Genomic DNA, 254,368 nt, shown 5'->3' with positions numbered 1-254,368 from the left:
CGTTAAGGAGCTCATTGACTCAAATTATTCTATCAACTCAATGCAAAAAATTGGCTGAGAGACAGCTGGTATCTCAAAAACCTCGTTAGTCGGGACACTCGTAAGTCAAGGCCCCACTGTACTTTAACGGTTTAAAAGCTAGATTCTAGGTACTGGAAGTTTGGTTTGAAAAAAAAAAAAAAAGATCTCCAGTCCCAAAGCAGACCTACGACAAAGTCAGAATATCCAGGGGAGAGGCCAGTTGGCTGGTCTACATTTAACACAAGCCCCAGGCAGCTCTTCTTAGGTAATTTTGGGAAACAACAGCTCTACATTGATATCCTGACCCATAATAATAACCTAACGTTTGAAAACACAGGCGTCTGCAGGGTCAGGAATACGAGTTAGTCTGCAACCCATAGAGCAGTGGTTCTCAGCCTTCTGGCCCTTTAAATACAGTTCCCCATGTTGAGACCCAGCCATAAAATTATTTTCGTTGCTACTTCATAACTGTAATGTTGCTACTGTTATGAATCGTCATGTAAATATCTGATATGCAGCATGGTCTAAGGCAACCCCTGTGAAAGGGTCGCTCGACCGCCAAAGGGGTCGCGACCCACAGGTTGAGAACCGCTTCCTTAGACAGTGGCTCTCAACCTTGGCTGCACATTAGAATCACCTGGGAATCTTTTTAAAATCCTGATTTCTGGGCCTCATCCTCCGGAAATTCTGTTTCTTTGTTATGGGGTGGGGCCAAACATTAATAACAAAGAAACAGAGTTTCCGGAGGATGAGGCTGAGAAATCAGGATTTTCAAAAGGTTCCCAGGTGATTCTAATGTGCAGCCAAGGTTGAGAACCACTGCCTTAGGATGCGGACCCACTGCGCTCGCTCTCCCTCCCGGTAGCTCGCCTGTGCCGTTCCCTCCCCACCCCCAGACCCAGCAAGTTACCATGAGCTTCCTCACTCCAAGCTCCAAAGGCCCTTCCTTTACCTCTGTAACTTGTTTCCTAAGCCCATTTCTTCTAGGAATTACCTTTTCTACCTCTGCAATTTACCCCATAAATGTTTTCTTTCAGTTTGGGTCTTGGCTTTGGAACCTTTCCTATCCAGAACCCAAATACCGAGGTTGCTGAGCCCAGGTTCGGTCCGATCCCACTGGTCAGACACCTGGTGCCGTTCCAGCGCCTGCTACACCGTGAGTGCCCACAGGAGAGGGGACGTGCACCAGCTGCAGTCAGGGAAGGCTACCTGGAAGAGGACCTACAAGGCATGACGAGGGTTTAAACAAGGTGGGCTCTGGGAAAAGCATGGGATGGGAAGGAGTGTGTACGGAAGGCGGCCCCGGGCATCTCATTCTTCCTGGCCTATTCCTGTTCTCCAGCTCTGCCTTTGTCCCGGGCACCCCTGCAGACGGGGCGATGCCTCTGGTAGTTTTCAGGGCTCCGAACAGTTGCTGACCTCTGGGAGGGATCATGGGACACCTTACTTGTATCTAAGTGACACATACTTGTGAAATACAAACATTTTTATCGAGTAAGGGCCAAGTCAATAAAACAACAGCAAACATTTGCACAATGCTCTGGGTTTTCCAAGTAGTTGCATGGCAGTTATTTCCTCTGATTTTGACATATTGCGTGTACCCAGAGAAGTCCCCTGACCTGCTCAAGTTCAGTACCTAGTGAGGGGTGGGGCGGGGACGCCACTCCCGCCACTGTTTTTGAGAACAGAAGCACAATTGCGTAGTTGGTGCCTTGAACTTGGGAAAAGATCGGGCTGAAGGGCAGCAGGCAGACTAGCCCTTTCCCAAGACTCTCTCGTACAAGACACCCCTGAGATGCTTCTTACAAATAAAGGTTCCTGGCACCCACCCAAAGCATACTGAGTCACAGTCCCCAGGAGGAAGGGCTTGGGGGTTGTGTTTTTTTAAAAATATATTTTATTGATTTTTTACAGAGAGGAAGGGAGAGGGATAAAGAGTTAGAAACATCGATCAGCTGCCTCCTGCACACTCCCCACTTGGGATGTGCCTGCAACCAAGGTACATGCCCCTGCCCGGAATCGAACCTGGGACCCTTGAGTCCACAGGCTGACGCTCTATGCATGAGCCAAGCCGGTCAGGGCAGGGGGTTGTGTTTTATAAGAGGCACATATGAACCTCACGATGAAGCAAGGTGGGAAACACGGAACGAGTCGCACCTAGACACGAGTTGAACTAGAAACACTGAACGAGGTCAGCACACCCGGGATTGAGCCCAGACCCAGTTCCTGGCTGTGCCCCTGGGTCAAAGCCCTCCCTCTCCCTGAGCCTCAGTATCTCCATTTCCCACCTTCTGAGTCCCCGAGGGAGGCTCCCCAAGGTGGCAGATCCTGCAGGAGGGAGGCTGAGTCTCCTGGTTGGTGTGGAGGGGGCAACGGAGCTCAGGGACTGGGTCCCCTGAAGCTCTACATGTCCCCCTCTCTCTGCTCCTGGGGGATCTCTCTAGATCCTGCTCATTGGGCAGTGACCTTCCTCTGGGGGGTGAGGTACAGGCCATGAGCCTCTTCCACTAAATCTAACTTCTGCTTTCCCAGCAGTCACTGCACCTCTGAGCCTCCATTTCTCACCTGCACAGGGAGGTTTTCATCAAAGGAGCCGAGTACATGCTCAAGGTGAGGTGCACACGGTCAGCTGGCCATAAAGGGGCTCTCGCCATTGTTGCCTCGATTCACAAGTTCTTACTGAGGACCTACTATGTCCCAGGAGCTCTGCTAGGTCCCTGCTTGTGTGGAATCCCCCTTCCAGGGACATTCTAGTGAGTGGAGACTGACAATAAATAATTAATGCAATACGTGTTTAAAATTTAAACAATAAAGACACTGCATAGGTATTTAAACAATAAGAACAATAAATAGGTTTAATATTGAAATAAACAACCAATATAATTATTTAAACAGTTAACACAACAGATGCTTATTATTTAAATAACTGCAGTGCATTAGCATTCATTTAAATAACAAATAAAGGTGGGATGTGGGGAGATGCCTAGATGAGGGGAATGGAGGGACTGGAGAGGCCAGCTCTGGACGCTGGCCCAGAAAGGAAAGAGACCTTCGTCTGCGGTCCTTGCTTTGTGCCTGTTCAGTGGGATCAGGGCATATTTAACTTGTAGCCTCCAATTCACCTCCCACCGGAGACCTTCTGGGAATCCAGAGCCTCTTTCCTTTGAAATTCTCTGGCTGTAACGACCCTTGTCCTTCCTGTGAAAATTCACCCTGTTCTCACCCCATTTGACATTGCAGCTTGAAGAAGCTAAGGGCTTTCGTCCAACACTATGCCCAGCCTTTGCAATGACCCCGTGTAGCTTCACAATATCCCCATGAGGTCTCGTGCCACTTCATGGTGGAGGAAATAGAAGCTTTTTGCTCCTTGCCCAGGTCACATGGCTGGAAGGGATGGCGTTAGGATGTGACCCTGGGCCTCCCCTGTTCTCCCAGGGGTCACAGCTGTTCCTCTTCTCACCTGCCTCCTGCACTGCAGGAGGGCAGGGCTCCTTCTGCCCCTCACGGGGTCCCCCCTCCCCGGGGGCTCCCAGCCCAGGACCTCACCCTCAGAGGTTAAAGGGCTTGCTCAGTGTCATTCGAGGAGCTGGAAGCTAAGGTGACCATCCCAGTGTCAGCACCGAGAGCCTGTATCCTGGACAAACCCACAAGCACAGCCTGGCAGCCTCCAGTCCTGCCCTCTCAGCCCCATGCCTGAACTTGGGGTGTCTTTGATTTCTTTTTTTTGGACTGTCTCTGAGAAAAGGAAACTGCTTATCATGCCTGCCGTTTTAAGGGAAGTCTTAGTTGCTGACTGTCCTCAAAGGTAACCAAAGGGCACTCCCAGACACGGACGTGGAAGATAGACTAGCCTCTCGGGAAGACAGAACCTCTGACCCAGTAATGCCACTTCTAAAATTTTCTCCTTAAGGAGGAAATACAGATAATGTTTTATGAACATTATGCAGAGCTGTGGTTATACAAAAACTTGAATAAGCTCACTAAATTAAAGTAGAATATTATCCTGGGATGGAGGGGAGCAATGGGGGGAAATGGGAGACATCTGTAATACTCTCAATAATAAAGAAAAAGTAAATAAAATATTGTGGACGAAAGGGGCCACATGCTGACCTGACAAGCTCAGGGGAGGTCTGCATGGTGGTCTTGCAAACTCAGAGACCTAAAGTAACCACAAAGGATGGTCTGAAGTTAAACTTTAACTAAAAGCAGTTATAGTGGGCAGTTATGTCCTAGGCCAGTATCTTCACTGACAAGGTCAACCTTGACCTCAACTGAGCCTATCCGTCTTTTTGCATCTATGATAACATACCCTTGAAATGCCTGGGTAACTTGTAACTTCCCTTTTTCTGGAGCCCCTGGGGCACAATCAAATGTGCTGGGAGCCAGGACAGATACCACAGATTCCTTCATTATCATGTTAATTGTTCCTGCACACACTTAAGTACTAGTATGTGTCCATCATTTTACTTTTTTTCCAATCCCAGGGCCTTTGCTTTCTCCCGCCTCTCTAGTCTATCACCAATGGGTTTCATGTAACCCGCCTACGTCCCTTTCCTTTGGTTGCAATGTATAAACACAGATGTAACCCGTCATTCTCTGGAGCAGTAGCTCAATTCATTGAGGCTCTGCTTCCCGGCATATGTCAGATAAACTCACAAAAATTCTTTACAGGTTTCAATGGTTTTTTACGTTAACAATATCATTCTACTAAGAAAAAAAAAAAAAAAATCAGCCCTGGCTGGTGTGGCTCAGTGGATTGGTCCAGTGTATAGGAGGCTGATGGATGTTTCTCTCAAATCACATTGACATTTCTTTCTCTCTCCCTCTTCCTTTCCCTAAATATCAGTAAACGGTTCCTTTAAAAAAAAAGTCATAGGCCCTAGCTGGTTTGGCTTAGTGGATAGAGCAGTGATGGCGAACCTATGACATGCATGTCAGAGGTGACACGCGAACTCATTTTTTTGGTTGATTTTTCTTTGTTAAATGGCATTTAAATATATAAAATAAACATCAAAAATATAAGTCTTTGTTTTACTATGGTTGCAAATATCAAAAATTTCTATATGTGACACGGCACCAGAGTTAAGTTAGGGTTTTTCAAAATGCTGACACGCCGAGCTCAAAAGGTTCGCCATCACTGGGATAGGGCGTCAGTCAAGACTGAAGGATCCCGGGTTCAATTCCAGTCAAGGGCACATGCCTGGGTTGTGGGCTCAATCCCCAGTGGGGTCGTGAAGGAAGCAGCCAATCAATGATTCTCTCATCATTGATGTTTCCACCTCTCTCTCCCTCTCCCTTCCTCTTTGAAATCAATAAAAATATATAAAAATAAAAAAAATAAAATAAAATAAAAAAAGATCATATATGCCGGGAACCAATTCCAGCATTGTCATAATTTCAAGAGTTTCATCAAAAGGTTGATGAGAGCCCTGACTGGTTTGGCTCAGTGGATAGAGCACCGGCCTGCGGACTGAAAGGTCCCAGGTTCGATTCCAGTCAAGGGCATGTACCTTGGTTGCAGGCACATCCCCAGTGGGGGGTGTGCAGGAGGCAGCTGGTCGATGTTTCTCTCTCATCGATGTTTCTAGCTCTCTATCCCTCTCCCTTCCTCTCTGTAAAAAAATCAATAAAATATATATATATATATATATATATATATATATATATATAAAAAAAAAAGACTTGGGGACTCAACAGGGTTGAGTCACACTTGTAGTCACCCCTTGGGAATGGCTAAAGGCATTTCCCCAAACCTGAATAGGAAACTGATTGTGGCTGCCAGACAGTTAAAGGGCATCTTAATCGACATGTTATTGCCTCCTACTGGCCAAACACCTGAACAGCCGTAGGCTATTCCCCAAACTGACAATGCTTCTGTATGTACCCTTTGAAACCTTACCCTTTGAAGTGTATTATCTCCACCTTGCCTTAGGACAAATTGTGTTAATAAAAGCAAGGGTCCTAGACAAGGAGGGAGTCTTCAGTTCCTTTAGCTGAAGCTCCTCTGACCCCCAACGCCTTTCAAAGCCTTTCAAAGCCTTTCAAAATTACATCTCGTCTCCGGACTCTTTATTAGTCTCTGGATTCCTATGTTATCTACGCACAGTCCCTTTTCCAAATTCCTGAACCCTTCTTGATGCTGGGACATGAACCCCGGCACATATGATAGAAGATTTAATAACATTATGGAAAAGCAGATGGCACAATGTTAAGTGAAAAATGGAGGGCATATAACTATATAAACACAAAATGAGCCCAATTTTGTTTAAAGTAATGTATACAAGCAAAGAGTCCTTCCACACATGGTTAAAGGGATAAAGAAAAAAAAAAATACAATGGAATATTATTCAGCCATAAAAAGGAAATTCTGCCATTTGTGACAATACGGATGGGCCTTGAGGGCATTATGCTAATGAAATGTCAGAGAAAAACAAAATATCACAAGTGGAATCTAAAAAAGCCAAACTCATAGAAACAAGAGTAGAATGGTGGTTGCCAGGGGCGAGGGGGTAGAGGAAATGGGGAAACATTGGGCAAAGGGTTCAAACTGACAGTTACAAGATGAATAAGTTCCAAGGATCTAATCTTCATCGTGGTGACTATAGTTACAATACTGAATTGTACACTTGAAAGTTGCTAAGAGACGAGATTTTAAACGTTCTCACCACAAAAAAATTGTAATTATGTGAGACAGTGGGTGTGTAACTCACCTTACTGTGGCAATCATTTTCCGGTATGAGCAGTGCGGAGCTGTCCTAATCCGCCTCGCCTTCCTTTTCGGTCGGCGTGAATTGGGGGGCTTAGAGTGGAACAGGTGAGAGCACTGGCCCGGGAGCCAGCGAGCCTCCAGCCTTTGCTTACTCTGGCTTCTCTCCCTGGGATGCCCCTACTCCCTGCATGTGACACATGGCTCAGAGTGTCACTTCTTCTGTCCTTTTCTCAGCTGTCTGTACCTGGGCTCAGCACCCATCATCCACCAGCCCGCATGGCCTGCCAGGTGTCTGTTTACAAGTCTGCCTCTTCCCTGTCTAGGCCTCCAATGACTTGGAACTGCCTTCCCCTCCCCCTAGGACTGGGTGCAATACCGAAAAAGACCACATGAGGGCGCCGGAACCACACTGGTGATGCCCTGCTGCCCAGGCAGACCTCATCCCTTTCAAAACTGTCCCGCAAACCAGAGATGACATTGGTCACTACAGCCCTGAGATGCGCCCACTCAGGAGGGAGCCAGCGAGAAACAATTGGCTTCAAAGCTCCGAGAAGAATCCCCACCCCTGCCCCAGTCTTCCCTGAGCTGTGCTGGCCAAGGTGACCCTCTGAGCGGCCGCCCGCAAACACCCGAGGCATGTGGAGAGCGACTGGCTGTGTGGCCTTGAACCAGGCCCTGTACCTCTCTGAGCCTCAGTTTCCCGCACTGCTGAGTCTTCGTGCAGATGCAGTGAGGCAGGCGTCCGACCACCCTCCGCTTCCTGCTGCTCCATGTCACCAGCTTGGCCAGGGCCCTCCTTTCATGCTCAATGTTTGTTAAATTGAACTGAAAAGAAATAAAGAACTCCTCCGAGCATGGACTAGGAGGTGAGAGGTGACCACCAGAGGCATGTTCTCCTTCCCCTTCCGGAAATTCCTGGTCACAGAGCACAGGCCCTTTGTGTGCCTGCGGGGCAGGTGGGGCAGTGCTCTGAGGCGCCTGGGAGTGGAGGTGTGGATTCTGGGTCACTGGAATAGGGAGAGGAGGGAGGAGAGAACCAAAGCCTGAGTCCTGGGGGCAGTGGGGGCGGGGGGCTCCTTGGGAGGGAGGGACAGGAGAGGCAGTGAGTTCCTCCAGGGCCAGGTGGGGTCGGGGGTCCACTCCAGAGCAGGCTTCCTGGCTTGCAGGGGCCCAGTGCAGCCTCAGGTGCGCAACTGTGTGAGGAGGGGCTGGGGCTGCAGACCCTGGGTCCTCCCGCCTCAGGCTTCTGGCCTCAGGTAGCATTAAGACATCGGTCAACCACATGTGAGGTCAAACAGCGGGAGATTGTGTGCCAGTCACACATCTCCCCAAATCCTCAGGGAGACCAAGAATTGCTTCCTGGCTCGAGGCCCCACTTTTGCTGATGGCGACCAGCGATGCAATTCCCTTGTGTTCAGGGCTCCACAGCACCCTGGGGCCTCCCTGTATCACCGGCAGTTGCCTGTTTGTCTTCCCCACAGTGGGAACTTCCAGAGCGTAGGGGTGGGGGCCCATTCTCCTCCGTATCCACCAAGGCCTGCGGACCAGAGGGCACTTGACAAATGTTTGCTGAACAGGTTAATTCATTTTCATTTAACGAGCTCGTCAGGGCTCTGCCTTTCTCCTAATTAGGAAGCAGGAGGGTTCCCTTTCCCCCTGTAACTACCCACCTTTGGGGGATGATGGCAGACCCTCCGCCTCCGCAAGCAGAAGGCGATCACACCGGATTCCTGGGGACACGATTGCATTTTTAAGAAATAAAACATGCGTGCCCAACGTGCCCAATGAGGCGCATCTAAGCAAGACACTCGTCTATGAAAAGGTTCACGGGCGCTGGACATGATTGCTCAGCTGATCACGCGGAATTAGTGCATCGCAGGGCAGCTCTGTAGCGGTGGGTGGCTGGTGCAAGTCTCCCGGCAGGGACACGACACTGAGGAGAGGGGAGGGCGCCGAGTGGGGTTCTGGAAGACGCTCCTTCATCGAAGGCTCGGGGCTATGCTGCTCCCTCTGGACCACGTGCGCCTTTGGTCTTTGCCGGTGACAGACCCTGGAAGGTGAGGCGTGATGTGGCAGCTCACTGGGCCCGGCCAGGACTCTGCGCGGGCCAGTTCCGAGTGCCAGCCTGCCATCTGCCTGCTGGCTGCCGCACCCACTGTCCCTGGTCTGAGAGCAAACGCCAGCCCAGCCGTCTGTCCTGGAGGCCCTTGGCAGAGGACACCAGGTCTGAGAGTCCGGGAGGGCCGGCAGAGCTTGGTGCTCCGAGTGTTAAAGCGAGACTCTGGGGCCGTTGCTGCAGCAGAAGCAGATTTAGGCCCAGGGCTCCCCCGTGGATGCAGCCGCGCCCACAGCTCGCAGGCTGGCTACTGGGCACCCGCCCAGGGAGGCCTGGGAGGAGCCCGGCACTGCGTCCTTCCCGGGAAGGGGTCCGCACCTGTGACTGCTCCCCGGCAGGCAGGGGGGCCTCTCCCCACACAGCCTCTCTCCCTGTGGATGCCATCTTGGGGGAGGGGGCGAGAAGGCCCCGGACTCCTTGGCGCTCAAGGACACAGGCGTTGAAGTGGTCGGGTCATTATGGCCGATAATGAAGCTGGCAAAAAGGGAAAGAAAGGGAAAAAAAAGTCCCATGGCTCTGAGCGAGGCCTGAGTGGCTGGAGGTTGTGTTCTGCGACAAAACGCCGAGGGCCAGAGATTGTGTGGCAGGGAGCTTTATTTTTCCCTCAGAGAAATCCAGCTCATTCCCCCCCTTTAATTGGCAGCAGATGAAAAAAGACAAAAGCCAAAACAAAAACCAAACTAACGCCAGTAACCTGAATATGAGTGTTTCTGAAAGGGAAAAGCCGTTTCAATTGTTGGATGTCCAAGAAAACATGAATCCACGCTGACAGAGGAAACGGCCACAATTAGAGGAAGAAGAGGGAGAGGTTCATAAAATTAAGGAAAAAAATTCCTTTCAGCTGCTCCCATCCTGTAAGCGGGCTCCTCTGGCCTCCGTCCCTGAGGGGCCTCCCTGGGGGACTTGAGGAAGCGGCCGCAGGGGAAAGAGGGGGGGCCAGGAATCCCCTGAAAAGCGCGGAGGGCAGGCGTCGCTCCGCCTCAGCCCACAGGCACACAGCCTTTCCGAGGAGAAACCTGGAGGACTGTCTCCCCAGAAGGACCAGGGCTCCCTGCACTGCTCAGCCCCGCGGCCTCGGGAAGCGCCCTGGAGAAACCGAGGCTGCCTCCGAGGTCCCCAATCTCTAACCTGGTCCTAAGGATCCCCGTGGTACCGTCTCCTTTGGTACTTCTGTTTGGCCACGTGCCAACTCATTTTCTCATTCTGACTCACACACACACACACACACACTCACACACTCACACACTCACACACACGGAAAGCGTGAATCACTCCAGGTACTTTCTTGCCTCAAAGGATGTTTCAGAAAATAAAACAGGTGAAAGGTCAAGGTTGAGTCTTCGGAGACCAGACTCGGGCCACAGCCAACGTGGTAACCACAAGGTGGATGGGTCTGTGGGACCCACAGGTGGGAGGGGCTGGAGGCCACTTAGACTGATGGGCAGCACCTGGGAGGGCGACCCAAGAGGGGGACTGGCAGAAAGACTGGTCGCCAAGGTCACGGCTTTGGTCACAAACCACTGGAATCCACGGCAGCCTCCCAAAGCCACGCAGCTTAGCCCGCTCTGCCCCGGCTCGACGGGTAGCCGGCAGGTCCTGGTCCTTCGAGGGGCCATCTCCAATCCAAACAGCGAGCCCATCCTCGGGAGCCCTGGCAGTGCCGAACGCTGAGGCCTGCTGGTGATGCTGCTGGAACTCGGCCCCACGTGTGGGGCCATCACCGAACTTCCACTCCCCGCGGACCGGTGGGCGCCTGGTGGAGGCACCGAGACTGGAAACGCCTTTCTGGCTGCGGATTCTTCTATTTCTTCCATCCTCATTCAGCCAGTGTGGCGGTGAGGAGGTAGGAAAGGAGGGGGCTGAGTAACAGCAGCCTGGTCTGCCCCGAACATGTGGGGAGAATCCCTGCTCCCCACAAGGGCAGGGACAAGACAGAGGGGAGTCTGTGTGGGAGTGTTTTTTTTTAAAAAATATATTTCTTTATTGATTTCAGAGAGGAAGGGAGGAGAGAGAGATAGAAACATCAATGATGAGAGAGAATCATGGATCGGCTGCCTCCTGCACGCCCCACACTGGGGATTGAGCCTGCAACCCGGGCATGTGCCCTGACTGGGAATCGAACCGTGACCTCCTGGTTCACAGGTTGACGCTCACCTGAGCCACGCCGGCCGGGCTGTGTGTGAAAACAGTGGATGACCAGCAGGGCTCACATCCAGGAGTCAGGATTTGCTTTCTCCCAGGAGCAGGATAACAGCGAGGAGTGAGGCCATGTAGAGGCAAAGCACTGGCCAGGCTCTGCCAGTCTGGGCTCAAGAGCCTCCTCTGCTTATGAGCTGTGACCCTGGGCGAGTTACCTTCCCTCTCTGGGCCTCCTTTCCCCTTATGTTAAATGCCTCACAGGGCTGCCAGGCCAAATAATGGGAGAGTCTGGTTACTGGGTCAACATTTGAGGTGACCATGCTGGAGCCTGAACGTGGATCTGGCTGCACCCTCTACAGGTTGACTCTCAGGGGACAACGCCAACTCCTCTGCCCCACCCACTGCCTCAGCCCTGAGCTGGGCTCTGCTTCCTCCCTCCCACCACCCATGCTCAGGAGACACGCCTGCGGTGAGCACTGGGCCCTCAGAGACCCTCTGTGGTACAAAAAAAGGGATGAGAATACATATTAAATGACTATTTTATTTACACACCCTAGTCATAAATAATTGAATCCTCTTTTGACCGCACAATGATTCCTTGAAGATCTAATGATTACACCAAGTGATAAAGTGGATTAGAGGGCTTACTCACATCTGTGTGTGACGGATGTGCGCACACTCTCACACACACACACAGACACACGCACACCAGAGGGGAGGCAGGACTCCAGGCCTTCCAGCTCTCCCAGCACCAGCGTTTGGCTCCCCACACCCGGTGGGGCCCTGGTGGGAAAACTGTGCTCCCTGCACAGGTGTGAATTCCTGACAGCGGGAGAACAAAGCAAAGCGCTGCAACCCAGGCGGTTCCCTCCCCTCGGAGCTGCTTGCCTTTGTTCATCCTGCAAGGCATCTCTTTGGATTTGCAAATATTTTAATTCACAGAAACTCAAGGAGGGGGTGGGGGTGGGGGCTGGGGTGGCTTGTGGGCCGTCCCTCTGTCTCTATCCAGGCCTTTCCCAGCCCCCTTAGTGGCAACAGCATTCTAGAGACATGCAGTGGTGTGCCAGTACCATACACACGACACAAACTGGACACGCTGGTCGGCGGGGGCTCCGGCTCCTCCAGGTCTGGGCCCTGTCAGCGCAGGGCGAGGCTGGTCCTCTCACAGGGTCCGCACAGCCACCGGGTAGAGGAGGGACAAGTGCTCAGCACCTTTGATGGGCAGCTTTCTGGTGGTGTAGTAATGGATGACTTCTGGGACACTGTCGAACGGGGGGCTGTTCTGACCCAGAATGTACTTCTCTTTGGTTTTGGCCAGTTTCATGTGCATAAAGCCCTGGTTGCTCCTGTGAACAAAACACAGAGGGTATTAGGATCTGCAGGATGACAAAGGCCAAGGCAGCCATACTGCTCAGGCCCAGGGGACAGGTGCAGGAGGGCTGAGGGCCAGGTAAGCAATTTCTCAGAGAGCCACTCGAGATTTAGCTGTGAACAAGCACATGTCACATATTCACACTCATTACCTGGAGAACTACCCCTCTGGCTCAATCCCTGCTAAGGTGCAAAGGTTCCTTGCTGAGATCCCAGCCATGAAGTACCTCTTCAAGTCAAGACCAAAGCCCAGGCCCAGCCAAAATGCAGCTGGGCCTAAGAGCTCCCCTCGTCCCAGCATCAAACTACGAACCAGCAGCAGACACTGCTGCAGGGGAGTCTTTCCACCTCAAGACCGAGGGCCGTCTTCCTGTCCCTCATGCAGTCATGTATTTAGTGTGAGTCCCTGATGCCCGGACTAGTGGGCAGGCAGGAGTCATCACCCCCAGTTTTCAGATGAGGACAAAGTGTGGCAGGGATGACAGGCAGTAGGTGGGGCAGAGGGGTTTGCTTTGTGCCATTCAATACAGTATGGAACTGTCACTGGGAAGGGACTGCCCAGCTGGGACTACATTTCCCAGCTTCCCTGCAGCACTGTACCCATGTGATTAGTTTTAGCCAATGGAATAAGGGAAAACATTTGCTCTTTCTCAGAGCTGCCCCTGGGTAGGCACTCTCCCCTCTTCCTCCCTCTGCTCAGCAAACCCTGCCTCCTTCTCCAAGGCCCAGCTTGAGTGTTTCCTCTGCTGGGAAGTCTTCCAGGCTCCCCCAGGCAGAGCTCCGTCCTCTGCCTGCACCGAGGACCAGCACATGATGAAGGATCATGCCTCCATCTGCACCTGCTTTCTTATAACTAGAGGCCCAATGCACGAAATTCATGCAAGAGTAGGCCTTCGCGGCGGCGGCTGCAGCTCCAGCTTTGTCCCGGAAGGAGGTCCAGAAGGATGTCCGGTCTAATTAGCATATTACGGTTTTTTTAATTATAGATTACTTATCCACCTTCCGAACCTGGGACCCTTCAGTCCAGTTAGGGCCCGAATTCCTAAGAATTCCACAGAGTAAGGTCTGTGTCCACCGTGCTCAGCACCTGCTAAAAAGGGCAGTGGGCGGGCTCCTTGGAGATCAGAGCACAGCCCTGTGCCCCGTGCCCCTTGCAGCCTGCCAGCTATCCCAGCAGGCTGGGTGGGTGCAGCTCAGGGACTGTGGAGGCCATGCTGCTTCCACCTGGCCGAGAGGGCCTCTCCCACCTCCCAGTCAGGGCCCTTGCCACATCGGATCTCTCACCCCCACCAACCTGCCTTTGCCCAGGTCGCCCTTTCCCTGCCCACTCAGTTCCAAGCCTGGCCCTTATGATTTTGCTGCCACATCTGTGGATGCCGAGGTCTCCAAAGCACAGTCCAATATACTGAGTATCTGCCACTTAGTGAGGAAGCTGGGGCTCCGACCTCCTGCCACCTCCTCCAATTATCGTGTCTGAACACATAATTTGTGGCCAGGGCCTGGCGTCCAGGAGACCAAGGCCACCCCTGGTGAGGCCGAGAGCTCCGTGTGGACACAGGTTTCCCTTCTAAGCTCCGGCTCTTCTAGCTCTGGCTGTGGTCGCGGGGGCACTGCGGGCTTGCACACTCTCCCAGTCAGGACTGGGCTCCCCTCGCCATGCGCGCCTGTCCTATTAACGCGTCAATTTGGACTCCGGGACCTTTTTCAAATGGGCAGAGCAAATGCTTAATGAAGTGCAGGCGCTGAGCAATACATCTGCTCGTAATAATGTATTTAGAGATGTCACCCTCGGCTTAAAGGAAATCGTTTGGAGAGCAATTATGTTTCAAGAGAGAATAATTCCTGTAAAGAACTGAAATTTAAATCAAGATTTTTAAAGGCTGACAATGTTCTAATTACAGAGCCTGTGGCAAGTTCTGCTCCGCAGTGAAGGGTCATTTCACTGGAGAATCGCCTCCACACATCTGAGAAGCAGGAGGCGCACTTGCTTAAGCTGTTAGGAAGGAAATGGTGTGTGTGCGATGAAAAATGTACAGCCCCTTCGAGCGAAGACTTGGCCGCCCACCGCACTGGAGACGCCGTGGGCCTTTGCAGGCCTGGAAAGGACCGTACTTCTTGAATGAGGCTAAGGAAACAGGGAACAGTTAAAAAAGCTTGGGGTGAGTGTGGGGAGAGAAGGGGCTGGAGCTGCAGGCGAGTCCAGGCTCAGGCAGGGAGGGGCAGGACCTCGGGCACATCATGCCCCTTTGTGAGTTGAGTGGAGTGTTTTGGGGTGCCAGACCATGCTCTCACACACCTATGGCTGGGGTGCAAAGCGTAGGGTGTGTGAGACAGGACCGCAGCAGCTGGCCCGGAGCGAGTCTGCACCAAGGCTGGCGCGTAGGCACGCAGCTGCAGGGAGAGCCGACTTAATGTTTAAGGAGATTAAGGAAAGTAACTCACGTGGGTTAACCGGACAGTTTCACACAGGTTGTCATTAGAACATCCAGCAAGGGCCGTGGCCATGATGGTGGCAACAGCTGACTCAGCCAGAAATGGAGGCAGAAGTTCCCGTTCCCAGGCCACGGGGTCGGCACGGCCACCAGGTATTAGAGATGCGACACTGATGTTCCCCCTCAACAGACATGGTGCATGCGAGGCAGGGAAGCTCCCGAACTCCCTCCTGACCCTCCAGGCCTATGGCTGACGCTTGTATTTCAGTACATGCTAGGTTATAACCGAGCCAGGCTGTGCCAACGGGGCAGGCCAGTCATGAGGTTCGGCAGAGAACTCAGACCCTGTGACCAGCCTCAGCCCGTGGCCTGACCATTCCCTGGCACAGGTTGAAAGGCCAAAAGCTGGCCTCCCAACGGGAACCCCTGCAAGAGTGGCCGTCCTCCCAGGCTCAAGCACTGTGCCCTGTGGCTGTGCCCATCCCCCTGGATCCCTGAGGAGCCTGACAGGATGGTCTCCGAGGCGCTTCTGGGCCTACGGTTCTGGATTCCCTGTGTGCAAGCACAATCTCCGCCTACTCCGTGAAGGCTTCTTGCAGGAAGGGGCCTGAGGGCAACCACACCCCCCTCCACTGCTGCCCATGTGCCCCTGTCCTACTCTCACTGGGCACTTCCTGTGAGCCAGGCCGTGTGCTGAGCACGGAGGCTCAGTGGGCAGGAGGCAGGCTTTCTTTCCGAGACAACCTGTCAAACCTCGACTCATGCAAAGGTCAGGCAAAGCCTCGTCAAAACACACCCAAGAGCTGTGCTGTCACAACGTGTCCTGATTGGCCACAGGGTTGCCACGAGATGCCACCTAACAACAGCTGAACATTTAAAAACAGCTGCCAGACATGCTGTAGACTCACAGAAGACACCAAGCACAGGGAGAGAAAAAGTTAAAGCTTCCTGGGGGGCCGGGGATGCACCAGACAACCAGCAGGCACAGGGATGCTCTGCCGCTCGGACAGTGGCCCTGGAGCCAGAGCGGCCTGGGGACCATCTCCCTCGCCCTCCTGGGGCACTTTGGTGGAAACTGAGTTCAGAGATAGCAACACTCTGGCCCGATGCACACAACAAGGAGGGCGTCGGCTACAGCAGAACCCAGGGCCCTCGAGTCCCGGCCACCTACCTCCCCACCCTCCCTCTGGAAAGGCAGCGGTCCCTGGGGAGTTCAGACAGGCTGCCACCACCTGTCCAGCTCCTGCGCCAGCCCTGTCTTCTTTGATAGGACATCTTGCGAGAGCAAAGTCACAATCAGGGGTGTCTCTGGTGGCTGACCTGTCTAATGAGTCTCGTAAGGCTCTGAGGCGGGGGTGCTGGTGCTGTCAGGGCCTTCATATCGCTCATTATCATCACAAAAAGCACCTCCTCATCACCAGGATCATCAAACACGCCTGGCGCGCCAGCCTAATAACAGGCCCCACCTCGTCCCATAATCACGGGCTTTAATAAAACATCACTCAGCCCGCAGCTGCCGGCCCGAGCAGGGCGCGAGGCCTCACCTCTCGCTTTTAGACCTAATTGCTTGATGCATATTTCATGAAGAATCCCGGGTAATACTTATGTTAAATCGCTTCTTTTCATGATGAAATTACTTAAAAACACTTGCATATAATATTTATGTGGGAGAAGGCGAGGAAATTGCCCTCTGGGACTAGCGTGCAGCCCCAGTGGCAGGAGTCTCTGGTTCACCCTGTCAAAGGCAGTTGGGGAGCTGCTTTCTTGACGGGGATACCCTCTTGTCCAAGATGCCCCAGAACATTGTCCCTGGCTCCCCTCCGCCACTGCAGGATGAATGACACCGCACTGGCACTGCTTGAGTCCCCACTGTGCGCCAGGCACCAAGCTGAGCTGTTGCCACACATTATCTCACTTGAGCTCACAGCAAGTTGCTCAGTTGGTGTAACTATCACTGTTTACAGGTGGGGAAACTGAGGCTGGGGGAGGTCGCGGGCCTTGCCTCACGGGACACAGTGGGGCCAGGAGGTCAGTCTGTCTGTCTGACCCTGAGCCTGTGTACTCTTCTTAGCCCGTGGACAGCATCCAGGGCCCTGAAGTTGCCACTGTAGCCTTGTCTTCCCTCCTCACCACCCAAGCAGATGGACTAGGTGTTCGGGTGGCCCTTGGGACTCTGTCTTGAGACCTGGCTTTCCTACAGCTCTGTGAGCTCCTGAGGTCATGAACCCTGTCTGTTCATTGTGACATTTCTCAGCAGGACAAGCCCTCAGCACAGGCCTGGCACAGTCTATCTGTCCGTCCATCTATCCATCCATCCATCCATCCATCCACCCAGCAGTTATCTAGTGAGGGTCTACCCAGAGCCAGGGAAATGAGGACCTCTGGACTGTAAGCTCCCCAGGGCAGGCTGGTGGCCACTCCACCTTGACCCCTAGTGTGGCCCAGCCAGTGTGGAAGCTGCCTCCTCCAAGGCCAGACACCGTGGCTGCTTTGGAGAGCACTGGTCCCAGGACGCACCAGCAAGGTTCTGCAGAGCAAGCTTAGCGAGGGACACAGCCATGGGCAGCACCCGGAGGGTCCCAGCTACAGGGGGACAAAGGCAGATGCCTCTTAAATCAGAAAGATCTTGCTGAGAAGACCACAGGGAAGGGTAGGTCAACCCGTCCTCTTTCCTTGGGATTCTAAAGGAAAGCATTCCTGGGCTACTGAGCTGGCAGCGCCCCTGCCCAGGCCTAAATAACAAAGCATGACTATGAGACAAGCTCCCTCCAAAAGCCATGGTTTTCCTGCCAGCCCAGGCCCTGCCCACTCTGGGGCCCAGTAGATCTCTAAATGGGTGCATTTTTTGGTCTAAATGGACCTCCTCTTGTGGAGTCATTTTAATTAAACATGAATGTTACATGTTCAAAGATTCCTGGGGCCAGATCTGTGAGAGCAGAGATTGAAGGAGACTGTACATTTGAAATTCACTCGACAATTGGTTGCAGGGGAGAGAGCTGTCACCGGCCCCCGACCTCCATGAAAGCACAGCAGCCAGTGCTCACTCCCGGAGCCAAGGGAACACCACCCTGTGCTCAGCACGGACAGGGCACGAGACCAGCCCGACGGGCCCTTCTGCCCCCACGGGCGTGCACTCGAGCTGGTGAATATGGGCGTGAACAGAACCAGTGGAGAGAGGGGCTCGCTCTAGGTCTGGCTCTAACGCTGATCTGCTGTGACCTTGGCAAGGGAGCTTCCAGAGGGACCTGGTCTGGAGGGGGACCTGCAAAACAGGTAGCTCCTCCCATGAGCCCACCCCACTGTTGGCCATGCTGCCTCTGTAAGCAGGTGGCTCCAGGGTTCAGGCAGTCTCCTGCCCTCCCACCCTCTCTTCCACCTCCAAGGAGAGGGGATATTTTCCTGGGTCTGTAGAGAAACTCTCCTTGCCACACCTATGAGCAGGTGCAGCCCCTCCAGAAACGGTCTGTGTGCCTGCAGAGACGTCTGCTCTGAGGAGAGCACTGGGCCTGTGGCCGGGGAAATACCCAGATCTCAAATGACGGGGCCTTCAGAGGACAGATACTTCTTCGACACCTCCCGAGGGCCTACTGTGTGCAGGCTAGCATGTGCACATGCTGTGAACTTCTAACATAGGGCCTGGAAGCCACCGCTGCCCTTGGTCCTCGCTGGACCAACCTGTGGCTTCACAGAGAAGCAGGGCTGGCATTGTCTGGGCAGATGAGAAGACTGAGGGCCAGAGGGAGAAGCAACTTGCCCAGGTCACAGTGAGAGGCCAGCAGGGTCAGGGTCAGCACGGGAGTAGTTCTTGCTGTGTGACAGGCTCTCTCCAACGGCGCAGTGCATGGAGTGGGGGGTGCAGAGGCCCCTTCCAGCTGAGATTCGAGAGTCCAGGGGGTGGGGGAAGGGGCTTACAAGGTCACACAGCAAATGTCTGCACATCACCTTCTGCCTTCGGAAACAGCCTTGTCATAGTGACAAGCCAAAGACACATAAGCTAGGTTATTGCAAACTAAGGCCTAAATGTAAACGCCACTGAGCCAAATGACTTGATTTACAACCAAATAATTAGGTTTCAATAAATGCACCGGCGGCGATTAGCCTTCCTGAGACACCTGGGCATTTCTCAAGCTCCACGTTGGCGGCCCAGGGTGAGGGCCTTCAGTAAGTCATGACGAAAGCTGTCTCCAGGCAGCAGGAGAGCTGGCAGGTGCCTCTCCGGCAAAGATGGGTACGCATAAAGCTTGCTTTGTGCCACACAAAGCAACAGGCAGGTCAAGATGAACCCACGGGGGCAATTTTCTCAGAAGACTAACAAAGTGTCAGGCAGGAGAATTTTAATGATCAAGGCCGACAGTGTGGGGAGTGAGCTTCCCATTATGGGAGGTGTGCAAGTGGGAGGGTAATAATGCTTGGAGGTCAGCCAACTGCACATGAAAACTACAAGGGGAGGGGTGAGGTATGGGTGGGAGGTGATGGGAGATACGCTGTCAGAGCTTTAGGAAGGGGAAAGAGGGTCTGTGCAGCACCCCCCGCCCCCCTTTTACATTTAATTGAGGACTTTTCCAGGAACACGAAGGCCCTTTGTGTTTGGGATAGGTGGGGCTGGTGGTGGTGGTGGGACTGAATTTAGATACCTGGGTTTAAACTCTGATCCCACTGATGTCAATGGCTGGGCAAGTCCCCTCTCCCTGGGCCCCCAGCGTCCCCTTTTGGGAAAGGTGAAGGGGGTCCCCTCCAGTCTGAAGTTCTCAATGAGGGACAACCCGAGGGTGGGGGCCACCCAGGCACCAGACAGGAGGACCCCAGGCAGTGCAGGATGCAGGAGGAAGGTGGGGCAGCACTGGGCACAGTGGGTCCCAGGCTTGGGGACCGCAGGATGACAAAAGCAGGCCTCCTCGGGCCGGTGCCAATGGGATGGACAGGAAGCATTCAGGCCCAGGGTGATCCTCCTCCTATAGGACAAGCGCCTCCCAGCCACACTCTCCTGGGAGCAGTGGTTCTCACCAGGCAAGTCTCCCTTCTCCTGGGGATGCTGGGCAATGTCTGGAAGCAGGTGCTGCTGGCATTCAGGTGGGAGCCAGGGATGTTGCTAAACAGCCAACTCTCTATAGAACAGTCCTCAGAGCAAAGAGCAAGCCAGCCCCAGTGCCAGCAGTGCCAGGAGGAAAGCCACACCCCCCACCAGGTGCCAGTGCCTCAGCTTCTCCTACGAAACGGGAATGCCAGGAGGCCACCCTCACGGCAGCTGTGAGAGGTGAGACCTTCCACATGAAGGAAGCATGAACATTTGGTAAAAGCTGGGTCACCTGGCTCCTTATTTAAAGGGCTTAAGAGACAGAATTTGCTAAACAGCTTGGCTGCAAAGTGCTCCAGGCTGTTCCCAAGGACCAGACGGCCACCCCACGCCCAACCAGCAGATGAAGGGAACATGCACACCTGTTGGGCAAAGCGAGTCGTGGGGGTGAGCACCAGCTGCTGGAGAGGGCTTTGAGGGGCACATGGGCTTTTATAGGTAAAGGGGAGCTGGAAACCCGGGGTTCACCCTGGGGAGGCGGGGAGTGACACAATGGGGCCCTCCTGGGTGAGGACGGCAGGACAACTCCAAAAGACACAGGGCAGGACCCACCATGTGCAGCCCTGGGCGACCCAGGTCCGGGTCTTCGTCCCCACCGTGTCCCTTGTGAGCGGCGCTCAGTTTCCTCATCTGTGTCATGGCGTGTTCACCACCTGCCATAAGGGCTGTCCTGAGGCCCGGGATGGACAGTGCGTGAGCAAGCAGGGCAGGTGCTGAGGCTCAGGGGTCTGACATGCCCGCCCCCGCCTCCCGCCCTGCAGGAGCCTGTGTACACGTTGCTGCCCATCTGGTTTGTTTTGTTGCCCAGGCAGAGCACTAAGCGTGTCTGCCCGTCTGTCTGGCCTGTTGTCCACGGCCATGTTGGTAGCCCAGAAGCCATGGGTGGCCAGGCAGCCTCCTGGCTGGAGCAGGAGGCCTGGGGTCCGGCCCCATCTCTGTCGCTGGGAACAATGGGCAGGGTGTTTACTTTCTGCGATCAATTTTCCCTACCATCAAGCAGTACTGCAGACACTTGAGAGCACACTGTTCCACAAGGGGGTCCACATGAACACACAGAATTGAGGAGGAAAGAGGTTTTTTTTGTTTAAATATCCTGGTCATAGACGGTCCATGGCATTTATTAAGAGGCTACTGTGGCCAAAACCGGTTTGGCTCAGTGGATAGAGCGTCGGCCTGCGGACTGAAGGGTCCCGGGTTCGATTCCGGTCAAGGGCATGTACCTGGGTTGCAGGCACATCCCCAGTAGGAGATGTGCAGGAGGCAGCTGATCGATGTTTCTCTCTCATCAATGTTTCTAACTCTCTATCTCTCTCCCTTCCTCTCTGTAAAAAATCAATAAAATATATTTAAAAAAAAAAAAAAAAGAGGCTACTGTGTGTATTGCTCAATATAGTCAACATTTCTGAGGGAGACAAGATACTGAGCGAACTTTTGAGACCACTGGTTCCCTGTCCCCATTTTACAGGTGACACTGTGGTCCAGGGGGTGGAGTTTGCTCGCATTCCCCAGAGAATCAGGGGTCGGAATGTCCCCTCCCCCGCCTCACCGCTGTGCCACCAGCTGAAGGGGACTCTGGGGCACTCCAGTGGGTGTGACAAGTGGAGAGTGGGGAAGAGGGTGGGTGTGCAGGGAGGGAGAGGAAGCTGCAATCCCCAATTACCATTCTCATCCTTAAAGCACGATGTGTACCCTTACCACCCTCCTGCAGGCTCCTGTCCTAGCGGGGGCTTCCCTGCTAACTGACCCAGGGCATTCATTAGCACAGCAAGGAAGGGGGCTCACCCACAAAGCAGTTCTACTTAAAAAAAAAAAAAAAAAAAAGGTAAAGAAGGGAAATCCAGAGGGACCTTTACAAACTGCAACTTACAACACACCTACCTGCTCAGCACCCTGCATCTAACCCAGCCGTGGGCAAACTACGGCCCGCGGGCCGGATCCGGCCCGTTTGAAATGAATAAAACTAAAAAAAAAGAAAAAAAAAAAAAAAAAGACCGTACCCTTTTATGTAATGATGTTTACTTTGAATTTATATTAGTTCACACAAACACTCCATCCATGCTTTTGTTCCGGCCCTCCGGTCCAGTTTAAGAACCCATTGTGGCCCTCGGGTCAAAAAGTTTGCCCACCCCTGACCTAACCCGAGGACATTGCTCTCCTCCCTGTCAGCCACCCAGACACCCTGGCTGATCACATGACTGACAGTGGTTCTCAGTGGAAAAACCTCCCGACAGCCCTGGGGGCCTGGACCCCAGTTTCTTCATGTGAAGTGGGGAGCAGTTTACAATGTTCTCTAAAGTCTACTGGAAGCAAGCGGAAAGAGCTCTGAACTGGACACTGGGGACCCAGCCCCAGCCCTGGCTCCTGTCCTCTTGGGCCTCAGTGTCCTCCTCTCTACAAGGAAGGGACAGGGGTAGATGACCACCAATGAAGCCTGGCACTTAGGAGATGCTCACGCCACAGGATGAAGGCATTACTGACTACTCAGATGTTAAACAGAAGGACTCACCTTCCTTACAGACACCCCAGAGTCCCAGGGTTGGAAAGGAGTGCAGGTCACTCAAAAATAGCCTCTCCACATGTGCCCCGGATGCTCACATCAGGCCCCGGGGTCTTGTCAAGCCAGTGGCTCCCAGGCCTATTTGGAACCAGAATCTGCTTTGAATATGCTCTGCAAGAGATACTGATGGACATTCACATTTGAGAACCACCACCTGATTCTCTGACGATGGAAACGCCTTTGTAATATTCACAACATTTCCCATCCAGCTTTTGTTGCTTACTCCAGTGCTAGGGAGCTTATTCTCCACTACACAACCCTTCCAACCTTGGGCGGCTCTGCCCGTGAGCAAGTCCTCCCAGGATCTGAGCTGAAGTGTGACCCACGCAGCTTAGTGATGGTAGCCCCGCCCCCAGCTCGGGGCCCTGAAGGCCACAGGTGCCCCTTCTGCCCTGGGGAGGGCAGACCTGCCCTGCTTCTCTCTCTCCAGCTGTCCTCACGGGGCAGACTCTCCTGCCCCTTCCCACGCTGGCCGCGCCCTCTGCCCACTATCTCGCATACACTGAGGACAGCGTCCTGCGGGTCTGTCCCTCTTAGCCAGCACCCCTGTCTGGATATGACTCCACCATCAGTGTGGACACCCAACATCTTCATGCAACTCCTTTCTGGTGTCCACTGACCTCCTGAGTACACCTCTCTCTTCTACCTCCTCCCCGAGTCCCAAAGAACAGGACCTGACTGAGAGGCAAGTGTCGTTGGGTAAGGACAACTCACCTCTTGACCGAAACCAAAGGGGCACGGCACCAGCGCGAGAACATTAAGGAGCAAAGCCCACTGGCCTTGCCTCACTCACGAGGTTTGCAAATGCAATTCTGAAAGGTCACGGTCAGCCCTTAGTAATCTGGGTTCTGGAGGGCGCCTGTCTCATGTTGGGCATTCATTCCGGCAGCTTCTTGACAATCTCTGTCCACAGGGTGGAGAATTCTCTCAAAATTAAATCTCTGGCTCTTTGCTCCCTAATGAAATTGATTTCTGTCTTGATACACAACAAAGCTTTCATTTTATTATCTGGCCAGGGTTTGACCACATTAATTATAGTGGTTTCTTTTCCAGCGTGGCTGCAAGTAATTGAGTCCCCAAAAGTTACTATCAGAACTGATTGCTTTTTGAAAGCACAGCTCTTACCACAGTCCAACAGCCGACCCTAGATTCTTCATGGAAGATTTTCCTTTGGTTAAGGCGGGAACAATTCAAGACAGGAAAAGTATTTTTCTAGCCTGAAAACCTGAACTCAAAGTAGGATTATGCTAATGTTTGGAGACTGATATGGACATCTGGGTGTGCCCAGAGCATGCTATCTCATGGTTTTACCATCATCTGTGTCAGACCTCAGATGCTGCTCTGAGTTTTTAAGCATTACCACTGGCATAATTCTACCTGCCTAAGAGGAGACACACTGCAGAAGCCTGTTCAAATCTATGTCTAACACCAGGTACCGGGGACTGCAAAGAGCCCACCTGGCGCTATGCAAACGTGTTTCCCGGGAGGCTGTGTTCAGCCTGGGGGGGTGCACAGGTTCAGTGTCAGGTGGAAATCATGGCACGTCGGGCGGTGGGAGGAAATGGTGGACAGGAAGAGGACTGGGGCTGCAGAGTGCAAGCAAGACCAAGGTAAGCCCCTCTGCCTCTCAGCCCTTTTCCTTGAGGACAAAGTGGGGATGCTGTGGGGAGCAGGAGAGAGCTGTCTGGGACTTCAGAGTTTACGAGGCATGTCTCTCTGTCCACAATATTATTGGTCACCTGGGCCAACGGAGGGCTTATGTGGAACAGACAATTAAAAACTCAAGTTGGGACCACAGGGAGAGGGGATACTGCAGAAACCTCTTCCTCGAATCCCAAATGTAATCACCCTACCTTGCTGTTACTTCCCCCTAAATTACTACTGTTCTCCAAGGCCCTGCTCAAATGCCACCTCCTCCAGGGGGCCTTCTAAGATGCCCCTGGTCTGACTTACTTGCTTCCTCCCTCACTTATTCTCCGCCACACCTCTCTCCATCACAGCACTCACCTACCTGCATCTCCCCCTACTCAGACTAGAAGCATCTGATGTGCCTTCATCTGTCTTCCCACTTGGTTGAAGGCCTAGTGTGTGATAGGAACGCAGCAGTAATAGCCATACTGAAAGTCTGGGCTAAGAATGTGGCAGGCTGGTCCCCAAGCCGCCTAGAGCTGTGAGCAGCATGTGGGTTTTCAAAAGGAAAACAGCAGGGGGAGAAAGGTTCTAATTAAAGCATTTCTAATAAGCCAGCTTTGCCAACCCAATTGTTTCTGATATTCCTCTTGGGCAAAGAAATCTTTTTTAAAAAAATCATTAAAAGTGGCAGAAAGCACCCATGGCTGGAAGGAGGATGGTGGCTGCTCAGTGGGCAGGTGTGAGGCGCTAAGAGCCAGGGCGGAGTGGTCCCTGCCGCAGCCAAGCTGAAGAGTGTGCAGGAGTGTGAGGGTCACACACACAGCCAAACATTTTTATAGCTTTAGCATCTGAACTGTGGGAACAAAGACAAGAGCTATAAAATCTGACATCCAATTTTCTAAATCTGCCTCAAATAGCAAGAATGATTATGGATAAAAAGGGACAAGAAACTACACAGTGCTATGAGGCTCGGAGGGTAATAACCCCAGGATGAGAGTCAAGACACCTGGGCTCCGCCAGCAGCTCGCTGCGGGGCGTTGGGAAGGGCCTCTTCCCGCCTGTGCCCGTTAGTCCACCTGAAAGCCAGGGTCTGGACCTTGATGGTTCAACACGCTTCTTCTGGCTGTCAGGGCCCGAAGGGGAACAGTGACCCTGCATCTTGGGATTCTGCTAGATGAAGCTGTTGTTGGGAGCTCCGCCAATGCCTGTAGGTGGGGGCTGAGCCTGTTTCCTCTGGGGGCTCTGAGCTGTTTACCTAGCTCTAACTAAGCAAGATAAGACCACAGGCGCTTTCTTGGGGTAAGCACACAGCTCTGCAAATAACCCCACCTGCATTCCTAAACCTCTTCTGGTTTACAAAGAACTTTCACTTCCACTGTGTCCCTGAGCCTGAGGGCTGTGAGGCGCAGAGACATGAAGCTACTGGCTGGTGACCCTCACAGATGGTGGAAGCAGTGGGACTCAGGCTCTGGTCTGTCTCCACGTGGCTGCATCCATCTCCACGTGGCTGCCCTTCACTGATGCAGATACAAGGTCTGTGTCTGTCGCCATGGCCTGGCCCTGTCCCTGTCCCTGCAGCACCCCACATGCTCTCCCCAAGTCCCCAACCAAGCCATTCCCAGATGGCTTTTGCAAAAATATTATTAAATAAGTCATATTAGCAAGATGTTAGGAATGTGATTGGAAAGAAATGTTTTTCTCATTTGGAGACCACCCAGCGCCTCAGAAAGGAAGCTGTCCCAGGGCATGAGAGGTTTCCTGGCGACGGAAGGGCAGCTGGAATGCTATTCCTGGCGGGCGAGCTACACAGGCAGACTCATGCGGCTGATAGGAGAGAATTAAAAACCAGCTGGAAATGTAATCGGGGTGGCTCAGCCACTGGAAGGGACCAGGGCGCTCTCTGGGGAGCAAAAGTCAACACTGAATGCCTGGCTGGGACAAAGGGGGAGACCCCAGTCCACCAGCAGGCACGTTTGGCACTCCCAGGCTGGGGATGCTCTGGAGATGGGCTGCCAGTGAAAGCGCGGGCACCTCTTGCCCCTGGGTTAGGGGCAGTGGTAGAAAGAGGGCAGTTAAGGGAACATGTTTTTCTGGATCTTTTCAGAACTGACCATCCAGGTTGCAGGTGGCGACACCACCACTCATCCGTGTTCGGAAATCTGGAAGGGTCCTCAAATCCTTGCTTTCTCACCCTCGTCAGTTCTACCACGACACGTTCTCCTTTCTACTCCCACGGCCCTGGCCCTTCAAGGAACTGGGACACCCCCGCCCCCCCCTAGCAACCAGTTCTTCCCTCCTGACCCGCCTTCTAGACACATCCATGGTCAGATGGGGCTCCTGAAAACCTCCCCCCGGCCAGCTGTGCAGGCCGCCACCATCCCTGCTGAGCGGCTTCAGCCCTTCTCTCTGCCACCAGACCCGGGATGCTCCCAGCTTCTGCTGCTTGAGGGTGGGACCCAGGGAAGAAGGCGACTCCCGCAGTTGGGCCACTCATCCCAACACTGTCACTTCAGAGCCAGGCCGAGAAAGCCCCAACATTCTCAACTCCAACAAGCAGAGGGAAGGGACGGGGGGGAGGAGGGGGGTCTTTGGCCTTCTACCTGTCACCACTGCCCTGGGACAGGTGCCAGAGAAATGCCCGTCAATGGGCTTGTGCCAGGTCCTGCTCAGCACACCTGGCTTCGGTCCTGGGGCCTCTATCCAGATATCTGCTGGGGCCCTGACGGGAGGAAGGCGGGGTGTTTCTGCTGGGGTGGGGGGGCGGGGGGAGGGCTCCAGAGGACAGAAAGAGGGCACTGGGCTGCGTTAAAATCCCAGCTCTGCACTCACTCGCTGTGAGGTGTGATCCTTACTCCTCTCACCACATCCTATTACAGCGGGAAAGCCGGCTCTTTATAAGCACAAGCAGCCATGTCAGGCGCCCGAGGTAAGCTATCTCACTACAGCATCTGAGCAGCCTGAACTGAGGCCCCCACGGCTCTGAAAATTGTAACTACAACGGGGCATTCCCTCCAAATCCGCCCCTCAGGAAGGAAGGCCCGTGCCTGGTCTGCAGCTCAGGAGCCAGTCAGAGGTGGAGTCAGGATTTGAACCTGGGCCCTCCCCTGACCCCCCAGAATCACCAAAACACCAGGTGCGGAGTCCAGGAGAGGCGCCGTGTCCTTGAAAATGTTGCACTACTGGCAGGAATGATTTCTCAGTAACTCTGAGTACAGGGACATGTCATCTATTATTCCTCACTGTGTCTCTCGATGGCGCATCCTTTCATCCTGCAAGGCAGGACCTTGCACGTTCTGAAGTTCACGGTTTCTGTTTAGTGTCCTGCAAAGGATGTGTGAGCAGCCTGTCTTGCCTACAGTAGCAGCTCCTGATTTCAGCATTTCCATCAATCCCTTTAGAACAGTGGTTCTCAACCTTTCTAATGCCGTGACCCTTTAATACAGTTTCTCACGTTGTGGTGACCCCCAATTTCATTGTTACAAATTGAACATAATGAAAGCATAGTGATTAATCACAAAAACAATATGTAATTATATATGTGTTTTCCGATGGTCTTAGGCGACCCCTGTGAAAGGGTCGTTCGACCCCCAAAGGGGTCGCGACCCACAGGTTGAGAACCGCTGCTTTAGAAGGAGAAAACACGCCGCACACTAATTGAACAGAAAGTTCATTTTTCCTCCTCCAGCCCTAAAAGGATGTGAAACCCTCCATGCAGGACAGCAGAGATGTGGACCCTGCCCCGTCACAGGCTGGGTCAAATGCTGCCAGAAACAGGGCCTGGCTGGACAGCCACGAGGTGGCAAGCTTCTCCCTTCTGGGGCTGCAGTTTCTCCACGTGCACCAGGCACGGGGCTAGGTGACCTAAAAGGTGTCTTCCTGTCCCCTAAATCCCAATATTTCTATTCAGTGTACTTAATGTACCATAGCTACCCGGGCTTGCCTAAAAGAGCTTCCCCATAAGCTAAGCAGCAGACCAGATCAAGTTCTGGTGAGAATGCGTCTTCAACTCATGTCTGAATTCATGGAGGAAGAGCTAGAGGGGCAGCAGGACAGTGAGAAGGACAAAAGGAATCCCTGTTGAGGTGGTCATCCTCTCCAGCTTCTCATGAGGAACCAGGAGATCAGAGAGGTTAAGTGACTTGTTCAAGGTCACACAGCCAGGAAGAGAGAGGCCTGGATTTGAGTCTAGCTCTGTGTGACTCAAAGTCTCAGTTATAGTGATGCAGGATTTTCTCGAGTTGCAGCCTGTATAAACTCTAAACTCCCACCACCACCAAGGGGAGAGGATGTGGGCTGGACAGACTTCTAGGTCAGACCTAGGCAATCCGCAAGGCTCTGGATCATGCAGAGCTCTCTCCTCAAGCTGTGGCTCTCCAAAGTTGATAACAAAGGCAGTGAGCCACCACTCACTGAGCACTGACTGCATGCCAGGCGCGGGCTAAGCACTCCACATATACTGCCTCTTCCTGGGCACACCTGTCAAACCCACTGATGAGAAACGGAGGCTCAGAAATGTTAAGTCCCTTTGCCACCCTGCTAGTAAGTGGCAGAGCTAGGGTTCAAGAACCCAAGCCAGACCGACTCAGAGCCCGTGTCTTCTGCTGCAGAGCTGCCTCCAGCCTGGGACGGGGGAAGGGGAGGGTGCTGGTGGTAGGACAGATTGTCAAAGCCCCTCTCCCCCATCACACGCAGGGCTGAGCACTCCCACCCTCAAGTCTCCCACCACCTCCTGCTACTACTGCCTGCCTGGAGTCGAAGTCAACTACCCCTGTGCTCGTCTACCTGAGCCACCCTCTCTACTTCTTTGGCATTCCCCCTTCTCCAGCCCTCACACCCCCCTGGCAGCTCGGAGAGGCACAGGGTCAGAGGGTCAGGTCAGGGGGCCAGTCGGCGAGGAGTCCAGGGCCCCTCTCCTCAGAGCTAGGCAGTGCCCTGGCTGCACACCCCTGCCTTTCTTGAAGCCTTAGTCTTGGGGGTAGGGGTGGGGAAAGGGTGACGGACGACGGAAGTGCAGGCTCTGGGGCTGGAGGGTGTCCTGTGCAGGGAACCCCACGATGGCTGGAAGGCCCTGCTTGTTTGAGGGCCTGCCCTGGGGGGTCGCCCGCAGGAGCAGGCAGCCACCATGAAGCCAAGTGTTTGGAGCCTCAGATGTTGGCCCCACAAGGGGTGCTTGGATGGCAGAGGGAAGTGAAGCCTGTGCTCCCTGCTGATGGACGAAGGGTGAGCTGCTCTCGGCACCCCCTCCCCTCTCCCCCTGTAAACCTTTATTATTTCTTGCTCCTGGCTGTCAGCAGCAACAAACTAAGATTAATCACTCGCCCGCCTGCCCAGACCCAGACGTGCCTACTGTTTGAAAACTCTCTCCTTTACTATATAAATCAATGAGGGGAGAGAAAGAAAAACAGCTCTACCAGGAATGTACCTCCCGCCTGCAGCCCTCAGTGCCACGGGTCCCAGCTACACCCACCACCCTCCATTGGAGCCCAGGAAGCATGTGCTGGGGAGAGACTGACTGCCCAGGAGTCACTACAAACCCGCAGCTCTGAGCAAGAACCAGCCAGTGTCCTTAATGAAGTCGGATAAATTGCCCACCCCTCCTCCCCTACTTGGAGAAGAGACGGGGCCTTCTCAGCTCCTTGGGACCCAGGGGAAAGGCACCGCACCCTAACTGTGGAGGCCTTAACCTGGAAGCAGATGTGCTGATTGAACCCAGGCTCATTCTATGGGCACAGGGAGAAGACACTCGCCCTCATCCAGGTGCAGACACAGCTTGGACGCACCCCTTTTGGCCCCCCCGGGCTCTTGACCCGGCCCAGTGCTCTGTCCACTCTGCTGCCTCCATGGCAATTTCTAAAGGCTCTGGGAAAATTGGGAGAAGCAGAGACCAGCATATACGGAGCACCTACTGTGGGCCCAGGGCGAGGCATACCTGGTTCCAGGATTCCCCTACAATACCAAAATCCGAGGATGCACCCTTATACAATGCTGTAGTATTTGCATACAAACTACCCACATCTTCCCATATACTTTAAATGATCTCTAGATTACTCATAATACCTAATACAATGTAGTGCTATGTAAATAGTTGTTATACCGTATTATTTAGGGAATAATGACAAGAAAAGAAAGTCTACATGTTTAGTACAGACACCATCTTAGCCCTGACTACACAGTAAAAGTCGGCAACAATGTAACATTTCCCCCAAAATATTTTCCATCTGTGGTTGCTTGAATCCATGGACGTTTGAATCCATGGAAGTGGAACCTGCAGATACGGAGGACCAACTATACGTCTTACAATGGCTTGATGAAAGTGAAACCCTACAGTTTTCCAGGAGATGATCGGGGAAGTAAAGTCACTTGCCTAACATCACACAGCAGGTAAAAGGTGGAGCCAGGATTCAAACCCGGGTATCTCTGACCGCAGAGCCCATGTTTTCCCCTTAACATCCTGGAAAGGGCTGCCCTGGATCTCCCCTTGGAATGCCTGCCCACCTCCCAGCCTCTTGGCATATTTGTGGGCACGCGGGGGCAGAAGCAGTGTCCCTTCCTTGACAGTACTCACGGTGCACCTTGGGTCACTGAAGGTTCTAGAATACAGCTCTGAGGACATGACTACACCCTGCTCAAAACCTTCAGGATGCCCCTGCCCTACAGGCTAGAGCCCCATTTCCTCAGCCTGGTGACTAGGACGTAGGACCGACTAGGACCTAGGACCGTACCCACCAGGTGTTATTTGTTGTTCTTGCCCAAGATCCGCACTTCCCAGCCTGTGCCACTCCCTCTGCCTGGGCTGCCCTCTCTGCCCGTCCCAGGTCTCAGCCCTGCTCATCCTTCTCCTCCCTTCCTCTGGTCCTCCCGGCCCGGCCCCGAGCACCTACCGCCTTGGGTAGCCCTAAACACGCTGCTCCTCGACTTACGATGAAGTTCTGATAACCCATCGTAAGCTGGAAGTGTGTTAAGTTGAAGATGCACTTAACACTGCATGTGAGTATGGGTGCTTGACGCTCTGACTGCGAGCCTGACTAGCAGCTGTGGCTCGCTGCCGCTGTCCAGCGCCACAAGAGTATCGTATGGCATCGCTGGCCTGAGAAAAGATCAAAACTCACAATCTGAAGTATGGTTTCTCCTGAATGTGTGTTACTTTCATAGGATCGTAAAATCAAAAAACCTTAAGCCAAACCTCTGTTAAGTCAGGGACTGTCTGTCTGTGAGTTACAGGTGTAAATATCCTCCCCTCTGGCTATGAGCTCCTGTAGGGCTGGAGCCCAGGAGGTAAGTGACACTGAATGGGGCAGAGCTTGGGGTGGGGGTGGGGAGTGGGGGAAGTGTTGAGGAAGGCTCCTGAATGGTCAAACCCGAGTTGCACCCTCATGGAAACAGGCCAGACCCCAGAAGCCCCTCCTGAGATTAGCACTGGACCACAATTGCAAGGATGCTGTGCACTCTGTCTTTGGGGACTTGAAAGCTGATGGCCCTTTGTTGAGGGCTCCGAGGGGTCATTTCCCCAGCTGGGGGTGGGACTCTCACTGCCTAAAAAGAGGTGCGACCGGGCCAGGAGGCCTAAGAAGTGCGGCTCTGTCTCCCAGGCCCGGGCCCCATGCAGGCAGAGGCCGCCCGCACACAGGGAGGGAGGCCCTGGCACTCACCCTGCTCCTGGCCCCCAGCTGCAAGCCCTCCAGCTTTGAAGTTCTGTTTCCCTCATCTTCTCCAGATTCCTTTGCAAAAACTCATGGAACTAGAAGTTGCAAAAAGCCATTCATAGTCCAAAATGCCTGAAGAACTCTTTTAATGAGATTTTTCAAGACTTTTCATCTCTTTCCCCTACTGCCTGCCTTCCCAGGCAGGAAGCTGTGTAGAGTGTGATGTTTGTGTGCCAATATCTAAAGGCTCAATCCTTTGCTTCCAGAGGCTGCAGAGTGTGCACACGGGGTCAGGGGTTAATGCCAGGGCCAAAGTGGCTGCTGGTGCCTGAGCGGGAGCCTAAGGGTCTGAGCTCAGCCAGGCCAGGCTGCAGATGGGGAAGAGGGAGAGCTCTTCAGGGGGAGGGGATAGCGCAATGTTAAAAAACCACGAGGTGGATCTTGGTAAGATTGCTTCAGAGTTGGGGGTGTCTGCCATTGAGGGACCTGAGAGGCAATGGGTGGGCGATTCAGGTGCCATCTTGGATTGTTACAAATGCAGGAGTTTTTGGCGGAGGGGTAGGTGGAGGGCAGCTTGGGCCTGCACAGGGCTCTGTCTAGTCCCCACAGTGGGAAGCAGTCGCCATCTCTAACTGTCAGTGTGTCAACTGCCAGCTGGGGAGCCTTAGGTCAATCTTGAGTCCACTATGGGTCTCAGTCTCCCCACCCAGGAACAAAGGGACTGGACTAGGTGGGCGTCTCAGGTCACTTCCAGGTTTGACATCTGATGACCTTCTGACCTGGTATCAGGAATGCTTAGGAGGGGGTGGGAGTCCGCTGCCTCCACTCCAGCCTTGGCAAGGTCATTCGGCTGCCTCTACCTACGATGAGGCAGAGGATGTGAACTTTGCCCTAGGCACCCATGGGACCATCCAGAGAAAAAGCACAGGAATATAAGGTGCAGGGAGGCAGGGTCAGGTGGAAGTGGGGTTTAAGCTCAGGACCAGTGCCTGAGAGTGGACCCTGCACTTCAGTGGCCCCGTCGCTAAGAACTGCGTCTCAGCTTCTCTGAGAGACACGGGTCCTTGCAAGACTCTTCTGCACCTCCTGGGTTTTGCCTGGCTGCTCCCTCACCTGGGGTCCCACCAGCCTGGGGAATACCTACCCTCTCTTTAAGGCTTGAGCGCACCTCCCCCCTGTAGCTTCTCCTGACCCTCTGTGGCAGGGACTGCCATCCCCATCCATGCAAGGCCCTCCGTGCAGAAGTGTGTGCACCATGGCCCGGGATGAATGGGCCGCACTGTGAGCTCTGCAGCCTGGCCAGGCTGTCCTCACCTTGGCGCTCACTCTGTGGCCTTGCCCAGTGCCTGGTACAGAAGGTTCTCATAACCATCTGCTGAGAGAAGGACGGAAAGGGTGGAGGGCTCTGTCCTGAGGCCAGACTCCCCCAAGTCCTCCTCACCCTACAACACTCTCACGTCAGGAACTAAGGTTTATAAGAAAACATAGCTGGGATTCCAATGTCAATTTGCACCACACTCCTGACAACACCATGCATGGAATGCCACTCCCCACCCTGCCCCTGCCAGCCAGGCCTCGGGAACCTGAGAGCCCTCACACCTCATGGGGGTCCTGGCAAAGCTGGCACTCGCCCCAGGCAGCCGGGATGTTCAGTCCCAGTTCCACTGATGGTCTGGTTGGTTAATACCAGGTGTCACTTGATGGTTGGCAAACACACTGGTCATTGGGAATGGGGCTACTTTGGGAAGCAAGCCCACTTTCCCTTAGCCAGCTGCCCTGCCCAGCCATGGGATGGCCTAGCTCACCTCCCCAATTCTGGACTCCCTCAAGGGAAAGCTGACCAAGCTGACCCTTCTCTGGCCTTTGGGATCTAATGGCTTTAGACAAACATGCAAAACTAAACCCTCCTCCTCCTCCAGTGTCTGCGGGTTTGACAGCAAGCAGAGTGTTCTAGCCGGGGAGGTGCAGCTAGAACACTCCAAGGACAAAGAGTGGCTGAGCCCACACACAGAGGAGATCTGGGGAGTCAAGGGACACCTTAATGTCAGAGGTGAAGGCGTCCTCAGCAACCATCAGTCTGTCTTGCTCTGGGCAGATGAGGATGCTGAGCCCCAGAGGGAAGGAACTCGCCAAGGTCACATGGTGAGCAGTAAGTGGCAGGACAGGACTCCTGTCCAGGACGTTGGACAATGGGTCCCTTCTGTAGCTCTTAAGAATGGCCTTCAAAGAAGATACAGGGCTGACCTGGGAAAGCAGGGCAGGGTGGGAATAATGTAAATAATGTTTACATGGCGCTAGTTGGGCTACAGATGCTTTCTGTCTGTGAGAACACGCTACGCCCTCCACCCTAGGCACGGATGAGGATGCTGAGGCTCAGAAAAGTGACGTGATTGCCAAGCCCACAAGACCAGGGAGGGGGCAGCCTGTCCCCTGCTTTCTCCTTGCACCCAGCCTAGCCCCTGGACAACAAGCTTGTTACTGTGAGGACAGATCAAGGTGCTGTCCATTCCTCGAGAGTGGTCCTACTATCTGGCTTTCATGGAGGAATAGCTGGGCCTGGCATGGGGCACGCCATCCCCTCCTCTCTGGTACATTCAATCAGTCCTCTTGGAAGTCCCCTCTGACCAGGCCCAGACAATGGGATACGAGGAGGAATGAGATTCCTGGAGGAACTCAGAGCTGCCAGTGTGATGGTTGCTGTGCTGAGGAAGCTCAGGGGGTGGGCAGGCTGCCTGGGTTGGCAGGAAGGGTGGTGACCAGGAAGTCCCGCCTCTGAGGCTACTGGCTTCCTACCCCAGAAGAGCACAATTCACCTGGAGACAGGACCGTGGAGATCTGGGAACTTCACTCATGGGCACCTGGGTTGCTAGGTTACCACAACAGCAAGGGAGGGAGAGGGGCTGCATGGAGTGGTGAGAAGTTGAGGACCCCTGGCCCTTGTCAGCATGGCCAGTGGTGTGTACCAGTCCCCTGCTACTCCACTGACTGCCCTCTCTCTGGCTTTGGCCGCCTCCAGCCCAGCCTCCCAGCCCCGTTGCTGTTTAGCTTATCGAATTTTCCTCAGCTGCGTCACTGACCTGCTTCTTTAAGCTGCCGGGTCTGAGGGTGGACAATAAAGTGCACAGGCGCCGTTTGTCCTGAGTGCTTCCCCAGCTGGTTAGAAATCCCCTCCACTCCCTGGCAAGGTGGTCGGCCAGCCTGGTGCACACCCCCATGACGAGACGCTCACTACCTACGGAGTCAGTGCTAAGCCACTCTAATTCCTCATCAGTTCCGACTCTTAGGAAACGTTTCTTCTCACTGAGCTGGAATCTGCTGTCCATAACCCCCCATCTGGGAACCCCGACCACGTCTGCTCCTTCTGCCCTGATGGTCCTTGAAAGACTGGTGGCTCCCACCAGGTCTCCACACATCTTCCCTTCTCCAGGGACGTCCAGGAGTGCCCGTTTCCTGCCAAGCGGCTCTGCAACGTGTCACTGTCCCTCTCAGGGCAGAGCCCAGGCCAGTCTCTCCTTGCTTGGCTGCACTGATCGTACTGTCTACATGGCCAGCTGCACACAGGCTCCTGACTTGCATCCCAGCAGCTCTCTCCACCATGCGGCTTCTAAAACCGGCGACTGGAGCAGAGAGGCCTTCACTGCTCCTGGTGCTGTGCTGTCCTATCTGGAGGGCCTGGGTTTTCATACCCTAATTCTGTCACCACTCTCTGTGTGTCCTTGGGGAATACCTCCTCTGTCTCGGCCTCTGTTTTCCTATCAGTAAAATGGGTTTTAGACAATCTGTTGGGTCCCATCTTTGGTTGACTGATGAAACTCTCAACCAAAACACTCTTTTCTTATGTGGGGGCTGCCGAACCTGACAGCGATGCCTCGTGGGTCAGAAAGACCTGACAGTTTACAGGTCACAGTTTACAAAGCAGCCACAAGTGCCACCACCAACAGGATTCTTCCCAGCTCTTCCCAGTGTTCCTCACAACCTTTGTAAAATACCAAAAATCAGACTTGTCCAAACAGCAACCTAGAACATAAGCTGGCCTCGAGTCCTGACCCTACAATTTAGGCCAGGCACATCCCCTCTCTGTGCCTCAGTTTCCTCACCTGCAAAATGGGGACAAGCTGTTTTTTTATCAGAGGGTTGTTGTGAGGTTTGAGAGAGCAGGTATGCTAAGAGCTTCACATAGTCCCTGGCTCAGGCAGATGTGAACGCGATTCCTGGTTATTCAATATAAATCCCAGGAAGAGGCCCCTCCTCTTCTGGGGAGGCAGAAGCAGAACATAAAGACGCCTCAGTATCCCAGGGGGATAAGATCAAATTGAAAAACCCAGGCTGGAAATAACTCATGCTGGCAAGTTTCCCGGGGGGACGCCGGAGGGTCTTTCTGCCACAGACTCGAGAGCGGCTGCGCTCCGCTGGAGGCTGCGGAGAGGAGCTTGGGGGTGACGAGGCCGTACTCACTTCAGGGACAGGGAGTAGTCGTGCTTGCTGGTCTGGCTGTTCCGGACGAGGTAGCTGCACTCCTTGCAGAGTCGCAGCAGGTTCTCAGCCTCTCCTCTGCTGATGGCTCCGTGATACCATCTGGGGAGAAGGGAGAGGGTCAGAACCCTAGGACAGGACCCCACAGCTGACACCCTGAATTCTGCTCCTCCTCGAGTAGGCTCAGCCCCTCAGAAGGCAGCTGGCACGGCCAGGGCCTCCTTGTTATAGAGCAGGTGCGTTTGTGCACTCATGCCCAGTCATTCATAGACATTTGCCGAGTGCATGCTATCTGCCAGATCCCGGGGAGAGGACAGTGAACAAACCCACAGTCACCTCCCTCACGAAGCTGACATCTAGTGCAGGTGCTACGGAGGAGATAGAGCAGGGCTGTGTGGTCTGGAGCTCTCGGTAGTGACGGCTGTTTTAGGCAGTGGCCACGGAAGCCTCCGGAGAGAGTGACATTTCAGTGTGGGCCTGAAGGAGGTGCTGGAGGAAGGACAGCAGCTGGAAAAGAGCATTCTGTCAGAGGGATGGGAAGCAAAGGGAGAGGCCAAGGCGGGAGTGCCTGCCGGGTTTTGGAAACAGCAAGGAGGTCAGCGTGGAGTGAGGCAAGAGAGGGGGTGGGGGTCAGGATGAGGCCCAGGAGGCCATGAGGCAGGGTCGGGTCTGGAGGCCTTGTGTGCAATGTGAGGCTTCTGGCTTTCTCCGTCCAAGTGACACCAAAGCCATAGTGGGTGCTGACAGGAGGGACATGTGTTGACTCTGAGACATCTGCAGGACAATGACCAGTGCTCGTCACTCAGGAGGGTGGCCGCCCCACTGCTCCAGCCGCATGAATCTGGCATTGACCGGGCACGAGGGGATCCAGCATCACTGCTTCTGGACACCACGTGGCTGAGTGGCCGAATCAGAAGGAGAGATGCAGAGGCTGGTGGCCTAAGGCCCCCAACTGCAGGACAAACGGGGAAGAGTTGAGAATGGAAAGGCTGAAGGTACAAATTCAGTGGAAGAGTGAAGACCCTAAGACGCCAGTTAGTGGGCATACTCAGAACACATCTGGAAGGTGGTGAGAGAGGGGCCAGGAAGAGAACCAGAGGTGCTGGACAAGGTGGGAGCAGGCTCCGGCTGCAGAGGCACATACGGTTGGTCACTGGCCAGGCAGGTGGTCTGGGGCAAGCGGCTTAGCCTGGCTGAGCGTTGGTTCTCTATCAAGTTAGGATCCCTCCACCCCTGTTTTGGGGCTGAAGATTAAATGGGATGATGCATAAAAGGACTTATGCAGAGCCTGGGATGGGATGAATTTCTATGAATGGCAGCCATGAGCATCAGCAGAATGAGACTGAACTTGCAGATGGCCCTGGGGAACTTCCCCAGCGATCGTATTTCTGGCTGCTGCCTACCCCGGAGGCTGCATTTTAAATTCCCAGGTGTAAGCGGGATGCTGCCTCCTGGTCCTGGCTACGCCATGAGTGCCCTGCCAGCAGCCCTGAGCATTCGGGTACAGACATTCTCTTAGAGAAACACTGCCTTTCACCGTTCACTTCCTGCCATTCGCAAGGCAGTGCTCTGAACAGGAGCAGCAGTGCTGATGATGTAATTATGTACAAAAGGAACCCCAACCAGCTCCAGGAACGCAAGGACTGGAGAGCAGGTATGAGAAGCGCGTGACTGAGTCACTGACTGCCCAGGAGATGACCACTCACAGGTCAGCCCTGGGGCTGGACAATCGGAGGGGAGACTGGCCCAGGGAAAAAGCAGGGAGTGTGCAGACCTCAGAGCGGCCTTCCTTTCTAAACTGGCACAGAAATGAGGGGGAACGTGAAGTTGGGGCTCCACTGATCAAACACTTCAGAGGCGTGAAGGCTCAGGTATGTTTCAGAAAGGCCTGTCGTTGGGAGAGACAGACAAGGATGGCACCGACTTTAGAAACAAGAGTTAACAGTTGGGAAGGTTGTTTTCTGGGAAATTTCACCTGTGTAACACACCCCCAGTGAGCTGACAAAAACTGTTTTATTAGGAAAACAGGTTCCAGTCACTTGAAGCAGGTGTCTTCAGGGAAGGCCTGGAAGTGCTGCCTGCTGCCCGTCCCGCCCGGAGCCAGGAGCCAGGAGCAAGCGGGCTCTAGGGAGGTAGTGGCGGTCGGGCCTCTCAGGGGAGTAAACAGGATAAGCTGCTGGTTCCCTCCTGGGCTGCTCCAGCTGCTCCGAATGGAGAGAAAGGCAGGGACTCAGTGGAGGCTCAAGGAGACCCAGGCAGAGTGTGGGAGAGAAGGGCACTGAGGGGGAAGCCACTGGCCAGGAGACAGGATGGGCCCGAGTGGTCCTGAAGGGGGCTGGGGCCAACTACTGGCCCTGAGCAGGCTCAGCGGGACTGAAAAGAGAATCCAGGCAGAGGACATCTTGGGGATGTGCTGGACTCAGTGGAACTGGCCCATCAGGTCAGAACCACAGGAGTTAAGGTCCAACCATCGCCATCCAGCCCATCCAATATCCATTAGCTCATCCAGTATTTACTCACCACTCACTCCATCCTTGATCTCGTGGGGCTGATACAGGGAGAAGGAGAATCAACAAATAGATTCAGGAAAGGATTCAGACAGTGCTAAGAGCTACATAGGAATCCTGGGGGTGTGGGGGCTGGAGTGTACTGTAGAGCGAAGGGGGCTTCCCAGAAGATGACATTTGACCTGAGACTCTCCATTGTGAAAGGAGCCAATCGTGTAAAGGGCCAAAGAAAACACGCTTTCTGCAGAGGAGCTAGCAGGGGCCAAGGCCCCAAAGTAGGAATGAGCTTGGGATGCTCACGGAGCAGCAAGGATGGTCCAGCACTGTGAGCCTGGAAGTGGTACTGGATGAGGGTGGAGAGGCCTTGTGGGCCAAGAAAATTAGTCCGAGTTCCTTCTAAGTGTAGTGGAGGGCAATGAGAGTTTTAACCAGTTAACTACCACGCGTCCAAAACGGGAACCATCCTCACACGTGACGATACTTTGAATTGAACTGCACCTATAGATGCTTATGGCGTTCAGAGGGTCAATCTGAGATTGTTACTTGTTCTGGATGATCTTACGAGATCAACCAGGCTACCTGAAGAGGGACCAGAGGGGAAGTGAAGCAGGACACAAGTCAGGAGGCTTCCGCAGTGGTCGAAGGGAGGTGGCCACGGAGATGGGAGGACAGAACAGATTGGGGCTGTAGTTTGGATGGATAATTGGCAGAACTTACTGATGCATTAGATGCTGATGCCAGGCAAAAAGAGGGCTGAAGATGACTCCAGGTTTGTGGCTTGAGCAACCAGCCACATGTTACATGTGGTGCTATTTATGGAGGTGGGGAAGCTGGGGGAAGCGTGTCTAGGAGATGATGAGGAGCCCAGATCCAAACACGTTAAATGTGAGATGCCCATTCGTCAGCCAAGTGGAGATGCCAAGAAGGCAGCTGGATGTGGGAGTCGTGTGTTCTGGGAGAAGTGTGGGCTGGGATGTGCGCTGGTGAATCACCACCAGATCCTGAGCCCCGGACAGTCCATCCTTCAGGTCAGGCTGAGGTGAGGAGCCAGCAGCCAGGGAGGCAGGAGAAAAACCCAGAGCAGAGTGTCTGCGGAGGCGGGAGCTGGCTACTCTGCTGGCTGCCCTGGAGGACAGAGGCCGTCACCTGGTGACTGGGCAGGAAAGGGGAGCAGACTGTGGTGGGTGAGAGAGAAGGGGAGGTGACGAAAGGGAGAGAGAAAGTGCTGGCAGCTCCGTGGGGACTCCGTCCATTCAGCAGACAGTATTATGAACACTCATGATGTGCCAGGCACCGTTCTGCACACTGGGAGGAAACAGTGGTGACCCTAACAAGTTCCAGCTCTCACAGAACGTATGTTCCCAACACGGGCAGGAGCTAGAGAGGATCAAGATTTTATTTATTTACTTTTAAGAAGTTTGTTTTAAAGAGAAGTTCACGAATAGAACATGTTTATGTGCTGATGGTAATCATGATGCAGGACAGAGGCGGCTGTGGGTTGCCTCCAGGAGGTGTGGGAGAGGGGTGTCCCCTGAGCAGCTGAGCAACTCTTCCACCGTCCCAGGAAGGAAAGCAGATGTGTGACTGCCCCTCAACAGCCCTGAGGACAGCCCCCCTCCAGTGTGTCAGCCTCCGCCTCCCCTCTTCCCTGTGCCTTCTAAACATTGAGGCATCATCAGTCAGGTGTGAGATTAGGTGATCCTCTCTGTCTGGGTCACTGGGCTGTGCTGGAGATGGGACTTGACCTGAGCACACCTCTTGGTGATGAGTCAGGGCCTTCACAGGCCAGAATAATCCTGGGAAGAAGAGATGATGGGGGAGGGAGAGCCAGCCTTGACTCTGAACTTGGCCAAGGGCCTTGTCAGGTGGGAACGGGAAAGGAAAGAGGGCAGAACTATCTTTGAGGGCCCCAACCTGTCGAAAGCTCTGCAAGAGGGGTGGAGGGGGGAGGGTAGGCTGGGCTGCTGACCCCATACAGACCTGGGTGAGGATGCACATTGAATAGCTCCTGGCATCTCTGGATCATATTGTGTTTGTTGATTAAAAAGTAAACAGTTTGATCAGACATAAGCAAAACCTGCCGCCCAATCTGCATGTCTATGAGAAACGGTGAACACAACGCTCCCCATACCCATGTGCTCAGTACAGCAGGCTCGGAGGCTGCAGCCTCCCGAGGATCGCACATGCTTAAAAAAGGCACACGAGCACATGACATCATCGGAAAACCCTGCATCCTGCTCACCGGGCCAGCATTTCCTGTGAGGGATACACTGTTGGCTGTGCTGAGACCAGAATTCCCTGGGCGGAGACTGATACAGTTCGTGATCTTATAAGGAACCAGCTTGGTGTCAGCTAATCTCTTGGCGGACTGGACTGAGTGCCTGCTCTGTGCCAGGCGTGTGCTAAGGGTGGGGGCAAGAGTGTGCATGAGGAGAGGGAGTGAGGGGAGAGTCACAGCGCTGGAGTTCAAATCCTATCTCTGCACTGGAACCCTGGGAGCCTACAAAGGCTCTGCCCTGCTTGGAGTTCCGATGTTCTCATCTGTGCAATGGGGATGATAACCCATTTATCACACATTTGCTTGTTAAGAGGATGATACACCTGATGGTACCAGCACAAGATCCAGGACCTGCTTTATCATGTTCCCGGAGACCCTCACTCTAGTTCAGGTATGTGGAATGCTGAGAAAAGGAGAACGCAGTCTGGGGCAATTCAGCTTGAGGGGCAGGATTGGGAGGTGGGACTTCATGCAGGTGATGGGAAGCCACTGAAGATCTCAGAGCAGATCAGGGGCCTGTTCACATTGAAACCCTGGCAGAGAAGGGAGACGATCATCATGGTCAAGGGGAGGACAGAAACCAGAAATGGGCCTTACCAGCAGTGTTAGGGGAAGTGAGCAGGCAAAGGGGCTGTGAAAACCCAAACCAAGAGTGTCAAAGCCTTGCACGAATACCAGGCAGATGTGGGGCAACAACATCACAAGCTAGAAAATAAATCTAATTTACAAGTAGGGGCGGGATTTGGTATACATTTAGCTACTCAAAAACTCATGTGATGTAGGAGGGCGGAGTGACCTGTGTCACTCTTACTAGTCCTCAGAAGTAAGGGAGAGGATGCCGTGTGGGCGGAGAAAGCACCTGCCACTGACCTTATGGTGGCCTTGACCTTCTGTGAACCTCAACATGCCCATCTGTATGTGGAGGCAGGGTAGGGATGTGGACTGAAAGACCCCTGGAGCACTAACATTTTCTCAGTCGGTGAGTTTTTAAAACAAGATAAAGAAAGGGAGGAGCAGTGACTATGAGCTGGGAGCTGAGGTTGGGCTTTGCCTCTGAGAACTTACATTTGCTTCTCCAGTGGGACAGCAGGATCCACTCTTTCTCCCAGGATCCCACAGAACTCGGGGCTCCCATGCTTGATGGGCTTGAAGCCCCCTCCGGGAGCTCGAAGCTGGCGCCGCCGGTCCCGGGAAGGCGAGGGGGATGACTGTCGTTTCTCATTGCCATTAAACTGGGCTGTGGAGAGAGAGTGCACAGTTACGGGAGCTTGGCCTGAGGAATTCCAGGAGCGGGGGTGGGGGGAGGGGTGGTGGTGGGGTGGTGGTGGTGGTGGTGGTGGTGGTGGCGGGCATAGTGAGGTAAGAGTCGACTGACTGTTCTCCTTGGGGCTTTGCAATTGGCAGAAGGAAGAGCTCCAAGCAATGAGCACACATGGCTCTCAGGATGTGGACTTCCTAAGACAGGGCACGAAGGTGCTGTTAAAGCCAGGCCGCACTTCCATGGGGCTGGTTAAGTTTGCAGAAGCCACTGAGCTCAGCCTTATCCCCAAAGGAAACCCCTGCAACCTCCAGCCAGGAGGAGGGACCCAGCATTCCTGCGTGGGCTCAGTCCCCTGGACAGTTCTCAGGAAAGAAAGTTATTCCTCATTTTGTGCCAAAAACCTGCCTCCAAGCGGCTCCTCTCCTCCCAGTCTCCCATCCCACCAGTGCCGCAAAGGCCACACTTGGCCCCCTTTCTTCTGGGACAACCCTACAAGAGTTGCAGTCAGAGTCATGTGGCATCCCCCGGTTTGCATCTCTTCACTCTGTCCCCTGTGTGGGTCCTACACAGCCAGACCTGCCCTGGGCCCAGCCCCCAGGTAAGGCCGGACAGTGCCCATCATGGGGGACAGGCCCTTGCTGGGCCTGTGGGAGCATCGTTCACCCCCGTGGGCTTGAGGAAGATGACCCTGAGATAATGCACAAAGAGCAGAAAACACTGAGCTGAAACGAGCTGCTGGGAGGATTCCTGGAAACCAGCAAGTCCACCTCGCATATCTCACTTTGGGCCTCAGTTTCCTCCTGAGATGAAATAGAGATGATGATGGCGCCCACCTCATGGGGTTGTTGTGAGGATTCAGTCACGTGTGCCATGTAGTCTGTGCTGGGTATTATTTTGCATCCATATTTTACAGGTTTTTATTATCATGTCTGCTCAATGTGGACACAGTACTGGTCACCTCACATAAGCTACTGAACTGATCTGAGTCCTCTCCTAAGCCTGCCCTGGCCAGCTGGGAGCCTTGGCTGTCACTCAACCTCTCTGAGGCCCCATTTGCTCCATCACCAGGCTGCTGTGATGACCAGATGAGGGAATACATTCTTTGGGCCTGGCACACGCAGAGTGCTGAGTAAACTGGGCCGGGGCCTGCGAAACAAGGTTCCCAAAGCTGTGACTAGCTGCTGGCCAAACGACACATGTCTTTGGCCAAGCGACACACTCCCCTCCCACCAGCAAGCAGAGGTGGCGAGCGGCCCTCTGACCCAGCAATCAACCTCATTCACTGGAGGGAGGCGGTGGGAAAACCCCGCCTGTCTGTGGCGACTGAGGTCTATGGGGACCGAGGATGGGAATGAACTTGTCCTGTGACAGAAAAGGTCACCGTCAGGTCTGTGGAGCACTTCCATCCCTCCAACACTCTTCTCTAGTAACCACTGAGGAAAACAGCAGGAAGGGAGGCTCCTGCCAGGCATGTCAGACCACCTGTGTGTGGTCACCCTCAGGCTGCAGCGGGGCCCGCGGGCCATCCGTTCACCCTCTCACTTCTAAACACTCATTCGCACGGGCCCAGCACACTCCAGGGCTGGGGAACAGCAGTGAGCGAGAGAGCTAGCCTGCTTGGAGCTCAGAACCTCGGTGAGGAGACAAACAATAAATCAGTCAGACCCTCACCAGCTGGTGGTAAGTGCGTTGGAGAAACGAAAGCAGGGCAGGGAAGGCCTCTCGAAAGGTGACATCTGAATGAATTCCTGAGGGAAAGGAGGGACGGGCCATGAGGACATCTGCCGGCAGGAAGGGCATTCCAGGCAGAGGGAAGAGCAAGTTCAGGGCCCTGAGGTGGGAATATGCCTGGGTGTTGGAGAAGCAACACAGCCGGGAGGGCTGCGGGGGAGTGGGGGTGAGGGGAGGCGAGTGGGAGGAAGCAGAGCTCAGCGGGCCTTGGGAAGGACTTTGGCTTTATTCTGAGAGAAAGGAGAGCCATTCTGATGTTTTGATGGGAAGGTTTTAACCTGGCACTTTTATAACAGAATTGCTGTGCTGAAAAGAGATAGAGGGCAAAGGGCCTATGGGAACTCACTGTACTTTCTGCTCAATTTTGATGTGAACCTAAAATTGTTCTTTAAAAGAGTTTATTTAAAAAAAAAAAAAAAAAGCGAGATGGAGGGGGAGCACAGGGAGAGCTGTGAGGAAGCTACTATAGGAAGGGCTGGCCTTGGAGCTGTGCATGGAAGTGACAGAGGGTGTCAGAGTCTGGCTGCGCTCTGCAGGCAGGGACAGCAGGACCTTCCCGGCACTCAGTGTGGAGTGCGAGAAAAAGAGGAGACAGCAGGCTTTTGGCCTGAGCGCTGGAAGGATGAGGCTGGCATTATCCAGGACGGGGAAGACACAGAAAACTCTAGGCTTCGTGAGTAGCTGTGATGTCAGGACTGGCAGCATGGAGCAGGGACAGAGAGAGGACTGCTGGGGTCCCGCCCTGCTCTCTGGCCACAGTTCTGTCCTGTGTCCACCCTCAGGCACAGATAAGACAGCAATGACCTCAAGGCCCCTCCAGGCTTTCATAGAGGTGGTGAGGGGGTAAAGCCCAGAGCTGGGGCCTTGTCACACGTGTCACTATGGGCCCCTCCCTGGCTTCCCAGCAGCCCGCGTCTTCCATCAAAGTTCCTGCTGAACCACACCAGCCCTCGTGGCAGTCAGTCAAATGGGGTATATAGTTTTTTGAGGAGAAGAAGGGTGAGGAAGAGGTGAAGCAGGTTCTGAGCTTGCAGAGCCCTGTAGGAGGGGCTGGCTAACCATGGGATCAGGCAGACAAGAAGGGGCCTGGTCAGAGAACCCCTTTCAAAAGAGCTGGGACTTGATTCTAGGTTAAATCAATAAATTCAATTCTCAGATTGGGTTTTAGAATCAGTCCTCTATAACTGCTGATGGAGGGTTTGGGGCAACCCTGGAGGCAGGGAGACCATCTAGGTGATGGCAGGCCAGGGCCCTGTGTAATGAATGCCCCATTGAGATGGAGATCTGGGCACAGCAGGAGATGGGGTCAGGGGCATGGGACCATCTAGTGCAGTGGTTCTCAACCTTCCTAATGCCGTGACCCTTTAATACAGTTCCTCATGTTGTGGTGACCCCCAACCATAAAATTATTTTCATTGCTACTTCATAACTGTAATTTTGCTACTGTTATGAATCGTCATGTAAATATCTGATATGCAGGATGTATTTTCATGTTACAAATTGAACATAATTAAAGCATAGTGATTAATCACAAAAACAATATGTAATTATATATGTGTTTTCTGATGGTCTTAGGCGACCCCTGTGAAAGGGTCGTTCGACCCCCAAAGGGGTCGCGACCCACATGTTGAGAACCGCTGAGCTAGTGCCTCTCCACCATGCCTTCCCCTCCCTCTGCTCTCTTTCTGGTTGTCAGGAATGGAGAGGAGGGAGCAAGCTAAGGGGCATGGTGTGGGGAGGGTCTAGGTGAGAGAGGAAGGCTCTTGTTTACTTTTGCCACCTGCAGAGGAGAGGGAGGGACCATATAAATGGCAAGGCATTTTCACCTATGACAACCTGGGGCTCCACTGGCTAAAATAAGAACTTTAGTATTTCTACCAAAATAAATTCCTACTACACATCTCCTGGCACAGCAACTGAAAAGAGACGCACAGAGCATGGAACATAGGCTGGGGAAAAAACCCAAGCTCTTCAGAACCAACAACTTGGCTAACTGTCCAGGCTCAGATCTGACCACGCCCCCTTCCAGGAGGATCACTCACCATGCCCAACCCTCTACTGAGCTGTATCAATCTCTCCACCTGACTGATTCCACCTGCCTTTCAGGGGTCACCTCTTCCAGGAAGCATTCCCTGACCCCAGAGTAACCCTGATTTAAATGATGGTATCCTAATCGCCAGTTTCCCCTTCTGGCTCCCAGGAGCCCAAAGGCAGGGGCTGTACCATGCCTACGACATAACAAGTGCTCAACAAAGGACTGAAGAAACTTAATAAGCTGTTGTTTCACTTTATTGGGGGGGGGGGGAATATCAGTTTTCTGACCAAATAAATTGGATACAACCTAATAACATCCTAGTCAACACCGTAATTCCCTGCTGAATTAATTTATACATTTGCGTGCAAGCTTAATAATATAGCCACATATTTTAGAGAGAACAGGTGGTGATGAATGACAGGCTTAATTAGGCAAATCATTTCACCTAAAATAAAAATATACAAACTCCAAGTGTAGTGATTCAGGAGCAAAAGAAAAAAACACACGCGTTTAACTGAAGCTCCAAACACGACTGCATTCATTCCTTCTAATTAAGTTTGTCTTTAATCTGCAATTTAAAATGGCAATTCTTTTAATCTAGTGACTTTCTGCAAAAGATAAAGGAAGACACAGCCCTCAAAAGAATATGTGCATTTAGAGAAAAAAATATGCCACCCTGTAGAGCTGTTTGGAATGACAGGACCTAACTAATCCCACCTAATTAATCCCACCTGTAGGCAAATTACACATTCTGCAGGAGGAAGGGGTCAGGTGGGCAGGACCAGACCCAGCGGCAGCAGGAGCGGGAGAGGAGCCTGGTGAACGGCTCCCCCGGCCTTTTTCTCCAGGGCAGGTGACAAGGCCCCTCTGTGATGCCGGAAATGTCCTTCCAGCAGTTGTGGTCTGGTGACAGGCCTCATCCTTTAGACCCAGCTCAAGTGCCCCTCACATTCCAGGAGGCCTCTTACTCCTGCTCTATCCAGGTTAGCTTCCAACGCTGTCCCCTTCCTACTTATTCAGTAACGTCCTCACGTAACATCACTGACAGTTTCTCTGACTTTAAGCAAAACAAGTATAACAAAACCAACTTTGCCACAGGCTAATTCATTTAAACGAGAGTTCCTTCGGCATCATTATAATGACACAATGTTCAGGGAAAGGATGTTACTCGAGGACCTGCTGTATTCTAGGTTTTATACCAACTGGCCCTGAAGTTCGGTCACTGAAAATGAGGGAAGAGGGTGTCCCAGGCACCCGCTCTAACCCTCCAAGAACCCTGCCACCCTATGGGTAATGGGTGAGGCCTCAGAGGAGGTGAGGAAAACTCCTCCAGGTTCTCAAAGCTCAGGGGGGACCGAGGCCTGAGCCCAGGCCTGTGGGTCACCAGGGGCAGGCTTACCCCACTCCAGGTCCGTGCCCCCGCCCCCCCATGAAGACACGGGCAGGGTCAGTCATGCAGGGCTGTGCCTCACGAATCCTCTAGACCTGGAGTGACCACTGTTCTGCTCCAGCTGTAGGACACCTAGAAGCTTCCTAGGACGGCACAGAGCCTCCCCTGACCCCACCTGCCGAGAACCACCTGCCCCCTCTGCGGCTCACAGCACTTGGCACTTCTCTTGTAGCCCAGTGGGCACTGACACCAGTGCTCCCCAATCAGCCCGGCTGTTCATTTTATTTTGCTTTTCCCTCTCCTGTCTTGTCTGCCCCTAAATCTACAGCAGTGCTTGGCAGGGAGGCGTGCTTAGTAAATGTTTGTTTAGATGAAATAACTGTGTTCCTCCGGGGTCCAGCTCTTTTCTGTTTAGGGTTTAGGGCTGGCCAGGTTCCAAAAAGCCCACGGGCCTCTAAAGCACAGCTCTTCGGGGCTCAGGGGCCTCGCTGCTCCCGGTGCTGGGAGGGAGGGCAAACTCCTCACTCTGGTGCTTGAGGTCCTCAGGGACTTGATGCCAATTTGATACATTTTCTCCTACAAAAACCCTCTGGGTTTCACAACCAGCCCAAGGCCCCAGTCACAAGAATGGCCAGTTCCCAAACCCATCACCACTTTTCTGCCCAGGCCTCAGCTGTGCCTGCCCTCTAGAACCCCTTTCTTCACTATCTGTGTAAGAAGGCCCCAGACATTCTTCCAAGTTCAGCTCCAACGCTGCCTCCTGGGGCAGGTTTTGCCCTAGACCCGCAGGCAAAACTCCTTTTTCCTCCTTTGTGCCCTGCAGCTCCTCATAGCAAGACCCCTTTTAGCCCACCCCTGCCCCTCACCACAGGCCTTCACCGCCCTATTGCCTGTGTCCATGGGTTATGCATATATGCACACAAGTTCTCAGAATTCCCATTTTTCAGATGGAGAAACTGAGGCCCAGAGAGGTAAAGCCCCCCCTTTCCCCTCCAGTTCAAGAGTTGGCCTCACTCTCCACTACCGGCCCCCGCCCCCCTCGGCCCGTGAGTGACAGCTCCAGGTAAGCTGTAAGACAACATGTGGCTCAGCAAATGTTTAGTTTGCATTTTCAGGATCGACAACAAGAGGCCTCTGTGTTCACCTGGGAGACACATGCAGGCCCCAGGGCACCACGCTGCCACATCTTGTGGGTGGTGCCTGGGAACAGAGGTCCTCATTGTGCGGGGAGGCCGCAGTGACTCTCCACAAAGCAGGGCATCAGGAAGCCTGCGAGGCAGGTGCCAGGACATGGACCGGGTTCCAAGAACACAGTCAACTAGAGCCAAGCCTGGGCTGGGGAAGGGGGCCTGGCACTAGGAGGTGTGCCTTCATCCTCTTATCTGTGTCCCAAAGGAAGCGTGGACACCACTGCCTGGTGCAAAGACCCTGTCCCAAAGGCTGCTGCTTGGCTACAGGAAATGTAAAGAAAAATCCTGATGAAAATGATTAAATGACCCCAACACAGGAGCCTTTACCTGCGGAAGCGAGCCATCTTTACTGGTATAATTCATTTTACAGATGAGAAAAGCAGGGCTGGAAAAGGGACTGACTTGCCCCAAGTCATCAGCTTGACTTGAACTTGGACTTGAATCCAGGTCTTTGAATGCCAGAGGCCTCTAATGAGTTCAGCACAAGTCCTGTCTGCAGCACGACATTCTCATAACAGTGATACCAACAGCAGCATCACCGAGCTATGCCCTGACTCTCGGCACTTACTGCCTCTATTTTACACACGAAGAAACAGAGGCAACCTGCTCGGATCACCACAGCAAGTGGCAACATGGGGCTCTACATCTAGACCCCCTGGCACTTGAAATCACGTGCACTCTGGTAGTTCTGGTGAAGAAGGCCTGCTAGTGACTGATGCAGTGACCCCTGACATTTCACCTGCTCACAGATACTTAGAACCCTGGGACCTGAGACAGGGCTTTTCCCCATCCACAAGCCTCAGAAGGCCTGGAGGAAGCAGGGTGAGCATTTGTGCAAATGAGTTTCCTGGCCAAGGAGCCCCAAAGCCCCAGCCCATCTGTTTATGTTTCTGCTGTTGCCCCCTCCACAGATGGCAGCGAGGGAAGGCAGGAGAGAGAGGAGGGGACAAGCCAGGTGCATGGCTCTCTGCCTGCCATCCACTGGCACACCAGTCTCCCCATCCCCAATGTGGCATCCAGATGCATGGGCAATCCTCAGACAGGCAGGGACACACTCTCTCCCCGGGAATTCAGACCAGAGGCGGCAATCACAGCAGTCAATAGCCACTCAAAAATGCCCCTCCAAGTGCAGGTCCCCGGCCTCATTTGGAGAAGACAGGTGTACAGCATAAAAAATTAATATGAAAACAAACCATCCGTGTGTGAGCAGGCCACATGATTACGTATGTATTGTAGCATCATAAAGAGAACATGGGGTTGGTTTCCCTGAGACCTGAATTATTCAATAAACTTAGCAAATAAGTGTGTGTTCAGTGTGTGCCAGGCATTGATCTAGGTGGGACCCAGGTGTGAACAAGGAGGCAGACTCTCTGACCTCATGGAGCTTAAAAATCTCTATCCACACGGAGATCCCTGATCTGTCAAACAGAAGAGCACAGACATACTGTCAAATCTTTGTTTTTCCACAAAGGAGACAAAGGCACTTAAAGGAACATTTCCATCTATCAGTATAATTAGCAGATGAATCAAAGCTATTAAATGCTAGTGTTTTTCTTTTCCTTTTTTTCTTTTTGGGTTACTAAATGAATTCATTCATAAGTCAAACAGAAAAGCCAACTGGAAAAACCTGTCCCTCAGTAACATATTAGCCAAAGGAAACAAGTGATCCCAGCTCTCTCATTTAACCCCCCCTTTCTCCGCAGACCTGCTGTTCACATGTGTTAAATATTAATTACAACTGTTACTCATTAGTACAGAGCAAAAAGCTCTTGGTACAAACACAATTGTTAATTTCCTTGCAGGCCCAAGGCATTCTGGGAAGCTGTGCAGGAGGCAGGAAGCATCATGGGAGCCCAAGTGGAGCCAATGGAGGAGAAGGTGGTGTTCCCCGGGTGCACCAGGTGAGGGTGGCAGGTCTGATTCCCCGAGGAACCCTCTGCAGGGGCCAAGCCTGTTTATTCCGAGTGCCAGGGGATGAGTCACAGGGCTCAGTGGGAACAGCACGTCTGGAGCAGTGCCGGCCGCACATGTCAGCACTACCAGCTTTGGAGCATTTGTGTTTGATTGTGATAGTGACGAGTCACAGAGTGGGCACAACTGCTTCTGCCTCAACAACGCAAGCCAACTCACAACAGCACAGGTAAAGGGAATGTTCAGACCTGCCCTTCCACACTCGAGGTGTCAGTGCAGCAGTGAAGAGTAAAGGCTTTGCAGTCAGGCCAACCCGAGTGCATTAGCTGTGTGACTGTGGGCCAGCTGCTCACCCTCTCAGAGCCTTGTCATCTGTGTAATGACAATGAAACCACACCCACGTTACATGGCTTCCTAGTGTTAACCCTTGCCAGCTTCATAATTGGTGCTCACTAAGTGTTACTATTCTGTCCTTCCTCACCGCCCTCCCCCACTTACCTTAATAGGATTCTTTTATATCAGCCAACTGAGCTGGCTCAGAGATGACTCACAATTATCTAGGAAACAGACATACCTGGGATCTTACTTTCCTTTTCTTTGCCCTTTTAGCCTCACTTGATGAGGCTGGGAAGGTGTCAGAACTTAAGAGGGTGCCTGGCTAAGAGGTGAACAACAGAGCATTAGCGCCTCCCCCTGTCCTCCAAGCTGACAGTTACAGGTGTGTATCTGTCTGTTCCAGAATAAACCAATGCACACCCATCTAGGATGTGGTAGGAACACAGAGGGGTGGGAAAGGGACTGGTCATGTCAGGAAAGCTTCCTGGAGTAGGTGGCATTGCTACCAGCCAAGCCAAGCTGTGACCTCCCCTCCTAACTCCACTCTGACCCCAGCACCTAACACAGTATGTACCCAGTATGTTCTAGGTTCTCAAAGTAAGGTCCCCAGATCAGCAGCATCAGCAGCACCTGGGACCTTGTTAGAATCGCAAACTCTCAGGCCTCAACCTAGAACCTACTGAACTAGGAACTCTGGGAGTAGAACCCAGAAATCTGTTTAATGCTTCCTCCAGGTGATTCTGACGAATGCTCTGGGCAAGCCAACTAATCCATTTTGTCACACCCAGGAAACAGTGAATAAAGAATGGAAGACCCAAGTGGCTCATGGTTAGAACTATTGCTGGAGTTGAAATTTAGGATTTTCTACAGAAACATTGCTTTCCACGCCATCTATGCATCTCATTGCCAGGCATAAGTGGGAATGAGCTTCGTAAATGGGTCCTCTGTGCCCTCTAACTACCTCTTTATGCAGTAGTACTGTTTTAATATTAAATTAAATTTTATGTAATACAGCAAGCCTTCCCTGAACACTAACCATTCTCTCATGTGTGATCCTTTAGGGCTTACCAAGTCTGTTCATTCAGATCTTTCCCCTTCTTATCACAGAGATCCAGCCTGGCAAGGGTTGTGACTATCCCCATTTTATAGATGGGGAAACTAGGACTCAGGAGATTGCAGAATCTGTCTGAGGTCCCACAGACGGTGGGGCTGCATGTGAACATAGGATTGTCTGACTCCTTCTACTGCCCCATTGACTCCAGATGTGCAAGACACTGTCCTGAGTTTTCTAGGGTAGAGAAACCCACCAAGGAGCTAGTGGGGAAGATAAGACAAGTACCCTAAACAACGAAGTTCAGCAGGAGTCATAGGTCTATCTTCTGTCTTTGCTGGGAGGCAGCCCCGTCACTCGCTGAACCCAGGACATTGCCTGAAAAGTAGCTTCAACAGAGACAAACCTTCAGTCGGTGAGTTGCAAATGAAATGACGGTTCTCTAACTGCTCTTGAGGGTGCATTTACACACCCTTCTGTGCCTGGCTCCTCAAGGAAACACTCTGACCACCTGCTTCTCAGAGGTGATTGCAAATCCCATGAAGGATATAGCTTTTAATTTACTCACTGGATGAAAAGGAAATGCTGACCCATCATCTGAGTGTGGCCTGACTGGCTCTGCTCAGAGGTCTCAAGCAGTTCCTATCCCCTCTTTAGGCCTCAGTTTCCTTAGCTGGACAAGAGGGAGTGAGAAGCCGTGGTACGAGGGCCCTCCCTGTGCTGAGTGGCGGCAGAGCATGACCAAACCGTGGGATGGCTCTCGTCACTCCCATGCAGGCTCAAACCTCCAGAACTTGGGCTCCTACAGCATCTTCAGTGGGAACCATTCCAAGTGGGAACACCCCCCACGCCCCCCAGGATGTATCCTACCAGCTGCAAACAAAAGGGTAAATTGGTGCAAGGGTGGTGAAAGGCACGTGACATTTCCTGGGGGCTCTGGGAGGGTGAGGGCTCCGACCATATTTTATGCAGCATCTTGGATAGCAGCAGGGAGCCCAGACATCAACTGGCTTAGGGCTTGGGCACTGGAGTTGGAATTTGCAGGTTTAAATCCCATCTCGGTGGCTGACTAGCTATGGCCCCTGGGCAAGTCATTTCTTCTCTCTGCACCTCAGTTTCCTTACCTGTAAAAGGCGGAAACTAATCTCCTAGAAAGTAGCTGTGAGAACTAAATGGGATAATGCCCACAGAAAGTGCTGAGTGAATGCCAGCACTTTCCTGATGCAGTGCCCTTTAAGCCTCACCAGGACCCTCTGCAGCGGGCACGTTTCCAGATGAGGGAGCAGATGCTTCCAGGAGAAGTTCAATCCCTGTCCTCCCAGTTGCTACTTGGATATGTGGTGACACCGTATCTGTGCCACCCTGAGCTTGGTCTGCTTCTCCAGATTATCCACCCAGCTCCTGGGCCCCTCCCTGTGTAGCCACCTCCGGTGCAGGCTCCCTTTGTCCATCTGATGATCTGTGCCACAGCCCAGGGACTGGTCAGATCCTCCACATCAACCAGCGCCACCCTGAGACGATGTGGAATTGCCCCAGGCTGCTCATCCTACCCCACACCAGGCAGGGAGCGCCAAAGAGTCCCATGTGGGCCCAGAGCCGTGTCTGGGGTGGGCAGGAAAGCCATTTCTAGACCCACCTGCCAGTCTCACAATTTGTTGCTGTAAAGTAGGGGTGGGGAACATTGGGCCTGCAGACTGTATAAGGCACAAGAAATCATTTGGTCTGGCCCTGCCAAGGCATTAGGGGTGAGTTAATTAAATGCTTGACCAAATATAGCAGGCTAATTTTTAAGTTGCTAATTTTGTATGGCCCGGGAATGACATTATAGATATCCAAATGGCCCTTGGCAGAGAAAAGTTCCCCACTCCTGCTGTAAAGACTCCCAGGCGGTGAGTGAAGCAGGCTGGGAACTGCGTCCAGCCCGCTCTGAAGGCAGGTGTCTCTGCCGGGTGGGAAGGGAGCTGGCAGGTTGATGGGAGCCACACCACCGCTCTGTGGATGGCAGGCTGCAGCCTGTGGGTGAAACCTGGCAGGGCATCTGTCCTGGGGGCTGGGATCAACAAAGGTCACCCAAGTGGAAGGGGACCCGCTGGGCAGTCGAAGTTGGGGGTGGGGTTCTGGCTGAGGCCACACAATTTCCTGGAGGGAGAGCAGGCAATGAAGGCCCAGGGCTTTTGTGAGCTTGTGGCATTTCTCACTCACAGAATTCTGCGAGAAGAGAAGACTGTCTGTGCTAAGAAGCTAGGACCGCCTCACACCCTGCAGTAGCTGTTTTCACGAGAACTGGGAGTGGTAATGGAGCCTCCCCAAGGCTGCAGCCGCCAGAGCCCGGCTGAGACAGGAAGGCTCTGCTTCCACAAAGGCTGGTCTGGAGCTTCTGGCCCAGAGGGCTCCTTCTGTGGAGACGCCAAAGTCCCCTCGGAGAAGTGTCTCTTCACGAATGCAAAGCAGGAGTTGGAATTTGCAGGAAGGAGCTCTTCTGCTTCACAGACTAATCATGGAGATGACTCAGAGGCCTTGCCTTACCCTGGGCTCTGACCAGCACGCTGGGGTCCTGAGGGGCACAGCATGGCGGCATCCCTGGAGGTGACACAGGCGGGCCTCTCACGGCTGACAAAGCCCCGGCATCGACCCTGTCTCAGCTGAGCTTTTGCTCAAAAGTTCCCAGCAAGGGGAAGCTTGTTACATACGTTCAGGTGTGACTGAAATCCTTACTCCTCACCTGGACCCTAAGTCCATATGTCTCTTCCTTGGTGGGCCCAGCTTTGCCTTTTGGGGACCTCACACTGAACACCCTTTGGAAATTTGAGAACACTACCAGGTTCCCTGCCCAGGTGTCCTCATCCAGGCTACACATGCAGAATCAGAGAATACAAGGCATAGAAAGAGATGGTGATGATTTTGTCCAGGCAACGTTATCCCTCACAGATGTTCCCCAGCTAAGGATCCTGTACCCCAGGTTGCCACGACCCATCACAGAGCCCCCGAGAGCCCAGAAAAGCTGTGAGGAGCATTTTGAATAGGTTTGTAATAAAGGAGATAGGGCCTAGCCAAGCACTGCCTTGCTCCCTGACTACACCAATGACTTGCTCTCTCCCCCCCACCCCCACCCTCTCTCTCTCTCTCTCTCTCTCACACACACACACACACACACACACACACACACACACACGCACTGCTCACCTAGGCGGGAACATTATCCTTCACTCCTGAGCAGCCACACTTCTGGGTTTACAAATGGGACCATGGCAGCACTTTAGTAATCGAGACAGTCGAGCTGCTACAACTCATCCTCATTACCTGATAGGTGGCCCATCTACTCGCACTCCGTCTCCACTCTGGGCTGAAAACAGGAGGTGCTCCTCACTTACCAACGCTGCACCAGACAGGCTCGGTGCACAGACACGGGGAGGGACCCAGCCATGACTGAAGGCCCCGCTCACAGTCCCTCCAGCCCAAGGGAACAGCTTCCTCCGGTGCCCCAGGAATCAGACCTGAGCCAAAAGCTTCTTGGGAAAAGCACTATCGGACACGCTCCAGAGCCGTTCACACAGAGATAAGCGACTCCAAGAGTCGCAGACAGCGGCGTGATCTCAGCCTGTCTCCCATCGTCCTATAGCACTTGTGATACAACTCAGTGACATAAACCAAATCCAGGTGGAAGTTGGGTTTGTAAGTTTCTGTGGCTCAGAAACTTACTCAGAAGCCTTGTGATCCTTTGTGAAAAACTAAATGCACGGACATTCTAAAACCACTGCTGGGTGGTAGTGGGCCCGTGCTGGCCTGGGAGCCTTCAGAAGAGATGATGTCCGAGAGGGCAAGTGCTTTTCACTTGAACGTGCACAGGAATCCCCTAGCAGTCTTGTTAGAACAGGTTCTGACTCTGCAGGTCTGGGATGGGACCCAAGACCTTACAATTCTCACTAGCCGCTGGTCCAGGGGCCACATTTGGAGCAGCGAGGCGCCAGACTAGACTAGAGCATCAAAGGCAGCACAGCTCCGAGCGACCTGCATGTGCTCAGTCAGGGGAGGGGACGGGTGAGACTCCACACCTGTCTGCAGTGCTAGTTCATGCCACCGGCCCTTGGTATCTGGAAGAGTTGTCACATAAGCTAATTTAGCCCTTTAATCAAACTGGTGTTTGCAAAGAGCAAGTTCTCGGACAGCACTGGCTCCTTCTAGCTCCTCTCAGATGCAGGAGGAACCTCGCCTCTCATCAGCTATGCTAGGGCACAGGGACAGTCTTTGGATTCCCTTGTGCCGGGGGAAGGAAGGAGACCTGAGATGACCAAGGACCTTCAGCCACACGACTACCTCACCACTGGCTCAGCCAAGTGCTCACAGCCTGGCGGGCGAGACCAGCACCTACAGAACAAACTCTACATAGTGAGAGGAATGTCCACCAGGGATGAGTGCAGGAAGCTTGCCAGGCCTGAGAGGCAGAAAGGAAGCCCATGGGATGAGTGGCTGCACCAGGGAAGGCTCACAGAGATGGCGACGTTTGAGCTGGGCCCCAAAGAATTCCCGGGATTTTTCCAGGTAAGAAAGGCATACATAGGCAGAAGGGACAGGATGTGCACAGTGGTACGTCCAGGGAACTGTGAACAGTATGTGCTGGAACAGCCTGAACTTCATTAAGGGCATTGGAATGGGAGCCTCACTGTTGGGGCCCAAAAAGGGAGGAAGGGTCTAGTTGTGCATGAAAAAAGGAAAGTCCAAGCAATAGAGATTTAAAAGAAATTAAAAATAAAAACTCTCTCTTTATGACCTTCAATGTGGTAAGAATTAGTCATTCAATTCAATGTCTCTTTTTCACATGCTTAAATTTTTAAATGCATAAGTGCCGGAAGCCGGTCCATCCTTGCTGCTTGACACAGTTGCTGCAGGATAGAAACATCTGCACAGCATATGTTTCAAGGGACCTGGCGTATATAGCATACTGTTCTTAATATGTTTGCTCCCCTTAGCACTGTGTGTTTTAACCAAGGTCACCTCTCCGAGAAATGTTGTTTCCCCAGGTAGGGATTTTTCCCTGAAGTTAGGGAGGGGATGAAACTCCTTAACTAAGTGCCAGGCGGGTAGTTAATCACTTTAACTACAAACAATCATGCTTAAGCTACATAATCTTTACTCCCTGGAATGGAGATAAGAAACGCCCTAACCTTTGTAATAGAAATTGACAGGATTAAAATCAACTGGTATAAATACGGATGTAACAAGACAAACAGCAGAACCTCTCTGGAGATCCAGACCAGAACTTGGCTGGAGATCCTGGCTGCAGATCCGGGCTAGGCTGCTGATCAACTGAACACTGTCTCCGTGTCCTTCCTTCTTCGCCGACTCTGTCTACGCCTTTGGGAACCCCTGGACCTGCTGGGGTTGGACCCCGGCACATAAGTTTCTTTTCTTTTTTTTGCGTCTGGCTTGTCACCTCTTACATCGAACTGGAGCATTTCACTCGGTTGTCATAAACTCTCTGTAAAGAGCACTTTTTAGCAGCTGCACAATATTCCATTCGATCAGCCCCTAGCGGCTGGACATTCAGGTTGTTCCTCATCTTTCAGGCCCATGAGCAATGCCTTTTCTGAATTTTAGATCATAACCTAGGCATGGATCCCAAGGACTGGAATTAGAATCGAAGGGAATGAACAAGCTCAAGACCTTGAGGCATGTGGCAGACTGTTTTCCAAAAGGCTGAAACCAGTCTGAGTGGGGCGGAAGGGAGGCACCTGAGTCAGTCCAGGGGCTCTTGGCCAGGGGGCAGGCCAGCCCTAAGGCCAGGATGTGCCCAAGGCCTTGCTCTGTGAACTGGTCCATGTTAAAGCCAGGACTGGAAACGCAGCAGCCCTGGCCGCATACAGGACTAGCAAGCTGTACAACTAGGTGTGGCACTGGGTTCCCTCAGGCCCAACAGGAGACACAACGCAGATTGGTTTTGTTTTAGTTTCTAAGAAAGTTCCTTCTGAAGTCAGATCTTGGCTTCAGTGCCTTAGAGCATTACGGACAGGACTGAGACAGGGTCAGACAATGAGATTAGCTGGGGCTTCCATGAAGACTGGGGAGACTGGAACTGAGACCCAGGATTTCCTCTTGGCCTGGCCTCCCTCCCCTCCAGGACTCTCATTTTCGAGGGGCTCAGCTGAACTAGAAGCAAGGACAGCCCAACTGGATGACCCAATGCAGCCCTTGGCTTATCTGAGCAGGCAGGGACAGCGCACTGACTCCCTTTACCAAAGACGAGTGTCCAGCGTGGGTCAGTGCCGCCTCTGAGCAGGGCCACTGGCTCCTTACCTGCCAGAGCTGGGATGGTGACCCGGTTCCACTCCCATGGCTGGTCGTACTCATCAGCAGGCCTGTCGTCATCCTGGGGCAGCTTGCTCTCCCGCAGTCGGGGGCTGACTGCGCTCTCTGAGTCCGAGTCGATGCTTTGGCCCTCGGGTTCGTAAGGGGTGTCATACAACTGGATGCCTTTGTGCTGGGACCGGACACTTTCTTGCCTCTGAAATTCTGCAGGCAAAAAAAGGAAGCAGAGGTGTCATGGAATTGAAACACACACTTCCTCACCTGGGATCTGCCAGGTGACACCCACAGGGGTTCAGAGCCACCAGCCAAGGAGGTGATGACCGCACAGGAACAGCCCCCTTTTCTGCATTCAATTGCTCCTCCCACCCCTTGAAGGCAGCATCTCTGCTTTCCCCGGCAAGGTTTCCTCACAAAGATCTCAGGCTCTCAGGCCTGATGAGAGAGGTAGAAGGCTCACCGCCTCCATCCGCAGGTTCACTGCAGTCTCAAGGGCATGGCCCCGACGTGCACATGATGTTCCAGGTGTGTTCTCACACCAGCCCAGAGCACAGAGCTCTCACCCCCTCGCTTTACAGACCAGTGGAGCCTCCCCCAATAGGACGGTTCTCCATTCTTGGCACTTTCATTCCCCGTCTGAATAACGGAACGATCCTCAAGTTTTCACCCAGCTTGTATATTCATTTTAAAAGACCCAACAAGCCTCCCCAGGGAGCCTGGGTCACCGTTTTTCTCCCCTGCGAAGTGGCTCCTTCCCAGCATTCCCACCTCCCCCAGAGCCTGCCTGCCTCCTAACACACTGAGCACCTCTGAGGGATGTGAGAGCCGGTGTCCATCCCACTTCTGATTAAGGAAGGGAAGCTCTTAGTCTCGTGGGGAGGGTGCCAGCACGGGCTCCCGTGTGGACTGAGGGGCTACCTCATTCCCGAGAGGCCAGTGGGGGCCAAAGAGGGATGCAAGGATGCCACAGTCAGCTGGTTCTGAGTCAAACAGAGATACTTTCCCTGCTCCGATCAACACCCACTGTGTGTAGGGCCCACACGGGACACAGCGAAGGGAGGGTTTGCTGCAGAGGCTGCTCTTGGGAAACGCACCAGTTCCAGAAGAGATACAATGACCCAAATCACCATGACACTACAGCGAAGGGGCTCCATGCGGGGCCTGTGAGGGTGGAGGCAGGAGCAGAAGACATCTGAACTGACAGCTCTGACAGGTGGGAAATGGGAGAGGGCAGGATTCCCTGGGGTAGGACCAGGGCAAGCCAAGGCGGCGGGGCTGGGGAGAATGCTCCCTGCCTGCTTTCCTGGTGAAACATAGCACATGTGCCATTTTGACCATTTTGAGTGTATAGTTCAGTGGTATTAAGTATATTCAACCATCACCACCACATCCATCTCCAGGACTTGTTCATCTTCCCAAATGGAAGCTCTGCACCATTAAACAATGGCTCCCCATTCCTCCCTCTCCCAGCCCTTGGTCTCTGTACATTTGATACTTTAGGTACCTCATAAGGAGAATCTTGTGATATCTGTCCTTCTGTGCCTGGCTTATTTCACTTAGCATAATGTTTTAAGGTTCTTCCATGTTGTAGTATGTGCCAGAATTTCATTTCTTTTTAAGGCAGAATAATATCCCATTGTATATTTATTTACTGCCCACTTTTGTTGGAGTACTGGGTCCAAGGAGGTGAGAGAGTGGAGGTGAGGTTGGACACAAAAGGGGTGAGGGTCGTGAGAGTGAGTTGTTTAAACATTCTCCAAATCAGAGTTCCAATGGCAGAGAGATACGTAGAATCATACGTGTCTTAAAGGGCAATTGACAAAACACACGAGTGATGACACCCTTCCAAGCAAGAGCACTGCTTTTAGGCCAGCTCTTGGGGTGACAGCCGTCCTAGCCCGAGTACAGGCCCTGATACGACAGAAACCAGCTGAGGCTGTGCCGGGGTCGTCAGTGTGGACCTTACATAACGTTAGGGCAGTACTCCCCAAACTTCATTTAGTCCTAAGTTTGCCATTGCTTGAGTACCAACTAGGTTATTATTTACCATACTTATTTATTCATTTTTTAGAGAAAATAATATTTAAAAAGTAAACCATCATCTAAACAGTTGATAAACATAAAAAGAATGAAGGAGGAGTAAATCGACCAGCCAGGTACCACTGCCCCCTGGGAGGCCGGCCCAAGGCATGCTTTCCCTTTGCTGAACAGGAGATGAGCAGATGCTGGACAGCTGTCAGGGATGCAAGCCCCAGAAAGACAGTTTCTTTGTCACTTTCTCCTTTTAGAGAGAATGAAAAGGAAAAAAACCTTCTTACAACATGGTTCTCAGGCCACCTAAAATCCTGTCTCCTCTGAGCACATGTCCCATACTTTGGCAAAGCACACTTATTGTGAGTAAATTTGTTAGTTTTGGGGATGATGCTTCCCTTTCCATGCGGAGTGAGGGTAGGGGGAAGGGGAGGGGAAAAGAGGAAACGAGAAGAGCTATAGAAGGTACAGCCTGGCCCTGGGTCGTGTAGCTCAGTTAATTGGAGCATCATCCTGTACACCAAAAGTTGGGTTCAACATTCCAGTCAAGGCACTTACCCAGGTTGCAGATTTAATCCCTGGTTGGGCCAGTGCAGGAGGCAACTGATCGATGCTTCTATCTCACATCAATGCTTCTCTCTCTCTCTCTCTCTCATCCCCCCTTCCTCTCTCTAAAATATATATATTTTTAAAAAAGGTAGAAAGAATCTGGTCAGCTGAAGGTGAAGACCAACTGTAAAGTACTGTAGACAAGCGACATGACCTGCTTTGTAGGGTCACTGTCATCTGTATCACTCCCGCCCTGGTTTCTAAGGAGTGCACTTGCCTCCTGTCTTTGGAGAATTCCAAGCACTGAGGACACCGGGAACACAGCTGATAGGCACTGACCCAGGAAAACCCCTTTCTTCTTCATCCTATTTCAGAAGCAGGACCAGCAGCCACTACTGGGTAAACTACAGTTTACAAAGCACTTTGCATGCGAATCACCATTTGGTCTTGAGCACCACAAAGCAATTCACAGATGCATTTCTGTGGGCCCCTTACTCTCTCCCAAATCCTGGTTGCAAACAGATATTCAATGAATCTGGATGAGATAAATGAATGACAGCTGACAGCCAGATTTGCCCCCAATTCCAGTTAATTTCTGAAAGTCCCCGACAGCCATGTTACAGTTTAGTATTAGGCAATATTCAGAAGAGATGGATATTCTACATAAATACCAACCTAAAAGGAAAACACGTGCCAGGGAACAGATTAGCTATTAAATCAGAGGGCCTCGTGAGTACACCTCTCACACAGGATTTATTGTTCCCAAAGCATCTGTGCCTTACAAAGCTGGGTTAGTAATGGCATGCAGTTAGGGCAGGCGATGTTATAATGGTAATCATTAAAACAAGCTTCCTCCGTTTTACATGGTGAATTCAAATTTTCATTAAGGCTCCAACAATAGGGAACAGTTAAGTAAATTATGGCATGCTAACTGGATGGAAATATTAAGCAGCCATTAAGATGATAAATCTGAAGATTATGTAGCTACATGGAAAAGCATGCATGAAATTATGCTAAGTTAAAAAGTAAAATACAAGATTGTTTATGTGTTGAGAGCAAACCGCATAATATGGGCTTTCTAAACAAGTCCTGGACAATGTGAACATGCCCAACGGGAACTCTACTGTTTGCTTAGGAATTGCTGAATACCGGCATCCCATAATACCTAAACTCTGATGGCAGCGGTGCTGTAAGTACAGATACACATGAATAAGGGGCTGGAACTCTGAGGCAGGAAGGTAAACAGCCACTGTGTATAGAGGAAGGAATTACTGCATAATTATTTTTGAACGTTGTTTTAAATAATGAATAAAAATGCTAGTAAAAAATGTAATTAAGATGAGGACACATAAAGGTAAATATAATTTTAAGCAGGCTGGGCTTACAGGAGCTGTGTGTTTTGGAAGCAGCTGCCTTTTCCCCGAGAAAAGGCCCATTTAGGGAGCATCTTCTGTCCCAGGAGAGGTTGGCCAAGAGCCCCAGGAAGTCAAGGGCCACCACGCCAGGCCAGCTCACCAGACACCACGTCTCCTGCCTAATGACCAGGTCCATCCTGCTTGTTACCTGGACCGATCTGTGACGATCCAGAGGCTGATCTAATAGGGGAGCTGGTGACCATATGTTTTAAGTCACAAGTTATCTGGACATCACCATCTATAAATTAATGGAAAATGACCTTAAATAGTGGGTGGCAGGCTGTGATTTCATGCCTCTTAGGCAGGGAGCAGAAACATTAAATTGAGAAAGTGGGAATTTCTCTCGACCTCTGGAGTAGAAAGGTTTTCACAAGTGGAACTACATATGGAGAAAGAACAACAGAAGAACTGAAAGAGACCCTGGGTGCATTCACCAAGGGCTCAGGGCCAGGAGGTGAGGCAGGTACTCTGACCGACTGGCCACGGAGAGGCAAGGGCCAGGGGACTATCCGAGCGAGGGCCCAGGACAGAGCTTGGTGCAAACCAGGAGCCTCCTGAGTGGATTTGACGAAGGTTTAGAGTTCCCCAAGCCCACAAGCAATGAGCCATATGCTACATTTCACTCCAGCATTCATCAACTCTGTGCCTCCCACCCCTTTTATCTTTGGCTGCCAGGAAGCTCATAGTTTATTTAGATGGATAACTTCAATAGCTATGTTAGCTTAGATATTGTGTAGATTCTCTTGCCCTTCGAAATGGATTTTGATTATTATAATAGCCTCAGTATACACATTTCTTTTTATTATAGTCAGCCTCAAATCTACATTTTGAAAGTAGATGAACCCACAAGTAAATGAAAAAATACACTAACACACTTTATGGTAAATACTTTCACTAGTAAGAAGATGGAAGAAAAGAAACCTTTTCGTTACCCCTTTACCTTCCCTTCAGGAACAGGAAAAGGAGGGCGGGGCTTGGCTTCAGTCTCAGGGAGCACCCAGCCATCCTCACACCCAGCCAGGCACTACCAACACCAGAGCTGGACAGAGACGAATGAGGCACAGTCCTGGCCATCAAGGAGCCCCTGACATAAAGACTCCTCATCAGGGAGCAGACAGGGCACTACAATTCAGCCGGGGAAACTGGGGAGGGCCTTGAGATTTAGACATGAAGTTGTGGCACAGAAAATAGCATCTGATGGAGGCACAGGGGATGGGAGCACAGGTGTACATGGGGAAGGAGGGTCATCCAGGGGGCCCAGTGAAAGGGGAAGCTGGAGCCGAAACCGGTTTGGCTCAGTGGATAGAGCGTCGGCCTGCGGATTGAAAGGTCCCAGGTTCGATTCCGGTCAAGGGCATGTACCTGGGTTGCGGGCATATCCCCAGTAGGAGATGTGCAGGAGGCAGCTGATCGATGTTTCTCTCTCATCGATGTTTCTAACTCTCTATCTCTCTCCCTTCCTCTCTGTAAAAAATCAATAAAATATATATTAAAAAAGAAAAAAATAATAAAAAAAGAAAGAAAGGGGAAGCTGGAGGCAGGTGGAAGTGGGTTCTGAATGGCCCTGAATGCCTCAGGATGGCACCTCCAGGAGTGTCGAAGGAGAGGTGCCCTAGAACCTCTGGGCAGGGCGGAGCTGGGCGGGGAGAGGCTGGCACAGACGTGTAGGAGCCTAGCTGGAAATGATAGACGCTGGCCTGCAGGCCCCTCACCTCTAATTTTCCCAGCTGGGCTCGTCTGGGAATCCATACCAGATCCCAAATCACAGGGTGGCAGAACTCAGAGGGACGTGTGGCCCACGGAGGTCAGCACCTCTCAGCCTATGAAACCTCTCCTCAGCGAGGGAGGGCGTGCTGGCTGTGCCATGAGACTTCTCCCACACAGCTTTGAAGACTCAGAGGTCTAGGGTGACATTACTAGGACAACACACCCACCCCTGACTGGGTCTGCCCTGCACCAGCCACCTGGAGGGAGGCAAGGCCCGGGGGAAGGTGAGCAACAGGTTCAACAGCAAGTGTGATGGCTGAAAACACTGGTCCTGCCAGACTGCTTGGGCCTGAATCCTGGCCCCAGTGGGGACTGGGCCGAGCTGCCCCAATTTCCTCATCGCTCGAGGTGGCTACCTCAGCACCCACCTTAGAAGGATGTTATAAGTTATGATTCGCATTCAGTGTTGAGGACAGAATGCTCCAGGAGTGACTGTCCCAGTTGCCACCACTGGGGTTTCCTAGGGACACCCTCCAAGACCCCTCCTCCTCTGCGATTGCCCTATGTCCCCAGAGCTACAAAGGCCTGCTTACTGAAATCCGACAGGCCAACCTGCATTGGGTTTCAATACCAACCTCAGAACTACTAGTACTTCCATTTCTGGATCCACAACTTCCCATGTTAGCTGCTGATTTGGCAATCTCACGCCTCCACGTGGGAACCCTGCCTTGGATCAAGTCTTGTGCACAACACGAAACACACAAGGGAGATCTCAGTGACCAGGAGTCTACATTTTACAGATGGGCAAACTGAAGCCTGGGGATGAGAAGAAAGTGGCAGAGAGGAGGCCCAAGTCCTCTAACTCCTGCCTTTCCTAGATGCTTCCCGACAGCTTTTTCTCGGACTGTCTTGTTTTTAACCTGGAAGCAGGGGCATCTATTCCAGGCGGGTCGGGTGCGAAAAAGCACACCCAGCGCTGCAGACTCAGAGAGGGGCTCCTCAGCAGTGGCGGCGGCTGTTTCTAATTAGACACGCAATCGAAACCCCGCCAAGTTCCAGGGCGCCACATCAAAGCGGAGATGGGACGCTCTCCCCTTCGGAACTGTTCAAAAGCTCCTGGAGAAAGACCCTCCGGACCAGGGTGCTTCAACGGATGCCTGGATGCAGGTGTCCCTTGGAGGCCGGAGGCCGAGGTGGCAGCAGGAGACCTCCTGGGTGGACGCTGTGGGCCAGCGAGGGCAGGGCAGGGCGGCAGGGAATCAACGCCTGGAGACAAACCCAGCATGACACAAGCGGGAGGCCCCTCCTCCTCTATCTAGTCTGGTTTCCGGAGCTGTCCCGAAGCCAGGAGACTGACTAATTGGAGTTCTCTTACCATCTCTTTTCCAGGCGTGCAGAGAAACACCCAAGAAACAGAGGGCGAGCTCTGCGGAAGCGGGGTGTGGAACAGAAACAATGGTCCCGTCAGGAGCAGAGCGGGCCTGGCACTGGCCGGGGTCTGAGTCAGGAGCCTGGTGTGCTCCCTTCCCTCGGTCATCTGTACAGTGGCAGGGTCGCCCCTGGAGCCGCCTTGTTCTGTGGCCCAGAAGGGAGATAAGCCTGCACACCGGATGACACCGAACATGATTTCCTCGGATTTAAAAAGCCATGCGGGCCTCTTCGCAGAGCTCGCGGGCACTCTCTGCGGTGACAGCTGCGTCCTTCAGCCCTGCCCATCGCTCTGCACTCTTCCCGTGACGGCCTTCGCGTGCGGGGATGGGGGCCTGAGCGGTGCAGGCCCGAGTTCTGTCGCCATCCCCTGTGGAGACTCACTGAGGCGAACTGGCTGCTCCAGGATCCTGGCTGCTCCCAGGCAGCGCATACACGAGTCTCCATTGGAGCAGCCACTTCCCCAGGAGACAGCCTTCCAATTCTATACCAACTGTAAGATCCAGCGGGAGCCTGCCTGCTTTGCTTTCTCAAACATCCACTGAGCCCCTACTGTGTGCTAGAGTGCTGAGCACTCTCAGGGTGTTAGACGAGGCTTCCCCCCGCACCCCCTTCCCCAAAGGTCTCCTGGTTTAGCAGGAGAATCGGGGCCGAACATCTATAAACACTGAGTTAATAACAATTACAAGTTACTGAAACCTGCTGGTGCCAGGCACCGTCTTGGGCACAGGCAGTGTATCATTCCTAGCAAGGCAAGTGGGACTGAGTTTTACATCGCAGAAACTGAGGCTCAGACAGGTTCAGAGGCTCGGCTGGGTTCACCAGTTCTGACTGGCCCCAAGCACCCTTAAGTGGTACAGACAGTGGCAGCTGGGTGGAGGAAGAAAACAAATGCAGTCCTTGGGAGTTTGAAAAACTTTAGGAAGGAGGTGGCCTCACAGAATCTTAGGTACTAGTGCAAGGAGGGCCCTCAAGGGCCAGGGAAGCCTAGGGATCTGCCTGGTGTCAGACAGCACACAGCAGGCCCAGGCAGAAAATCAAATAGTTTGAGTTGCTTTGTGCCCATTGCTTATGAGGAAGAAGAGCTGGGAAGTGGCTAGAACAGCAAAGTAGAGCTGTGCTATGGAAGGCCTTGAGTGCGGCGGGAGGCTGCAGACTCAGAGGTTGGAAACTGGAAAATGTGGACCAGGAGCCTTAATCAGGTTTGCGTTTTCACACACACAGCAGTCTTTTTTAGAAGCTGGCAGGAAACACCCGGGTGTAGCAATCAGCTACTGATGACCTGAAAGTCCAACGGGCAAACACTTAGGGCTCCACCCTTTCAGGAAGTGGACAGAGGATGCCCAGGATCCAGCAAGAAAACACACCCCTGCCAACAGCCCCAAACACGGAAATGAGGATTTCTACCAGGATGAGGGGCAGAGGTGGAAATGGCACTAGCCTCCTCAGGTCAACCCTGAGAGGGGCAGGTACCCCCTGACCTCTGTGCTGCAGACAGAGGCCAGGGTCAGCAGGGACTGCCTGGGGCCTTGGCAATCAAGCCAGACGTGAGTCCAGCCTTGTGTCATCTGAGTATTGATGGTCGTACTTATAAAGAGGGCCAGCCGCCCACTGGTGCAATCTTCCAGTCTGCTGGGCATGATGAGGTCTCAGCTTCTAGAGAGGCCTCTGGCTACATGCTAATGTGATAAAGCTACGGGGGACAGACTAGTCGCACCTGCCTGCTCTCATGGTCCCCCAGAATGAGCCTTGGAGGAGCCATGACCACACCCAAGCCCCTCCCCACCTGCAGCTCAGACAAGCTGAGTGGTTCAGCCAATGTCTCGAAGGCTAAACTCTCGATAACACTCTAAGAATTACTGAGTACTGAGTGCATGCTGTGCCGGGGTCTGTGCTAGGAGCACTGCATCCAGTCCTCCATTTAATTCTCACAGCACCTCTATGCGGGGCTACTGTTGACATCGCCACTGTAAAGGTGGTCATAGAGCAAGCCAAGGATGGAGGCAGCCTGGCTCTAAATCCCAGCAGCTCAACTTCTTAACCCTGCAGCTGTCTACGCCATCTTTCTGATCCAAGTCGGTGCTTCCCCTACTCTACCAGGTCCAAAACAATACCAACGTGTTCACCACTGGTGCTAGCCCGCCCTGTTCCAGGCAGGTAATAGGTCATCGAGGTTTATCTGACTCGGACCATATACAGGTCCCTTCAGAAATCATGGTCAAGCAGTCGGGAGGAAAGCCAAGGGCAATATTATGAGGAGGAGAGCTGCCCGTTAAGGGGGAATTCCAGCACATTCTAAAACTTCAGAGGGGCAGCCAACACATGCTGCTGTCCCAGTCTAGCTGGCCCTAAGCAAGTGATTACAAACTGGCATTGGGAGCAGAGTGCCAGCCTCCCAGGGCAGAGACAAGGCCCCTTCTAGGCATGACCCTTCCCTTCACCTGAGGAGGTACCCCTTGCCACATGCCAGGTTTGCAGCCAAATGGGTCAAACCCACCTGGTGGTGGCTGTTGCTGGTCATAACGTCATTGTCTCACGCTGAGGGATGTTGCTGGCATTGTGCCGTGCCCAGCACAGCTGCCTGGCCGGAAGCAACTTGCTGAGCTCTGGCAAGCTCTCTGCCCCAGCCTTCCCTGCTTTGGAACTGCTTCAATAGAGGAGCTTATCCCCTTGGGTTCTTGGACAACCTTGGCCTTCTGGATGATGGTGACAAGGCTGCCGGCCTGATACCAGCCTGGCCCTGCGCTGACCAGCTGTGTGACTAGACAACCGCATGGTCTATGGGACTGAGATTCCTTGCAGGTGAAGCAGGAAGGGGTATAGCAGATGGTCTCAGAGGCCGCTCTGGCTCCAAAGTCCCTTCATCCGATTTTTCAAATAGTGGATGTTTACACAGGCTTCTTGGTCCAGGGCTACAGCTCCAGAATGTGAAGGGGACATATGAGGGAGCACCCATCCTACCATCATGTGGGGTCCCTGGCCTCAGCATCCCAACCACCTTCCAGCAAACTCCTCCCAAGTTTAACCTCCACATGCAATGAGAGCCCTGCCTGGTGAGCTCCCCTCCAACGCACAGTTACGTTCTCCTGCCTGCGATAACTCACTTTGTGTCAACTTGACTGAGCCCAGACGTTTGATCAAAACATTCTGGGTGTTTCTACGAGTGTTTCTGAATGAGATTAACTTTTAAATCAGAACATTGAGTAAAACATTCTCTCCCTAATGTGGTGGGCCTGGTCTAATCAGTTGAAGGCCCAAATACAACAATTCCTCTTGCCTGACAGTGTTTGAACTGGGACACTGGCCTTTTTCCTTCCTTTTGACTCCAAGTGAAACACTGGCTCTTCCTGGGACTTGAGCCTGCTAGCCTTCAGACTGAAACTACACCATCAGTTCTCCTGGTTCTCAGGCCTTCAGACTTGAACAGGAATAAAACTATGGGTTCTCCTGGGTTTCCAGCTTGCTGGCTCACCATGCAGGTCTTAGGACTTGCCAGTCTCCATAACTGTGTGAGCGAATTCCTTATCATAAATCTCTCTTATTGGCTGCTTCCCTGGAGAACCCTGACTAATACATACATGCCTCTATGAAGAGTACTTCCCACATGCTCAGTACATGGTCCACGGTTGGGCTGCCTGTCCATTCCCCTTTCAAGAAATAGTTCCTGCAAAGTATGTGTACCAACACAGCGAGCTGGGTCTACAAAACCTCTTTATCCCAATGCAGAGGAGATCTCCCACGTGTCCTGACCCAAAATACAGGGATGCAGCCAAGCATCGCCTCCCTAAGAGGGACTTGAAATTCTGCCCTCTGGAGACCTAACAATAGCAGAGCCACTGCAAGATCAGGACCTCAGGGTGGGGAGATCCCTACCTGGCCCAGGAATGACCACCTGCCAAAGGCCCACCCACACAATAAAAAAGACCAACAGCAAGACTCCCTTCACTCCAAACAGCACTTTCTTGTCCACAGGCCCTTTGCATTATTTGGGGCTTATAACCATCAGACTATAAACAGATCCTGGTAGGCAGAACCTCATCATGTAATAGGGGGCCAATGGGAAGCCCAGAGTAGAAGGGACTTGCCAAGCCACAGAGTGAGAAATCAGCACAATTTCTACCTACTGGTATGTCCAACTTTACTGTCACATCTTGTATTTTTTTGGTGTCACAACACAAAATATCGATTCTATTTTTTGTTTTGTTTGGAAGAGGAGTGGGGAAGGTGTGTGTGGGGGTGCTACACACAAGAATTAGAAACCTGAAAGCTACCTCTGTAGAACCACTTTCAAGCAGCCTTTTCCTGTCAATAGCCATCACAGATGACACCATTCACACAACCATCTCAAGAATTATTTGGAAGGAAACATCTGGATAATGAATACTTTTATGTTGGGAAATGCAAGGACAGCTCCTCCTTGGGGCCCTAAAAAAGTGTCCTGAAGAGACCCCATACTGTGAGAAGGTGTCATTAACGCCTGGAGCACAAGAGCAGAGGCGCCTTGAGATTCGGAGTGGAGACAGCCATCTCTTTTCCCACTGGCTCCTCTCCAGGATGCCCAGCCTGAAGCGCTGCTGCCCCAGAGCTCCCAGTCAGGGTTTCTGTTTGGTTTGGGACACCATGTCCTGAACCCCACAGCACGAGAGTGGCGTGCAGCAGCTCACAGATGAATCCGACACCATCACTAGCACTTCCCTTTAAGAAGCTGGGAAGGTGTTCCTGACATCTCGTATCAGCCACCACGCTCTCAATGTTAGTGTGAGAATTCCTCAGCCCAGGGGCCCCCAGACTCTCTTACCAGAGCTCCAGACATTTGTGTGCTCAGTTCCCACCCCCACCCCCACCCCCACTGCTGAGGGCCAAGTTCAAGTCCAACCCATCTTGACACACCCTGTGATTCCGAGCACAGAACACAGCTCCACAGATGCTCTGTAAACATGGGCCGAGAGAACAATAGTCTTTTGCGAATTTAATACAGAAAAGAGATATTTTAAAATGTATCTACCTTAAAAAAGGAACTGTGCTCATAGACTAGTGGGAGGAGTATAAACTGTGGAGATAGCCTTTTCAGAGAGAGAAAACTGGTGGATTTAACAAAAATTAAATACCCCGTGGCCTGATGTTCCATTTCTGGAAATTTAATCTACAGAAATACCCAGACCCACACACAGAAATAAATGTACATGGATGGATGTTTGCTACAGAAGTAACAATGAAAAACAGGACCCCAGCTGAAGGCTATGACTAGGGAGGACTGAGTACACTGTGCTGTGGTCACATAGAGCCATGCAACAGAACTGATGACCTTGGACAAGATTTGTGATGCAACGCAAGGTGTAGCAGGATAGCATTATGTAGAAAACAATGTTTGCACTATGTAGAGATGTGTATTTTTGTCAGCAAATGGGAAAAAGGCTACATGAAAATACAACAGATGCTTGTCTTTGGAGAGAGATTGCACCTTTTATTTCCTGTAGCCTGTATGCCAAATTTTCTTACCCAGAGCACATATTTTTTAATGTTCTTTAAATTTTTTAATTAAAAAAAATTTTAAGGAAGTTTCACGTGCAGCTGTGGCACATGAAACTACCCCCTTTACTGTTGTTGTTGTGACAGCACGTGTTGAGTATCTACTCTGAACCAGGCACTGTGCTAGGAGTTTTATATTAACCCCAGGACAGATAAGGAAACTGAGGCTGGGACAGGGAGGTCGTAGGACCGAGCTGGGGTCCTTAAGGCTCCCTGCCGCCTTTGGGAAGCACGGTGGCTGCGGAATCCCTGCATCTGCTGCTTAACATTCCAGGGGGATGGGGTTTAGATCAGCAGCTTCTGCTCTTGTGAACGTTTAACAATTTCCATTTCTTGTCATGTTGACACATTTGCAGTTTAGGAAACAGAGTTCAGAGGAAATTACGTTTGGGTTTTTAACTCTAAGATGTACATTTAATTATAACATGGCCCCATAACATGCTGCTGGTCCTCGTGGAGGCGCTGGATTTATAGACACACATTAAAGAACTGTAGTTACAGTCTAAGCCGCAGATGACAAAAGCTTTCCCAAGACACACAGCTACAAGAACAGGCCTGATCACTTTTTGGGATCTGCAAAAGGTCCTGCTCTCGCAGGGACTTATACCCTTTCTTCTAAGTCACAAGGCCAGGTAATTCCCATCAGCCAATGCTGATCAACAAGTTGTGAATCAAAAAGCAACCTAAGATGGTTGATAGCAAACCGGCCGCCCTTTGTGGAGGGGGCGTGCTCAGGGTGACGTGGGTCTCGATCTCGATGCCCATCACCGAAGCAGCTGCCTCCTGAAAGGGCTCCCTGCCGAGGGGTCAGAAGGGATTACAAGCAGCACAAGTTCTTGCCCATCCAGCAAGTAGAGATGTGCTTCAGGAAATGGACCAAGAGTCCTGACTGGAAAGCCACACTAGAGTGACGGTGGAGGCCCGGATACCAGCTACTTCACTAGTTCATTCTTTTGCTGGATCGCTCAGCTACTGAGCACCCCGTGTGCTGGTTTATGGGGAAATGCTGATCAATGAAACCTGGCCCCTGCCCTAGAGAAGCTCACAGCCTAAAACACAGTCTTCTCTGGGGCTTTTTAGTGCGTCATCTGCTCAAGTACCTCTGGCCTAAGAGGCTCACGCTGTAATGGCTAAGCAATGGGGAGCCATCAAAGGCTTCTGAGGAGACCCAGGGGTGAGCACTTCCCTGGTCCACCCACTGCACTTTATCCTGTGTTGGGAGGCTGGGCTAGTCAGGTCCCCCAGGCCCGTTTCCTCAAATTTCAGACTGGACTCTTACTGCCATCATACACAGGGTGGAGTAAATGAATGCACTGGTATCAACCCCAAGCCCTAGGACAAGTGTTAACTTTGGGACACCTGTGAGCCAGAATCAAGTGCCAAGGGTCTGGGGAGCACTAGGGTATATATTGTGCACTTATACTTACAAACATGTATATGTACACATATATGTACACACACACACATGCAGAGTCACATGCATATATGACAGGCCCTCTAGCAGACTGATTAATGCCTGAGTCCCTTAGAGTGCCTGCCCCACCCTGGTCAGCAGGTTTTCTCTGTAGAGGTGGGGTGGGTGAAGGAATTGGAAGCATTTCTTGTCAGGTGTGTATATGTGAGCATCTCGGCCAGAAGTCAGGGGCACACGGGGTGAGTGACAGGGGAAGAGACTAAAAATGACAATCAGCAGATGCTTGAGGCCTGCTGAGGACTCTTCTTCCTTTTCCTTGAAATAAGATGGGGCTTAGCAAGTGGCTTTTGGATTAAGTCTTATGACCCAGTGAATGAGGACTGGGGGAGGGTGGGGTGGAAAAGGAAGCCTATTTGAGTGTGTATTAAGTTAGGAGAAAAAGAAAATCACAGGAAGAAAAATGAACTAAAAGCTAAAAATAAGGCAGCTCCAACATTTTGCTAGACAGAAAATATAGCCCAGCTAAGTAGGGAATCCAAAGTGGTATAAAACAGAAAATGTAAAGTTCCCACCTAAAAATAACTGAAGTACTAATGTGGACTCACTAATGAGAAATATGGAATTTCTGATATGAGCCCAAGATTGTGGTCTCACTTGGAAGGGAGGGGTTGCCTGCAGTCTGGAATTTAAGGTTCTCTTCGAACTAGGAAGCTGGCAATACAGGGCTGAGGTCAACCCCAAGTATTGTGACCTGTCGGCTCCACAACCTACAGAAAGCTCTGCCCTACCCCTCACTCAAGTAAGTTTCAGACCTTGTCCATCTTGGAATACATGCAAACATTATTCAAATGATTAGCCTCTATCTCTCCCTGATAGTGTAGTGCTTCAATCCCAGATACAGAACACGTTGGCAGCTCTGTATAACGGTATGCACGATCTGGAACCGGTCCCAGGAGATGGGTCCAAGCCCTGGCCCTGGCATTGACCAGCTCGGGCCATGTGGAGAGCGACTTGTCCCCACAGAGCCTCAGCTCCTCCGCTCTGGAGTGGGGAGAATACTAATATCAACTTCACGGGGCTGTGATAAAATAAAACCAGACAGGTTATAAAAGAGGCTTGTAAACCATAAAACCCTACGCAGATGTTACAGATTAGGGCGGCATACACATCCACGTGCACAGATAGAGACACAACCTTATTCCTAGCTGACATCTGGTATAAATGACTCGCCATTCAATCAGTTTATGTCCACCAGGAGAAGACATCTTATTTCATTTTTCTTTTCTGACATTAGTCTGTACAGTGTTTCTCCACCGAGGTTGAACAAACAGAATCAACTTCTAGCTCGGCATTCAACAGTTTCGATATTTACTCCCTAAAAGAAGGACCCTGCAACGTGTGACAAGGTTCTGAAAAGCATGATCTGACTCCTGGGTTCAGAAACATGACACACTTTTTTGCAAGACACACCCCCCCATAGAACTTGGAACGGCTCTGGGGAAAGGACTGCCTTTATGTTACACATACACCCCCTAATAACTGGAACCGAAGCGCTCTTCCTGAACGTTTCATTAAGTATATCATCTGCTCGCGTTTGGCACTTTTCCACTAGCTGGGAACCTACAAAAACTGATGTGGTATGACAGCTGAGTTGATGCTGCCAGACAAGCCTCCTCGCTCGCAAACGAGGTGGGGGCGGTGGGAGCCGGGGAGGAGGGGAGGGAGGGCGGCAGCTGTCACGTTACAGCTGCCACCACACAGACACGCACTTCAGATTTCACTCACGTCCCCCTGATGGAGGCACCAGCCACAGGCCACATGACTGAGGGCTCCGTGCTCATCCTGGTGAGACAAAGAGGCTGAGACTCCTGAGAACATCCTACCCTCCCAAGGAATCTCTCTCAACTCCCCTTTGGTGCAAGCTTTCCTCTGGTGTTTCCACCTCTGGGCCGGATATCTCCCCCACCAGGCCCACTGCTGACCTGGAGAAGGCTCTGCTGCTCCGCGTCCTGACAACTCAGCGGGGCTGGCCCACGGAGGCCTTCAGCAGCCCCTGACCACTGGCTGCCAGCCTGTAGAACAGTTCCTCGGCAGGCAGTGGTCACAGCGTGCTCCAAGCCTGAGTGAGGACAGGACCTCAGGGGTCCTGCTGAGGATCTGTCACCAAAGTCCATTAAAATCTCATTCATCCGCCACTCAGAGGATGCCTCCCTCTGCTTAGCTTGCTTTCCTCATTGACAATCAGTGTATGTTAATAGTGGGAGTAATATTGTGGGGGGCATGGGCAGCAGAGAGAAGAGGGGTGCTCAAAATTAGGAGAGCAAATGTATAGAGAAAACTCCCCAGCACCTGCAGGGACCCTAGTTACACACCCAAAGGGAGTCGGCTATTTCCCGCCATTCTTATCTACTCCGTAGAGACGGTCATGGTCCTTAAAACACTCAATTGCATGCACTCCCTTATATCTGCCAGAAGGAATGGCTTAAATCAACTATTCTAAGAGCCAAATCATCATTTTAGGCAGATGTCTTTCAACACGCAATTGGCTCACATCCAACGATTCTATACAATAGGTCAAATCATTCTGTTTCCTGGGGGCTTAATTTGCAACTAATTCCTCTTACAAGGTTTACCAGGAAGCTCCCGCTGTTTAAAATGAGCCATGCTGGGGTCCTTTGTGGAGATTTCTCTATGTGGTGGACAACCGGAAATGGCTGTTCTGAAAAATGCCCAAGCTGATCCCAGCTATTCTGTGTGCCCACCTTCAGCTGTGGTCCGCAGGTGGGAGCAGCTGCAGGGTGGTCTCCTGTCCACAGGCTTGATTTATGGTCTCAGTTTTCAGGAGGATCTGAAGCCCTCTGCCCTCACAACTAAGAGCTGTCCAGGTCCTCACCTGCCTCACAACCTCCGAGCTCAGCTGTGGCGCCCAGTGGGGGCTGCTCAGGAGGGAGAGCAGCCTGGCCAGCCCAGATGGAGGCTCACTAACCCAGGTCCGGGGCCGGGGCATGTGCAGGATCTGTGATTTCGTGCTTAGGTGCCCAGACTGCACAGGCCTGTTTTAAGTACTCACACAACACAACAGTTCTCTAAAAATATTTGGGAGGTTGGCTAACTTAGGCGAGAGTCTAAAACCCTCATCTCTACACCACCAGCTGGCTCCCCATCAGTCACAGCGTCAGTGCTTCCACTCGGTGCCAGGCCCCGGGCCAAGTTCAGAGCCTGCTCTCCACTCCCCCACCCCAACGATGACCTTTCCTTTCAACACCCAAAGGCCTTCAAAGGCCTGGCTTAGATCTCACCCCCTTAAGTGCTGTCCCTAACCCACTCTGGGGAGGCATTTTGCTCCTTTGCTGCCCACTCTGGCACTGATTATCTGTCCCATTCATTTGCCAATCAATCACCAAGGCCTCTTCTAGTGCCGGCTTTAACTCTGTTCTCAACTTCCTGCGAGTCTGCTCTCAACTTCTGATCCTGGGCTAATTTTCCAATTTGACCTAGGTTTCTGGGAGCAGAGGCTCTATGCTACCGATCTGCCTGCCCAAGTGGCCCAGTGCCTGCCTGGTACCAGCAGGGTCTCAATGAGCTCAATGATTTGATTCAGGGACAAGAAGAGATGATGGATGGGATGTGGGGAGGGGGCAAGTTACAGTTCAATAACTCCCAACAGTCCTCCAGGTAAAGCCCAAATCCCTTCCAGGGGCTCAGAACTACACCCCACGCCTTTCCATGTGCCCTGCACAAACTTCAGGGGATGGCACAGGCTGTCTCTCCCCCTGCAAGGCACCCTCCCCTGTCCGCTGCACGGTGTCACCTCTGAGTTTCCTCAGGTCCCAGCTCAGCGCCTGTGAAACCACTGGTGGGTTCCCAGGGTCACTATGCTGGTCCCCTCTTCCAAGGCTGCTCGAAAGATGTGGGACAAGCTTCGACTCCTGGGAGGCCATTCCTGCCAACTTTTCCCTAGGAACCCAAGTGAGCACACCATGTCTGTGGGTCCTCCATCCCACGAAGTAAAGTCTGAGACACTCCAGTGCCTGGCCTGGGTCCACGGCTGCCCCCCAGAACTGGTACAGAGCCATAAAACGACTGCTGACTAGACAAACTCTCCTGGAGCACTGCCTCCCTGTACCCCCCATCTTATCTTTGTGGCCAACCCGAGAGGCCGAGGGGTGATGTCCGACACTATCCTCTTGTAGCTCCCCCTCGGCCCGCCGGCCTCGGCCCACACAGGGAGTCCTGTGCCTTTCACACCACAGAGGGACGGAGGCTGCAGCATCGCTGCTCCCTTTCCCCAAGGCTGACAGTCAGTCTGTCCCGGTTGAAAGGAGCTTCTCACTGTGCAACAAGGACAACAGGACCTCAGGGACATCAGGTCAGGGCAGGACACCCTGCTGAAGGACAGAGGGTCCCGAGATGGGGGTGGGACAAACACAAGGCGTTTCCTCCTGGCTCACGGACCACTGAGTGTAAAATAGACAAGAGGCAGGAAAGCCAGGGGACAGGCACTCGCTGTGTTTCGCGATGGCAGAGCTTCTTTCCCTTGTAAAGCGACAGGCTGCTCACTTGCCTTCTTGTAAAAGAAAAGAAGACAAGGATTTACAGCATTCCTGTTGCTCGGGGACCTCAGAGTTACAATCCCAAGGCGCAGGGACCAGCAGCCGGAGGCTCAGGGGGAGGAGGGAGGGAAGCATCAGGGCCTGGGTCACACCAGACAATCACCCGCTGCCCTAGGCTTCCTAGTCACAAATGGCTCCATAAAACGTAAATCCCCCAGAACTGCAGACGCCCCAGAGACTCACAACATCTTCCCCTGAGCAAGACAAACAGTCTCTGCATGGCCTGTTTTCAAATTTGGGAGAGCACTTGCTCCCACAGCCTCAAAATCAGCCACTCAGGCCCTGCCCAGGATGCTGGAGGAGGGAGAGGCTCTCTCAGGACTCAAAGCAAGAATGAGACAGGGAAGTATCAAGCCATCAAGGAGGCTGGGGACCGTTCCTCGGAGGAGGGGAAGGTGATCGTGAGAATTGACACAGGAGAGAGCTGGGAGGTGTTGAGGCATTGCCTAGAGCCTGGAGATCCTCCCGGGGATGCAGAGGGAGGTGTGGCTTGAGGAAGGCCTGGAAAGTTTGGACTTTGATCATAAGCAGGGGAGCAATATGGCTGGACATTGGGAAAATCATCTGGTGACAGTGAGAGGGAGGGGTCTGGGAAGGGTGTGTGTGTGTTGGGGAGGGGGCGCAGCATGTGGGCCCTCGAGCTCCCCCGCATGGGTGAAGGGCAGGGCACTGTGCCCACACTACGGGCACCAGGAGCTCAAGGCTGCTCCTCTTTGCTCAGATGATGCACATGCAAAGTGACAGCCCTTTAGAGCACATTAAAAACATTTTCCTAAAAGTAGATACAGTAAAATTATGCTCCATTTGGAAGCAGGCTTTGGTGGAAAGACATCCCCCAGGGAATCTAGTGTGACTTAGCTCCCAAACAGATTTCCAGGGTGCCGAGTGGAAGCTGCAGACACCGAGTGTCACATGCTGTGAGGAGGTCTGATCACAACTGGTGACAAGTGGACAGAAGCACCTGAAGCCTCAGCCAAGCCTGATGGTTAGCAGACGGAGGCTTTCGGTTTGTGGGAAGTCATTTCCGGAGCCTGGTGGGACCCGTGTGCGTCTAGTGTGCCTTATTGCTACTCCTGTGTCGTCCGAGCATCAGAGTAGGTCAGCACTGAAGTCACCTCAGGACCAGGCTGCAGCCCTGCCTTTAGAGATGGAGAAACTGCTGCCCCAGAGGGGCAGTGCCTTCCCAAGTTCACAGCAGGAACCAGTGCAGCTGGGTTGAGCTCCTGAGTCCTTCAGCGCATGATTCTTCCCCCTAACCACACCGCACGCTCCTGTTGTTTGGCCATTCAAAGATGTACAGGATTCTCACTGTAAGATCACAGCTCCGTGAAGCTAAGGAGAGGAGCTTTCAAGGCTGGGCCTCATGCTGTCCATCCCCAGAGTGGGGGTTTCTAGGTGCTCAGGACTTGCATGGGGAATGTCAAGGAGACACCAGGACAGATGTCCACCTTGCTGCAATGGCGGCAGGAAGAGAATGGGGCAAGAAGTCAGGAAGAAAAGCGCCACAGGCAGACCAGACCAGAGTGTCAGGAATTGAAGGAGACTCTCGCCAGGCTAAACCAGGGCCTCTCAAACCATAGGACCATCTGTCCCAGAATCATGGACCCAGGTATTAAAAAGCAGATTCTGGGGGCTCCAGGGAGAGTCTGTAATGGGAGGGGCCTAGGAATCTGCCTTCTCGAATCACTCGCCTTACCTCATCCTCACTTCCCCTGGCTGGGTGAGGGGCCACATGGCCTGCTTGGAGAGCAGTCTGGGGGGCAGAGAGCACAGGCCCTCTACAGCCCCTGCACACTGGGCCCCAGCCCTGCTAGGCCTGATTCTCTCTGCAACGCAGGGTTAAATTGCAGTTCATCTGGGGTCTCCCGCATGATTTATCCTCCCAAATCTTTGGGACTGCCCTCATTACAGCCCTATAAAGTGCAATGCACTCTGGCCCTCAAAAGCTTGTAGCTGAGCATCTGTACTTGCCACATGTGAGCCCCACAGTGAGTTGAGGACAGAAGGAGCTCAAAATATTACCACAAAAATTGCCCTACCAGTGCAGAAGCATGGTTTGCAGTCACAGTGCTGGCTTCTGGTCCTGGTTTCCTGTGTGACTTCAGGAAAGTCTCCTAACCTCTCTGAGCCTTCATCTCCCCACCTACATAACTGGGGTGTTTACCACCCTGGAGCAGTGTGAGAATAAAGGGAACACGGATGGTCTCAGTATGTCAACATAAAAACAGGCATTGTTACACTGAATTCTGCTCTTTGGAGGGGGTGGTCAGGAAAAGGTTTTTCTTTTCTTCCAGTTTAGAGATCAGGAAGTCAATGGGCATTATTTTCCAGCAGCAGGCAAGAAAGCACTTGCATGGCTGATACCTGGCTCACCCATTTCTCCTGGAAAAGGAGCCAGGGTCCTTGGTAGGCATCTCTGAATGGCCCTTTCATAATTTTGAAACCTCAAGTGAGCGTGTGTGTTTATGTCGGTACTTATAAAGGAAGACGGAACCACCCTTGTCAGGAGAGGAGATAATCACCAAGCAGTCTCCCTGGCAGAGGCACTGTGTGTAATTAAAGACGATAATTACAGCTCCACGTCTAGTGTCAAACCCAGGGCTCTTTCCAGACATGAAAGATTGCGCCTTTTTCGCCCTGTGTGCAAAAACACACAGGCCCCATTGTGGATGGGAAGAGTGGGCAGCTCCATCTTGTAGCTAAGGCAGCTTCTGTGGGCCAAGCCCTTTGCATGGCTTGATCTGTAAGCCTTTCCCAGGAGAGCTGGGTCACATACTCCCCGAGCTGTGTCCTCTTCAGTCCTGCCTCGCTGCAGGATGAGACCAGGTGCCAGGGGCACTGGGGTGATAGGCAGCCTCAGAGAGCAGGAAAGAGGGCCAGGTGGCCCCAGAGGGTCAGGTGAGTTCCCCTGGAAGTCACATGCGCACAGGCACACAGGGCCCTCTCTCCCAGCATCCACCAAGGCAGTCAGAACACTGACTCAAACACTCAGTTGTTCACCCCCACTTACCCTGGGAGGCCTCTGTGGATGAGAGGTCCCCTGGCCTTCCAGCCTGTGAGCTCTGGAGGGCAGGAGCTCCTGTGGCTGTCTCTATCCTCAAGGACCCCCTGCAAGACCTGGCTCAGAGCAGAGGCTTTGGGTGATGGAAGAAAGAACGAGCCCTGTATTGAGAGTCTCGAGACCTGAGTCTACTCGGCACTGATTGCTGGGTGACCATGGGCAGGCTGCCTCCACTCTCTCTTTTTCAGTTTCTCTATTGCAAAACCGAGAATAACAGGGCTGCCTCCAGGCTTGTTCTGAGGATGAAATGAGATAACGTCTAAGAAAGTGCTCTGTAGTCAGTAAAAGGAGAAGAAAATATACACTGTTATGACAATAACCCCACACATATAACTCATAGCCCAAGTCCTGGAAAACACTAGAGAAAAGCCAACTAATCTGACATTATTAATTAGAAATTTCCACAGACCCAGAGAGTTCCTGAAACAAAGACATTTTCCTTGAAGACTATTAAGCCCCAGAGAGAGAAAAGACATCGCTGCTCCCTGAAGACAGGGCCCTGGAGGCAGAGCCATGGACACCACAGGTGGGGTTCAGCAGGGGAGCAGGCAGGGGGAGGGCCTTCTTCATCCTCTCTCAGGCCTGGATAGAGGTGGCGACTCCCATGGGTGCCAGCCACATGCTGCACTAAGGAGAGGAGATGGATCCTTTATAGGTAATGAGCTGCCCTGACACAAGGGAACAATAGCTGCAGGAGGCCTTGCTTGGCAACAGTCACCGAACTACACGTGGTGACTGGGAGGAGCCCTGGGCCAGGACTTTGCTGGGACCACACAAGGGGCAGCAGCTACACTTGCCCCCTGGTCTTCTGTTTCTTCACCCACAAAACATGGGGGCAACCAGACAGCCCCCCAGTCCAGTGCCACTACAAAATCCTCACCCTGTACAGGAAGATTTCCAGCGAGGGGAAAGGTTTTAACACCAAGTTTAAGCTTTTTGAAGAGCATCACACATCATTCAGGTAAAAGTCAGTAGCTGGCTCCGCACTCCAGAGCCTGACATCGAGGCTGCGAGAGGCCTGTGGGTTTAATGAACCAAAGGCGATTCCACCCGGGTCCCAGACCCAAAGGTTCTGCCCTTCCGTTGGGGAGCCCAGTGTGGGGCACAGGGCTCAAGCCCAAAAGGCAGCCCAGAGCTTTTCATGAGCGCTAGGAGCCTTGGGAATTTATAGTAAATCTTGGTCCAGCTGAAAATTAGTTTCAAGTCTAGGAGATAAACAGGCTGAGTGTATTAATAACAAACAAACCCTTCCTCCTAATTCCTGGGTGTAAATTATGAAAATAATGAAAACATTGCCTAGCTTCCTCTGAGGCTCAGTTCTGTAAGGCTCCATTGCACTGTCGCCTGTGCTGAGCCAGAGGTGGGAGTGAGGACAGGGAGGGGTAGGCGAGTTAAGGGCCTACCTGCCTAATTCTAAGGCCCTAATTCTAAGGCCCTCCTCAGCAAAACATCTGTGGGGCCAGTCCTCCAAGCCCCTGTCTCCTGTTCCAGGTCTACCCTTAGAGCATGGGGCTGGGGGACTCCCCTGGATGCCTTCCCAGCCCAGTCATCAGGTGGAGAAGTATGTTCTAACCCACAACCTCCACCCAAGCAGACCAGACCACACCCTCCCTAGCAGCCCCCAGGTACAAGCTTCTATGCCCACACCTGACATACCCCGGGGATTGACTGCAGTTACACGGCCACCTCCCACTACAATGGCCCTCCTGTGGGCAGGTCCAGGTGGACACCACCTCCCAGCACAGCAGGGGCTCAACAGATGCTGGCAAAGCTCCCTCCTCAGAGGGGAGAGAAACCTGGGATTGGGCTGCCCCTCTTCCATTTTACCTGGCTCTACACTGCCCCTGCCCCCAGAAACTATCCCTTCCCCCTCCCGCTAAAGGCAGCTGGGCTCAGAATTAAACCTTTCCTTAGCAGCTCTGAGCAAAGGGATGCAAAATAGTGCAGAAAGGAGAAATAAAGCCCTAGAAAGTATGTGGGAGGGACACTGTCACCCAGCGGTTGTTTTTAGTTCTGTTGGGTTGTGAAGCTGTTGCTGGGACCACCCCTGCCCCACAGATCCATCCAGTCTGACCCCAGGGCTGCCTATCCTTGTCTCTACCCTCCTCAGACCCATGGTGTTTCCTCAGCTTGGGGGCCTCCCCCAACACTGAGATCACCTGAGGGTTTGGCCTTGGCAACACAGTTCCCAGGATGCCAGAAATCCTCCCTGACACCCCCAGACAGTTGCCCAAGCCTCTCCTCCTGCTTTGTCGCCAGTAAAATGAGGACAATCCCATGCACTGCCTCCCTGGGATTTAGGGAGGCTGAGGAGGGGTGCTCTGAAGGACAGGGTTTCTGATTGCATGCCATCCGTTCTGGTTCTGATTTGAAAACCTATGGGAGTTGGGGAAAGAAGCAGGTCAGGAGGTCAGACATGTGCAGAAGGGCTTCAAGAGAAGGCACCCCTAAGCGGGCTGGCCCGGCTGGCATTAGGAGGGAAGAGCACAGCATGAGCAAAAGGACCAAGATAGAGCCAAATGACAGGAGACAGGCTCCCCCTCCATCCCATTCTGTGCCAGGACTGTGTTGGAAAATTGGGGGATGAGGGTTGGAAAAGTCATGGGGACAGGCCAGAGGTTGTCCCAGCTTTGGCAAACAAGATGCTAGGGCTGAGTGTGGCATGATGAGGTTGACCATGTGAGGAAGATGAGGGCTCGGGCACTCAGGCACCAGCTTCAGGGAAAGAGGGTGGGGAAGGTGGCAACACCAGGGACAAGAAAGGGTGACAAGGACAGTACCGACTTGAAAGGACCCAATCTGGTGATGGGATGTTGGAGAGGGTGGCTTCCTGGAGGGTGCTGTGGTTGGGGCTTGGGGACATAAGTGTATGTGCCAGTCCCTATGACGCCCAGCAATGGAAGTGAACCTTCAGAGGCACAGTCCAGAGGGTGGGAGCCCAGGATCAGAGAGCTTTTTATAAGTTCTTTTTTTTAAAAAAAAAATATTTTATTGATTTTTTTACAGAGAGGAAGGGAGAGGGATAGAGAGTTAGAAACATCGATCAGCTGCCTCCTGCACACTCCCTACTGGGGATATGCCCGCAACCAAGATACATGTCCTTGACCGGAATCAAACCTGGGACCCTTCAGTCTGCAGGCCAACGCTCTATCCACTGGGCCAAACCGGCTAGGGTGAGGATCAGAGAGCTTTAATGCTCGGGGAAGAGTTTACTGATCACTTGCACAATACTTCACCAACACCACACAACTTCTGATCTGGAGACACTCTCCACCATAAAGTTCTGGGCACTGACAGTCTGAGGGCAAGGGTTCCCAGCCTGTGGTCCTTGCCCGCCAGGGGCCCCCAGTACAGCAGATAAATTACGACACAGCGCATAGTGCTGTATCAGCATGATCACACAAAGAGAGACTGTAGCAGCTAGAATAGGGAGGACCAACCAGGAAGCTTGAGCCCTGGGAGATGACTCTTCCGGTGCGTCATTTTTTAGATTGCCAGGTACAATTACAGGCCTGCCTTCTGGAAGGTAGAAAGAAGAAGTGGCATTTTATTTATTTATGTTTTGGAAAAGGACCAGAGATAGTGTACCACATCAAAACACAGGGGCCAAGCCCGCTGAAAGGCAGGACTATGTGGGGGGAGGAGAGGGGAGATCTGACGACTAAATCTGAGGCACCTGCCAAGTTACCCGATAGGTGGAAAGACTTTGCATAAAAAAAAAAAAAAAAAAAAATGCAAACCCATTGTTACTCAGCATCCAGAACAGCAGGCAGAGACCCTGCAGAGAGGGGAGCTGGAATGGGGCCCAGTCTGGTCAGCCTATATGACTACTCAGCTTTCTCATCTGTAAAATGGAAACGATCCTACTGCTTTCTCCCAGAGCCCCGGGGGGATTCCTGGCATCGTCTATAAAAGGTACCCTTTAAATACAGCCCTCTGCCATGGCTATAAATGCCCAGAAAGCCAGCTTGAGCCCTTGTTAGAGGAGAGTACTGATTAATTAGTCAAATAATAGGGTGTGGGGCAAATCACTGAATCTCCTTCTTTAGGCCTCTGGAGGAGCAGGAATTTTGGCAGGCGGTCTCCTTGGACAGTCTTGCAAACTAGCTCCTCTTCCCAGATGCCCCCAGTGTGGCCCCTGGAGCACCTGGGCCCTCCTCTGACACACAAATGCAAAGGTGCCCGCTGGCTCCTCCCCCAAGAACCTTCCTTCCCCTTTTTGGATAGGACAGTCCCTACCAGGTAACTGACACTGTCATCCTCCCAATCACCAGGATCCCAGCTTCTCCCTCTCTCTTACCCACTGCACTCCAAGGCTGGCAAGCTCTGCTACCCCACCCACTCACTCCAGCTCCTGCTTCGCCTGCAGTAGTCCTCAGCCACAGCCCTGGCTCTGGCCTCAGCCCCCTGGCCTAGATGACTGTCGTAGCCACAGAGCCACAGAACCAGTCTCCCTGCCTCTTGCTTCTCTTTGCTCTAATCCATCCTACACACCCAGGCGGGCACAACTTCCTAAACAACTTCCTAACTGTGTCACACCCTGCTTAGCGCTGTTGGGTGGGTGAAGGATGCCAGGAGCTTTGCTGCCAATCAACCGGAGTTGCCCTGAGTCAATTTCTAAACAGGCATTTCCACCAGTTTCTATTCCATGAGATCTTTTCATGTCTCTCTGGGATTCTGAAAGGCCAGGGGCAGGAATGGGGAAGTCTGGCACACGGCAGGTGTATCCTCAATGACTGTCAGCTTTCTGTGGCCTATTCCATCCTGTTACAACCTTCCTGAAAAGCTGGGCAAACTCAGTGTCCAGGGTCAAAAGGGAGAGTGGGGGCACAGGGGTGAGAGAATAGGAAGTGACCGCCAGTATGGGCCCACCGGTCACCATGGAAACCTAGCCTTCAAGCTCCTCTCCCCTCAGCTCCCCTCCCACCAGGCCTTCCTGGGCCAGGAGCACCACCAGGCTGGCTGGGTGTGTGAGCCAAGCTATTTCTCAAGATTAGGAAAGTCATCGGGTGACTAATACAAAATCTATTTACACTTGATTATCTTCTTCCTGTCCGGTAGGTAAGTCATTCTGGTAAATGATAGACCAGCCAGGGAACTCTGCACAGTCCATGACCAAGCCTTCTATCTGCCAGGAGGTGTAAGGGCAGGTTTCAAAACATTTCAAAACAAGGCCCAGCAGCTCTAGATTACAGAAGTCAGGAGACCGGCTCCGCAGCTTGCTGCTATATGACCTTGGCCAGTTAGTGCTTGGCCCCTATGAACCTCAAGCACAAAGAGGATGCTGGGCAGAAGAGGTTGCTCTTCAAGGATAGTTCCATCCTGACATCCCCCAGCCAGGGGGGAGCTGTGACCACCAGGACAGGCTAGAGCCTGAGGCGACTTGGGGAGAGGGCAGACCAGGAGGGAGCATGGGGCCTGCAGAGGATGACAGAGGCAGCCTGGCAGGAGGGGAGCGAAGGGGCACTGGGAGGGATGGTTTGGGGAGCAGAGCTCTGCAGACAGAGCAGGCCAGGTGAGGAAGAGGCGAGTGCATGGACATTCTGGGAGCAGAGTCCACAGACAGTGAGGAACTGGGGAGGGCGTGGACTCAGGACCCAGACAGAAAGGCCCTTTGCCTGGCTGGTGTAGCTCAGTGGTTGAGAGTCAACCCAGGAACCAGATGATGGTTTGATTCCTGGTCAGGGCACATGCCCGGGTTGCGGGTCTGCGGAAGCAGACAATTGATCATTCTCTCATCATTGAGGTTTCTATCTCTCTCCCTCTCCTTTCCTCTTTGAAATCAATAAAAACATATTTTTAAAAAAAGAAAAGAAAGGCAGTTTACTTTCCCAGCTACTGGGACCAGAGAACAGCACAGCCTTGAAGCAGGGGGCAGAGATAATGTCAAACACACAAGAAAGGTAGAATTTCAGGTAGGGTGGCCAGAGATGACCTCTCTGAAACCCAGTCAAAACTCAAGAACAACCCCCTTCTCTGAGAAGCATTTGCTGGTCTTTGGGGGCTTTATTCCAAAATTCAAACAGGAGCTCTAGGAAGGGCCTCTGGAGCCTGCCTATGAAGAACGGTGCAAACCTGCAGCTCCCAGCACTATCTGTCCTGCAAGAAGGCAGCATGCATGCTCCTGGGGGGAGGGGGGTGCCAGGGCCAGCTCTTCCTCACAACCTGCAAGACCTGGGCTGGCACCATGAGGAGGTGGTGGGGGTGGGGCAGGAAGAGGTGCAGTTCTGACCTTGACAGCTAGAGAAACAGGGAACTGGAGGATTTATAAAGACCGTCATGGCACCCTAGAAAGAAGGCAAAATCTGACTTTCCAGATGAGGAAAGTAAGGCCCAGAGAGGGAAAGCAACTTGCCTCAGGACACCCAGCAAACCAGGGCAAAGCCAGAGCTAGAACCCACATTTCCTGCCTCCTGCCTCCTGCCTCCTGCAATAGGCCACAATTGTAACAGAGTCTTCAACATGATACGCACCACCATTCTCTCAGAAAGTCTGTTGCTGCCAGAAGAGGCTATGACAGAGAACAAGAAGATACAAAAAGATGCCCCCTCCACCTTAAAATTGATGACCGACTTTACCTGGAGTTTTATAAAGGGCAGAAATTGTGAGCAAGGAGAACAGCCACGTCAGGGTAGCAGGTTCTGTGTGAAATAGCTTTCCTTTAATTTCCTCTTATTATGCTATAAACTTGACTTAATAATAAAAACATGCTAAGGACTTCTTGATGTGTAATTGCTTATAATATTAAAAATGATGGGAAAATGCCTTCAATTAATATGTATGTGAATCATCCTGTGAGATGACACTTTGAACAATTTTATAAGGGATGTTGGAGGTGGGGTGTCACACATAAAAAGGGGGTCTAAGTAACTGTAAAATTGCCAGTTATTTCTGCAGACCTTCTGGGAGTACAGGACAGATGTGAGAGTGTTTTAGCTGCAGGCTCCAGAGGGTGTGCTTTTCCTGATTATTTAACCTTTCTGTGTCTCAGTATTCCCATCTGTAAAATGGGGTTGAAGGCCTCAGGAGAAAGGATCCTAGTTGAGAATTATTCTGTGCTTTTAGGTGAACTAGGGCTTTATGATCCAATTAATCTTTAGAAGCTCTTGCCCCATCATTATCATTATGTTTTTTCTATCATTATTCTGTCCTATCAAAAGCCTCATCTCTGGCTTCTTCTCTCCAGCAAAAAGATCCCACACCTCGTGCCTTTGCTCAAGCTCTTCCCTCTGCCTAGGTTGCTAGATCCAGCTCTCATCACCACCACCGCCTTGACCCCCGCCCCCACCCCCACCCCATTTGAATGGCCCAAACTCTGAATTTCTGGAGATTCACCTGCTCACCTCCATGTACCTGGATCTAGGCCTGTCACCCTGCTTTATGGAAGTTCCTAGGGGCAGTGGCAGTGTCTTCCCAGGTTACGTATCTAGTCTCTAACACAACAGGGTGCAGCAAGGGTTCCAGGGCAGGCTGCCCAGGTGCACTGCAGAGGGCCTGAGGACCACCTGCTCCACTGTCCTGTTGTTTTGGCCACCCACCTCCAGGTAGTCAGGGCCTGGTCAGAGAACTCGATAACACCTAATTCCAAGTAAAGGACCAACAAGGCCCTCTGCTCCCCAATAACAACAATCTCATGCACATGTGCAAAGCTTGCTCGTTGCCCTGGCTGGTTTTGCTCAGTGGCTAGAGCTTTGCCCAGGGGACTGAAGGATCCCGGGTTCAATTCCAGCCAAGGGCACATGCCTGGGTTGTGGGCTCGATGCCCAGTAGGGGGCATGCAGGAGGCAGCTGATCAATGATTCTCTCTCATCAATGATGTTTCTATCTCTTTCTCCTTCTCCCTTCCTCTCTGAAATCAATCCTATCTAATAATAGACAAACATGGTAATTGACCATACCTTCGCTACACCTCCCATTGGCTAATCAGCATGATATGCAAATTAACCACCAACAAAGATGGCAGTTAATTTGCATACGTAGGCTCCAGCTGTGGAGCAGCGAGGCCTGATGTTTCTGGGGCTGGCGCAGCAGTGAGGCCTCACTGCTCTGGGGCCGGCGGAGCAGCGAGGCCTGATGTTTCCTGGGCCGGCTCCGGCCAGAACTCGGCCAGAGCGAAGGCCTAGGCCCCGGGTGCCAGAGGCAAACCAGTGCCAGCAGCCAGGGGAAAGGAAGGCTTATTGCACGAATCTCTTCGTGCAACAGGCCTCTAGTAAAAATATATTTTAAAAAATCATAAAAAACCCCCACAAAAAACAAAGCTTGCTGGTTCCAGCTGAGGCTATGTCAGTGTTGTGTGCCCTCCTACTTTATAATGAGGACACTGCAGCCCTCAATAGGCTAAGCTTCCTGACCCACCCAGGTACCCACATTGACCTAAGAGCCCAGCACCCTTCTCACACATTAGCAGGTCTCTATGCATCTGGGGCCCTTAACTCTGGGATCAAGACTGGTGTGAAGAGGGAAAGAATGGGATGCAAGGCATGGCTTTGGAAGGAGGCCACCTGATTCTACCGGCTCAATCAGAGGTTTGGCTTGGGGATACCAAATACATAGACACTTATACATGAGGAAACTGAGGTCCAGATGGCATGGAAAAGATCAAGACCAGAACCTGACCTCGAGAGATAGGCCAAGCAAGATGAAAAGGTTCGCCAGGACTGACTAGCACAAGCCAGGCTGGCAAATGTCCCCGCCCCCGCTTCAGCTCCCTGCCCGCATGTTCTGTAGATACTATAGGTCTGAGCCCCTCACTTCTATTTGTGAAACTGAGGGAAGTGACTTGTCCTCAGTTTCCCTCCCCTGTAAAACGAGACAGCATTTTACAGGGAAATGGTGAGGTGTGTATGTCAAAGGGCCCAGGACAGAGCCTGGGAGCCAGTCTCCGATGGCTCCTGCCATTTCCTCGTGTCCCGGATACCCCAGCGTCAAACACAAACACTACACTTCCTCCAGTACTCCACCCCAAAGACTGCCCTGCCAAGGCCAGGCCACACTTGGCAGTCTGCCTTCAACTTACTATGTGTCCTTAGGCAAGTCCCTCTCCTTCCCTGGACTCAGTTTCCCTGTCTGTTAAATGAGGCTGTTGGGTTTGGATGACCTTGAAGATCCTTTGCTGACCCTGACATATGAATGTGCTAGCGTCCCAAAGTCACTCCTATAAGCCCGGGCTGATGTCTGCTGGATGCAAGACTGGCCAGAGCTGAAGGGCCAAAGCTCTCCACGGCCCTGCCACAGAGCTGGCGTTCCACTGAGCCAACGGGGGTGTACATGGGAGGTGAAAGGATATGACAGCAGGATCAGGTGTTACTGCAGTGTTGAGCTGAAGACTGCACCAGTAGACCCAGTTTCCTGAGTCTCTGGAGACTCCCTCAGGACCCTAGGAGGGTCCACTAAAATGCACAAGCAGTTCTCTGCCTCTTGCCCCGCAGAGGCCCCTTTGCCAGGAGAGATGAGGAAGATGGGAGTGAGTGTGAGGGGTGGCCCTCTAGGAGTGTGGCCTAAGTCCCGCTGGTCAATTACTCCCTGGCCCTTCACAGGGTGGCCTGGCACTCCGGGGGATACACTGGGGGCTAGAGAATCGCTTTCCATGAATAGAAGCATGAGGCAGAGTCCTGGAAGCAGGGCCTGGACTCGCGCACCCAGGTTCTTCAGCAGTTGTCCTACAGTCTGCACAGCCCCACGACCTTCTATTCTGCACGGGCCCCACATACACTAAGTGCTCCGTAAATGGCGCTTCCTTTCCTTTCCTTCTTCTAACTCAGGAGGAATAATGCGAAAGGCCTCAAAGACATCATGAACACCAAACAACAGAGGGCCACAGAGGGAGGCATCTGTATCCCAAATCCCAGACATACAGAACACCACTTCACTAGGCCTCAAAATTAGGGGTGGCTCCCAACCTGCTCCAATCCTCACAGGTGCTCCTCTGTCTTTGGACTGCCCTCTGGGCCAGGAGGACACATGTGGAGGGTTTCTCCTCTGCCTGAGATCTCCCCGCCAGTCAGTCTGTGAGGGCTGATAACCACCTGTCTGTGGTTCATTCTCTTAGATGCTCTGGGCATTATCCTGGCTAGACAAGAGGCCCTCAGGATACTGGACGTTTGGCCACATTATTTTGGGCCCCAAGCAATTGCTTTGACAAGGTTTTGTCATTAAGGGCCAATATAAAATAGCCATGGGGGGAGTCTGTTACCTATAAACCTACCAGGTGGAGAGCAAGGGCTCTTTAGGCTGTGTCCAGCCCCTAAACAAGGGTTTCCTCATATTTGGACGGGGATAATTTTGTCCCCAATGATCTAGTCTGTCCCCTTCTACTAGGTAATGAAAGAAAGTGACCCAGCTTGCTTCTTTTATTGCCCTGGCTGCTAGGAAGCTCCAAGTTAAGCTTTTTATCTCAACTGCTGTATCTTTCTTCAGTCAGAAATTCCCAATAGAACTTACCCCTCTTCTCTCCAGTTACTTCTCTGTCCCTATTTTGGTTACTGTTCTTGGTACCCTAGTGTCTGGACTTTCACTGTGCCCTGCCAGGTTCTTGCTGATGTAGGTGAACATGAACTGGGAGATTGTGGTGAAGATTAAACACACTGCAGCCTCCCAACCGCCACCTTGAAAGCACAAACCTCCCCCTGCTGAGGCTGGCTGGGGACCATCCATGTGTCCAGGAATGGGCTCTCTGCCTCCCGGGTGAGCTCAAGTCCTTGTGCCAACTGCTCTGCTTACCTGTCATGATCCTCTGGGCCTCGTAGGGCTCCATGTAGCCAGCACTCTCCCCCTTTCCCGCTTTACTCTTGAGATCATTCTTGGCATCAAAGGGATCTGAGTAGTCATCAGCGATAATCACCTGCAGGGAAGAAGATGCAAGGGTGAGTCCACCTTTGGCTTTCTGCTTCACGGCCAGGCTCTGCTCCAACACACACAAACTGAGCCTGCACCACACCAGCAAGGAGGCGCGGGGGAGGCAGGAACCAGAGCTGCTGCTTACCCTCAGGAAGCTCCAATTCTTGCAGGGGTGACAAAGGGACCCTCACTGGCAGTGCTCCATCACAAGAGAGGGGCCTGAGCCTGTACATGCAGCATGGCCGGCTCTGGGCGAGGTCAAGTGAGAACAGAAGGGCAACTGGGCAGAGAAGCACAGAGGCAAGAACCTGGAGGGTGTCTTTGGGAATGTGAATTGCTCAATTTAATGGAATGGAAATGGAAGAAAGTTGGAAAGGAGACTGCAGAAGCCTGGAAATGCTGACAAGTTCCTGGTGCTGGCTGAGGCATAGAAGAGCTTGTGTAGAGATAATTATGTTCAGCGTTCCATTTCCCCCAAATCTGGAACATAACCACGCCTTGGGTAATCAGACAACAATTTGGTGAGATCAACGAACTGTAAAGATGACTGTGGCCCCAGACGGGCCCAATGAAAACACAAAAGCAGCTCAGGATGGACAGATGGACTGCTTGGGCCAGAAAGGGCCTTGGAAGCAACACATGGAAAGACCTGCTGTAACAGATGGGGAAGCTGAGGTCCAGTGGAGGATGGGGCTAGACTAAGACCCTTGGGCAGACCCTCTGCTCCCAGGGCCCTTCCTGGCCTCCTCACTTGTCTATATTTCAGAAAATAGCAAAGTTTTACAACAAATGGACAGAGTCACCTGGCGGTAGACAGTGTGGGTGGGGTGGGGGTGGGGTTACCCCATGAGATGGTGAGCATCTGGGATATGAACACTTCAGAGACCAAGCTCCACATTTTCCCTGGAGAAGGGTAAAAAAATCTGAGTTGGAGGCTAGGTGTAAACACGACAACTTTCCTTCCCATTTCTTACTTCCTAACCTTCTTGAGTAGCACACTTATCAAAGGGGAAAGGACAGGAACCCACCAAACAGGTTCCCTTTTAACACATCTAGCTCCACAAATCCACTGTGACTTCCATCATTATCTATCCCTTTGGTCACACATCTGGCAAAGGGCAAGTTCCTCAACCTCCCAGCCAGGGCCACCCAGCTGCCTCTTTGGGGAGGGGGTAGGTTAGCATTTCTCTCAACCCTGGGGTAACATGAATTGTTATTTAAATTGTGGGTTTAATTAGAAACCACAGGAGCCCCCTCTCTCTCCTAGCTCCTGGAATGTAAGGCATTTGAGGGGCCTAAAAACCCAGGGGAAGGGAAAATCCCCCTTTGTCTGCCCTGCGAATGGCAGCTTGTGGCAGCAGCCCTGGCAGGGTGAACAAGTGACCTCCAGCTGCCCGGAATGTGATGCCAGAGGAGGGACAGCGGGCAGCGGCCCTGTCACTGGCATGCAGCCGGGGGCCAATGGGAGGCAGAGCACTCAGCGGTCCAGCTCTTCCGTGAAAAGACCCAAGGCTGGAGCGCCCACCATCTGAGCATGTGTGCCCCGCTGTCTGCCCCCTGCTGCCTCCTCCAGGGGTCAGGCTCTGAGTCCCAGCGGGGGCCCTTCCAGATGCTGACATGGTAATCACGGCCTCTTTTGAGACTCACTGAGCTCAAATGACACCAGGCAGGGGAAAGACAGGGGGGTGGGGGAGAGCTGGGTCAGGCAATGTCTTTCATTTGATATTTCTATTCTACCCTTTGCAGAACACACCAGGGAGAAAATTATGCATGTGAACCACTGTCTAACAGAGCAGCTCAGACGCTGCTGATCTAGTGTAGGGTTTTGTGTCTCAAGAGGTGAGAAGTCCAAATGGAGAAAATGATGAACCTGCTGCGGCTGACATCTAGTCTTAGGTCTCCCGCTCCGGCCTTCCTTCCTGTCTCTTTTCAACATGAACATCCTCCATCTATTCTGCAATGAGGAAGGGAGTAAATATTTCCCCGAGAAAACAAAATCATTTGTGGAGGGATTAGCTGAGGAGGTAGACAGGGGAGGAAGCTGGGCTGCAGTCTCTGTAATCTAGAAATCAACATCCCAGCTCCTCTCCGAAGTGCTCTGTAATTTACAAACATGGAGGTTTGCAGGATATAAACCAAATCTTTGTTAGCCTTGGGACGGGAACTCTGGGAGGCCTTTGGTTCAGCAGGCACTATCTGTACTTTCTAATTAAAATGAGATCTGAGCTTGGGCTGTCACTGGCCCCCAACTGCCTGCCTTGCTTACTTCCGTTTCAATAAGAACTTACAAATCCTAAAACCAGGAAAAGCCCCTGCTCTCTGCTAACATGTGGTTCCAGTTATACCTGCTGACAGTTGAAAATCCTTCCGTTTAAAAAAAAGGTTTAGAATTCTGTTAGTTTAAGAAGCAAATCGGAAGGTTCCTAAAATGTATATTTAATCAACTTGCTTTCGAACTTCAAAGTGAGGTGGGTGGAGGGGAGGGAATTTGAGGTTTGAGCAACCTGAAACTAGGCAAACACTTACTGAGCTGTCTGACCTTTTGCAAAATCATGTCCTGGTTTTGGCGAGTAAAAATTTAACCAGGTGTTAGGAGAGTTGAGCGGGCAGTTAGCCAGAGTGATGTGTGCTGTGCCACAGGCCCCAGCCACATGCACCGGGCAGTGTGGTCACTGTCTCAGCTGCCAGGGCTCACTGTAAATCAAGATGGCCAGCAAAAGGCTTGAGTGAAGGCTGTTAAAAAAAAAGAGAGAGAATAAGTTTCCCCAGATGTGGGCTTGGATTCCTGCTGGGGTTGCTTTTGCCCCAGTTAGCAGACAAGTCCTTCAAATCTAATTGAACAATTCAACTAAACGGAAGACAGCAGGGACTTCTCAGCAGATTAGGCCATCTGGGCACTTGAGATGCTTTCCTTGATTTTGCTCTTGGATTGGCAAAGACCTGATAGGGCATCAGACTTCTTCACCTGGCCTGCTTGTGGTTTCATGGGGCAAGGGCAAAGCTGAGAGGGGGACCCAGGCTACTGGTCTCACCACTTCATTATGGAAATGAGCAGCAGCAGAAAGATAAGGGTTATGGCCCTGTCCGGGTAGCTCAGTCGGTTAGAGCTTTGTCCCAATACACCACGGTTGCAGGTTTGACCCCCCCCCCTCCCCCCCGGTCAGGGCACATACAAGAATCAACCAATGAATGCATAAATAAGTCGATCAAATTGATGCTTCTCTCTAAAGTCAGTTTACAGAAAGACAAGGGTTATGGCTAAACCCCAGGCAAGTCTCTTCTTGCTTTCAAACAAACATAGAGACCCCAGGTCAGCCCGGTGCCCTTAAAGGACTTTCACAGGCTCATAAAGCAGTGAAACTGGGTGTCCTTGAGAGACCTGCCCCACAATCCCCTTCTTTTGCATAAGGCCCAGGGCAGCCCAGAAGGCTTGACCATCCCTGCGCACCACCTCTCTGACAGGGCTCTGGGAGTCAGCTCTGCATTCCTCCTTTCTGTTTTGCACACACTGCTCACTCCTTTCCATCAGTCTGGGGCCAGGGTGTTTTTATCGTGGGACTAAGCGTTGTGATAGGAAGCAGTCTTCCTGTTCATCCCCAAAAGGAAGTACCAGAGAAAGATGGGTGTTGCCACTTGGCAACATGTCCATATGCTTTTGCAAGATAGCTGCACCTGGTGGAGAGCTGGTCCTCTCCACGTGCTCTTGGGGGAAAGGTAAACTGGGAGCCACTTTGAAAGATAACCGTTGACACTATTCATTAAAATCCAGAATATTCATGGATTGGCCCAGCAACTTCACTTCTCAATATTTATTCCCAAATGTACACAAGGAGGCATGGGCCAAGATGCTCATTGGAGCAAGTAATAATGAGAACTTGCTGTATCCTACTATGTCTACCCATGGGAGGTTGCTAAATCCTGCTAGTTCCATGCTATGGAGTATAATGCAGCAGGTTAAAAACAAACAAACATGAACATAGTTCTCCAAGGCATAGCTTGGAATAAAAGGAAAGCACGCTGTAGAATGAGAGATACAACCTGATATCTATTTAGGAAAAATAAAGCAGAAACCTGTATATTTAATGTAAAGAAAAGGTCTGGGGAGATACACACTTCTCACTGACACCTCCTGCGGGGGAGGTAACTGGGATTGGGGTGGTTACTGGAAATCAAAGGAGGCGTGTCTGTAATGTTAACACATTTTCAAACAAGGAAAACTTATTGATGCATTATACGCAAAAGTAAACTTTTTAAAAAAGCACGCCTCTTCACAGGCTATTTTTGGTACAGCAGATAAACTGTTTCCCAAACTTGCCTAAAGATAGGAATGGCTTGGAATGCTTGTTAAAAAAACAGATACCTACCCCCCAATAATGTGTATATTTAATAAGCAACCCAGGTGATTTTTATCAGGAAAGTCTGGAAAATGGTAAGCTAGAGCCAGACCCCCTCCCCCACCAATCTAATGCAAAGCCTTCAGATATTACTCTGGATTTTCACTTTTCTCAGATATTTCTCAGTCCTGTTCATCAAAGTGAAGCAAGAAGTGGGTGTTAAAGGCAGCTCTCTCTTGCTTTCTTTCCCTGGGAATCAACTGGAGTAAGAGATGACCCAACATGCCTTGGTCCATCTCCAGAATCCAAGACGTAGAGGTAATGGCATCCTCTGTGCAATCTGAGGGCTGGCCCCACATTGAGCAATAGAGCTGTGTGTGGGGAGAGGGCCACACAAGCAAGACCCTGCCCTGCCCAGTGAGGGAAGCCTGGACCCAAGGCTAATCTGGCTGTGAGGATGTGCAAAGCTGTCTGCTCTAAAGCATAGACTCACCCTTTCAGGGCAACTCTACATGGCTCTCAGCACACTCTCAGAACGATCCCTGGCTCCAGAAAGGGCTGGTGGGACTGTGGAGGAGGCACTGCTGAAATGCACAGGCATCCCTGCTAAAAATCATTCGCAACTGCTCACAGGAGGGACCAGCGAGGCAGAGCAGCTACCACCGTCCAGGAGTGGTGACCTATATTGTCCCCACTATCCCAAGGGCACCTTCTCTAACCATAGTCACTCCACGTACTCTGTTTTCTGCGGGAACTGGCAGTTTGGGGCTGCCCCAACTTGGCCTCTGCTGGATGAGGCAAGTTAAGTCTCCCCCACTCTGTGCTGCTCGTCTCTCACTGGAAAGTGAGGGGGTGGCATCCCACGAGGCCCTGGGTATGTTCCAGGTCCATGACTTCCGTCTACGCCAAAGCAAACTGCATAGGAACACACCTGGGAATGTTCTACACAGTCCCAGTTGGACCATTTCCTCATCAATTTGCCATTAAGACTACACATTAGTTTTTTGAACAGCTTGGGGGGCATGAATCTCTTTGGGAATCTGATAAATGATGAAGGTGTGGCTCCCTCCATTTATATATGCCTGCAAAGTGTTGGGCACATTTCAGAAAGGTTGGGAGTCGCAGGTTAAGGCCAAGTTCCCTTGCATATGAGTCACTATAAAGAACATCTAAAATGAGACACACTCTTTTTTTTTATAAATCCTCACCCTAGAAACAGTGATGGCGAACCTATGACACGCGTGTCAGAGGTGACACGCGAACTCATTTTTTTGGTTGATTTTTCTTTGTTAAATGGCATTTAAATATATAAAATAAATACCAAAAATATAAGTCTTTATTTTACTATGGTTGCAAATATAAAAAAATTTCTATATGTGACACGGCACCAGAGTTAAGTTAGGGTTTTTCAAAATGCTGACACACTGAGCTCAAAAGGTTTGCCATCACTGCCCTAGAATATATGTGTCTTTTAAAACTGATCTTACAAAGAGAGGGAAGGGGGAGGAAGGAAAGGGGAGAGAGAGAGAGAGAGGTCAGTTGCTCCCATACACACCCTGACCATGGATTTAACCCAAAACCGAGGTATGTGCCCTGACTAGGAATAAACCCCCAACCTTTTGGTGTACGGGATGCTCCAACCAACCGAGTCACCTGGCCAGGGCATGAGGCACACTCTTTGCCTTAGTGAGGTGGCGGGTACTGACTGTTGTAATTCAACGCACATTATTCACCCGGCTGAAAACACTAGGATGTGGGACTGGCCTGCTATTAGGCTGGGGAGGAGGGGAGGTGAGGCGGTCAGGCCGCTCTATCCTGGCTTGAAGCTTGAAACCCACACCCCTCCAGAGCAGAGGCACCTGGCCCGCTCCCTCACTCTGAGGATCAGGAGGCTCCTTGAAGGTGAGCAAATGGTGTTCACGTCACGAAGTGGCAGCAGCAGCCAGAAGCTCCATGCCTCTGTCCTGCATCAGCGGGCTCAGCAGGCTGGAGTCCTGGTTCTCCTTTGGGACCCACCATGACACAGGCCCTGGCAGGTCAGATGTCCCCATAATGGAGACTCTGTTGCCATGCCAACCAAGATATGGCATGAATGAAACGGGATTGGGGATCTGGAAGGGTTCCAAATGACCACGGGCTGCCCAAAAGAAGCAGCGGATAGACATTCTGCACAGACCCAGAAACTACACAGACACAAGCTCAGTGAGTCAGGGAGGACATCTAACAGCCAATAAGGGAACACACTCCCTGGAACGAGCTCCTGCCAGAGGCTGTAAGGTGGGCATTTGCTTTAGATGGAGGTCAGCCTACTAGCTACTGGCTGTCTGTGCTGTGTTTTCTCAGCACAGATTCAGTGGCCCCAGAGCAGCACCCATTGCAAGGAATGCCTAGATGGGTGGCTGTTTGCAGAACCCCCAGTGTGGCTGAGGCGGGCGGTGTTTCTGAAGCCCCAAGGCTGACCAATGGCAGCTGGGCTGCAGCAGCTGCCTGAGGCTTTGCAAATACACAGAAAGGCAAGTGGCAAGGCAGAAAGGACACTGCCAAGCAGGGACAGCCCAGACGAGCAGCGCCCTGGAGCAGAGCTGGCTCTACTGCACCCTCGCTGGGTCATTCCTGGCGAACTGCTTTATCTCTTTGAGCCTCAGCCATTCCTTTCTGAAATGGGTAAAACTGTTTGCCATCTTAGCTTCACATGAATATTGTGAGGAGCAAATAATGCGATGATTTGGGGATGTGACAGCAGTTTATAGAGAAAGGTGGCACTTCCTGGGTGCTGGGGATCGAGTTAAGTGCTGGGTCTCTGTCCACTGAAAATCTAGTGGGGAAGACAAAACAAAGACCTGAGAAGAAACCTCAGCCAAGGCCCCAGTAATGACAGAGAAAACTGGCTGCAATCAGGTCTGACAACAGCTGTCATATTTATCAACCACAGAAACAGGAATGTTTATGAAGGATCCTCTCCCCGCCATACTCTTCTATGTTCTGGGTGGGATGCATCTCCCAGTTGGGGTACCTGGCTAAGAGGTCGAGACCCTCAGGGCCACCCTGCCTGTGTGCTGGACAGCAGCAGGGTGCTGTAGGTCTACGGCCTGATTCCAGGGCTCTGTGGCTCAGAGGGGGTCCACAGAACTGGCTGTAACCTTGCTTGGGGACACCCCATGCAGAGATAGAAGCAAGCATCCCCCGCTCCTCGCCTTTCTCTGTCCCGGCTTTGACCATCATAGACTAACTCTCCTTACAGGCGTGCCAATAAATCATTTCTGACATGGTGAGGAAGTGAATTTGGGGAAGATTAATTAGCTACATTCACACATTCAGCTGCAATTCCTGGAAATCAGATGGTGGGGAGGGCACTTTTCCACAGCAACCAAGGACGGGCTGGTGCCTCGCCTCTAAGGTCTGACTCGCTCATGCAGAATCACCTTGAAGTTCAAAGTCCCTCTTTCATGCACGGAGGTCAAGTGCTCTGCCCTCTAACCCCACTGGCTGGGAGCTCACAACTTCGTAATTCTGTCATTTGGGACAGTCATCACTATTAAAGTGGCCTCCGTCTGGTAGCGCCTTCCACTCTGTGCAGACCTTGGGTGCTCTAGTGTAAATGCTTTACAGACCAGCCAGTGACCTGCCCACATGTCAGGAGGCGAGAGGTGTTTCCAGTGGTCTCCACTGGTCTTTCCAGTCCTCCCCTTCCCACAGCCACAGCTGTTTGCCTTGACACCTACAGGCTCCAACTTGTTAGGAAAAATGCATTCCAAATTACAGCCTCTGTCAGCTCCGCTGGGGCCCTCCTCTGGCTTCCCCTTCCCAATCCCCGCCTCACTCACTCACTCGCATACCCCACTCTCCTTCAGTTTAACCCTGTGGAGGTTGCTGTGGTCCTGGGTGAGAGGCTGCTGGAGTGGAGCCTGGCTCAGCCCTCTGTTTACCCTGAAACCTCACTATTAAGTGGTAGGGACTAGCTTTTCAGCATCTCTCAAGCAGTGGGAAGTTCTATTAACTCCGAAATAGCTAATCCTGTAATTTCTTAACTGCATTCAGCTAGGGCCTATGGACGAATGAAGAGTTCAGTGTATATCCCTCCTGAGAACAGAAGCCTCCTGGGGTTTGCAGAGTAATTACAGGTGATGTCAGAGCTGAAAGAAAGTCTAGTCTGGTGGGTTTCAACAAATTATGTGTGTAATTTGTGCCAAAGAAATCTCACAGGGAGCCCCAACATGCACTACTCTCCGTAGTCTGAAAAGCACGAATCCACTGGGAAGCAGGAGGCCCCAGAGGGGAGGGTGAAGGTCAGTGCCAGAAACAGGTAGCCAAATGTTTCCTAACTCCCAGGTCCACATTGTGTCTGCAATACCTGAATGGCTACCTAATTTTTCTCTTAGTCATTCCTAAAATTTCAGGGTATACCCACCATAATCACCCCCTGGATAAAGCTCCCTTGGCACCTCTTGCAAGGACTGCCACCCATCCCTGCAGACAGTTCCCTGTGGGAGGCCACCCCAGGCCAGGCTTGGTCTTCATGGGTCACCGACTGAGCCTCCGTCCTCCCCTGAGCTCTGGCTCAGCGATGTCCAGCCCTCTGGCGATCCCATCAATCTCCACCCACCCTTCCAGACAGTCCTTTCTTCCCAAGCTTCCTGCTCAAGGGGGTACAAGTGCTCCTCCTAGAAAATGGCTCTCAGACCAGCCCTGGGGTCAAGAAGGGTAAGGTCAGGATTTTCTTCTTTCCCTGGCAGAGCACTTGGAGCTGGAACGATCAGAGAATGCGCAATCAGGAGCAAGGACACGGGGTGGCTCTGGAAGTCATTTTCTGCTCCGTGCCTCAGCTTCCTCATCTACAAAATGACATGGGGTGAGGACTAAATGAGCCAATATACAGGATGCACCTAGAACGGGGCCAGGCACACAGCAAGTGCTCAAGAAATGTCAGGTGCACTTGTCATCTGAACACACCATCCTGCCTGGCTGATTCCGTCTTGTGGAGGAGGAAACTGAGAAAGGGTCCTGCAGAGGTCACCTGGATGTCCAGTAACAGAATCAGCAGAGTGATAAACCAGACTCCCACCAAACCCCAACCACAGGAGAATCCAAGTCATCTGGCGACCTGTCCTATATAATAAAAGGCTAATATGCAAATCAATCGAATGGTGAACTACCGGTCGCTATAACACGCACTGACCACCAGGGGGAAGACACTCAATGCAGGAGCTGCCCCCTGGTGGTCAGTGTGCTCCCACAGGGGGAGCACTGCTCAGCCAGAAGCAGGGCTCACGGCTGGCGAGCTCAGCAGCAGTGGTGGGAGCCTCTCCCACCTCTGCAGCAACGCTAAGGATGTCCGACTGATAGCTTAGGCCCACTTCACCGAAGCCGGCAGTTGGACATCCCCCGAGGGCTCCCAGACTGCAAGAGGGCGCAGGCTGGGCTGAGGGACACCCCCCCTCCCGAGTGCACAATTTTGGTGCACTGGGCCTCTAGTATATTTATAGCCTGCCTGCTTCCAAAATAGGTTTTAGACAGCTGTGTTCAAGTCATCTTTCCGGCTGGACTGCTCCTTCCCAAGAAAGGATGGGGAATGCCCTTAGGGCTTTCTCACAGTAACAGAAGGCTCTGAGTACCAGGGACAACTTTGGCAGTGCATTCACAGGAAAGGTATGTGAAAGAAAAACAGCAGAGCCTCGAAGCCAAAGGCCTTTCCTGAGAGCTGTGGTACCTTTAATAACCAGGCATCCATGTCCCACGCAGGGCCTGAGAGGGAGCAGGAGTGACGGAGTGAGACGGGGAACTGGGATTAGCGTGAGAAGGTACTCGGGCCTGGTGCAGCCCATGTGATCCAGGACCGCGCAGCTGTTTCATCAGTGACAGTGACACAGGACCCAGACTAAGTGAAAGGTCATTTCTCTGTGAATGGGGCCCATTAGGATGATTCGTGCACATTTCTAACACGAGGCTGCCTTTGTATTGAAGACAGGCAGCACTGGCCATAATTACCACCACTGTATTTGAGGGTTCCCAATTATGTTCAGCTTAATAGTGGGTGCTCAATAAATGGTGATTCACTTTTTTTAAAATAATGCCATCTTCTCAAATCCTCCAGTCACCAAGCTCGATGAACTCTTTCTCATGTGCAGTCCTCCAGGCTAAGAATTTGTCCCTGAACCCCAAAGCACTTTTTCTGCTATGTACTTGGCACCTTCTAACGTACAGGGAAGTGACTGGGGACAGAGCTTTGCAATGCCACACAATGTCTGTAACGGTGTCAATGGCTTGTTCAATCATATTCACCCCATGCTTACAAAGTGCCAGGCAGTGAGCTCTGAGCTGCAGTGCAGCGGTGAACAAAGGCAGGTGTTCCCCTGCCTCGTGGAGCTTCTGGTGTCTTGGGAGGACAACTGACCATTCTGGGGATTGGCAGGCATGGTTATGGATAGGAGTACTCAGCTGTCATGTGCCAAGCAGAAGAGTAAGGACATAGGCAAAGTCCCTTTATACCCTGTCCTGAACTGGAGCTATGTGCAGACCTGTCAGGTGAGTTACCTGAGGATGCCCACTATGAAACCAAAAGAGGTTATAGAATCTTTACCAACAAAAAAAAATATCACTCTTGCCACCTGAGTCATTGACAAAAAATTAGGTTTCAAAACAGTACTTATAGGACTCCATTTTTCTAAAATATCACACACACAAAAAGGAAGAAATGTGTTTCATGTGCAAAGAAAAAGGACTAGAATGTGCACAGTACAATACAGCATCCATCCAGAAGTTTCCATGAAGCTTGAGGCTTAAACACTGTTCTCCTCCTCTCCAGGTGGGCACCATTAGCTAAGTCACACTCGCTGCCAGGACCTCAGTTTCCCCATCTGTAAGATGGGAAGCGTAGAGTGGGTTTTACATACAAGAGGAGGGGAAGAGACACAGGATCACGACACTAAAAGAAAACCATCTACCATGTTGCCTCACCAACATTTTCTGAATGAAAGAATAAGAAACTTTACAAAGAAACAGAATAAAGTTCAGTCCTTTTAAAGTGAATGGAGTGAGCTTCATAATAAACCTCCCTAACTTTTCATTTTTCTCATCCCATACTACGCTTTCTAAGCTTTTGGAGCGCACTATGCTTTCGGAGCAAGGGTCCCAGGGGCATTTCAGTCCTTCTGACATGGTTTTAAAGACCATGCCCTTCTTTGGGTTGCAACCATCCGGTGTGCATCTACCAGGAAAGGGCACTGGCTTTTCCGGCCCCTCTCCCCGCCTGGTGCTCCTCTCACTCTTAAAGGCACATTCTCCACTACTGCTGATGTTGGTGTCCATGGAACACAAATATAGCGCTTGACTGTAGCCTCATGAATCAATCAGGCCATGAAGTGGCCCTAATTTATTAATACACATTTAAAATCCCCTTCCAAACGGAAGGTCATAAATCACCTGCCGCCGGAAACGTTCTATTTTTAAAGGAAGGCCAAGGTATCTTGAACTAAATGCCAGACTTGCCCATTTCAAAAGAGCAAACTTTGATCCATTGCTGCTATGTTAATCAAGTGATTGGGGAGGCCCGGCCCCTCGCTGATAACGCAGCTGTCACAAGACATCACCAACCCCCACCAGCTTCCTCTCCTCACACACTTCTCTGCCCAGACCTGAGGCCATATGCGACTCACAGGGACTGACTTCTGGGTGATCTGAGATCCTTAGGCCAGACCCTCCAGGAGCCTGAGCTTGTTAGAGGATTAGAGCTAGCAAGAGGGTTAGAGGTGATGCTGAGGATGGAGGAAGTGCTTACTATGTGCCAGGCACTAGACTCTGTGCTTGTACATATATTGTCTTAGGTAAACTTGCTAATTACATTATTTTCAGATGAGAAAAATCAAAGCTCAGAGAGGTTTAGAAGCTTCCCCAAGGCCTCAGAACACATAAGGCAGTGCAGGTCTCAACCCTGGCCCGCCTCACTCCAAAATGTTGGCTCCTCCATGCCACCCACGGCCTGTTGCATGAGTTTCTAATATCCTGGGTCCCTTCCCGACAGCAGGAGGAGATCTCTGAAGGGAGGCTTGACAGGAAGAAGAGCAAGCTCTGCCAATTTGGCTCGGATGTGCCAACCCCAGGCAAGGGCCACCCCTGACACTCCCTCAGTCAGCTGGGTACTGGAAATCTCCCTTCCTTTTCCTGTGACAGCCTCCCTGCGACTGGAGCGCACCTGCAACCTGCCCGGGCCACACCTGGGGAAGCAGCCACTTCCGCCTGCAGCCTGTGCCCTGTGCTCAGCTTCCAGCAATTACCCCCCTCCATCCTCTCCTGCCTCATCCTTCCTGCCCGGGGGATCCCACCTCCTCCTATTCCCCTAACCCACCACAAAACAGAGTGCAGTACAGCACGCAGGCTGTGTCCTCACATTAGAGGGAGGGTTCGTAATAGCCAGAGGCAGTGGAGAGAGGCCCAGCGCCCCAACACCCCCCCCAACCCCCCCGCCCAACCTTTGCACATGGAAACATTATCACTCAGCACAGGAGAGGAATGAGAGCTGAAAAATGAACCTGAACCTTGGCCCCTGCTTCATTAACAAGAGTTAATACTTGGATAGTGCCCAGCATGCACTAAGTTATTGTTATTTTCAAAGTTGACTGTAAAGTCAGTCTCATTTTTCTCATTGTACAGTGGGAGGGAAATTTATGGTAGAATTAGTTCATTCTTCATCTTGTTAGGGTAAGCCCTGCTGCATTAAAAAAAAAAAAAAGTCCAGACATACGTGTAGACCAGAGGAACTGGAGAAATTCTGTCTGTGGAGGAGGAGGCCCGGGGTCAGAGGGCCAGCTTGAAATCCCTATGGCCTTCAGGCCCAGAGGTGGTGGTGATGCCCGAGAGGGGGACCCAGGCATAGCTGAAAGCCATGGGAGCATCTCATCCCCCTATAGTGGCCCCATCATTTTCATTTCTTGGGGATAACACAGGTGATTTGGGCCACCTGACTGGGACAACGGAGGTCCTTTCAACCCACAGACCACAGAAGAATGCACTCCCTGGAGACATTTAAGCCAATGGCCCAGGTGACCAGCCACGGGGGAGAGCCTCAACTGGGTCCTCCTGAGTGGTCTGGCTGCACTGCCCCTCTCCTCACATTTCTGTCATGCCCAACCTTGATCTGTGGGCAACAGGTCTACACAGATGGTCCCAAGCTCCCCATCCATCCTGGTCCCTAACTGGTGTCTCAGGTTTACAGACTGGCTCGGGCAGGCTGTACAGCTCTGGCACCTTTGCTGCACCCTGGCCAGGCGAGTCTGCTTGGAAAGTAAGGCAGGCAGGGTTACCTAAAGACTGCCCACAACCTTATCCACCTAACAAAATCTGCTGTAAAACACTGACACCCTCCCAGAACTGCTGCCTGGATTTAAGAAAGGGAGAGGTGGCTTGGGTTTTAAAGAGAAAATAAGATTCCCATTCATGAACTCCCCACACCAAGGACACCTAACAGGTAAAACGGGTTTTGCCATTGATTAATGAGCTGGGGTAATAATGGGGCTCACCCTTCGTCATTAAAAATATTAACCTCGTTCCTGGCTCAGCGATGTCATAAACCCAGGGCCCACAAAGCTCTCTCATAACCGCACTTCTCATCTCCCTGGGGACAAGCCAGGAAGGCAGAGAGCTATTTGGGAAGACCACAGACCCTCCACAGAGCCAGCTGCAGGTGGACAGGTGAAAGAAATAATGCCATAACTTGCCATACGTATGTAAGAATTCAGGGGTCTCAGATGGCTGGGACCTTTATTAAAGTGATGCTATGCTCACGTGGTCTAATGTAGCTTCCAAAAGCCAACCTGCCCCACTGGCTGTTGTGACAATGGTATGACCTTAGGACTTCCACCACTAGGAAGGAGACCGTCTTGCTCCAATCTGCATAAATCTGAGGGTCAGTGGAGAATCACGTTCAGCTTTGGGCCCCGAACTTTAATTAAGAGCAGCCACCAGGAAGATAAAGAGCCTGGGCTCCATGTCTCATGAGCATAATTAAAGAGATTAAGGGGTTTGTACATTCTAGGGAAGATTCAGGGGTGTGTGCGCAGTGCAGGATGGTGGTTAATCCCTGGAACAGGATGCAGACAAGTTCTGCTGGGTAAGAGGGCAGAATGAGGACTAATTAGAAGTTGTAGAAAAGATTTCAACTGTTTTAGGAAGAATATTTGATCAGACAGAGCTGTTCAAATAGAGCAGGATAGCATTGGGGGTAATGAGTTTCCTGCCACAGGGACGTCCATGCAGAAGCTGGTTGAACACGTGGCCAGCAGAAGGACCTAGACTGAGATCCTTTGCCATTAGACACCCTATGCATCTCCTGGGAGTTTTATGGTACCCCAAAGTGTGGGCCTGAGGTGGGGGAGCCAGAAGGGGTTGGTCAAATCTTACAAAAGTGCATCCCTCTCTCTCACTTCCAGGAGCAACCCTAAGCCTTCCTGGCTTTAGGGCCCAAAGGGTGCTGCTCTGCAGTATGACTGGCTCAAAAGCATGTGAGGGTGAAAGGACAGCCATGCCTGCCCTCAGAGAGGCAGCATCACCATCCAGGTGAAGGGGAGACACGCAGAAGGTAGGCGTGAGCTCAGCATCTCCAGATGGCTTCAGTGTGGTACCCAGGATACTGGAAAGGGGCAGGCGCACGCGTGTGTGTGTGTGTGTGTGTGTGTGTGCGCGCGCGTGCGCACATGCGCACGCGCATGCGTCTCAGCCTAAGCTAAGACTGCCTCTTTCCTCGACAGCATCTGAAAGGTTGGGTGTTGTGGGAGAAGCACAGAATCAGAACCAAAACACTTCTCTTCTGGAATTCAGCAATGCCCATGGTGGGCTGGGTCCTGAGGACAGAAAGACAAATATAGCCCAGTCTGCTCTAGAGGAAAGAATCTATCAAGGGAGGTCAGCAAATTTATTTTGTAAAGAGCCAAATAGTGAATATTTTGTTTGCAGGCCATAAAGTCTCTGTGCAACCACTCAACTCAACTGCCACTGTGCGATAATGTGAAAGCAGCCACATATACAACTCAATGAATAGGAGTGGCTCTTTGCCAATAAAACTTTATTTATAAAGATAGGCAGCAGCTGGATTTGGCCCAAGGGCCGTGGTTTGCCCACCTCTGGTCTAGTCCAATGTTTCTCAACAGGCTGCACACTGGAATCACCTGTGGAGCTTTCACAAAGCACAAATGCCTGAGCTCCACCCCAAATTCCAACTTAAGTGGTCCCAGTTAGGGCCTGGGACAGGGGTGGGCAAACTTTTTGACTCGAGGGCCACAATGGGTTCTTAAACTGGACCGGAGGGCCGGAACAAAAGCATGGATGGAGTGTTTGTGTGAACTAATATAAATTCAAAGTAAACATCCTATCTAATAAAAGAGAAACATGGTAATTGGCGTACGACCGCTACCCTTCCCATTGGCTAATCAGGGCAATATGCAAATTAACTGTCAGCCAAGATGGCGGCCGGCAGCCAGGCAGCTTGAAACTAACATGAGGCTTGCTTGCTTCAGTGACGGAGGACTCCAACGTTCCCCGCCTGCCGCTGCAGGCCTCTGAGCTGCAAGCAACTATGTAACAAACACAGAAGCTAAACAAAACCCCAGAAACCTGCCGGGCTTCAGCCAGCAGGATCGCAACATTGCAAGCAAAGGCCAGAAACCTACTTTCAGCAGCGGAGGCCTAAGAGCTGGAACCAAGCCTCAAAGCTAAAGCTGGCCCAGAATAAAAAAGAAAAAAAGAAAAAAAGGAGCGGTTGGGAGCTTCAGTCACCCCCAGCCTGAAAACAGCCCTCAGCTCCTCACCCAGACTGGCCAGGCACCCCATTGGGGACCCCCACCCTGAAGGGTGTGTGACCAGCTGCAAACAGCCATCATCCCCTCACCCAGGCTGGCCAGGCACCCCAGTGGGGACCCCCACCCTGAAGGATGTGTGACCAGCTGCAAACAGCCATCATCCCCTCACTCAGGCTGGCCAGGCACCCCAGTGGGGACCCCCACCCTGATCCAGGACACCCTTCAGGGCAAACCAGCCGGCACCCACCAATGCACCAGGCCTCTACCCTATATAGTAAAAGGGTAACATGCCTCCCAGCACCGGGATCAGTGGAGCTGCGAGGCCTCCCGGCACCGGGATCAGCGTGACAGGGGGCAGCGCCCAAACCCCCTGATTGCCCTGCGGCTCTGTGTGTGACAGGGTGCGGCGCCCCAACCCCCTGATCGGCCCTGCTCTGTGCGTGACAGGGTACAGAGCCCCAACCCCCCTGATGGGCCCTGCTCTGTGAGTGACAGGGGGAAATGCCCCAACCCCCTGATTGGCCCTGCTCTGTGCATGACGGGGTGGCGCCGCAACCTCCCCACCGACCCTGCCTTGAGTGTGACAGGGGATGGTGCCCCAACCCCCCAGTCGGCCCTACCCTGAGCGTGACTGAGGGTGGAATCACAACCTCCCGATCGCCCTGCTCTGTGTATGACAGGGGGCGGCGCCCCAACTCCCCAATCGGCCCTTCTCTGAGCCCGACCAGGGGCTGCACCTAGGGATTGGGCCTGCCCTCTGCCACCCGGGAGCAGGCCTAAGCCAGCAGGTCGTTATCTCCCGAGGGGTCCCAGACTGCGAGAGGGCACAGGCCGGGATGAGGGACCCCCCTCCCCCCACCGAGTGCACAAATTTTTGTGCACCGGGCCTCTAGTCATTACATAAAAGGGTATGGTCTTTTTTTTTTTTTTAGTTTTATTCATTTCAAACGGGCTGTACTTTGCCCACGGCTGGCCTGGGATTAGTGGTTTCTAAAAGCTCCCCCAGGTGACTGTACTGTGTGGCCAAGACTGAGAATCACTGGTCTCTACCAGAAGACAGGCACGTGTAATCCCACTATTATCTTGCAATAATACACAAGGTTTCACAAACCCAACTCAGGGGAAGTGACTCGCTCAAGGTCATACAATGAGTCACAAGGCAAGGAATCCCAGCCCATGAGCTTTCTTCTGCACAACAGACATAGATGGGCCTACTCTCATCCTGGAACCTGGGATACAGGTGCCTTCTAGCTCCTGCCCCACTGTTTCAAGTTGGTAAGGACCCTGGAGAAATAAAACACCAACCACATTCTCTCAAACTCTAACATGTGGGACCCGGCCCTCTCCCCAGACCAAACGTCACTGACTTCCAACTAACACAGAACAGAACACCCAACACATCTCCCTATCTTATGAGAAGCAGCATTTTCATCAAATTTGAAAGCATTTATTAGCATCTGGGAGGGACAAAAGAGGACTGTAAAAACTGTATTTCCTCAGTTCTAACAAGCGCAGCCACAGGAAACTCTTTACCAATGACACCAGCAAGGACCTGCCAAAACGTGCTGCCTGCTCGGAGCTCTGCCCACGCAGGACTTGGACACAAGGAACCACCAAAGCCCTAGGGAATGTTGCAAGAGCTTGGCTGAAGCTGGGCGGCCACTGGCAGCAAAGATCTCAATGTCTACAAAGCAAACGTGCTCAACAGACAGGGCGAACCCAGGCATCACTGGCCTTGCAGGAGTTTTGCGGGTGGCCAGAGAGCCTCTGAGCTCCAGACTCTCCCTCCTCTCCACTGAGCCACAGAGACAGTCAAGGGCTTGAGAGAGCAAGGATGCTCCCAGCACGATGCTAATACAATAAATACCGAGAGCAGCTACCGGGGGCTATGTGCTGTTCTTTTAATGTTCCCAACAACCCTCTGGAATAGACTCTTACATTGTCCTCATTCTACAGATAAGAAAACTGCAGCACCGGACGGCTAGGTAACTTGCCCAAGGTCACCAAGGCACTGAGTTACAAAGTCAGGATTCACACTTAGCTGCTCTGACCAGATTCTGACTTGTAATGCTTTACTCAACAGACTTTAAAGTGACTCTACTGAGCAAAGGTCCCTGCAGAGACAGTGAAACAGACCCAGCAAGAGTGAGGGGCTGGTGTGGGGCCACACACATGGGAACTCCAGCAAAATCAAGTCCACCATTCTTTTCATGGACAAAGGTCCTGCCAGCTCCTAGGACACGCAGCATGGGCTCACACAGGTGCTGAGAGCTTGCTGAACTAGAAAAAGAGCCAGCTTACAAGGCTCTTGCCTGCTAGGAGACCCTATGTCATTCAGGAACTTCCTGTCCCACCTTCCTGATAGAGAGGGCCATATGCTTGTTTCCTATGTCAGCCCCTCCCTACTCCCCACACTCACCTGCAGGAGTCACAAGCCCCCAGCTTCCACCCTACCCCAGTCTTTGCCTACCCTGTGCCCTCCTAGGGTACTTCCTTCTCTAATCATTGCAACATTCAAATTCTACTTAGTCTGCACAGCGCAGTGCATGACAACATGAACTCCTGAGTTCGATCTGAGTTCAAATTCTGACTGTCACCTTGGGAAGCTTGCTCAACCTCTTTGGGTCTTGGTTTCTTTATCTATAAAGTAGGAATACTAACAGACTCCACCCTGCCTGGCCTCTGAGACCATCACCCCAGTTAGAGATGAGCTCTCCCTCCTCTGAGCCCCACTGTTCTGCTGCTCCTCCACTCGGCCTACTTGGGCTGATTTTGGGCAAGGTCCCATCCTGGGGGCTCTGGGACTCAGAGGAGAACGAGGACTACTGCAGTCCAGCACGAGTTCCCAGGCTAGTCAGGGGGACAGACTCAGGCTCACAAATAGCTGCCAGGGGCTAAGTGACATTTTACATCCTGTCTCCCCACTGACAACAGGTTTCGTTAACTCCAGACAAGTTGTTTTTTGTTTTCTTGTTTTTTAAATCAGGTCAAACTACATTTGTAAAACTCTAAACAGCTTCCAGAATTTTCTCCCTCCCTTACTTTACAATCTGGGTTTGATGTCCAGCTGCTCCCCTACCCCCTTTTATACCCCTACACATGTGCCCGTGCATTCCATGTATGCCCAAGCTCAGCAACCACAAACAGGGGGGAGGGAGGGAGGGGGAGGCACACAGGCACCAGGCATGAAGGGACCTCCAGACTTAAGAGCACCACAGGCAAGTCTCACTCTATCACAAAAGCAATGGACCCAGGAGCCCCAGGAACCAACACTCTTTGCATGTGCCCTGTACTTTATAGTTTATGACACCCTTCCAAGTCAGGGTCACTTGCCCTCCCCAAACCTCCACGGAGTCATCTTACCATGTTCTTTAAGACCTCCTAAAATGGGGGCTCCAGAGCAGGGCCTATGTGCACTCATCTTTCTGGTACCTTTGTCTAATTCAGGGCCTGGCACACAGTAAGGTGCTCAGTAAGTGAAAAAGTGAATTTTACAAGTGATGAAACTGGCTCAGAGAGGTTAAGGAATGTGCCCACGATCACACAGCCAAGGACCACAGCAGGCCTGCCTAGGGACAAGGAGAAGCTGAGGCTACCCAGGAGGAGGTGACAAGAAAAGTGGGGAAAGGCAGAGGAAGCCCAGGGAAGGAGTGTCTGACCAAGAGAAAACAAAGGAGGCACAGGGAGCAGGCTGGAGAGGGGCCAGAGGAAGTGAGGAGATGGATGCTCTTGAGATACCAGTAGACTCTCAGCTGTGAAGAGATGTTTCTGAACTCCTGAAGCTTATCAGGCCAGGAGGGCGGGACAGCCCAGGACAGCACAGCACAGGGAAGGGTTCACCACAGACCGCTTTCTTCCCTTGGAGAAATGTGGATAACATGTTGTTTGAATTATGAAAAGTGTACTTGGGATAAAGTGCTCTGTCTGGTGCTGCTGTCAGGCCTTGATGCCTCCAATATCATCCCCAACTAGGTACCGAAGTCATTTAAAAAAAAAAATCTAAGCTTTATTCCAATTTGCCATTGCACCTAAGCCAGAAGAAAACTGACAAAATGGGTTTACAAAAAAGTGCACTTTGAATAAGCCCAAGAGAAAGCCAAGTGCAAGATCTTATTGTAGTGCAGGGATTACTGTCACTAGCCTGCTTGTGCTACTGCAGATCCAAAGCGGGGTCATGCCCTGGAGCCCAGGATGCCATCCGATTTTGTGGCAAAGGACTATGTGAATGAATGGGTTCCCTGATTCTTGGCTCCAAGTGCTCAGATTTTACAACCCTCATCTGCTTCACACCCATGTCCTCCCCCATCTACAGAGCAGAGGTCACAAAGCCACAGGGTCCCCTTGTAATCCTACTTCCTGTGGATGCCAGTCTGGCTTTCTGAATAACCTCTTTAACTTCACCACACAACCCACAGCCATCCAGAAACAGCTCTGATGTAAGCAACACCTTAGGGAAGCTCAGCGCCCTCGGAAATCTAAGACTCCCCTGGCCCAGGGCCTGCCATCGACCGCCCGCTTTGGCGAGGGCTGTGCCCAGTGACTTGGGTCTGACAGGCCAAGCTCTCTCCAGGGTGCCTCACAGCTGAAGAAAGAGGGGTGAGAAGGAGAAATCCTAGGAGGCAGCTCTTGACAGGAGTCTGGCAGCCTGTGCCCTGCTCTCCACAAATCCCGGGGCTACAGTTTTACTTTGAGCCAGAATCATTGGTTTGGGTTCTCAGGCCACATTCTAGAGCTGCACCACAGACAAAAGTGCTGATAGCAGCCTGATGCTTGAAGTGTGATTATTCGCAGAGGATAAGACTGGTTATTTGTCCTCAGAAATTTGCAAACCACCCCCACAGCTCTTGTCACTGAAGCCAGGTATGCAGTGTGAGGTGGAGAGGATGTAGAGAAGGGCAGGACTAGCCCACAGGCTTCGGCCACTCTGCTAAAGCAGATGAGACCACTGCGCTCCACACCAGTGAGTGGGGAGGCGGGCAGTCCTAGAGGAAGTGGCACATCTCCCCTGGGCCCAGGAGGGAGCGATTGCACTTGAGGATCGGCAGTAAGGCAGCACCTGGAGGGGTATGGAAAGGAGGGAGGGGAGCAGCGGAGACCAGGCTACAGTGTTGAAGGGCTTGTGTGGTGGGTATATAGCAGGGGTGGGGAATGTCCGGCTCATTTGGTCTGGCCCTGCCGAGCCATTAGGGGTGAGTTAATTAAATGTCTGACCAAATATAGAGGGCTAACTTTTAAGTTGATAATTTTGTATGGCCCGCGAATTATGTTATAAATACCCAAATGGCCCTTGGCAGAAAAAGGTTCCCCACATGTAGAATGAGTTCGGGGGTGGATTTTGAGGGCTCTGCTTTGGGGATTTACTATAAACAGAATATGTCAACACTTCAAAGGAGAGACAACGTGTACTCAGCAAGATGAGGAGTGATGAGGGTGGGACGGGAATGCAATCATTCTGGGGCAAGATGACAGAGCTGACTTAGAAAAGACATCTGTCCCAGGCATGTTTAGAGGCAATTTAACTTCCAGAGGCCCTGGTACCTGGTGGGACTGGAAGAGATGAGGTCTTAGGACATTTAGCCTCACTTAGGATCTCTTTTCTCCAGGCTAAAAAGCCACCAGCTTAGTGTCTTCCAGCAGGGATGAAGGGTCAAAGTGCAGGCACTACCAGGTCCTTTGTTCTTTTTCTACACAATTGAAAATAGTCCCTCCTCGCCTGTACCCAGAAAGTTCTTTTTACTCATCAGGAACCTTTGTTTTCCCTTTGCCCATAAAGGCTGCACTTAAGCTGCCTTTCCCATCACCATGCACATACGTGGGCTAATCTATCACCCAGCAAGGAGCTCTGCATGGAGGTGGGGCACAGTCATGACACTGCTCAACTAGACATGAGGCAGGCCAGGTAGTCACAACAAGGCCTAGGGCCTGACCCACAGGTGGGGGTCAGGATCGGAACTGAACCTGCATTTGCTAGGCAGGATGGGGTGGCAAGAGGGAGGAATGGTCATGGACAAAGGTGCAGAGGGGCAAAAATCTAGTGAATTGAGGGAAGGATGTTCTCCTCATAGCAGGAAAAGGAGACAGGACCACTTTGTGGGGAGCCTGGAATGCCAGGTTAAAGCAACCACAGGTTCTTAGAAGCTGAGTGATCCGGGAGAATGTGATGTTGGCCATCCTTTCTAGTGGGGTTGTAGGTGGAGCCAGTACTGGATGCACAAAGCACACAGAGGACAGTTACAGTGGGAACTGCCAATTGCCAAAATCTAGCCAGCCAAAGCCGGCTTTCAAATGTACTTTTCATTAATAGTGCTTTGGGCCTTAGTGGAAACAACCTCATTCTCTACCTATTTCCTTTCTCATTCTCCAATTTTCTCCGCGTTTCTGAGTATGGATCTCATGAGGAAGCCATTAGCAGGAGCGGCAGCCGTTCTAATCACACCGTATGCTAGGAGTGCCAAGGCAGATGAGGGGACGTTGCCCATGTCTGACCTCAGAGGCACCAGGGCATCTAATTCAGAGCAGGCCCTGGGATGGGATCATCTGAGAACAAGTGCCAAGTCTGTCTGGTGCTGGGTTGTTTTGTAAGTTACTTAAAGTCCTGTGCCCTGGTCCCCTCACTGGGTACAACAGTACCTATGGACAAGGGTTGTCAAAAGAATGAATCAAAGAGCTTTGCACAGCATCTGGCACACAGTAGGAGTTCAGTATATCTAGTGTAACCAGAAATTACCTACCGTCTTCAGTTGTCATTTAACTGCAAACCTCACTTCCAAACTGTGCCCTTTAACTGCTGAGGGATTGTGCTATGTGGTGACTAACGCATAGCTGGAAGTGGGGATGCCCAGCCCTGCTCCGGGGCTCCCTGACTTTGGGGCAACTGCAAGCAATTCACTTCTCCATCTCTAAAACGGGAAATGAAAATCCCCATTCTCTCTGCTTCCTGGGCAGCTGAGACAATACCAAAGTGAGAGCCCAAGGCAAACTGTAAAGTGCCCATGTGAGGGTCAGTGGTGCTGCCCCCACTTTCAGCTGGGAGTGTAAGACGGGATCTGTGCTGCGGGAGAGGCGTTTCCATTTTGCCCATCTGTTGGCTCCCTTCAGAAATCGTTGTGACAGGTTCTTTGAAGGCCACCCCAAGGAAGCAGATGCCACAGCCAGGAACAGCGGGGGCTCATTTCCAGCCTGGCCAAGCATGGGCTTTCCTGGGGCAACCCAGCCCAGCCTAGAAGTCAAATTCCTGCTAATTCCCAACATGGACCAGGCCTTGGGCTTTCCCTGCAGTGATAGAGGCCAACTAGGAGCCTGTCGCACCCATACATAGCTAACACTCTGACCAGGCATTCAGAGCCACTCAAATGCCCCCACCTCTGCCCTGCCAGATCACCCACAGCCTTACCTGTTCCCACTACGAGCTCCTGCCCTACACCTTTCCCACCAGATCCTACCTGTACTTGCTGACTTCCATGATTTCAGCGAAGCCCAAAGTACTTCTCATTCTTGCCCTTTCCGGTGTGCCTGAGGTGCCAGATAATGAGGTACTGGGCTACACAAAGCCCAATGTGGTATTGGCTACATGTGAGTGCATCACATGTTGCACAGACGTCCCTCCCTGCACAGACCTGTCCTGGTGTCCCCACTGCCTATGGGGCAAAGGCTCAATTAACTCCTCAGTATGTCATTTGCAGCCCTTCATTCTAGCCACAACAAATCTTTCCAGAAAAACCATTTTTCAGGGCCCAGCTGAAACCTACTCACACTTCCTCCAAGGAAGCTGCCCAGATCTCCCTCCCAGAATTACTTGATCCGAGGCCCCTGTTACCCTGATCATTTTGCTGTGCAGTAGTATGCCTTGCACCCCAGTTTCTCCACAATGTCCTGTTCTGCAGTATCCACTGTGGCCAGGCCAGGGGGCTCACTTAGTACACGAGTAGGGAACTGAACTGCTAAAACCCCACCCCACCCTGCCGGTCTTTGAACAGGGTAACTGTTCTGCATAGATTCCAGGGACTGGCATCTTCATTGCATTTCCCAAGATGAGAACAGTGAGTTGCATCCTCCCTGGAAAAGTGGTCTCTGGGGGTGGAGGGGACAAAACCACTTAGCTGTGGGGCCAGCTGCCTTTAGATGGTAGAATCCCAAGGTGACCAGCCAAGCCTAGGAATGTGGAGCTGGAGTCGGGGTGATGAGGGAAGAGAAATCAAGGGTCAGTGGTACTCTCCTCTCTCCTGGAAGAGGAACCCTCGAGTCAGCAAGCCTTAGGAAGAGCTGGGTCAACTGTCTTTAATCCTTCCAGAACATGCTGGCATGGAGAGCTCTGAGGGGCAGGCTTTGCGTCAGGGCCACGGCCCTTAGGATGGGGCCAGCAAGCTCAGGCGACGATCTGGAAAAGCGGGCAAGCCCTGGCTCTGCCTGGCAGCCCACTCCAACCTGCCACTGCACATAAATTACAGGGAGGAGGCTGGTGGCCAACTGGCTTCAAGGCCGGCCCTGCCTCTGACACAAGGAAGTGCTTTGTGTAGCCCAATACCTCATTATCTGGCACCTCAGCCACACCGGAAAGGGCAAATAATGGGGTGAGTGCGACACATGTTGCACAGACGTCCCTCCCTGCACAGACCTGTCCTGGAGTCCCCACTGCCTATGGGGCAAAGGCTCAATTAACTCCTCAGTATGTCATTTGCAGCCCTTCATTCTAGCCACAACAAATCTTTCCAGAAAAACCTCCTCTAGTCTAATTCATTTATTCATTCAAAAAGTATTCATTGAGCATCTATTATGGGCTGGCCATGATGCTGAAGGATCCCTACGTCCCACTGCCCTGGAGCCTGTGCAGATCACACCCAAGTGCCTCGCTTAGAGCTGTGCAACCAGGAGATGCTCAATACTTGTTAACTGCCATTACCATTACTCCCACCTCCCCCCGAGGGGAAGGAAGCAGCTCTTCCCTGATGCCCACCTGCCTTCTCACAAGTCTCACCACCACCCCAGAAGGTGGGCACCAAAGCCACTCCGCCTGTTGGAGGCCCACCAGGGCCAGTAATTTAGAGTGTACTGGCTGCTCAAGGGGACACTAGGGTTTTGGGGGTTTCCCTGTGCTGGAGTTATGGAGGTTTGGGGACTCTGGGAGTTACAGAGCACATCGGACCCTTAATCAATCAACCTCTCTGAGGCCACTCACCTGATAGGCATTCCTGGGCCCACTCTGGGTCAGGCTCTGTGTGAGGGGCTCTTTTGCAGCTCTCCAGGAGCCCAGCAGGGACAGGAGCTGTGACATCTGTGACCACTCCTGCCACAGACGCATGAACACATGCACATGGAGAAAGGAAGAAAAGGATGGTGGGAGATCGGGAAGCTTCCTGAATGGCATGACAGATGAGCTGGACAGGGAAGGACGAAGAAGATAAAGACATACAGGATGTAGGTAAAATCCTGGCAGGAGGCAAGAGGTTTCCAACTGGCTGGCTGTGAAACATGGAGCAACAGGACGCCTTTGAGAGAGGAAAGGGCCAGCTCAAACAGCATGCTATGAGTCTTGACATGATAGAAGCCATGAGGAGTATTTAAGTAATGACATGTCCAAAGTCACTTTCGAAAGATAGAGATGAAGGATGAATCAGAAGAGTCAAGACTCAAGCACTATGGGATGTCAGGTTATGGGGCTTTTCTTCTGAAGTATTTGAGAAAGCCGTAACAGTAACCGATGTGGCAATATATCAATTTCCTGCATCTTTATAATGAACAAGACATACATTAAGAAATCCTACACAGGACAACACAGTTGTAGGAAAAAACTGGTGCATGTTAAAAAGACATGCTTTTTTGACACGAGAATATGGGCAATTTCTACACAACTAAGCGTTGATCAAAGACCTTATAGCATATCTAGGTCAAAGACAGTTTGTAAGAAATTAAGGGGTACAGGTGGGGGGACTTCCATACAATCAGGAGGTCAAAACAGGGATTCATAAAACAAAGAGAACAAGTCAACATGGGTTGTGATTAAGAAGAGAGGTGCCTAACGTTTCTGACCAGGGGTCTGCAAAGTTACATACTTTTAAATAAACTTTTATTGGCACACAGTCTCACCCGTTCATTATGTCCGTGGCCACTTTCGCACTACAAGGACAGAATGGAGTAGCTGCAACAGAAACCGTGTTGCTCCCAAAGCCTAAAACACTTACCATCTGGCCTTTATAGAAAGTTCACTCACTCCTGTGTTAGACACATGGGAACTCACACACACGAACAAGTGGCTACCCTGGGAGGCAACCTAGTTATTCCCAAAGCCCCTCTGCCTTCCTCTCTGAGTAGGGCTCCCACAATGCACTTCTTTGCACATTTTCGGGTAGTAAATCTTCCATCTTCCAGAGTGGATTTGATTTCTGGAAACTGCCCAAAGTTTTTCCAACTCAATGCAGGTGAAAAGGTGGGTGACCATGCCAAGGAATGAAACATGCAAGCTTGCCAGGGGCAGGACGCGTGCCTTAAACACTGGATGAATTGAAATTGCAGTGAGAAATGTGGTTTCGTTATAAACTTGCACAACTTTATTTCTTGTGTCTCATTAATTGGGGACAACAGTCATCTGATGTTTAAGCCTCGGTATGATAGTAAAAAAACAATAACACCTCAGTTGCTTGTGACCACCTCTTACAAGACCAACCACATTCCACAGGAACCTGTGATCTTGGGTTGGCTATTAGGGGCTGGCTGTCCTGGGAAGTCTTTGGAAAAGATAGGCCCTGGTGACAAAGAAGAACCCTTAGCCATTTTACAAATGAAGACACTGTGTCCCAGAGAAGAGATGGGACTTGTCTAAAGTCACCCAAGCCATGTAACCTCAAGGTTCAAGTTACCCAGAGTGGCTACAGAGTTCCAGGTTCTGAGCTAGAAGCTGTGGAGGTGAATCAAAAGTGCTCTCTGCCCTAGCTGGTTGGCTCAATGGACAGAGCCTACGTTAGACTCTGTGTGAGGGGCTCTCCTGCAGCTCTCCAGGAGCCCAGCAGGGACAGGAGTTGTGACATGTGTGGCCACTCCTGCCACAGATGTATGGACACATGCACACGGAGAAAGGAAGAAAGGGTGGGAAATTGGGGACTGAAGGGTCCTGGGATCGATTCTGGTCAAGGGCATATACCTTGGTTGCAGGCTTGCTCCCTGGCCCTGGTCAGGTGCATGTGGGAGTCAACCAACTGGGTGAGTATTAACAAAATAAAATAAAATAATGTTTTAAAGGAACTGAATCCCTGGCATCCAAAAGGATGGGGATGTCAAAAAAGATGGAGTTTTGACAGGCTATGGCCATGTCTCCTGACCTGAGTCTGTTTCTTTATATTAAAAATGAGTAATAAATATCTTTTTTTTTTTTTTGGAGTTCCTGGGAAGATTACAGTGAAGTGTACCTAAGGTAGAGCATACAATGGGTGCTCAATAAAAAGTAGCTCATAATCTCAGGCACAAGGGTGAGCTATTTTCTAATAACGATATTCCACTATCGTTACCCAGGCGTGCATGGATACATACACGCCCTTCCGTACAGGAACTCTTTAAGACGGCAAGGCTTCACTGGGCACCTGTCTTATGCAAGGCACATTCTGCCTGCCTCCCACAGTGAAGTTAACAGAGGGGAAAAACTGCAAGCTTCCTTCAGAGCAGCAACATTCCCAGCCAAGGAGGGAACAGTCCCTTCTCCCAGCTAAACTTCTTTAGCAGGACAGTTGTAAACACAGCACAGACCAATAGGAACTCAGAAACAGAAGCAGATGAAAAGCAAGTTGATCTGGCTTTTGGAGGCAGCCACAATAGATTTCTTCCAAAGGGGAAAGGAAAATCCCCACACCTTCTGGAAATAAGGCCAGTAAATCCTTCCACTCTGGCCATTCTCCTTTCATGGAATAGCCCAGCATGCCAGTGGGAGTTTAGCAAGAGAGGGTGTGAGTTGCAGCTTCCTGTGCCTGGCTGTGTAGTTCCGATAACAGGTCCCTGCCCAAGCTAAGGCTGTGACATAGACAGATGATGTCCTGATCAAGTACCCAGGGCCAGCACTGGCACCAATGTGTAAGCCTGGTGAGCTTATATAACAAAGGGCTTGTCACCACTTCCTGCTATCCTCATCGCCCACATTCCAACACAATGAGACACTCCCTCAGCCCTGGCTTTGAAGTTCCAGCTCAGCTGGAAGGCAGAGTGCCTGCCCTGGCTCACCTTCTCATTCCCCTTTGCGCTTGGTTTATCACTAGTTTGCTGAAATAAAAATAAAAATTTTTTAAATACACCTTTGTGATTAAAGAATGTTTTTAAAAACTGAAAAATGTCCAACTTTCCAGTGACAAATACTGTTCACATGGGATCTATTTACCTCTAGCCTTTTTTTTTTTTTTTTTTTTAACATAATACTGGTATGAGGACATGGACTTAGGATAGGGGAGAATATGAATATTCAGTCTTTTATATCTTATTTTTTATTTTTTTAAATATATATTTTATTGATTTTTTACAGAGAGGAAGGGAGAGGGATAGTTAGAAACATCGATGAGCTAGAAACGTTGATCAGCTGCCTCCTGCACGCCCCCCACTGGGAATGTGCCCACAGCCAAGGTACATGCCTTTAACCAGAATCGAACCTGGGACCCCTGAGTCCGCAGGCCAATGCTCTATCCACTGAGCCAAACCAGTTAGGGCTATATCTTATTTTTTAAAAGAATTTCGTGGTAAGCCTCCTTCCTCTTGACTATTCTGCACTGAGTTACTCAACTCAGCTTTGGGAGGCCGCTTGCCTTTCACTCTGTGAAGGGCCACACAGCCATTTCCCACGGCTGAATATTTAGGTGATTTCCAGTTTTGTTTTTCCAATGCTGTGGGTTACCGGTAACTAAATCACTGTGACTCTCTTCCCGCTATCCTTAAAGATAAATTCCTAGGAGGGGAATCGCTGGTCACAGAGCAGCAACTTTTAAGTTTCTCCGCAGTGGTCTACTCACTGTTTCCTGCCACCCTTTCTGACCTGGAACCAAGTCTACAACATTTTTAAGGGCAACTTCATGATTTATAAAGTCCTTTCACAGTGGCCTTATCAGGTGACCTCATGACAGGTCAGCTACGATGAACGTCCTCATTGTAAACATGGGAAAAGGGCTCAGAGAGGTCAAATGACTTGCTCAAGGTCACATAACTTGAATCTCTAGAGCAGCCATGGGCAAACTACGCGGCCTGCGGGCCGGATCCGGCCCGTTTGAAATGAATAAAACTATTGAAAAAAAAGACCGTACCCTTTTATGTAATGATATTTACTTTGAATTTATATTAGTTCACACAAACACTCCATCCATGCTTTTGTTCCGGCCCTCTGGTCCAGTTTAAGAACCCATTGTGGCCCTCGAGTCAAAAAATTTGCCCACCCCTGGTCTAGCCATAAATTCAAAGTAAACATCATTATATAAAAGGGTACGGTCTTTTTTTTTTTTTTTAGTTTTATTCATTTCAAACGGGCCCCGTGGACCGTAGTTTGCCCACGGCTGGTCTAGACCAAGTCTTAATGCCCCAGACTGCCTCTCACAGGCCCCTAGGCCAGAATTTGAGCAGAGACTATGGAGGTATTTTAAAATCAAGTACAGGATGATCTACAACACCCAGCTTGCTATAAATCTCCAAGTCACACCCTGTGATTCTGGGTACACTGTTAAATGCTTGCCAAGGTTTTGACCATCCAACTGTAGACCAATGCAGGGAAAAGCCACAATCTTTCAACAAAAGGGCTCCAGTGGTCTTTCTTTTATTCAGCAATGGGGAAAGTTCTGTTTTACCACTAAAGAACGAAGGTATAGAAAAGGTCATGCCCCAAATAGCTACAGGAATAGACTTTATAATAGACAATCTAACTCACTTGTCTCTGATTTTTATACTGTGAATACAGGATGACCTTAGATTTCACGTTCAAACCAGCCTTTGAAATTCAAATATACAGATCTTCCAAGGAAGTAAGGCCTCTTCCTACAAGGAAAGCCCTGATTTCCCATTATGAAATATTTTAAAGAAAAGTTTGAGTAAGACAAAACACACGAACTTCTTGTTTGTTTTGGTACCCTTCACGGATCTGAAGTCCCTTTTCCATCCATAACTATACGATGGTCATCAGAAATGTCCAAGAGAAACTGACTCTCTGAAAGTGTACAATTGAAATTTATTTTCAGAGTAAGGAATGTTTGAGCACAATAGAACTACAAGCCACTGAACTTTAATGAATCCAATACTCTGAAGCGCTTGCTGGGTCGTAGAGAAATAGGTAAAACCAGAAGAAGCCATAAAAAGCAAAGGAGCATGATATTTTCTGGGATAACCATTCCCCAAAGGAAAAGACTGGTATAAAAAAGGCATTTCTAATTTAGGGGGAAAGAAACTGAATAGTACCAAAAAATAAATAAATAAATAAAAATTGTGCCCTACCCCCATCCACTGTACTTCCAAACTGTTTCATCAGCACCCCTCTGTGAGCTGTCACTACCAGCAATTTCTGCTTCCTCTGGGGGTTTCATGTCTAATAATCTTTAAGGACTTCTTAAAACAAAGGGTTTGCCTGGATGGAAAAATTTCTTCTGGTTTTACAAAACCAGGCCCACTTCTGCCCTAGTCTGCAAGTGATAAAGAATCAGAATCAAGGATGCAGACAAAAATCAAAGAGAGGTGGGACATGGGGAAGGAAGGTGAGACCCCAGAAGCATGCCAGAATTGGTGCCTGCACTTTGACAACATTCAGGCCAAGGCCTGTGAAATTAGGCCTTAATAGTGTTCTCAGCTGTCCTGTGGGTGACTAGGAAGCGAGGACACAATTCCCAGCATTTTGTCACTTTGCAGTCACACCAGAGATGGCTTTCAGACAAATCCTGAGCAAGCAAGAACCGAATGACAGCTGAACTCCCCAAGCGTGTGTCCCAAGTGTGAGGCAAGAGCTTGCGAGCTGGACTGATGGCACATTATTCCTCAATCTTTATTTACAAAGCATCTCTTCTGGACTTGGAATGCGTGCTGATGGCCAGAGGGGCCTGTCTGATTCAGCAGCGAATATGGAAGAAATTGGCCAAGGATCCTCAGGGGGCCCTTCGACTGAGCCCAGCAAACATCTCTTCATCAAGGCTAATGTTTCTTCCCCTCTGGGGACCTGAAGGCTCCTGAGCACTTATTGCCTTCTTACAGACCTTGTGCCTGTGTAGGACGTCCTCTAAAGGTCAGCATCTCAGCAGCAGCCACAGGGCTCCCTTCTCCCTTCCCTTCTAAAGGCTCCAGCTCCACCAGCAGCAGCTTTGCCGTAGCTTCCTTCTACCTCTGTGGGCATCTACCTGCCTGGACATCCTGGAATGCCTCCAACTCCGTGAGGTGTAGCCATCAGATAGGAGGGCTGAGCTTGGTCTCAAGGTCAGGTGAATAGCTCTGCTGGCCCTGAGGACAAACACTGCCAGCTCCCCCATCTCCTTCCTCCCATGCAGCTCTCCTCACTGATGAGCTGCTTGGTGGCTTTGCCCTTTCCTGCTCTGTGTTTCTGCAGCTTTCCAACAAGAAGGACCACAGGTGGAAACTATCTCCATTCCAGACCCAGGCAGGCCTGGGACCCCTGGCTCACTATCCACTTGACTGACAGATATGGACAAATGCTCTGGTGGACTGGATAACTTACAAACTCCCAATGAGGGCATCTCAGGCTATTGACAACAGCCATGCAGAAAAATCTATCCCCTTGGTAAGTGCTTAATCCATTGACCAGTGCCATCTGAGAGCCGCCTGAGCAGTCAGTGGCAGTACTGCATTGCTTAAGGTGCAGACTAGGGCCAGGCCCTTGCTGTCTCTGCCTAAAGCATTTGCTATTCTAACTAGGGTCCTATCTCCAAGCCCAGCTTAGGCCACCCCTCCCCACCATGTCTAACCCATTCTCTTAAGCTGCAGAAAGATGGGTTTTCCTAAAGCAAAGATCTAGCCCTGTGATGCCCTTGTTCTACCATCTTTCATTATCCACAGAAAGACCACGCTCTGTGGCCTGGTCCTTCTGGCCTTCAGACACCTTGCTTTACCACCCATTCCAGAATCTCTTCCTGCTATCTTTTCATAGCCTCTTTTTAGGTCACTTGGGACCATTCACAGGGTCCCTTCCTGGGATGCCCTCTTCACATCCATCAATCTCTAAATATCTAACTCTTCCCTATCCATGAAAGCCCAGGTCCCGTACCACCTCCTCCATGAAGCCTTCGTGATACTCCTTTGGCAGCATTATCCTGGAAACAAATATGAAAATTGTCTGGCTCAGACGCTTTCTCAACAGAGAACTATGGTTTTTAAATGGCTCTGGCCTCATGATTTTGGGAGTACCAGGTGATACAGAACTGACCTCTGTCGCTGTTTCCTATAGCTGTGCAGCACAAAGTTTAAAGGGAGACAGAAGCCAGACTGGCTGCCTGGTCTCGACCATCCTCTCTGCAACTCTACCCATTACTAGCTGTGTCACCTACAATAAGATACTAAACAAACAAACAAAAAAACTATTTGCCTCAGCTTCCCCATCTGTAAAATGGACTCTTAATAGAATACATATCTTAGGGAGTGTTATGGGTTCTGTGAGTTAATATTCAGAGCCAAAGAAGATAAAAAACATTCAAAAACTTCTTTCTAGATGCCAGGACTAGTCTAGGACTCAATGTCGTGGTGTGACATACAGTATAGTGAATTATGTAGGCACCCTTAGTCTCTCAGAACCATAGAAATGTTCACAAATATTCAAAAATCTGTTTTTTCTTGATTTATTCCCCCTGAGCACTCCTGGACTTAATCTGTTCCAACACCACCAATTCATTAACGTCACGAGCCTCACAGTGGATACTGCAGGATGGATTATCCTGACACTTGTCTAGGCCAGAAAAAGAGGAAAACACAACAGGGGTTCAGAAAAGGTCTCTCATTAATTAAAGGGACAGGACACCTGGGTTGAGGGTGATAAAAAAAGATTAGGAGGGAAGAACTCTGTGAATTCGTATCACTTGAATTGGCCTTTGGTGGGTGTGAAAAAAATGTAAGTGACCAAAATAATATAGTCCCCACAAGCCACACCTTCAAGTCTTACTCATCCTTCAGGTCTAAACTGTCCCACCCACAGTCTGCTCACTGCTGTCTACGCCCACCTCAGGCTCCAATGCTTCTCCAGAGTCATTTACCTGTCTCTCTATCTTGGTGTTGAGCTCCTATCTTGTGTTAGAGATATAGCAGATCCTCAAATAATGCCTTTCATTCAATGTCATTTTGTTAAAGTTGATGAGATGCCATGGGAATTGAACTCTTGTTTTTAATCAATTCACCTATGGTAAAAGTGGTTTTGTTATACGTCATTTCGCTTAAAGTTAAGTGAGGATGGACTGTATTCTCAGGTCTTTCCAATATCTCCCCCTGAGCGCTGAGTTAGAGTGTAGGGGCTTACTCATCCGCAGGATGTGCCCAGTGTGGGAACGTGGTAGGTATCTAAAAACTGTTTGCTGGATGGATGACTGAATGTTGCATCCCTTTCTCCACAAAGTCACGGAGTGAAAGCTAAAACAGACACACCCAGATAAGGCCACACAGGCGGGGTAGACCACAGTCAGTGGTCTGCCCTAAATGGACCTAGACAGCTGCTCCCCTTCCCCGGTCTGGGAGGAGGAAGTCAACCCCACTAGAGGTGACTAGAGGCTTTCCCAGCCTCATCCACCCACAGTGTCAGGTCTGGCACCCAAAGATGAGTGCTAATACCCAGTTACTTCCCTCAGGTGTCCGATGTTGAATGTGTAATAAGTGCATGGGTATCTGCAGATGGAAGGTTTCATTTTATAAAGAAAAGGTGAAATCATCATTATCATGATAGCTGTTAGGGTGAGACCAAGTCAAAGTATTTAAGTCTAAAAAAGCACCTGAAGAAATACAGACAGGTCACAGAACAAGCAATACAGAGAGGATGTCCAGAAAGATGGTCATCCAGAAAAATAAAATTAAAAACCCATGCCATACCCTGAAATCGAACTCCAGATATTAAATATTCCAGAATCCAAATGGCAGGCAATGGGCAGCCATCCTTAATCCACAAAGAGCTCTTACAAATTAACAAAAAGATAAACCCCACAGTTGGATAGAAGATAAAGTACATAATTTTAAGAAAAGAAACACAAATGGTTAAGCACATATACACTAGTAATCCAAGAATTTGCAAGTTAAACTAAATTGCACTAGAGTAACAGGCATAAACTTGTAAAGTCTTTCTAAAATACAATTTGAAAGCATGAATCAAAATTTTTACCTTCATACCCAGTAGTTCTCCTTCTGGGAACCAATCCGAGGGAAATCATCACAGACTTAGGCAAAGAATTAAATTACAAAGATGTTTATCACAGCACTGTTCAATTAGAGAAAACTAGGGAGAATCTAAATGCAAACGGAATGCTATACAGACATTAAATTACTGTTGTTGAATGTTTAAGAAAATAAAGACATCTTCCCATGTCTCTGAGCAAAAAGAAAAGCAATAGATACAACTAGCTGATGAGACTTGTGGAGGAAAATGTATTATATAAGCATAGAACAAAGGGCTAGGTAGACAGTGAAACTGTAGATTCTTTGAATTACAGAATTAGACTTTGTTTCTATCTTACTTTTGGTTATCTGCATTTTCTATACCAAACTTGTCTTAGTTTTGTGAAAAGGGGAAGAAAAAAGTTAACACAGAGAGAAACATCGAAATACACTGGAAAATCCAAGCTTGCAGTTCTGAGGAACTGCCAACTCACAACTGCCCCCACGGAAGGGCAGGTAGGGGCTGCACCATTCCACAGATGCCGGGCTGGCCCCAAATCACATGTGTGGCTTTGGAATGTACCGGAGGGATTACGGGGCTGTCTGGCTTTCTGGGAGTGCCCATCCAAAAAGACAGTGAAGCTTCACTGAAACTTTCTGGTCATTTTGTTTTTAAAATTTAGCCAGAGTCTGGAGAAACCAGGAAAGTTCCATTCCTCCTACTCCTGTGTGCCTCCACCCGCCCCCGCCCCCACCCCCACCCCCATACACACACATACACACATCCCCCTTGCCCAAGTTCCAGTGAGCCCCATATAAGGGAGAACTTTCCCAACAATCACAAGTGCTCAGCAATGAAATGCTCTGCTTAGCAGAACAGGCAGGCCCTACCCCGGTCCCTAGAGACTTAACCTGGCACTCATTTTTGCCCAGGCACACAACACAGCATGCAACTCAGCAGATAACCTCTTTTGAATTTGGAGAATTGGGGTCATTTCAGACCAGTGGCAGGGGAGGCCCTTCACTCCAACCTCCCCACTCCATCCCATCCTCTATCACCAGCAGTTACGCCCCAGGTTCTGGCCACACCTGCACAGGCAGCAGCACTCCCCTTCCGATCTCGATCTCAGTCACTGTGAATAGGATCCTTTCTGTCTGGGATGCCCTATACCCACTTTCCTCTGCACCCACCTCCCATATGGTCTTTTTCCTGGTGGTTTTATTTCCCCCAGCTCCAGACGAAGGTCACCCATGCCTTCTCTCGGTTCTCAGGAATCGCCCCTCTCCCCCTCCCGCCCCCCCTCCCCCACAAGGCAGAGCATGGCTTGCTCCCAGCCCCAGGACCCAGTGGATGGATCAATTCCATTGGCAGAACTGTGCTCCTCCGGCTTCTTCCCCATCACAGCTAATGAACACTCATCCCCCAGGCTGTTCAGGCCAAAACCTTGCAGTCATCCTTGACTCTCTTCCCCTTCTCATACTTAGCCTGCATTGGTTTGGCTCAGTGGATAGAGCAAATGCAGGTGGGTCCCCTCGCTACCCACCGCTAGTGTTGCAGGTCCCCTAGCTGGTCTCCAGGCTTGTCCTCTCCAGTCTATTCTCCACCAGGCAGCCAGAGCCACCCCCTCAAAACCCAAGTCAGTTCACGTCATTCCACTGCTCAGAATCCTCCATGCTGTCTCATCTCATCTCACCCAGAGTTAAAGTGAGAGACCATTTATTTCAGTGCTTCCAAAGGCTAGGCACGTCTGGCCTGCCCAGCCCACCTCAGACCTCATCTGCCTTCTCTTCCCCACCTGCTCCCCTCAGTCACACTGACCTCCCTGAAGGAGCCAGGCATGCTCCTGCCTTGGGCTTTTGCCCTGACCGGTCCCTCTGCCTGGAATGCTCTTTTTTGGGAGAGCTGTGAATCATGCTACCACATCCTTCAGCAAAGCCCTCTCTGAGCACCCATCTAAAACAGCACCCCACCCCAAACGCTGGCCCACCCTAGCCTCTGTATCCTGCTTTACTTTCTTCCACACTCTCTATCTGACATACTGTATTTGCTTGACCCCCCCGCCCCCCCGATAGGGCAAACTCAGGGGAGCACTGTTTTATGTTTTGTTCACCGCTGTATCCCCAGCACCTAAACTGAACAATATCCAGTACATAGCAGGCGCTCAACAACGTCTGTTGAATTAATGGATGAACGAGGAGAAAGGAGTTGGTCTGGATTCTCGTGGCCCAGCTGAGAACTCGGGGTCCAGCCTGTAAGGGAAGGCCCAGCAGTGGGCCAGTGGTCTCCACCCTCTACCACCTGTCAAGTCACTCTGCCCTCAGGAAGCCCCTTTCTGACCATTACTCGTAAGTAATCCAGAAAACCGCTTGGAAAACCGGGGCCTGAGTCATTCCCCAGGGCCCTGACTAATTCTCTCTCCATCCCTTAGACCCACCTCCAAGATCCTTCCTCTACAGCATAATGGGAAATCCAGAGAGACCTCCCTATGGAGAGAATGGAAAGGAGCTGAATGATTTAAAGGAAAACTCAATTCTTCCTGGCTCAGCAGTTGAGAAAACGCAAACTCTCAGGAAGCTAGTGCCTCTGAAAGTGAAACAGCAATAGAAATATTACTGGAAAATACCAAACAGGAAGAGAAGGAAAATTCCATTGGGGAAGCAAGGTCCTCTGTCGATCCTCCTTAATGGTCTCAGTAAAGCTTTTCAGAATGAAAACAAGGAAAGAACCGGAAATCAATCAGGCTGTCACCCTTCCTGTGGACTGGAGCTACGGCCAAGTCACCTCCACATCACCCTGGTCTGGCACAAGGGCTTGGCCAGTACCTGCTGTGGTGCAGGGCAGGCGCCATGTCTCCCCGAAGCCTCAGTTTCTCCATCTGTAACATGGGGGGTTACAGTACAGAGTGACTCTGAGAAATTATTATGGGTGTGAAAGTGTCCTTTAAGCTGTGGAATACTCACATAAATGTAGGAATCAGTCACTCCTAAAGTATTAACAGAGAAGATTTTTTTTTATAAAGAGTAAGTACTGCCACAAATAAGGCATGAAATTGTGCAGCCTGAGGTGGAGTGGCACAATGGTTAAAAAAGATTCCAGTCCTGGCCGGCTTTTTGCTCAGTGGTTAAAGCATTGGCTCTATTGGCCCTTGGACTGAAGGGTCTCAGGTTTGATTCCCAGTCAAGGCCACGTACCTTGGTTGCAGGCTAGAACAGGAGGCAATCAATCAATGTCTCTCTCATATCGGTCTCTCTCTCCTCTACTTTCTCTAAAATATATACATATGTGTGTGTGTGTGAAAAAATATATATATTAGAGGCCCGGTGCACAAAAATTTGTGCACTCGGCGGGGGGAGGGGCCTGCGCCCATTTGCAGTCCTGGACCCCTTGGGGGATGTCCACCTGTCTACTTAGGCCCACTCCCTGGGGAATCAGGCCTAAGCTTGCAGTCAGACATCCTTCTGGCAGCCAGGGAGCCCTCAGGGGGTGTCCGACTAAAAGCTTAGGCCCCCAAGGGAGCTGTGATGAGGAAGCTGGGGTGACAGAGGAGCCACACTGCCCCGCCCGGCCGCCCTGGGTCGGGTCGCACACGGATGCCCAGGCGGGCCGGCTGATTACTGCTGCACTGCCCGGCCGCCCCGGGTCGCAGACAGCAGACCCGGATGGTGGCAGGGCAGGCGAGATGGCGCTGTCACGTCCCACTGCCCCGGGTGGCAAATAGCAGGCCCGGATGGCAGCGGGGCAGGCGGGATGGCGCTGACCTGCCCTGACTGCAGTATGCAAATTAGCCGCCATCTTTGTTGGTGGTTAATTTGCATATCACACTGATTAGCCGATGGGAGGCATAACGAAGGTATGGTCAATTACCATGTTTGTCTATTATTAGATAGGAGATACACACAACACGTACAAATAAACAAAGATTCCAGATCTGGGTTCAAATCTCATCTCTGCCACTTACTGGCAGTGTGACTTTAGACAATTTACACAACTTCTCTGTGCTGCAGTTTTCTCATATGTAAAATGGGAATGACAGTCGCACCAACTTTAAAGGACATTAAAGGGTAAAAGAGTTAATGCACAGAAAGCATGTAGAACAGTGCCTCACTCAGAGTAGGTGTCATGGAAGTACTGGCTAAAATTACTACTGTGGAAAGCTCCCTCAATTCAAGTGACTACTTTTTTTTTTTTTACTCAAAGGCTTTCTCCAAAAAGCCTTCCCTACTTCCCTCAATTGGAATGGATCTCCTCCTCACCCTACTTCTCCTTTAGCTCCATGGACTCCAGGCTCAGCCCAGAACAGCCTCTGTGCCAGGATGGCTCTGAGTTCACCCACACACACTACTTTATTGCTAAATCCTGCCATACAGATCTGTGTTCTAACCTTGGTTCCTGTATCCTCATCAGAAGTTAAGCTCCTTATGGGCAGGTACCACTTACCCCTGGCTCATCCTTGTATCCACACAGCTCCTGATAGTGGCCTGTGTATGGCAATTCCTCAGTCAACACAGGCCAAACAAAAATTATGAAGTCAGAGTGGCAGACACCACTGCAGCCTCTGCCCCCAACCTGCAGGAAACCCACCACCACCTCCACACAACCTCAGAAGGCCAGGACCTGGCTCTGCTTCAAAGCCACAAATTCCAATTTATTTTCCATAGCCAAGCCTGGCCTCCCCCTCTCCCCCCGCCCACCCCGGCCCCCATTACCTCTTGGCTATCTGAGCACAAGACATGAAACTGCTGGAGGGGGGGGGGGGGAGCTCTTGACCATAGGCAAGTTCAGTTTTGCTAAATGACCAGAGGAAGGAAGCCACGCCTGCTTTAGATTTGCTGTGTAACTCCTATTTTACGGGTCAGAAATACTTTAGGGGCAGGGAAAAGACAGGGCAGGCCTTAAGGGTTAAGTCCTGGGATATCAGTCATATTCTGAAATTGTCACATTAGAGGATAGTCACCTGATCTCCTTTAAGGAAATTTGGGTTCCTTGTTGATAAGGAAGGGCCAAGGTACCACTAATTTTTGTCTTAGGACAGCACAGACAGCCTCGCCAATCCTTGGGGAGGGAACACTTAGTGACGCAATGAGGAGACATGACAGTTACAAGACATTTTGTGCGCCTGTAGTTTGGGAAGCACCAACTCTGTGCAGAATTTCTCTATAAAATAAGTCAAGTAGCCCCAGCCATGGCTCAGTTAGTTGGGTGTAGTCCAGTGCACAGAAAGGTTGCTGGTTTGATTCTCGATCGGGGCACATCCCTGGGTTTCAGGCTCCATCCCAAGGAGGGGGCGTGCAGCAGGCGGCCAATTGATGCTTCAATCTCACATTGATGTTTTCCTCTCCCTTCCTCTCTAAAAATTATTTATCAAACACTACTCTCTTTATAAAAAGCTAACTAAATAAGTAAATAAAAAAAAATAAGTAAAAAAAATAAGTCAAGTACTGCGTTAGCATCTTATTTATGGAATTCAGAGGCAGATGGGGGAGGGAGGAGAGAGAAAAGCCAACTCTGGGGCCTCTTCTGGGGACCACCAAAGACCAGTCTTAGAGGGATAGGAATTAGGGCAAGGGGTACAAGAAGAGGAGCATTAAGTAAAGGGAAGGAGACACATAACACATTTCATTAAGTATCAGACTTACTATCTCTACTTAAATTGTGAAAAATAGTGGAACAAATTGATAAAAAGCATGTAGGCTTTGAATTCAGACTGCACAGGTGTGATCCTGGCTCTGTCACTTGGTAGCTGTGTGACATAAGGTAAGTCATTAACCTCTAAGCCTCGGTTTCTTTATCCATAAAATAGGGGTAATACTGCCTGTGGTGGATGGATGGCATTGAAGGCCCTGATTGATGGCCTGCCTGTATTCCTGCCTTTTGACTTGGATTTTGCAGCTCCTCCACTCTACTCAAATCCTGGCTCTGTGACTTGCTTTGGTCAGCAGAATTCATAAGGGAAAGTGTGCCAGTTTCAAACCTCAAGAAACCTTATGGCGGTGGCTCTCAACCTTCCTAATGCTGGACCCTTTAATACAGTTCCTCATGTTGTAGTGTCCCCCAATTTCATTGTTACAAATTGAACATAATTAAAGCACAGTGATTAATCACAAAAGCAATATGTAATTATATATGTGTTTTCCAATGGTCTTAGGCGGCCCCTGTGAAAGGGTCGTTCAACCCTCAAAAGGGTCGCGACCCACAGGTTGAGAACCACTGCCTTATGGGCTTCTGTTCTTTCTTGGAACCATCATATGAACAAGACTAGCCTATTGGAGGATGAGAGACCACATGGAAAGGATCACATAATTGTCGCAGCCAAGGCCATCCTAAACCATCTGAGCCCCAAACATGGAAGAGAGCCCAGCTAGGAATAGCAGGGCTGCACACCCACCCCCACACTGACCACAGATGCCTGAGTTAACCTAGCTAAGACCAAAAACACTACTCGATTGACATGTCCTTATTATAGTTGAAAGCAGGGGTTGGAAACTACAGACTACAGGTCGGCTGCCTGTTTTTGTAAATAAAGTTTTATTGGAACACAGCTATGCCCTTTCATTTATATACTGTCCATGGCTGCTTTCAAGCTACAATGGCAGAGTTTAATAGTTGTGTTGAAGACTGATCTGCAAATCTAATATTTACTATCTGGCCCTTTATGAAAAGTTTGCTAACTCCTGGTTTAAACCACTGAGTTTAGGGTGATTTGTTATGCAGCATAGCTAACTGATACAATACCTGAACCTCTTCTAGGGTGATCACAAGGATTAAATAATCAATTTGAATCCTGGCTGGATAGCTCAGTTAGTTAGAGTGTCGTCCCGATACACCAAGATTGCAGGTTTGATCCCCATTCAGGGCACACACAAGATCAACTAAAGAATGCATAAGTAAGTGAAAACAAATTGATGTTTCTCTCTTTCTCAGTTTCTCTAAATATCAATTTTTTAAAAACATAAATAAATGATCAATTAGTGGTTAGCATGAAGCATGGAGAATACATTTCTCTTCTGGGAAATCAATGGAAAAACTGCACTTGATATGCAGGCATTTCTCTCACATTACTTTTAACGGATAGGACTTCAAAGGAGAAAGTATCCCAAGCCAAACCACAACTACCAAGTATGGCTCTAACCTTTTCAGTCAATTACTGTCTTAGAACTCGAGATTGTGACCATTAACCAACTGGAACTGACTTGACGACTCATGTTTGCCCTGGTGTCAATCAAGCCACACATCAATGATTTTATGTGAAAAGGACCAAAAGACAAGTCACAACTTCCCAGCAAGGCACATGCGAGAGTCTCTTCCCTTTGTGGCTCCAACCTCCCTCTGCCACCCCCCACCACTTCTGCCTGCTGAGCCTCCAACCATTCTCTCCCAAGCCTTCAGGCCTGAGCACAGCTGTTTTATCCTTTCTGAATGGAGAGCCTTCCTCTTCACATCCCTGCCTGGGGAATTCCCACTCATCCTTCCAGAGTCAGCTCAAATGGTGCCTCCTCCTGAAAGCCTTCTTTGACTTCCCAGACAGAGTTGAGCCCTCCTAGCCCTATGCACACACTAGCATTCCTTGGGTCGTGATATTGTCTCATTAGCTGTATCTCTCCCCCAGGCTAGTCCCTGAGAAGCTGCAAACTGAGCGTCTTCAACTACAAACAGAGATGCTTCCGTCTTTGAAAGCTGGCCACCATTTATTTTCTCTGACGTCCCTCTAGCAGGCTGCTCAGAAACTGTTTGCTAAATGTGTTTTTTTCTCTTAAGAAAAAAAAAAAGGTTAGACACGATATTATTTATTCCTTAGGAAACATGTTATTTAACTCAACTCTGTGGATGCCGACAAAATATAAAGTGTCGGTATGCATTAGCATGTATTTAAAACTGATGTCATGATGCGTCTTGACTTTTTCAGCTGTGGTGGAAACATTTACTTAATGATAAAAGAAACAAGACTTCAGCAGAAAACAACTGGATGAGAACTGCTTGGCTGCCCAAAAGAACTACCAAGTGACTGGCCTCTTTTATCATCTTTTTAAAAAAATATATATTTTTATTGATATCAGAGAGGAAGGGAGAGGGAGAGAGAGATAGAAACATCAATGATGAGAACCACTGATTGGCTGCCTCCTGCACACTCCACACTGGAGATCAAGCCCGAAACCTGGGCATGTGTCCTGACGGGGAATTGAACCGCGACCTCCTGGTTCACAGGTCGATGCTCAACCACTGAGCCATGCCAGCAGGGCTATCATCATTTTTTAACACAGACAACCTGAAGGAATAATATTCCCACCTACTAAAGGTTCGTTCTCTCTTCCCAAGAGCTCAGGTCCTCACTGTCTCTCCCCTGGACTATACTGCAATTGTCCTCTAACTCTGACCCCAACTTCCCCAGATTGTGGCAGCTGTTTATATAGCCTGGGATGCTCCCCAACCATGGCTCTGACTAAATCCATCCCATTCCTAGCTCAACAGTCTTCAAGGACTCCCCTGGGGGGGAGGTAGGTACAGACTCAGGCCCCCACCTCTCTCATGTTGTCATCTTTCATTCCCCAAGTGAGGCCCACTACAAAAAAGCTCTGGTTTCCAAGAAGCTCCTCCCTGAGGTTTTACATGTACACACACATATATAACCACACACATACATAGGGACACACTTTCATATTCATGTGTACACACACAGCACTGACACACTAGTGCTCCTGCAGTCTGCAGTCACCCCTTTCTTTGCAATGAAATTCCCCTTCCACCTCTAGGTTCAGCTCAAAGTTGCCTCCTAGGTGAAGACCTTGTTAAATTTCCCGACAAAAACACTGGGAGACAAATGATGAAGAGACAGTGTGTCAGTCCCCTCCAGCGGCTTAGGCCAGAGATTACTGACAAGTCTTCTGCAGCCTTTCTTCCCTCCCCTCCTAACTCACCCTGGTACCAAGAGATCTCTGAGCACATTCGAAGTGCTGGGTAAAAGCTGGTTACATTGAAAACACAGCCCTTCTTCCACATGATTCTAAAAGGGAAAATGCCCATGATGCTAGTGGTGGTGGTGACCAGGTGTGTGTGTGCCCCAGGACTCACCTGGGAGAATAGGAGGATGCCTAAGTGTGTGACAGAGGGAGGCACAGATACTGAGGGAGGCGGAGGAGAATGAACTATAGTGGCCTGCCACTAGAAGCACTGAAGGGAGGATCTGTGGACTGGCAGCTTCTACTCCATGCCATACACAGTAACTCTCAACTCAGGTCTAATGTTAAAAACAAACACCAGGCCTGGCAGACAGGCGGGCATTCAACAACCCGATAGGTTCTTGTCCAATTGATAAAAGGAAGCTGGGCCTGAGATTAAGAAGGGTGCTAGAAGTAGGTGTTCCTGGAACCATGGACGAGGGGCAGATGGAAGGCTCTGGGGTGTTCAGGGCTGGATCTACAGCATGCCTGGCCTCCAAAAGCTGTCTGGCTAAAAATAATGTGAAAACCAGGCTGCCTGACCAGGCTGGATGCTGGCCCCAGATTAGGAGGCAGCCCCACACAGAGGGCATCTGGCGTCTCTACATCCCCAAAACAGCTCGGACCAGAAGACCCCGAGGGAGGGTTAAGGAGAGGCCACTGTTGCATTAGTGGGTTGAGGATCAGCAGCAAAAGATCACCTGGGAACTTGTCAGAAATGCACATCCTCAGGCCCCACACCAGGCTTGGTGCACCAGTCACTGTGGGAGGTGGATCCAAGCAATTTGTGTTTTGACCAGCCCTCCAGGTGATGATTTGAGAGCCACTGTCTAGTGTGACCCTCCCTGGCTGCTCCCCTCCTCCTCACTAGAAAAAACATCTGGTAGCCTCAATTCCTCAGCACATGGAATGGGAACAACTTCTAAAAGACCAAAGGGCTCGAAGTCACAACCCAATAGGTGAAATGCAGCCCAGAGATCTTTTCCAAAAAAATTATATCTGCTCACATCACTTAGCAGCTAAATCCCATTCCTTGGCCCTCACTGTGCTTAACCTCCCTGACCCCAGCACTGCCGGCCCACTGGGGCCCTGCCTAACTCTCACCTCTCAATTCCAGCTACAGGAACTTTACCTGCAGCTCCCTGAACCACCAGGCTTTCCTCTGCAGCCAAGGCCAACACCCCTCCCCCATGATAAAGGCCCTCCCTGACCACCCCTCCCCTTCAGCCCCAGGTAACACAAAGCGCCATCACAAGAGTCATCATGTACACTTCAGCCTGGGACACAGCATTCAACTAGAGGGGCCGCTTCAGCACTGATCAACAGAGGGCACAAGAAGACCCATGGGAAAGAATTGATGGCAGAATGAAGCCAAGTCTTAAACACACTTGACATTCCAGCTATAAAGCATTATTCCTCAGTATTTGACATAGTCTTAATTGTAAGTAGGAAAAAATGTTTACTAAAGTTTGAAAGCCATAAAGGAAGCCTTTAGTGAGTAGGCAGAATGACAAGCAGCGGGAGAGAAAGGAGATTTGCCTACCTGGCAGGTGGCCATGGAGTAACAAGGCGGATTCAGGGAGTCCAGCACCTTTGGCTGTGACTCTCCTGATAGCTAGGCTGGGCCTTCCTGGCACCTTCCACACCCAGGAATTTTAGGTTCTCCCAGGTCGGCACCTAGATAAGCCTGGACCATGCATAAGGTGGTAGGGAGCCTCTTTGCTGTTCCCCTTACAGTTCAACTACAAGCCCACGATCCCGGAGACTCACAGAGAGATCTCGCCTTCCCCAAAGCAGCATCTGGGTGGCCACCTGGCTACTAGCTTCTTGTCATCTAGTTGAGACATCTGGGTGCTTAGGAAGCCCAAAGTCCATGCTCCTGAGGTGTGGTCCCGAACTGACCCCAGGGAGGGGTGGGGTCCACCACAGATTGCCCATGCTGTCTTCAGCAGACCAACTGGGAAAGGGATGCTCTGGGGACCTGGGACCTCAGAGAGAGAAAGCCAGGCAGAAAAATTAAAGGTGGGCAACCCGACTCCTCCCCACAGGAAAACAAAAAAGATCCATTTCCAAGCACCAGCTGGCAGGTAGGAGCCTGTCTCCTACCTGGTTGGACATCCAGTCCTAAAAGGAACTCACACTCTTTATCAGCCTCCCCCTACCCTGACTGGGCAAAAGTTTACAAGAGGGACAGCCGCCTGACAGCCGCAGCAGGACACTGGGCCTCAGATGTAATCAAAACACTGCGCTCCACCAGAAGATGGAACAAGTATTATTTTATGGGGAAAGGGAGGCTCACAAAAGTGTGAAGGGGAGGAGAGGGCCCAGTCTGGCTGTAATTAACTGGCCTGCTTCAAAGGGGGACTCAAGATGGCCTGATATGTAAGGCGGAGGGTTGTCACTGAGTTGTCCCCCTCACCCCTGGGACAGTGTGGGGTAGAAGTAGGGTCAGGACGGAAGGTGAGGATTGGAGGGGTGGGTCTCCTATCAGCGGAGCCGAAGGGCGGACCCCCTCCCGGAAAAGCTGGCTCCGGCACAAAAGAGAGCCCGCATTTGGCTCCGGGGGTGGGGCAGCGCTGGGCGTTCAGTGGGATTTACATATGCACGTTTAGAGACAGCCGGTCCGGATCTACCGCCAGGAATGCAGCATAAGACGGGGCGAGTCCCTCCCCAGCTCTGGACCAGCTTCCCATCAATAGGCTGGGGGAGGAGGGGAAGAGTAAAGATAGACCAGAGTAAACGCTCTTTTAAGTCCGGGACAGCTCTGACTCTGACTTTACTCCTCCTCGGGGGCGGGAAGGGCTGGCTGGGTGTCTCTTTCTTGGGCAAGGCCGGGCGGGGCTTTCTCGTCAGGCAACTTCCGAAGCGGGCACCTGGCTGTGGGCTCAGAGAGGGGACGTGCTGGGGGCAGCAGAGAAAGAGGGTATTTTTTCAGGAGGCCGACGATCGGGCGGGGGGGGCGGGGAGTGCGCGGAGTGGGGGGCAGAATCAGGAAGGAACGTGGGAGCCCTGACCCCAGGGTCCTAGCAAGAAGCTGCTGATGTAGAGACTGGAAACCGGGGCAGTGCCTCAGCTTCCCCACGGGCACAGTGGCCCTGGAAGAGGCCCAGGGGCGCCTTACCTTCTCCTTCTTGCCGGACCCGCTCTCCTCCGCGGCCGAGGCAGCACACTTGTTGAGCAGTTTCTTGCCTCCGCAGGCTGTGGGGCTCCAAGTGCGGCCGCCCGAGCAGGCGCCCCCCGGCGGGTCCCCGGCACTGCCCACGGCGCTCTCCACCTTGATGAGGCGATGCTTGGGGGAGATGTAGCGCACCTCGGCCGGCGTGGCCGGGCGCCGCTCGCTGCTGCTGCGGTAGAGGTGCGGGGAGCCGGAGGACGAGGACGAGGACGCGGCGGCGCCCGCACCGGAGGAGGCACAGCAGCAGCCCGCGGCGCCCGACGCGGACGAGGCGGAGAAAGCGCGCTGGCCCCCGCCCGGCTCCCCGCTGCCGCCGCAGTAGTCCAGGCGGCACATCGCGCGCAGTTTGCGCAGCGACGAGCCGGGGCCGTTGTAGGGGTCCTCGAAGTCGCGCTCCTTCTGTGCGCGGTAGGCGCGGATGAGGTCGCTCGTGCTGCCGCTGTCGTCGGGCAGCGATCCCGACAAGGCCGAGAAACAGGAGGCGGCGGCCGGACCGCAGGACGCCGAGGCGGACGCGGAGGCCTGCGGCACGGCCTGGGGGGGCTGCGAGGGCCGCTCGCCCCGCCGCCGCTGCTCGCGGTAGTCGGGCCGCGGCGGCTGCGGGGGGCTCTTGGTCTTGCTGTTGCCCAAGCTGAAGTACTTGTTCAGCCACTTGGCCATGGCGAGGGGCCGCCTAGGGCCGCGGCACGGGAGCCAGGTCCACGGCCGCGGCCATTCGGGGGGCAGCGCAGCCGCCCAGGTCCCTCGGCGCCCCGGCCCCGGCGGGGGGCGTCCGGGGCGCCTGCTCCGGACGCCAAGTTCAAGTTCTCTCCGCCGCCTCCTGCCGGTGGCTCCCGGGCTTCGGCAGCTGCAGCACCGCCCTCCGCCTCCGCCGCGCGCTGCCGGGGCTTCGGATCTGGAGCCCCTCGCGGGAGCGTCTCATGGGATCCCGGCCCACGGCCCCGCCGAGAGCGAAAGGCCCGGGCGCCCCCCGCCTCGGACGCTCTATCGTGCGCTCCGCCGCGGAGCGCGCTGCTGCCCCGTCGGAGGCGCAGCCTCCGCCTTGGCCGGGATCCTGGCTGCTAAGCGAACTTGTCGGCGTCCTCGGCCCCCCTTCTTCCTTTCCGGGAGCGCTGGGGCGATCCCAGCCCCACAGCCGGAAAGCGAGCGACGGAGGGAGGCAGCCGGCGCCCTCCCGAGTCCGCGCTCCCGTGCCCGTCCCGGCGGCGCCTGCCGCTACCGCTGCCGCCACCTCCCGAACCGCCGCGTGTGTGACACTCGGGCCGCCAGAGCCCGCCCCGCGCCGCGGCCCCGCCCTCTCCGGGCCGGCGCTCGCCCCGCCCCCAGCCCGCCCGGCAGGCCCCGCCCCTTCCCCCCGGGAGCCGGGCCGCCAGACCTTGGCCCAAGCCCCGCCCCCTGGCGCCCGGGTCTCCGCAGGCGCACCTCTGCCCCTCAGCACTCGCCACCTCCCGCGGTCGCCTCGGCGCCAGCTCGGGGCTCAGGCCTGAGGGCGCCGGGGTCCCGCGGCGCTGCCCGCCCCGCCAGGTTTTCAGCCCGCCGCCGCCTGAGGCGAGAGGTAGCCATCCTGAGCCTGCAACGCTCGGAGACCAAACCCGTCCGCCTCCCCGGGGGCCCTCGCGCTGTGTACCCCGGGCGTCCCCGCTGTTGGGTAGGGTGCAAAGGTGGATTAACGGGGAACATTTCTAGTTTACAGCGCGACCCGCCGGAGGAAATGGGGTGCAGAGACCCTTTAGGAACCGAGCGGCTACCTGCTTCTTACAGGGACGGAGACTCCGGTTCCGGCCAGGTGTGCCGGATCTTCGGAGCAATCTATGCTAATGAGCGTATTAGCAATCCGGCTGACGGCTGCGGCCGGCGGAGGCGGCGGGGGCACTGCCCTGCACCAATCCGAGGGCCAGGCTAAGCAGAGGTCGGAATGTTTGCTTACCTTTTCACCTCTGAGGTAGTCGCGGTTTTAACCCTGTTCACGGCCTACCTGGCGGAGGAGCTGTGGGAATGTTTACTGCCCAAATTGTAAGAGCTGACAAGAATCCATGTAATCCAGGGTCCTCGTTTTGCAGATGGAGAAACTGAGGCCCAGAGAAGGTCACCCAGGCACACTGGGCGCCAGTTCTCCCTTCTGGGGCCTCCGAAATGATGTCATTTACACTAATCTCTACTTTGCAACTTAAGATCGTCCTTTGATTATTAATAAAAAAACGAGGAAACTGAGGCAGAGGGAGGGGCCCAGCTTGCTTTTCAGGGCAGCGGCATGCTCCAGGTAGCGACTAGAACTGCCTGGAAATGAGGTCACTGCCCCTAGAGCTGGTGTTCCTTTGAATTTGGCTGGGCAAGCCCCAGAATTTGACTTACCTTAAGGTCTGAGAACTGAAACCTGAGAAATTCTCTAAGAAATCTTACAGCACAATTTTTTTAAAATCTCAACTTGCTACCTGTATATTATAGATGGGCATCGGAGAGTCTCTTTTTTTCCTTTGTCCTAGCAACAAGACCAGAGGCTTTTTTGGCCGGGACACAGCCCTGGCCACACTAGAGGTGGAGGTCAAACTCTGAGGCTGGACAGGAAGGGATCCACAGCTGTTTACTGTTCCTTTACTTACTCTTCCTGAGGCCACAGTTGCAAAGTGGCAGAACTGGGACCCAGACTTGGGTCTTACTCGGAATCCTGTGCTCTGTCCACTCAGCCGCACAATGAAGCCATGGCATAGACTGCAAATTATCCTTTCCGGATCAAGTTATTTGCTTGTGCCCTCTTTGGTCAGATTGCACTGTCATCTTCTATGATCCAGTAAAATGTTTCAGACCCACACAATTACAGACACCATCGCCCTCTATACAACCCCTTCATTGTCGTGTGTGTGTGTGTGTGTGTGTGTGTGTGTGATGTGTCTCGGGCAGTGAGGGCGAACCTATAACACGCATGTCAGGTGACACGCGAACTCATTTTTTTTGGTTGATTTTTCTTTGTTAAATGGCATTTAAATATATAAAATAAATATCAAAAATGTAAATCTTTGTTTTGCTATGGTTGCAAATATCAAAAAATTTCTATATGTGACACGGCACCAGAGTTAAGTTAGGGTTTTTCAAAATGCTGACACGCCGAGCTCAAAAGGTTCACCATCACTGGTCTAGGGGATGGTGGCAGGACCCAGAAGTTGACCTGGGCTAAGATGTTTATTTTGGGTATTCCTAGACTTAAATATCTCAAATTACATTTTAAGTCCTTCTGCTGCTCTGTAACCACTTAATTATCCTGCAAGTAAGGGGGGCCCGAATAGAAAAACTGGAGGACATTCTCATTTAAGTCCCACCTTTCAACCAACCACAAATCTTCTCTGGCTCGCTCCCTCCCCTCCCATTTCTGCTTCTAGGCTCAGGAAGGAAGATCAGCAGATCTTGGCAACAGGCCAGGTGACCCCGGGACAAGAGAGTCCTCTCTAGGATCTGGAAATTTGTTCCCTGCATGTGGGTTGCACATGGAAGCGTTGTCTCTGCCTTTTTCAAAGGGTGAGGAAGAAACGTTATATTTTACAACTTATTTTTTCATTTCACTTTCAGCAGGCCATGGGATCAGACCCACTTTTCCATGTGATACCTTGGCTGGGGTGTAATTTGCAAGCCAAAATTATTGTAATACTATAGTATTATGCCAAGAACTTCCAGCACACTTGTGTATCTGCTTAACCCCTACACAGTCTGTATGTAATTAACCCTACTCAGCGTCCCAGCAATCTGGTGTGTATTCCCAGTTTATAGATGGGTAACAGGCCTAAGGTGGTATTTACTTTAACCAGGCAAAAAAGACATGGGTGTTTTTCTTTGGGAACTAGTAGAGACACATCTCACTAGACTCAGAGTCAGAGTCATTCTGAAAGGGAACAGAAGAGTTTCCTAAGGACAACGTTGGAGAAGTAGTGTGTCAGGTGATTAGAGGAGACAGGGCCTTGCAGGAAAAGTATCCCAGCACAGGGAGGGTTACAGCTGGACAGACTCTCTTTTCAGAGAGCCCAGCTCTCTGTTTTCAGGAGGAAAACTGGGAGCCATGAAGGGAAGAGATTGAGTTAAGAGGCACAGCTGGGATTGGCACCCAATCTCTTGACATCACAAACCCAACACTGTGTCCATCATTCTTGGCATTTTTTTTGTGTGTGTCCCCCTCTCACCCCTCCCATTCCCTTCCTGGTTTTCTTACTGGAAGGATTCGGTATGGCCTTGTTTCAGTTTCTGCCCTCTCTCAACTTCTTACTTTAGATCAAGATGGGGACATGGTAGCTTTTTTTTCTGTACCTCCCTCCAGTATCTGCTGGTAAACTATACATTGGTAGAGGCCTGGAAAAATTGTACCACCAACCAAACAGACTCATCTACTTTTTTTCATTTCAGTCCACCAAATGTTAATGTCAGTTCCCTGCTGTGTGCCAGGCCCCAGGGGAGGAAGGAGTCTGGGTCAGAAGCATAGATTTGGAAGTCCTTAGTGCGCAATGAAGATCTGAAGCATAACTATCCGTCATCATTGACACCTTCTTTCATTCCTACTCCATGCTACCCATGAGCAAGGAATATGCAGAATCTTACCACAAATCTCAGCTGCCTTCAACTGTCCTTCATCTCTTGCCTGTGTCATTGCAGGTATGCCTTACTCATTTCCCTGCTTCTGTCTCAGCAGTCAGTGATCCTATTAAAAGAATATGTTTATGGCTGTCTGCTCAAATTTCCCATTAAATCCCCATTTCCCTAATAATACATGCCCAAATCCTCACAGGGCTCATAAGGCCTTACCTGATCTCTCGTCCCCTTACATTTCTGACCTCATCTTCTGTCTTTTCTCCTGCTCCAAGCAGGCTGCCTCTTCCTTGGGCTTTTGCACTAGCTCTCCTAGCCCGACATGCTTGCGCCCAGCTGTCTCCATGACTCACCCCTCACTCCCTTCAGGTTTTATTTAAACATCACTACTCAGTGAGACCTCCCCTGGGCAACATATCTAGAATTGTCCCCACTCAACAATTAGTATCACTCATCCCCATTTCACACACAGCATATTTTATTGATTTTTCTTGTTTATTTGTTGTCTTGCCCCATGATGGGAAAGAGATCTTTCCTCTTTGTTGACTGCGTATCTCCAGCATCCAGAACAGTGATTGACACCTAGTAAGCACCCAATGAATATTTGGTGAGTGAGTGAATGTGAGTGGTTGATCATGAAGGGTAAGATGGCAAAGGGCTAAAGCTTGACATTTCTGCCTCAGAACTGGTGCTTGTGGTTATTAGCGCTGGTCTGGAAGTGGGAACATGTCAGACTGACTGTGTTCTGGGATGCTATTCCCAGATTATCTCCCTTTTTATTTTATTTATTTATTTTATTATATATATGTATTGATTTCAGAGAGGGTGAGAGAGAGAGAGAGAGAGAGAGAGAGAGAGAGAGAGAGAGAAACATCAATGATGAGAGAGAATCATTGATCTGCTGCCTCCTGCATGCCTCCTATTGCGCAACCCTGGCATGTGCCCTGACCGGGAATGGAACCATGACCTCCTGGTTTAGATCAATGTTCAACTACTGAGCAATACCAGCTGGGCTATTTTTTTAATTAACATTATTACAGATGTTCCCCATTTCTCTCTCTTTGCCTCCCTTCACCCTACCTTGCCCTCCTGTCCCTCAGGCCCTAACCACACTGTTGTCTGTGTCCATGTGCTATGTATATATATTCTTGGATGGCAATTCTCTTTACCTTCTTTTGTCCAATCCACCACACCCACCTCCCCTCTGGCATCTGTCAGTCTGTGCCATGCATCCACGACTCTGGTTCTATTTTGTTCGTCAATTTATTTTGTTCATTAGATTCAACATATAAGTGAGATCATATGGTAGTTGTCTTTCTCTGACTGGCTTTTTTTCATTTTGCATTATAATTTCCAGGTCCATCTATGCTGTTGCAAAAGGCAAAGACCGTGTCTCTTAAGCCGAGAAAGCAGAACGAGAATCTTCCCTGTCCTCCTAGCATCCAGATGGGGCTCCAGGAGGGTTGTGGCGCCCAGGCAGCCTCTTCCACGCAAGTCCCAGTCATGCTGACATGCAAGCCTGTCTGCAGTGTCGCTGAGCCAGCTGTTGTTCCCTCCACCCAGGTACAACTAATCTTAGGAATCTCATTACTGGTTGAAAGATAATCCTCTGTATCTAGATTAAAGGCTGTGTTTTGACCATTACCGCACATTGAGCATTGAGCCGACAGTTTAATTGAGCTGTTTATGCCGCTGCCTTGATCTCTTCCCAGAGAATTTACAACTAATTCCGAGTGTCTCTACGAATTAAGTGGGCCTCTCCCAACATGCTTTGCCTGTACTTTGCCTGTGCCAAATCCCACTTGTCCTTGTGTTACCCAATTATGGGCTCTCAGCTCACAGCTGTCACTGGCTAGTACCACTTCCAGCCCACATCCTCCCTGAGGTGGCCTTAAGAATATGGCCCTGAGAATGGCCATAGCCCAGGACGGCCTCTGTGATATCTGCAACAGAAAGGTGGGTGGAGGTGAGAATTGAAAAGGGAGTAGAAAAGACAGAATTCCTATCTACCCCTTTGAAGTCACCTCCAGGCAACTGACAATAACCCCCTAACACGAAAAGGGTATGAGTACCTTTAGCACAGTTAAGCGTGATGGAAGGAAAAGAATTCTGGACTGAGGTTGAGATTTCCTCTGTGTCTTCTGGGACTCTTGGTGTTAATATTTATGAAATGGGACATGGCAGGTCATTGTTTCTCATTCTGTGTTATGGAAGTGTCTAAAGGTAGGGATGCCATATTTAGGGAAAAAATAACATTAAAAAACATCCATGCAATATTTGGGACATACGTATAGTAAAATATTATTAGTTGTTCATAGAAATTCAAATTTAACTGTGTGTTCTATATTTTACCTGGGGGTCTCAAGGGTCCCTGTGGGGGATAAAGAAGCCTCCCCACCCCTAGCCCAGCTGATGAAATGGACAACAGCAGACATCCACAACCCTGCTGAACATTAGAATTACCTACAGCGTTTATACAATGCCCAGTGACGAGACTGTATTTCAGACCAATTGAATCAGAATGGGGAGGAGGGTAGATTCAGGCATTTGTGGTTTTGTTTGTTTTTAAATCTCCCTCGGTGAGTCGAATGTGGGCCGGGTTTGAAAACCACTGGACTGGAGCAGGGGTTCTCAAAAGTGAGGTCCCTAGACCAGAGCATCACCTTCACCCGAGAGCCTGTTAGAAATACAAATTGTCCTTTTGACTTTCAGTTCTCCAGCACCAGAGGTGGGGGGTGGAGGGGGTGGCTCAGCAAGCCAACCAGGCGATTCTGCTGTAGCTACAGTCTGAGAGCCAGTTGGAAAGGCCCTTTGATGAGAATAGGGCTCCGTCCATTGGGGTCTGATGTACAAATGGGTGCTAGGAAAGCCAATTAGTTGAATTGTTTTGCAATGATGCATCTCAACGGTCAAACTGCCTGTCCGCTGGCAGTTGCAGTGTAAATTATGGAGGTTGTAAACCCTCTGAGTGCAGTGGCTTTTCAGTCCCAAACATCAGTCCGATGGCAGTCTTGAAGGCCACCATTGGCACCTGGAGCTTACTGGCAGTAGAACAGGTTAGGGCAGAAGAGCCAAAAATGGACCATAGGTGTCTGAGGACATAAAGTTATCTCAGGTCAGGCATCAGGTAGCCTGAGGGCCCAGCAGATGGGGCTTGAAGCATGTGGTCAAAGAGGAAATAGAAAGTGTGGCAGAAAGGAAACAGGGTTAGAGGACAGTAGGTCAGCCAGGTCCCAAGGAGGCTAGGGCAGTGGAAATCAGTGATATCTCCAGGGCTGACCACTGCTTCTGTGAGGAGCCAGGACCAAGGCAGGCCTGGCAGACTGGAGGAGGTGGGTGTCAGAGGCAGAGAAAGCAGGCTGTGTTTGTTCTGTTTTGTGTTGTTTTGTGTTGTGTTGTTTTGTGTTAAGAAGCAAGTGTCCATCAAGAGCAGAGCAGTGGTTTTCTGCAGCTGAGGAGGATTTAAATACAAGCCCACTGGTGCCATCAGGTTTTCTTCTATGGGGGTCTCACAGTCCCAGATTGATTGGTTTCAGGGATGTCAGGTGCCCACCATGTGTGACTCTCCTGTCCTTGAAAGACATCTGAAGGGCAGACAGTAGGGGTTGTGCATTATTCATTTCTGTCCACTCCCAGGATGTGCTCAGTTCTCGCCAAATGCTAGGCCCTGAGTGACTGTGTGTGGAAGTGAATCCAGGAGAGATCTAACAAATCATGGCTCTTAAATATGAGTTATCACCTCAAGCCTAATGAACCACATTCCCCATGCAAAAAGGCCCTCGTCACCCTGGCAAAATCATTGCAGACTCTTTCCTTGCTGCCTCCCTTTCTCTTTTCCTTGCACCCAGCACCTCTCCTGTGCAAGGCCAGATGCTAGACCAGACCACTCCTGGGGGCTTTGTACACTGTAAGGAACAATAGACAAAGAAGGGGCGCAGCAAACATTGACACCTCAGAGATTACCCTTTCCTGGGTTCCAATGTGAATGACTTGGTGTGCTGGTGTGTGAAACGATACATCTAAAGAGTTTAATTCAATTCTCATCTCCCAAATAAACGTCAGAGTTCCTGAAAGGGTGAAATATTACTTTAAGTCCTACAGTTGGGAAAATCATTTATTTCTTCAGTGTTAAACCACACACACAAAAATGCTCTTCTGATGATGCAATTTCCATCCTTTCACTTTGGCTGTAATATTTAGAGACGATTTTTAAAAGTCACTTTCCACGCATAATTTTCTCCTGTTATACTTTGTTATTTTTCCCCCCTTCTTGAATTACAATGGTTGACATGCTGCCATTTGAGGCTTTTCTATGTGGGATGGCTTGGTCTCAGCCAGAGCCAGGAAAGAGTTAAAGTTGCAAATGGCTCTCTGCCCCCAATCTGAATTTGGGGGTGGATTGGGGGTGGAGACTGCCCAATTGTCTGTTCTTCTCTTCCCCTCCCTAGGGCTGAGTACAGGATGTGGAGTCTCCCAAAATAACTCAGACCCTGTGGGTAAATGCCTGCTGGAGTTGGTTTGGAATAGAGGATTCTCAGGATCAGAGGTGAACTTGTGTGGCCAAATGATCTGGTCTCCTGGGCTCAAAAGAGGAGCCCAGTCACCTTCCAAGCCAAACGAACAAGCCCTCAGTGGGCTACAGGGAAGCCAGGTGACTGCTGTTGGCTTCTTTCACTCAGGTGGCATCTAATAGAGTGACCTTCTCCAGAGAGGTCAGCGGGCATGGCTTGGAGAGACACTGGCAGTTCCAAGTCGGTCATTGGAATTTCTGGAGCTTTGGGCGCTGTAGAATTACCACTTGCTGTACATGTCAGAGGAGGGAACTGTTTGGGTTACGCAGCTTCCCAGAGTCGTGGTGAGTGGAGGGGCTCAGAGCCCACTCTGATCCCTTTAGTGCTCATGTGCAGATAATGGCGGATTTGGGGGCTCTAGATGGCGGCTCCCTTCACCCCCAAGGCTGGGGCAGATTTCATTCATACACTTTGAGTCTGGAGCTGGTGAAGCTCAGAGAGAAACATTGCTTTCTCCCTAAATCTCCTGCTTTTATCTCTATGTACAACTCGGTTTGAATTTCCGTTTGCTCCCATTTGTGGACGCCTTTGTGGTGGCTATAACCCTTTAATGTTATTATTAGGCTTCAAGCACAGGAACCCACTTCTTCAGTGGACCATGTGCTATAAGGTAGCACGTCCACAACGGCTGTGGTGAGGGTCAGGAGTGCTCAAACTTGAGTGTGCCTCAGAGTCACCTAGAAGACGTGTTAGAATGCGCACTCCCAACACCCTGCTGAGAAGCCCATTAGGGTCCTAGTCGGTCTTGGAGTCTGCAGTTTTACACGAACCACAGTGGATACTGCTCAGATGGGCCAGGGACCCCACTTTGAGAAGCTCTGGCTAGTGTCTGAGCTCCAGTCCATGACACAAGCCAGCAAGTCGTGGGTGGATGCTTTTCTGACTTTTGTCCCTGTGGTTCGACATTCAGAGGGTCAGCCAGCCTGCATCCCAGTGTCCCCGCAGGGTGTCATATTGCTTCAACTGGGCACTCTACAGGGCACATAGTTGTTCTTATTTATCCTGAGCAAATCTCCCTCCAAGGTCAGTTTAATGGATCCTGAGGTGAAACAGGGATGAGGCAGAGGAAGGGAGGAGAGCAAATGTGAACATAGAGAACACAGTGCTGGCCACCCTGGTCCAGGTGTCACTCCAATGGTGCCTGCATTGTCCCACAGAAGCGCTTGTGCTGGACATCAACACTGCCACTTTGCAGCTGAGGAAAAGGGGGCGCAGAGTTCACACAGCTGGTATGGGTAGACTCAGGTGTATTCAATTTGAAGACCTTCTTTTCTTGTCTTTTTTCTTGGGCAGGGGGGTGGGGTGGGTGGGTGGGGGGAGGTTGAGGGGGAAATGCATGCTCCTAAAATTTTTCCTTCAAGTTTTTATTTTGAAAAATTTCAAATTACAGAGAAATTGTAAGAATAATGCAATCTCACAGACCCTTTCATTGTTAGCATTTTGCCACATCTGCACCCTCTCTCTTGATCATAATTTTGCTAATCCATTTGAGAATTACTTGGAAACATTATATTAATTTACTCCTAAATATTTCAACTCATCTCCAAAGAAAGGGACATTCTCCCACAAAACCTCAATAAAATTATCACTTGGGAAGGAAGTGTAACATTAACACATTACTATTTAGTATCTGTTTTACTTTACCAATTGTTTATAAAATATCCTTGATAGTGTTGTTTGTTTGATTCAGCATCCAATCCAGGTTACTCACTGCATTTAGTTGTCACATCTCTTTAGTCATTTTTTTTCATCTAGGATAGTATTTCATCTTTTTTTCCTCTTTAGTAACATTGACATTTTGTAAGAGACCAGGCCAGTTGTTTTGGAGAATATCCCTCAATTTGCATTTGTCTCCTCATGATTATATTCTTCTTAGGGCTTCATGTCAGAGAAGAAAGGCTTTGCCCTTTTGATTGTACTCCACTGCCTCTTGCCAAGTGGGGATCAAGTTTGACCCTTTGAATTGTTAAAAGGACCAGTGATACGAAGGAAAGCAGCATAGCGTGGTGGAATGAATGCAGGCCTTCAGAGCAACCTAATCAAGTTCAAGTGCTGGCTCTGATCTCTAGCTGATTGACCTTGAGCATATCAATTAACATCCCTAAAACCTGGTTTTCTAATTTGTAAATGTAGATGATTTCTGCTTTGCAGGATTATAACTAACATAAGTAAAGAACCCAGCAGAGTATGTGATGTATAATTAATTGGAACTTCATAAATGGCAGCTGTTATTATTGTCTTTAATTACAATATGCCAAAATATCCTATTTCTTCTTCTAACATATCTCTTAGAGGCCCTTTTTTCTGTGTTTTCACATCTCTCCATTCTTGGGCACCTCTGTTTTCACTTTCTTCCTGTTGCCCACACACTAATATGTCCCTTACATACCACCACTGGTTGCCCTAAAACAGTGATGGTGAACCTATGACACGCGTGTCAGAGGTGACACGCGAACTCATTTTTCTGGTTGAATTTTCTTTGTTAAATGGCATTTAAATATATAAAATAAATATCAAAAATATAAGCCTTTGTTTTACTACGGTTGCAAATCTCAAAAAATTTCTATATGTGACACGGCACCAGAGTTAAGTTAGGGTTTTTCAAATTGCTGACACGCCGAGCTCAAAAGGTTCACCATCACTGCCCTAAAATGTGGTCCTTGCCATTATATTCACCTTGCTTCCTTCTTCTCACCTGGCATTCACCATCTTCCATAGTCTCACCTCATCCCACCTGCCTGATTTTACCTCCCACCATTTCCTACCTGGGGTTGGCGGTAGGTCGGGGGTTCTGTGATTGCTCTGGATGTAGCTGTTAGCACCGTCTTTCTCCTCCTCTTCCTCCGCCTCGGGGTGTTCACATGTATCCATTAGGGCATGTCACCGACAGGGGCTGCTTGTGGTATTTCAAGGAAGAAGGAATTTAATAAAGGGAGTTTATTACAAAACTGTTGGAAATTCTGGACAGAGCAGTTTTATTATCAGCTTTCATAGATAGGAATTTGAAGGGACTTGAAAGCCAGGAGAGCTGATCTCAGCTGCCTCCAATCCTGAGGCCCAAGGTTTTCAGGAAAATACTTAGACTGCAAAATGGCATGTCTGCCTAAGCCTAAACTTTGACACGGCCAGAACAGCACAAATCTGGCTTCTGCCTCTCCTCTGCCTACCACGTCGTGCCAAGTGCTTCTCATGCATGCATTGTATTCTAGGATCTGCAGACAGGGGGTTGGGACATGTACTCAGGGCTCCAGCCCCTGTGACATGGGGCAGAGCACAAAAGGGGTGCTGAGCCAGTGAAGGTCTCTCCCTGGGACTCTTCTGATGGAACTAGTGGGGAAGACCTTCTTTGGCTCCTGGAATTACAGCTGGAAGTACATGAAACTGGTTACCTGGCCATCTTCCCTGACTTCTGGGGGAAGCCCAACTGTGGTGGGACAGAATGAAGCACTCAAAGGGTGATATCATAGTGAAAAACAGAGCTGGAGGGGCGGAGGGAGGGAGAGAGGGAGGGAGGGAGGGAGAGAGAGAGAGAGAGAGAGAGAGAGAGAGAGAGAGAGAGAGAGAATGAGAATGAATAACATGTGACATTGTATCAGCCCTTGATTTGGTCACACCTTTTGCCAGTGCAATCCATGTCCCCAATTATTTCAACCCATAAATTTATTTATTTTTTACTAAATGAATTTAAGGTGGATTTCTGTTAATTGCAGTGAAAAGGATCCCAATGAATAGCAGAAGGGAGACGAGTCAGAGGGTATTATATGCTCTGCAAGAGTGGTTGAGCACCCAGAGAAGCAGATAATAAGAAAGGAGTTCATCCCCATTTTTATCTTTTATCTTGGAAATATTATTTGAGCCATAATTTTATTTTACTTGTTATTTCTCATGGCCTTTGCTTCCTTTCAGAATACTTTTTATTTCCTCCTTGTGATATTGTGATTTATTATAAATATTATTTGGTCTCCATCCTGTTCCTTGTACAGAGCTCCTATAACCCTAGGAATTTCTTAAGTTATAAGAGCATAAAAGTGAAATGGGTATCTTGTTATTCAGAACAAGCCCCTTTCAGCCATGCCCAAGTTTATGTTGATGAGGTGACTTTTGGGAAGTCCCTAAGGATAGGGACTGGCGGTCAGGGCAACCAACCATGGGATTAGAGGGTTGGAACTTTCAGGCACCCCTCACCGTTTTCCCTCCAAGAATGTGAAAGAGGCTGGAGGTTGAACTAATCACCAATGACTGATGATTTAATCAATCATGTCTAATAAAACCTCTACAAAAACCCAAAACCAGGTTCAGAGAGCTTCCAGGTTGGTGAACATGTAGAGATTCGGGGAGAGTGGCCCATCAGGAAAGGGCATGGAAGCTCTGTGTCCCTTCCCACGTACCTTGCCCTATGCATGTCTTCCATCTGGCCGTTCCTGAGTTCTATCCTTTTATAATAAACCTGTAATCTAGTAAGTTACGTTTTCCTGAGTTCTCTGGGCTGCTCTTGCAAATTAATCAAACCTGAGGAGGGAGTCCGAGAAGCTCCATTATAGTTGGTTGGTTAGAAGCACAGATAACTTAGACTTGCAATTAGCATCTGAAGGACGTGCAGTCGGGAGGGACTGAGCCCTTAACCTGTGGGGTCTGATGCTATCTCCAGATAGACAGTGTCAGTATGGAGTTAAATTGAAGGATACCCAGGTGGTGTAGCAGAATTGCTTGGTGTGTGGAAAACCCCCACATCTGGTGTCAGAAATGGCCTGGTAGTAGTGTGAAAGTAAAGGGGATATATAGGAGTCTGTTTCCTTTACTTCTGTTTTCAAAATACTTCCTGTCTTCCAAATGCCAGATCAAATCTCTTTCTCCAGGGGCCTCCCTAACTACTTCACCCCATTCTGAATTCTTGAAGTTCTTGGCACAGAACAGTTAAACATCAAATTATTTTTAAATTTTGGGGTGTGTTTTGACTCCCATTATTGACTATGAACTCCTCAAGGTCACGGGCTACATCTTACATCCTCTCTGCACTCTCTCCTTCACCCCCTCATGCCAGATTTATCACTATTGACTGGTACTCAATGAATACTAGGGAGTTGATGACTGATTGTTCAGTGGAGAGGCTGAAGTTGCCGTGGGCAATTAACTGGAGGAGTAAGAGTGAAGGAGAGGGAAGCTGTCCAGATACCAGCCATCTAGGAATAAGGAAACCTTTCCAGAAAGGGTAATTAAGCCAGCTCAAATATGCTTGGCAAATGGGGTGGACCAAGTCCCAGGCAGTGCACCTCTCCTAGTGGCCACCAGGGGGCGGCAGATGGCATGGTCTAAGTATCCAGTTGTCCCATGGTGGCTGGATGAACCAGTCAGCTAAACCCTGCTAGAAGGGAGATCTTGGGCACAGGTGATTTGCACAGGATAAGGTGGCCTTCCAATTAGAAGGCTTGGAAAGTAGGATGCCTGGACCAAGGTTGGGAAAACCAAAGGATAAACACATGGATGGTGGACGTCAACAGTATCTAAGAACATGAGCTGAATCCTCCAGAATCAAAGCAGTGAGTGAACTTCAAAAGATCTAGATATTCTGCTAAGAACAAAGGGCTTCAGGGCCTTGGCGAAGGAAGCACGACATCCAGGCATGGTATAGTGGCCAGGGCAAAGTCTGGAAGGCAGGAGTCTTGGAGTCCCATCTCTAGCTTATAGGTTCTTAGCCCTTTGCCTGATGGATGCTTTTGCTGTGTGACCTAGGGATTGACCTTCCCCTCTCTGAGCCTCAGGAGTCTCATCCTATACAGAGAGGATTGGTGTCTGGAGACTCAGAGACCAGCCCTATCTTTGCACTGGTATCCATGATGGCCAGGGATCCTTCTCACTTAAAGGGGCTATGGGAACAAAGCAGTTCAGTTGGCTACAAAGACATTTCTTCACTACCCCTGTCTGCGTATATCTGCTTTTCTTAAAGCTTTTGATGGGCCCTGACCCATGGGACAGGGTTGAAGCTAAGCAGTCTAACTTCTAGATGCACTGCCCCATGTCACAGCACACATCAACACGTTCCCACATACCACTGTAAATGCAATTATTTTTGCTTTAAAATAGTCTTGTAAGTTAGCGCATTTTTATAATTTTGCTTTCAAGATTATTTTGCTAATTTAATTTTCAGTGGCTATGATTTCTCAGAAAGCATCGGGCACAGTTAGGAATTCCTTGAAGTGAAAGGATCCACTAATTGTTTTCAAATATAATAAAATTTGTATGGATATCAAGTTGAATAATTTAGGGAGTTGATATAGTACTGTATTTTGTAGACAGGTAATGTTTTATTTTGGAGTTGTCATTGTGTGTCTTGGAGTCAACAAGCATGTTGGTGGTGTGCATTTCTTGAGGCCCTTGAAAAGCTTGTATGTCTTCAGTCCTGTGTCTATGGCCCCTGATGAATAAAATCCTGCTGAGGCAGCTGAAATGGGCCTTGGGGTGGGGATCCTTTCTTTCGGTTATTGCGTTTTGTCTTATGTCTTCTGGCCCGGGAGCTGGAGCAAGCTTTGAGTGCATCAACAAAAAAAGGAGCCCCCCTGACCCCCACTTCCCTGTAGTCTCAGAACCTTCATTGTAAATCTTTTTTCCAGCCCAGTCCTATAGGCAGGCACCCAGGTGGCAGAATCTCCTTGCTCTGGGGTTTTTGTAAAGTCAGGTTTCCTCCCAGTTCTCTCAGGCACACCACATTCAAGCCGAACACCATCCCCATTGTCGACGCTTCCACAGAAATAGATATTGCACAAAGGGCAATATCTCACCAGAGAATTTGTTTTCTCCTGCTGATAATTTCTCTCCATAAACATTTTCTGAGAGAGATGAATAGGTGTACCTTTCTGGATCAGCGGGCAGATGCTGGGGCGTGAAATGACTTTGCGTGGCATGTTTTATGTATGAGGGGAGGGTCCCCAGGACCACCTCTGACTGGCTGCAGGTCGCCAGGTTCCTCTCCTGCCTGTGACTGACACTTGGGCAGCCGCTTCGCTCACTGTTGCTCACCTGAAGCGTTACAGGCCCAGCTTGGGTGGAAGCTACAGAGAGAGTCCCCAAGGATCGGTGCAAAACATCACCAGCCTAGAACACTCTGGGGCCACATGAAGTCCTAAGTCCCCTCCCTGCATTTCACAGCCAATGCCACAGTCTTCAGATATTTATTTTGCTGGTATTTTTTTTTTATTGCCCTCTCTCTGTGTTTATAACAGTGACAAAGGGAATGAGTTCCTTTCCATCATGGTGTTTATGAATCTCAAAGGAAAAAAAAAAGAGATGTGACCTCAGAAAAATAAAGAAGCTAACATAAAAAGGGCAGACACGGTGACCTTCCACAAAATGAACACATGTGGGATTTTTCCATTCATCTCCCTCTGGGGGAGGGGAGGGTGATTGTTAATAACAAAGTGGCACCGAATAACTTGCCGACAGTTCATCAGGGTCCCTCTAAAGCCCAGAGTCAACAACACCAAGTGACTCATGAAGGTGGCAAGCCACAAGCGGGTGGGTGGGGACACAAGTTCAGGTCCAGGCCACAGGCTTCCAGAAGGGTTTATTCCCACCCCAGGGTGGAGATGCCAGATACAAGTAAAAATATAGGATGCCCAGTGATACAGTTGGCTGATGAACAACCCAGGTTTGAACTGTAGGGGTCCACTTACAGGTGAATTTTTTTCGATAAATACAGCCAGCCCCTCCACATTTTGGGTTTCATATGCAGGGATTCAACCAACCTCCTAAGAAAACAGTATTTTTGAATTTCTAACTGCATATTCCCAGCTGCAGATGGAAAATACTGTTGGTTGAAATATAGTTGGTCAAATTTGCAGAGTCAAAGAGCCCACTATAGAATCCACAGTTGTGCTTGGATTTTCGACTGCCCGGGGGTCAGCCGTCATGTTGTTCAAGGGTCAGCTGCACTTGATCTTTAGGTAAGCAATGAATACATTTTTCGTGTATTCGGGATATACCTGTAGTGAAAATGTTTATTTGAAATTCAAATTCAACTGTGTATCCTGTACTTTCTCTGGCAGCCTTACCTCAGAGATGCAGCTCTTGTCTTCATTTCAAAAGGACTTACATATTTCCAGGTTCAAACTCCACCAGGGGGAGGCTCCCTCCAGTCTCAGATTCTAAAACCTTACGCCATCTCACAGGCCCAGCTCAAATGCCACATTTTTGCAAAGATTTCCCCCTCAATCATGTTCCTCCTTTCCCTCTCTCCTCTCCCCTCATAGTATTTTATTTTCCTAATTTCATTTATATTTCGTTGTTTGTAAGTCTGTCTCCCCCACTAAAAGGGGAGCAACTCAAGGGCAAGGACTATATCTAGATTCCTTTCCCCATTGTCCCCAGTACAGCTTCACCTGCACCTGATGTGTAGTATGTACCCTGAATGTTTGCGAATGAATGACGGATCTTAGCTAACGTACTTTGAATGCTGATCATGTGCTAGGCATGGTTCTTAAGTACTTTACAGGAATTGAAGTTCTTTCATTTTCGAGTAATTCTCTGAGGTAGCACCATTTTTATTTCCATTTTAGAGATGGTGAAATGGAGGCACAGAGAAGCTCAGTAACTTGCCCATAGTCACACAGCTAGTAAGGAACAAAACTGGGATTTGAACCCAGGCTATATGGCTCCAGGGTCTGTGTTCTTAGCCTCTGTAAGATCTTGAGTGACTGGATGGATAGAAGAATGAGTGAAAGGACAGATTAAGGAATGCATGAACAGAGGTGCAAATAGGTGTTCAGATCAGGACACAGGAAGTGGAGCCAAGGTGGGTGTTAGGAGAGCAGAGACTGAGGAGGCAGGGAGGTGACAGGAAGACAAGCTCAGGGGTGAACCTAGGCAAATCCATGACTGGAACAGAAAGGCAGCTCAGCAGCAAAAGGCGCGGATCTTCTTTCTGCGTTGAAAGTCAATCCCGTGTCCCACACCCTCTACTTCTCTGAAGGGGCCTGGCTGTATCTTTGTTCCTAGCCTCCTGCCCCCACAGCCCTCCTCTTCCTGGAGCAGAACCCGCCCTCTTCTCTCTTAAGAGGCTCAGGCGAGAGGACCTCTGAGGCTGACCCTGTCTTCCCCCTGGCTCTCAGCTAGGAGTTAAGAGGTTTGGCGCCAGCACCTTCTTTGCTTGGGCTCCAGTCCCTCCGTGTCTCATGCACGTCTGCCTGGCTTTTGCCAGGGGTGTTACACAGAGGAACCGATGTGGTCTGGGGTGATCGTGGGCTCCATTCAGAGCGCCGCCGCGGTCATGATAGCAATGTAATAACCCCTTCTTCTTCAAGCCTCGGGAACAGTGGGCAGTGGCTAGCTCGTGCCTTCCAACTAGGCTTTTTTACTTTTTGAAAATTGTGGTTAAAAAAACACACAGAACATAAAATTTACCATCTTAGCCTTTTTTTTTAAGTGGACAGTTCAGTCATGTTAAGTACATTCATATTGTTGTGAAACAGATCTCCAGAACTTTTGCATCTTGTAAAACTAAAACTCTGTACCCATTAAACAACAATTCCCCTCTTCTACTGTCCCCAGGCCCTGGTAACCACCGTTCTACTTTCTGTGTCTGTGACTTGGACTACTCCCGGTGTCTCATATCAACAGAATCATACAGTATTGGTCTTTTGGTGACTGGCTTATATTACTTCATGTCCTCGAGGTTCATCTATGTTGTAGCATTTATCAGAATGTCTCTCCTTTTGAAGGCTGAAAGATATTTTGTTGTATGTATACACCACATTTTGTTTATCCATTCATCTGTTGATGGACATTTAGGTGGTTTCCATATTTCAGCTTTTGTGAGTAATGATGCCATCAACATGGGTATACAAGTATCTCTTCAAGTCCTTGCTTTCAGTTGTTTTGGTTATATACCCAGAAGTGGGATTGCTGGGTCATATGGTAGTTCTGTTTTTAATTTTTTGAGGAGCTTCCATACTGTCTTCCATAGCCCTTGCACCATTTCACATTCCTACCAACAGTGCACAAAGGCTCCAATTTCTCCATATCCATGTCAACACTGTTTTCTGTTTTGTTTTTGTAGTAGCCATCCTGATGAGTGTGAACCTGTTCTTTATCAGGAGGCTGTATTTCTGGAACGGCTTAGCGTGATCTCTAATTATCCACTGGAATTGAGCAATGGGGAAAGCAGGGCACCATGCTTCGGGCAGATGACCTGGTAACCTCGACAGAGAGCTATCCTCATTCTGTCCTTGACTTTGTGACTCTGGGCAAGTTGCGCCACCTCCGAGTTTCCACCGCCCACTGGGGACCGGGCCTTCTCGACGACAGTCTCCTCCCTCCTCTGCCCTGATGTTTCTTCCTGGAAAAGACAGGAAGCGAGAGATGGGAAATGACTTGTTAGGTATGCGTCTTAATCTCAGTAGCCATCACCCCAGTGATTATTTTTTTTCTTTCTGTTATAACAATAATTCATGCTTAGTTTTTGAAAGTAAGATAACTCAGAAAAGCATGAGAAGCAAGGAAGTATTTGTCTATTATTTTGTCACCCGGAGGCAACCACTGATAACATTGTGGCCTGTTTCTTGTAGTTTGTTTTTTAAGTGAGGCAGACTTTTCTCATCCTTGAGAGTCCCTCTTTCTCTAAAGAAGAACTCCTTTCACAGCAGTCGGTAACAAAATTAACTGAGCTCTCAATTTCTTAAATATATCTTTCTTTGTGCTATTCACTCCTTCGGTGTGTCACTGTGAGTGAAAAGCCATTAATTACAGTGGAAATGCTGCTTGGAGACAGCTTATGAAATTATGTTAATATGTATTGAGAGAAAGAAAGGAAGGGGAAAGGGAGCTGATGGGCAAAACAACCAGCCCATTTAAATGGATAATTTTCTCTCCTTTCAAGTTTCAGAGTTGAGGGTCACTATATTTCTGAAAGGACTAGAAAGCGATGATTGTAGTTTTATTTTGTCAAAATCAGTAAAACTCGACTGAAAAGCAAAGTTGATAAACTAGCAAAAAGAATGACTTTGGTAAATGTAATGTAAAACTTTTTTTAACACACATATATCGGTTCAGGAAAAAAGAAATTTTCATGAGAATCTGCAGATTTATAGGTGGAGTGTGGAGAGCTCTAAGTGTAAAAGGCAACCTCCTAAGGATTTCTGGCCTGGGGAAACGATGTTTGGAGATGCTTCACCTGGCATTGTCTAAAGCAAGCATGTCAAACTCAAAGGCTAACACGGGCCAAATTAACGAGGCATGAGGCCCACCGGCTGTGAGTTTGACATGCTTGGTCTAAAGCAGGGGTGGACAAACTTTTTGACTCGAGGGCCACAATGGGTTCTTAAACTGGACCGGAGGGCCGGAACAAAAGCATGGATGGAGTGTTTGTGTGAACTAATATAAATTCAAAGTAAACATCATTACATAAAAGGGTACGGTCTTTTTATTTTTTATTTTTATTCATTTCAAACGGGCCGGATCCGGCCCGCGGGCCATAGTTTGCCCAAGGCTGGTCTAAAGGGATTGGTCTTCAGTGCTGCTGGACACCCAGGTTTTGTATATATCGTCCGGTCTGGCTGGGACCCCTGAGGATGGCCTGACCTGGATCCTGGGCTGGTGGAATAATGAATGCATGAAAGGTGTTTGGCACACAGGAAGTGCTTAATAATTATTAGGTAATAATTGCTATTATCTGGGGTGGAGGAAGCCAGAATCTAGATCTTCTTGGCAGCATGGTGGGGGGTGGGAGAGAGTCACACTTGGAAAGGGGACAAAGGTGTGGAGTTGATTAATCCCTTTATTTACTTTCTAATTCCCCCTAATCTAGGCTTCCAGGGTGTGTGTGTGCACACACGAGCGTGTGGTGGTGGTGGTGGTGGCGGTGTGTGTATGTAGGTGTGTATATGTGTGTGTGTTGGGACATATAGAGTGGGGAAGGCTCAGGAAGTAGGAAGAGAACTAATATTTATTAAGTACTTGTTATATATAGACACCATGCTAAGCATTAAAAAAATTCTTGCAAGAGCAATTAGTTAACTTGACTAAACATTTGGACCAGGCTTGTTTGCCTAACCTTAAGAGACATTCCTTTCATTTTCTGTGGACCTATAGAGAGATGTTTTGCCAATAAGTTTTGAGTTCAAGTCCAAGAATTTCCCCAATTTGTGATAAATCTGAGACTCTCCTTTTTGGGGTGTTAAGTGGTTTTCTGATGTAACAAGGAACTGCACCATTGTTGGTTCCTTTTCAGCAGTCAAGGCCTCTCCTCAAAGGGCTGAGAGGGGTGTCCTGAAGATATTGGCATGGGCTTGCCAGAAATGGTCTCCAGGCCATGTGGGAACAAGGAGGCCCCATGGTCCCTGTCTGGTCTGACCCAAACCCTGGGTAGAAGGGAAGCAAGCCCCAACCTGCAGGCCAAGTCTGATACTCAGTGGGACAGTGGGCCGACTGCCATCCTTGGCACCACTGGGGCCAAATTTCTTGCCAAACAGGCTGGAGTTTCAACACGTTGGGAGAGCGCAGGAGGCTGGGAGCATCACTTAGCTGTCGAGCCCGAAGCTGGGCCACAGCAGATCCTAGAGCAGTGGTTCTCAACCTTCCTAATGCCGCGACCCTTTAATACAGTTCCTCATGTTGTGGTGACCCCCAATTTCATTGTTACAAACTGAACATAATTAAAGCATAGTGATTAATCACAAAAACAATATGTAATTATATATGTGTTTTCCAATGGTCTTAGGCAACCCCTGTGAAAGGGTCGTTCAACCCCCAAAGGGGTCGCGACCCACAGGTGGAGAACTGCTGCCCTAGAGAGTCAGGCAGCACAGCACTGGAAGGGGGTGGGCATGGGCACGGGCACTGGGGATTCAGCCCTCTCTGGGGGAATTTTCTGTACCATTTAACTCCAGGGAACTGGGCTGTGATGGGTATGTCACAAGACACCCCAGGATGAAGATGAGCTTTCTTCAGGTGTTCTACCTGTGAGATCTTAGAAGTTAGACTAGAAAGGTTTTTAGGAACGATCTAGTCTACGGTGATTTCCTATTCTTGTTGAGCCTGAGTCAGGAGAGGAGGTGAACTATAATTAATAGATACTCTTTAAGAAAGCAAGACATTTTATAGTGTGTCTTAGAAAGATTTCTATTCAAAATGATTGCAGTCCTTAATTTATATACAAAGTAATTATAGTTTTTAACATTTTGGCCAAGGGAAAGCTTCAGCAACCAGTAAATGTTATTTAAGTGGGATGGAGAGTACCACATTTTGCTGGGTAATGATAAGAATCACACTTAATGAATGTTTACCATATTTCAGGCCCAATTCTAAGTGCTTTACTTATCTTAATTCCTTTGATCCATGTAATAACCCCATGCAAGGGTACCGAAATTATTCTTGTTTTAAATATGAGGAAACTTGAAGACAGAGGGGTTTAGTAACTTACCCAAGGTCACACAGCTAATAAGTGGCAAGCTTGGATTTGAACCCAGGGAGTTTGGCTTCCGAGACTATGCTCATAAGTACCGTGTGTTAAGGTGCCCCAGATCATGAGGACTTAATTTCTTTGGATATTTTACCAAGTGACCGTTCATGTAAAGTATCTGTGGGCATGTCATGTGACTGTTTGGGGATCAGTTGGAACAAATTGGGAAGACAGCTTGACTCCTCCCTTCCCCCCGTGTGATAAATATTACAAATGAGAAAATTAAAACCCAGAGATGTAACTGCCCTAAGGTTACATCGTAAAAAACTGACTGGAAGTCCGAACTTAACACCCATGCTGGGCTTTCCTCAATAGATCACCCTTTGTTCTGAATGAACTCTATAGCAAACTTTTAGAGTTCTGAATTCTCTTTCCTCTCTCTCTCTCTCTCTCTCTCTCTCTCTCTCTCTCTCTCTCTCTCTCTCTCTCTCTGTTTCAGTCCAAATTCTTCTCAATCAAGAAGTGATTGCACTTGCCTCTGCAGTACGTGTGATCCTGGGTTCTGATTTTTTTCAATAAACACTCCCGGGGCTCTCCCATTCCTGTCTTGCCTCCTTTGCAGGGGCTGTGCATGGAGGGAGAAGACAGGATCTGCTTTGCTCTTTATCAGTGTCAGGATCAGAGCAGGGTGGCTAGGAAAGGAGCGTGAGCCATGAGATTCAGACCACGAGATCCAGGCATGTGATGGGGGTGATGGAAACCAGGACCTGGCGAGAGCCCGAGTCATGGGGGGGCCACACCCATCACCCCATCCACTCCTCCCTCAGCCATTTTTCATGTCACTAATTACACTGCAGTGCCACGACTAACATGTGCCATAAGAAACAAAGATTTGAGTGTCATGGTTGGGTGTTGGAAATACTGAAAGAGTTCTGGACTGGGAATCAGGAGGCCTGTCTTCCAGGCCTGGCTCTTCTACTGATCAGCTGTGTGGCCTTGGGCAAGTTGACACACGTCTCTGGGCCTCTTGTTTCTCATTTGTTATGTGGGTTAATCAGCTGCTTGCCTGTCCTCACAGGATTTCTGTGAGGCTAAAGTAAGAGGACTTAAGTGAACGTGCTTTGGAAATAACGATGCAATGTAAAGATGCGAGGGGTGACTGTCCTTGCACTGAGCCAGATCCAAACACGCAGCATGTCTTGGTCCCTGTCCTGGTGGTAAATAGAGGCATGAAAGACTTTATTTGCTTCCTCCTACCACATTAAGTCTCATTCCCTGGAAAGGAGTTGGGCACTGGGAAAACAGAGCCCAGCCTGGGATTGCTTCCATCCCTCCCACCTAGTGTTCACTTTTTGGAGCACTGTGCTAGGAGTCAGGAGGCTGGGAACCGACCCCACCCTGCCACAAAAAGGCTGTATGCCCTGGACACCTCTTAGCCGCTCTGCTCCTTGGCTGGCTCTAAAATTTTGATGCCACATCAGCAGCTTGAATGCAGGGAGGTGGATCAGCTCTGGGATCTGGAGGAGGGAAATGGGAAAATTCCCTTTCTTTCCATGTCATCTATCTCCTTTTATTCAGTCAGCTCATGGTTGTGCCAAGCTCTGCCAGATGCTAGGACCAGTCGTGATAGACAGACGTGGCTAGCTTTCCGGGGATTCCAGGGAAGCAGGAGAGACAAGCATATGCAGATGATCCCACAGATACAGAATGGCAATAGTGGAAAAGGGTAAGAAGGAAAAGAAGAGCAAGCAAGCCATTGGCAGGTGGGGGAAGAGGGACCAAAGCAGCCTATTATGGAGTTGAACTTAACGGGTAACAAGGAACCGGCCAGCTAGAAGGGGACAGACCTTCCATGAAAGGGAACAGGTGTGAAGGCCTGGGGTTTGAAGGTAAGGGTGCAGCCCAGAGACTGAGGGAGGCAGCCAGGGGCGGACCATTGTTGGTGTGATGCCCAGAGGCTGGCTGAGCCCTTTCTTAAGGGCCTTGGTCAGAAGTAGAAGTCTTGATCCTAATCTTGACAACCTTTTTATCTTAGAATATGAGCTCCACTTACCTAGATCTTCTGAATATAATTAGAATTTCTTATTTTCCAGACAATCTGATTGATCACATTCAACTAATCCCATAAACATTCACTGTACTCAGCCCTAGAAAATCAGGATTTAAAAAAAAAGGCTTTCCTTGCTCTTCTGGTCCCCTTCTGGAGGACAGGCTGGGGAGAGGGCAGCGGGCAGGCACGTTAAGTAACTCTGAAGCAAGACAGACTGAGATGAGTGCCACGCGAGAAAGTGCGAAGGTTCAACGACCAGATCTGACAGTTACAGGAACTTGTCACATTAATGGCCACATCTTTGAAGTGCTTGTCACATCCATGGTGAGGGTTTCCAGGAAATAGTGTAATTGAATCTGAGCCCTGGACAATGATAAGACTTTTTATTTTTAATATATTTTTTCCAATTTAAAAATAAGCTCCTAAAAGAAAACTCGGGAAACACTGAAAAGGGTAAAGAAGAGAATCATAACCATGTGTAATCCAGAGAAACCACTGTAAACATTTTAGTATAATCTTCCAGAAGGCTTACCTATGTTTAACAACAGTGAAATCATTGTATGGATACAATTTGGCAGCACTCTCTTTTTGCATTCCATGTGTCAACAGTTTTTTCCTATGTTGTTAAGTATTCTTCAAAAACATGATATAGAATGGCTGTTCAATATTCTGTTCTTTGGATCTGTGTAACCTCTTCATTCTCATCGGATGGATGTTTTGGTAGTTTCCAAATGTGTAGCTACTATGAATAATGCTCAAGTGAGCATTTTTGTACATGAAGCCTGTGCCAGCATCTGGGTACTCCCTCAGGGCAGACTCAGAGGAGCAGAATTGCTGGGGGAAAGGGTGTGAACAATTGCTATGGCTTTGGATACCTATGGACCCATCACACCTCCACCAGCAATATAAGGATGCTCCTATCTCGCTGCACACTTGCCAGCACTGGTTTTTTTTGTGTGTTTTTTTTTGTTTTTTAATCTTTGCCATTTTGATGGGGAAGAGCAGAGATCTCTTGTTGCTTAAGTCTGCCTTTCTTTAAGGATGAGCCTGACTTTGACCAGCAGAGCTGGGAGAATGGGGAAGGACACAGAGAATAGGTTCAGGAAAGGCCTGGCCTGGCTCTGCCCCACGCAGCTCCATGGAAGTGTCTGGAATGTTTAAGGGGCTTGCACAAAGGCTGCCCCATGTCTTTGGTAACTTCTACTCTGTTATCTGGGCACTTCGAGCAGCCATGACGCTGGACACTTCTACCAGGAGGGCGAGTGGCTGCATGAGACACAGTTCTGTTTGCCCCCAGAAAAATACAGGGAGTAAGAGCCTTTCTCAACCTCACCCACTCTGATCTGCTATAGCACAGACCCCGTCTCCCCTAATTTCCTAGTGAAAGAGGAGCCTACTTTCAATCTCTGTGAGAAGGGAAGTATGGCGAGGTGAGATTTGGGAATAAGAAATTCTTGGGAATATAAGCATAACCAATGGACACAAGACACTGTGTGGGGGGTGGGTAGGGGAGGTTAGGAGAATGTCAAGGGGCGGGGGGAAAGGAGACATATGTAATACTCTTTGTAATACTTTAAGCAATAAAACAAAATTTTTAAAAAAAGAAATTCTTGGGACATGCCTTCGAGACACAGGACTTTATAAACCACTGGAGGGAGCAAGGATTGGTTCAGTCCTTTTGAAGGTCAGGAGGGTAACATGGCACCAGTGGTACAGTATGAATACTCTTGAAATCAGCAATTTTACTTTTAAGAATGTAGCTAAGAAAATAAAGAGATAAGAATGCAAAAACATGCCCTAACCGGTTTGGCTCAGTGGATAGAGCGTCGGCCTGCGGACTCAAGGGTCCCAGGTTCGATTCCGGTCAAGGGCATGTACCTTGGTTGCAGGCACATCCCCAGTAAGGGGTGTGCAGGAGGCAGCTGGTCAATGTTTCTAACTCTCTATCCCTCTCCCTTCCTCTCTGTAAAAAACCAATAAAATATATTAAAAAAAAAAAAGAATGCAAAAACATGAGCACAGGGATGTGTATAGAAGAAAGTATTGTTGGCATTAGCAAAAAAAAAAAAAAAAAAAAAGGGAGACAATCTGTCTTCCACATGCCTGAGAAATAGAGGCACTTGCATAAGAAAGCCTGTAGAAATCTGGTTTGAGGAGCCGAAACCGGTTTGGCTCAGTGGATAGAGCGTCGGCCTGCGGACTGAAAGGTCCCAGGTTCGATTCCGGTCAAGGGCATGTACCTGGGTTGCGGGCACATCCCCAGTGGGAGATGTGCAGGAGGCAGCTGATCGATGTTTCTCTCTCATCGATGTTTCTAACTCTCTCTCTCTCTCCCTTCCTCTCTGTAAAAAATCAATAAAATATATTAAAAAAAAAAAAGAAATCTGGTTTGAGGAAGGGGTTGATACCAGCTAAGAAAAATCTGCCTGGAGAATATCTGGAAACATCCCCTGACCAACATCTAAGGGGAGCCCTTCCTCCCAGCTCATGTTAGGCAAAGCATGGCTGTGCCTAATGTGGTCTGTCAACCAATGAGGGGAGGCCACTTGCTTTAGTCTGCAACCCAAACAGGGAAAATAAGTCATTCAGCCAGGAAGGTGGGGGCCCTGTCAGGCAGCAGCCCCTCCTGGTGCCTCTCAAGCCAATCAAGTGGCCAGTAGGAGAGAAGGTATTTCATCTTGGCCTGAGACCCTTCAATAGGGACTTGGGATATGTCATCATCAGACAATATCATGCCCCCAGCCCCCAACATCACCATATATCTTTCATGGGATTCAATAGGTCCTAATCAGGGACCAGTCAGACTAAGTGACATATTGCAGGGAATAGGAAAAATATTAGGAAATATTTAATTTCAAATGACAGCAGGTTTTGAGAGGACATGACATGGATTCATTATAAAAAGCACGTAGTGAGTGCCTGCCCTGTGCTGCGGTGAACAAGGCAGGAAACGTCCCTGTCATCATGGTGTTTATCTTCCAGGGTGGAGAGAAAGATAGCACACAGGGAAACAGGTCATAAATGGTGGGTATGGATTGAGCCGCTGCCCTGAGTGGGTGTACAGGCTGCTGAGGCAGTGACAGGGAGGGTAGGTCTCCTGGGGGAGGGGATTGTGAGCTGAGACCTGGTGATTGAGACGTGCAGCTCTGCAGGGACGGGCATGCCAGGCAGAGGGCACAAGCACCAGCACAGAATGTGGGAGACGGGTGTGGGCTGAGGATCCCACAGGGCCTGCTTCAATCTATAACAACTAGGAATTATTGAAGGGTTTTAAACAGGAAAGGAATGTACATCTTATATAGTTTATGTTTTTTGCTATGCTTTTTAAAATCTGTACTTTTTAACCATTTTTGAATTTTTATTTTTTAAATTACAGTTGACATTTAATATTATTTTATATTAGTTTCAGGTGTACAGCATAGTGGTTAGGCATTTATATAATTTACGAAGTGATCCCCCTAATAAGTCTAGTATCCACCTGGCACCATACAGTTATTACAGTATTTTTTACTATATTCCCTATGTTGTACTGTTTGTATTTTTAATTTACTGGGTATTTAAAAAATTGAGATATAATTGATATACTGTATAATTCACCCTTTAAAAATATTCAAGTCAGCCCTGGCCAGCATTGCTTAGTAGTTAGGGCGTTGGCCTGCCCTCAGACCAAAGGGTCGCAGGTTCGATTCCCGGTCAAGGGCATGTACCTGGGTTGTGGGTGCCTGCAGGAGGCAACCAGTCAATGTCTCTCTCATATCAATGTTTCTTTCTCTCTTTCCTCTCCCCCTCCCTCCCTTTCTTCCATTCTGTCTGAAAAATCAATGGAAAAATATCCTCGGGTGAGGATTTAAAAAAAAGGATTCAAGTCAGTTTTTTAAATATTCACAAGGTTGTGCAGCCATCACCTCTATCTATTTCCAGCACATTGTCATCACCCTAACAAGAAACTTCGTATCCGTCCGTATTACTCCCCATTTTCCAATCCCCGCAGCCCCCTAGTAACCACTAATTCACCCTTTTGTCCCCACGAATTTGCCTATTATGGATATTTTATAGAAATGGGATCATACACGTCATGGCCTTTGTGACTGGTTTCTTCCACTTAACATGTTTTCAGGTTCATCTACATTGAAAGCATGTATCAGTACTTTGTTCCTTCTTATGACCAAATGACATTCCACTGTATGGATTTACCACGTCTTATTTATCCTTTCCCCAGCTGATGGGACATTTGGGTGGTTTCCACATTTTGGGCTATTACGAAGAATGCTGTGAGTATTATGGGCGAGTCTTTTAAGGGACACATACTTTCTTGAATAAAGCTCCCTAGATGCTGCGAGCCTTGGTTAATTTCCCGAGTTCAGGAAAAGTTGATACTGATAATTTTTGCCACAGTTTTCATTGCCTGTATGGAGAGGATTTTTGGAAATCCTTACTCTGCCATTTTGCCGATGTCACTCTTGATCACTTCATTTTAAACCCTGTATTAGTATTTGATGAATCAAAATGAATTGAATTTTAAAGGTAAGTGACGCTGGGGTTTGTCTTTTAGATCATTGCTATGGTCAGCAAACATCACCTGGCTCTGTTTTTTAAACTTGTTTCCAATGGGCCAAATGTTGAATGAAATAAGGGACCATCTAAGCAAATTAGACCCTTACTCAGCCTCTGGATAGGGCTTCAGGGTTGGGAACAGCACAAGTGTGTGTTTTGGAAAGATGGCAGGGTTACTGTAGGAAAAGCTGCTGGGGTGGGGATGACTGTGAGATGGTGAGAGCCCTTGGCTGGTGGGTAGAGGCAGGCTTGTGGCCCTGTCTGGCTGTGGGAACTTCTTCCAGGTCTCAAATGCCCAGCTTCATAATTCATTATGGCCAGGGGTCCCCAGCAGCCACCAGGGTACTCTGCCCTAGGAAGGCTGTGTGTCACTGAGTGATGGAGACACTTACATGTGATTCCGCACATCACAGCTTCTGCATGATTTTCTGTTGAGATAGATTGAGGATGGTGTCCTGCAGCAGAGGGAGATATGAGCACACCTCTCAGAGTCTGTTTCTTCCAGTGGGATGGGGCACGAGCACCTGGGTATGCTCACTTCTCCTAGATTGGCAGAAAGTAGATGTTATTCACGCACATATGTCAGCTGGAGGAGCTGAGGCCAGAGCAGGGCCGGGACCATCTCAGCTCCCCACTCGCCCGCTTCTAAGTCCTCGAAAGAGCCATCTGTGTTCCCTTTTCCAACTGGCTTGTGCCGTAGACGGCCTCATTGCAGGGTGGAGTTTATCCAGGATCCATATTGTTTTACCAATTGCAGAATTCTAGCTCAACTAGAATGTAGAATTCTAGCTCAACTAGAGGTAAATGAGAGAAGAGCTCAGGCTGACTGAGATGGCTGGGAAATATGAAGGGCCACCCTTAGGAGCTAAGAGGATCTCAGGCTGTACTTAAAGGGAAACAGTGTCTAGGAGGGAGGTGAGTGTCCTCTGCACTCGGGGCTGCACAGGCACTCCTGGGATTGTGTGACTTGGAGTATGTCTAGGGTGGGGAGGGCCACCTGAGGATTGTATTGTGTTAGAATAAGTGAAGGATTTGGGGCTGTTAAGCTGAAGGACAGACTCAGGGACCTGGGCATTGTTTGCAGATCTCTAATGGGCTGTTCTGGGACGGGAACAGCAGATCTGTGAGGCTCCCGAAGGCAGAGTTGGGCCCAATGGGGGAAGCTTCAGGGAGGTAGCCTTAGCCAGCACTGGAAAGGCCTCTATATCAAGCTGTGTCTACGCAGGGGCAGGGGCGCTTGGGCGCAGGGCGCTTGGGCCCATGTGTAGGTAGTGAGTCCCCAGTCAGTCCTAAGGGGCCAGGTCAGTAGAATTCTAGAAAGAGTTTTGCACAACAGCCAAAATGATGCTCTCTCAAAAACATGCTGGAACTGGCCGGGTCACTGTGTCTTCACTTCTATCCCTCCTTCATTCCAAATCTCTGAAGGGAAGGTCCCTTCCCCCATTTGCATAAACGAGAAGCCAAGCACTCTCCTAGATGCCTACCCTTTCCCCCTCATGCCAATCAGTCAGTCAGTCACCTGGTCTTGTCCAAGACAGCCTCAAGATATCTCTCACATCTGCCCCCTTTCTACAAGCCATCGCTGCTGTCTTAACTCACATCTTCATCATTTCTTGTCCTGGCCTTTGTTACAGCTTCTGGTCTGTCCAGGCCATTTTAACTGATCATCCTTAAATGCAGACAGATCATGTTGTCACCTTTTTGAGATATTTGCCCTCCCTCCACAGCCTCAGGAGAAAGCATAGACACCTTGACATGATGTTTAACCCGTCTCTCTGGCTCGCTGTTCTTCCAGGTACTTTCTGCTCCAGCCACATGCCACTGCCAGCCTAGCCTTTGTTTATGCTGATCTTTTTGTCTAATGTTCTTTCCTGGTAGTTGTTTTTCATTAAGAGCAGTTTTAGGGTTACAGAAAAAATTGATTAGAAAATACAGAGTTCCCACATACCTCCCCACCCCAGTTTCCCCTATTATTTATATTTTGTATTAGTGTGGTATGTTTGTTACAACTGATAAACGAATATTAATACATTATCATTAAATCCATAGTTTACAGTATAGTTCACTCTTTGTGTTATACATTCTATGGGTTTTGACAAATGCATAATGACATGTATCTACGATTACAGTATCGTACAGAAGGATTTCACTGCCCTAAAAAGCTCCTGTACTCCTTCCAATATATCCCTTCCTTTAACCCCTCACAACCACTTTTCCTGGCTTTTTATATGTGAAAATCTATTCATCCTTTAGGGCAATAGTTCTCAACCTTCCTAATGCTGTGACCCTTTAATACAGTTCCTCATGTTGTGGTGACCCCCAATTTCATTGTTACAAATTGAACATAATTAAAGCATAGTGATTAATCACAAAAACAATACGTAATTATATATGTGTTTTCCGATGGTCTTAGGTGACCCCTGTGAAAGGGTCATTCGACCCCCAAAGGGGTCGCGACCCACAGGTTGAGAACTGGCTGCTTTAGGTTCTTATGTAGATTCTACTTCCTCTAGGAAACCTTCACTGATTCTTTCAGTTGAAAATATTTACTCTCTTCTCTTAATAATTGATAGCATATATGCCATACCTATTCTGTCCTGGCTGTGATACCACTCTTCTCTCTTTTGTACACCAACTCTGCTGGATAGATTTGAACTTACAGATGAAGAAACAGAGGCTCATTTATCCCAATGACTCGTTTAAGGCCATACAACTAGCAAGTGTGAGGACTGAGTGTGAACCCACGTCTTCTGCCTCCCAACCTGTCTAGGGCCCTTTTTGTTAAGTCCTTGACCTCATTCACTGTCTGCTTTCCCCTCTAGAGGAAGAACTTGAGATCAGGGCCATTTCCAATTCATTTCTGTGTCTTTACAACCCAGCACAGGTGCTTAAACAGATCAGGGAGTCATGATTAATGTGGAGGGATTGAAAAATATTTTTGTTCATTGGAATTCTAATGAACTCTAGTTGGAAGAGCTGAAAGCAAATCAGGATTCTTTGGGCCAGTGGTTCTCAACCTTCCTAATGCCGCGACCCTTTAATACAGTTCCTCATATTGTGGTGACCCCCAATTTCATTGTTACAAATTGAACATAATTAAAGCATAGTGATTAATCACAAAAACAATATGTAATTATATATGTGTTTTCCGATGGTCTTAGGCGACCCCTGTGAAAGGGTCGTTCGACCCCCAAAGGGGTCGCGACCCACAGATTGAGAACTGCTGCTTTGGGCGGTCTACAGGAAAAGGTACACTCTAGCTGACCCTCTGGTCATAGCCTCTGGAGCAAACTTGGTAATTTCAGTGAGGATGACCTGGAGTGTGTGTGTGTGTGTGTGTGCGTGCACCTGTTAGTACAGGATATTCCCCCTCCCCCGCACCTGTGTGCCCCCCCCCCCCCACACACACACATCTAATTCACTCTTAAGAGGGAAATGGGCTCCTTCCATCTCAGCCTGGAGAGGGCTGGAGAGGCCCCAACTTCCAGTTGGACTCTGCTGGGGATGGGCCAGGCCTGAGTGCTCACATGTGTGCACTTGAGCTCCAGTGCCTCCTCGTCTTCAGAGATCACACCACCAGATGCATAGTTCTCCTTTCCACTAATGCAATTTATATGTCTGAGCATGAACAGAGGATTTGGGAGCCTTCGAGGCTGGGGCTTCGGAAATTACCTCACAGGCTGGGGCTGCTGGATGGAGATCTGGGGTTTTAGGAGACTTTGAGGGAATTATTTTCAAAGGTCCTGGCAGGAGGAAGAGGCATCTCCACCCAGATCCTCCCCCAGGCCCTTCCTCTGGTTCCTTTTAAAACACACCCGGTAAGACTTTCTGGTTTGACACAACGTGGCAGAACAAAGGTTCATTGACCAGATCGGCTGAACTGGGAGGTGGAGGGGAAGGACAGAAGGTCAGGCTTGGGTGCTCGTCCAGAATCGGGCACTTACTAGCTGGGAGTGTTCAGTGTTCAAAAGATTTTTAAATCTGAGCCTCAGTTCCCACCTGATGAAGCGGAGAAGGATAAATAATGTACACCAGCAGGTAGTGTCTCATACTGAAAGGGCACAGGCTTTTGTGTCCAAAAGACCTTTGTGGGCTCAGTCAAGCTACTTAACCTCTCTGAGGCTCCTGTCTGTCATTTGTAAATTTTGAAATAATAACAGCTATCCTGCAGGATTGCTTTTTGGATTAAATGAGATAATGTGTAGAAAATGCCCATAATCATGCCTGGCACCCAGTAAGGGCCCAATGATCTTTGGTTCCTTTCTCTCTCCTTCTTAGTATGTGCCAGTCACTCTCTCCTGCCCCATCACAGAGCCTCAGCTTCTCACTTACATCTCCATCCAACCCCCATCCCCTCTCTTGACTGACAGTCACGAGTCTGTGATTTTCTCCCTACTTGCAGGGACCTACTTGCCTTCCACACCTGCCTGGAAAAGGCTCTTTTTGAACCCTTCTGACCATGTCATTTTCCTGTTTAAAAAACCTCCTATGACTTCCCTTTGCCTACAAGATAAAACCCAAACTCCTTATCGCCTTCCACCTTTCCAGTCGTACTGTCTCTTGCTCTCAGCAGCTGATACGCTGCAATATCAGATCGGATGACTGCGGCTCCCGGTTTTGTTGTCCCATTTCTGGGTATCATTATTGATCTTTCTCCCTTCCAAGATTTTAATAACAAATTTTGAAAATGATGGTTTCTTCGTCTATTTTAAGAAATACTTCTCTGGAAAAACAAGTTAATAATTATTTTTCTTTATGCCTTGAGAGCCACCTGAGTTTGTCCACAAATTTGTCCCCTGTTTTCCTACGAGCCAGCTGGAGCTGTGGACTGATCAGAACATTCTGTTTCCTTGTAATTTCCTTGTGTGGGGTTGCAGGCCTGGAAAATGATAGATGCCTGAAATTGATCAGGGTAATCGATGCTACGTGAAGTAATTACACATGATGAATGTGTCATCTGCCAGATGTGAGTGTTGGCAATGGCTCGCCTGTTTATAAAACCCCTGAGATCCCATTTGTAACAGTGACTAATGTTTGCACACCGGCTGTTTGCAGTGTTTCAGAAATGACTATTTATTCGATATAACCACCTTTCTCCTTTAATTCCCCATTTATCACAAGCCTTGCTGCTCTTTCCTACATAACAAAATCAGGGTTTTATTCCATCTTCTTTCTCTTTGACCTCTGTGAAATATGGGGGTGTTTTCTTTTGCATTTCCATCTGGCCTCCCATCTCATCTCTCCCTCTAATTCACAACTTACATGTTGCTGGTGTTCTCTCATGAGGCTCTGACGCCCCATTACTGCACCTACAATATAAACTCAAACCCCCTCGTGTGCCATTTCAAATCCTCTCCAATCTGGCCTCTACTGATATTTCCAGCCGGATGTCTTACCGAGGACCCCAGCACTGGACAGGGAGGTCCTTTTAAGTGATGGAAACCCAGCCTGACCAACTTACACCCACAAGGCTATTTTTTGAAAGGTCCCAGCTTAGGACCTCTAACGAAGAAAGACCTCCCTGCACCGGCCCAGCTCTGGGGATCCCAAGGAATGGAACCAGGCTCTCCAAAACCATTAGTAACTCCCATCCCACCATTTCTGCTTTCCTCTCATTTCTGTCTGTCTTGTGTGATGGCTTCATTCTCTCCTGCAGACAGGTTTTCTCTGCATGGTGAGGAGTATGGCCACTGTCAATGTATCTCCTCAATGGAAAGCATGCCTCCTCCCGGCTGCACTGGGGGAGGGGCTCTGGAGCAGTCACTGTATTTGGGGCATCAGGAGTGATGACTGGCCCAGCTGGCATCGCTGGCCCAACTCTGTGGCCTGGGAGGAGAGGAAGGGGCAGGGTGGGCTCCTAGAAAAAGTGAGCATGGAAGTGTGTGCTGGGCACACAAAGCTATGGCTACCGACCCTTCTCTCCAGACTAGCCACAGGGGGTGTTCATTCGGGTAAAGGCTTATGAACACCAGCTCTCTGTGCCAGGCTCCCGGCCCCTCCTTCACCTGAGCTCACAATCTGGCGGAGGAAACAAATGCCCAACAGGTCATTACAATGCAGGGTGTAGAGTGTGACAGCAGAGACAGGCTCGGAATGCTGTCAGAGCCCAGGCAGGAGGCCTTGAACTCAATCCGCACAGTCAAGGAGAATTCTTGGAAGAGTGACAGGAACCCGAGTCTCCTAGAACAGCAGGAGTGAGCGAGGCGATGAGGGAGAGAGAGGCATTCCAGGTGAACAACAGTGTGAAGGTGTGAGACTGCAGGTCTGTGCCCAGAACTTCCTGCAGCCCAGGAGGGCGAGGGCCCCTAATGGGAGGTGGAGAGGAGCAGGAAAGGTGGACGGGGCTCCCAAATGCCTTGGCCTTCGCTCCGGCCTTTCCCTTCTGCTTTCCACGCAGTGAAATGCAACTCAGCCTCCAGACCAAACTCTAAAGCTGCCCTGTGTTTTTGAATCCGGTCGCCAGTCGCAGCTTCCTCCGGGACTCTGCAGCGCCTGTCAGGTGTCTCTGTGCTAGACTCCTGTTCTGCTTTGCTTTCAGTTATTTATTCACACATCTGAGGTCCTTTACTACATCAAACAACGCTCGAATGCGGGAACTGTGCCCTAAACGTCCTTCTCTCTCACACAGCCCCGCTCAGCATAGGGCCTTGTTCAGTGTTCAAAAAAAAAATTGTTGAATTGTGATCACTCGGCTAATTGGATGTTTTTGCCCCCTTGGGAGCAACTAGCAACATGATATTGGTTTCATGTAGGTAAAAAGAATTTTAAAAAGTATCTATCAACATTTTTTCAACATAGTCAAGTTTCGTTTTTTTACCAAAATAAAAAGAGCTTTATGGATTTTACTGATTATACAGTTGTTAAATATGCACATAGAAACTGTAAGTGATACATAAAAGCCTAAGAATCTAAAACCGCACAAGATACCGTCTCCCTCTCCTAGAGGCAACCACTGTTACCATGTCAGATAACAACCGTCCAGACGTTCTCTATAAATCCAACTACAATATATAACTGAGAAGGTAGTCCAAAATGCAACATAAACTAGCCTTCAGAGTACTATGTTCAAAAGAATTTAACAGTTGAATTAAATCTGCTTCTCCCCCCCCACCCCTGCCACTAGATAATCTAAACGAGTTCTTGATGTTCCCTGAGGAATTCAACAACCTCACCCCTTTAAAGTATACAATTCAGTGGTTTTTAGTATATTTTACAGATTGCACACCTATCTAAATTCAGAACATTTTCACTCCCCCAGAAAGAAATCTTGTATCCATTAGGCCTCACTCTCCATTCCTCCCTCCCCTGAGCCCTTAGCAACCACTAATCTACTGTCTGACTCTATGGCTTTGCCTATTTGGGACTTTTCCTATAAATGGAATCATACTATGATGCCTTTTGTGTCTGGCTTCTTTCACTCAGTAAATGTTATGAAGGGTCATTGTGTTGTAGCATATGTCAGTACTTTATTCTTTTTTATGGCTGAATATCACAGAGTATGGATATACCCTATTTTGTTTATCCATTCATCAGTTGATGGACATTTGGGTTGTTTCCACTTTTTGCTTATTGTGAATAATGCTTCTGTGAACATTCCTGTAAAAGTTTTTACCTGAACATATGTTTTCACTTCTCTTGGTTATATGACTAGAAGTGGAATATATGGGTCATATGGGAACTCTATGCTTAATTTTTTTAAAATCTTTTTTTATGCTTAACTTTTTAAGGAACTACCAAACTCTTTTCCATATCAGCTGCACCATCTTAAATTCTCATTAGCTACATTTAAGGTTTTTTTTTCTTTTTGTTTGTTTGTTTTTTAATCCTCACCCAAGGTTATTTTTCCATTGATTTTTAGAAAGAGTAGAAGAGAGAGGGAAAGACAGAGAGAAATATCAATGTGAGAGAAACACATTGGTTGGTTGCCAACTGCATGTGGCCCAACTGGCTTTTGGCCTCCATGGTTTCTGATAAAAAATTAGCTAGTGATCACAATGGGGCTCATTTTTGTACATGAGTTGTTTCTCTTTTGCTGCTTGGAAGATTCTCCATTAATCTTTGGCTTCTGGTAATTTGGTTATGATATGTCTATATCTGGATCTCTTAGTGTTTATCATACTTAGAGTTTGCTGAGCTTCTTGGATGGGTGGATCCATGCTTTTCATGTTTTGGGGAAGTTTTTGACCCTGTTTCTTCAAATATATTCTTTCTACCTTTTCTCTCTCTTCTCTTCTTGGTATACCCATTGTGTGAATGCTGGTGTTCTTGATAGCATCCCACAGATATCTGTGGGTCAGCTCATTTTTCTCCATTCTTTTAAAATTCTCCTTCCTCACATGGATGATCTCCATTGAACTATCTGCAGGGTTGCTGATTCTCTCTTCTGCCTACTCAGTTCTGCTGCTGAGCCCCTCTGGTGAATTTTTCATTTCTGCTATAGCACTTTTCAACTCCAGAATTTCTATTTAGTTTATCTTTATAATTTCTATCTCTTTTTAAAAAAATATGTTTTTATTGACTTTAGAGAGAAAAGATAGGAGAGGGATAGAAACATTGATGAAAGAGAACCACATGGATCTGCTGCCTCCTGCATGCCCCCTATTGGAGATCGAGTCCACAACCCAGCAACCCCGGCATGTGCCCTGACCCAGAATCAAACTAGTAACTTCTTGATTCATGGGTTGATGCTCAACGACTGAGAAAACTAGCTGGCAATTTCTATCTCTTTATTGTTATTCTTTATTTACCATACACCATTCTCATACTTTTCTTTAGCCTTTAGATGTGTTTTCCTTGAGTTCTTTGAAAAGATTTGAAATAGCTGATTTAAAATGTCTGGGCTTTCTCAAGCACAGTTTTTACTGATTGCTTCCCCCTGCCTTGTGTATGATACATTCCTTTTTTTTTTTTTTTTCCTTTGCGTGCCTTGTATTTTGTTGTTGTTGAAAACTGAACATGTTTAATAGTATAAAAAGAAATTCTGGAAATCATATTTTCTCCCCACCCCAGAGTTTGGTATTGCTATTCCCTGGAGTGTGTTGGGACATGTTTCCTGATATGTCTTTATAGATATGATTGTTCTAACCCAGCCCAACTAGAGCTTTCATCTGTACTCTGACTCTCCCCTCTAAGTCTTCTAGGCAGCTTTGGTACCTCCAAACACTGGGATTTCTTGTTACCCAAGGTTCTTCTGTGTTTACTGTGATCAGCACATCTTCACCACACAAGACACTTTGGATAGACTTCAAGACTTGACATTTGACTTGAAACTTTTTCCACTTTTGGCTTCTGTGACAAAGACTCTATTCTCTCTCTGGTTCCATCTGCTCCTCTCTGACTCCTTACTGGGTTCATTATTTTGCTCAGGGTTTGCTATATTCTCATTTCCCTCTCTTTCCTCTCTACTTTGCAGAGTTTATCTATTCTTACTTCTTCAACGGTTTCCTTTGTAGCAACTTGGTGAAGGCGAGTTTGCTAAGTCCTACTCAGATCTCATTTCCTGTCCCTGACTCAGTCAACTTGGCTTCTTCCCCTACCCTGTAGCCTAGGGTATGAGTGCTGATATACAGATTTGTTCCCTTTATTGGCACTGCTTCTACTTCTGTGTTCCCTTAGTCTTTTCAGAGAGTCTCTGCCTTCTGTCTGTTCTATTCCATCCCAGCCTTTACGTTGATGATTAGTAGGACCTTTCTAAAGCACAAATCTGAGCTTGTCACTCCCCCAATGAAAAACCTTAAATGGCTTTCTAGCTCTCCATGATAAAGGTTATTCCTTAGCCTCCGTTTGTAGGCTCCCACACCCCTCTAGAGTCTGATCTTAACTCAGTTTCTCTACTTGGCTGTTTCTGAAGGGATGACCCCTTCATTCTCTTGCTTATTCTATTTCCTCTGCTTGGAGTTGTACCTTTCCCCACACTTCTCTGTCTATTGAAATCCAATTCACCCACCAGGCCTCAGATCAACCATCACCTTCTTGGGAAGCCTTTCTTGATCTCTTTATTCAAAGCAAAACCCTGTTGCTTCTGCATTTCCATAGAATATTATTTATTTAGCAGAGAAGAGTCATTTTCTTTCTTCTTCACATTATAATAAAGGCAAAGACAGTGTCTAATTTAGGTCAGACGCTTGGCACATAGGTAGTGCTCAGTAAACATTTGTTGAAAAGGGAATGATTTTTCTCCCTGGGTTTCTGGCTTTAGACTCCATCCCCCACCAAGCTATTTGAGAGATCCCCTCCAATTCACCTACCATAGATTGATCTTCCTGAAGGGTGGCTGGATTCATCTGCTGCCAAACCCAACTCATGTTCATCTACATTTAAACAAAGGAGCAGGAAGAAGTAAGAATTAGTGCAAGATCCTAATCACCGAACACAGAGATGCCTGCTGGCACGGGGCTCTCTGGTGGAATTTCCAGCCAGTCCACAAATGCAAGTGGTCGATGATGCCCACAACTAGTATTCACATTGGCTGAGCTAGAGAATTAGGAGCATCTGGGTCCTTTCCAATCCTGGGTTGTCAGACCTGGAACTGGGGTTCAAGATCAGTGTGTCCCAACCTCCTCATTTTGTAGATGGGAGAAGGCTTCCTAAGATCACCCAGCAAGTCAAGGCAGAGCTGGGGAAGAAACCCAGGGCTTCCACTCCCAGGCCTGGGCTCCCCCCCCTCTCCACCAGGCCCTGGAGTTTTGTAAGAATTGTAATTTCTAGATGTCTTGTTTCATGAACACTGATTTTCCTAGAGCTGAATTAATAAGACCTTTAAATCGGCACCTATCTTTTAATTTCCACGTGCAAAACTGCAATGAATAGAGAAGGAGTGGGGAGAGGGAGGAGAGGCAGAGAGGTGAGAGAAGATGAAGACGGGAAAAAAGAAAGAATGAGATAGGGATAAAGAATGTGAAGGACAAAAAGAGATAGAGTTGAAGAAATTTCAAAGACCAACAGACAAAAAAATATAATAATAAAAGATATCAACTGAGAGACAGAAGGAGGTGGACAGTTGTAAGAGAGACAGGAAGCGGAGATGGAGGAAGACTACAAGAACAGACCCTCTCTACACTTCCCATCTCTTTCTGCTCCAGCCCTGGGAAATGCTTCAAAAATGATGCAGCCGTTGCTCCTCTTGGGTTTTCTGAGGCTCAAAGGATGACATAGCCTCAGAGGACTTTGTCCCAAGACTTCTTTATTGGGGGCTGGAGCTTCAGCTTTTCTGGTGGTGTGTGAGCTGCAGCAGTTTTGTGTGTATGAGATGGAATTTTGAGAAAACTGTTGGGATTTATCCAGTAGCTTCTCCCAGGTTTCCTGAGGCTGCTACAGAAATAGCTCATCAGGGTAGGGACATCAGGAGTTTTGGCCCTGGTTTGGGAGTGCCTGGCTGGAGGTCATAGGAAGGTTTTCACTCGGGGTTTAGACAAGCTGATTCCTGAGACCTTTCCAGCTTTAAATTTCATGACTAACTGAGCACTTGAACCTGAAGATAAAGGGTTCTTTTCATCCTGTCTTCTTGAATGCTTAAGCCAACTACTACTTTGGGTTCATGTCTGCCATCAAGGATGTGAACAGAGAGGGATCATCCATTCTAACTCCACCAATTGATTCCTCTAGCAAAGAAATCTTCTTAGTGGAAATGTTAAGTCACAGACCATGAGACCTGGAGGAGCACCAGACACATCTCCCCTGTTCCCCACTTTTATATTTTATTTTAAAAATATATTTTATTGATTTCAGAGGGGAAGGGAGAGGGAGAGAAAGAGAAATATCAAAGATGAGAGAGAATCATTGATTGGCTGCTTCCTTCACACCCCCCCACTGGGGATTGAGGCCGCAACCTGACCAGGAATTGAACCAACAGCCTCTTGGTTCATGGGTCAGTGTTCAACCAATGAGCCACACCGGCCAGGCCGGTTCTCCACTTTAAATTAAGCTGTTATATAGATCTCCTTGGACAGTCTAATCATCCCAGGAGTTGAGAGGCAGCTGACCACACACTTCCACTTCATCCACCAGAAACTCAGACTTGGAGCTCCTCTGTCTCCTCCTTGACAGCATCTGAGTGCTATCTTAGAGGAGGTTGCTCCATGATGGGGCTTTGGGGGTGTTGGATAATGGGTGGGGAAGGCAGCAGATGGGTATAAGTTGGGAAGATGGAAGAGATTAAAAAAATGAAGCTCAGCCCTACCTGGTTTGGCTCAGTGAATAGAGTGCTGGCCTGGGGACTGAAGGGTCCCGGGTTCGATTCTGATCAAGGGCACATGCCCAGGTTGCAGGCTTAATCCCCAGTAGGGGGGCATGCAGGAAGCAGCCAATCAAAGATTCTCATCATTGATATTTCTATCTCACTCTCTCCCTTTCTCTCTGAAATCAATAAAAATATATTTAAAAAGCAATGAAGTTCAAACATGTAAATCTATTTACATTACATGCCACAAATCATTGTGGTGGAGCTGACTTTCTTTCATGGACATTCTGAGGTTGTCTTCTTCATTCCTTTTCTTATTCATTTATACACTAGTTCATTCACTTGTGTATCCAACCAACCAGTCATTCATATGCACGTGCATAGGAGTGGTCATGGGGTGGAGGTGGATGGCATTGGTGGTGGTGGTGGTAGTAGCAGGAAGTATTTTTTTGTTGTTGAGTGGTATTGATGAGTGCGGGCTATTGTGGTGATGCTGATGTGTAGTGGTGGTAGTGGGTGGTCATGATGGTGGTGATAGGTTGGTGCTATTGGTGATGATTGGTGGATGGTGGTAGATGGGTGTTTTTGTTTTGTTGGATGTATTGATTGGCAGTGGTGATTGTGGTAGTGTTGATAGGGTAACTGTGTGATGGTGATGGTGGTTGTGGTGATGATAATAGAGGTGGTGGTAGTTTTGGTGCATGGTGGTGGTTGGTGATAGTTGTGTTGTGAAAGGGAGAATAGTGGCGGTATTTATGGGGGTATTGGATAAGGGGAGATGGCAATAAAGACAAATCACCCAGTTTGGTCCTCAGTGCACTCTTAGGCTGGTTGGGAAAGAGGTGTGATCTAGACATAAACTGTAACTGCAGATAGATGTACAATGCTCAGGGATGTGGGAGAGGGAAAGTGGAGAGCTTTGGGGGTTGGAAGAGGTAAAGGTTCTCTCTGGCTGGCGATTAGGAAGTTCTTCCTGGACCCTGAAGGGCAGGTGGCCAAAAGGAAAAAGATCTATATAAAATAATAGTCTTATATATATATATATATTTTTTTAAATATTTGTTCTACTTGTTAACTAAACAGAATTAAGAAGTACAGAAAAGTACAAAGAAACAAAATTAATTAACTAAAATCTCACTTCCTTGACATAAAGATGGGGGTTGGGAGTTTCCTGACTCAGAAAGACATTCTCTTCCAGATGGAGGAAGCAGTGTGGGCGATGGAATGGAGGTGTCTGAGGGTAGGGATTGTTCCAGAACAGCTGGGCCCATCAGCAGAGGTGAGGGCCTTGCCTTCTCTGGGAGGAAGGGAAGTGTCATATGGGTGGTAGGTGGACACACCATTCAGAGTTGACCCAGAGTAAGGTGGGGGTGGCGGTGGTAGAGAACCGGCCCTCCCTCTGCCTGCCCTTTGTCCTGTGATCCGCTTGGGTGAGCAGATAAGCTTCGGATCGTTGCGTTCTGTGTGTCCCTCCTGGGCAGTGTATTGAAGTGCGTCGATGCAGCCTACTGCGGAATCTCAATGAGCAAGAGAGATCTGGAAAGGAGCAGGCTCATGTCCCCTTCCTCTTCTCCCTCTGGCACCAGCCTCCCCTTCTCTGCCCAGGAGAAGAGCCTCTCAGAAGCCCCAGCATTTGTGCTAATTGGTGAATCTGTGTGAGGCCAAAGGAGCATACTTGACAATGACCTTGGGGAAAAGACCTCTTTGGATCCTATTAAGACTAGCGGTTACCTGGAAGTTTTCAGTGCAACTTTAAGACTTGGAGCCCCATAAAGATTATCAAACCCAGGTTTTTTCAGTCTTTCCTTTCTTGTTTATTTTTTTATTTTTATTTTTTTTAAAATATATTTTATTGATTTTTTACAGAGAGGAAAGGAGAGAGATAGAGAGTTAGAAACATCGATGAGAGAGAAACATCGATCAGCTGCCTCCTGCACATCTCCTACTGGGGATGTGCCCGCAACCCAGGTACATGCCCTTGACCAGAATCGAACCTGGGACCTTTCAGTCCGCAGGCCGACGCTCTATCCACTGAGCCAAACCGGATTCGGCTCTTGTTTATTTTTTAAGCTGTGGCATTCTTTTGCCAAGCAGCATCTTCAGTGAAAGTCCAATATGAACACCAACAAAAAGGAGGCTGCTTTGGTTGAAACAAAGGAAGAAGATTCTGTTTCTCTAGCCCTTGGTCAACTCACCCCAGGGCCTTGGATTGAAGTGTGAAATGGGGATGATCATACTTATCTTTCAGGGCTGTTAGGACGAAATGCGATGATGCATGTAAAGTCCCTGGGACTCCAGAATTCTGGGAGGCACCGAGGGCTTCCTATCAGCTTGGGATTCACTCTGGACTCTGGTGCAGGGAACGGAGCCTGGAAGTTGGCCCTGAAGCGCACCCAGGAAGGTAGATTGCCATTCTGAGAGTTGGCCCAGCCACCTCCTGCTCTGACAGGCAGCACTCAATTGGACACTCTGTTCCTATCTCTCCAAGTTCCTCTGCCATCAGAGGCGACCTCAGTGTCCCTGGACTTAGACTTCACTTCAGCCCTGCAGTCCCAGGGTCGCCTTTTATAACAGTCTTAATAGCTAATATTTATGGCACTTGCTTCCTGTCAGGCACTGTTCTCAGGGCTCCACATGTGTTATCTCATTTGATGCTCCCCAAACCCTTTTTGCACTTGAGGAAACTGCATCACAGAGAGGGTATGTGATTCATCCAAGGTCATGCGTGTCATAAGTAGCAGAGCTAGGATTGGACACTGGCACCATTGTGTCAGGACCCATGCCCACTGGGGCCATCCCCAGCCCTGAAATCTCAGCTGCCATGTCTCCTCCCTGCCCACAGCTTCCCTCTGCCCTGTGCTTCCACCTCACAGAGACTTCTAGGTCCTCTTTTTACCGTCCCCCATTTTCACTCAGTCTCTTTGCCCCATCCTGTCTTCACTCCTTTATCAACCCAAATCCTTGGACTTGTACAGGCAGCCTCACCAGCTCTCTGAAGCCCATGTCCTGCTCCTGTGTCTGGTGAAAATCCAGCTTTCCCTATCTGGAATTAGAACAAAAACACGTTTGAAAGCTGGCTGATTTGGAAACTTCTGGAAGGTCTGCCAAAGTATTATTCTGGAGAAAAATGCTTCTTTGTTTGAAGAAGCTTCTTCAAGAACCTTTAAGTGAAACACAGAGGATGGGTGGGGCTAGAGTGGGCGAGCAGGAGCCATCAGAGGAGGTTACCTCCAGGTCGCAGCCTCACGCACCCTGGGGGCCCACCCGCATTGCCCCCTCCTGCCCAGCAGGGCTCTCCTTCTGGAGTATGCAAGGGAGAGGTATGCTCCTACCTTAAAATCCCCAACCCACCTATAGAATGCAATCCAGAGTCCTTGCTTTGGATTCAGGCCGTATGCAACAGGACCCTGCCCCTCCCATAGCTCTTCACCCATCAGGATCGCACCACACCATCCACATTAGCTTCCCACCAATCACAATCTAGCCTCAACATCTGCCTTTGCGCTGTGTTCTTCTGCTGGACTGTGCACTCCTAGACATCAAACAGCCTGCTCCTTCATTTCCCCCAGTCTCTGCTCTAATGTCACCTCCTCAGAAAGGCCTCCCCTGACCTGCCAGCTCAAATTGCACACTGTTGCTCTCTGTCTCCTCACTCTGCTTAAATTTCCTTCATAGCAGCAATCATTACTGATGTCAAAGTATAATTTCCAAAGAGCCAAAAAAGCATGACTCCCACCCATGCATCCAGTGGGATGGGTCAGTGCTTTATTCAGCTCATTAGTATGAGAATCAGCAGAATGACAAAGCTGGTCAAAGAGGGTATGAGAAGCCCATCTACATAGTCAGTGGAAAAAGAGTGCTGGAATAAGACTGCAAAGTTAGACACCAGATTGGTTAATGTCCTATAGCACAATAGAACGGTGGCCTTTGGGGTTATCTTTTCTTCTAGACAGAAATCATTTGCATCTGTGCGGGACAAGAATCATTTGCAGCTATCAATCTTCTTTAAGTTAACATTTCACTTCTCAGAGTCTGGGCCCTAATCAATAGTAAATAGTAAGTCAAACGAACAGAATTGCTCTCCTAGAACGGCACTGTCCAAAAGGACTTTCTACAATGAAGGAATGTTCTAGATCTGTGTGCCCGCCAATATGAGAGCCCAACCTCATGTGGCCAGTCAGCTCTCAAAATGTGGTTGATGTGCCTGAGAAACAGAATTTTAAATTTACTGTTTACATGAAATTAAATCTCAGTAAAAGTAATTGATATATGAAATATATTATACTTATGCATATACTAAAATAATATGTAATTTAATATAACTAGAATGTAATGATTTAATATGGTACAATATAAATACTAAGTAGATATATAATTTATTGTATTAAGTATATTCCATTAATTTAATATAAGGTTAATAAGTTAAATTTAAAGTGCCCCATGTGACTAATTGGCTACCCTATTGGACAGCACAACCTCAGGAGGTCAGGTGACAAGTAGGCAGCTTGTTAGACAATGCTGTAGTTGCAAAGGCCTTTTTTCCATGTTTTGAATAAATTTTCTGGACTGGTATCATATTATATGTTTATCTGTTTGTTGTCTTTGGTCCCAGTTAGGAAGCAAGCTTTGTAATAGCAGGAACTTTGTGTTGTTCTCTGCGCGTGCCCAGCACTTAGATAGGGTGCCCGGAGCTTGGCCAGTGCAGTCAGTGACTGCTGAGTGAAAACATAAGCACAAGGAGGCTGGAGTCTTACCAGAAACCAAACCAATGGCGAGTTTGGCTGATGAGCATTAGCAAGTATGGTGCCTGATGTTTCAGTTTAAGTGGTTTTCTTATTCTGTAGAGCAATTCCCTGCTGTGAACCTCCAACCTGCAGTGCACATATATGGCTCTGGTTTATGGTTCGGGAGGGGTGGGGTGAAGTGTTGTAGGGAGATGTGAGGCTTGCAGGGTGAAATGTTGGGGGTGTGGAAGGATTGAGCTAGGTGTCAACATATAGAGCCAGAGTGGACAGAGGACTCCCTGGGGGAACACAAGTGCTTCCTGGGGATCCTCAACTTATCAGGGAGATCTTCAACTTACCAGGGAGAACCTCAGGTACCCCATAGTTAAACAAAGTTAGATCTAGCTATTTACTTTGGATAGTGTACTAGTCAGAGTAGATGACCTGCAGTAACAAACAGCCCTACAACCTCAGCAGTTGAACATAGCAAGTTCCCAGGAGAGGTTCCTGGCCTTTGAGGGTATTATTATCTAGTGGGGGTAGATCCAACTCTTTGTCTGTTTACATAGAGTGGCCTGGGACTGCACAACTGCCTCTTAGATCCTGGTGTCTCACCTCTTGTTGTGCAGAGGACAGACCTGGGCCTGGAGAGGAGAAGGGACTGCTTGTTAGAGCACGTACAGGCAGTAGCAGGCAGTAGCAGAGCTGAGCCTTGAACCAGAGGCTTGTGATTTTCCATTAAGGATTCCCCCAAAGCCTCCTTCAAAGATGCTTGCTCTTTGGACCTGTGCCCTGGTCCTCCTGCCCTTCCCCCTGCCATCAACAGGGCTAAAATGAAGCGGGAGGAGAAGTGGTGGGATTTGAAGAGATGTCTTGTAGGCTACAGGAACCTTTATTTATCAGGTCCTGTTTTCCAGGCATGGGCCCCTCCATGTCACCATGCTATTTGAAGTGAGGGGGCTTATGCAGGTGGCAAGCACGGGTCTCCAGCTGTGGGTGCAGCTGGGGTTCCAGACTGCTATTTGGCTACACACCCCTGATATATGTGCTGCACTCTCTCCTACCCCTGGGGATTCCCTGTTCCCTCTCCCTTTTCATCTAGCAGGAATCTACCTGCATCAGAGTTGGAAGGGTCCTTAGAAATCATCCAGCCCCTCATTTGCAGCTGGAGAAAGAGACCTGGAGAGGGAAGGGGCTTACACTTGGCCGCACAGCCAGTTGGGGCAGAGCTGGAACTAGAGCCCAAGGCTTCTGAACCAGCCAGGGGTTTTCCCGTGCTTCAGGCTGATTCTTGCCTATTATCTTATCTTGTTTCATCTTGTCTCATCTCATTAAGGATCAGGGGCTGGAGAGGCAGCACTGAGATGGGATCTTCAAATCGACTTTAGAACACTCTTGGCTTGTACAGTGTATCATCTGAGACAAACACTCCCCTGTTCCCATGCCCCGCACCTAAGCCTGGGAGTGCAAACCAACCCAGCCTCCCTCCTAGTCACCCTCCATTGGCCAGGCTGTCTGTGGGGTCTTAGGACAAAGTCTGGACAGGGAAGAGGTAATAGTGAGTATACCAAGGAAGATGGACAGGCAGCAAACTGTTAGGATAGTCCTTGGGATTTAATGGAATTCTCTAGAAAGGAAGGTAGAGGGAGATTGGAGCAGGAGAAGAAGAACCAGAGGCTATAGCTGAGGCATCTTGTTGTCCCAAGAGAATGAGGGGGTATAACAGGGACCCTTCCTACAGGTGGTCTTCCAAGCTTGATTTCAGGTTTCCTTACAACAAAGGCAAAGCTCTGAATGCATTTGGTTCACTCAGTCAGGATTCTTTTGATTAAATCCAACTCACATGTTAGGTCATGGAAGAGAGGAGGTTATTGGGAAGACACTGGGCTTTCCCATGTCACTAAACACAAACAGATCATGTTTCTGTTGACTTCAGGGACATAGCAATTCGGTGCAGCCAAGACCCTCCTTCCATCTTTCATCTCTGCTTATCTACGTGTCAGCCCCATTTTCTAATGGCTTCTTCCATATTAGGGGACACAGGGATGACCAGACTCCAGTGTCCCACAGCTCAGAGCTTTGCCCCAAGAGACGGATGGTTCCTTTTTCCTGAGGTCCAATTGAGGGAATCCCTGGAAGGACTTAAATGATCCTGGGTTGGGTCGGATGCCCACTCATGGCCTGAACCACAGGGAGAATAGACAACCACAGGGAGCCAGCGAGCCTCCTTCCAGGAACCCACTGGGTTGATTTCCTGGGATTGCTTGTGATGTCTCCTCTATGGCACACCCTGTCGGGGCTGAGCTGCGAGCAGCCTTGACTTTAGGGTGATCACAGGAGCTAAGCACAAGGTAGGAAGGGCCCCAGGCCTAAAAGAAAGACAGACATGGTGCTGTGGGATGAGAGTGGTTTTAGAATCAGCTACAGAGAGCAGAATGTGCGAAAGCTTGGAGGGAACCGTGAGCCTCTTGCACAGGGTAAGGAGCGGGTGATGAGGCTTATGAACAAGGCTATGAGCTCCGGATTTGTGCTGGAGGCAGTAGGGGGCCAGAGGGCAGGGAAGGGACTGAGTCAGACCTGTGCTGTGTCTGGCATGGGGTTGCTGAGTGGCTCTGGTTTAGGAACTCCTCTCTCAGTGATGTGTGGAGAGGAGCTGAGATTGAAGTCAGAATACCGGGTGGGGGTGAAGCTTATTCCAGGGTGGCCTCAGCACTCCAGACACAATTATGGAAAAGCTATTATTAGCATAATTGAGCTCCTTTGTTCTTGTGCTATTTCTCCATGGGAGCCGGGAGAGAGACAGCACTCCTCAAGCAAAGGGAAAAGGGATTGCTCTGTGAAAACAGTTCATTAGCTGAAGAAGCTGCTTTTGAGTGAATTCTAACATCTCCGTAGCTTTCCTTCCCTGCTTCTGGTCCTCGATCTGGCTGTTCTACCATCAGCTCCGCTGAGGCCATTGGAAGCGTTGGCCAGCCCTGTGGTGAGGAGGGAGCTCTGGGCAGCTTGGCTGGCGACAGGGGACCACTGAGGCTCTGAGGAGGAGGGCAGAGAAGGGTCAGACACGTGGCCTCCCCTCTTGGGGATTCTGGGCCTCTCTCCTGGCGTCAGGATAAACAGAGCATCTTCCTGAAATATCTGTTGTTACCAAAGAGTTTGGAAGAGAAAAATCATGTATCATTTTTATATTAAAATCAGATGGATATATTATGGAGTAGAACTGCCATGATGCATACTTAAAAATGTTTGGTAAAATACACCTAACGTAAAATGTATCATCTTAACTATTTTTACGTATTCAGTTCAGTAATGTTAAGTATTTCACATTGTTGTGCAACCTTGCAAAGCAAAACTCTGTACCCACTAAACAATAACTCCCCACCCTCCCTCCATCTAGTCCCAGGTCATCACTATTTTGTTTTCTGTCTCTATGAATTGGACTACTGTAGGTATTCCATGTAAGTGGAATCATAATTATTTGACTTTTTATGTCTGGCTTGTTTCATTTAGCACAATGTCCTCAAGATTCCATGTTGTGCCATGGAACAGGATTTCCTTCCCCTTTAAGGCCGAATAATACCCCGTTGTATGTATTGGTCACATTTTGCTTATCCATTCATTCATCTGAGGACCCTTTGGGTTGTTTCTACCTTTTGGACCTTGTGAATAATACTGCTGTGAACATGGGTGTACAAATATCTCTGAGAAGTTTTGCTTTCAATTCTTTTTTAAAATATGTTTTTAGAGAGAGGGCGAGAGAGAGAGGTTCCCTGTAGGCCCCCACTGGGGTTTGAGCCCACAGCCCAATTATGTGCTATGACCCGTTCGATTCCCAGTCAAGGGCACATGCCAGGGTTGTGGGCTTGATCCCCAGTAGGGGGCATGCAGGAGGCGGCCAATCAATGATTCTCTTTCATCATTGATGTTTCTGTTATCTCTCCCTCTCCCTTCCTCTCTGAAATCAATTTAAAAAATATTTTTTTAAAAAGAGTCAGAGCATTAGGCTCAGAGATGGGGCAATACCTTCCCCCCGGGGCTACCCAGAGGGTAGCTTTGTGGAGGAATGCTGGGCAGTGAAGGTAGGGAGGTAGAGGGAAACGGTATTAGAGGAGAAGGCCACACCTGAGCAAAGGCCTGGAGGAGCGGCAGTTTGTTTGTGGGAGCCATTTGTGAGGAGACAGGAGAGGGCTTTCCTCTTACCTGGACAGAGCAGGTCTGAGGGATTCCAGTGGCTCGGGACTTACCCTCACCCTCCCTGCCCCACCAGCCAAGTTGCCCTTCCTTTAGGCCAGGGGAGCCAATGTTCGGTTCCTTCTCCAGACTTCTCTGAGTTTGGAAGGCAGCTATGCTCACCACTATACCACCAACGCCGCGCCTAGACTTCTCTGAGTTTGGCCCTGCCAAATACCCCCCTTTTCTCCAAACTCTTTCCATGACTTCCTGACACCTGCCTCTATTGATTTTTCTCCTCTTGTCAGACAGTCCCTCCTGTCTTCTCTGATTCTTCCTTCAGCCCCTGAGTGTTTCTCAGGGAGAAAACCTGGCAGCTTTCAGCGTGATGTCTTCGTGCAAACCTGCCATCTGGATCGCAGGGAAGGGGCTGTCAGCCTTGATTGCTGGAGCCCCCAAAGGAACCCCCTTTGTCCTCTGGCCTCCCTTGCCCTAGATAAAGCAGCAACTGCTCTTTTCTGGCCGAGGTAATTGATTCAAGCTCCCAAAGGCACCTGGGCATCCAGTTAAGAGGACAGTACCCGATGGCTTCAGGCAAAGGTGTCAGGGGTCCTCCTTGCACCTAGTCTTGTGATAGAAACAGAGATGAGCCTGCCTGGCCCCTGCACTCCAGGAGGACAGCCAGATGTGGGAAGAGGCGGTCACAGTCCTGTGATGGGCGGTGTGGGGACCATCAATCCAGCATCAAGGCGAGACTTCACATAGACCTGACAGCCTCGCTGGGGAGATGAGAACACGAGCCGAAAGCAGTCTGTTCTCAGAGGCATCAGAGAAAAACAAGTGCTTTAGGCATTGAAAGAACAGGACACTTTTTCCTACTTGAAGATGAAGGTGGCGCAAAGACTTATTGGATGAAGCAGAGTTTGAGCCACGCCCTGGGAAGGTGGAAGCAGGGTGAGGTGGAGATAGAAGGGCTAGGGATGAGGATGAGTGGGGCCCCGGGACAGGAACCTGAGCACTGATTCTGAGGAATGGCATGGATTTAGGATGGCTGAGCCTTTTGGTGATGGAGAGTCACTGAAGATTCTTGAGGAGTGGAGTGCTGGGGTGGGAGGAGGGCAGTGATCGGCACGGCCATTAGCTAGAAGTATTAGGTTTGGGAAAAGTGAAATCCAATCTGTATGGACTCATTAAATGATTTCTGGGTCAGCAGAGCGGAGGCAAGTCTAACCTTTTAAAGCAGTTGCTTGAGGCATCGATGTCCAGCTCCTGCTCAGCTGATTCTCAATCTTTCTAAAGATGTCATTTTAACCTAGTTTCCTGGGGCTTGTACAATTGAATATTTGATGCTTTAAAAATTGAATTGGAAACTCTCAAGCAAGGTAGAAAGAGCTGTCATTTCAAGAGGAATGGATGAGGTCACCTAGGGAGACTATAGAGAGGTGGACGCAAGTTCCCGGCAGGAGGACAGGCCAGCAAGTTTTCAGGAGCCAGGAGAGGTGGGAAGGGTCCAGACTAAGCCACACCCCAGAGGAGACATGGTGGTGTGATGCCCTCAGAGAGCTCCAGTGAATGGGCAGTGGAATTCTGTGCTTTAGCCAGAGAGGGGTGGGATGGAAGCCAGCTCAGAGGGGCTGTGAAAGGAATAAGAGAGCCTAGGAGCCAGAGGGGTTATTGAGTTTTTGGTTTGTCTTAATGAGGAGACACTGATTGTGTGTTAGTGCTTAAGGAAGAGGCTGAAGCTTGGGGAGAGGAAGGCGACCCTGGAGAAGATGGGCAAGGGCAGGGATGAAGGCCAGAGGCAGGAGGATTACCTTTGTCGCCAAAGACCCTCTGCACACATCTGTGCTGCCTGCAGAGCACACATTCTGCCTTATCTTTTCGTTTTGGTCACTTAAGATAATGCCATACGCATTTCCCATTTGCCACACAGTATTCACACTTACCTTTTAAAATCAGTTCTTCAATTACAAAAGTAACACATGTATATGGTAAAACAAAATGCAAACAACTCAGAAAGGAATAAAAGATGAAAGTAAAGGGCTTCTCCATTTTCTTCCAGCCTGCCTTTTCCGATGTAACTGCTTTTTATAGTTTTCTTGGGAATTCTTCCCAAAACTTGTAACGCATATATGTGTATATATGCATATATTTTAAAATAGACAAGTGGGATCTGACAGTGTTCTGTTCTGCACCTTGCTTTTTTTTCTTTCACTCAATACTTTATCTTGGAGATACTTTCTTATTAGCATATGGAGAGAGTGCTCATTCTGTTTCAAGAGCAGGATGGTATGTGGAGATGGGGCAGGATTGTTTAACCAGTTCTATGTTGACATGGTGTTGTTTCCACTCTATTGCCATTAGAAGTGATACTTCAATGTGCCTTTTAGCCCATTCATCTTTGTGCCCAGGGGGAACTATTTTTGCACATTAAATCCCTAAGAATGCAATTATTGGAGTCAACAACAATATATACATTTAAAGAGGATACATATTATTACATGGAATTATTGGGCTATATACTAGCATATATATTTACAAGTGTGATAGTTATGGACACATTGCTCTTCAAAGAAGTTTCATAAATATTAATATTTCAAAATTTGGGTAGGAGATATACCAGTGTTAATTATATTACTGCCTGTATTTTTCTATATGCTTGCTAGTTTACACACATGCATAATAGGTTACAACATGTACACTTCCATGAACAGTAAATGAGCATGCCCTCCCCCCCCCCATTTTGCAAACAGGACATTAACAGAATTTTAAATCTTTGCCAATCTGAAGGGGGAGACATAGTATATTTCTATTGCTTTAATTTGATTTATTTAATTATGGGGATGTCTGATCATGTTTTCAGTGAATTGCTTTTTCTATTGAGTCACATTTCTCGAATGCCTACAGAATATTTCATTTTATGTATGTATTCTCATTTACTTAACTGTATTTTCGTGGGTTATTTATGCTGTTTCCAAATGACTGCGAGCATCTTTGTACATAAAGCTTTGTTTTCTCGTCTTCTTTTAAGCTTTTTTCTTTAGTGTTCCATTTCAGAAGATGAATTGCTGTGTTGATAGTGTAGACATTTTTATGACTCAATATATATTGTCAAGTTGCTTTCTCTAATGACAGTACAATATATAGTACCCTCAATTTCATTATATTCTTATTAGCATTGGGTATACATAATAAAAAATAATTTTTGCTAATTTTATAGGTAAAAATATTTTTTTTGCAAATTTTTATGTATAAGATACTTGCTAATTTTATGGCCATTTTATTTGTATTTTTAAGTACCAGTGAGGTTGAAAGTTTTCATATATGTTTGTTAATTAACCGCATTTTCTCCTCTGAGCTGTCTGTTCCTTTTTTCTTGCTCATTTGACTTTTTATACAAAGGAAAGAAGGTGATGTCTTATTGGGGGAAACCCCTATTTCTTCAGGCCCTGTGACTTCCTGGGACATTATTGACTGATACAACATTATAAAAGTCAATTTCTTATATGAGAACGGGGGTGGCAGTGGCTGGAAAAACTTAGAGTAATGTAGATGGGAGAACTGAATGAATAGGATTCCAGGTTATGATGAGAGGGGTGGGGAGGAATTTGTGAGGCAGGATAAAAATCCATGGGCAACATAGCATCTGTGCTGGGCTCTCAGACCTCTCCATCTCTGGCCTTGCACGTGACACTCTGGCGACCAGTGCAGCCAGGACCGTGTTTTGGAGTTCCAGCCTGGGTGTGGTCACTTCTGCTAGAGGAGGCTTTCTTCAAGGCCAGTGCTGCAGAGGAGAAAAAGGTTGGGATGAGGGAGGATTTTGCCTAACCCTGGGTGAGCCATTATTGAGCACAGTTCCCCTTGCTTATCCAGGTAGCCATTCAATGTCATCATTATTGAACAGTCTTTGTTAATTAATTTGATACCTAGAGTTTGGTTTTAACTTATATTTCTTTTATTACTACTTTTCATATATAGAAATACCTATCATTTTTCATATTTAGGTATATTTACATATATGTATACATGAATAATATATGTCCATACCATTTACTACTATTTTTTATATCTGTGTGTGTGCATGTATGTGTATTCTCTCCTTTGGAGGGAATTGTTTGTGCTCACTTTTCCCCCCTGTTAGGATGTTTTATTTTTCCAAGTAATCTTTCTATATTAAAGTACGAGACTGTCATATTTTTTACAGACATTATTTCTGATTTGGCATTTACCTTCTAATTGTACTTATTTTTTCACTTTTTGTTAATGAGATGCACAGAATGTGTTAAGTTGCATGAGTTTTGACACGTGCATATACCTGTGTAACCTACATTTCTGTTGCCCCAGAAAGTTTCCCTGTGTCCCTTCCCAGTCAATCCTCATCCCCTGTCTGCTCTGCCAGAGGCAATCACTGCTCTGATTTCTATCACCAGAGATCAGCCTTGCTTGTCCTTGCATTTCGTGGAAACAGATCATGAAATATGTACTTTTCTGTGTCTGGCTTCTTTCACACAACATAATGTGTTTGTGACTTAGCCATGCTGTGCTGTTGGTAATGTTGTCACTTTTAATTGCTTACTGGTATTCCATTGTATGAATATAGCACAGTTTTTTTATTCATTCTCCTGCCCATTGGCATTTGGGTTGTTTCTAGTATGTAGCTATTATGAATAGTGCTCCAATGAACATTTTTGTACCAGTCTTTTTGTAGACACATGTTTATACTTTTATTGGGTAAATATCTAAGAATGGAATTGCTATCTTATATACTCAATGTATGCTTAACTTTTTTAGAAACTGCCAAACTATTTTCCAATGTGATTGTACCATTTTGCATTCCTACCAGCTGAGTGTGGGGTTCTAGTTTCTCCATATCCTTGCCAATATTTGATATAAATTTTAAATTTTTTAGTCATTCTAGTGGGTTGTAGTGGTATCTCACTGAAATAATAACTCATTGGTTCAACTCTTAAACATTACAGTCTTTAATCTACCTATAATTTATTTTGTAAGAAAACTATCTGTCCCCACATAATTAACCAGTGGAACTATATGTTGAATAATTACTTCTTTCCACACATATTTGATTTACCACATTTATCTTAAAACAGCCTTTAACATGTAATTGAATGTGTTTCCATGCCACTGTGTAACTGTTGATTTTTTCCATCAAGAGCACACTGTTTCAATTATTAGAGTTGTAGAGTTTATCAAGTAAGCAAGTTTACCTTTGTTACTCTGCTTTAAAAAAAATTTTTTTATGAGTTTATTTGGGCCAAACCGACGACATATGCAGGGGAATGGATCTCATATGCTTCCCCTTCCAAATAATAATACCCTTTCAAAGACATCCACACCCTAAGTCCTGGAACCTGTAAATGTTCCCTTGCATGGCGAACGGGATTTTGGGAAGGTTACCCTGGATTATCCAGATGGGCCACATGGAATCAGAAGGGTCCTTATAAGAGGGAGGCAAGAGTCATAGAAAGAGATGGTGGAAGCAGAGTTGGGAATCATGGGGCCAGAAGCCAAGGAATGCAGGCAGACTGTAGAAGCTGGAGGAGGCAAGGAAAAAATGATCTCCTGGAGCTTTCAGAAGGAACAAGTCCTGCCGGCACCTTGATTTCAGCTCCTTGAGACTCATCTCAGACGTCTGGCCCTCCAGAACAATAGGAGGATAAATTTGTGTTGTTTTAAGCCACTGAGTTTATGGTAATTTGTTACAGCAGCTGTAGGAAAGTGATACATTGACTTAAAATTCTTTTAAAAAAATAATTTCCAAATGTTGTTCCACTGTGTTTTTTATTAGATTGAATTAGCACAGAATTTAATTTGGGAAGAACTGACATTTTTATACCACTCCGTCTTGCTGTCTAGACTTTTTCAGGAAAATGCCCCTTCTCACCTGGCTGACATTTCTCCCTGTTGCCTACTGTCTTACTGGTGGTTTGGGTTCCCCAGAGGCAGAGTACAGAGGTGTATGTGAAAGGTAGTCTCAGGAAACACAGGTAGAAGAGTGAGGCAGTGAAGCTGGGAAAGGAAGGCAGCTAATAACAGATTCCACCTCAGGGTTCCCCAACTTCCCAAGAAAGCAAATGTATCCCCTCAATGCTGGAAATGGAGGGGCATCCGGGTGGAGAAAGACCATCAGACCTGGTGATGTCAGCAGGTGGGTCCTGTCCCTGCAGCCACTTGTGGAGAGGGTACTCCCTCCCTCCCTGGAGCCCAGTGTCCCCACATTTCCCGCTGCCGCCTCGGAGGGAAGCAAGGTTATAAAAGGGCTAAGGCTGGCCTAACTCTGCTCAGGACATGTGGCCAGAATAGCTTCCCAGAGAAGAGGAGCCTCCTGCCAAGCATCTAAGTAGCTGTAGCAGAGGCTCCCTTTAGTCTTCCCATTGCAATGAATGCCTGGCTTCCAAAGGCCATGTCTGCATCTCTTTGCCCAAGGGGTTACCCTGCTGGCCAGAGCCCACGGTAAACCAAAAGTGCCAGAGAATGAGAAGTGGCCTCCTCAGCAGCCTCCAGCCAATGACCAGCTGAGGCCTGTGTGTGCACACCCCCGCCACCTTGCCCCGGGCAGAGGGGATGGAGAACTCTGACCCCCAGAGTTCCCCTGTGGGTGGAAGCTTGGCCACACACCTTCATAAGCTGCCTTCCCGTCCCTGCCTCACATCTCACTCTCCAGCAGGTGTTTCCTGGGGTCACCTCCCAAGTATATATTTATATCTGAATCCTAGTCTCATGGCCAACATCTGGGAAAAGCCAAGTAAGACAGTAGGCAGTGGACCTAAATGGCCAGCAAGTGAGATGAAGGCATGGGGATCAATCATAGGCCCCAGGAAGCTGAGGGACAGAGATTTGGGGGTTGGGATATGAGATGAGAGGATTTGGGTCTTCTTTATACCTTATGTTTTTATGGCTCCCCTAACCATTCCTTCTGGTGGCTGACTGCTCACCATGGCTATTATTTGGGGTCTGGCCCCAAGATGGGGGTCCTCATAGTGATTCTGGTTGCTCCTGGAAGGAGTGAGAGTGAGGCCCTTCATTTGGCTAAAAAGTGGCTCATTTGGTTTTAATAAGGCAGCAGGATCTGCAGGCCACCTAGACTTCATTTTGGCAGGAGAGCTGAGAACAAAGGCTTCTGGTAGAAGGAACTTTCCATCCGGGAGAATTTAATGCGTTCCTGGGAGGGGAGAAATATCAGTGGAGATTGAGCTAGTGCTCTAAGGAAGCCGTTCAGCTGGGCCCTCCTGGTAACCATGGGGATGGAGGAGAGTGGGAACCTAGCAGGATCCATATCCCATAAAAATGTTGGCGGCTGGATTGCAAGATGAAGGGCCTGCAGATACCCTCCGACATCGTGTAATTTATGGGGTAATCAGAACTCGTCCTGAAGGGCTACGAGGGAAGAGGAGCTGTGATTCAGAGCCTCCGGGGCTTGGATGTTTAATGAGGCACTGGGAGCCCATAAAGATTTAGATCAGAATGATTTGCCCATTTAGGATGCTGAGTCTATCTTAGCACCGCCCTTGAAGGATGCTACTTCTTCTCTGAAATGCTCGGAGGTCTGGATGAGAAAATCAATGACCCAGCATTTGAGGAACACTGTGTAGGGACCCGGCCAAAGGGTTCAGAGGCCCAAAACTCTCCATCTCGACACTGTCTCCTGGCAACCACCAAGAGAAGCTAAGAATCTCACGCTGGAGAGGGAGGAGCTGAAGCCTAGAGAGGTCAAGTGACTTGTTCAAAGTCACACAGTGTACCAGGAACCATTAGCCTCAGTGATAAGATCAGCTGGAGAAAATAAGAACCTTTGAAATCTATGCAAGGGGAAAGAGCTGACATGATTCCTTCTTAGAAGATGAAGGGCAATCTATGGGGTGCAAAAGATAGTATCTTTTGGGGTTTTAAAGCTCGCACACTTAAATTGCTTCCTAACTACAAAATATACATATTACAGCATTTTCAGAATCTATGCTAATTGGTTCTGCAATTAAGAGGGAGCCTATCTTTGGCCAGTGTGGCTCAATTGGTTGGGTGTCGTCCCATGCAACGAAAGGTGGTGGTTCGATTCCCCATCAGGGGACATGCCCAGGTTGTGGCTCTATCCCTGGTAGGGAGTATGCAGAAGGTAAGCAATCGATGTTTCTTTCACTCTCACATTGATGTTTCTCTCTCTCTCTCTCTCTCCTGCTCCTGGCTCATGAAATGGGTTAAAAATGATATCTGTGCAAGGGGAAAGTGCTGACATGATTCCCAGTGTCTGAAAACACATGGGCCCAAAACAGTATGTTGAGTGGATGTTCACTGAATCATCAGATGAATGAGCCTGGCCCTCTCAGCGGGACATGATCCTCTCAGCGGGCCCTGGCCCTGGACAGGAAGTGTTAATTTTTTTTCTCCTTTCTGATTCTAAAGGTAATGCATGTTTATTGTAGAAAATTTGGAGAATACAAAAAAATATGTAGAAGAAAAAAAACACACATTACCCATTAAACACCCACTGCAACCTCCCAGAAAATAACCATTCTTAATATTAAGATATATTTCTGACAAGCCTTTCTCCTATTTTTGAATGTATGTGTTTTTTTTTTAAATTGGTGGCAGTCTTATATAGAGGTTTTTATTTTGCCTTGATTCTAACTTAATATTTAATAGTCTCTAAAGAGATGAATTTAGGTAGCTGCGTTATATTCCATTAAAAGGTTGTGGCATGATTTATCAGCCTGTTTCTAGTCATTTCCAATTTTTCAGCATTATAAATAACACGATGATAAACATCTTGGTGCATAAATCTTGGGCACCCCCTCTGCCTACACTCAGTTCAGTTCCCAGCAGCAGAAACAATTGTAGAATCCCATCCTCTCTGCACTTCTGGCAGCAGCGCCCAGAGGCTCCAGCCCTGCTAGTGGCTCCACAGCCTCAGCATCTTGGAAGATGACCTAACAGGATGGAGGAGAAAGAGTCCGTGGGAACTTGCTGAGTGCACTCTGCCTCTGGTCAGGTCCCTCTGACTTTCTAAGCTTTGTTTCCCCTTCTGTAAAAGGAGGAGCATGAACTAGGTTATTGGATATCAATTTTATTTTTTACAAACTTGGTGATTATATACTATATCTGTATATATAAAAACCTAAGCAACTGTTATAACCGAATGACCTGAACGACCAGTCGCTATGATGTGCACTGACCAACAGGGGGCAGACACTCAATGCAGGAGCTGCCCTCTGGTGGTCAGTGCGCTCCCACAGGGGGAGCGCCACTCAGCTGGCCTGTCCTGGAGGTCCACCAACCTGGCAGCAGCCACTCCCTCCCTCAGTAGTCCTTCAGGTCCAATCTCCAGAGAATGGGCCAGACATCGATGGACCAGTGCCGCCGGCACGATCCTGACAGTGCCATCAGCCTCCTGAAGTCAGCCACGGGCACCGCGGCTGCTTCCCTTCCCTAGACACTCTACAAGGAAGAACGAATATAAAAGCAATCACCAGGTGGCTCCTGACAACCTGCACGTCAGTGGGACAGATCCAGATCCTGGGCCAGGAAGGGTGTCCCACTGCCTGCCTGGAGGGCTGATCGTGTCCCGGCCTTACCCCCTGGGGACCCCACCTGTGCACAAATTCATGCACCGTGCCTCTAGTATTATTATATACAATTTTGTTTGAGAATATTAAGGATCTCATAAGTAATATTTTTTAAAATATATTTTTATTGATTTCAGAGAGGCAGGGAGAGGAAGAGAGAAATAGAAACATCAGTGATGAGAATCATTGATTGGCTGTCTCTTGCACGCCCCACACTGGGGATCGAGCCTGCAACCTGGGCATGGACCCTGACTGGGAATCAAACCATGACCTCCTGGTTCATAGGTCGACACTCAACTACTGAGCCACCGCCACCTGAGCTCATAAAAAATATTTTAAATAAAAATGTATATATGGCATAGGTAAAGCAGTAACATTTTGAAGGAAAGAGAAAAGCCATAAAAATTTTACCTAAAATTTTGTAATACTGAAAAATATTAGGCTTGTGCATAGTACAGATTAAAAGCTTCATAATACATCAGAACACTGGTAAGTCTCCAGGTACTGTGAGAACAACCTGCTATAGGAAAAGCTCAGATTAGACATACAGATCCTTAGAAATGCACATCATCTAAAAATAAATCCCTCAACATAGCAGTACACAAAGCTTTCTTTTCTTCTTTGGCACTTAGCAATACTGATCAGTTTTATTTTTTAAAATCCCTTTTTGTTCCAAGGAAAATCTACATAGAAGCCTATTATGTAAAACAGAAAAGAAAGGAGGAGCTCATTTGACTGGGATCAAACCCTGATGCACCATGTGACTTCTTTTATCCAATGAAAATTAGTGGGGGTCTACTCTGTGGCTGGCTGTGCCAGGTGCTAGGATAGAGTATAAGCAAAAATATTCAGCACAGGGAGGGGGTTGGACATTGCTGACTGTCCTAAGATTGACACCGTCCAGCATCTACTTTCCTATGACATTCATTATGCTTGATGGGGTGGGCCCTGCATTCGTTGACTTGCCCCAGACTCTGCTCCCTTCTAGGGACAGCCCTGCCTAATTCCACCATGTCTAGTGGCCCCTGGGACCTGAGTTAGTGCCTCGTAGCCCGTAGGCCAGTGTTGACGAACCTTTTAAGCTCAGCGTGTCAGCATTTTGAAAAACCCTAACTTAACCCTGGTGCTGTGTCACATATAGAAATTTTCTGATATTTGCAACCATTGTAAAACAAAGATTTATATTTTTGATATTTATTTTATATATTTAAATGCCATTTAACAAAGAAAAATCAGCCAAAAAAATGAGTTCGCGTGTCACCTCTGACTCGCGGGTCATAGGTTCGCCATCATTGCCCTAGGCCAGGGGTGTGCAAACTTTTTGACTCGAGGGCCACACTGGGTTCTTAAACTGGACCGGAGGGCTGGAACAAAAGCATGGATGGAGTGTTTGTGTGGACTAATATAAATTCAAAGTAAACATCATTACATAAAAGGGTACGGTCTTTTTTTTTTTTTAGTTTTATTCATTTCAAACGGCCGGATCCAGCCCGCGGGCCGTAGTTTGCCCACGGCTGCCCTAGGCCCTGCAGGCCCAGTCTGAAACTGCAGCCTCTGTCCATTCTGGTGACACCACTATTTATACCACTCATGCTATTACTGCTCTGCTGTCCACTGGGCTCTCACTAGTCACTGGGCACTGTGCTCAGTGCTTTCCGTGCATTATCTCACAGTCCTTACAACCATTTGGAGGTGGTGGTGATCATTATCCCCACTTTACAGATGAGATTACTGAGGTTCAAAAGTGTTAAGCCCCTCACCTAAGGTTCCAGTCCTTCTGGCTGCAGAACCCATGCTCCTGCCCACTGCATGCATTGCCTCTGGGAGCCCCTACTGATGGTTTCATACACTGGCAATACTCTGCATGGGATGCAGAGGACTGTGTTATCAGCCGTTGTGCCCAGCCTTCTGTAACCCATCACAGCATCTCCTGCACCACAAAGGGGGCTGTGAAATTGGCCTGTTTAGGGGGTGATGCCTGCTCCATCTTGGGACAGTCATGGTCCTGACCAACTGGGTCTGGCCGATTGCATGGTCTGGAGCTGAGGGATCTAGACCATGTGTCTTTGAAATACTGACCCACCCTAAGGCCTGCTTGCGGTTCCCACTGCCCACCCTCATTGATGGAAAGCTATTGGCAGCTTTCTCCTTTCCTGTCATCTCAACCCAGGTACCTCAATAAGATAATTCCTGACAAAAACTAACTTTGCCTTGAGGATTCCCAGAGAACTCTGGCCTGGGATATCTGACTCTTGGGCCCCAGCTTCCTGTCTGTGTCATCCTACTCACCCAGACAAGAGGAGTTGAGAGGATGAATTGAGACAACGCATGAGGAGGTCTTGGTGCCACCCCTGGCACCCAGTAGATGGAGTCAGCAAGAGGGAGTCCCTTGTCCCTCTCCTCCCCTCTCCCTGAGATTCCTGTTTGGGACAAAAGTGCCTGACAGCCCCAGCTCTCTGGGTCCACCCAAGGTTTAACCGTAGCCCAGAGGCTTGGGCAAGTAGCATGGGTTGGGGACAGCCAGCACCTGAGCAGGTGACAAGCCCCTGGGGCTCCGGAAGCAGTTGTGAGGCTCCGGAGCCTGGTCTTAGCTGGGTGTGAGGGCAGTGGCTGCACCAGGACAATGGCACTGTCCCTGTGAGCATTGAGTTCTTTTGTCCATTGTTCCCCAAATCTCAGCAACTGCTGGGGAGAGCAGATATTATGCCTGAGATTTCTGCTTTCCATGCTGGGGAAAGGTGGGGTGTGAAGAGAGAGCAAATGCTTGGGCTCCTGTCCTGGGTCTGCCCCTGACCTCTGTGTGACCGTGAGCAAGGCCTCTCCCCACTTTGGCCTGCAGTGTCTATCCCTGTAAATTCAAGGTTTGGTTTCTGGTGCCGGCTTAGCAGTTATAATCCGAGAATCTGCCTTCCTCATTTGGTACTTGGAGGTCTGAGTCCTTCGTGTTAGTGGACGGGTAAATGTCTGCAGTTCCCCACGCCCAGCCCATTGGCCTGTGAAATCCCCGAGGGCAGGACCATGTCTGATTCTTCTAGTCCGCATCCTACAAAACCAGCCCAGTGCTGCTCCCTTTGTGTCTGGCTGAATGAGGAACGAAGGGCCCTTTGGGGGGGTGAGGAGTGGGGGCTGTGGCCGGTGTTGTCCGCCTGCCCTCCTGTGACCAGTGGGGGGCTCCAAGTTCGGAGGGGAGGGGCTGGCTGTGAGGGTCACAGGCAGATTTTGTGTGATCTCATTATTAGTTTCCCCAGTGTAAAGCGGAGTTTGCCTAGGTGACGCTACAATAGCATACAGGGCTTCTATTATCAACTTCCAGATCTGTCTGCTTGGCCAGGCCGGGCTTCCGGAGGTCAGGGACCCTGTCAGATTCCTTTCTGCGTCCACACTGCCAGTCCAGCGTTGGCCCAGCGTGTGGGGAAAGAAGCCCCTCAGAACGGGGGCCAGGCTGTGCCATGGGGGGACAGAGACAAACCTGACTCAGTCTGGATCCCTTAAAGCGTTTCCCTCCTCGCCTGAACACCTTGCTCCCTGTTCAAGTCCTTCTTGTTGCTGGAAGCCTATTTCAAACGCTGCTTCCTTTGCTGGGCTTTCTCTGATCTCTCCCGGGGGGAAGTAAAAAAAGCATCCTTCCCTTGGTTCCCTGGCCCCGTATCTGCCCTCTGTCGGGGCAACAAGCGCTGTTCGCTCAGCATCACAGCTGTTTTGGTCTGTGACTCATCTCTTCACTCAGAATTTTTTCTTAAGTTTAAAGAAAAGCCATGCAACAATATGAAAAGAGAGAAAATAATCACTTTTATCCCACTGCTGGCACAACTTTTATCATTGTAATGTAGCCCTTTCTAGTTTTTCTGTCCATGTGTGTTGAATATGTAGCACACTTGTAATGTTGTATCTGATCCCCCCCCCCCCCCTTTATTGGACCAAAATCCTCTATCCTCTTTCCCCATGTTGCTTCCATGGTCTTTTTTTAAAAAAATAAAATATATATATATATATATATATATATATATATATTATTTATTTCAGAGAGGGAGGGAGAGGAAGAGGGAGAGGGAGATAGAAACATCAGTGATGAGAGAGAATCATTGATTGGCTGTCTCCTGCATGCCCCACACTGGGTATTGAACCCTCAACCTGGGCATGTGCCCTTACTAGAAATCGAACTGTGATCTCCTGGTTCATAGGTCAACACTCAACCATTGAGCCATGCCGGCCGGGCATTTCCATGGTCTTCATCACAATTTTTACTGTTACCTGCTATCCATTGTGTATTAGTAATCTTTTGGTTCTGAGTAACAGAAACGCCAATAAATGAGCTTAAACAGAAGAGAGATCTTTGTGCAGAGGCTGCTGGTGTATCTCATAGCAAGAAGCCAAGGTTAGATGTGTGGCTGGAGCTTGGAGACCCCTGAAACAGGGATGCAGACGCCATGAGGTATATTCTATGTCTGTATCGGCTTCATTCTTCCCTCCCTCCCTCCCTCTGCTGACAGCTTCCTCTGCTTTTCCTGTCCCTGGCAGAAACACTCACTGATCATACCCAAGCCGCATACATGACAATCCAGCTTCCCCGACAGCACTGGTCCCTCCTCCTCAGGAGCAGACTCCTCTGTGTAGCAGCAGCAGGACCCCATCCTGCCAGTGCGGGTCCTCGTTACATAACTAGGTAGCTGGGGTGAAAAAGGGATGCTGGGAAGAGAATTCCACGGTGAGATTTTCTGTTGCTTCCAAATAACAGCTACGGTATTAGTCCCATGTATTAGCGTATACACTTTTCCTTATTTTGAATTATTTTCCTTGGTCCAGTTCTTAGAAGTGGGATGACTGGCTCATAAAGTCTGTACATTTTTATATTTAATATTATTACCAAATTGATTTCAAAGAGTTATTCAATTTCATTCTCACCCAACAGCAGTGTGTGAGAGAGCCTTTTCATCGCACCATTGAGAACACTGGCCATGATGACCTGAAATAGATTTTTTTAATATTTTAATAATCGTAAAAAGATATCTCACTGTAATTTTTATTAGCATTTGTCTGACTACTAGTAAGGCTGAAGGTTTTCCCATATATTTGTTTTATTAGAGTGTGCTCCCTTTGGTGAATTGCCTTTTCCTGGTCTCGCCCATTTATATAGTGGAGTGTTAATTCCCGTTCAGATTTAATTGCCTCTTCCTCTTGTGTGTGCATTTCACGTTCTCTACCTTTCTTCTGGGGCATGAATCATGGTTTAGCTTGGATTGTAGTTATTTGTGTCCATGTCTGATCTTTCTTATCGGATTCTGAGCTCCTGCTGGACAGAGACAGGCCTGGCAGCAGCCTCGCACGGGCCTCGTAAAGCCTCTGTGACGGTTAATTGGATAAAAGGAGCATATGGTTGCAGTATGCATTATGCACAAGTAATTGTTCAGCCCGCGTGGCGCTGCATACAGGCTGCAGGGATGCTGGAAACAGACCTCATCCATTCACACTGAAGATGTGTCCCAGGCCAGGGCCTAAGAGTATGCCTTCCTGGAGTTGTAGGACAGTGAAGGAGACACTGTCTGTCCTACAACAGTGTCTGAATTAAACAATGATTGCACAGCTAGCAAGAAAGCCTCCTTACCCACAATGTTCCAGAGAGTTCTATGAACCACAATGGAGCAGGAGCATAGATACTACATTATCTAGAACAGGGATCGGCAAACTCTCTGTAAAGGGCGAAGTAGTATGTATTCTAGGCCTTGCAGGCCACATTCAGTGGGCTGTCACATAGCCTTCCTTGTGATTTTCTTTTCTTTCTTTATTTTGTTTACAGCCCTTTAAAAATGTAAGAAAACAATTCTTAGCTCATGGCCCATGCAGAAACAACCGAGGGCCCGATTTGGTCTGTAAGCTGTGGTTTGTCAACCCAGGTCTAGACCACAGAGTCATAGACCAGGGCTCATTATTATACAGATGGGAAGACTGAGCCCCAGAGGACAGAGGACAGAGGCATGTGCTGGGTCGCCTTGCTGATACCTGTGCTGAACTGGGCAGCTGATGGCTTTGTCTGGACCTTGGCAGGGTCCCCTCTGCCTGTCTCCTGGGACAACCTGCTCCCTTATGTGCCACGGCTGGTGCTCCCCAGGAGGTTAGGGGGTGGTCTGTTCCTAGTGCACAGGGCTCCCTCCCCAAGGGTGGTCCCTGTCCCTTCCAGCGTCCTCCTGTTGAATTGGGGCTGGGGTTATAGAATAGGTGGAGCAGCGGCATTGTTAATTACTGCTTGTGTGTCCTGAGGCTGAGAATTTTGTTGACTGTAGAAGCATTTCCTTTATTATAATTGATTTTTACAAGGAGGGCGACATTCTTTTTTCAACTGAATTGTGTACCAGTATGGGGCAGAAAATACTAAATATAATTGCTTCCTCTCTCCAGAGATAACTCTCCTGACCAAGTAACACACTCAGCAACAAACAGGGTCTGAAACTGCTTGTTCTGTCTCCAGAGGCTTCTGTGGACTCAGGGCCTTACCCAGCCCTCCTTCACTGTGCAAGGGAAGGGAGGCCAGAGGGGAAGGGAGGCCAGAGACTACGGGCTGTCTTACCGGAACTGCCCTGGGGTGGTGTGCTACTCCAGGGTCACAGTGTCCTTGCAGATGCCTGGGCATTCAAGGCGTCCACTCCCACCTGGTCATGCACTGCCTGGGCCGTGAGGCCTCATAACACCTACTCAGCTTTGGGTCCCTTGGAGGCTCCCATCTCTACTGTTAGCAGGACATTACCTGTAAGAAACAGTCCCCCCACCCAACCCTCCAACCTCGTGTTCTTACTGCTCTTGCTAAGAATGTCTTGATGCCTCAGCTCAGCATGGGCAGAACTTGAAAGTGACAAGGAATGATTTGACCTGACAATCAGATCCTTAGTTAGGGGCTGAGGTTCTGGCGTTCATACTGCGCCTGCCAGCAATGTGACCTTGGGCGAACAGCCACCTCTCTCCGGGTCTCCGTCAGTACTAAGACAGACCTGACTGTGCTGTTCCTTTGCTTCCAGAAGCCTGTGATGAAGCTGATTTGGGACCAAGTTCAGCCCTGAGGACCACCGGAGTGCTCTAGGAACGCAGGCTGCCCTCACCGGGCTCTGCCCCCTCCTGCCTTGATGGTCTCTCTGGTCTTTCCTTCTGACCCCTCTCTCCTTGCATGTCTGCCCCACTCATGCTTAATGATTGATCAGAGTGTCTTCCCTCTTCCTAGAATACACCTCCTCATGGGGCTAACCTGCCAGCCACACTTGAGCAACCCCTTCACCAGAAAGTGTTTCAACACCCAGTTCCCTCTGCTTCTCCCATGCTGAGTTGCAATGGAGATTTTTTTTTAGGGGGGGCGGGGGGTGGGCAAGCTGGTAACACTGTACCTATAATGAAGCTGGACATCAGGCACAGAGATTGGGAGGACCTTGTGGGAGGCAGAGCAGGCCTGGGGAGTGGAGAAGATATTTATGAAATAACTGACTCAGTTTTTTAAGAGGTGCCGTAGCTCTGACTGCCTCTCTCATCTGCCCTCTGCCTAGATCCCCCCGCCCCCTCCCGCCTTGGATAATGCTTCTCAAACTTCATTGTGCACAGAAACCACATGGGGCTCTTGCTAAAATGTACATTCTGATTCAGCAGGTCTGGACTGGAAACCAAGGGCAATTCTGACATGACAGGACCCTACGTGTCTGGTTTGGGCCATGGAAGAAGGTGAGGACATTTGATTCAACTTCCTGGGTTTCAGGGCCTGCCTTTGGCCTTTTCCTAGAGCAGTGAACCTCACCTCCAATCAGGGATGGAGTGTCTGGACATCATTGTCCCCTTTGTAGTTCACTGGGGAGTCTTAACACATCATGTAAGTGAGAGCCAGAAATGGCTTACCTGTAGGAAACATGGTTCTATTCTGTGTGTGCCAAATGTAGTAAACACCATACGCTCATGGAAAAGTGTTGAACTTGTGCTTTTATTCTGTTTCCCATTAATACTCATTTCACCATTTGCCATTTGCTCACTCATTTTTCTTTTAAATCTCTGCTCAAAAGTAGGCAAGCAGTTGCAAGCACTAGAGTTTTAAGGAAAATGTATCAGAAATTTTAAATTTAGAAACTTCTCTTCATGGAAATTGAGAAATGAGGGCTGGCACCACTGAGTGGGTGCCCGTCCAACTCCCAAAACCCCAGAGTTGGAGGAGCATTGCCAACCGTCTCGTTCTCTCTGATTCTAGAAACAGGTGTAACCTGAATTCCCTGGTCCTCACTCACCATGGGTGCAGAGGAGGGTATATTAACAATAACTTAAATTCTGGTAAGTCTTCAGCCACCTCTCAAATCTCCCCAGGTGGTTCTCTGAGAACCTCCTACATGTGTTCAAACAGTGGGATGTAAATAGAGATGGTGTCTAAACCTCAAGGACCTGCCTTTAAAAGTAGGAAGAGATGCCCTTCTCTCTCACTTCCCGCTCTCTGGAATGCAGCTGTTTTGGCAGGCGCTTCAGCAGCCCTGTAGGACCATGAATTGGCTGTGAGACTGCACAACAGAGTAACAGGATGGAAGGAGCATGACCCTGTGGAATGCTGTAACAGACGGGTGTTTCCTATTGCTGGCCTCAAACATCAAGGAAGAATAAACTTTTATCATGTTTAACACACGTCACTTAGGGTTTTTCTTTTCCTCAAATCTGAACCCTGCCTCAGCCAATACTGATGCCAAAATTGGAGCCTTGTTGTGTCCAGACTGAAGTGAAGACCATGTGTTCCTCCCCAACTCTGCTGCCCACAGTTTGACTTGGGCCCCACAGCTAAAGGTCTCCAGCTTCCCTGTGCAGCCCTCCCTTTTCTCCCTAGCAATGCGTTCTCCCAGAGCGCCTCACACTTTAACACACACTTAAATCACAGGGACCTTGTGGAGGTGGGGCTGAAGAGTCTGCATTTCTAAAAAATTTGCAGTTGGTGTTGCAGCTACTGGCCCAAACCAAGATTTGAGGCTAATCTGTTGGAATGCTGGCTGTGAGCTACTCACAGGCATGTCTGTTTCCATAATGCTTAGCACACAATAGAAGTTCAGTGCATGCAGGATGACTGACTGAAAAACAGGCAATTAGTTTGCAAGATGCCAAGAAGTCCTGCAGAAAGAAGCCTGCCACTCTGTTTACTATGCATATCTCAAATTTATTTTCACAGGAACCCCATTTCAGAAATGCCAATTAACATTCCGTGAAGATAGGGCTCTGAGAAACCCACTCTGGCAGACCCTGATTTAGAAGGGGGTCTTCCCAGCCCTGTTGTGACCAGAGTGAGCCAATCTTCAGATGGGAGTCTCAAATCCAGGACTCTGTTTAGGTGTCTGCTTGGGCAATTAGGAGAAATTGCTTCAGCTCAGACTCCCTGTACCCCTGAGGGCCGGCAAACTCCTTGAGGGGACATATTTGAATATATTAAATACAGGAGCTGATGTGATTGCCAAGGTGTTCAGTTTTCCTCTCCCCCTGGCAGTGCCCAACAGGCCTATGGCCCCCTTGGGGCAACGGGAGCCTGAGTTGTTTGCCAATTAGCATGTTCCTGTGCATTTGTTGGAATGTCTTTGTTCCCAGGCAAGGAGGAAGTGCTGGGAAGGAAACTGACGGAGTTGGAAGCTGGCGTAAGACTGAGTTCCCCTGCGGGGACAATGTTGACTAGCTGAAGCCCTACAGCTCTTTTATGCAAAAGGAGCCTCCTGGGTCTGCCTTTGCCAGCTTCAAGGGAAGGGGGAGCTGGGAGGAGGGGCTTTGTCACCCTTTGTGGGAGCATCTTGGAATGCAGACCCTGCTGTCTGCTCAGGAGCCCCAAGAGTGGCCTGAAGCCCCGAAGGAGTCAAATTTATAGGATCAAGTATAGGCTCTACATGGGCTGCATCCCTTGAACTAGAACATGGCCACCTAGCCCTTTGTCTTTATTTTGGGTCTTCGCATCAACTCTGGATCGGCAGGGAAAATCATTCCATTACATGTGTCAGAAGATACGGCCCCTTTGAAACAAAGGCAGAAAGCCATAGGAGAAGAGGGACAGACATTCTTTTAAAATCCACAGAATGAGCTAAAAAAAAAAAAAAAAAAAGGAATTAATGAGAAAAGGAAACACTGTAAGAGAAACTAAAAATGTAATCACAGAATTAAAACTTTCCACTAATCCCTTGGTGAGATTAAAGAACAGAATTGGTGCTGTAAAAATATTGAATCAGTGCTGGAGAGGTCAAGGTTGATCAGTCTCATCAAAAATACAGGGAAAATGATAAAGACATTAAAATGACAAGAGGAAAGTTTACACGTATGGAGACTAGAGAATTAAGAAGTGCCAAGCATTCACTTGATGCTTCTGAGGGTGAGACCCGAGAGAAGCAATCAGCCAAGAGATGAGAGAACGCCACAGGAATCCTGAGCGTGCAGCTCGAAAGAGATCAATACGTGCCAGGCAAAAATCGCTGAAAATGGGCCTATGCCAAGACACCTCACAAAAATGCTGGAAGAATCAGGATTTTTAAAATTCTGCAAGTGTACACTCAGACTAAAGGGAAAACCTACAAAAGAACTCAGACTGGCTTCAAACTCTGGCTGCCCTCAATTGCAATGGAGAATGTCTACAGAGTTTTCAGACAGTTATTTGATGTCCTACCAAGGTACATTTCATGTTTGAAGTCTCAAGAAAGATACCCTCAAATATGTAAGGATTTAAAAAATATATATACTGCCCTGTACCTTTTTAAAGAAGGAACTTGGAGAAGTTTTCAAAACTGTCATCAAGAGATCAGGCGCTGAGAGTGGAGAAGCCCTGGTATAAGGGGATGGGGGGGGGGGGGGGCGCCTGCTAAACAGAGAAAAACTATGAAGTTGTAAAAGTGGTACGAAACCTAATGAAAAGTTAAAGATATTTTCAAAGAGGCCAAGAGGTAGAGATGACTCAGGAAGTAGTGATTTTCTCTTGACTGATACAGGCATCCCTCCCTTACCCACGGCTTTGACTTTATCGTAGGTATGCATCGGAAAAAACACTACACTACAGAGTTTGGTACTGTGTGCAGTGTTAGGTGTCCCACTGGGGGGCCTTGGAACATCTCCCTCCAATGTACTTCATGTCTCCCACACTTCTCTTGAAGGTGGTGATCAGGCCAAGTGTAGTTCCATGGGGTGGGGGAGTATCTCCCGAGACCCCCCCAGTCCAGACTCAGGGTGAGCGTTGCTTTGTTTCAAATGATGACACGGCTCATTTCAGAGCATTTCATCATTTCTTCCTTAGGCAGCTGGCGGATGAGAGACCTGTAACTTCTTGCTGTCTTGGTGTGGATCGTCTTTGTACTCTTGTAGACAAGCTTTCTGCCCAAGGTCACCGCCAACACCTTGTTCTTGCCAAGGGGACACCTGCTACTTCCAGGTGTTCTGGATGTCCTCAGCCTGCGTCGTAACTCATGCTGGCCATGGAGAGACTCCAGAGGCCTCTGTAGGTGTCTGCACATTTCTGAAGCTCTTCTGTGGGTTCTGTCTAAACTTTTCAAGGCAGCCTTGAGTCAGAAACATTCTTGACACACTTGGACCTGGGCACGGTACTGCTCATGCTGTAACTGCCTGGAGTTTGAAACAGGCAATAGGTTGGCTTGTACTTTTTAATAACGGAAAGTGACCAGGAGGCCATGTGATCTGCTGAAGGTCATTATGGGCAAGAAGGAGAGATTTCACAAAATTTGTTTGAAGGTAAGTAATTTGACAAACACACACACACACACACACACACACACCCCATTTTATGTTTATGCCCTGCTGACTTTAGACTGTTTAATAAACTGGTTACCCACTTCAGAAGGTAGAGGCAGAAATCCCAAATGAGAGAGTGTTCAATCTGGTACTATGTTAAAAGACTTATACATTTGACCAAATTGGTTTTATGTCAGGAATGTAAAGATGACTCAGGTAAGACAGCACATTAATGCAGTTCATCACAGCAACAGGGCAACAGGAAAATGTTGGCAGGAGTTCAGGAACCTGTTCACACAAGGTATTTTCACTCCCCTAGCACAGGTGTCAAACAGAAGCAGGAAGGACAAAAGTGATTTCTGTTTTGGATGGCTATTTAGGCTGCTTTGAGAGACTTATCCCCAAAGAATCCATTTGATTTTGGGGTGGCGAGAAGTGTGCTTCATGTGAGTAAAAAGCCACCCTGCATCATTCTGTGAGAACAGAGCAAGTTTAGCCGCAGGTCAACCGTTTCTTGAATGTGGAAGAGACTCTCCAAGTTCAAGGTGACAATTTGCATATGAGAAACTCTTCAGGCTCCACCTGGAATTCCCAAAGGGGCTTATCAAAGTGCTTTGAAGACCAGAAAAGGGAAATGGCTAAAACACCGGAGCAGCAAGAAATGTAGTCCAATGAGGGGGAGGCCAGAAATTCGCAGAGTATCAGGGCAACCATTGGATGCAGCCTCTAAATTATCAAGATACCAAGCGATTTTGCTGCTTGATTCTTTAGGGTGGCTCCTGGTCGAGATGTAATGTACATACAGTATCACCAATTCTAGGTGTATGATTCAAGGGGTTTTGACAAAAGTTCCCAGTCGTGTAACTGCCACCACAATCAAGACCTAAAACATTTCCGTCATCCCAGAAGTTTCCCTGCCTTTCTGTACAGTCAATTCCCTCTGCACACCCTCAATCACAGGCAACCACCAATGTGCCTTCACGTTGTGTGAGTGTGTATGTGTGTGTGAGTTTGCCTACTGAGGGTCTCTGGAGCTTTGTGCACCTCCCTCGTCTTTGACATTCTATCCTGGAGATTCTGGCCACCTCTGCCTCCGTGAACTCTGATTTGTCCTTCAGCTCAGCAGGGCTGCTGGGCTCGGTTTGGGTCCCCCTCCCAGTGCTGTGGCCTGGGAACTCCCTCCAGGCAGTCAGGTAGACAGACATAGACCTCATCTGTGGTTTTTCTCATAATCACAGTCCTGTGTTGTGGGTCCAATAGCTATAGGAGAGATTTTATTCAATGGATTTGGTTTTTAATTGTTTATGCTAGGAGGGCAATTTCTGCAGCCATTAATCCTTCCCAAGCAGAAGTGGAAGTGCTCTGACTCATACTTTGCTATTTGCCTGATGATCTCATGTTACCTGGAGTCACCAGAAGAAAGCACTTCAGGTGCATTCAGGCTAGTGGCCACTCCCTTGAGGCAGGTGCACAGTTTCAGCTGAAAGGAAACAATTGTGTTTTCAGTTTGGAACCCACTCCCTCCTCAAGGCATAAGGAAGTGTACAGACATTGTTGAATAATAATTCATTTTGAAATAATTTCAAATTCAGTGAAACGTTGCAGGACCAGTTGTACAAAGAACTCCTATTATTGTCAATTGTCCTAACAAAGTCTTTGTTCCCTCTCTGGTCCAATCCAGGCCAATATGTGCACTTAGTAATCATGTCTCTTTGGTCTCCTTCAGTCTGGAGCCGTCCCCTAGTCTGTCCTGCTCACATATATCCCAGATAGTTTTAAAGAATGCAGGCCTTTCATTCCAAGGCAGGGTCCTCCATGTGGGTCTGTCCATGTTTCCTTGGGTCCAAACTCAGGCCATGCTTTCTTGACAGGAATTTCATAAAAATGATGCTGGGCTTTTTTAGCGCAGGGCGTCAGGGAGCACAGGATGTCAGTTGATTTCATTTTGATCACCTGGTTACAAGGTTGTCTGACAACTTTCTCCACTACTGGAAGGGCCCCATTTTCCCTTTGTAACTTATGGGGACAAGTTCTGAGACTCTGCCAGTATTCAGAGGTGCCTTTTTGAAGGAGTAAAACACTTATGATTTAACTGCTCTAAAGGATAACAACAATATAACAAAAGCGATCATCTAATGAGTACTGTTAAGTGCCTGGCATCATGCTAAGCACTTTGCAAAACTTAATTTAATCCTCAAGTGCTGTGCCGTAGGTACCATTATTTTAACCTTTTATAAGTGAGGAAACTGAGGATCCATGGTAATGGCTTTGGAGCAGGACACGTTAGATGCCACCTACTCAGTCTTCTTGAGTACTAACAATTTCTTTTCTATTTAGTTCAAAAAAACCTATAAAAGATAGTAGCCAAGAGAGAGTTAAAGGCACCAAACAGAAGCACTTTGGATTTTCTTCTTGCAGCTCAAATGCTTCTGTTTCGGCAACTAATGACCAGAAGTTCCCTTTGATGCGTTAGTAGATGACATAGAGTAAAAAATCTGCAGCCATTTCAAAATTGGGTCAAAGACACTTATTTAAAGTCACCAAAGTTGTCAAAAACAAACCCCACTAAACCTCATTATTTCTACCCATGTTAGGTCAGGTCATAAAAGATAACGACTAAAAATGTCAACCCCCCGTTAAAGCCATTTTGAAATGTGCCAATGCAGGGACCAACCAAAAGAACTAAAATATGATCTCTTTGTAGAAAGAAAAAACCCACCCTGGGCATTATTAAAATATGAGAATTGATGTAACAATTTTTATACTGGCCAAAAATTATGAGACTAAAATGTTTCCAAATACCCTTGAGAAAGAGACCATAATTTTCTCATGTATTAATTATAAATTAAGCACTGTCTATCAGTCTCTGTTTCAATTCTTAATGAGAATTTTTATCTGAGTTCATTTTTATTAAATCTCCCTTGGGAGAAGAATGGTGGATTTACAGATATTTTACTAGGGCCCATTTATTATGGGCCATTTGCTGTGGTCATAAATTTTGTGGTTGAATGACGAGTGAGGAGGAGTGGAGCAAGAAGTGGATTGAGCCTGAAAAATAGGGTGGGATTAACGGGGGCTCGCACAGAAAACAAACAGCTTTTACATTTGGAGACAGCTCAAAATGGCCTGGAAAAAGTACCACATTAAAATGCTCTTTGGATGAAAATAGTCACATCAAAATGGATTGCTTTACTCATAAGCCTGTCACAACACTCACCCTAATTCCAAGTATTTGTGGCATTCACAGACAGAACACGGAGTTTTAGCTCTTTCTGAAGACCCTAAGGCCATGGATTGAACCACAATACTGAGTGAACCCAGCAGACTGCCTGGCATCCCATTCCCACAGAAGTTTTGGTATTCTCCATTAATCACTTAGGGAATGGTACTTAAGTGATAAAAAAAAATTTTTTTGTTATGCCTGACCAGTGTGGCTCAGTGGTTGAGTGTCCACCCATGAACCAGGAGGTAACAGTTTGATTTCCAGTCAGGGCACATTCTTGGGTTGTGGATTTGATCCCCAGTAGGGGGCATGCAGGAGGTGGCCAATCAATAATTCTCTCTCATCATTGATGTTTCTCTCTCTCTCTCTCCCTTCCTTTCTCCGAAATCAATAAAAACATATAAAACATTGTTTTAGTTTTGTTTGTTGTGTGTGTGCACATGTGTGTAATAAGTGGAGTTAAAATTTTAATGGAATCTTCAAAAGGCAGTTAACTAGTAGTGGGGACTAGGGGTAGAGAGTGAGTATAGAAAATACCAGTGTCCTGTTGGGAACATGATTCCAGGAGTCATAAGCCTTCATATCTGGGTTCATGACTTTGGTGGCTCAGAAATATTTGGAAAGTATGGCAGAAATGGCTGATTTCCCTTTCTTTTATATACAGTAAAACCTTGGTATAACTGGCTAATTTGGGCAAGGGGGAGTCCATTAAAGCTGAAAGACCATTATATAATAAAGTAGTTTTTCCGAATGTGCATGCTAAAAAATTGATAAATTAGTTTTTACTTATGTAGACAAAGTTGTGTAATTAAAATTAAGTATGTATGAAAAGTATAATTTCCTAGAAAAGGTTTCTGTATGTATTACTGAATTTTAAATTTATACTGAATAGGTCTAGTAAATGCATGCATTCACCAGTCATTACACGTAAACAAATGCACAGGGCTGGGCTTGGCTGAGTGCACATGGAACATTGGCCAGCTGGAGTTAAAACTGCTGCAGAAAGTCTCCCCATGCAACAACAGAACCAATTACTGAGCGCTGGATCCAATGTGATCACATGTAATCATTCCCCAAACATTGTGTATGAGTGGTGACTCTTGGATTTAAGTATGTAGACTATAGTTGTAGACATGTAATATTTATGTCAGCAAAATTACTGCAGTGTTTTTCCCAACATATGGCCTATTCGCTAAAATTTATTTAAAACAACAGTAAATTGCCCAATGGGTGTGGCTTAGTGGTGAGTGTCGACCTATAAACCAGGAGGTCATGGTTCAATTCCTAGTCAGGGCATATGCCCAAGTTATGGGCTTGATCCCCAGTGTGTGGCATGCAGGAGGCAACCGATCAATGATTCTCTCATCATTGATATTTCTATCTCTCTCTTCCTCTTCTTTCCTCTCTGAAATCAATAAAAACATATTTTAAAAATACCACAGTGAATTAATACAGATAACCTATTAATTTAATTATAAGCAAATCTTAAAAGCATTTTAAAATTAAGAGGGTGTTAATTTTCACATATGACATACAGGCTTGAAATTTTGTCCATTAAATCCAGAATCCATTAAATCCAGGTCTGAAAATTCGAAGGTTTGCCGTAATAGAAACCTGAGTTTTTTTCTGAGCACTTGGCTGCTCAGAAGAAAGACTATATTTCCCAGACTTCCTTGCAGCTAGTTATGGCTGTGTCATAAAACTCTGCCCAATGGGATGTAAGTGCCCAAGTTGGCAGTTGTGTTCTTAAAAGGGAAGGAGCATGTCCTCTCAGCCCCTTCCAGTTGGTGGGGATGTAGACTCATGGTGATGCACCTTGAACCAGGTAGACAAGGGACCCTCCGGGTGGCAGAGCAACCAGAAAGAGGAAGCCTGGGTCCCTGACAACTTGACAGCCAGAGCTGTCATACCAGCCCAGACTTTTATTCATGAGAGAAATGAATTTCTTTTGTTTAAGCCACTGTCAGTCTGGGTTTCTGATGCACATATCTGGACCTATGTCCTAACTAGTTTTGTAGGTGAGTGGAGGATCTATGGTAATTGTTTCCAAGCTTGTCTGTCACCACGCTGTGTCAATCTCTCCCCATATTTCTCTCTAGTTCCGCATGGTTGCTCCAAAACTACCCTCGGCCCTGGCACAGAATAGCGCTGGTGAATGTTGAATGAATGAATGTGCTGTGAGGCAGACCCACCTCGGGTGGGAGCTGCGATGTATCAGAAGACTGTGGAGGGCCCTAGTCTGTTTGGCTCAGTGGATAGAGTGTCAGCCTGCAGACCGAAAGGTCCTGGGTTTGATTCCGGTTGGGGGCACATGTCCGGGTTGCAGGTTCGGTCTCCAGTAGGGGGCGTGCAGGAGATAGCCGATCAATGATTCTCTCTCACCATTGATGTTTCTGTCTCTCACTCCCTCTCCCTTCCTCTCTGAAATCAATAAAAGTATATTGGAAAAAAGAAAAGAAAAAGAAGACGAAGACTGTGCAGGGAAAGCTGCTGCCCAGTTGGAATTTACATCTAGGAATTTGTGTTTGGCTGCTCATAACAGAAAAGCCAAATAACATTGACTTAACTATATAGTGATTTAATTTCTGCACATGGAGGATCTGGGGGTGGGTGGTTTCTGAATTGGGATTGGTAGTTAGTGGTGTCAGGCCTACATTTCTGCCATTCACTTGGTCTTCTCCTCACGGTCACAAGATTGTAGCCAAACTCTGACTATCAAGTCTGTGTTCTAGCAAAGCAGGAAGGTCAAAATGGTGAAAAGGAGAGCCAGCCATGCCTGACCCCTCCAAAGGTCTCAGGACATTCCTGATATTTGCAAGGCCTGGGCAAGAATACAAAGGGAGACCCAGCAACCATATGACTGAATATATCTGGGTATTTTGTTGATGAGCTGGCAAAGTCTGAATGAACAATAAAATCAAGGTCTACATAATTATCTAAAGTAGGGGTTGGCAAACTGACCTGCAGGCCTGCTGCCTGTTTTGTGAATAAAGTTTTATTGACACACAGTCATGCTCATTCTTTTACATATTGTCCATGGCGTCCTCGTGGCCAAGGCAAAGAGAAACCCCAGTAACCCACAGAGATCTTGTTGGCTGAGAGAAACAGATGCACTGAACACTAATTTGGCAGCCAAATAAGGGACATGACCTAACAAAATGACAATGCACATTGTTCATTTTTCTGCAAGATGTTCTTCTGTGGCTCCTCCTTGTGGATTTCCTCCAGCTAAGTGGACAGCATAGCATAGATCACAGTTCAGGGATTAAAGACCCCACACCTGCTTTCTGCCCATGTATTCAGATCCTGGAATTAGGCTTAGAGGATCCAGGGACCAGCTGGGTCATCACCAGATCCTCAAAGCTTCTCCGAGCGCTAAGGCTTGCTCTGTCTGTGTCAGAACATTCATGCGAGGGGCCAGGGCTCTTTTGTAATTAATCAGGCAGCAGTGGGAGCTGGGGATCTCGCGTCGATTCCTAACACATCCTACAAAATGGCGACAGCAGCCTGGAAGAGGCTGGCCAAATTGGATTAGCGAACCAAATGTCTAATCTAATGCCTGAGAGATGGACGAGGCACTTATTAAACGGTCCACAGGCAGGGATGTTTTAAGTACTTAATCAACCCTTCATTTCCCTCCTCTGGGGAACAGGGAAGCCTCAGTGCCCCCGTGGTGAAAAATTGCCAATCCCTGCAGGATCTCTCCTTGCCATTTTCATGGCAGGAAGTGCGTGAATGATAGCAGAGCCTACGCAAGACAGGATGCTTGGTCATGGAGGAGTGGAGACTGCATAGGTGTGAGGCAGGAGGCCTGGGTGCACCTGCCTCTCCCAACTGCTCACCGGGAGGCCAGGCGTCGGTCCTCCCCCTCTCAGGTCTCAGGGCTCCTGCAAGGCCTCCCACCTGGAAGCTGCAGGCAAAGAGACTGGCGTGGTCAGTGCTCTTTCCTGGGGAGAGGACTTGCTCTGTGTGGGAGAGCCATTGGGATTTTCCCTTTGTGATTTTAATTCAACCTCTGCCTCCTGCTTCTGGGCTGGAAAGCCCCCTCTTATTCTCTTTGCTTCCCCTTCCTCTTTTCACACTTGAGAGATTTACATTTTAGAGCCAGCGAGCACCAAAGAGGCCACTAGTGGCCCCTGTGTTGGAGTCCTGGAGGCCTCCCTCTCTCTTCTCTGGTAAAATATCTCCCTTGATGAAGTTCATCTTTCCCATCAGGGAAACTAGGAGTGGAGGGGGTCCTGTGTTAGACTTGCATCAAGGCCCATTACTGCTGGTTACATGGTGACTTTAAACTCAGTTGGCCCAGGCCCGTCCATGTCCAGTTTGGGAAACCGAGGCCCAGACATAGGAAGAGCTTTGCCCAAGATCCCAGGGTGAGTTTCAGTGGAGCCAGGGCTGGGCCTCTCTGGGGCACTTCTCCCTTACCCCTTTGCCCTGGCCCTGCCCGACTAAGCACCACCTGGCCTGGTCATCAGGGGACACAGTCCAGTCCGCAGTGGAGCCCACCACACTCATCTTCAAAGCCCCTCTCCCCATCTTGAGGCCTGATAGCCCTTCTTAGTTGCATGGATGTCCCTTTGCAGGGTTCTGTGTGTGTGTGTTGGGGGGGAGGGGGGGGCGGGTGTGGGGAGGGGAGGGGGAGGAGCAGCCTTTGTAGCTTTCCTTCCAGGACCAGTTTCTATCAGAGCAATTACCTCACCCTCCCCTCCCCCCGCCACCCCAGCAGCAACAGGCTGGTGGGGGGACCCGCCTGTTTCCTTGTGGGTCTACTTCCCTTGGAGAGGCTTAGCAAGCCCCCTCATAGCACTCATTAAGACAGCCGAATAGAAACATTTTAAAAAGCAAGATAAAATCCTCGAGGAGAAAAACCAACCAAACAAACCCTGCAACTTCCAGTTAAAATGCGGCCCCATCACTAATTCTTCTGTTATCCATCAGTGCCGAATCTAAGCCCCTCTCATCTCCACAGTTCATAGAGAACTTCTATCAGGCCAGAACATGGGCTTCAGGGTACAACATTTTTGCCTTTGATGTTCCTGGCCCTTCTCCTCACTCTCCAGTGCAGCTGCCATAGCCAGGCCTCCCGGACCCCACAAGGATGAGGGACAAACAGCTGGAGAGGGGAGTGAGGCAGTGCCCCCCCCCCCCCCCCCCCCCCCCGAGCTCCAGCTGCCCCTCCTCTCACTTCAGAGGCTTACAAGCAGGGGTGAGTTGTCACCTTGGTGGGGTGGTGGTGGTGGCCCTGCTCCTGATCCTTCCAGTAGGAGATGATTTCTTAACTGATTTATTTATGGCCTGGCCCTTTCTTCATCTTTCTGATTAATAGTCTAGTTGGGGGTTCTGGGAAATTTACATCCAATTGTTACCATAGCAACCAGCTCTCTGCACAGGATCCCGTAGAAAATGCGTTTTGGGTCTTCTGAAGGAGCTGGGGTTTACAAGGATCTCAGCATCTACCACGGCAGAATGGGCAAGATGATGTGTGACCGATATGAATAAGAATTATGAGCAGGGATATGAGATGGTCTCGCCTCGCCATAAATTGGGAAAGACAGTTTTAGCACCTTCCCTCTTCCCTTTTCTTTTTTCTATCACTGGACACCTCTCCCCCTCAACATCCCCTCCTAAGTCCCCAGAAAGTTAGTTCTCCACAGGCCAAAGGCAGGACCAGTTCATTGAAGTTGTGAGGAGGCCCATTTCCTTTTCAGCAAAAGGAAGAATTTGTAGCAGGCAGACCACCTGAAGATGTAATTGACAGCCTTGAGACGTAGTGATCTCCCACCTCTGGAGGTGTGTGAGGGGGTCCTGTCAGGGGGCTCTAGAGAGGATGGGGTGAGGGGTGGTATATGTGGAACCCCTGGGCCCCTTTCAGGCCTGGGATGGGGAGTTGAACTGAGCCTGCTTGTGGGACCAGCTCTCGCCTCTCCCCTGGCTAAGAAGAATGTCAGATTTGGGAATTTAACTCCCTGGGCACCTGGGATGTCCTGTGTGTACTCATCAAGATTCTCTGAGGAGAGGAGGAAATTCAGTTTCTCTGAGAGCCCTCCCTGGGAGCGCATCTCTCAGTGAGGGCTGCTTGAGCATTGAGAATGGATTCCTTTGGCCCATGCACGGGCCCCTCTTGGGGCTGGGGCAGGGTGTGGGGGTGGCCAGGAAGGCCCTGTGGCTGGGCCTGACCTCATGAAAGGTTATGTAGGTTATATGTCCCACCACATGGGTACACTGACAGATGAAAGCGGAAAATGCTCAGCTGACAAAGTCGCATTTGCATCCCATTACTGAGCACATCACTTTTAGTACACTATAAATTAATATGCTTTTAAATAAATGCTGTGATCTTGTGATTAGCAGTTTTATTGCTTTGCCCTTTCCTTTGATATTGAAAGTGGCCACTAAATAAATGTAAAGAATTAAAATACATCACAATTGGGGTAGCTGTTTCTTTATATCTTTATTTATTAGTATACAAGCACTTCAAAAGTCAGAAGTGGCCCAGGACTCCCTCTGAGAGGCCCTACTTGCCTAGGAGTATGTTCACCCTATATCCATCCTATACATGTATAGATATACATCGTATGTAATCCTAGACAATAGCCGTGTGACCTTTGGCAAGTTGTCTCCGCAGCCTCAGTTTCTTCATGTGCCCCATTTGCAAAATGGTGAAAATAACTCTGCCTTGCAGAGTTTCAAGGATGAGATAAGGTGATAGACATGAAGTACCCAGAAAAGTTTCAGATACACAAAGTTCCCAGTAGACAGTAGGTGCCCAGTAATTGGTAGCAGTGATATCATTATTTTATCCAAGTGCTAATTGGTTTCCAGGTGTTTTGATGTAGAATATTCCTAGATCTGCTATCTATTACTGTGTCACAAATCACTTTAAAACTTAGTGGCTTAAAATAACAATCCTTTATTAACCTCAAGATTCTGTAGGTCGGCTGTTTAGGTTGGGCTCAGCCAGCAGGTTTTCTGGCCTCAGCTAGGATTCCTCTTGCTCTTGTGGTCAGCTGCAGGTTGGCTTTGCTGATTTTGGCTGAACTTTTCATATTTGGGGCTGCTGCCAGGACAACTGGGGTGATTCATTAACTCATCTCCCGTAGCCTCACGTGGGCTTGTTCATATGGCAGGAGCAAGGGTCCTAAGAGAGCAAATTGCAGGGTGCAATGGCCCTTAAGGCTTACTGTTGAAAATAGCATAATGTCATCTCTGCCACAGTGGAACAGTCAAAGCTAGTCACAGTCTCAAGGGGTCAGGAAGAGACTCCATATCTTGATGGGAAAAGCTACAAAGTCTCATTCACAGAGCAACAAAGATACAGGAAGAGAAATAACTGGGGTCAGTTTGGGAAACAATCTACCACAACTCACCCTTTTTAAACAAAAACCAGAGCCAGGAGTTTATTCCCTGCGTGCCCCCAATGAGCAAGCCTCGATGAATTCTGTTCTTTCCCGTTGCGTGGTTCAAGCCTATTTTCAGTTTTGTCTAACAAAATGAATTTCACACCTGGGTTACTCACCCACTAACAAACACTTTGTTCTTATCTGATGCCTGGGACAAACACCTAGACAGCCTGGATTTGTAGTTCCATTACCTAGGAGCACAGTAATTGTTAATTACTTGCTTTATTTGGTTCTGTTGCATTTGCCAATACTCAATTACCTATGTTAGGTTTTCTTGTGATCAGTGGGGCTTATCCAATATTGCAGCTCAGCTTTGTTTTTGTCTCAGAGATGTCTTTTCCAAGAGAGTTAAAGAAAACCCTTGTTCACTAGTTTATTGAATATTAGCCTTTATCCGCTTATTTCAAAGGTTCGTATTCACGACTGCAAGGACCAAAGTGCTCAGACTGAGCTCTTAGAATCGAACAAAGGATAAGCCCCTCCTTTGCCTGATCTGGCTAAATCCCAGTGTGTGGAATAGAGGGAAGAGTGAATTGTGGGATCCTGGGGCATTCGTTTAGCTCATGCCTGAATCTCTGAGCCTGCCTTATCCCTCCTAATCCACCCTCCACATTGCTGTGAGAGACCTAACGCAGAGATCTGATCACATCACTTGTGCTAGAGTGTATTGTTGGACCCAGTTCTTCCGTTCTTATACTCATGGCCTTTGTCATATGACTTTGCAGGTGCATGCCCTTGAATCTGGACCTAGGCCACATGACTTCACGTGGTCAACAGAATAAGGTGGAAGGGATGACATGACAGTTCTGAGCCCAGGCCTCAAGATACTTTGCATGTCTCCTTTTGCACGCTTGGGCCTCTGCCATGAGCAAGACATGCCCGGGCTGGCCTGGCGCTACCAGAAGGAAGATGAGACTTGTGGATAAGAGCCAAACCATCTCAGCCCAAACCAGCCAACATCCAGCTGACCCCAGATGCGTAAGTAAAAAAACACTGATTGTTGTTTTAAGCCACTGAGATTTGGGGTCTTTTATTGCAAATCAAAAGCTGATTCATGATTGTTGTACTTAAACCCCAGCACTGGTCCCGTGTAGCTTGAGGCATAAAGTCCAGGCATAACCTTCCAGCATCTGGGCCCTGCTATGTCTCCTGTCTCATTTACCGGAGATCTCGGCCTTTTCACTTTACACTTTGACAGTGACCCCGAATGCAGTTTTTCTTTTTTTTTTTTTTTATATATTTTATTGATTTTTCACAGAGAGGAAGGGAGAGAGATAGAGAGTCAGAAACATCGATGAGAGAGAAACATCGATCAGCTGCCTCCTGCACATCCCCAACTGGGGAAGTGCCCACAACCCAGGTACATGCCCTTGACCGGAATCGAACCCGGGACCTTTCAGTCCGCAGGCCGACGCTCTATCCACTGAGCCAAACCGGTTTCGGCCCGAATGCAGTTTTTCAAACGCATCATGCTGGTTCACATGTCTGTACCCTTGCACCTGGTGTGCCCTTGGCCTGGAATGCTATTCTCCTCTCTTTTGCCTGGAAAACAACTATTTGTCTGTCAAAACCCAACTCAGGCATCGTCTTTTCCAAGAAGTCTCACTGTACTCTCCTTTCTCATTGTGGTAAATCATGCTCACTTCTGTGAGATGCCTGGACTCACATTTATGTCTGTTGTGACCGTGTGACTTGATAGTATGATATGCGTTCTTTTTATTTTATTTTTGCCCATCTTTGCCGCCTATCAGACTTATTCACTAATTAAGGACAGACTTAATTTGTCAATGTATTCTCAGTGCCCAGAGCAATGCCTGTCTCCAGCAATGCTTGGTGAATAAACGAGGTGCCAGGACCCCTCCTAGCTCAGGAAATTGCCAACAATGGGAAGGCAATCATTTCTTGCTTCCTTTCTCTCCACCCCCCAAACCAACCCCCAAACTCACATGATGGAATTCATGTCCTGTCCTGGCACTTGTGGCCTGACTCCACTGTAGGGGGCACTCAGGTGCTTAGTGAACGCATAATTCCTTGGTCCTTTGGGTCTCCCTGCTGGGCTATGAGCTCCCCCAGGGCTGAGTCTGGGTTTGGCCACCTCTGTGCCCGTGGTGCTGGCACCAAGCCCATACACCACCGTTTCAGAAAACACATTTATTCAAAATATTCATGTTTCTGGAATATCTCTCAAGTGGCAGGCACTGTTCTGGGAGCTTTGGATAGGTGGTGACCGAGATAGACCTGGGTCCACCCTTCCCGGGGCAGAGCATGCATTCCCAGTGGGGAGACAGGAAAATGAAGAGTCACAACTTAGTTCAAGGAAAGGTGGTTTCTGTGTGTCTGTTCCCATGGCTGGGGAATTTTCTTTGCATTCGGAGGTTATGTTTGTGTCTGACTTAAAGAAAAGCCACTTGTGAAGAGTGCTCAGGAAGCCGAGGGGCACCTCTGAGCGAGAGCATTAGTTCTCCAGAAGGCTGACCTCTGTGACACAACCAGAGGTCAGAGACCGCGGCTGCTGCCTTACCGCCAGCACCCGGGGTGTGGGTGGGGGCCGAGAAGGGGCGATGGTGCAGAGGGGGGAACAGTGGCAGTTTTCAGTATGAGCCCTATTCTGAATGGCTCTAGGGCATATTCCAAATCGCAAGTGCTAATTTGCGACCAAGCCGTTTTTCACTCGGACAACTTTATATATTGTGCTCCAGGGTGAGCAGTATCGTGGGTGTATTTACTTAATGATGTGGGGGAGGCCAGCCTATAAATAAAATAATTGCAACGTGTGACAAGCAGTTTTTAAAGGGGCCGGAGATGAAGGTGTGTGGGGGAGGCAGGGGCCAGATGACGTTGGGCCTTGAGACTACGGTGAGGGCTTTGGGTTTTATTGCAAGTGCATCAGGGACCAGGGGAGAGAGGGGATGCGATTGGCACTTTAAAAATATTACTTCGGCTGCCATGGGGAGTCAATTTTTATTTAATTGAATCAAATATTTCTGGAGAGCGTCCAAACATATTGGCCTCTAGTTCTTGAAGCCATCACCTCCCCATTCTGAATTTCACTGCCTCCTTGTAAAACTCGGGATCCTAATTTTCCAAGGAGACAAACATTCAATTTCTGGTTAGATTTGCATTAGAAAGAGACCTTAATTACTCCGATCTCTAACACCTCCAAGGAGCTGATTGAGCTTTTCAGATGCAAAGAGTGTTAATTGGCTAAGGGGCCCAGCTGAGCAAAACCCTCCACCACCACGTGTGCAAGGGGCCAGGGTGGGGGCGGGGAGAGGTCGAGAAGTGGGGAAGGGGTGCAGCGGTTCTCAACCTATGGGTCACGACCCCTTTGCGGGTCGAACGACCCTTTCACAGGGGTCGCCTAAGACCATGCTGCATATCAGATATTTACATTACAATTCATAACAGTAGCAAAATTACAGTTATGAAGTAGCAACAAAAATAATTTTATGGTTGGGGGGGTCACAACATGAGGAACTGTATTTAAAGGGCCAGAAGGTTGAGAACCACTGGGTTAGAGAGAGGAGGGGACACCTCACCTTTGTCAGGTTTCCTGGAGGTCTGCACCAGAGAATGAGGGGAATCAACAAAGCGGTTTTGCTAGCTTTCAATCCTTTGAATCTCTTCCTATCAGTCCTTGCAGTTCCAAGGCACTCCCAGTGCCTCCAGGAGGCACCCCACCTCCATTCCCAGCTCAGGACCTCCCATATCCCCGCCCCGGGCAGACTGTGCTTCTCTGGGCTCCTGGTTTCTAATTACAGCACTTTGCACACGGCATTGGGGGTCTGTCCAATTGGAGGACAAAGACCATCTCTTGAAGATGGCCTCCTTGCACAGTCCAAAGTGATGCTCAGGAAATGTGAAATGGATAAATAATAGAACAAATAATAATAGGAAGAATGTTACTAATAAGATAATAGAAGCCAGCACATATATAGGACTTCCTGTGATTCTGTGCTGTTTAGTCCTGTTTTCCAATTTCTGCCAGAGCAAATGTCTGACATGAATCACCATTAATAGTTATAGATTTGTGAGATTATTTAATATTTACCACCCCATCAAGACAAGAACTCCTGTCCATTTAATTGAAAATTGATAGAATGAGTAGACGGAAAATCAGTGAGACTATAGAATCAAGCAACTTGACCCAACCGGCATGTATTGAACACTCTTCCTCACAACAGCAAATACACATTCATATCAAGTGCATATGACACACTTACTAAGACAGACTCTATTTGGGGCCTCAATAAATGTAAAACAATACATTTAAAACAATTCACTTTATACAAGTATTTCCTCAGATCACACTGGAATTAAATTATAAGTCAATAACAGAAAGATCTCTGTAAAATCTGCAAATGTTTAGGAACTAAATAACACTTTACTTCTAAGTAAACCATGGGTTGAAAAAAGTGAAAAATGAAATGAGAAGATATTTTGAACAGAATGAACTGAAAAGACAACATCAGAACTTGTGGGATGCTGCTAACGCAGTTACTTATGAGGAAGTTTATAGCACTAAGTGGGTGTATTAGAAGAAAGAAGTCAAATCAATGATCTCAGCTCCCACCTTGAGAAACTAGAAAGGGGAGGTCGAGAGAACCAAGATGGCGGCATAGGTTAACACCGGAGTTTGCTGCCTCGAACAACCACTTCAAAAAAAAACAAACAACTAAAAGACAGAAGGACATCACCCAGAACCACAGGAAGGCTGGCTGAGTGGAAGTCCTACAACTAGGAGGAAAGAGAAACGCATACCGAGACTCAGAGGAGGCGCAGTGCTGAAGTCAAATACTAAGGTGCGGAGTGCATGCAGAGTGGGCTGGTGGCTGAGGGCGCGGTTGGCGTTTTCAATCGGGAGGGAGTCGCAGACACTGAGCTGCAGATCCGGGCGAGTCTTTAGGGACCCAGACTCAAACAGGAGAAGCGGGACTGTCTGGCTTTGGTCGGAGCTCGAAGGCAGCTTTCTCTCCGAGGTTTGCAGCGGTTGCTGGGACTCAGAGAGGCAGAGCCCCTGGGGGACGGGACTGAGAGCAGCCATAACTGCTCGCTCCGGCCCACCCTGTTGATCCCCTGAGACCCGCCCCGCCCAAGCCCTGCACAGAGCCATTTGCCGGATAGCCTCAGGCAAAGGCTAGATTAGCACCTCCCTAGAGGACAGAAGTTCTCTCACTGCAGACACAGCTGATTCTCACAGCCAGTTGGCCTGGAGGTCAAATCCCCGCCAGTATTACCTACAACAATCTAGGCTTAACTACAACAAGACTGCGCATAAAGACCACTAGGGGTTGCACCAAGAAAGCATAAAAAATGCGGAGACAAAGAAACAGGACACAGATGTCAGAAATGGAAGATATAGAGCTCAAAACCACACTTTTAAGGTCTTTCAATAATTTTCTAAAAACTGCCGATAAATGTAGTGAGATCCTCAAGAAATCTAATGAGACCCTCGATGTTGTGATAAAGAACCAACTAGAAATTAAGCATACACTGACTGAAATAAAGAATATTATACAGACACCCAACAGCAGACCAGAGGAGCGCAAGAATCAAGTCAAAGAATTGAAATGTGAAGAAGCAAAAAACACCCAACCGGAAAAGCAAAATGAAAAAAGAATCCAAAAATACGAAGATAGTGTAAGGAGCCTCTGGGACAGCTTCAAGCGTACCAACATCAGAATTATAGGGGTGCCAGAAGATGAGAGAGAGCAAGATATTGAAAACCTATTTGAAGAAATAATGACAGAAAACTTCCCCCACCTGGTGAAAGAAATAGACTTACAGGTCCAAGAAGCGCAGAGAACCCCAAACAAAAGGAACCCAAAGAAGACCACACCAAGACACATCATAATTAAAATGCCAAGAGCAAAAGACAAAGAGAGAATCTTAAAAGCAGCAAGAGAAAGAAACTCAGTTACCTACAAGGGAATGCCCATACAACTGTCAGCTGATTTCTCAACAGAAACTTTGCAGGCCAGAAGAGAGTGGCAAGAAATATTCAAAGTGATGAATGCCAAGAACCTACAACCAAGATTACTTTATCCAGCAAAGCTATCATTCAGAATTGAAGGTCAGATAAAGAGCTTCACAGATAAGGAAAAGCTAAAGGAGTTCATCACCACCAAACCAGTATTATATGAAATGCTGAAAGCTATTCTTTAAGAAGAGGAAGAGGAAGAAAAAGGTAAAGATACAAATTATGAACAACAAATATGCATCTATCAACAAGTGAATCTAAGAATCAAGTGAATAAATAATCTGATGAACAGAATGAACTGGTGATTATAATAGAATCAGGGACATAGAAAGGGAATGGACTGACTATACTTGGGGGGGAAAGGGGTGTGGGAAATGCGGGACAGACTGGGCAAAAATCGTGCACCTATGGATGAGGACAGTGGGTGGGGAGTGAGCCTTATCAAATTGTATACTTTAAATATGTATAATTTATTATATGTCAGTTATATGTTATAAAGCTGTTTTCACCCCCCCCACACACACACACATATACATACACACACAAAAATTCCTGAGCCCTGTCCTAGGTCTGCTGATTCAGACTGTGTGGAGGAGACTTTTGATCATGGTTTTGTAATTCTGATGCACACCACAGGTTGAGAGTGACAGCCCCATGACCTTGAAATTCTTTCCTGTGGCCTATGAGGCTCCCTTTCTCCTCTTCATGTTTCCCTTGAAAGCTTTACCTCTTCTCATTTTTTTTTTTTTTTTTTTTACCTCCAGCTGTCTGTAGTTCCCTGCAGGTACATGCTCTTTTATCTTTGCAGACACTGTGCCCTTTCTCTAGAATACCTCGTGCTCTTCTGTAGTTGACTAATTCCTACTTGTGCTTCAAAACCCTGCCCAGGTGGCACCTCCTCTGGGAAGCCTTCCCAGATACACTACTCCCACTGAGGCTTTCTCTGGGGACCTCTTTGAACTTTAATTTCCTGATCTGTAAAGTGAGTTTAAAAAGAACACTTACCTGGGAGGATTGTTTTGAAGACTTAATGAGATAACAGATAAAAATATTTAATACTAGTGGCCCAGTGCACGAATTCATGCACATTGAAAGGAAATTAATTAGAAGAAATATTTAATATCGCTATTCGTCCTTTCTTTATAATAGAAGTGTCAACCAAATTCACGATTGACAATGACAGATCGAAACACACATGTGCAGTTGGCGCCAGCGAGAGCTCTATATGTATTGTGCATGCACAAGTCAACTTAGCCTTTTATAGATATAGAATAAACTTGCTTATTTAGACCTGCTTTCTGATTTAGCTAAACTTTTTCCAGCCCAGTGAAGCACTCCAACTTCTCTTTCAGGTAATTGTCAGCAACAAAGCAGTAAATATCAACATGAAGCAGATTATTATTGTAGATCATGCAGGGAGAGCAAAGGGTAAAATATTTAACTGCAGCAGTGTTTGATTATATTCTGCACAGTGAGAAAAGCAGAAGTCATTTTCAAGGTCCACCATTTCTTACTTCTTTACAGTCGGGTCAAATTTCTAAGCTTTCTAAATCTCCATTTCTGGCTAATGAAAAGAAAATAGGATTCTACCAAGTCTCCTATCTACCTACTCCAGGACTTCTGTGAGGATCAAATGAGATGAGGCACAGGAAAATGTTTCACTGACATTTGGTTAAAGTGCAAAATGTTTCCACCTGACTATAAAGCAAGTTGTGTTCCTGGGCTGAAGAAACTCCAAGGAAGCTAGTCGCTAGGGAGAGGAAGCCGGGCGTTGCTACGTGATGTCATTACCTGGCGCCCACAGTGACCGTTTCGGGCTGGGCTGGGCTGTAGGCTGCATTTTGCGCCATGGGGCCTCAGCAGTGCCTGCTGCGATTTGGTGGGCTGTCGCTCCAGGGTGGTGGCAGGGCCTGTGTCCCACTTGGAGAAAGCCAAGTGTTGCTTTGTGGGCGCCAGGTCCACAGTGCCATTTTTCTGTAAATGGCCAGTGTACATCACAGCAGCTCCTGCATTGAGTGTCTGCCCCCTGGTGGTCAGTGCATGTCATAGTGACTGGTCGGACAGACAGCATATTAGCCTTTTATATATATATATATATAGATAGTTCTTGGTGTATATTAGAATTCAACAAATGGTGACACTGTTGTTGTGGCTCTTACTGTTATTATTTCTCATCATTGTCAGAGCCCTCTGAACACATCCTGCATATCATCCCACACACTGGTGGCTGCTGTCTGATCTTCCTCCCCTAGACTGTGACTTTCCTGAGTGTACCATAGGCATTCAGTTAGTTCAGCCCACAAACATTTGTTGAGCACTCCCTGGTTGTCACCCTCTCCCAGGTGCTGGAGACACAAAGATTAGGAGGAAGAGAATGGATATCAGGGAAGACAGCAGACTGGGGAGTATGAGGAATACAGACTTCTAAGCCATTGTTCCATTCTTCTAGCTGTGTGACTTTGGGCAAGTTACTTAACCTCTCTGTTCTTCAGTTTCCTCAGTTATAAAATGGGGGAAAAGAATGCCTATCTTACTTGGTTGATGTGTCTTTTTATTTTACTTTAAAACACATTGATAGTTTTGCTCAAATCAGCTGATATCTGTAAAACACCAAAAAAAAAAAGACACCGAATATCCATTGGATCTGGCAATTAGCAGGGCATCAGAGGTGTGGAGAGAACTGTTTTAGAGGAGGCAAAAGCCAACGTGCCAGGATGGAGGGGAGAGTGACTCTAAAAGCGAGAAAGGGAAGTGGAGACAGCTCCTTAGAGCTATTACGATGAGAACAGGAGGAGCAGGAGGGTGGTGGCTGGATGGGGAAGGGTGTGCAGGGGTGCTGAAAGACCAAGTGTTATGATGTTGAAGGGAAGGTGCCAATAGGATGGGAGTGACTGCGGGTACAGGAGAGAGCCAGGACAGAAGGACAGAGCGAGGGGAAGTGACTGCATGCCTGTAGGTACAGCAGGAGGTGAAAAGTGGTCAGGCAGGGAGGGAGGGAATTCCATGCTCTTGGTGGAGCAGATTCTGTCTGTGGAGGGAGGAGGGGAGGTATAGGGGTGTGTGTTGGGGAGGGCTGGAGAAGTGTGAAATCGCTCTTGAGGGGATGGGGGGAGGATTATAAAAGACTGTCAGGCCTGCTAAGCAGAGACCAGAATTTGGAAGGGTGCCAGCCTGTGGGGAGGGGGAAGCGACATCGATTTACCTGCAGCTGCAGCCACTGGGGTGGAGGTGGTGAAAGTGGGGGTAGCATTGCTTCGGGATTGGTCTAGCTTACTTGTAGGAGGATCAGTTTGTCTCCATTTGCCTGGGATTGTCCAGGTGGTAAAACTGAACAATCTGGGAAACCCCCTCAGGACAGTTAATCACTCAACTGGGCAGAACGGTGACAACCAGGGATCCGAGGGCTGTGAGAAAGCTGGTTCCTGTGGTCTGCACCAGGATGGGGGTGTGGCTGCAGGGGGTGGAAGAGTGGGCCAGATATGGGAGTGGAGGGCTGGGAGGGTGGTTAAAGGACCTAAAGGTGTTACTCTCCCAAGTGCCTGGCCTCCTGAGGCACTAAATATTTTTTTCAGAGACTGCAAAACCAAATATTTACATGCTACTTTACATTTTTGCCATAGCCATATAGCTTCTGTGTTAACTTAATATTCTTTAAACTCGGTTCCTTAATAAATATGTCTTAAAACAATCTCTGTGCTATGTGGAGAAGAACAAAGAAACCACACACACCACCACCAAACAGGAGTTGGATCCTGACTGCATCTGTTGCCTGACAAAGGAGCCGAGCCCCAGGCTGCTCCTTCTCTGTTAACCTAGGAGCCAGCCGCGCCCGCGCTAGAGAGCATTCAAGATGTGCTGTGCCAGACCTAGTCCTTGAGCTGCTCTGAGATGGAGACTTGAAAGGGGGCGTAGCTTTCCTGTGTTACTGAATTCTGTGCTCTGTTGATACCCGAAGTCCCCTTGCACGCCTCATTTTGGAAAATGCTGTGGTCAAGTATTGAGACTGTAGGTTCTCTTCATGTTCTCTAGAGTCAACAACAGCTGTGCATTTAAATACCAAGAAGCCTTTTTTTGTGTGGCATTTTCTGAGAGGTCATGTATAGTCTCAAGATTATTAAGCTGAAAAGGTCCCTGAGGACTCAACTGATCTGAACCCTCCCAACATCCCTCCCCAAACACACACACACCACCCGTTGAAACTGAAGCCCAGAGAGGGCTGGGACTCACACAGGGCAACGCAGCACCAGCCCTCCCAGCTAGGCCATCACACCTAGTCGGCTGCTTTTCCCAGTCTTTCCCCACTTTGCCTTCAGAGACAATTTTGCTCCTTGATTTCTGACTTCTTGTCAGCTGTGATTAATGAGGAAGGCTCCTGCATACACGATTTTCAGCTGTACCCAGTTTACGACAAACAGATTAGACCATTTAAGTCAGAACAATGCTATTTAGCAAAGCCGGATTTGGAGCTGGCAGAAATTAAGAAGATTAATTTAAAGGTAAAAAAAGAGTGACAATCATAGATCAACACCTGAAAAATCTTGCTGCCTGTACATATCCCTAATTGAGAAGTATGTGGAAGATTCCATCCGTGAAATTCAATTATCATGCGAGCCAGCGAAAGCAGCCTCCCCAGGGAAGGAACCAGGCAGCCCAAATCACAACGACTCCACCTGTCTGTTTTTGTGTCAAAAGAGTGAGAAAACCTGCCTGAAATATGGACGGGATGCATCAACATAATGAAAATGTCCGGGGTCCCTTTCCATAATGGGATTACTCCCAGGCTCCTGCATCAGAGGCCAGCCCAGAGAAACCTCTGAGGCTCCAATAACCCTCTGGATCCCGAGGGCTGAAGGCACAGGTACCCATTCCTGCCACCCTTGCCCCCAGCTTGGATGGGAGGTGGGACTGGATGGGGGTGGCAGACAAAAGGCGCTCTCAGGCACCCACACCCCTTCTACTGATTAGGGGCTTCTTAACTCGAGCAATCAGCAGAGAAAACTCAGACAACTGTAATGATTACAAATGAGCCACTGGTAATTGACCCACCTTTTAATTGCAGGGAGGAATGAGTCGGTGGCAGTGGTGGCGGTGGCAGATTCGTCAGCACTTGCTTTGTGTCTCCTATTTGGCTGCGATTCACCCAGGAACACACGGCAAGCCCTGGTCTGCAGAAGAGCTGGACGCAGCTCCTTTTCAGTTAACTGCTCGGAGTGGTGGTGGTGGTGGTGGTGAATAGAGCCATATTCCCTACTGATGCTTAGAGGTGTACGGTTTGCCAAGTGCTTTCACAGGCAGAAGCTCAGAAAATTCGACTCAGGAAACCCTGAGATAATGTCTCTCATTATACAGATGAAGAGGCTGAGGTCCAGCAATTGGCCTCATCTGTTAGAAAGTGTGTTGTTGGATTTGGATCTCCCGTGTGTGGGTGCTGCCCCGGTTAATGCAGAGGCAGACACAGGCTCAGTCTTTCAGGAGCTTGTGTTTTGATGGGGAGGATTCAGCACAGACTGGAGAGAGATGGTCATTGAGGGTCAGCTGTGGTAGGATCATTAGATTGGTGGTCAGAGAGAGGTCAAAGATGGAAGGGACTGCAGGTTGAGGAAAACCTCCCAGGACAGGGTCAAGTGTGTCTTTAGCACCACTTTAGCTCCAGTGCCCAGCAATATGCTCGGCACAAAGCAGGTTTCAAAAATATAGGTTGAATAAATGAATGAATGATAAGATAGGCCTTAAAGGCTATAAAGAATTTGGGGGAGTGCAGATGTCGGTAATTATTGACCAGGAGAAGGAACCTGCAAATTGTAGGATATCAAAATTGCAATAACATTGGGTTTGCCGAATCCATGCTGAGTACAGACAAGCTCTGGCTGACTTTAACGATGTGGTTTGCTAATCTATTGAAATCCAACAAATCTTGGCAGCATGATCTCATGGAGGGTGACGGGTTGCACTTTCATGTGCATCCCTCTTCTCTCAAAGTCACCGGGAACATGGCTTCCAGGACCATCTGTGCCTCCTCCAGTGACATAGAGGTTCCGAAATAGTCTGTCTCTCCAAGAATGATTTTGAATTCTAGTGGCTAGTCCCAGATTGGAGCAGGACTCAAGGAGAGGAGAACATTTAGCCAGGAGGGCAAAGGTCTGTGTTTAATTTTCAGGGAGCAATGAAAATCTATGAAGATGGCTCTCATGCTGACTGTGTACTTTGAGTCTTCAGGACCACTGTTGAAGGGCTCACATCTCCCTCTCTGAAGGGAGGATCTAGACTCTCTGCTGCTACCCAGGAGGAGCCCCCTCAAATACCTTCCCTGAGCTGGAAGGGATGGAGAACATGGCCTCATCTCCAGCCTGAACTACTGGTACATGTGATCCTCACATCTGTGATCTGAGACAAGTGGGTCTGAGAAGCTCATGATCAACGTGAAAGTCAACAACTTCATAAAAGGTTGGAAGCAGGGAAGCGAATCTGCCTGTTCCTAACTATGGGATTCTCATTCCAACATGTAACCTCAGAACAGCAGTGGATTTATTAAGCCCTGGTCAGGAGGGGTTTGCTGGGGACATTGGATGGTCCCATTCCAGGGTTGACTGGCTCTTCTCCATTGTAATATGTTTCCATTCCACTCTCTGACTTTCTCTGCCCTGCTCTGTGCCTCAGGGGCTGACACCACAGATTGCACTATCTCCTTTGCCCCTGGGAGTCACTGTTAAGTTCCGTCCATGGAGGCAGCACAGAAGATTGAAGGGTGGGAGGGGGAGAGGTCAGGTACTTCTTTCCTCCCCTCTGCTCTTGCCCCCTCTCCTCCCCCCCTTCCCTCCCCCTCTGCACTGGCATCATGTTCCTGGCAGGGTCAGGGTCCCTCTGTGACTGCTGTGAGCCAGGCAGCCACTCCTCTGCAGCTTCAGCTCTCAGAACACTCTGTGGTCCCTTTGCCCTTCAGGGCTAGGAGTGGAATGGCTCCCGCTGTGGTTAGCCTCATCTTCCTGCTCAGAACTCTGCAAATGGTCTCTTCCTGGGATGAAGTTATATTTCCTGCCAAGATCCTGACTGGGAAGAGATTTTAGCTGGAGATTGGGGTTCCTGCCTTGGTCACCTCTGACTCCCCTGGTCTGATTGCAGAGCCTGGCCACAGAACCCTCAGTAAATACATACAAAAATCTTTATCCTCCAGGCGTCCATAGGATTGGAGGGAATCTCTGTTTCCCTCCCTTTTCCTCCTCTCTCAGCCTGGGAGGGTGGCCTTCCTCCTTGGCATCTCTGTGGCAGGGAGCTGGGCACATCAAGGTGGAGATGCTCACACCCCCACTGTCCTGGGGCTGAAGGCTGCTTGTCGGAATGAGCAGTGCCTGTGTTTCACCCCCAGGAGCCCAGTCCGAGGTCTGTAGAAATGATACCTGGGGGCTTATTTGGGGGGCAGGTGAGGAAAACCATTGTTATTGGGGAGAAAGACCTTACCCTACCTTCAGGCTTGCCTTGTTCAAGTGGAACCAGGTTTTACGGGGAAAGAAACAGCTAACTTTTAGGGTTGGATAGACCTGAGTTTGAATCCTGGATCCTCCTCTCTGAGTCCCTTTCTTCATTTGTAAAAGGGAATTATTGATAGTCTCCCTGTTGCAAGGCTACCGCGAGGATTGCACATGGACTGGACGGGAAGGGCTGGGATGCGGGCCGGTCCTGTGCCCCCCACCTGCTCATCCTCGGGTCCTCCCCTCTCTTGAGTACGGTGCTCATGAAGAAACAGTTTCCCCATCCCTACCTTTCCTTCTCTCCTACAAAATGACCTTCATAATACTGCATCCCAAATGCATCCCTTTCCATTAAAATAAGATAGACTTAAATCCCCAATCCTTATCTGAGAAACATCCCGTGCTCCCCAACATTTCTGTAAATTTGAAGGGACTTCTTTTCCCATGGCTACCTTAGCCTCTGAGTTAGTTTCATTTCTGGATCATCTTTTCAGCTCACCAGTGTTGTTTCTTTTCTAAACTTGAATGAGATATAAAATGCAGCTCTTCCTTTTCACAATTTCTGCAAGAGCAAACCCACCTCTCCAGCGCAGAACAAAACTCGCACTTTGCCACAGCTGGCTCTAGGCTTCCTTGCCCCATCCTATCGCCTCTCTCCTCCCCTTCCTCCCGATTGCCCTGGGAACTCCAAATTTTCACTCTGTCATGCTGAGCTCTGCAGCGTGGTCCACCCCTGCTCCCCAGTTCTGCTGCAGGCCACCCGTGTCTGCCCGAATCTCCCAGTTGTACCCCGGAGAACAAAAGGGTCTTTCATCTCCAACTTCTCTTCCCCTAGAACCCAGCTGCCCATGTAAACAGTACTGGTTTCCCTCCCTGACGTCACCAGGTGCGGCACCGAGAGAAACCCAAAAGCTCTGCCACCAGTTAGACTTTCTCCCACACGTCCTCCTTCTGGGCAGAAGTGGAATGGGAGCTGCCCTGCCCAAACCCCCAGTCCTGGGTGGGGATCCTGGTGCTGTCACTTGTGCTAGAGACCTTGGATGTTTAGGCATGAGACTCTCCTTTGAAAGCCTGCCCCGAGCATCTGTAGCACAGGCAAGCCAAGGCTGGAGGTAGAATTCTGCAAAAACATCTGGCGAGGGTGGGACAGTCCCCAGGAGCCAGTCCACAGGCATCACCCACCACGCTGACAACAGAGTGTGGCTGGGGCTGCGTGGAGCCAGGTGTCCTTCAAGTGGCTGACAGGGTGATGCTGGGCAGACTCCAGTCCCTCTGTGGGTGGGCCTGTGTCCTTTCTGTGCACAGTGAAGGGGCTCTGGCAAACTGGAGCCCCAGTCCTGAGAGTCTCCAGCCCAGCGTCCTGGGGCCTGGCGAGCTGGCCAGAGTGTAGACGTCCTGGCACAGGCGCCGTGCACACACACAGAGCCTGCATTTTCTCTTGAACACGCTTTCTCTCACCTTGTCCTTGTGTCACTGGCTAAGATCCCATCTGTCACGCTGAGCCATCTGCTTCCTCTCCTGCTATCTCTGCTGCCCAACTCTAAGTAAATTAAAAAACAAAGAGGCAGGAAGCTGCTGACAGCCGCATTCATCCTCATTTCTGTGGCTGGCAGTGGGAGCTGAAGGGCTGGCTTCGTGGGTCTGAATTAAAGATTAGTTAGGGCTGGCGAGGAGGGGAACAGTTTGGTGGCTGTGACATCCGGATCCCGAACGGCACCACAGGTGGTAGTGAATGTGGATGGGGCTGAGAAGGGAGGGATTTGAGCTGGTGTGAAGGACAGGAGCAGGATGCTGGCTTTGGAGTTGGGAGAAAGTGGGTTCAAGTCCAGTGTGCTGCCCAAGACCTGGGGCTTGGAAAGGGAGCTCCCATTCCCCCTTGGCCTCATAAGTCACTGACCTCACAGAGTGGTTGAGAGATGCAGCGAGGAGCATGCAGATTGATAGTAGGTGTGCAGCAGGTGCTCTGTAGAGAACAGGTATTTTTGAGGGACTTGGGGAGGCAAGGAAGAGGATGGAGCAGGAAGGGGGGTCCCTTGTCTGGGAAGGGCAATAGGGAGGAGTTAGTGACCTGGGTCTCCTCTGTGGGCCTCAGTCTCTGCGTCTCTAAAATGGAACTAAGTGGGACTATGGGGCCAATCCCTAGAGAAAGTGTGGAAAGAGCAGGAGACATGGGACAACCCTGGAGGACACGGGTCAGAGGAGCAGGAGACATGGAGGGGGAACCATTGCTGTGGCTCCCAGTGGGATGGCTCCATGATGGACTGTGTTTGTTCCCCTTATTTTCTGTCCTCCCGGTGAGAAAGAATCAAATCGCTTCACCTCATTGACATCAGACTTGGCCCATGAATGTGAAAGGAAGCTCCATATGCCAGTTCTGAGTAGAAGCTTTAAGAGCTGGCACAGATTTCCATTCTTGCTCTTTCCCTTCTTCCACGGGACTGAAATACGGTGCTCCCATCTAGTCTGGGTCTCAAGATGAAGATGGAGTGGAGCAGAGCCAACACTGACCCCCAGCGGATATGGATGGGCGCCAGGAATAAGTGTTCATTGTGAGTCATGGACATTCGAGGCCCATTAGCAAAAGCTGGCTGATTCAGGCCCCTTCAAATCCAAGCTGGTCCCAACCTGCATGTTGAAAAAGGGATGCAGCTGGCCCCTACTTGCATTCCTGTAATCTCTGTTTTTTTGCCAGATGGGGTGTCCTCTGTGACCCTCTCTGGGTCTCAGTCATTGTTTCTGCAAAATGATTGAATTGTGGACAGTTGAAAGTCAACAAGGGAGCCCCTTGTGGGGCAGAAAGGTATTGAGCACCAGTGCAAGTGGACGGCCATCGCCTCCTCTTTGTGCTCTAAGCTGCACGGCTTCCTGATCTTACAGGTCTCACTGCTGCAATTGCCAGGGCCCGGCACGCAGGCGCTCTCCTCCCACGCCAGCTCCCCACAGTTAGAGAGCGGCCTCCACCACGCAGTCCCAGGAGGCGAGCTTAGACCTCCCTGCATATCAGGGTCTAAGTCCCTCCTTCCTGACCTGACCCCACTGAACTCACGATGGGGAACCCTCAGGCTCTGATTGAGGCATGGAGGTGCCCCAGGCAGGCGGATAGTTCAGCTGCGAAATGAAAGGCTTGGCATTTATTTAGGGAGAGGAGACAGCTAATGGCAACACGAATCCTCTTTCTATTGTCCTGAGATATTTACTTCTGGTCCCAAACTTGGCTGTTCCATTCTGTAGGGCCAGAGTGCTGGTTTCCCTGGAGAGGACACTTATCTATTGGGAAACATCTGGGCATCTGAGCCTCCTGACTCTCACTTTCCAGGCCTCCATGCAGCAGGGCTCGGGCGCTCAGACCTCCTGCTCTGAGCGACACAAAGAGACAGCGGAGGCTGTCCTGGTGCCGCACAGCGCCCAGCCTCCGGGGCTGCAGTGGCAGTGAGCAGGTGGTGGCATCCAGTGCCCGGTGGCAGTAGCAGGGCCACGTGCGCAGTGGCAAGCAGGATTTGGGGCTATTAGTGGTGTCCTTGGCTCTGTGGTGGCATTTTGGCTGTGGTCCTGGCCTCTTCCCACTTCCTAGTCCTGATTCTGCATCTGTCCCAACTGTGCTGTGACTTGCTCGCTGTGCTGTTACTATGCTTACTTCCTGCTGCTTGTCAGCTAGAGTCCGTTCCTGCTGCCCACCAGGAGCCCTGACAGTGACACACCCTCCCGAGAAGGCGGGTCAGCATCATGGTCCCAGACCAACCCGGTTGGCAGGGGATTCTTTCCATTCATGCGTGGTTCTGTCTCTGTTCTGGGAAGTACATTTTGTCATATTTCCCAGAATATTTTAGTACCTCTTAAAAATTACCACCCTTACCGGCCCTGGCTGGGTATCTCAGTTGGTTGGAGCATCATCCCAATATACTAAGGCTCAATTCCTGGTCAGGGCACATACAAGAACCAATTAATGCATAAATAAGTAGAACAACAAATCAATATTTTTCTTTCTCTCCCCATTCCGCTCTCTCTAAAATCAATAAAAAAAATAAATTACCACCCAGACAGCAGTCCTGTTGGTGCACTCCTTAACCTGAGTCCAAGCGCGCTGGCCTCCTCCTCAGGAGGAAGGCGTGTTGGGGCGTCCCATAGCTGTGCTTTGTAGTGGTTGCAGTCACGTAGGGTAAGAGCCAATTCATATTCTGAGCAGTGCGACAGGACAGGGCATCTGTCGCAGTCTCATGGATGTCAGTCCTAGAAGGACCCCTTGAGATGGTTTACTCGGGCATTTTTCAAGTGGTCCTGGCAAACCAATGACATCAGGATCTTTTGGAAAATCTATTGAAAATGCATGTTTTAGGGTCCCACCTGCTGAATGAGTGAGGCTCAGGGATCTGCATGCTGATGCTCTTAACCAACTCCCGGACACCATTACACAGATGGGGAAAGGAGAGCCCAGGTCTCCCAACCCTCAGGCAGCCAGGAGCCCCTCTGCAGCCCTCCAAGTACATAAGCCATTGTAGGCAAGAAAGAGTGATCCAGGTTGGCTGTCAACAAGGCCAACCTGGTGGGGAGGAGATGTTGTTGCTTCTGGAAAAACACTGTGATGAGCATGGAATTTATAATCTGGCTATTTCAGCAAATATTTGTGTGCTTTGCTGAAAGGTGCACTTTCAGATCAATTCTGCACTGCGTCTTCTTCAAATTATTATTCTAAGCTTGCAAAATTGAGTTTATTACTGATGTAAAAATAATAAACTCAGGAATCATTCATTACTCTCTACCCTCAGGAGTCAGTTGAGTTTTTTAAAAAGTCAGGCAAGTCTAGGATGACCCCAGATTTCTTGACTAAGAGGGGGATGAGATGGGAACTTGGTAGAGGGGCAGGTTTGGGGGAAGTGGGACTTGTAGATTGTGGGGTGTATGTGGAATCATCATAGAAATATTGGTGGGCAGAGACCAAAGAGGCCTGGAGCTTAGGGGAGAGGTTTGGTTTGAAAGTAAAAAGTCAGAACCTTTTAACACAGGTGAGCTGATTCAGAGACAGTGTTTTATTTGTGTGTGTGTGTGTGTGTGTGTGAGAGTGTGTGTGCGTGTGTGCGTGTGAGTATGTGTGTGAGTGTGTGTGTGTGTGTGTGTGTGTGTGTGTGTGTAGGGAGGGTAGCCCTCATCAGTCCCTTTGTCCTTCAGTAGAAAATGGGGGAAGGGGAGGGAAGGAAGGGTGAGTGGTGAGAGGCTGGAACTCAGCAATTCATAAATTTCACCTGGCACTAGCATTCTGCTGCTCTGTGCCATAAACATTTGTGAATTCGATTTAATTCAGTTAAGTTTAACTCAGTTCAATTCAGTAGTCCCAGTTACTGTGCTGAGCACATTCCAATTCATCAGCTATTGAGCACCTACTCTGTTTTAGGCCCTGGAGCTCACCAGGGAACCTGAGGTGGTCCCCATCTTGAGTTGACTTTCACTTGTCATATTTAGCAGTGGATTAGGTTGTGATGTTTAATACCAGCAGTGAAGTCCAGAGAGAGGAGACAACATTCTCAAGGTCACAGAACAAAATAGTGAGAGAGGACTAAGCTATAATTTCTCAGGTGTGATCCAGGTTGGCTGCCAAATAGCCCAGTGTGGAGGATTTCTCTGAAGTATGGTTCAGCCAGGAAAAGGTGGTAGGATCTGAATAGAGAAAATGAAAATATGATTAGCACTAGATTATTGGCAAAGAGGATTAATAACTAGGTTGGCTTGGAACTGTATTGAGGGCAGCAGCAGGGCTTCTGGGCTCACTGCAGTGATTAGTCTCTTGCGCTGGATGAATGAATGGGTGAGAGAAACTCAGGGGTCACCCCATTCAGTCTTCTATTTAGAATCGTCTTGCACACCTCCAGTGATGAGGAGCTCACTGCTATCCTACACAGGGTAGATCACCCTTTATTTGAGCAGCTCTGATGATTGGAATTTGCTTTTTACCATGGAGTGAGAGCTTTTCTGCTGTGGTTCCAGTCCTTTGATGTGTCATGGCTCAGCTCCTGGGTACCACAGATCATGTCTGCTCCCTTTGTCCTGTGATAGACCCTCAGAGAAGTGACCATTTAGAAGTGACCATGTGCCATTGAGCCTGTCTTCTCCAAGTTGAGTGCCCTAGATTCCTCAGCCACTGGGTCCCCTTCGCATCCCGCCCTCTCACTCCTGATGCATTATGGTTCACCATTGTTCCTCTCACGGAGTTGAGCACAGCACTCCAGAAGTGTGGGCTGGACATATCCTGTGATGAATGTGCTCTTCTAATGCTTATTGCAGGACCAGGAGCTGCCTGTATGTCATCCTGAGACAAATGACCTTGTGACCCATTGCCCATCTGCTAATGACCCCTTGCTTCCACTTAAGGACATAGGCACCTTCTGGTTTCTCTGTATACCTGGGGGAGGGGTGGGACAGGAAGGCCCCAATGAAAATGGTTTAAATCCCATGCAAATGAAAATGTGAATACAGCCCTAACTGGTTTGGCTCAGTGGATAGAGCATTGGCCTGCGGACTGAAGAGTCCCAGGTTTGATTCCGGTCAAGGGCATGTACCTTGGTTGCGGGCACATCTCCAGTAAGGGGTGTGCAGGAGGCAGCTGATCAATATTTCTCTCTCATTGATGTTTCTAACTCTCTATCCCTCTCCCTTCCACTCTGTAGAAAATCAATAAAATATATTTAAAAAGAAAAGAAAAAGAAAATGTGAATACAGAAGGTAGTCTGTAAATTCACAGCACTCGTTAGTGACTGGGTCAGCAAGTAGGTTTCATTCCCTTGCTATTCAAAGGGTCTATGGACCAGCAATATCAGCATCCCCTGGGAGCTTTTGGGATGTGCAAAATCGCAGGCTCCACTCCAAACCTACTGAATCAGAAGCTGTGCTTTAACAAGATCCCCAGCTGACCCATATGTGCTTTATTTGCCTTTTATGAGACTCAGTTATGATGCTTGGCTCAGCCCCCAGGGTATGTGGATCATGCCAGGACGACCTTCCTAAAACTCCAATCTGGCTAGGCCACTCTGTGCCCACCTCCTTTCAAAGGGTCCCTAGTGCCTTTGGGAGAAAGTCTAACCTCCCAGGCATCACAATCTGACTTGAACCAGTCAGTCTCTAGGGTCTGTTGCCCGACTTGTATCTAAATGTCCCACTCACAGTAAGTGACTCGGAAGTCCCCCAACAGGCCAGGCTGTTCCATACCTCAATGCATTTGTACATGCTGTTTCCTCTGCCTTGGATTCCATCCTTAGACTCTCTCCCTTGAGAAAGTCATTCTTTTAAAAAATACTTTTTAATTGATTTTTAGAGAGAGAGGAAAGCAGAAGGGGAGAGAGAGAGAGAGAGATTGGCTGCCTCCTGCATCCCAATACCAGGGATCAAGCCTGCAACTTGAGCATGTACACTGACTAGAAACCGAACTGGCAACTGTTTCGGTGGATGGGACAATGCCCAACCAACTGAGCCACACCGACCAGGGTGAAAAAATCATTCTTAATGCTAAACAAGTTGGAGATCATTGATGCCAACTTTTCTAAAAAAGGAAATATGAGGGGAAAATTCAGAAGACCCCATATAAAATTTCAGAATCTATTTCTTTTTTTTTTAATATATATTTCTTTATTGATTTCAGAGAGGAAGGGAGAAGGAGAGAGAGATAGAAACATCAATGATGAGAGAGAATCATTGATTGGCTGCCTCCTGCACAACCCCTACTGGGGAACGAGCCCGCAACCCAGGCAGGTACCCTTGGCCAGAATCGAACCTGGGACCCTTCAGTCCACAGGCTGACGCTCTATCCACTGAGCCAAGCCGGCTAGGGCAGAACCTATTTCTTTTCTAAAATACTGTACACAGCCCTGACCAGTTTGGTTCAGTGGATAAAGCATCAGCCTGGGGGCTGAAAGGTCCTAGGTTCGATTCCAGTCAAGGGCATGTTCTTTGGTTGCGGGCACATCCCCAGTAGGAGATGTGCAGGAGGCAGCTAATCAATGTTTCTCTCTCATCGATGTTTCTAACTCTCTATCCCTCTCCCTTCCTCTCTGTAAAAAATCAATAAAATATATTTTAAAAATAAGATAAAATAAAAAAATAAAATACTGTACACAGCCCTAGCTGGTTTCGCTCGGTGGATAGAGTGTTGGCCTACTGAGTGAGGGGTCCCGGGTTTGATTCCGGTTAAGGGCACATACCTGGGTTGTGGGCTGGATTTCCAGTGGGGGCCATGCAGGAGGCAGCCAATTAATGATTCTCTCTCATCATTGATGTTTTTATCTCTCTTTCCCTTCCTCTCTGAAATATATATATATATATATATATATATATATATATATATATATATATATCACAGTAATATTATTTTTCAAAGAAAGTTTTGTAAAGCTGAAAAATATGTGTTTTCACTCTTCTAGATGACATATGCAATTTGAAGAATTGTGATGAACTTGAACAAATGTAACTGTGTGAAAATTTACAACTAAAATTGACCGCTGTGCTATTGATGGGGCATTGATCTGAGAGGAACATAAACCTTAAACCATCTCCTAAACTCTCCTTTTGATGTTAGCAATACACTTGTATCAATAATTTACTGGACACATTTCTGCATACTTTCGTAGATCTCAGAATATATTTAACTTTGACATAATTGGTTGCCAATGGCGAACATAGCTTCTTGACATTAGAATGTATTTAAAATTATTTAGGATTTATTGGCCGAAGCTAGCTATCATTTCTAGAGAAAACAAGATAGTGGAGCAAGTAAGCAGTAGAATGATCATAAACATTTTGTTTCCATGACAGCAATGCGCATATCTGAGGCCGGGTTTCCCTAAAAAGCAAAGGCTGAGACAAGGGTTTGTGTGAAGGTGGTTCATTTTGGGAAATTGGCGCCCAGGAACTGGGAGGAGCGAAATAGGAAAGAAGGTTAACCAGAGGCATCTTCTGCAGCTGGCCACCTCTGCGAGCACCTGGGCTCCATCTGGTGGGGCCCCGAGGAGCCACGTGGAATACTCCTCAGCATTGTTGACTGTGGAGCAGAAGAAGGGAGCACTTCTCCACTCGTGCCCATCTCCTAGGGGGCAAGGGTTGTTGCTCTCGAGGAATTAACCCCTTTGTCCTTCAAAGTTTGCTCGCTTGTCAGAATGTCCTATGTGACCCCAGCAGTAAAAGCCCCCAAGCAGGAGATCTGGGGCACAGCTGAGGTGAGCTGCCATCAGATTATACTTGCACAGCTGGTTGCCTCAAAACAGCTGGAGTAAAAGAATGTCCCATACAACATGTAACAATTTTAAAACGAATAATTATCTTCTACTTTGAATTATTGTGAGTAAAAGTTCAAATTTTCTATTTTATTTAAAACATATTATTTTGGTTTAATATACATGTGGTACACAAATTTTAATGTTCTTTTATATTCTGCAATTGGTTGGCTTATTTTACATAAAATGACTTTGTTATAATTATTATTAAGAAGTAAATAATATACCCATTAAAACTTTACTTGGAAGAGGATCTGCTTGTTTTAATTTGCATTAAGATGCCATACGGACTCGCAGTGGGGCCTCTGAGCAACAGTAACCTGTGTCCTGGCAGGGTGGAGAGGGGCAGTTCGTGTGTCCTAGCAGGATAGAGAGGGACAGTGTTGTGTCCTGGCAGGGTGGAGAGGGGCAGTGCTCTGTGTCCTGGCAGGGTGGAGAGGAATAGAGCCCTGTGTCCTAGCAGGGTGGAGAGGGACAGAGCCCTGTGTCCTAGCAGGGTAGAGAGGGGCAGTGCCCTGTGTCCTGGCAGGGTGGAGAGGGACAGAGCCCTGTGTCCTAGCAGGGTGGAGAGGGGCAGTGCCCTGTGTCCTGGCAGGGTGGAGAGGGACAGAGCCCTGTGTCCTAGCAGGGTGGAGAGGGGCAGTGCCCTGTGTCCTGGCAGGGTGGAGAGGAGCTGCGCCCTATGTCCTGGCAGGATGGAGAGGGATAGAGCCCTGTGTCTTAGAAGGGTGGAGAAAGACAGTGCCATGTCTCCCAGCAGAGTAGAGATGGACACCCAGTGGGAAAAATTGTAATCAAACCAACTTTTTGTAATCCTGAGTATTTTTGAAACCTCCTGTAGGAGAATTTTGCCATTCTAAAGGTCCTTACAGTAATAAGGGGCACCCTTTAGATCAGAGGAGCCTGTATACTTAGCTTTCAGAACATTCAAATTTTCCTTCTCCCTCCTTGACCTCCTTGATGGTGTTCTACTAGAGGACACTTGCAATTGCAGGTCTAGACTAAAACCAAAGCACATACTAAAGCAGGGTTTCTCAACTTAGGTAATGGTGGACACTTGGGGCCAGATAGTCCTTTGTTGGGAGTGGGGAGCCCAGTCCTGTGCATTGCAAGAAGTTCAGCATCATTCCTGGCCTCTACCCACTAGATGCCAGTAGCAACCCACCCACCTGGAGACCATGTGACAACCAAAAATGTCTCCAGACATTGCCTAGTGTCCTTGGGGAGCAAAATAGCCCCCACTTGAAAACCACTGCTTCAGAGGGTGGAGGATTTATTGGCAGAGCTAATTACTACTCTCCAATGCTTCTGTTCCATAAGCTCTGGTTTTCTATACTCCTTTTTTAAAAGTCCAGATGGTCTAATATTTTCCTAGTCCTGAGGATTCAGTGAAAATCACAACAGAGGGACCTGCATGATGAGGTGGCAAGGCCAGTAACCGAGATGCCGGATCAGGTCCTCCAACCACGGGAAGTTTCTGATCCACAGCGGGCCCAGCACATGTGTGGTGGGGAGAGCTCAGGGGTGGGCAAGTGTCCGGATGAGGCTGCGTCACCTGCTACAAAGGTATACAGCTGGACGGAACAATATGAAACTGTGCATAAGGGCCAGGCCGCACAGACCAACCAGATGCCGTACGTGGTTCTCAGGTCTGGAATAGTGATCTCTTTTGCCCTCATGGATGAAAGCACCTGCCTCAGTGCCTAACTCAGCATGGGCTCAAACAAGGCCCTGAATTTCCATGTCAGCATCGCTTTCTCACTGTTCAAGTTCTTCCACATCCACTCCCCCAGCTGATCCCCACAAACAACCGAGGAGGCTAGGAAGTGTGGGAAGGATTCCCCTAATTTCCTGAAAAGGACACAGGCTTGGAGAGGGGCAAGATCAGACAAGAAGGAAATAACGGTGCCAGGATTTCAGCCCACCCCTTTTGACCCTGGAATCAATGTTTCTGTGGAAGAGAATTCAACAGACACGACCAGACATAAAACAAAACATTAACATTCTATTTTTACTACTCAAAAGTCAGGTGTTAATGAATGTTCATCACAGTACAAATTATAATAGCAGGAAACTTGAAACAACCTAGATTTTTTTGTTTCTGAATGAATTCTCTCTGAAGAACAGAACATCTGTCAGTAATATAAGAATAAGGGGTTTAATCTAGGAATTACGGGGCCTGGAGACTGTAGTCTAACCAAGTTGATGTGTCCAGATGATCATTGTGGGGACTAAAAAAATACTTTTCCTCTAAGTTCTTCTAGCCGGGCTAATAATCAAATTAACAGAGGCAGATGAACAGGAGAAAGTCAAAATTTTAACACATGTGTATGAGGAATTCACATAAGCATGAAAACTCCAAAGACAGTGAGGCAACACGGGGTATATATGACACTTTGGACCAAGGAGAAAGGTGGTGGGAGTGGGGTCTTAAATTTCAGAAATGAGAATGGGCGATTTGCTGGTAGTTGAGAAAGAGCCAAACACACCAGGCAGGTACTGTTAAGTGACTCAGAAATAGTGGGTCACGGGGCTATCTAGCTACCAGGCTCTTGCCTGAAGCTCACCTATGTGCCGTACTGAATTTAGGCCAAGGTGAACACCTTAAGAGCCCCTTCCTGAAGCAGGCTTTCTATATGAATCTCTTGAGCAGGAAAGTAGGGGAGGGTCCAAGGTTCTTTCTGAATCTTTTGTTTCTTAATAACCAGCTTAAAATCAATATCCCAAAAGGCAAAACTTTTGGTCCCCTTTATCATCCCATAACCATTTAAAAGAATTAAATAGACTGATATGATTAGCATGACAATTAATGATGCTCTAGACTAGAAGAACATTCATTAATACAGAAAAGTGTTCTTGAAATAGTAAGTTAAAAAGAAATGTTTAAAAACAATATATAGAGTATTATTCTATTTGCGTGAAAGGATGTCTATTTAAGCATAGAGAAAATAGACTAAAATAGCACATAAGGATCCTCAGGGTGGTAATTACCAAGTGTTGAGGGAATGGGTGATGAAAATTTTCTCCTTTTTGCTTATGTGTATTTCCTAAATTATTTACAGTGAATATATGATCATTTGTAATAAGAAAAAAATTTAAATATTCTATTTTAGATGCATTAGGAAACCTTGCTAATTAAAGAAGAACAGGCTCCTCTGGAGACATGGAGTAGGGGGAGAAGCAGGTCAACCCTCTCTCAGCTTTTCCTTCCCTGTCTACTTACAGACACCAGTTACTTACAAAATAAGAAGCTCTCAGGTCTTAGGACGAAAATGCTTCCCTCTTATTCCTCTCTTTAACAACTCTGAGTGGATGCTGTGGGTGAGATGTCGAAAGTAAGCGTTTAATTTAGAATACACAGCGGAGAGAACCTTTAATATAATATTAATTCCTTGTGAAAATTAGCAAGGTTTAATAACCATGTGAGCTATTGGGAATCCTGGTGTGACTCAAAATGACATCTGCATTAATGGTCTAATTAATAATGTATATGTTAATAAGAATCTCATTAAAGCCAGGTTACAATTATCAATGTAGGATGCACTTCCTTAGCATCTGTGGGCCAATGTAGTGCTCTGGTGATTCCAGTTGCAATTTCCAATGATAAATGATCCTTTAAGTCTCATTAATTGATTAAGGAGGCAGAGATTAGTGTAAAAACTCAACTCCTTTGGAAGTACAAAAACCACTGGTAAGACAGTGATGATTACAAATAAGGAGGAACCAGCCGGCTTGTCACAGGCGTGGGGCGGGGGGGGGGGGGGGGAGGAAAGGGCGGCGGGGCGGGGAGGGTGTCTAGAGTGAGAGGTAAGAGACCACAGACAGGTTAACCAAGCCCTCTCGTCCATGTCTCCCCGACTGCTGAGCATTTGACTGTTATCAATATTTTAATAATTCTATCCATACTGATTAATTTTTATGGAAAATTATTTTTCAAAGCCAGACTATGAGGTTAATTGATTCCTTTGGTTATTTTTCTCTTCAGTTTCGTTTCTTTCTTCTTAATCCTATTGAAATTATTTCTATCAAGGATGTTATTTCACCAAGAAGACTTGGTTTATCAATTAGTGGGGTTTTTTTGTTTGTTTGTTTTTAAATATATTTTATTGATTCTTCACAGAGAGAAAGGGAGAGAGATAGAGAGTTAGAAACATCGATGAGAGAGAAACATCGATCAGCTGCCTCCTGCACATCTCCCACTGGGGATGTGCCCACAACCCAGGTACATGCCCTTGACCGGAATCGAACCCGGGATCCTTCAGTCCCCAGGCCGACGCTCTATCCACTGAGCCAAACCGGTTTCGGCAATTAGTGTTTTTTTAAATTGATTCACGACAACACCTGCCATTTTGGCTTTTCTTTTCTTGGACATTATTTTGAGCAAGTGCAAATTTCCTGGGTCACATTTAGCAAATCAGTATCAAGAAGATTTGAATTTTTAGTCAATGAAAATTTCCACCATGTTGGTTTTTAGCCCTTGTCAACTGTATTTTATGCTGACTATTGTCACCAGTCAGCTTGATTATACATTGGGTGAAAGACTGAGAGCTTATCTTGATTCTAAGCTAACTCATGAAAAACAATGTGAGCAAGTTTATGAGTTAGAGGCAGACATTAGGGGAGAGGGAAGAGGAAGGAAAGTGGAGAAGAACTGTGATAGAACCAGAGAGAGAGAGAAGCAGAGAGATAGAGACAGACAGCAAGAGGTCGTCGCATTCTGGCTTCTTAAAGGGCCATTATAGATCCCCTTGACTGCACACAAACTCTTTTTTTTTTTTCATACAAACTTACTATTCTAGAAAGAAGGGCCCTAGGAGGTGATTACTGTTCAGAGAGGGGAAGGCACTTGCCCAAAGTCACACCAGAGCAGGGCTGGGGCCTAACCTGGGCTACCTGATGGCTCAGTCTAGCCTGTTTCTGTCTCCTTATCTCCATGGTTCAAGGGTCAGCATAGGCCTGGCTCCAGGGGTACAAAGGCTTTTCTTCCTTTTTCCTCCTTTTCTGAGCTTTCCCATTAAGAGTCACTTTCTGCTTTCTCCTTTATAAGAATTTCACAGCAATTCACACACCCTGAGGGGTGAACGCATAGCAGATTGCTAAAGCCAGGCTGTAATTATCCTTCCTTCTGCTCCAGTGAGGACGTCACTTGCACAGGGATGAATGCTGCCGGGTCTCTCACCCGCCCTGTGTTTCCTGAGCACCGCTTTGGTTTGACTATTGGGGGGTCCTGCATTGGGGGCGGCACAGAGATGAATCAAATGGTGCTGTCCCAGGAGTTCTGTAGCAGCAGAGGACTGGAGATGGGGCCACAAATAGCTAGGAACAGAGGGAGCATGGCAGGTGTTGAAGGTGCAGAGCTGTAAAGTCCTGGAAAGATTCTGGTGGGATTTGAACAATGCTGGTGGCAGGGATGGGGGCAGGGCATAGGGCAGAGGGTCTATGTATAGAAGTGGCATGAACAGGGGTGTGGAAGTGAGGATTGAAGAGCAGGTTTTGGCTATGTAAGAAGACTAGTCTAGGTTGGAAACATGAGTTGGGTCTGACCATAAGCTGTAAATACCTGAGACCTTGGCCTTGCCCAGGGATTATAAACCAGCTGCCCCAGAACGGACTGAGGCCTCTGACGAGTTTGTTTGGTTCCCTTCTGTACTTTTACTCTTTAATATTTCAAGTTAGTAGTCAACCTTTAAAAACCAGAAGATTTCATATGAGAAATGGATTTCCAGCTCTTTGGAAACATCCAACGACCTGGCCACCTAGGCCTGTATTTTTACCTGGCAACTTAACTGGTGTGTATTTGGGGGTGTGCATTTTTCTGGGGAGAGGGTCTGTGCTTCCATCAGATCTTCACAGGGGAAGGGAGGTCCATGACCCCTCCAAAAATTAGAACCATGGTTGAAGAAGAATATTGAATGACATGGAAGCTGTTCATGAAATAGTAAGCAAAAAAAAAAAAAAAAAAAAAAAAAAAAAAAAAAAAAAAAAGCTACAAAGGAATATTAACCATATAGTGACATTTTTTAATATATATTTTTATTGTTGATTTCAGAGAGGAAGGGAGAGGGAGAGAGAGAGAGAGATAGAAGTATCAATGATGAGAGAGAATCATTGATTGGCTGCCTCCTACACGCTTCCACTGGGGATCGAGCCTGCAACCCAGGCATGTGCCCTGACTGGGAATCGAACTGTGACCTCCTGGTTCATAGGTCAACTCTCAAACACTGAGTCACACTGGCCCAGCCATATAGTGAAATTTCATAAAAATGTTTATATTCAGAGAAAACGTTGGTTACCTCTGGGCAACGTGATTAAAGGTGATTTTTCTTTTCTTTCCTTGTCTCCACTTTTATAAGGAACATTTATAGCAAGAAATGTGTTATTTTTATTAGTTTTTAAAGTAGACCTGAGCTGGTGGGCAGTGTTTAAAGCTTTTCAAAGTTTCCCAGCTACATATGGGAAGAAACTTGAACTCTGTAGTCTGTGACCCTGGCCCTTCTGCCCTGGGTCAGCTGCTCTCCAGCCTCATCTTCTTTGTATCTTTGGACACCTGGGACCCTCCATCCTATCCCTCTGAAGGGCATTGAGTGGTGGCACGTCTCTGCCTCTTCCACCTTCTCTCTTTCCTGCTAAGGCCCTACTTTTCCTTCCAGGGTGGTTAAATGCCAGCTCCATCATGAAGTGTTATCCACCCCACCTGCCGGGTCACCTGCCTCTTCTTCCCCACAGGGCTGTTTATAAAGCATGTGTCTGACTCTGCCACTGGACTCTGGTCTTCTCGAGGGAGGGCACCCTTGCATCTTGATTTGCTGGCTTGTCCATTGGGCCTTGACCCCTCCAAAAATTAGAACCGTGGTGCAAGATGTAATCAGAAAAATGCTTGTTCAAGTCAATGGACTGGAAATAAAGAGAAAAACACCCACAAGGGTTTTTGTTAGAAAACATAGATTCAAGTCCCTGCCCTCTTCAAAATGCCAGTGTGATTGATCAAAGGCAAGTCCTTAACCCATCTGTCTACTTGTTCATTTGTAAAATGGGCGCATAGACTTGCTCTGAAGACTAAATGCAATGATGTATGTGAGAGTGCTTTGGAAACTGTGAGTACTAAATGAATGATAGTTACTGCTATCGCTTATTTCCATTTTTTTAAAACGCAGCTCTTCCTGAATGTTCTGGGTGGTATGGCTGACCTACTGAAGGTCACACATGTTAAGTCAGTGGTGAAGCAGACTAAAGTCTTATGAGCCATTCGCTGTCCTGTTGCAGGAAGTGTTAAAACAGTGGTTCTCAGCCTTGGCTGCACATTAGAATCACCTGGGAATCTTTTTAAAATCCTGATTTCTGGGCCTTATCCTCCGAGGTCCAGAAATCAGGATTTTAAAAAGATTCCCGGGTGATTCTAATGCGCAGCCAAGGTTGAGAACCACTGTGTTAAAAGAAACTAGAAAATGCAATCAGGAGCTGGTCGCTGACTTCTCTGTGCATATGTTGTGGTTTCCCATCATTTGCTGCATTGCAGCTGCCATCTGTCCCTGTGTGAAATGCCTGCTTTAGCCTCTCTTTGCTCTTCTCTTTGAGCCCTAAGTATCCCTGTCAGATGTGGAGCTGAGGGCTGGACTGGGATGAGGTGGGGAGACCCCCTTTGCTCCATTGTCTACAAAGGGAGGGGAAATTATGACTCTGCTCAAATATAGAGAAAAGTGAATTGTCACTGGGCTCACTCAAAGATGCCTGCAGATTGGCAAGTCCACAGAGGCCAAAGGCATAGAAAATGGGCCATGGGAGATGTGTTCCCAGGCCCTACGCAAGGCATGGATGTTGGGCACCATCACCCCAGCCCTTGGAAAGATGTGGTACGTGTGAGCAGAGGGGCATAAAAAGTTGGCACATTTGGGAGCATAAATTCTGCACCAGGTTAGACATTGTAAGCCTATGACAATGGGAAAGGACCTTGCTCAGGAAGTTGAGACCCTCAGTTCTGATGCTCCAGCTGTGAATCTGGAGAGCCATTCAGCCTCCCTGAGTATCCCTTCCCTTTATCTGTAAAGTAAGAGTTTCCTTTATTGAGCAAATATTTATTGAGTGCCAACCATGTGCCAAAGAAGCTTTAGTGAACAAAACAGATAAGATGCCTGCCCTCGAGGAGTTAATATTCTAGTGTGATGGCCATAATTCCTGCCCTGCCATCCTCCCAGTGAGAAGGCAGCAGACGGGAAAGTGATTTGTAAAGTGGTGCACCTGGGAGAGGCTGTGGTCGAGATCCACCTGGGCCTGTAACTCAGCTGATCTTTAGCCATCCAGCAAACTGTGTTGCTCCAGCAGTTAGATAATTGAGGTTCATATCAGGAGGGAAGACCTAAATTAATGAGGTTTTCCTCATGCTTCACTTCCTTTCTACACATTGAGTTGAATCAGATTGGTAAAACTCACAAGCTTGGAGCCAGAATTAGCTGTGAGGTCTGTTGATCACAACTTCCCGCTGTCATTCATTCTACTTTCAGGCACAGGTTTGGGGAACACCTACTGGGGATTCGAGCTGAACATGCAGAGTGCCTACAGGGCTGTCACAATCTAGCTGGGGATCAGATAAACATTTAGACAATGGTAGTGTCCTGTGTGAAGGACAGGAGGAGGTGGGGGAGTTCAGGTGGCTACAGAGCCCCTAACCTGGACTTGGGAGTGGGTAGTCAGGGAAGGCTCCCCATAGGAAGTAAGTTCTGAGCTGGAACCTTAAGTTTAAGGTTGTGGTAGTGTGGGAGGAGGGGTATAGGGAGGGGAGACAGCCCTGAGCTATGCCTGGAAGGAGAGGTAGGGGCACTCAACTGAGAAGGGAGGGCAGGTATTGTGGCCAGAAGGTACCATCATGCAAAGGAAGGAACATGCATACTGCATTGGAGAGAGGCCCCTAGTGGTCCAATCTCTAATTTTACAAAATGAGAAATTGAGGCCCAGAGAGGGAGGTCTCAAGGGCAAACTTGAGGACATGTGACCTAAGTGTTCTTGGGTCCCATTCCCCATTCCTAGGTACAAGGCTGTTTCCTAAAACAGTGATTTTCAGAGCATGATTCCTAACCAGCATTATTAGCATCATCTGGGAATTTGTTAAAATGCAAACTCTCAGGTCATTCTGATGTCCGCTCAAGTGTAAGACCCACTGTGCGTGTGGGAAGGGGGGAGGGAGGATGTCAACAGCTCTAGATTGCAGGCCTGGCACTGCGCTGACCCCTGAGACAGGAGAATGTGGGCCGTCTCCTCTCCCTCCATACAGGGAGAAGGCAGCTGTGGCAGACATCTGCAAAAGCTTCTGCAGCCCTGACTCTCAGGACTGGGCATGTGCTCACCAGCCTGGCTCCACTTCAGGCTGCAGTGCCCCGGGCAAAGTGCTGTCCCGGGGTGGCTCCTGGGGCGAGGCCCAGCATTGCAGCCTTGATTGTCTCCATGGACATCATTAGCTGCAGAGTGCCCTGGCTGAGAAGGTCTGACTTGGAAATAAAGCCTTAACATAGAGAGGGATTTCTGCGGGAAAGCACGCTCTACAGAGGCTGCAGCTCGCCCCTGCCAGGGGTCAGGGCAGGGGCTTGGGATGTGCTGGTGTAGCTCCAGTATGGCCACCCAGACTCACCTCTTCTCAGGTCCTGCAATGGCCCTACACAAGGCTTCCAGGGACCTAAATGCATCCGTGCATTTGCTCATTCAGCTAGCAGTCCCTAAGCAACTGGCAGCCATGGATCAGCTATGGGGTGGGTTCGGGGAGGGTAGTTCCAGAGAGGAATTGGACACAGGGACACAGGCCCTGCCCCCTAGATTAAGAAGGATACCTTATAATAATAGCTAATATTTATGAGACATCTATTACGTGCTGGGTATCATTCTGTTTTATCTGTGTTCACTCATTTCATTCTCACAATGCTTGGCAATAGTAATGCTTTATTATCAACAATATATGCCCTCTCAGAGTACTCATTTACAAATGCAAAACCAAGGCGGAAAGAGGTTAGGTAACTTGCCCTATTAGGTGCCAGTCAGGATCAGAATCCTGGTAGACTGGCTCTGAACCTGAGCTTTCAGTCACCAGGCTCTACCCCTCACTCTCCACAGGTGAGTGTATACCATGAGTTAATAAGCTAAACAGCTGGACAACAACAGTCAGCAACCCAGGCTCCCCACCTGAGGGTGTGGCAGGTTGACTTCCTGCTTTCTGCCTCAATTTCCTCCTCCATAAAGGGGGTTAATAATTCCTGTGTGGCCATCCTTCCTCCCAAGACTATGCTGAGGATTGTGTGGATGGTGAATATGAATTAGGCACGAATTCAAGGGCCAGGGGACTGCCCTAGGTGGGAGAGAGGCTTCCCCAAGCTCTTAGGTCAGCTTAACGTCCCATCACCTGCTTATTGGGGTGGCTCCATACAGAACAGGGACCTGAGGCTCAGAGGTACCTCACCCAGGTTGTGAGGCACAGGTTGTCTAGGAGAGAAGGGGCTCAGCAGAGGCACAGAAGCGTCAGAGACAGTAGGGCTCCCCTCTGTTTTACAATGAAACCCTTTTGTTATAGAAGCAACCAGAAATGTCTGGAGAAGCACAGTCAGGCCTGGAACCTGGGCAGATGTGCTCGGTGCCTGCGCTCTTAACCTTTACACAGTGAACTCTATAAACTCTAAACACTCTATCAGCTTGAAACACTGTAGCACTCTAAACGAGGCTATCGTATATTTGGGTGAAGGCTGAGCGCACAGGTGACTCCTTGGTGGCCCCTTGCAGACATCATGGGGAGATGGGAGGTGTTAAGCCTGGGGCTTGGGAGCAGGCTGCAGGGAGTCTAATGATCTGCCCCCACTCATAGCCCCTGCCCCAGCCACTCTGAATGGGCCCAAGAATGCAGGCTGGTGGCCATGGGTGGAGAGATATGCTTGTGGAACATTTGGGCTCACTCAGGGCCTAGAATCAACTTAGAGGCCAATGTTATTGTCCAGTTTCCATCCCGTCAATTGGTGTGTGGAACCTAGAGGCTCCTGGGGAGACATAGGAACATTGATAAGAAACAGGGCTCCGCCGTAACCAGTTTGGCTCAGTGGATAGAGCGTCAGCCTGAGGACTGAAGTTGTCCCAGGTTCGATTCCGGTCAAGGGCATGTACCTGGGTTGCGGGCACATCCCCAGTGGGGAGTGTGCAGGAGGCAGCTGATTGATGTCTCTCTCTCATCGATGTTTCTAACTCTATCTCTCTCCCTTCCTCCCTGTAAAAAACCAATAAAATATATTTTAAAAAAAAGAAAAGAAAAGAAAGCAGGGCTCCTGGAACAAAAGGCATGGAGACTCCAGCCTGTTCCAACGAGTGTCACAATTACCGAAGCATAGCTGGTGGCCTAGAGAGGTCCTGACCAAGGCCAGATGATGAGGATGAATGGGGAAGAGGGCCCCTGAGAAAGAACTGACCAGGAAGGAGGATGATGGCACCAGCAGGCTGGCATCTGGACTAGACAAGGATGGGAGAGGACCTGGCCAGGTCATAGTAGGGTCTGGGCATGGGCACTGCTGGGTCTTTCTTACAAATCTAAACATTAACCCATCCTATAAACCAGCAAGTCCAGTCTTAGGTATTTACCCAAGACAAATAAAAACATATGACCTCAAAAAGAATGGTTTTTTTTTTTTTAAATTGACAGCAATTTTATTCACACGTATTCAGAAACCAGAAACATCCCAAATGCCCATCGTCAGGGGAATGGACAAGCAGAGGGTAGTACATCCTTATAATGTGAAGTGCTCAGCAAAAAGAGAGACAAACACTAACATATGCAACAACATGGGGCTGACTGAAAGAGGTCTTTGTCTTCTGCAGTATGACTCAATTTCTATGATGTTCTAGTGCCGGAGTCCAACCCCAGCAGGTCCAGGGGTCCCCAAAGGTGTGGATGGCGTCGGCGAAGAAGGAATGACACGGAGACAGCGTTCAGTTGATCAGCAGCCTAGCCAGGATCTCCAGCCAAGTTCTGGTCTGGATCTCCAGAGAGGTTCTGCTGTTTATTGTCTTGTTACATCCGTATTTATACCAGTTGATTTTAATCCTGTCAATTTCTATTACAAAGGTTAGGGCATTTCTTATCTCCATTCCAGGGAGTAAAGATTATGTAGCTTAAGCATGATTGTTTGTAGTGATTAACTACCCGCCTGGCACTTAGTTAAGGAGTTTCATCCCCTCCCTGACTTCAGGGAAAAATTCCTACCTGGGGAAACAACCTTTCTAGGAGAGGCATCCCCTCCCTGACTTCAGGGAAAAATTCCTACCTGGGGAAACAACCTTTCTCAGAGAGGTGACC

The 254,368-nt window shown here is 49.1% G+C and overlaps 1 protein-coding gene and 1 long non-coding RNA gene across 10 annotated transcripts; one reads left to right on the top strand and one right to left on the bottom strand.

The window, feature by feature from the left end:
* Positions 1 to 11,506: 11,506 nt before the first annotated feature.
* Positions 11,507 to 138,526, bottom strand: SHB (SH2 domain containing adaptor protein B). 7 transcript variants are annotated; one of them, XR_004971218.1, is made up of 7 exons: positions 137,207 to 138,524; positions 90,624 to 90,744; positions 58,149 to 58,364; positions 42,018 to 42,189; positions 36,150 to 36,269; positions 33,732 to 33,938; positions 12,199 to 12,331 (listed from the first exon to the last, which is right to left on the bottom strand). XR_004971218.1 is itself a non-coding variant. In XM_036330317.1 (6 exons), exons 1-6 carry the CDS (start codon positions 137,918 to 137,920, stop codon positions 12,148 to 12,150), a joined length of 1,293 nt encoding a protein of 430 aa, XP_036186210.1. In that variant the 5' UTR covers positions 137,921 to 138,523; the 3' UTR covers positions 11,507 to 12,147. The 7 variants fall into 7 exon arrangements, 4 of the variants coding, with proteins under 4 accessions (XP_036186210.1, XP_036186207.1, XP_036186209.1 ...); XR_004971220.1 differs by lacking the exons at positions 12,199 to 12,331; positions 33,732 to 33,938 and adding exons at positions 36,494 to 36,674; positions 40,655 to 40,691 and having other exon boundaries at positions 137,207 to 138,526; XR_004971219.1 differs by lacking the exons at positions 12,199 to 12,331; positions 33,732 to 33,938 and adding exons at positions 36,504 to 36,674; positions 40,655 to 40,691 and having other exon boundaries at positions 137,207 to 138,526.
* A 151-nt stretch (positions 138,527 to 138,677) lies between these two features.
* On the top strand, positions 138,678 to 157,738 carry LOC118667294. Of its 3 annotated transcripts, none has more exons than XR_004971217.1 (3): positions 138,678 to 138,815; positions 143,184 to 143,389; positions 156,446 to 157,738. It is a non-coding gene; the product is annotated as an uncharacterized LOC118667294 (long non-coding RNA). The 3 variants fall into 3 exon arrangements; XR_004971215.1 differs by having other exon boundaries at positions 138,678 to 138,908; XR_004971216.1 differs by lacking the exon at positions 138,678 to 138,815 and adding an exon at positions 140,327 to 140,770.
* The last annotated feature ends 96,630 nt before the right edge of the window (positions 157,739 to 254,368 follow it).

Source organism: Myotis myotis, unplaced genomic scaffold, assembly GCF_014108235.1.
Source record: "Myotis myotis isolate mMyoMyo1 unplaced genomic scaffold, mMyoMyo1.p scaffold_m19_p_12, whole genome shotgun sequence".
NCBI classification, from domain to species: Eukaryota; Metazoa; Chordata; class Mammalia; order Chiroptera; family Vespertilionidae; genus Myotis; species Myotis myotis.
The sequence above is the reverse complement of the archived record's forward strand: the minus strand, read 5'-3'. Positions and strand labels throughout refer to the sequence as shown.

Excerpts from the sequence above, each read along its gene's own strand:
- SHB (XM_036330314.1), bottom strand. The coding sequence starts at position 137,920 with ATGGCCAAGTGGCTGAACAAGTACTTCAGCTTGGGCAACAGCAAGACC. Across the intron at positions 42,190-58,148 it reads CACCATCCCAGCTCTGGCAG|CCCAGTTTAATGGCAATGAG; the intron begins GTAAGGAGCCAG and ends CTCTCTCCACAG. Across the intron at positions 12,332-36,149 it reads GACTACTCCCTGTCCCTGAA|GAGCAACCAGGGCTTTATGC; the intron begins GTGAGTACGGCC and ends TTTTGTTCACAG.